Source organism: Aptenodytes patagonicus, chromosome 4, assembly GCF_965638725.1.
Source record: "Aptenodytes patagonicus chromosome 4, bAptPat1.pri.cur, whole genome shotgun sequence".
NCBI lineage: Eukaryota > Metazoa > Chordata > Aves > Sphenisciformes > Spheniscidae > Aptenodytes > Aptenodytes patagonicus.
Window position 1 is genome coordinate 40,372,542 of NC_134952.1, and position 288,358 is coordinate 40,660,899.

At 37.5% G+C, this 288,358-nt stretch overlaps 2 protein-coding genes across 2 annotated transcripts; one reads left to right on the forward strand and one right to left on the reverse strand.

Moving 5' to 3' along the window:
- The first annotated feature begins 26,236 nt into the window (after positions 1-26,236).
- On the forward strand, positions 26,237-174,767 carry AGA (aspartylglucosaminidase). Its single transcript, XM_076337531.1, has 10 exons — positions 26,237-26,512; positions 152,083-152,413; positions 154,438-154,591; positions 155,235-155,347; positions 161,930-162,042; positions 163,029-163,143; positions 165,156-165,231; positions 166,045-166,152; positions 168,296-168,429; positions 169,270-174,767. Exons 1-10 carry the CDS (start codon positions 26,237-26,239, stop codon positions 169,368-169,370), a joined length of 1,521 nt encoding a protein of 506 aa, XP_076193646.1. The 3' UTR covers positions 169,371-174,767.
- A 13,604-nt stretch (positions 174,768-188,371) lies between these two features.
- NEIL3 (nei like DNA glycosylase 3) lies at positions 188,372-215,011 on the reverse strand. Its single transcript, XM_076336478.1, has 11 exons — positions 214,895-215,011; positions 211,427-211,524; positions 206,310-206,444; positions 205,025-205,238; positions 203,748-203,822; positions 201,015-201,181; positions 197,254-197,423; positions 193,685-194,087; positions 191,606-191,780; positions 190,634-190,790; positions 188,372-188,700 (listed from the first exon to the last, which is right to left on the reverse strand). The coding sequence occupies exons 1-11, from the start codon at positions 215,009-215,011 to the stop codon at positions 188,549-188,551; spliced, it is 1,863 nt and encodes a 620-aa protein (XP_076192593.1). The 3' UTR covers positions 188,372-188,548.
- Between the last annotated feature and the right edge of the window lie 73,347 nt (positions 215,012-288,358).

Consider the following 288,358-nt stretch of genomic DNA (forward strand, 5'->3'; position numbering starts at 1 on the left):
ATATCAGTACAAACTCATGTTATGAATGGCTTGGAAGGTAGATGCTGGATGAAGCAAACACCTGCCATATGACTCAGTCCTAAGGAAGTTCTCAACAAAACATGAAATGGAAGAGCTCGGTTATCATTGCCCCTCCTTCTCATTATGCCACCCCTACCTGTGGAATGTCATTAATGCAGCCCTTCAATGCAATGTTCTCTTTGAGTAGAACAATCGTTTTCTACCAGATAGGCCATTGCCTGGTAATGACTTTCTATTCAGAGATGAGTCAAAATATGTAAGGAAATAATCTGGAAAGACCCTACTGAAATCACAGGGATAAGAGAGAAGTCAGATTTTTCCTGCAAAATATAGATGTGTCCTACCAAATCTGTTGACAGAATGAAGCAGAGAGGTATTATGAACAGAGGATAGACTGTACGGAAAGAGCATAAGCATCACCTTAAGCTGAAATAAAAATGGGGCAAAAGGTACAGAATACTAGAATAGAATAGTACAGAAATAGTACAGAATGCATGGCTTCACACTGGGAGAATAAAATAATGCTGATTTCTGCAACGAGCCTGGAGATAGCGGACTGGGGTGACCGAAAAAATAAATTGGTGCTTGTTTTGATCTCATTATGTATATAACTCATCAATGCGGTGCCTGTGAAAAGGCAGTGAAAGCTTAAAATGCAGCCATCAAGCTGTTTTCAGGTAAACCTAGGAAATCTTAAGTCTATTGTGCAGAAAGCTGGTAAGAGTTCAGTGGAACACTGTGCAGAGCCATTACCACAAAAGATGTATTCAGATTGGAATCGGTGCAGACACATAAGAATGACTGAGGGACTGTATGGCCTGTCTTACTAAGGCACGCTAGAAGACTGGGCTTGTCCAGCAGTCTAAAATTTAGAACAAAAAGGAGATGACTGATTTGTCTTTGTGCATCAAGAAGAGAACATCAAACACTAACATTAAAGACAAGGGTGGTGCTGAAACAAGGGCAAATGGAGATAAAATTCCTGTGCATACATATATCATAAATCAGAACAGGTTTTTAACCTGCAAAGCAATTGGGGGGTCGAAAACTAACACATCTAAAGACAGTGCTTGGCACGTTTTCAGAAGGATTCTCCTGTGCCTAATGCAGAATCACATCATTGCTGACTCTGGTATTTTACAGCATCACAACCTTCATGCTAAACCCCATGGGACAGTCTCTGGTATCTTTGCTTTTGTTTGTCAATATATCAGCCTTGCTTCTGTTATAGATTTTGCTGCACTCCTATTCGACCAACCTGAGGAAGCCCCCATATGCTCCTATCCGGTTGGGGTTACAGTATAATCTATACAACTACCTCAGGGAAACCATAGGTGAAAAGCAAGGTGCTACCAAAAGTGAGCAAAGGTAACAGGGTTTGATCCTGTAAGACTACTTAATACAGACAGATCAGGCAAGTTCAAGCCATCACTGAAGACAGACTTTAAAAGGAAGAAAGCAGAAGGTAGTCAGTGCACTTATGAAGAGAGGAAATAAGACTTTTTTTTCAGATTGAGAGTCACGGACACAGTAAAATGATAGAGTATATCAAATGACTGGGCTCTGATGTTAAAGGGGAAACTTTTAGCCATTTCTTGATTTTCTGAAGTTACCAGAAACTTTTTGTCTCTACAAGAAAAAGTTCAAACCACCCAACATGCAATTTATGAGCTGAAAAATATATATATATATATATGTATTTACTTATATTCAAAAAAAGAGAAAAATGTAAATATGGAAGTATAAAATGAAAACAAGCAAATAGAAATACATATGTCAGATGCCACTAGTATTTATGCACATTCAGTGCATTTGCAGTTTTACAAGATTTTTCCTTCTGTTCTCCTACACAGAAACATTAGTAACACCTAATAAAATGTGTCCATTATTTATTATTGACAAACAAATTATGCACATGCTCCCCTAGAGTGAGAAAACTGAAGATAAACAATCTGCAAAGAAAGAGGAAACATAGGAAAAACTAGTCAAACAAGAGAGGAATCCTTTAGCGATAAGAGAAACATACTGATACAAGATAAACAGCCACCTGGGAGTTAGACAGATGATTTGGAGATAAATTAAATAGCTTCCCAAGAGAGATCAAGTGTTGGTTCATATTTGCCAGTAGCCATTCAGAAGTGATGGGGAACTCTCAACGGCCATCTGTAAATGGTTCTAGCTAGCCTGGCCTGCTTGATTTTATTAGCTGCACAATCTCATTTTTGTTTGATTGCTTTGTATCCACATATGCATTAGGGGAGAGAGCATTTGCTATTTTCTCAAGTCTGCTGTTTACTGCACTGGACTACACTCTTCTCCGTTTTCAAAGTCAATACAAACTTTCTTCCCCCTAAGATAAGGCTTTCTTGTCCCTTTTTTTTGCTCCACTGTTCATACAGAGATTTCAAAGAAGCATCCCCCTGAAAAAGGGTGGAGGGGGAAAAGGAGCGGGATTTCACATCTCTCCTGACGAAATAAAGCAGAAGGCAAGTTTGGCATGCGGTGATGAAAAGGCCTTCCCCAGTGCAATCCTGGATGATCCTGCCTCTTAACTCTTGCACTGCAGAGTTTACACTTATTTCTCACCCCAAAGAGTCTCATATATGAAGATTCTGTGCTTGGCCATGGAGAGTGGGATTTGGCATTTCATGGAAAATGCAACGTAAAAGTCACTCTGTCAAACATCAGGGAAGACCATCTTATGCTTTGATGCATCTAAGGAGAAGTTTCACAGTACCCCTCTATTTAATTAGGCCTCTAACATTTTGTAAATCCATTCTCTTTGTACACTCCCTCAGCGATTGTAATCTTAATTCCAAGACACATGTTAAACACCTTGGAGTGTTGTCAATAGCATCCCTGTTCTCACAGCAATAAGCCATAAAATGTACATTTGAATTTACTGGTTAGAGTTAACAATCCTGCTGAAGAGGGAAGGAGGAAAGAAAAGGAGACCAGATGAATAGTTTGGATAATATTTTTTATTATTATTTTAGTTCACTAAAGCAGATGTAGTAGGAGTGATCAGTGGGGATATATACAAATTGGAACAGGCTGTAAAATTACAAGACTAAACAGCATGGATGACACATTCAGATTTTTCAGAAATAAATATTTGGCAAAAATATGCTCAGGAGGGTTCTTTAAAATATGGTGGTGTTTTTTTGCTAGACAAATAACTATTACTCTATGTATAGGACAAAAGTGGTGACAGTTATAGTGCTTTTTCCCTATATTCATTAAAACAGCTGTAAAAATTACTTTAAAAAAATCTGATTATGAAGCATCATATGGAGGCAAAGTAGAAGGACTGAGAATACAGTAGTTATAGTTGGAAGTACAATTGATAACTTGTTTTGTAAGTATGCTTACAGTACACTCACTGCCATGGTAGCAAAGGGCATCTGAGTGCCAGACATCTGATGGTAAAAGCAATCTTAGGGAAACTGAGAGGACAGTCACTAATGCTGATACTTAGATAGTGTAAGTGCCCATTTACAGGCAGTTTGGATATTCAGCCAAAAACCTGAATGTTGAATGTTTCAGTGTTTTGAGGAACTAGGCTATCTATTTAGCTCTCTTGGCCAATGTGTTTTGGAAAATTTTGGTCTGAATGATTTTTTTTAGGGCCAGATTCATGCCTGAATCTGTGCCTTACTCCAGCTTTCTGGGTTTTGGCTGAAGGGGCATGAGAAAGTCCCGAAACGGGCCAGGAGGAGGATGCAGAGAGAAGTCAGGACGGCAGCTCCCACACCTTGGCTGCCTTGCTGTGCAGTCCGTCCCAGCCCAGCAATCCCCAGCTGTGCACAGAGGGGTTTCTCACAGCCCCGTGCAGGTTAGCAGGGCTGAAGAGCTCAGCCTCTTTTAAAAAACAGGCAATTTTTAATTAGGAGCCAGCCCTTAAGCACCCTGGTGTGACAGGGCCATTAATGTTTTCCAAGAGTCTGATCCAATTTCCACTGGCATAAAAGCTAGTTATGAGTATGCTTAACTACAAGCCTTAAGTCAGATATAAATAAGCTTAATTATGGGCCCTAAATCAGTAATGAGTGTGCTTAATTATTTTATTTGTGCTAAGCCCTGTTTTCTTTCGGGTAATTTTAAACTTTCTTGGCCTGTGTTCAAAAACATTAAATAGTTGGTGTAAATGTCTATTTTTGCTTCTGTTTCTATTAATAAAAAGAGCAGCAATTAACATATTTAGCTTCCAAGACAGCACAAGAAATTCCAGTGTGTTATGTTGGTCTGTTATGATTAATTATCACTTACATGTCATTTTAATAACCTTATCTTAAACATCAGCTGTTAAAACTGATGTAAAGATATTCCCATTCCAAAAAACTTTATATAGTACTTCAAATTTCAGATTTTATGAAAGTACTGAAAAAATTGATAGTTTGAACTGCTTTTGACTGTATAACTACCTTAATCAACCATACCCATCCATAATCAAGCATATCCATCTTCTCAGGGTGAAAAGGAAATTTCTGCTGACTGCAGACAGATCTTTCTACTTGAATATAGGATGCCTGACATTTATTTAAATAACAGAAAATATTCAGTAGGCTAGCTCAATTCCTTCCAGGGACAGGGAGGATTTGTACATTTTAAAGTGTTAACTGTGTCTTCTTTCACATGAAACATCCACTGTCTACAAATTTCACTTTTCAATCTAGGTCACAGTGACTTCTATCCTCTCCACAACTGTTTTTCAAGCGTTATGTTTCCTTCATTGCGTAAGCTTGCAATCATTGTCCCTAAAAGCTCTCAGTGCTGATCATTTTCAAAGAAGTTTATGATAAGGCTATTTGGAACAGATAGTAATTTTAGAAGCACAATCCATAAATTTAATACATAAATATGTTTCTTCCACTTTCACATTGTCTTTAAGAACTAAGGAAGTGCAATAGACTCAGAAAACATGCTGGCAGAAAGACTGGAGAGGAGCTTGGCTAGCATCATAAATCCACCACTTTATTGCAAATAATATGAGGAGTTCAGTTTTGAATTTGTTAGCAAGACAAACGTGAATTCTGCACAATAGAAATAATTTCTTGATAATTCTTTTTCAGTTTACCTATCCACCTCTTGTTTAGTGCCTATGGTCCTAAACAAAAGTCCCTGTGTGATGTAAATAGACTTTTTTTTGTGGATTAATTCAGCATTTCTCTCACTTTTGCTGAGTTTTCTTAGTAATTTTATGCAACACATCAGTTGAGATTATGTTATCTTGAGTAACTCTCATTACAGAAAAGCTATGTTTAACATGCTCTTTGCTGGCTACTGGGGGCTTGGCAGATGGGGTGACAGACATTCCAGGACTATGAGAGACATAAAGGTAACTGACTGGGAAAGACTTTTCGTTCCACAGAATCTTCAGAAGGTAATTTCTTTTGGTTGTTGCTGAAATAGATTAAACGTGAAGTTTTGCACTGGAGCAGAGACGTGGGCTTTCAGCTACACATTTTCAGATAAATAGTAAAGACAGTTCTCTGACAATAGTGAAGAAAGCCACCGCTATGACATAGGTATTCAATGATAAATGTGAAGAGAGGAGGTTGGTTTTGTTGATTTGTGCATACTCATTACAAAGCAAACTGCCCTGGCAGAAGGCCACCACCAACCTTTGGAGCTTTCTTACATTCTCAGCAAATGCTGTGGCCTGGTACTTGAGCTACAGAGGCAGCATAGACCTTAATCATCCTGAGAACCATCTGCATGTCATTAGGAAGTACTGTAGATTCCAAGCAGCCACACCAGTATTAGTCTGAAGAAATATTTTTAGAAGTGCCTCGCTGAAGACCATAGGTTAGAGAAAGATCTTAAAACATAAAGACAGGGTATTTAAGGGATACACAGCAATTTATAGCACCCAGAAATCAGTGAAAAGCTAGAAAGAGTTCAGTACAACCAACATAAGAAATACCCTCTGTCAAAGCAGTTAAAATGATACCTCATGAACCACCTGTCTGTTTTCAGAAGGGGTGAAAAAAATACAACTCTTTTCACCAAGGCCTCACAATCTCAAAATATACTGAAGCCTTCTTTAGAAAACCTGTTCTGCGTGTGTCTATGCTGCAGTCACTCAGCATACGCAAGTGAAACATACCATCTGTACACTAGCAGTGAAGGGCACCGTGAACCTGACAGGCTGACAAACTCCTATCCAGCCTGATCCTGAGTTCCTGTGTCATATCTTTATTTATATTACTGCTCGTGCAAGGTAGATTAATGGTTGGTCCTAATTATACTGTAGTTTCACCTTTGGTTGAAGTACAGACGCTCCTTTTCTTCTCGCAGGCTGGTAAAAGAATCTGGGTGAGCCGAATGTTTCTTCTAATAGTTTCCCAGACTCTCTCAGTCATCCCTAAACATGTTATGTTTACTTTAGTCTCTGATGGCATGTAAAGGCTACATTTTTCAAATCATCTTTAAAAAAATCTGAAAAAAATTAGTTTGCCCTTTTTTTTACACATGCAGCCATGAGTTTGCATTTGAAAGCCTGCCCATGACGCCTACTGGTTGAACAGGCAAATTACCTATTCTTGCAAGCTAACCTACTATAGCAAGGCTAACCTACTACAGCTAGTGTTGAGAACTGAATCCTATGAGAATGTTTATTCTGCCAATTCTTGACCACACCATCTTATAACTTACACCTATACTGTATATTGTAGAGCAGTAGTTTTCAGAGGTTATACAAGCTTCACTGGATCATAGGTCTCATGATGTTTAGGATCACCAAAAATCCTTCAAAAGGAATATGGCTATTTTTACATCCTGTTGGTTTTCTTTGGAGAAATTGCTCATCAGTGTAAAGTTCCTCAGTTAGGGTACCCCTTTTTTACCTAAGCAATTATCTAAAGTTCGGAGCCTTGCAAGTTGTGTCTTTGAGAAGTGAAAAATAATATTTTCATAGAATCATAGAATAGTTTGGGTTGGAAGGGACCTCTAAAGGTCATCTAGTCCAACCCCCCTGCCATGGGCAGGGACATCTTCAACTAGATCAGGTTGCTCAGAGCCCCGTCCAACCTCACCTTGAATGTTTCCAGGGATGGGGCATCCACCACCTCTCTGGGCAACCTGTGCCAGTGCTTCACCACCCTCAGCGTAAAAAATTTCTTCCTTATACTAGTCTAAATCTACCCCCCTTTAGTTTAAAGCCATTCCCCCTTGTCCTGTCGCAACAGGCCCTGCTAAAAAGCTTGCTGCCATCTTTTTTATAAGCCCCCTTTAAGTACTGACAGGCTGCAATAAGGTCTCCTCGAAGCCTTCTCTTCTCTAGGCTGAACAACCCCAACTCTCTCAGCCTTTCTTCATAGGAGAGGTGTTCCATCCCCCTGACCATTTTCGTGGCCCTCTTCTGGACCCGCTCCAACACGTCCATGTCTTTCTTATGCTGAGGGCTCCAGAGCTGGACACAGTACTCCAGGTGGGGTTTCACCAGAGCAGAGTAGAGGAGCAGAATCACCTCCCTCGACCTGCTGGCCACGCTTCTTTTGATGCAGCCCGGGATACGATTGGCCTCCTGGGCTGCAAGCACACGTTGCTGGCTCATGTCCAGCTTTTCATCCACCAGTACCCCCAAGTCCTTCTCGGCAGGGCTGCTCTCAATCCCTTCATCCCCCAGCCTGGATTGATACCAGGGGTTGCCCCAACCCAGGTGCAGGACCTTGCACTTGGCCTTGTTAAACTTCATGAGGTTCACACAGGCCCGCTTCTCGAGCTTGTCCAGGTCCCCCTGGATGGCATCCCGTCCCTCTGGCATGTCGACCACACCGCTCAGCTTGGTGACATCTGCAAACTTGCTGAGGGTGCACTCGATCCCACTGTCTATGTCACTGATGAAGATATTAAACAGTACCGGTCCCAACACGGACCCCTGCGGTATGCCACTCGTCACCAATCTCCCATCTGGACATTGAGCTGTTGACCACTACCCTCTGGATGTGACCATCTAACCAATTCCTCACCTACCGGACAGTCCACCCATCAAATCCATACCTCTCTAGTTTAGAGAGAAGGATGTTGTGGGGGACCATGTGAAAGGCCTTACAGAGGTCCAAACAGACGACATCTGTAGCCATCTTCATCACATATTGAATGTGTCTGTTACACATTCCTGTTTACTTGTAAAGAACCTGAAACAGTTTCCTAATTGTAATAGGAATCCAATAGGAAGACAGATTTTTCTTCTGAAGCTTCAACTCCTTTTTAGCCAGCGTTAAAGTCCAAAGTTCTCTCTCTTCTCAGAGCCACACTACAGATCTTCGCTAACCCACTCACTGGTATCTCTTACCGCTCTTGTCTTCTTGTCACGGCCCTCAGAGATGCACACGTTCACATATGAAAAGCATTCAGAAGTGTGCCGCAAGTGTTTTTATTTTGACCAATGGCAGGTGCTGGCATTCAGGATGCAACAATTTCCATTTCATCTGCTTCTCTGCGTAACAGCAAGCCTTGCAATTTCTTATCACTATCCTTAAAGCAGTCTCTCTTCCATCCTCTTTCAAGTAATCATGCCATAATCCAGAATTTCAATTGAGCAGGAAAGAGTTCTTAATGGTTAAAGGCACTAATGTAATTCCCTTCAGTGCTTATTATCACTACTAGGTGTTTTAGTAACTAGGTTTATTTGACTACAGAAATGAGTGCAGTCAGTGTTAAGATCTTATACTGTAACTGAAAAGGCAGTGAATTATTATGCTTGTATATGGGAAATACTATAATGGGTCATGTTTGAGATTGGTCTTCCATCTGCATGACGCACTGAGAATGATCAATGAGAAAATATGCAGGTCCTAATGAAAAGTATGATTGCTATGCTTTCTACACAACCTAACTTTCACCCCTGCTGACTCTGGCAGTCGCAAATATAAAATCTTTTCAAATTTCTTTCACTGCAGTTGCAGAAAAAACTAATTTATATTTTGAATCTCTGCAAAACTGTTCATTATGCAAATCCTATTTTGTGAAATAGGTATGAGAGTGACAGAAGTGATTGAGGCTGAAATGCAAAAAAGTCTATAAGTTATGGGAGAAAAAAAAATCACAAGGGTGAAAAGAAGAATATTTCTATTCAGGTGCTGCTGGAAAAGTGTTTAAGAGTCCAACTTCATGTTTTTGTTTCTCAGCTTTGTGCCTAACTTGTCTGAAAATAAAGGAGCATACAAAATCTTTTTATACTAAATGCAGCTATTTAAAACACTTTCAGCTGTAGGGAGGTACTAAAATCTGCTGTCTGCAGTACCTCTGTGCTCAGCTTAATAGTGTACAACTATACTGCAGCATTGCTACTTCATAACTCTTTTTTGGATGATCTCTTGTCAGTCAATTTGCTCCAAATGCTAGTGTAAATTTGGTGATACAAAGCCTGCCTTCCTTAATCAGATAAAAATCCTATTAACAAAAGATGGCAGCATGGCTCATTTTATTGCTAGGCTCCTACTACATATGTTCATATTTCCTCGAGTATGGCAACTCATTGACCTTGGCAGTCTGGATTGATTCATCCAGTTCAAGGATCACTTAGCTTCTGTGGTGAGTGATGGTTGCTTGGCTAACTGCAAACTTTTTCATTTCCTGTTGATTTAATAGTGTTTCTTATTTTATAGATTATCATAGCATTGAATTATAAGTTTGGATCTTAATTCAATTTTGGCCTCTCTCGAATCCCTTTCTAGAACACTGTTAATCAAGGAGAATCTCTAGCCCCTGGTCTATTTCCCAACATATCCATAAATACAAGTATTAAAAAAGACATGCATACACACATTAGAGGAAAAGAGAAGTTGTATATAATATAAAAATATTAACCTCCTCACTAACTTTCATTCATTCTTTTACAGACAAGGAACTTCCTGCTTTCTGAGCACTTTTAGAAATTTTGGCTAACTAGAAATTTTTAAAATATACCAGAATCCGAACCCAAAATTTAAATTTTGACATGAGGTAAATTTTATAAAATCTTTTCATGGATATGGTTATCAAAACAGAATCAGGAAATGAGAGCCAAATATAAATTTAAAGTATATGTTCCAAATTATTTTCACTGATTTATTTCATCTGGGTTTTCTTCACATGATTATTTTCCGATGTTACAGGACTTAAAAATTAGCATCAGGGAAACATTCACAAAACTGAGAAATACTTTACAAATACAAATAGCTATTTTCCTAAGATATAATAATCTAATTCCAGGCATAAACTCTAATAATGGGACAAGCACAGGAAAATTGGTAGGACAGTAGAAAAATCTCATTCAGCTACTCAGTTAAGAACTTGTCTTTACCAATATTCTGGAATGAATATTAACCTTTTACCAGTTTTATGAGTTCTGAATACAGCTTTTGGATGGTAAAAAAGATACAGGATATAGCTAAAATGCAGCTATTACTCTTTCATGAGTAAATCTACATCATAGCTTTCAGTGCAAGGCAGCCATACCTGAACTACATGTAAGTGAAGCTCTATGTAAATGAAATAGTTCAGGCACTCACTGGAGAATAGCTGCAGCAGCACGCAGCTCCTTACAAGCCAATTTATGCAGTTTCTTGGCATGGACACTGAGCTGAATGCAGAATGGTATTTGGCACAGTGTACTCTGCAGCACTGTGACCTCCAAAAGAGTAGGGCACCACACAACATACAAATCTACTCAGACATTGAGCTTCAATCTATGTCTACCAAGTGCTTTCCCAGTCCACCCAGTTCACCGTGACTTGTCTGTGACAGAGTGAGGTCTGCCACTTGAACGACCAGGATCACCGTGGCTCAGCACACTACAACCACTTATGAAAATAAGAGTGCAATTTTTTCTCCCTGGTCTGTCATTTCTGCCCTGACACAGAATGCATATTTTAACCTCTTGGCTAACTTGAGTGATATTTAGGTTTCAAAGTTTACTTTGGCTGACCCGTTTGGGCAAAGCAATGGCTGTGCTCTGCTAATCAAGTTTTTGGAAAGCTCACCTGTACCATATTTGACTGATTCCTAGCATTTGCCTTTTGCTCCAGTGGGCTTCCACATTTGGCTTTTTTTTTTCTGATAGACTCAGCCTACCAGTTCTCTCAAATCAGCCGTTATACAGATTTCTGTCCTTTATCGGTCGTCCCATCCATCTGTCTTCCTCTAGTAATTTTCAGACTACGGTACTTTAGTAACATTTTCTAGCATATCATCACTCCCTGGAGCCTCTTAGGCTACTCCATAAAACTGTTCCTCATGTCTCACACCAGTGTCTCCAGCTTCATGCCATGCATCAGTGGCCTCCAGCTCATTGCTCTGCATCACTAGCCTTCTAGCCTATGCTCATGAATATTGGCCCACAATTTAATTAGGATAAAACTGAAACTAAACAAGAAATGTAACAATTAAAAATGTAAATTAGGCTCAGCTAGTTGCAGGTGCTATCATTTTATCTTAATGAGCATTTGGTATAAAGAGGACTTTACAAAGCATAAAAAATTCTGCATCACAAATTCTTGGGTTTTTTATTAAGTTTTTGAAAAACAGCTTAATTTTGGACCTAAAGAGAACAGATATCCTGTCATCCAAGACTGCTTTCCCAAGCCAGTAATACATTCTTGTTCTGAATGACAACTCAGTGTCATGCCAGTGTTTTTCAACGCCTCCTATCCTGTTCGCAATAAAATATGATCAGCTAAAGTGAGAAACACAGAAGGATGCTTTCTCAGTCTCTGGTGCTGAATGAAATTAGTAAGGTATTATTAGACAGAAGCATACCTAATAGTTTTGTGGTACTGACTAGCCAGGGAAAGGAAAGAAAGCTGGAAGGTCATCATAAAATTAAAACATCTACAGAAAAAAAAAGTTAGATTCATAACCCTGGAAAGTCAAGATGCTCTACACATGTTAAGCCATGTCTCACTTCTTTTGGGTATTTAAGTTTTTGTCAATCCTTATGTATGCGGCTAACGGTTCTCAAACTTTAGGTCATTTTTACATCAGTGCTCTCTGCCTCAGCAAAATGCCAAATGTACATTCCTTTTATTTACTTTCTAGCAGGCCTATAAAGCAGTATATTAGTTATTAGGTTGTTATATGGTCTTTGTCTGTTTTATAGATAGGGGAGGAAAATGATATGGAGTGTGAGTCAAGCACTTATGTCAGTCATAGGTCTGGTAATTGTCTTATTCTCATTATTCTTACAGATATAAAACAGAAGTAATTTCTGTAGTGGCTTCATTAATAATTCTAGAATAAAATCCATAGAAGTGCGAAGAAACATCTTTAATGTTAAAAAAAAAAAAAAAAAAAATTTTGGGGATGTTTTCAATATTTAAAATATTTAGCTAACTGAAAGCAGGAACACTCAAAAGCTTATTATTTTAAGTCAGGTCCTGTGCACAAACATAACATGAGTTCCAAAATTAACATAACAATGCTGCGGCTACCTGGCCCATGAGTGTGAACAGGTTAAAAATCAAATCAACACAAGTCATGAGCTGCTGTCTTAATGGATCTGCAGTCTCCCAGTCCCATCCCACAATCTACATGTTGTACCCAAATGAACAGACGAGTTAATCAACAGCTCATGGGGAAAGAGTCCTTTGAGGTTCTCCCTGCTGCACTGCAAGGGACCATGAGCCCTGTCTCCAGAACCTGCAGCGCTCCACATAAGTGAGGGCAAGGTCAGCTCAGCTACAGCCACTCGAGTAGGATTTTGCAGCGTTGTCAATCTCTGTAGAGCTAAGCTAACTAACGAGACTGAAAAATAGCCACATAATTTTAAGCCAAAGAAGGAGCAAATACTCAAAGATTTCTTTGTTGTGACTGCATCAGATTTGAAATGAAAGACGTCTGTGGTGTTAACTCACTTTATACACAGGGTACTGAAAACAAATTGGTCCTACATGATGAGAGCCCACACAGTTTTCAATGCCCGTTTGGGGGAAGGAGGTCAGGAGGAATAGAGTGATATGTAACAGACACTACTTTTTAAAGCTTGGGTCATTTTTCTGACATCAATTAGGATGAAAAAGCTTTTTTATTTCACATCAGCTTCTAGATCACATCATTCTGGATGTGGCAATTCAAGTAGCTTTTTAAAGACATAAGACTCTTCAGAAAAACTGTAGACAGTCCAGGCTTTAAACTTCAAACAAACAAAAAAAAAATCAGAGAAAAAATAATGTTCTAAAGGAAGTTAAAATGTCAAACATGCACTTGATCTTTTCATCACCCTTTTAGATTCAGGAAAGCATTGAAATGAGTGACATAAAAATGTAAAAATTGAGAGGGTGGCGTATAGAAGTTAAGCACGCTAGAGTACTTCATTTTTGTCACCTCAGTCACACCACGTAGGACAGTTAAAAAAGGTTATACCTCATCAGAGCAAAGAATAGTCTTCTCCAACTGAAGGGTCTACTGTAGGTAAACAATAGACTTTGAAAACTAAGTATTTTTATTTTACATTTATTCAAAAAATTTCAGTGAGAACTATATGCAAGATTTTCCCACCATCCAGTGAATGATAAGAAGGAAAAATAAGGGTGCTTAGCATTGACTTTCAGATGTTGCCCTGCTATGTAGACTGCGATTCTAACCAGGATCATGTGGTCAACATACATCCTAAACATGTGCAAACTGAGAGGCAGAAAACAAAGCTAACATAATACTTTTTTTACAATGCCAATGATTTTTGTCAGCTTCTCAATTTTCACATTGTTTTGTTCTTCTTTATTTTCTACCTCTTTGACCGTCTTTGATTCTCTTGCTTTCTAACTTCTTTCTTGAATTTCCTTGTTTGCTCTCTGCAGTGAATAACGTATTCTTCTCACTCAGCACCTAGTCTCACAGCCACCTGCCAACTCTAACCCCCTCCCCAATCAGCCTATGTGGAGAAAACAGTGTCTCTCTTGCTCTAATGGTCTTCAGTATCATTAGCCAGGCATCATTCATTACTCAAATCCAACCTTATTTTCTGCTTCAGTGAGGGTAGTTCTCAATTAATTTAGCAGATTTTAGACAAAATAGATGATACTTTAATGCATCATATTTTTTTTTTCCTGCCAGAGTAAGCCAGCATCTGTCTGAATAGTAATCATAGAGAAAAATATAATTCTAGAGTAAACCCAAAGTCTTTGATGTAAGAAAGCAAAACACACAAGATAAAACAAATGGAAATTACCATTCTCTCTTAAAAAATGTTATGGAATTTCACACAGATTGCTTAATTTTTAAAGAAGGAAGAAATGATAAATAACCTTGAAGTCACACATAACAGAGTGTAACATTAATGTGAGCGTGAGACCATCAGATTGAACGTTGTGTTTAGATGAAAGATTCAGCAGATTCAACATCCTTTCTCCGATGCTGGCTGACAGAGAAACCTAAGGAAAATATACAAACAGGGCACACATTCAGGGATATTTCCCCAGTATGTCGTCCCAGCTTTCAGCAGTCTGCATTTCCTGAGCTGGATGTGGCTCTCTTGTGTTTTTAGAGTCTTAAATGATTTTCCTTCCATGACTTCGCCTCACTGGTTTTTTGAACATGTATTTTTTAGTATCTGCAGTGTCCTGAGTCAGAGCTGCAACACTGCAATTGGCTGTCACTGCAGCTTATCTGTGCACCGTGTGGAATACTTCCTTATGTTGGTTTTGATTCTGCTGTCTGATAGTTTCATTTTGTACTTTTCTTTCTCAAATTAAAAAAAAACCCAATTGTTTCTAATCTTTCTCTCTATATTGCTCATGATTTTATAGACTTCTAGCATACCTCCCTTCAGTCATTTATTCTCCAAACTGAAGATCCCTGAAAGTTTCTCTACAGAAACATCTCCGTATCTTTCATTCATCTCCATCACCTCCCTCTGTATCTTTTCAAGTTCTATTATTTCATTTTTGATGGTGCAAGAACAGCACACTTATTAGTCCAAGACGGGCAAAAATCATGGAGTAATGCATGGTATTATGACCATAATAATGTTTGCTATTCCACTCCTAGTAAATGCTACCTTTTGCTTTGTTAAATATTACCCAGTGCCAAATTGATCTTTTCATAGAACAGACAAATATAAACACCAAAGATCTTTTCTGAGTGCACAGCCCATCACTGGAACAGATTTTCCCACAGATTTCATTTCTATCTGTGGACACTGAATGCAACCTGCCATTTTATTGTCTAGTCTTTCAGTATCATGAATACATCCACAATTCCACACAGTCTTTTGTTGCAATTTATTAACATTGGCACAGTTGGTCACTTCTTCCCTTTTTTTCCAGATCATTTACAAATATGGCAAACATCATAATCCCTGTCACTGAACCCTGTCAGTCTCCAGTGGCAGTCCATCTCCCTTGAAAGAATTTGTTTCCTGCCTTTTGTTAACCTTTAACCAGTTATTCAATAATAGCACTTCTTCTCGGCCCAGCTTAGCATCTTTAAGATCTTTTTTAAGCTAAAGGCGGGTAGATATAGGCTAGATATAAGGAAGAAATTTTTTACGCTGAGGGTGGTGAAACACCAGAACAGGTTGCCCAGAGAGGTAGTGGATGCCCCATCCCTGGAAACATTCAAGGTGAGGTTGGACGGGGCTCTGAGCAACCTGATCTAGTTGAAGATGTCCCTGCCCACGGCAGGGGGGTTGGACTAGATGACCTTTAGAGGTCCCTTCCAACCCAAACTATTCTATGATTCTATGATTCTAAATGCCTTTTGGAAATTCAGGTAGACTATATCAAGTGGCTCTGTTCTATTCAAATGCTAGGCAAAACTTCCCTTAACAAAATTGCTTCTAACTTCATTAATACATGATAACATGTATTAAATTCATGCATGCAATATACAGGGTGAGAGCAGATACTCTGAACTACCTACCTGGTGGTTGGTGGTGAGCTTGGGCATGGAACAGGGCAAACATTGGGATGGCTATAACTGTATGTTCTTTGCAGTGTTTTCTTTCTCAGACTAACAGCTGAATTGTAAAGACATTCCAGATCTAGTGGATATATATGGACACACAATGAAGGAATTCCTAACCGGCTCTCTGGTGAAATAAAGGCAGCAAGGAAAGAAAGTTGAAATATTCCCACCTGGCCACCTTGAACCTCTCTGCTCAGAGGAATACAAAACACATATAATGAAATTTGGGATGAAGCATTAAATGCAGCTTCAGTAGAGAACTATATAATACATAATCAATTCTGATTTAAAAAATAATAATGTGCATGCACATAATTTAATTTTAATTTTAACTTTGGACAATAAAAGTAAGCATATGCTCAAATATTTTACTTAAGTGAGCCTTAAATGCAAAAAAAAACCCAAACCACTTTATGTGTCATTTAACAGAAAGGTAAAGATTACAGATTGTACAGAGGGTACAAGAATTAGGAGATGATAAAACAAATTTTTAATATATAAACTTAATTCTGTACTTTGTGTGTATATATTACAGTGGAGCCTTTATTTAATGCAAATATATTGTATACATACACACATACAGAAGAAAATATAAAATCATTCAAAACTTCCATTTTTTATTTGGGAAAATGCTTTCTGTTTTCAGTTATATTAGTTACTTTGGGATCAGCTTAATAACATGCATAGGTATTATAAATAAGAAAATGTCAACAGAAAAATATCAAATACCTTTGCTTTGTATGAAAAGAATCAAAAACACGGAAATAAAATATAAAGACACATCAAGGTATAACCTAAAACAGTCTAATTACTAAAAACATTAGTTACTCTGGGGCAAATAAATATATACAATGTACTAGCCATTGTCAGACAAATTGAACTTCATCTGTTCTATCATCAGCCTCATTAGATAAAATCCAAATATAGAGGACAGCTTTACAGTAAATCATGCTCCAAACATCATTACGGTAAATCCTCTTAGAAAAAAAAACCAAACAAAATTTACCTGATGTAAGGGCTGTCCGTCAAGACAGCTTTGTCACCAGTACCTTCAGAGACCTCATCCAGGCTCTTTTAGCAAAAAACTTCAGGTGATTTCACCTGTTTTTATAAAACATAAATGGAGAATGAGTCTGAGGTGGTTTCTAAGGAAACCAAGACAGTAACCATAGAGGCCTTTATAAATCAATATCTGCACCTGGAAGGAAAATTAGGGTTTGGAGCATACACTGGGTGAAATGGTGAGTGTATGTATTCCTTCATATCATGCTGATAGTTAAAGGTTTGTTTGTGTCTGTTAGCGGGGACTAAGGCTGGGAGAGAGACATGTGACATGAAATACTCCTCTGGGATGCAAAATACTTTCTGCAGGCACTTCATTCTCTTCTCAGGATCTGCTTACTCTCTCATACAGTAAACTAGCTTTAAAACATCTCATCAGAGACCTCCCAACCACTTTCTCTGTCACCAGACCTACAAAGTGTGAGCTGCTGCAGATACACCTGGGTTTACAGTCAAGCTCAGAAAAAAGCATCAAGGAACCAAGTTTCAGAAGGAAAATAGGTGAAGCCAAGTATCAATTTCATACTGGTGGAGTAGAAGTTCTCTAGGGACAGAAAGCTCATTTGTCCAAGCCTACTGTCTGACAGCTTACAAAGGAAGTTCAAAATTGCAGAAGACCATTCATTTCCACTTCATTAACATTATGCTTACAAGGAAATTACCTATATAAAGTTAGCAATGGTCAACAATATGAAAAGCTGTGCACAGCCCAAGAAAATTGAGCATTGACGGCATCTACGAAAAAAACAAATATCCTGACAGCATTGCCTTCACACATTGTGCTCAGTCAGACTGAAAATAAGCCAGGAAGTGGGAAAAAAAAGTGGGTATGAGTAAGCTCTAATTATGTGGGCTTTTTCCCCGTCATTATATGTTGTTCAGTTTATGGCTTTAGCTACGTTAGATCTTCTTGCTCTCTGACAAGACACAAGAATATTTCTTTAATGATAAGTAAGTAAACTGAATTGGTACTATTTACATATTTAACCGTTAAACTAAGACAAACTTTCTAATGAGGATACAGTGTTTATTACAAAATTTGAGAGCCCTAATCTGGAAAACATACCTCTTACCATGTCCTTTGTAAATTCTTTCAACCATTATAATTAAAATGTTCTAAAATTTAATCTAAATACCTGCTTTCAATTATTAAACCTATATTCACCCAATTTAATTAGCTGGAGAAATATGAATATTTAGTGCTCAGTTCTTACAGCTCAATCAACAGAAATTACAGGTTTGTGTTATCCTGTCGTATGCTAAGTATCTCACAACACAACAGCGCATTTATGAGTCCAGTGCTTCCTTCTTGTCTTAGGAATCACACAGCCATTTGCCTCTTCTTCCTGCACCTATTGTGCACTCAGTAAAAATTCATGTTAATTGGTCTTAAATTACAAATCCGTGGTGTACACGAGTTTGCTTATCCACTTTACAGATAGAGTTTATATTTCTTTCCACAGAACAATGAAACAAATGTCTCTGAACTTCTCATAAGAAAACTTTTGCATGTTCCAGTTTTTCACAACTTATTACTTCTGTCTTGTAGCAGGACCTTCCACTTTTTGAGAGCAAAAGTGAATATTTTATATTGCATTTACCTATAAAGTAGCATATATATGATTTTAAAAAGCAGTGACTGCATAAGGAGTCATCTGTCTCAGGAGAGGGTGATAGGGTCAGAACAAGCTGGTCATTTGTGTTAGTTTCCATATTACTTAAGGAACAAATGATCTTGGAAATAGTTAAACTTCTTGTGGAAGACCTGTGAAATGTAGGGATTTTTTACCTCTGACTCTTTAGGCAATCCTAAAGCAATTGTAGTTTATACTGTTGCAGAGATGTAGCTGAAATAAACTCTCTGCAACAGCAACGAAAGTAACGGCAATACTGTTCTTTCTTCTCACCAAGTATTGTTCACAGAGCCTGTCAGCAGCAGCAGATGCCTTTCTATTAAGAGTAACTGAAACTAAATGACAGCTTAGTTGTTCATTTAATGTTGCTATTAAACACAATAACCAAGCTGCCATAGCACCCTTTTTTTTCTCACCAAATTAGGTTCACAATTTTGCAAAGAGAAAACAGTAAAAGAAAAAAATGTGGCTTAAGTTTTGTCTCAATTTGAAGGTTGAATGTCTCAGTAAAAACCTTTCAACTGACTTGAATGTGCATGAGATCAAGTCCTACCTACTTATATTTGATTAGCATGAGGGAATTACTTCGCCCCACCAAAAACTGTATTAGACCCATCCAAAAATAATTCTGTGGATTTTTCATTACATATATATGAATTTTAAAAGATTATATTTCCATCCCTTTTTATTACTATATTAATTCATTTAGATTTAAAATAATAAAGAAGTCCTTTCAGAGGATCTAGATGATCTATTATAACATTCATAATATAAAAATTGAGAAGCACATTAAAGCAATAATTCCAAAAAGAATTCAACATGTATATTTCAACTCCCTTCTCTTTTACCTCTGAATGTCCTCTCGTCCTTCTTTCTCTGTACTCTCTGCTTCATGAGGCATTATCCTTTACCTAAATATTTTCAGCCTTTCCAGAATCCAAATATAAAATTATTTTAAAGTGACCTTGATAATTTTATGCTGATAAAGCTTATTGTTATAAACCATAAGATTTTTTTTTTTCTCTTTGGGAGGATGGAAGACAAGGAAAAGGAATAATATTTGGAGAATTTATTTTTTATCTGTCACCACCTGCTTTGAACTTTGGCTAAAGCAAAAGGATGAAGAGAGTTTCCAAGTGAAAAGTAAGTGGGATCTCAGAATATCCACGCTTTCAAAATTGCTCCCGTTCTGTCAGTTTAAAAGATGTTTTAAGACACATTGAAAGGAAGCAAGGTAGTCAAAGAAGGAGCACTTTGACAAACAAGTAATTTTGTATCAGTTATTATGCAAACATTCAGAACAGTGAGAACAGAAAGAGCAGGTTAATGTGCCAAACAAAAGCATTTAATACAGTAGTTAATGTAATATATATCCCTCTCTCTCTTTCGTTCATCTTTTTTAAAACAAGTACTTCCTTTGTGAAACAGAGGAAGAGAAGTAATTCCAAAATCCTATTTAAAAAAACATAGAATAATATGTATTTTGTGTGCTTTAAATGATAACATGATCTTGCAGACTACATTGTATGATCTCTTCATCCACTCATCCAGCAGTCATTTTGAATTTCATCTCTTCTGGGAAGGAGATAGGAAAATAGTTATCACTTTTTTTTGAGAAAAGCTAAAGAACCCTAGGTGAATTGCACATTTATACTATATGATTATCAATCCCATCATTTTCCAAAGATTGACTCTTCTGCAGCCCTCCTGTTCTTTTCTCATTCCAGAAATGCAGACCCATTGTGTCATGATTACTATCATATTCAAAGTATTTCAGTAAATCTTATTATTATAGTCCTTGTCTCCAAATATCAGGAAATGGAAACCAAGGGTAAAAACAAGTATCATTCTCTACTACCAACATTCAGAAACAGAGCAAACAAGAGCTCCTTCAAACATATTTTATTTCTAATAACCACATTTAAAAAAAAAATAAAACCAATACCCTCTCTTCCTACAGATAATAGTTAGAGATTCATCATAAAACATCCCTGTAAAAACTATTTAATTTTCCACTACAGGGAGGGAGGATTTGATCTCTTATTAAACATTTTATGGAAAAGTCTGAAAGTGCTTTCAATTATTTATCTGAATTGAAATCTAGGCCTTGGAAACTGCTGGCATTACACACACACACATAATATTATCAGCCCACTGAGTGCTATTAGGTCATAAAATGCTGCTGTAGCAACATCTCTGTTACAGCTGCTGGTGCTCATGCAACTTTTACTACAGTTATAAAGCCATTTATTACATTTTCTTTATGATGCTAATGCATTGTGGTCTGTTATTTTATTGTTCCCACTGTGATAAAGACTGAAATGTATGATATTGTGCAAAAAAATACAAACCTAATAACATACCCTGCTGCATTAAAAATCTCTTAGATAAGCTTAAGAGGCTCATAAAAATATTAACAGGGGATACCAAAAGGGAAATATTTGGTGGGACATTTTCTTTCATTTATTTTATTGTTCCCCACAGAAAGTTTTTTAATTGTGCTTTGTCAAAATATACAAAGGATAATATGAATGTGACTTCTTTTCTTAATTGTAATGTCATCATTGTGGAAGAATATAATTTGCAGTATGCTATGAGGAAAGATGACTAAATAATATCTAAATAATCATTGAAAAGGAGAAAAGTCATTAAAAATAATCATTCCCTTATACCCAGAGGTACATAGCAGTAGATAATTACAATTTATTGAAATTGTCTAAATTTACCTTTCCCTTTAACATAATTTTGTTTTAAGAAAATGCAGTTTCTTTTGAGGGACAATCAATTCATTTAATTAACTGCTACCTGGTGCTAAGGCTCATTTAGAGACTCACCCACCAACAGTACTATAATTCAAATAAAAATTCATTACTCTTTAACTAAGGTGGAATCTCCAGGTTATGACTTGGATATTCTTCCAGATGTGGATTACGGCTGGCTTGCTCTTCAACAACAAGTGTGGAAGAGGAAGAATGACTTGAATATTTTGGTAGTTATAATACTCATAAGGAAGACGATACCTTTTAAGAGGGCTTTGACAGTAAAGATTCCTGTATTTGCAAAGTCTAATTCCTTTTTCCTTAAAGCAACCACAGATGACACTGAAACAACACTGGTTCCCAGAAATAAGTTTCTTCTTAAAGTATACATGTAAAAAAAAACAAAAGAAGATTGTGACATGGATTTTAAAAACTTTTCACAGAATATAAACATCTAAATAATATTTGTAGTTTTAAAATAAACATTATTCTCACAATGTTAGGAAAATAAGGTGGGCTTTTTTTTTTTTTCCTGTTGCATTTTCTAATCTGTTTATAAACTTTTGATTTTAAACTACTTTGTATCCAACCAGTACATTGGTATTACTTAGTATTTTCAGAAGCTGTGCAGTGCATTCCTCTGTCAAATATTTGTGGGCGTTTACAAAGGAGAGGTCAGAAATTATCATAAAGCTGATGGAGACAGTCAAGAGAACGAGCCATCTCATAACACTTTTTGAGAGAACAAACTCCTGAAAAGCACCGAGTCCCATCCCCATGGAGTTTCACCAGCTGGTGCACTGGCTCCACCAGCTCAGCTCCACCAGGGCAAATAACAACTAGGTGACTTTTCCAGCTTCTCAGGACATTTTAGAAAATATCATGGTAGAACTGGCCAAAGACTGATGATTTCATTGTTGCAAAGACTTTTTGAAACTCAGTTTTTGTGGCCTCATAGAATAACATCCAAACCATCAGAAAGGTCTCATGATTTGCTGAAAAATACCTTTACTGAGTGAAAAATCTCTCATTTTAAATATTGCAGTTCTTCCTCTCTCTTACTGCCGTTTACTGTCAGCCTGCCTTTCCCCTTTTTCATTCCCCACTTCTCACACGTGAATACTTTCTCTGACTGGCCCTATGTGACCAAAGAACTCTGCATCTCAGAAATCTTCCCACACTATTGCCACAATCAGTATGCTCATAAAATCCCTTTGCTCTGAAAAAAAGACATTGGTCTGGGTCATTTTGAAGTAGGATAGAATGGGATATAAGGCAATATTCCAAATAAACCCGCAATATGGAATTCAAACTTACAATGCCTAAATCAAAATGTCTGAGTAACAACTCCCTAGATCCCTTCAGAATAGAGAGTGCACTATAAAAATACACTTAGTGTATAAATAGGTACATTTTATCAGAAATATTTAAAGTATAAATTGAAACAATCTTAAGAAACCTAAAGAATAGAAGCTCTTCCTTCCTACTCAGTCTTCTTCAGAGACTATAACTTATTCTGTAAAGTTATCTATGGGTTTGATTATGTTGCCAAGTTTACCAAAGATCTTGCCATTAGCTAGGTCCTTAACCAGCCTTGAGTCTTAAATAAAAATATCTCTCCCCAGTGAAATATACAAGGCACAAATAGAGATAAACTTTAAGCCCAGTTTTCACTTTCATTTAGAGCAGTAGCTTTGCTTCACGGAGAGCTGCAAGCTACATCCCTCCATAGTTGATAGTACTTGGTCTTCTCACATCTCTTCTGGTGTGTCTGTAACACACAGGGACTTTTATTTTTCACCAAGAAAAAAAATCAAAGAACCGCTCATCTTACAGCAGCACAGTGAAACGCAGATCATGCACCGAAAATTTTCACAGGGCAGTGTAACATCAGAGCATAGCTACTGGCTTAGACATGACTTTGGTGTCTGGCTCATCACAATGGACTAAGATATTCCATGTTCTGAGCTGGAAGTGCCAATTGCCTGGATTAATTTTATTCTCCTAAAATTTTGCATATGACACTGGAGTCAAGTTGTACTGCCTCAGCCCATGTGCAAATAAACATCTTCTCAGACAAAAAGATTTTCATTAGTGTACATGCCTAGCTAAAAGCCCTCAGTCCTTTGTTAATTGGTTACTTATTCTCCTCACTCTGTTTGCTTAAATTGGATGGCAGTAGCCAAAAAATAAAGGTTTTAATATCTAGCCCTGAAAACATCTGATTTTGTACCCCCATTCTTGGCTGCGTCAGCTGACACAGAAAAAGTAATGGTGTTCCACATAGCTTCGGGATAAAAACCACACTTATTGACCAATACACCCTTCTTTTGTTTCTATGAATGTCTAGCTGAAAGTCATCTTTTTCAACAGCTGCATCCAAAGATGTTCTACATTGTTACAACGTCATTATTTTACAGTGAATCCTATCATTAAAAATGCCAGACATAGACTATGATGCCTCACACAATAAAATAAGGCAAGAGGAAAGCTTTTAGAACCTGTGAAAAAAATTAAGTGGTGGTACAAGAGGAAACACATTAAAGATTAAATATTAATTGGCGTTGCTTAGAAGATGCACAACATGAAATAAAAGGCTCTATAGCAGGGAATCTGGTACACATATTTTAAATTATTATTTTTTAAGAAAAATTATAATAACAATTACAATTACATTAATAACATAGCTCTGTTTTACAACTGTACTCTTAGCTTTTAAAGTGAGAGATATTTAGTTCTTTGTGGTTACATTCCTTCGAAGAATGCAATTTGTGAACCACTATTAGACTCTGGTTTTAGGTTAACAGTACAACAAAACTGCCAAGGGATCTTGGACCTATAAGCAAGAATCCTGTACACCTAAGACATCATTCTCAACATAGTGAAGTAGAATAAAATAAAAATGCCAAGGTAATTCGTAAAGATGTTCCTTTGAATATGTAGCCTGGCATGTTTTATCATGCTACCGAAGTGGGACTAGCTCATCATCAACTATAGAAACATCAAAAGACTGTGTGTTGCTGCTGGCAACATGACTAAAGCAGTATTTCGCAACTGCAGGCAGTCATTCTTGGGAACGAAAACAATAAGAGGAAAGAGCAAAAGAAATGATCACAATCTGATAAAGAAAATATTTCTATGCTAAGCAAAATAGCAGAAGGACATTTTCTGTGTTGTTAAGTACTTAGGCTGTTAAACTGTTAATATATTACCTGAAAGGATGACTGCTAAAAAGTAATAAATTAGCAAGACTCAGCCTAGGGTGTAGTTCTGACTATAAAGGAGTATTAGAGAATGTTGTGGGAAATAAATAAATCAGTCATCAAAAAGACATCAGTGGGAAGATCCAGTGGCTGAAACAAAAGCTAGAGAATAAAGGAGAAAGTGACAGGTCAGTAATAATATATCTGAAAAATAGAAAAATTAAAACTTCCTACTGTAATATCACAGAAGTTGAGTAGAGCTGAAGCCATTGAGGTGATCAGCAAAACTAAAGACAGAGAATCAGCAATATTTGGAAATGATCTTTGGATACTTTTCCACTTATTTGATAGAGATGACTGAGAATATGGCAACTAATTTTTTTAAAAGTACTAAAGTGAAAGTAGAGCTTCTGTAGTGCTTCAGGAAGCAAATAGGAAAGAAGTAATGTTCATTAGAACAAACACAGGAAAGGACACAATGGAAGCTAAAAGCTTAAAACCTGAAATTATTTGTGTATGATCTGAAATAAATTTCTGAGACTCATCAGTGAGTTTTTTGAATATAATAGTGTTTATTCAGTACTAGAAATTATGAGAAAAATGGTTAAGGGTTGTCAGAGAGTGGGAAATGGTGAAGAATTATTTTATAGTGACAAAGATGTATTGAAGAAAGTGAAAAACCTTTCATGGGTGTGTTGTGGTTTAACCCGGCAGGCAGCTAAACACCACAGCCGTTTGCTCACTCGCCCCTGCAGTGGGATGGGGGAGAGAATCGGAAAAAAAAGTAAAATTTGTGGGTTGAGATAAAAACAGTTTCATAGGACAGAAGAGGAAGGGAAAATAATAATAATAATAACAATAATAATAATAAAAGAATATACAAAACAAGTGATAGTAATGCACAGTGCAATTGCTCACCACCCACCGACCGATGCCCAGCCAGTCCCCGAGCAGTGGCCCCCCTGGCCAGCTTTCCCCAGTTTATGTACTGAGCATGATGTCACATGGTACGGAATGTCCCTTTGGCCAGTTTGGGTCAGCTGTCCTGGCTGTGCCCCCTCCCAGCTTCTTGTGCACCTCCAGCCTGTTCAGTCGGTAGAGCATGGGAAGCTGAAAAGTCCTTGACTAGTGTAAGCACTATCTAGCAACAACTAAAACATCGGTGTGTTATCAACTTTGTTCTCACCCTAAATCCAAAACAGAGCACTGTACCAGCTACTAGGAAGGAAATTAACTCTATCCCAGCCAAAACAAGGACGGTATGTTGGGTAAATTATATGAAGCTACATATTAGTGTATCATGAGTGAATTTTAAGAGTGCCTGAAATGATGAAGATTTATGAAATGTTTGTGGTATTTATATGTAGTAGCTAAGATAAAACTTTGCTTTGAGTATAATGGTAAAATGCCGGATAAAGGAAGATAAAAGCATAGAATTTCACAAGTAGATTCCTTGTCATTCTGGTTCTTTGTCGCCTCTCTTTTTCAGGTGTATACAGTGTTGAGGCATTCAAAGGAAAGCTACCTAATGACTGTTAATGGGAAGCTTATATCACACTTTTTGTGTAGACAGCCAGAAATTGTGATGCCACAATGAAATTTATATTAATTCAGTGGTCAAATTTTTATCCATTTTTGAAAGAGAAAGGAGTAACCTTCAGGTCGAACCATGCACATATCTTATGATACTCAAAGGGACTGTACCAATGTTACAGCAGTAGAAGCACAAAAAGGAGTAATCGAACATCGATCTGGGAACCAAAAGCTTTTAAGAGTTCTTGAGAAGCAAAAGGTTCATAGTGAGCGAGATAAAGACTCCAGAAAGAATACTTTAGCAGTTATAGAGCCTGTTGAAAGCAAAGCTGAACTAGCAAAATACATTTCAGTCAATAGATGTATGTTTGAACCCAGGTTCCCACTATCCCATCCAATGCTGGTATTTACGGTAAGATATACAGACAGCAGGCTAGGAACAGGTGTCGTATAAAGAAGTGGCCTGATAACTATCAAGGATATTGTGGAATAAAAGTATGTAATTGTAGAAAAGTATATGAGAGAGAAGATCTTGGATCTGGTTCCAAAACTAAATGAAGCATATAGTCCTACTGAGAACAAGTCATTAGACAGATAGCAAGAAGATATACATGGACATAAATTGATGGAAAAAGAACTACATGGGGTTTTGGAAAAAATCACAAAGAGCTTGTGGCTAATTATAAGTGGGCTGTCAAAGGAGGGCTGAGAAGAGAAACTGAGAGTTTTATGGCAGTGCAGAAAAAGGATATACCCCCAGAATGTGTTATAACAAAGATAGATGGTAGCAAAGTTGTCAGTCCAGAGTGCAGGATATATGGCCAAGCCCCAGGGACAATTAGTCTTATTGTAATTGGATTTACTGAATTGGCTGGAAGTGAGTATAAATTAGTGCCTGAAAAAACCAGCTATAGTGTGTCCTGGTTGCTCTGCAAGAAGTGTAGAGTATAAGAGAACCCAGACAAAACTGTAATGAATGATAATGTAAAATACTGGAGGATCTTTCAGATGTCGTTGTCCCTGAAGAACACACTAAAATGCACAGTAATGTGATTATGAAAGAGAAAGGAAATTGCTGTCCCAGCCACTCGATGAGAATGTAGAAAATGTCGTCAAAATACAAGAAAAGTTTGACACTATGGCTAGCTTAGCTGGACCTATAGAGCTTCTGGGGAATTGAAAGTTAACCAAAATCTAGTTATTTTTAATGCATTGAGAGCTAATTAAGCAATATTACAAGATGATGGAATAAATTTGCACTGAGTTCTTCAGGAAGCAAAATCAATGGACACTAAGAAAATACTAAAAAAAAAAAGTATAACTCTCTCAGGCCACATCAGACGTGTAGTTGATGTTAGCATCACAATAAGCAGTGTATTCTCTTTCCCAAAACTCCTCATTTACACAGAAATCCTAGTTTGGGAACAACCTTAAAAGGTTAAACATAGTTTTCCTAGAAAGTTTTAACGGATATTGACCAGGGCCTGTCATGGGAGAGAGATCAGTGTCTATCGACTCCACTGGTTGTAGCTGGAATGAAGTCAAAGTAACAGTTCTTATTAGGAATATCTTTGATGCTATTTTTAATTTGAACAACACTTGATGTCCTCTTTTCCACTGGCACATTACTGATTTTTCATGTATAATGTACAAAAGATCTGTCCCAGTTTTCATATAGAAAAATCTTAACTGTTGCACTTTGTTTAGGATTAAAAAAATATTTCTTTCTACAAACTGGTGTCTAACATCTGACTGCCACTTTTTGTCATGTCTGGAAACTATCAAACATTACTTCATATCCTGCAGATCCTAAGCAACTTCATTATTATTTCCATCTGACAGAGGTTTCTGTTAGCTGCCTGCCACACACTTCCTAATTCCTGGTCTTGCTGCTGGGAGCTATTGCCTTTTGTGATTGCTAAAGGTAAACAGAAGCGGGTATTAGGGCAGTTTTTCCACTTCTCAGATTACTTGGGAAATAAATCCAACTTCATTTTAATATTTATAATAATTTTAATATTAAAATACATATATATATGTGTCCTATAGAAGAAGTGGGAATTTGTTCCCCAGAATTTTCTCTGTGGATGTGATACTATCTACAACCATATGATATACTTCATATTGGTTAAATTATATGAATTTCTAGGAGGACTATATAAGTTTTGAAACTTTAGCAATGAGTAACATGAAGAAGTAAAAATATGTTCCCACATTAAAAAAAAAATTAAATTGGCTATAATCTTTAGAGTGTAATACACAAAAATATCACCCTGGATTTTACAAAATCCCAGAATTTAACAGAATCCACCACATAACACAGCTACTGACAATGAAACATGCTACACATCCTAAACTGTCATTTTATTAAAATAAAAGTCAAGAATTGGGACTTTTGGAAACACTCCAACAGTGAGATTCACAAGCGGGTTCCTATGACCCTAAACATAGAGAAGCTGGAGAGACAAACAGATGCTTAAATCCAATTGGACAGAAACGCCCAGAATAATCCTAAACCTGAGTTGTCAAAGAGGATTGCGACAATCCTAACAAATGAAGGTTTCTTGCCCAACCTAAGCATTCTTGCATTTTTGCAAAAAGCTAAGAAATACTCCCATCTCTTTTAGAGCATCTGATCAGTGAGAGAGTCAGGACCCAGTCTCTTCTTTTCCCTTCCAAAAGCTTGATTGTCCCTAAACACATCATCCCACAGTAGCTGAGGTACAGTCCTGTTGAGTCTTTTTTGTTGAAGCTATTCCTGTTTGTGTACGGTAGTCACTGGAGAAAGGACTTGAATTTAGGAGAACCAGTACAATACCTTCACTAACAACTAATTAGTTTGTATTGAAGCATTAGCTCATTTCTCTAGCTAATGAATTGTAACAGTTTTTTAAAGCCCAGCAAAAATTTATGCACTTTATACAATATAAAGCAACATCAATAAAAAAGTTGAAAGAGTCATATGGCAGGATACCCATTTGTCTGTTTCTAGGGTGTTCTTGAAGGTGGCATGCTGAAGCTGAAGCCTTTGCTTCAAAGCAGGGGTTTGAGTCTGGCTCTCCCATGGTCCAGAGAAGTCATCTAATTGTGGCCTTTGGAGAGAAGTGTATCGGTCCTCACCCAATTCTTTCTTTTCCCTCCCAGCGTTTTCCAGCTCTTTTTCTGTTTCTTAGTCATTGCCTTCTAAGGCATGAAATCACAAGTACACACAGAGCACACTCTGATCACACCTCCTGGCTCATGCAGTCCAAGATAGAAAAAATGAGAAAATGCCTTATTTTTACATCCCTCACAGACTAGGGATACAGCAAAAGCCAGGTAATTAAAGATTTAGGCAGCTCTATACATGTCCTGGCAGAAAATTCAGTGTTGAGGGACTTTAGGCATCACAAAGGAAATGCAGCAGCTGAAAGGTGATTTTTTGAATGCCAGTGATGCTTAATTTGGACTTAGTAGCCTAATTGCCTCTTTAAGAATCTAAGTCTCTGTAGCGAACCTGCCCAAAATATCATGTTGTTCACAATAAACTCAACAGCCCTGTGGTAAGTCCCATTTTACTTTCATAGGACTATCTTGAATGCCTTAATATATGGGGCTTTAATGGGTTTTCCCGCTGGTCTAAAAAGTTGGAGCTGGTATCACAGCAGTAATATTTCGGTATAGCAGATACCATAGTTGGCTCCATTGGCTTTTCCTAACACCTGATCTCTCATCTACCAGCCTTTAACAACATTATGTTTTATGCTATTATTATCACGTTGCGTATCATATTCAGCAGTGAGCTTATTATTTAATCAGGAAGTCAGCACTTTTCTAAGCACTAGTGGTACAATTTATTTCTCATGCAAAATCTTCAACTTGTAACTATACCTGTGCCATATAGAAGAGCTGTGCTCGCAAATTGAGATGAGGAGAGACAGGAGTAAGCTATGTGTTGTTAACAATACACACGTAATACTCAACTGCATCCTTAAAAAAAAAAAGAAAGCACATTTTCAGTTTCCTGCACAGAACATCGCCAAGGCTTAAATCCCTTATAAGAAACTAATTTTAGAAGCAGATGGTTGTATACAACTTTGATGACCCTTCAGTTTCTTTATTGCAAATAAAATACTTGCTAGGTTTAGTAAAACAAAAGTAGAGCACAGCTGTCTTATTTGTGTATATTTTTACTAAGCACACATAATCAGTCTATAAATGATGCAACAGAGTTAAAATAAAAAAAATTATTTATGCCATGTTTGTCATTCAAAGTCATTACTGAACATATGCACCTAAATGAGTAGGCACCAGGTACCTGTCCTCTAGGGGCAATTCATCAAAGCAAAATAAAAGTAAACTACAGTATACTTCTTTCTAATAAGAGGAGCGATCCTTCTGACATATAAAGAAGCCTAAAGCATGGTAGTATAATCAAAATTATAATTAACTGTCATAAGCCTCGAGCAAATGTAAAGCACTATCTGTTTTATGAAACTTTGATCAGAGTGTGATTAAATTATTTTTAGAGATATGCAGTATGTGTCAGATCTCAATTATCCAGAGCTATCTTACCTGCAGCGAATTCCGCTTGTTCATTTCATACAACAATTTTTGTATGGAGTGGCTCTATAAAGAGCATTTTTGGTAGGTTTCTTTTACAAAGATTCATTTTTCCCAAGCGGCAAGTGGTCTGAGGATCTCATCTTATCTTGTTTGTTGCTCCTGGAGATATATGAAAGACAAAACCACTATAACAAATGCTGTCTACTGGTTTTCTGAATTGGGAGAGATAAAAGCGCCTTTTTGAGAGGAAAACAAATGAGTTTTCAACCTGCAAGTCTTGATTGCCTGCCCTATCCTTATTACTGAAAGCAGTGAGCAACAGCCATATCTTGCATGGATAGAAGGACTGAAAAGGAAGCTGTGGGGGAGAAAGGACAAGAGCTACCAAGTTGCATTAGCTAATATCCACCTTGCGCAATGATGTAACACTGACCTGGTACCGTGTCTGTCATCACTGTTTAGACCTGGAACAGTCAAAGTGTACACAATGAATAAATTCTTCACACACTACCTCAGACTCTTTTCACCACCTGCCTCCTTCTTCATCACTCAATGTTTTCCAGGGCCATACAGCCACCTTTCTGACAGCAGTAACTTCCCTCAGCCTCCTTTCCCTGCTTCTGCTATGTGAGCATGATAGTTTCGTTCTAGTGCTCCATGCAAATTCATGAGATTTTGCTGAGTGGGTCCCTGCTAAAATTACTTCAAATAAAAAAAAGAGAAGAAAACTCGTAGGAGAAGTTTCAGAGGACCTTCTTGTATTACCAAGGCTTATCCTGAAGGGACTTGTATTTTTTTTAATTTCAATTTTTTTTTAATGCTTTTAAGTGAAAATATTAATTTTTATTAAAATATCATTAACTTTTTAGCTTTAGAAAGTAACATCTTTTTCAAGTATGAATTAGGAATGGACTGAATGATGTCAGCTCAGAAGTTAGGCTTATACAGAACAGACATACAGAAAAGACTGCTATTCCTATAACCTCACACCCAGCAGAAAAGAAAGTTTGCTACTTCAGATGAAGAGTATTTATTACGTAACCTTCTACCATAGGTAAATATTTCTGCCCTGTTCTATCTGGTAATCAGATTGTAGTGAGGAAAAAAGTAATGAGAGAGATGATCTTTACTCATGGGGAGAAGCAGAGTCTGAGAGTTTCTGAGGGAAGATGACATCATATATGAGACCTTATTGGTAGTAGTCACAGTACATCAAAGTGAATTACATATCAACCTATCCCAAAAGGATAACTGACCCTTCCTCTTTGAAAAAAATCCTGTTGCCTGCTCAGATACACTAAACATTTAGTTTTTTGAAAGACAGCTCACAAGGGGAAGCCCAGCTGCCGGGGTGCCCACAATTTTTTGATGTTTTGTTGTATTCACAGCACAAAAGCAAAGTTTCCTGTTTTGCTCAAAAACTACTTCTCCAGGTCTTTTAGTAAAGTTTAAAGTAAAGTTTACTTTATCTTTTCAACATATGATGGACACTTTTTTACATGTTTTAGTTTTTACATGGTTAGTTTTTCTATCAATCAGTTCCACTGCTATATGCCATTCTAAATATAAGAAATAGCTGCTGAGGAAAGAAAAAAAAATGATAAAGACCATTTGCAACCATCTATATTACCTTCCTGTTTCTCTTGCATCTTCCCCAAATCCCAACTCCCTGTCTACTTATTTTTCCCGGTGGATTCTCTGCACCTAAACTTGTCGGCATTTAAGAGTTTAGTTGATTTAATTTTACTGCCATAGCTTTGCCACTAAAACTGTCCTCCTACTGATATAGTTATATTTGCAAAGAAGTGCTTTTGCTGGTATCTCTTATTTCAATGACCAATATATGCTAAAGTGTCAAGAGCTTGTATATCTACAACTCTACTAAGGCTTTGTTAGTCTGACTGCATCATAAAGTAGCTGGGAAATAACCAAAGTAGCTAAGACAGCAAAAACTACTAGGGTAGACCCAACATGTCTTCTTTTCTCTTTATCTAGTTATTGGTAACTAATCTTAATCTCCTTCTCCATTATCTTTTCTGGGTTTTCATCTTTTATGAGCAGGTGCATCCATTGCCAGCTGGGAAAACAACGTAGGAGACCTCGTTGCATATTTTTCATAACATCAATTAAGTTCTCCGTACTTCCAATGCTACTTATTTTTGGGAGGCTGGAGACCGCAAGACTGGATTCATGTTGGAAAAGGAGAAAGGGTAGCTGAGCAGCGTCACAAAGCCATCCACAGCATGAGGCCAAGGATGTTGCCAATATCAAATCTGGTCATTAAGCAGATGCCAGAAGCCAGAGCCTACCTACATCATCCCCCACTTAGCTGTGCATCCAGCCTTTGATAATTTTCTTTCTGTTCTTATTGGCTTATCAACAGTAGGTCTTAGAGGTTTTGATGCCACATTTCCTTTCAAAGGCAGTTTCTTTGCTTTCGAGGTACAGGAATCATTAATTAAGCATAGTGCCCTCTTAGACACCTTTGTCATTAATTATGAATGTGAACAGTCAAATATTCTGTCCTCATAATAATGACAAGATTAGATTAATATCAACTCTAAACTTTAGGATGCCCTCCAAAGTTCAGAAACAAAAAAGCAAGTAAGAAACAAGAAGTTTTAATAAAAAGGAGAATCCTCTCTGTGAGTTGGCCTAAGGTGGACGACGACAGGATTGTCACAGCTGCATCTGTCTCAAAATTTGCTCTCGCACCAAGTGAGCTGCACTAGTTCACATGGGAGGAGCAGTGAGCCAAAGCTCTGCCTCCCATCTTCCCCTTTCCAGCCATTGCCCATCTAAATGTAAGAATACCATCTGAATAATTATTAATATAGGATGACAATATTTATTAAATGAATATCTATTTTGTGACTTCCTGGCTTTATTTTTTCTACCTGTGTTTTCTTTTGCCTACAAACAAAGGATCTGGTCACAGATCTACAGAACTACGTCCAAGAATATGTAACCTTGTTCTTTTAATGTAATGTAAAATGTGGCTTATTCATATCGATAGACTTTCTATGGAAAACTCTGGACTTTGATGAAAAATTAAGCAGTTTTCCAAAATTATTTACAAATAAAATAAATTAATATTGAGTACTACAGAAACACATTATATTTCCCAATAGTAGGCTCTGTCTTGTCCTGGTAGGCCTCACTGTCCTGTCTTGCTCTTACTATCTGCACCAGGTCTGCACTGATAGAGAAGGAGAGACAGCAAGATGGAGAGGGAAAGAGAAAATCCCAGTGCACGCTTGATGTGCTAACTCTGATCTTTGTAAAATTGGCTACATTAATGGCAGTAGACGAGCAGTCCTATTAGCTTCAGTTAGAAAGCCTAAAACGGTGGTTTTCAGGGTCAACTGACTCACCTTGGACATATTAATAAACTATTTTAATAAATATGAATTATGTATATAACTCCCAGATAAAATATATATTAAGATGCTACATGCAATAACCTTATCTCAGCTTTATAGTGACATGAGGTAATAACCATATGGTTATGAAAAATACATTTTAAAGTTTGATACCCCAGATTAGATTTAGCTGGGTTTTAATGGCATATTTTTTATTATATAGATAAATTTTTTCTCACTAGGTATCACTGCTGGACCAAATTAAGACTGTGTGGTGGCTTTAATCTCACACTTCTGATTTTAAAATGATGAGAATTCTTGTAAGGGTAAATTAACTTTAATTTGGAAGCCTTGAATCCTTACTATGGAAGTAATTGCAAAATTCCTGTAAAGTTTTACTTCTTTAAATTATTGATACATATCCTGCCTTAGCACTCTTTTTTCCTTCCCTAAGGAATTAAAAAGAAATTGAGAATGAATGCTAGTATATGCTATCCCTAGCTAAGTGAAAATGCAAATTATTAAAAATAAGTATTTTTTTTATTACTGTTTATTTTAAGGACAGATTCACAGGTGCAACTAGCCAGCGGAAAGCAAGCAGGTTGCTCTGATGCATGAGCTGGGTTGCCTAGCCAGAGAGAAGTGAAGTCAACCTGATCCTTAGCTTGCCAGGCTCCGTTTCCCCAATTAAAGCTGAAAGCACAAACAGCCCAAGCCCTGGACTTGCTGGGCTTCCTTTCCATATCCCCCATCTCACTGCCTTAATCGATCAGTGATGCAGGGCAGCAGAGCCATGAGAAGCCAGTGTGGAGGAGATGTGGTTAATCTACCCCAGGGAACACCTCACCTATGGGGCTAGTCTGCTTTCTGCAAGGCCGCCAAGTGATTGTTTGCCTTAATTCTGCTGTCATGATAGCCCTGTTTAACAATTTGCTAAGCCGTTGTTCAGCATATCTGTTGCCTGTACAATTACTGCAAGCACGATAATAATTAATAAGCTAATTTGATTACCATGTAGGCAGAATTTGGATAAGATGTCAACCCATTTTAACTCTATAGATACATAGAAAGATTCTCTATTGCTTTGCTATTATCCACAGGGCAAAGAAAGGATGGACACAGATGCTAAATTTCCTAAAGGACCCAGTGTGTAATTAACATAAGTTAATTAATGACTTCAGCTCTTTGCCCGAAGAATAAATGTTGTAATTTTGTGAAGAATATGTAGTATTGCTCAAAGAAAGCAAAGATGTTCAATACCCGATTTAAATGCAAAATCGAACTCCTTAAATCAGGAGTCACGACAAGGCTCTCTATAATAGCAACGAAGAAATTAAATTTATATATCAGTAGTTAGCATATTGCCATGTAGAAATAAATCACTGTTTATACTATATTGCACTTTACAGTATTAGAAGAGTTGAGAGGAATTTGATTAATGGAATAAGGCAGCAGGCACATTGCTTGTGGCATTGGTGGAGCGTGTCTCAGAATTTTTGCTCCATACCTGTGATTTTTCATAAGCTGTGTTTGATGATTCTTGATTGGTATAAAAGGTTTACAAAACATCCCAGTCCCTCTCAACCATTGCTAACCTTCTCTCACTTCCTGCAAGATTCTGACACCAAATAATTTGGTGATTATTCTTGTGATCACACTAAGTAATGTCATCATTATCACCAGAGCACATAGTACACATAATACACATAGTAAAGCTTAAGGCACAAACAAAAAGACAAAACTATGTTTGTGGATGAAAGGAGAGAGAAATAGCTCACTCTGTTTCTGTACAAAAGAAAGCTGTAGTGCAGCAACTAAGAAAAAATGCATGCCATCCAGTTGGTATCAAGCTTTTACAATGGTTACAAGAACATCTAGATTGAAATCAAATCTGACAGAAACTTGAATCCAAATTCCAGACAAAGCACTGTCTGCATTATAAGAGCATATAGAAATCTCAACCAAGAACAGCAGTTCAGTTCCCCAAAGAGCTTAGAGCTGAGAGCCACAAGACTTACCAAAGAGAAGCGGGAGACAGGGAACCGAGGTGCAGAGTGATGGAGTGAGTTGGTCACATTTACATGGAAAAATACTGCCAAATGCATGACTGAACAGAGATCTACAACATTTTGTCCCAAATATCAACAGTCCTATCTTCTAGTATTCATTTTCTCTTCAGATAGAATGGTTTTAAAGACCAAAGAGAGAGGACAAAACCACTTTTCAGAAGTCTCTGTAAACTCAAGCTCAGTTGCTAGTCTAGTTCCCGTAATTTACTTGACCATTTTTCTGCATTAGAAACATTTTGTAATCTTGCACCTTTCCAGATTGGTCCTGACTCATAATCAATTTGTAGATATTTATAAATAATTACTAAGGCATACTTAGTAAAATTATAGCATAGAAATACTATAATTATGTGTGCCTCTAAGAAAACATTAAAAATTGGTGTGTTGCAAAGGTCAAGAAACATTTGAAATTTTAATTAGTCCAGGCTGAGATCTCCAAATTCCAGAATTATTCTTGTGAAATTTATGGCACCCATCAAATCAATACTTTCTCAATATTATCATAATAGCATTTATGACTAAGTTCCCAAAATATGACTCTCTTGCCTGTGTTTACTGTGGTATTTATATAGAATACATTCATAAGGACTCAGCATCTTTTATAGAGGAATTACCAAGGTTTGGGTGGTTAGAACTGATAAGAAAGCAACAGATTTGAGTTCCGCTCCTAGGATATTTCAACACAGCTTGTACTCTAGAGATAGCTGGTACCAGAACTGAGCTATCATTTTGAAGTAGAGCACAAATCTGAACATAAATCTAAGCATAAACATTTTCTAAATTCCATAAGTAGTTATTATATGTACTTTACTTAAAACTGATAAGGCTATAAGCTCTTTTATCAGTTGTAGCCTGTGATTTCATATAAGTATTTATGCACAACATCATGTGAACTGCCAATATTATAAACACTTTTAAAGACATTAATGTGAAACATTCTAATAATGCATGTATTTATACACATCATATTGAACTGCTAGCATAGTATGCAGTTTTAAAAATTGTTTCCTAGGGTGTCATTTTCAATAGTAGACATATTACTCTTCCTCCCTTCCTCAAATTTCACTAAAGACTTTTGCAATAGTGCCTAATTGAATAATTGGCAGGTCTTTAATTTCCTGTGTTTAATTCTTCAAGAGAAAGCATTAACATTAATAGATTTTATGCAGTGTATGATGTTGTTATGTTTAGCTGATTTGTTTCTTCCTCAAAATATAGCATCAGGTTTATAGGCCTACCAAAAATTCACAACTATGTCAACAGCTAAAGTTGTCTCTCCCCTTGCATTTTGAGATTCCATTCTTACAGATTCCTACCACTTAGTTTAAGTTATTCATGAGGAGTTTGTGACTTTATGTGTAAGTTATGAGTTTTCATTATGAATGGATCAGCTGATGCAGCTAAAATGGTTTGGTCTGTAAGAAAAGACCAAAGATATGAGAGATTAGCCAGCTTGAGAATATCACACTCACCCTATACAATGGAGTGTCTTATTACCGGCAACATTCACGTCTCTTTTTATCCCAGTTATACTTTTTAGTATTTCTTCACTACGTAAGTATGTTCCACACATTTTGCTGGGCTTTCCTCCAGAACACCCACAAGAGGTTACATCATTTGAGGATTTGACTTCACTCCATAATGTGGTCCTAATGCTGCCTTTTTGCATACTTATCTGTTCCTTATTTTTGGTCAGGAATTTTATTGTGCATTATTTTGTCTGCTCATGGTATTTTGGAACTGAACTAATTATGATTTGTTTATAGCCAATACAATAATAAAGAGCAAGCAGGATTTTTCCTTAGTGGTGAAAATTGGGGTCCCAGCGCTAAGATGATTAGCAAGTCTATCTGCTATTGGTCTCAAAGGAAATCTATCTGCTTCTTAAGCGTTGAAAGTTGAAACCTTCATGTATATTTCAAGCCCTCTAGCTGAGAATATCTTGATACAGGGTGCACAAACGTTTGTCTTGAGGAACCAGACAGCCAGGAATTAGTCACCCAGTTCATTCAGTTATTATTGTTACTTATTTGCTATGAGCTAATAAGGTTAAAAAAAAAAGGGGGGGGGGGGGAGAGAGAAATGACTAATTGAGCTGCACAAAGAACATAACTGAAGACTTCTTAAAAACTGGTGCAAATATCCAGGGACTTTACACCCAAAAGTGCAAAGAATCAGTTTTTGTGATTGCTTAAATAAAGTACCTTATAACCAGACTAGTGTGGCCAGGCATCCCATCTGAGTTTTAACTTCAGATTCTGAGGATAGTCCATAAACAGCTCCCCCTATTCCATGACATTCCTTCTGGCTTCTTCCAGTATATTGCAAGTGTCCTTTTCTTCAGCAGTCGTGGTCAAACTTCCAGAAATATGGAAATCTCATAATGACAGTCATTGCACATTCATATTGCTCCTCTACATCCTACATGTGGTGAGTCCTCAAGATACTGCATGTAAGGGTAGCAAGACAATTTTCAAGTGCCCAGTTGATCCAACATATCTCACACCAGACTTAGTGTCTTCAAATCTGCCGGTGCTGGTAGATGTACATCCTTTTAGGAAGAAGAAATGTGGACCTGATCTCTCTCACTTCTGACTTAATGCTGTAATCACTGAAGTTGTACAAGAGAAGGGAATCACCTGTATTTTAAAAGAAAGCATTGGCACTACTGAATTTTGGAGAAAGCATAAGTCTAAGTCAAACGTGTTTTCAGAAAACCTGCTAGTGTTTCAGGTCAAAGGGATGAACATATTCAGCTCTTTTCTACTACAACACACTTTTGCATCTTCTGAGAAGCAGTGCAGGGAACTTACTACCAAAAAATGAGGTACCTAATGAGTTCAGTTCACAACATGAGAAAACAAGAAAGGCTGAACTAATTTTGACCAAGGGTCTGGTTAGTATCCTGGTCTCCTTCTGCAGCCTTAAGCTGTTGCTAAGGGAAGAGTAAAAAAGGCAAGCATACATGAGTCTTCCATCCAACACCACTTCCCAGAGTCCAGACACGTTTAGCTTGAATTACTTTCTGAGCTTGTTGTGTTTTGCCTGTTCAGTAACCCTCAATGTACTTCTCTTCCAAGTTCTTTTTCACTCTTCCTCTGAAACTACCTGCATGCATAATATCTTGCAGCAAGAAGTTCTACAGGTATCCTGCCCACTGAGTGAAAAATACCTACTTTTGTATATATTTAATCTGGCTTTCAGAGGCCCCTTATTCTCGTGTTGGAAGGGAGAATGAATAAACCATGTTCACCTTATCACTCAAAATTTGATCTATTTCTAACATGTCCCCCATAAATGACCTTTTTTTCTAAATGAAGAGTCCTAGCCTACTTAGTTGTTCTTCAAAGGGAAGACATTCTGTATTTTTTGTCAATCCTGTCCTGTCCTTGTTTTCCTGACTTTCAAATTGCAAAATAATGTATCTGAGAAGAGGGGGCCTTTATGAACTGCAATATTCAGGGTGTGGCCAGCAGGATAACAAGGTTCTTTGATTGATTTTCTATTTCTTTTTCAGTAATTAATAGTATTTAGTATGCTTTTTTGACTGCTATTGAGCATAGAGCGGATATTGTCATGAGACAATCTAGTATTGCCACAAGATCTCAATCTTGAGTAGTAATAGTCACCTCAGAGTTCATTATTTTGTATGTAAAATTAATGTTTTTTCCCATGTGCATCACTTGATATTTACCTGCAATGAATTTTATATGCTATTTGTTAGCCAGTCACTCAGCTTCATAATGTTCTTCTGTAATTATTCAGCATTCTCTCACCATCACTGCTGTGAATAACTTTGTATCATCAGCAAATATTCCCATCTCACTGCTCATCTTCCTTTCCTAGGTCATTAAGACTGTTTTGAACAGCACAGATTCCAGTATAGACCCCTTGCAAAACTGCACTGTGATCTCTCTCCTTGCAAGAAAGGTGTATTCCTGTCATTTAGTAATTTTTTTTTTTAAAATTGACTAGTCAGTTTAAATAATGATTAACCTATGGGGGAAATCTTCTGAAATGACTGCCTAGGTTCCTTAAAAGTCTTTGGTGAGGGATGTTTCTAGAAGCATAGAAGAAATCCAGTATGCTTTTTCAACGAGACCACTTTTACACACATTTTTTGACACCTTCAAAATCTGCAAGAAGCAAATTTTCCCTTTACATAAGTCACATTGTCTCCCTTCAAGTAGGTTATATTTATTTATATACTTGTTATATATACATGTCCACTAAATTTGTTCTTTTTTTATTGATTCTACTAATTTTCTTGGAGTTATTCAGGGACCTTTCAGTGTTGAGTATAATGTGTGCATGTCAACTTAATCTTACTCTAGACATCAAAGACATTTTGCTTACCTGTATCTCTGACTGAAGTTGATTGAACCTGGATCAGTCTAATTTGATGTGTCAGATTTCTTTAATTTTATATACTAAAAATCCTCCTTTGAAAACTACTGACTAAAGTAGCATTAAGTAATTCACACTGTATTTATCTAACCATAATTATCAGTATTAGTCACATAACCATAACAGAGCCAATTTTGCAAAATTAAGTGTGAAAAATGTGTAGTTGTTACTGAGCAGTTTTGGTCCATAAGATAGAAGTGCTTTGAAACACAAGCACAGAAAGGTTATCAGCATGCTCAAGTCAAAAAAAACCCCACCTCTGAAATCGAAGAATAGCAGTGTCTGGTACTTACTCATTGCTCATCTCATATTCTGGCCAGCAACAACATATGTAGTCTATCCCTTTATCCTGGCAGACATCAAACACAGCATTTAAAGTAAGCATTTAGACTACGAGCAATTATTTTTAGTCAGCTCCTTAAAAGCTCCTAAATTTCAGAGAACGCCATTGATAATCTTCCCATATGTTTAGTGATGTTGTTGCCATGGCTTCTGAAATGATTGCGTAGGGATATTAAGACATCCAGAAATCACAGTTTGGGAAGTGATTTTCTGATAGGATATCTAATTAATTAATATTCCTGTTTATGAGAGGAAACTACTTGTACTGCAGACACATGCTGAGTGGGATTCCACACAGGCTTGCCAATTCACCTGACTCATGACCCATGTCTGTTCTGGTCTTGGGGTCAAAGACTAACATTTGTGACAAACTGTGCACTGATCTGTGCTACAAATATCTCTGATAGCTGAAATTAAGTCACAGCTACAATGTTCATTTTACATCATTCTGACCAAAAATAGACTAAGGATAAGAGCAGAGTGCACTCAGTGACCGCACTGTTTATAACAAGGATGAGCAATCTCAGACAAGTCTGACCTTATACCTCTGCGGTAATATTAATAATGGTCAACATGTATGATTTAAGTAAATCATGTACATATAAAAAATAATAACTGCTCAAGCTCTGGCTATGAAAGCTAGGATAAAAGAAAATACTGAAAATAAAGATTCCAGCTTTGAAATTTTATACAGGTAGGGTGCCAGTCAGGGGTGTGCAAAGTCATAAAACATCCTCATTATAGAGGAATCAAGATATCTTGTAAACCTAAGTAAGCCTAAGTCTTGTGAGAATTCTAATCATGATTTAGGGATGAAATTGGCCTGGATGCATTAGGATGAATGTACAACTTTTCATACTTTATCCTATGAAGCTCAATTTCAAAATATTTTTAAGTTAACCCATCTCTAAATAGGAAACAAAAAAGTGATTTCCTTTCTTGAGACAAATGGGAGGCGCTCCCAAACAAGACAGAAAAACTTTGAATCCATCTGCCAAAATTGTCTATATTGCATGTTCCATTAAAGTAAATACTCATGTTATAAAGGTTTGTACCTTCCATAGGTTGTTTTTACTGTATTTCAAAATATTATTGTCAGGACAACAGAATGTTTCTCTCTCACCTTCTCTTTACTTTTGATAAAAATTCCATGAAGCTTTGCAAAAAACATATGCAGAATCTGGCATCAGGGATCTGTCTGAGGAGTAACGGCAAGATATCATTGTAACCACATAGACTAGCTCTGCAAGTCCTATATCATTCACTTGGCATGAAAAAAATTTCTTCCTTGACTACTGGATAATTGCATAGCTGATGACTCCCACTTAGAAAAGGCACTTAAATGCATCAGCAATGCTGGTGTTGACATCTGCCAAGGTCATTTTGATGCAATCTTTTATAATTACTCATTTTCATGAAGCACACATAGACTCAAAGTGTGCCTTACTTTCCTTAGAGACAGCAATAATGGAAACCTAACAACATTTTGAAATGCTTACATTGTCATGATGGAAGTTGTTCTGGAATTAATATGGGCATCAAGGGAAAAGGACAGGATGCTACACCTGAATTTCAACCATGCTATGACTCCCCGGACTTTTGTCCATATAGGCTGAACTATGCATACTATTTAACTGTCTCCTAAATGCACAAATGATGCATTTCCCAGATAACCACATCCATCTTAAAAATGGAGGCTCAGAATGGATCTCTAGACAGCTTAGGAAGATCAAATGATTGAATACAATTAATCTTAAAGTTGGGTATGTACTACTTGAGCAGCAAGCTCCAAAATGCTTCTGAGACAAATGAGCAAGGATACAACTGACTACTGAATTTACTGAAGGAGATCTGGAACTTGACCAAACAGATGCTGAAGCCTTGCTTAAAATATTTGAGAACCACAGACTACTGATCAGATCAGTCTTTTCCACCTGTTAGTCATCTACTTCTATTAGGCCTTGACGATTTACTTGAGGATACCTGAAAAAAAAAGGTAAAAATATGACTATTTCTAAAGGAACCATCCTGAGAGTGAGGCTACCTTTCAAAAATTCTATGACCATTTATCCTATCAGAAACTTAAATTGTTTTTAGATATCAACTCAAAGAAGATGGAAAGAGAGGGAAGGAGAGGGAGGGAGGCAGAGAGGGAGGGCAGGCAAATCTTTCAGGAAAAGTAGCCATACTGTGCGAAACAGAATTTGGACGAGGTAGAGAATTGTGTCCGACCATTTCAATGAAGATTAACCGTTGAAGAATTAAACATTTTTAGAAAACTGTGCATTGTTTTTCTATGAGTCATACAAACCAGTTCAGCTTTACAGTTTCTTACCTGTATTAAAAATAATTTTGAGCAATGCTGAAATGCTAGAATGGAAAAAATATAGTTATCACAACATGGGAGGTTGTAGTCACCAAGAGCATGGCTATTGTTACGAAGCTACTGGTCAGCAGCCGTTATCCTATCTAATCAAAGGATACAGTTAGATATACTAATTTTAAAAAGTATCATTATAATCTGCTTCTTTGAGTGGTACAAACAGCTGAAATTTCAGAGACAAATATTCATAGTACATTTTCATCTGGTTTGTATTGTAAAAGGTGAACACATGATGGGGATAAAAGGATAAGAAAGTAAAATAATAGCACCATTCTCCTTTTGGTTTGTACTGTACCTGTGTCTGTTATACAGACTACTAAACACTCTGTGTGTTACAGGACAAAACAATGGCCAGAAGATGCCAGCTTTGGTCCTTTCAGTCAGCAACTGAGCCCAAGGGCAGACTCTACAAATGGCAGCATCCGTGGCACTGAATCTGAAGCCAAGGATCCGTTAAGATATGCCAGTTCTTTTGTTTACCTATGGCTTAAGAACATATCTTCATATACTAAAAAAAGCATAAGACAGAGCATAAACGAAATTATATTCCATTGCTCTGCACAGAGGCATGTTTTATAAGAGTAACAGTGGATGCCACTACAGGCTGTGATAGTGAATCTGAAGTATTTTTCTTGTGTCAGTAGAACCATGAAAGAAAAAGATCGTTATGCTTTTATAACTTGTGCAGTTTGTGTGTGTATAAATTGTAATGGTTTACAATATGCGGGCACCCACAAATACATACAACCTGAATGTCAACTTCACAATATTATCCAACGATTTAAAATACTTATTGCCTCTGAATTCCTCTTTATTTGATTTAGCTCCTGCACATTTCTTTTTATGATTAGCTGTAACAAAAATAAATCTGGAGTACTTAAGAAAACACTTTGCTGCAGCATAGTAATTGTTTCTGACATCTTCTGTCTGAAGCAGATGGTTGATCTCAAAGAAAGCAACTGAAGAAAGAGCTTATAGGATAGACCCTCCTCTAGTGTAAAATGAAGACACTCTACTGACTTCAGAAAATATAGATACAGTGATTCATTAACAGTATAGTGAAAAGAATGGTTACTTCACTTTATTTCTGGTACTAAACTCTTGTCCATGTTTACTGAAAATAAATTCTAGTCAAAATATTACCAAATATAACTAAAATGTGTACTATCATTACATGCTCATACTAATGATTATCCCATTGTTTTGAAAATATTAAAATGTAAATCAACAGCATTGGCTTAGTTAATTGATTACACACTGTACGAAAAAGGGGAGCAATGTGTTGTCCGCAGAGCCACAGGCTAAAATGTATTTACACAAATCATCTAGTAAATGTTTAACTAATAATTATTTACACTCAGAGATACTGCAATTTTTTCCTCAATTTGTGGAAAGATTTTTGGAGAATTACTCAGGTAATGCATTTGCAATTATTACATCGACCCATTCCACACAGCAGTGTTGCCAGCTACCCTCCAACTCCAGGAATTGTGTAAAAGCAAAGAAAAAAATGTTTGAACAACTATAGTTGAATCTGCATGACTGACAATTAGAAGGAAATTTTGAGCCTCAACCTTGGCTGGTGAGCCAAGTCCCACCAACTCAAAGAAGGCCTCCTGCAGGCAAAGGTCTGGCTTTTGGCTTGTCCAGTAGCTGCAAGAAGGGGCTGCAGTGGGACAGGGCCATGACAGCTATAATTGGCAGTTTTTCATGGAGGAAAATGTGTTTCCCATAACTGCCGTTTAAACTCTTAAAACACACACCCACTTGCACAAATCCGGATTACCCTCCCAATTATATGGAACACAGCCTGCACAGTAGTTCTTCAAGCATACAGCATTAATCCCACAGATTAGAAATGGATAGAAAATTAAGAACAGATGTTTCATAGCAGTGCTGTGTTAGAGATGACTGAATTAGTGCCAAGAGTACTAATATATCCACATGATATCCAATAGTGCCAAGCCTGGGTGCTCAATTACCTTACACATGACATAATGTTTCCAGCTCTAAAACCGTCTCATTCAGAGCTCTGGGATTTCTTCACAGCAGTGCATTGCACTTTATGGACATACTCTAGTGTCTCTTGAGATTACTATCTGTTTCCCTCATTCCACCATCTGCACGGTGCATGGTCTGCTACATCAGGAAACATTTCAGCAAGCAAGGTTAGTTCTACCATTACGAACTCAACTAGCACCAAAAAGCACACCTTGCAAATAGCAGTTAACATCTTAAAAGGTGTTTTTAGTTCACTGCAACTAAGGACACATAAAATCTACAAAGTAACAGAACCAACAATCCTAACGTTTAAAGACTAGCAAATATGCTCAAAAGAAAGTAAGAATAAAAAATACTTTAAACGACCTTTCTTTTTATTAAAAGTAAAATAGGATACACTGGGCAGTCAGAGACTGCATGGAAAAGGAAATAAAATCTTCAACTAGCTTTAAATCAGCCAGTGAGATGTCAAACCATAGTACAACATTGATATGCTTAAGAGAAATATTATTTTTCACAGGGTGTTAAAAACAGAATTGTCAGCATAGTAAGGTTATCCTTTTTTTTAGAAAGGGAGAGAAATAGAGAGAGGGAGGGAAGGAGGGAGGGAAATACTGCTGCTAGGAATATATTACAGACATAAATAAATTGTGTGTGAACAGTGATCCATACCAAGGAAAGCATCAAATAACTTAAGGACAGCAATGTATACAGTATGTATACTTTGAAAGGGGTGAAATGGAAACAGGACAGTTTCAGAGACAAAATACTGAATGTTTGTCTCTAAAGTGACAGAGCTTTATGCTCCATTTGGAAAACAGCAAGTGATGATTGCCATAACCGGTTAGTCTAAGAAGTAATGCTGGAGAGAGAAAATAAACAACTAACCATTGTCTAAGGTACATTCCTACACAGAGTAGGAAAAAGTGTCTGCATCTCCTGCATTTTGAGAAAAATGGGCCCAGTGAAAATATTTCTAACATCAACATTTTTCTCAATTTGTTTTTCAGAAAACAGAATGTTACATGTGCTCCTATTAAATATTATTATTGTACTTGTTTCACATTTTGTGACAACTTCATTTGCAAAAAAGAAAATGTTGTTGAAATTCAACTTTTTGAATTTTCAGCAGAAAGTGTTTTGAAATAATACCGCAGAAAGTCTTACAATCTAGAAATAAGTAAATCTTATAGCAGACCATTTTTTGCAGCAAAAGTAACACAAAAACTCGATGGAATACATCTCCCAGAGATAGCACTAAATAAATTCGGCAGAAATATGAAACAAAGTAGTTTTTCAGCAGCATTACTGAACATGTATTGGAATTAATAACAGTGCTCACATGAGAGACTCATATAGTGATGTCAAACTTCAGCTGTGTAATACCACAGAATGATACTGAATATCTACATACATCTTTAATGCTCCTTGAAATATCACAGTCTTTCTGACACAAGACTGCTGCTTCTTCAGATAGTTTTTCTTTTTCTCATTAGATGGGTCTCCATACCAAACTCAATATAAATCCTCTTTTACCCCTTTTAAAGTTATTAGAATAACATTTTCCAAAGAATAATGGGGAGTAGGTCAGTACCTATCTCCTTGGCATCGGGATGCATTGCAATATGGGAATTGTCAGGTTTCAGTGCATTGTGAAGCAAGTTTATCTAAGGTTACCATAGCATTTATATCGCTAAGTATCATCTGGCATAAATGTGTAATGCAAACAGTAGAAGACACATATTTTACTAACTGTATGTGTCTTAATTAGATCTACTTACCACTACTGGTTATTAGGATCAGGTGAAACCTACATCAGCTTAAGTCTTCACGGACTGAGACTGTAGATGTTTCAAAGTGCAAACTATTGTAGTTACAGAAACCTATTATAATTCCTCAACAAAGAAAGGGCAAGTAGACTATAAAATGACTGAGCGAATAAAAGAAAAGTATAAAAAGGCCAAAGTACTAATAAGAAAAGGGAGACTTTTATTACCTAGGTAAAGCCTGGAGTACATTAAGTGTGGTAATGAGATTGGAAGAACAGGTAGATGCACACATATAATACCAAATAGCATTCACATTCAACTCCGCAAATAAATGTGGTGTTCTTGGTGTGAAGTAACACAGAGGATATGTTTGAAGACAAAAAGGTAAAAGACAATCTGTGAAAGGAGGTAATATTGCTGTACTTGTAATCAAAGTAAAAATAGAATAAAAATAAAACTTCCTTAAGCCAACCTGATAGGTACACTATACACTTGGTAAAGACAAATGATGCATGCATAATAATGCTACTTAGTAAAAATACATCAGGTATAAAGCAGAGTGTGGGCATAAATAACACAAAGCAAAGAGCGTTTAGAGAAAAAGATATGCTTTATCAAACACCTAAAGGCCCGGGGAAATAAAATAATGATTAGTGTATAGAAAAACATTAAAGACTTTAGAAAATTAATAAGAATGGTTGCGGTGAAGCAGCTAATAAAATAAAGATAACAGGATAAATCAAGATATACAGTAAAATGTTCTTCTACTCACACAGTTATGGAAAGCAAACAGAGAAAGGGAAAGAATGGGATATTCTGGTGTTGGAGACTGAGAAAGTTAACGTGACTGAAAAAAAAAAAAGAAACAAAAAAGAGGAAAAAAGGGACAGAACCAACATCCAAACGGAGGAAAGAAAATGTTAAAATTCTTCCCCATTGTGCACTGAACAGGTAATTAGGCAACTAGAGCTATACAAAGCAGTGAGAGCTCCAGGCTCAGAGGACTTACATTTTAGGCTTCTGCAGAAGGCAGGCAGAGAAATGGGAAAACTATCGGCCAAATTTAATAGCACACTAAAGGCAACGAGTACCGGAGGGCTGGAGGGCACATAATGCCACGCCAGTGTTCAGGAATGGAATGAAAAGGACATGTAAAAATCTTAATACCCACAGGAAAGATACGGGAGACATGAAGACACCTGAAAGAGCTAGGCTTATAAAACCACTAATGTGCAGTCAGCTAGTCAGTGGCAGGCAAAATAGTTTCATATACCAAAGTTCATAGCTGGATTCATAAACAAAGGTAAAATAGTAAATACGAAGCCTCCATATTTAATTAAAAAAAGCATTTCTGTGCTTCAGAAGAGCTTGAAATACAGACATACTTTAGACTGTGATTTCAGTCTCCCTAGGATCCTTTTGTGTGATTGATTTTCTTGCAATATTACTTTTCAATACAAAATAAGAGAATTTTCTCACATGAATTTCACTCATTTATGTAGTTTTTGCATAGGTAAATTCATCGTTAGAGAGGTTTTTATGGTAAAGACTAGATTAGTAATCATAGAAATTAAATACAGTTCATGGCTCGAGTATGGATCATAAACAAACCATTTGGGCCCAAGCACAGCAGTGCAGTTGTAAGTATACGTTAAGCTCATGAATATTTCTTTTTGTATATAGAAGTGTTTACTACTGAAAAGAACAGAATTCTGAAAAACATTAAAGCTTGTGAATTACCTCATTCATTTAGATGTTGAGAACATACTTGTATAAGCTTACTGAATAGGAATTAGATCAAGTGTTTACTTAAAAGTAAATGTGTGCCTAACAGCACTTTATTGAAATAGAGTGAAATTTTCCGTGCTTAAGTTCTGTCACTATAAACAGAAATAATAATTCCATTTTTTCCTTACTGTTTTTGTAAGCAGCATAAGTGCAGCAGGTAAACCCATGGGCCAAGCACTTGGCTTTGGATTGCAAATTTCTAGAAACAGCAGTTGTGTGTATAAAGCACCTGCGTCATGGGCCCCTCCTCTAATTCAGGGCCTGTAGATTCCACTACAATGTAGGCAGGAGTTTCTAAACATTACAGATTGTGCATATAACTTTACACAACCAGAGACTGAATGGAAGACACCAGCTTGAACACCAGGGGAAACTGGATTCAGGGCACTTAAACCAAAAGATGTTTTCAGAAAATACAATTTGTTTGGAAGGAGAAAGTTCAGGACCCTGATACAAAACTGGTTCCTAGTTTGATTAAACTGTGTAACAGAAATTGAAGAAATGTGACAATCACTCATTGCTTTTGTATACATTGTAAATTTAAGCATGGGCTCTTGTGTGATTTAAAAGCTGTGTAAAATTAATGCCAATACTGTTGAGAAAATACTGAGAAGCAGAGCAAATTAATTAATTTTAGTAGTTTTATTTTATGGACTGATAAATTGTTCTTGCAGTTTATTGCACAGAGTACACAGTAACGATGAGACTGGAGACAGAACATTATCACAAAGACTCAACTAAAAGCAGTCACAAAGCAGAACACAGACCAACAAAAAGATTTCACTTTAAAAGATTAAAGTGCCTATGTAACATTACATACCACGTTTGCTTAGTTTATATAGATATATACTAGAGGATACTGCTAGGTTATGGCCAAGATGTGAAATCTTGAGAGAAAATCTTAGTAAAGATACAGAAGGTTTAAATCAGGCATCAATAAAAGGAGAAGTTTAGAAAAGAGTAGCCAAACTACAGTTCTGCAAGTCACTGGTGGACAGACTAATTTATGCAATAAATAAACTTTTACTTATATGCAGCTTTTAAAAATTAACCACAGCTGATAGCATTTCTTCAGGAGTTAACTGCTTATAGTCCAGTTAAAAAGAAGTTGTAGCAGAACTGTCAGTGATAAAGCCATCTGGCTTTATCATAGGAGTTTTTACAAGCCTGTGCAATAATCAGGACTGTAGATACATAATTTAAAAAAATCATACTTTCTTTCCACAGTTTCAACAGTGAAAAGATTCTCTTTAAGAATTTCCTTCCTCTTCTTACTAAATCTTCAGAAGAGCTTAGCCTTTACATTGCCTTGGGAGGAAGGTGAAATAGAGGTTTTTATCTGACTGAGTGAACAGAAGGCTTCATTGAGAGTTTCTCGTTTTTAACAAACCCAGGGGTGGCACATCACCCTCTTTCCCTATGTGGCATGCTTTGTGCAAGCAGCTGTGGCCGTCTGCTCCTCTTCCACTGGAGCTTAACAGCATTTGTTTGCATACCTTGTTACTCACAGGGTTCAATTCTTTAGGATAAGGAGAGGTTTTTTCACCTCTCATTTAGAACAGCCTGAATAGAGCAGGTAGATTTCAGCCTCCTTTTAGAAACTTGTAAATCTATGAGATGTAAGAGATTCAGGTCACCAGAATTTATGAGATTCCTGGTGCTCGCATTTTTCCCTTTTCCTCAACCCTCATAAAGTAAGGGTGCTGGAGATACACCTATACATACGTATATGTGTCTTTTGCAATCTCTTTTCAGGTTTAGGCATAGCCACCGTTCAGTTCAGCCCAATCATGAAGGTTATCCCCACAACCATGAGAGCTAAAGGTTTTTCTTATGAATTAAATTTTTAATTTTGAACCAGAAATTACTTTTGAAAGTTGCATATTGCTCCAATATGCACAGGAATGTTTAAGCTCTGGACATGTATCAGGGTATACTTGAACTGTAGGATGTTTCTGACTTTGAGCAAATTTGTGGAAAAAGGAAAATATTATGGTTACAGAGACAGCAATAAAAGACTCAAGTTCTTCCTCCCCTGAGGGAAGCAATACAAATAAAAGACTTGTCACCTGCAACTAAAGAATCTGTGCACAGATACTAGACAGAATGATATATACCAATAAAAATAAAGTAAGAAGGGTAATGGCCAAGATGTGAAACCTTGAGAGAAAATCTTAGTAAAGATACAGAATGTTTAAATCAGGCATCAATAAAAGGAGAATTTTAGAAAAGAGTGGCCAAACTACAGTTCACCACAGCAAATCACACAGCTTTCTCTATGCTACCTTTTTTATGTGGATACATGCATGCACTTATACACGGTTAGTACCTGCACGACCAGTCACATGAGAGTCCTACATCACTTACTGACTTACATGCCCTACTGCAAATGAGAGACCGGATATCACTGCTTGAAAATATAAATTGCTCTTAATAACACTTGATGCGTTTGGGATGTGACCGTTTGAGCTGCTTTCTTCCCTAAACGTATGCCATATTTGGTTGCACAAAAAAACTTTTCACTGACAAACCAAGTAGCAGAGACTCATTAAAACTTTTATACTAATGTCTCTCATGGCAAGTTCAAACTAGTTCTACCCCTTAGGAAGAATGAGTTTCTTAGGGAAACAAGGCTTGTGTGAAGATACTACCTGCACACATATATGTGTGTCTCTCTGTCTGTCTTTGTGTTACGCTGCAGTTAACTTTTTAGTCCACTGACTGATTTCAGGCAAGAACAAGAAGGGGAGAGGGCTATATGATCACTATGTTACATATAACAAAGCCTATACACATTTGTTAAGAATAAGCGGCTTGTGTGGAAAAAGTCTGTAGTATCCCTTACCGAGGATCTTGTTCATCACGAGGTTCCTTTCACAAGAAAATCTCCAGACAGGGGTAGGACTCAGCTACAAGACAAAACCACAAACCCACATGAAACCACGGTCCCTTCGTTTCAGCCCTCATAACACTGCCACTTGTCACTATTTAAACTCTCTTGTTTCTTGACACTGGATGTTAGAAACAGTGTATGAGTGAAAGCAGATTTTAAAAAAATAAATAAATCTCATTTTAAAAGTACTTTTATGTTTTCATTTGGAGTTAAATGCCCTACCACACTGAACTAGAGACTTAAAATTTTTCTTCTGAACTGTTTCACAAGATGCCATGTTAATTTAGAGCACTACATTTTTATATCTGTCTGCCTGTTGGTTTATCTAGCTGTCATTGAGATCTGTATGCCTACATGAAATGCTGTAATACTTGGGTTTCTATTACCAAGTCAACCACCATAATAGCCAGTCATTATTGGCAATCTCAACAAAGAGTCCAAAAAGTCAGAACTATGTCAAAAAGTGAGAAATACCCCTACAATGGGCTCCCACAGATAAAAGTACAGCGGTCTGTTCTGTAGAGAAAACTTCCACAGTTTTCACGGATGCAATACAATGTGTATATTGCTTTTTGTAGTCATAATCCCAGGAGTGGGTATTTTCAGCTTGTTTCCTGCAATTCTTTGCTTTTCTCCAAGCACGCTAGATTTGGGCTGAAACTCTAATACTGAAGATAATAGATTTAGCTATCGCACGCACTAGAGTACAGTGTAGATATGCCCATGCTAGAACTTAACGCTAGCACCAGTGTTGTACGTAAATATATTAGACTTCAATGTGGCGTTACACTTTAAAATTTTTATGCGGATATATCAAATTCTCTACATTGTGCCATGCACACGTACTGTTTCTCAAAATCTTGTAATGTGCATTACTTTAAATGTAATGCCAATAATTGATTGTTAAAATTATAGAAATTATAGAAATCTTAACTGTCTAATAAAAGAATAATTAGTTCAGATCAAATTGCAGAAAAAAAGATCACTGCTACAGAAAAAGTCTTAATAATCAATAATACAACTAAAATTATTATACACTGACTCTCTGATGATACACTTACCCTCCTGGGAGGAGTATGATTTTTATGGTTTCCTCCTTCTCGCTCTAGAATGCACCTGTGTTTTTTCCACGTCTGCTAACATAGTCTACATCTGTTCTTTCTTCTCTGACCCTATATCCAGAGTTACTGTGTATCATGCATTTCACACTTGTTAGATGCTTGTGGGTTTTTACCTTTGTTACCCTAAAACCAGTTCTCCTCAGATCCCAGAACCACATTTCTTTGTCTCCTGGTGAGTTGTTTATAGATCCCCAGCATTAGCCTGTGCCCATCTTACTCTCTTACCATCTCATTCCTATACACCGCACCCTACAGTGCACCCCATGTCCCCACTTTCGGGACCTCTGCTCTATCCCATTCCCCTGTTCCTCTACACTCTATCATTAGGTTGGAGCCATAAATAATTCATTCTCCACAATACAAGTAGCCATGACTGCTACCAATATAAAATTATAATTATACAAAAAAATAATCAAAAGTAAAACAAACCAGGCATAGCCACTGGGCCATTAGCAAAATTGCTGTTCCAGTTAAACCAAAAAAATCCCAAAATTCCAAGCAGGGCCAGGAAAGTTTAGACAAAGTCTGACAAACCTCATCTGTGAGGCTTTGCAAAGTCAGTACAAAGACTGAGACCTATTATTAGCAATAACAAAATTGTACTTACACAGTACAGTACCCTGTGCAGTAAAATCCCAAGAGAAAGCACAAACTTCTTGAAAACTTGACAGGACGTTTCAGAACGTGTTGAATATGATCCACAGTGATGGACAGCTAAAACATTTTATCTTGTTATCCATCATCGCTTGATGGAGATTGATCAGAGGAGGCTGCCCAGTTTCTCGGGTTCGGTATCCTCCACTTACCTAATTCCCTCCTTTTGTCCCGTATACCCTCTCATCAGGAGAATGATAGCACATGCTAATTTAAAAACAAACAGCTGAATGGAACATGCTTCAAACCCTTTTTATCCAGTACTTTTAATATGCCCTACTTGGAAGCCTATCAATAATAATTTTTTTTAGAAACCCATTTTAGTACAAAAAATAAGATCTTAAAAAGTCAGGTTAACTGAAAGGAGCAGATGTTTACATTGGTGCCCAAGGGTGCCATACCAGTTCAGTATTATGTTATTATTGCCTACAATCGACCTCAGACACTTATATACTACTGAGGAATTCCCTGATGGTTATAACAGTCAACATCATGCTTTGATAACATAACAAAGTGCAGTTACACTTCTGATCTACCACTCTGAAACATGTAGCACTGTTATTTCATTTTGTTACAATAGTCCTGAACCGTCAAGCCTAATATAAAAGGAGATCAAATTAACAGAGATTGTATCTGACATCATCATTACACATGGGTTCTGATTGTCGGTAAAGATGACAAAAGCTATGATATGTTTCTTTGAATTATAATCAGTTCTTTTTTGAGTTTTCCCTCATTACATGTTTTATTTAACCATACAAATATAAATGTCAGTTTTCAGTGAGGAAGCTTATGGCAAGGTCATTAGCTTATTAGACTATTGCAGTAAGTAAGTAATGTAAGCCTTTAGGAAATGAGTCAACATTCTATGTATCTGAGCAAGAAAATTTCACCTTGAGCAAATTGCTTCTTACATAAAGATTTCTCTAAGTAAAACCTCAGGTTGCCAAAGTGGATACAACCACAGAAGAAATATGCTTTCTTAAGTTCAAGTTCTTCAGATATATTTCTTTGCTATTAGTTTAAATGTGACTTGAAATATTTTATTTAAAATGCTATCTAGAAATAAATCCACTTTTAGATGCTGTAATAATTGCTTTGTTATAAAGTAAAGTCACGGTATCTAAGAGACTGATTGAAAGGAAACTGCAGCTTCCTTAAGGGAGTACATGGTCATTTAATTTAATTATCTTATTCCAACTGGTGATAATATCCAAAGGGAAATTATTTCTAAATTTACTTTTTATTAAAACTTAATTCAAGCACAGCTAGCCAAATTTATATATACTGCAAATGTATTTTAGCTTCAGTGCCACTGTCAGACTCATTACCCATCACTTCAGAAATCAAATGAGGAGAAAGTCCTGGTATTCTAAAATACCAGAAAATAGACAAACGCAAAATATGGAGACTTTAAAAAAGGAAATTTTTTAACACAGATCAAAGTGAATTGGCAATTATATGAGTGATACTTTTTTCTGCTTTCGTTAATACTTAGACATTTCTGTGAACTCTCAGAAGAGGAGGAAACTCCCAGGGAGAGTCTTCCGATGAGTCTTTTCCTTTCTAACCATTTCCAGTGCCATATTCAGTTAGCAATGGCAATTCCCTATCATTTATCCTCATCTGAGTCCTAGTTGTGCACAACTGGTACCCAGCAGTGATTTTCTAAGGGACACGAATACATACATTTGAAGGGAGAAAAACCCTTCTGAGGGCTGTTGGTACATATTGCAGGGCAAGAAGAGATTGTTATACATAGTATGGTATTGCTTTTCCACTGCCCCTCTTGAGCTTGACCTGGTACTATAATCATTGTTAGTTACAAATACTAACCGCTTGAGAATAGATACTCAGTTTGGCAAACCATTAAAAATAAAAGTGAACAAGGCCGTTAGGAATTGTTGGCAGCAAAACTATTCAAAGCCCTTATACCTTAACTATGACAGCCTTAATTGGGAAATGCCCACTTCGCACAGCTGCAGCAAAGACTTATTTCCTGCTCTTCTAGAAAGTAAATAGCTGTTTGCTTCCTACCTTCAAGGTGACATCTCCCATGCTACAGAGCAATTCAAAGATAAGAGGTATTTTTAGCTCTCCTTGTAGCTCTTAATACAGTTATGGCCATTACACAGCACATTAGGTTTTTGCAGGGACGTTCTTAGTGATAGAGTAGGCTTGGGGCCTATCACACTCTACGATTTTATTCTTCCAGCCCATCCTTTTTTTTTTTTTCTACTTCACATAACTGTGATCTTGTACTGAGTCTTTTTAGTGCATTTTCTCTGATTTTTATTCCATTATTTTTTTGAATCCTCTTCCAAATATTTTTTCCAATACTTTTTCTGTTGCTTAACTATTATACAAATGTTTTGAAGTTAAGGATCAATATTTTGAAGTTAAGAGCCATTTGTGCCACAAGAGTAATGTTGGAAAACTGATGCCTATGGCATTCAAAAATCCTTATAAAAACAAGTAACCTATTGGCACATTCAACAGTTGGAAACTGGAATAAACCTGTGCTCTGACTTCTTAGAGTTGGAGGCCATTTAATCCATCTAGGTAAATCAGCATCCAGTCTGAGTCTTGTTTGGGTGAGATATCTTCTCAGGAAAGACATACCATCTTGTTCTGCTGGCACACCAAAACATATAATCCATCAATCTTGTTCCAGGGGTGAACTGTCATCACTATTAAAAATATTTTTCTAATTTTTATTTGTATTCTTGTTCAACTTTCAGCCTTGATTTTCCTGTGTGTTTATTCGCTATACTCTTGCAGCTTTTGATACTCTTTTTTTCAACTATAAAGAAGTTCTTGCAGCTTCTCTTTTAATCTTCATTATGCTCTTTAAGGCATGTTTTGTAGCTCTTGATTTATTATTTAGCTTTTTTGGTATCTTTTCCAATTTTTCAACACTCTTTTAAAAGTGACACCATAACAGAATAGGGTATTGTTCAATCCCATATATAATCATACCATTTTCCCTGGTTTCTATTCCCTTCTATGCTTTCATGTCATGAGACCACACAGGGAGCTCTTATTAAAATGCTTGTATATGACCCTGCCAAAATCCTTTTCAGAGTTGCTATTTAGTGGTCCATCGTTCTACAGATAGGGGCTTCCTTCCTTTTTTTTTTTCTGGATACAGTTTTGCATTTGGATGCAACCAGCTCAATACTGATCCTGCTCTTGGCAATATTGCCAAGTATCTTTCTGTCTTCAAATTTTAACAAAATGACTTAATATTTTCCTCAAGATTATCCCTGAAGCTATTTTGTATCATTAAGCCCCACTACAAACTCATCAATGCAATGCTGACTCTTCACCGACATCACTGTGTCAAGTTACATCAGCACTGTCTCAATCTCCTTTAAGTTTTTCATTTAATTTATATCACCTAATTCTTAAACAGCTATTCAGCAGTGTCAAATGTGTGACAGAAATCTCAGAGTATCTACAGCTAATTTTATCAATGAAACACACAAATCTGTAAAATATAGAATCAGATCTGTTTGATAGGTCATGACTTCCATAAGATCATATCCCTTCTTACTGACTAGATAAGCGTTCTTCCATTTAAAAATCAAATCCTGTATCATTTTTGCCTGTTAGGACTATCAGACTAGGCAGCCCGGTTTTCCGCTTGCCTTCTTTGAACACTAGCACAGTATTCTCATTCATTCGGCATCCTACACTATAGCCAGTATTCAATTTATATTATTAATTATCACCAATAGGCCACAGATGTACCTGCCACACTATTTTAGGGCTCTTGACTGGGAGTTATTGGGAGCTGTAGATTTTAAAAGGTTGGCCTGTAGTTCATTTTATTCTTTCCAGTTACTAATGGACCAGAAAGTACTTTATATGAGTGTATTACCCCCATTCTTCCAAGTAAAGAAAGGAATGTTTATTCAGCACTTCTGCATTTTCTATATCACTGTTAACAATTTTACCATCTCCACCTATTATATTGCTCACATCAAACCTAAGATTCATTTTGTATCTAATATACTATAAAAACTGATTTATATTCTCCTTAGCAATACCAGCTATGGATTTTTACCTGACATCTTTAGGTTTCCTAATGAATCTTTCCAATTATATCAGTAGTTACCTTATTTCATCTTACCTTAAAACTCTCTATGGTTTTCCTTATATCTAATTGCTGTCATTATTGGTCCCTGAAACAAGCATAAGCATTTAACAAAAGCTGTCCTCCTTTTCACTGTAGTTGTATAGATGTCAGACATATAAACTTTTCTTAAAGAATTCCCCCTTTTTATCCCCTTTCCCTCTGTCTCCTTTTTTGCCAGTCATCATCACTCACACTCTTCTGATTTTGGATCAATTTATTATTTAGACATATGTAATATATATATTTATGTATATACATATGTACACTGATTGGCACTTTCCCTTACTTGTTTGCACTGTAAGTAATCAGGTCATAAAAATTAGTCTCTAGGCAATCACTAAAATCCAGGTGATTTATTTACTTCCAGATTTATCTCATGTTCAGTGCCATACCTTCTGCATATCAAAGTATTTAATTATATTCACAATAGTAAATCAATGCAGAACCATTGCATATGAACGGTACAGGTTGAAACGTGCACATAGACTTGCGAGTCTAACACTTTTGCTCCTTAGATGTTTCCATTTAAGATGTGTTTTTCCTGCTAAAGCTTTACAGAGGTTGTTTCATTAGTGATAGTCTTTCTCTTTCTTTTTTTTTTCTGTATTGCCAGTACTCACTTAGCGTTATAATTTACATTCTTGATCCTTAGCTATGATGTGATGCAGGTTTTTAAATGATTCCTACAGCTGTGTTGATAATGGAATTTAGATAACCTGGCATTTGGAGAGAATTTTATTTAATGTAAACTGTTTTAGTTAGTTATACATATTAATTCATTTGCTCTCAGTCCATGTTGTTGAAATATTATTACCACCATTTCAAGTTCATCTTCTGCTAACCAATTATTTCTGACAGAGATGGCTGTGAACCAAAATCATACAGTCCTAATCACAGATTATAGATATTCAGATCCAGATCCTATGCTGTAGTGCAAAACCTGGTTTACTACACACAAAAAAATTGAATAAAGCCTTTTTCATAAAAATGTTGTTGGAGGAAAGAGGGAGCCAGAGCCTTCCTCTCTTGTGCAAGCAAGGAATTAAGGAATAGGGCTCCCAAATTGTGACTTGAGCATAGAAGAGTAACTGTGTGCTACTCCAACACCAGTGGTGTATTTCCCAGGATCAGTCGCAATAGCCTGCTTCGTGGTGGTGTGCAAATGCTGCCACTGGGCATTATTTCACAGTCAAAGGGACTTGGATGCCCTCTGTAGGGATTTCCCCATAAAGGTTTCCTTCCCAGGCAAAAGAAACAATGGTTTCTTTTTTTTTTTTTTCAGGATTTGAGTGTCTTACTTGGAGCATGCAGGAAAGAAATCCTTCGCTTATGTTAACTATGGTACTGAACCAGGAGGGTTGCTTGGTGTCGTCTTTAATCTTATGTGCATTTCCAACCACAATGTAACAGCCAGAAGGACTCTCACAGGTCTGAAGTCTTTGCTACAGCAAAACCATGCTGATTTACAGGCACAATTTTTCTTTCCTGATGTGACTTTGATAGCTGAATCAACTAATAATTGTAGCTATTTCTACAGGAAAGGTCAATTTTGACAAATGGCTCCTTGAAAAACTGAACATACTTCTGCTGTGTCATCTTGCATCTTTTTTATAAATTATCGCATAGTAAAAAACATAATCTGACTGCAGTCAGTGTAAATCTGCCTTCAGAAAAAACTTATTCATCCAGTCTGCCAAGTTTTTATCTGTATTAAATCTGTGTTATTATTTTTCACTAGCTGAGAATCTGGCATGCCGTTTTTAATAGCAGAGATGTGGGCAACTAATTAGAGCTCTATTTGAAGAAAAATGGGAATTAGCAGCCTTTCAAACTTGTGTATGTTTGCCAAAGTACTTGCCTAAACATGCAACAAGTACTTCTGTAGCTATTCTCTCAATAGCTCAGACATAAATCCATTATGTTATCCTGGAAAATCCCATGGAAAACAGATTAACAGAGATGCTTAAAATCACTGCTAGTATTTTGAAGTCTTGCTGTATATGGGGAATCTATGTGTGAAAAAAGAGAAAGCTCAAAAGCCAGGGAGCACCCACGGTAACCAAGGTGGATTGCCAAAGGTGAACTTCTGCCTGGCCCAGGCTGTAGAAGGAGAAAGACAGGAATACATAAGCTCTCCTCTTGGATCTATCCAATCTCTTTCTCAAAGAGTTCAACCAGACATGATTTTATTCAGTTGCCTAGCAGTCAGGCTTACTGCTCTGTATAGCCTAGGGATAAAGGAAGAACACCACAATCGTTCTAGTCTGTTTCTCTTGCTATCTTATATCATATATTAATTGCAGCCAAAGCTAAAAATGCTAACCCATAACTTCATTTGCTTGTTTGCTTGCTATGCCTGTCTCATATTTTGGCCCAATGAATGTTCAATTGTTTTTACAAGGAATGTGTCCCCAGAAGAAAAATCAAGAGATAGCCCCATACTAAAATATGGTTTTCTGATAAGTTCACTGTGTTGAGTTTCTTTAGACACATGATGGAAGCAAAGTCAAGTCTCTTCCATCTTCAGCCAGAACCCTATTTGCTCTAATCGGTATAGTACAGGATGGGGAAGAAGGATGCCTCTTGATCAAAAGGCAGGGAGAGAAAAAATCACTTCCTTTACTTGCACTTTTTCATGGCCCACTGCAGTAACATGCTGCAAGTGTGCCTACACGACTGGAACTCAAACAAAATGGGCACAAGAAATGTCTACACTGATTCTCAACAGGATTTAGGCTTGAGCTCAAAGCTGACAAAATCTATGTGCTTGCAAGTGTGCCCAGGAGCAGACATTTACATGCCCTGGAGGACTTGAGAGAAATCAAAGCACCAGGAAACTTTTAGTGTCAAGGGTCTTAATATTGAAGGTAGATTCCTAGACTGATACACAGGGAAGCAAAGAAGGTGTTTTACAAAGGTTTTCTTCTGAAACTGAGCTTCAGATTAAACTAACAAAATTAAGATGACTTCTGAGAGTCCTGCTAACACCAATACACAGAGATGACATGTCTTTCAACCTCTAAATAAATGTTTTCCCCCAGAAACAATGAACTAACATCATATGCCTAGGTATTTCTTTCATTTGTTTTTGACAAACTCCCCTGTCCTGTCCTGGACTTGCCAGTCTTAACCAGACACTTTTAAAGCATTTCAGACCAAGGGAGTTATGAGGAGGGCACAATAGATGATGGAACAGTACTTTGGCCTCCTTATAACTATTTCTGGAAACATGAAGAACCTGAGACTGAAGAGAGTAAATTCAGGAAATAAATACTATGCTATAAATCCTTAAATGAATCTGAGTCATTACCTTACTGTCATAAACCACATGGAAGGTTCATTGGCATTGTATGAAATGCATAATAGGAAGGATTTTCTTTTCCAAGATCTATCTGGAATATGGTCTACCTCCTCATACTCTATTAAGTCCTTAAAGGTAGTATTCTCATTGCAGTTACAAAGCAAAATCAGAATAATTTATTTGAAATCCATAGAAAAGAACCCTACCTCCCCTTTACTTCAGATTTTTATTATAATCCTCAACTCATATCATTAATACTAAAGAACATAGATTCTCTAGCTAGATTTCCCATAGATTTCAGCTACAACCTGTTTTTTATTTTGAAATAAACCATCACCTTCAAATTACATCTTTTAAAAAAAGTCTTTGTCTATATAATCAATATCACCTACTGCTGTAAAAACTCAAGCATTTTATAAGTCCATTTGCTTTCCCCTTTGTTAACTCATTATTTTTATCTCAACTTCAAAATAAAAAAGAAAGAAATCACTTCTGTGTGCATAAAGATTCCATTTTACCCTCAAGTGCTCAATGTTGCAATATTCAGCCTACACAGGGAATGAGGAACTAAAGATAAACACACAAACAAAAGCAATTGCCAGTTTTGGGTATTTTTTAATTCTGGAAATATTTTCATTCATTGTCAGCTTCATAATTGCCCCTGGATTTTCTCTGGCTTTTAAGATTTTTCACCTCAATTGTCCTGGCTTCAGCTGGGATAGAGTTAATTTTCTTCCTAGTAGCTGGTACAGTGCTGTGTTTTGGATTTATCCTGAGAATAATGTTGATAACACACCGATGTTTTAGTTGTTGCTAAGCAGTGTTTATACTGAGTCAAGGACTTTTCAGCTTCCCATACTCTGCAAGCAAGGAGGTGCACAAAAAGCTGGGAGGGAACATAGCCAGGACAGCTGACCCGAACTGGCCCAAGGGATATTCCATACCGTATGACGTCGTGCTCAGTACATAAACTGGGGAAAGTTGGCCGAGGGGCAGCGATGGCTGCTCGGGGATTGGCTGGGCATCGGTCGGTGGGTGGTGAGCAGTTGCATCACTTGTTTTTCCTGGGTTTTGTTCCTCTCTCTCTCTTTTGTTCTTTTCCTTTTTGTTACAATTTTTATTATTATTACTTATTATTATTATTATTAATTTTATTATTATTATTATTGATGTTGTTATTATTAATTATTTTATTTTCTTTCAATTATTAAACTGTTCTTATGTCAACCCACGAGTTTTCTTACTTTTGCTCTTCCAATTCTCTCCCCCATCCCACCGTGGGGTGGGGGAGGGTGAGTGAGCGGCTGTGTGGTACTTGGTTGCCAACTGGGGTTAAACCACGACATCAATGAATTGACCAAGAGATTTTATTTCTGCCATACATCTGTGAATTAGCTGTATCATGATTGAGTGCTGTTTACCTAATATAACTGCTATTATTGTAATTTAAAAAATGTAATCAGCTCTTTGATTGACTGGGCACATATTGTATGTATATGTTTCTTCTATCATTCTGATTCCAAAATAAATGACTATTCTTTTATACTTTCTTATTTTATAATGCAATTAATTCTAATTATTCTTTCTCCATAAACAGTGATAGCATCAAACACATTTTACGGTCTTTCTGTGACTGTACTGCTCAGTCATACTTTGATCACATGTATCACCAATCCACATACTACCAATCCACGTGGTGTCTCAGGCTATGTACTCATCCTAACCTGCCACATGCAGGTGTCTTGAGGTCTAAAATATTCTCAGGTTATGACATTCCTTCTGCAAATATGAGTTATACAAAGACTGACCTACAATCTCATCTTATCAGATTGTGAGGACTCCAGCCTGCCTTTCCTACCTGCTCATGGCCAAGTGGCATCACTATCAAGACAGATGAAGTATGTGAAGGACGTTACGACAGCTGGAGCCCATCCTCAGGACAAGTGTACACCAGATTATCTGAGAACACAAATGCAGTCAGAGCAGGCCAGACCAGAAATCCCTCTTGCCCCATTTCCACCAGGTGGGTCCCGCCAACATCCTGGGGCCACAGAGCTCGTTGTCATCCTCTGTCCCACAGACCTCCTCCACCACACCCCACACACAGGGTGAGCAGGCTCCAGCTAGCTTACCTCTAAACCAAACCACAGGAATAGCCTCATGCTCCATCCCTTCCATTTTCTTGCCTGTGCCCCACCACATCTTTGCCCAAGGGGAGAGGGCAAGGAACCCCAGCAAGCCACCCTGTTCTCAGAGCTGATTCCACTGCATACTAGGGATGTAAGGTGCAAACTCTTTGTGGAGCAGTAAACATGGCCACGTTCATGGTATGGTTCACAAAGTCCTTTAGAAGGTGGCTCTGGCACATGTGTGTTGAACAGGCCAAGCTGCAGACCATCTGTAGGATCCACCGGAACCCTTTTTACTGAGGTCTGGCTGTGCTTTGTCATCAATTGTTTTAATGACATCCCCAGGTAATACTTGGTAGTAACTGAAGTTTTCTGTTATTGTACTTTGTGTCCCTAAATGCCTGTCTGATATTTGTAAACATCTCACAGCCGGCATCAGCTTTCTAAACAGAAGGTCAATAACTAGCTCATTTCAGAGCTTAAATTCCATTCTTTACAGATTTTATGTTATCTTTGAGACAGTCAATCAGTTAATTTGGTTAGACTGTAGGTTCTCTCTTTGCCAAATGCTTCATCAACATTGCAGTTTATTCCATTTTTCTTGTGTGTGCTTTATCCCGATATTGCAATGTCCCGCCAATTGTTTTCTTTCCACAAAGTTTCCACCATGCTTCAGCTAGCTTACTGACTTTTCTTTTTGGAACAGACATCCCAGTTCCCCCATCTTATTTCTTAGAATCACAACATTCACGTAAAAGCATATGCATCGCTATCTAGATTCTTTTTTGATAACCTATTGATGACAATCTGTTTGTCTTCCATCCTCTATTTTGTTATTTCCATGCTCTTCACTTGAGAATACAGGGCTTCATCCACAACAGAAACATCATCCCAAACAATGATCGCTTCTGTACCAGTTGTCTCCTTGACTTTTCAGTTTGAACATTCAAAGTAGTGGCAGCTTTGTTCCCTCATGTCTCTGCTGAAGTCTATCCTTCCTAAGCAGGTTCTGATTATCTGAAAAATATTTCCAGTTCCTGATGAATCTGAGCCCTCGTTCCTCACATTGAGTAAGCTTTCAGCAGCCAATAGGTGTAACAAAAATAATTGGTACCAGCACATGAAAATGAAATTTCACAGAAAACATTTTGCATGCCAATACAGTGCACTGTTAAGCTGAGAAGTGCTAGCTGAAGCCTGGGCCCAATCAGACATTGCAGTAAAACCAAGGGATGTGCCGAGAACTCCTTGAAAAGAGTAACAAAAGCTACAATCAGTTCTTTTTTTGAATACGTGAATAATTATTTATTCATTTAGTTACCTAATGCAAGTGGCCAAAAAAATTAAGGTTAGAGTAAGGCTGAAGTTTCCTGCTTAACCAAAGTTGATAAAGGGAGTTGTGGCAAGACTTTAAAAAGAACTTAGGAAACATCGTCTTCTGCACAGGGTGGCTGGAAGTTTAAAATAACAAAACAATGGCTGCTTTTTTTTTTTCCCTACACGTTCAGGGAAGTAGAACTTTGTAAGCAGTTTTAGCAAATAAACAAGATTATATCAAAAATATACCTGGTTCAGGCCCCTGAGCTCTTATTTAAAGAAAAGGTTTTGGTTCACCATTTGAATCAATGGAACAACAACACACAGTTGAACTTCACAAAACTTAATTGGGTCTAAAATCAAAATATATCTAAAACGCTGTCTCTCGACCATTAATATTTCTCACCCTTTTTTTTTTTAGTGCAATTAGTACAAATAATAGCCTGCCATGTTAATCTATGTGACCAGAGCCCTCTTGTCTCTTTTCTTGAGACAATAGCAATGTTAACTGAAATCTACACAATCTTATTGCAATCGTCGTTACAATAACTCTCTGACAGGCTGTCATATTCAGGTATCCCCCATGCACAGGAAACCATCTATTCTTGAATAAATATTTGACAATTTCTAGCAAATGTGACTCCTACACTATTTAATACAGAGGATTTACAAAGGTTTCGTATCTTTTCTGTCAAAACTGTAATGGGATGAAATTATCGCACATTTTCAGAGAGAGTACAAGAAATGTTTCCCTTGTCAAAATTCCTCTGCTAATCACTATCTACTGCATGCTATACTAGTGGATATGTGGGCCTTGAATAAAATTTCAGTGAAGATTACGGTATTTAGATATTGAAAAAGAACACAAACCAGCTCATATTCACTGAGCTCCTGAACTGTTTGCTGTTCAGTCTTATTGCAAATATTGTTACTAAATTTGTCATTTATGTGCATGCAGCTGCTAAATTTATATTGCGGATATTTACAGATATTTGATATTCAGGTTGCAAGAGCAAAACAGTTAAGAAAAAATTCTACTTTATGTATGAAAGCCTATATCGCCTGGATTTTATTTCTTACTTTTTTTATTTTACCAACCACATGAACATAAATAATGTATCCATTCAGAATTATAAACAAATTCCAAGTGTGCAGATTTTTTTAATTTAAACTATGTAACATGGTTAACATTGTAGATACTGTAAATTAATTCTGCTTTTCAGGCTCATACAGTTGATTAATGGTAATTCTTTATTAACTGCATTGATAATTGTTTTATTAATTTCTGATTAGTTTGGATTTCATTAGTGTAAATACATAGGGATATATATTATAACCCTAGAATAAGCTATCATGGCTTTATTTCATATTATATTAGAAATTTCTGTTATATTAGAAACTTGTATTATATCAGAAAGTTACCTGCCTTATTTTCAGGGGAAGGGGACTAATTACTTAAATATTCTTTTGAAATAAAGATGAATAAAAAAAAAATAAAACAACTAGTCAAAAACTAACATTCAACCTGTTTTGGTCTTATTGGTAACCAAAGTGTCAGAAGTCATTATAATCATGGACTTCTAAAAAAAGCATTTTGAGTGGAAGAGTTCACAGGAGTTATGACTTAGCTAGATAAAACTTTATAACATTTAAATTAAGAAATCCATGTGAGGACTGGCACCTCATCTGGATAATCAAGCAAATATTTCAATTTTACAGTTTTGAAATCCCTCTGAAGTTTTCAGTAGAACAAAGAAGTCCTCTTTGTCTTCTTCATCTTTAACCTTAATACAAATCCTTGTTTTTTAAAGTCTTTTTCCTGACTCCTTGGCTTACTGGAGTATCAATTTGATCAATAGGAGGATCAATTTGAATCTAGAGCATTTGTTTCTTCTCTGCATTTTCTTTGGATTTCAATACCTATTTTGTTAATTATGTCAAGGATAGGTACCATTTGTCTCCATTAGTGCTGCCTTTTTTTTTTTAAACTCCTACATAATATCCCTGCTTTTTCCCCTTCTCTCTTTTAAGCTTGGGAAAACACATCCCAGCAAACCATTCTGTTCACTTTCCCCACAATATACCTTTCCCATGAAACACCCAAGATACAGTTTCTCTCTCCATGTCAAAGGACAGTAAGTTGTGATCACTTAGTTCTCTGTCCTAAGTAATATTCTCTGTAGCTGGAAACCTTCTCATTTAGCAGTGCAGGAGGCACATAAGCTCTGTGACACCTATTCATTACCTATCTTGATCAAAATTTCATGGATTAATCGGTCCATTTGTATTTATTATTTAATATTGTGTTTCTTTAGCAGTTGAGGCTTGGCCAGAATTCAGAGTAAAAACTGTGTAGAGAGTAAGAAGTTCATACGCCAATGACAACACAGGTTAAAGGTTTTGGTTGTTTTCTTTTTTTTTTTTCCTCACATTAAGTGGACTATAACCATCACAGGTGATTTATTACACTGCACCAGACACACACCGGATTTCCATCTCAGCAGGACTTCTGCTCCCACATTCAGGAAAAGCCGAATAAATACTCAGTATCCTGGACTAACGCATGCCTGCTCAGGCACAGGGAAAACGAAGAGAGCTGCAGAGCCAGATTCAGGCTCCTTATGCAAAGAAACCATCGACACTACTTTCTGAACTTTCCCCAATGTCCCATTTCGTCTGGGGGAATGCAGGCTGGCACGCGGAGGTGGGAGAACCACAAAGAGAGCTGCACAGAAGAGCTGAGGGTCAGACAGTGCAGAGGGAGGGTCCTGAGGAAATGATATACGATTTAGTGGGGTTAAAAATACTAGGAAAGGCTGCAGTAAATTCAGGTGAATGATAAGCATTTTCCTTTGCATGAAGAAGGATTAAATTGATCTCCTGTAATGCACAAATTATATTCTGTAATTGTGGGGACAGAATCGTTTGCAGTGAGGCACGTTGTGCCTCTGCTTTCCAAAGGTTAAGCACGCATGCCACCATTAGGCACTCATACAACCAACCAGGCAGCTGCTGAGAAGGAGCTGCCTTTGTGCAAATGGATTTTGGGGTTCTATTCCTTTTTAATCATAGGAACAGCAATTGATAGCATACAGTATTAAGTGCTGCTTCCTCTCCTTCTTTCTCAGCTTCTGTATAATAACTTCAGCTTCCGGCAGGGTGGGGTATAGATCAACATTAAATTAAAAGGTTCAGCCAGAATCATTTCTAGAGTCAAATGTTATATCCATGAAAATAAAGAGTTGGCAGTGGAAGTGCTGACATAATTATAGCAAAGTAAGCAAACACTTCCATACTTAGAAGTATGTAAACTGATGCCTTTAAAACTGCTTTCCTCCCTCTGGGAGACCAAGGTGGCAGGGGCTTATATTAGACACAGAAATCGGGACTTTGGAGGCTCAGCTGTCATTACTTTTGTGCAGAATCCTGAGTTTCTCTTACTTTAGCTTCATATTTACAGCACTGCAGGGTATGTAGTGACACTCAAGCCCAAAATAAATATATATGTATTTTTTAATCCCAAGCTGAATGGGAAAACAGCATGTATAGAAAGTAATAAGGTGTAGCTCAAGTCTAGTGTGAAAATGAACAAATCACAGGCAAGCATTTTTTTCAAGCTTAGTTTCTGATGTGTTTGTGTTTTCTGATGAAAGCTGACAGGTAGAACAGGTTGCTTTTTAAGAGACTGATGGAGTCCCAGGAAGACAGGTGACAGGAACAAACGAAAACAATAGAAACATCAGCTCTACCTGCCCTACTTTAAAGAAACTTTGTCATAGGGCATGATTGTTTTCTATTTTTTTTTTTTTTTTTAGCTTATGAGACAGTGATGGAGGAAAGAGGTCCCATGTTCATTTTCTGATTCAAATTTTGGGTTTCTTTGGTTGCATTTCTTAATTAAGGAGGAAAATCTCATGGCATGTTTTGTGAGTGTGGTGGGACAGAGAGATGCATACTATAGACACATGTGAGTGTGACTGTGAGTCTAAATTCCTGGCACTAAGAAAGCAGAAAGGATTTTAATGTAGGCCTAACTAAAAATAGGAAATGAACAAGCTGCCCTTTGTTCTGACATCCTTATAAGATGCTTCAGTAATAACTCTTCTTTAGAAAGGCTTCACTTTCATCCCACAGAGTCTTTGACACAAGGGAGAAAGATGCTATTCCTGAAAGCTCTATGCGACTTACTTGAAAATAGATAGAGGAGAGAACAAAGCTTTCTCCTTTAAACTCACAGAGGAATGTTAAGTAGCTTATTACAGATACACAGAACAGAGGGAGAAGTGTGTCTGAAAAGGCCTCTTTACCTGGCCCCTAAGGTTCAGACCCATGGCTTAAGAACTCTTTCTTCCCTCCCTAAATCACAAAAGACTGGTTTAAGTTATCATGAGAATATTGTTTTAATTAAAAAAAGTGGTAGGAAGAGTGAAATAGTTTCTTGAGATGCCTCTGAGCCATCCTCAGGCTTTCCTTTGCAGCATAAAAGCCACACATACAGTTATAAAAGGTTGAAGTTCTCAACTTTTTATGCAGTAACAACAGTTCTAAAAGTGAGACTTAAAGCATATACAACCAGCTGACATTACAAGGCCTGATAGTTTTGAATGTAAGCAGGGAATTTTATTTATGAGTATTCATTTGCACCATACAAATAGGTCCTCAGAACAATAGATCATTTAGACAGGTACCTGGTAAAGCAAATAAGAAAATTACAAAAAGATTTACTAGTCAATCACCTGTATCAATAACGACCCCTGTGTTTGGAGGATTATGTGGTCTGTCACCTCAGAGCTCCTACAGGAATTAAAAAGTACTTCAAAGCCGGGAGGGAGAATTTGGAGAGAAAAGGGAAGATGGGGAAAGGAAAACAAATAACTCATTAAAGAGGGTATTCAAGAAGACATAGATCAGTCCACAAATACAAATGTGAGACAAAGAGATAGGGCAAAACTTGCTTTAGCCCAAATACCAGGGGATTTATAGCCAAGCTATTACTCTTGGCCTCGAATGATTTAGATATAAAGCACTAGACCTATACTGGGAAGGACATGAGTCCTCAGTGTCAGAGACTATCCAGATACAAATGCAGTAGCACTTTTTAACAAATTTTGTTCATGCCTTACTGCCATTTAATAGACTCTAATGTGTTATTCGCCACATTTATTTTAGTCATTCTTTACTTTTAAATCCTTTTACATCCCTATTCAGGTCATGTCATCTAAACCAAAGTACTGTAAGTCCCACAAAAATTATATTCTGAAATTAATTCATTGTGCACTAGATGCCCACAAAGTTTTAATATTGGTAACAGCTGCAGCATCTGTCTCCAACATTTGGAATGTATTTTCATACTCTTACCAGTGCTACTGAATTCTGAAGCAACAACTTATGATCCTAGCTGACCCCCTCCAGGGCCCCCACCCCCAATGAATCTTGTGTGATTTGCACTATCAGGCAGTTATTTCCGAGACAACGCTGCATAAAATGGGAGGGGGTCTATCGGATCAGTGAAATACTTGGTCTAAGAATAAACACATTAAGTTTTAAATTCCTTTTCAGGGAATGAAAGGGTTCAGCCCTGCTCCCTTGCATCTTGCATATGTGCAGTGCCAGGGCCTCCTGTGCAAAATGCAACCAGAATCTGCACTGCTGTGTCTAAACGTATTCCAAGACAGAACCAGTCATTGTAGCTGCTGAATTACAAGCAGCTTGTGTCTAGAGACCCTGCAGTTGGTATGCTAAATGGATTAATTATTCACATTGATTATATTGATCTACATGGCCTCCTTGATGTCTCTCTCCAAAACAAAAAACAAAATATATACTCCTACTGAATTTGATCTAATTTTAGAAGGATATAATTTACATCATTATCTTAATTTTCTTAGTTCTTTTCAAACAGCATTCTAAAAAGAAGGGGTTTAACTTTTCTTTAGTGTGAAAATGTCTTTCTTTAAAACGTGAATTAATCTGATGAAGGAACTTTGACTTTTTAGATCCAGAATACTTTGTATACTTGCTGTCTGTACCCTAACATAGGATTGTCATGGATAACTAGTCTCTTACCCAGCTTCTAGTCTAAAATCCCTCTACCACCCTCACACAGAACTTTTATGAACATGCTACATGTCTTTTGAACCCAGGACGTCTCAAAGGTTCATATGGATCATGCCAAGTTTTGCTTTAAGGCAGTTTTTAAACCATTTCTTTTACAGTGGAAGTATAGCTGGGACCAAAATATTAAATTTATTTTCCTCTCCAGTGCCATTTCACAATTGCCCAGGTTTCTATTTTCTGTTTGTAGCACTTATTCTCTGAGCTCCAATGCCCTGGAGGCCACCCGTGGATTCATAGACAGCTGGTTAATCATTCCATTCAGTCAGCTCAATTTTGATGGTCCTTGCCTCGCTGTATATAAAGATCTGCCTCAGTGCACCGTTACCTTGCCAAAGGATCACAGCCATGTTGTCATGTGAGTTCAGCAAACACAACTGTGGGAAATGCACCCTTCAGCAGCAGCAGCATGAAAGTATATTGAAAAGCCTGGCAGAGGCGAGGTTTAAATGGACAGCCACACAGTGAAAAGAGCGTTTTAAAAACCTCAGGATGCCTGTACAATGGCGAGCCCTGGCAGGCTTCGTCTCTGTCCCTCTTCAGTAAGGAGTTCAAACGCATGCTGGCCCCAGCCTTCCACTCGGAGCTAATTGTTGTGCATGGCAGGCCCTCTAGCAGGGTTAGTCAGATGTTTTGCACAACAGGCAGAAGGTACAGACAGCATCAAAGGGGAAGCCCATTTGAAAAAAAAATGGGTAGAGGAAGGGCACTTAACCCCTGAAACAGATCACCCTGCTGAAACAGACCCTGCACCTGGACAAGTAGCCTTAAGGCCATACTCTGACAGTCTGATTAGGGAACAACAGGCTCAGAGAGAAAACTGTAGTAAAATCAAATCAACAACTGAAACTGCAGCTTGGTAAGCAGCCAACGCCACTACATCATTTCCATAAGGTATACTGGGGAGAACATTACATGTTGGAAAATAAAGAAACTCAAGGCAACCAATGAGAACAAACTCTAAACAGCCCGCCCTATAACTTTACTTTTCTCCATTCCTCAGCAAGCAGTGTATTCAGCCATCAATCTCCATGGACAGATAACATTCTTCCCTATTAGAAAATTTGACCCTTTTTCTGCTGAGACTTAGTTGCAGAGGATTTGTCCCCGATGTTATCCCAGTCCCTAAAATAATGCTAGTAACAGGTCCCCGGTTTTAGCACGTTCCCTCCATCGCTCCAGTCAAACTGACTGTTTTTTACCTAATGAAATCTGAAATTCCTCCTGAAGTGCATGCAGGCCAGCAGCCTCACTAGGAGCAACTCAGAAAAAGCCAATGCTTAGAAATGAAATACAGATATAATAAAGAGAGCAAGCATTTATCCTGTCTAGCAAACCATACTATGAATTTAAAAAAAAAAGACAACAAATACTTCTGCCAGAAAGAGGCCGTTTGGCCTCCTGGAAAAAGTATACAGCAGGGAAAGAAAACCAAAGACCGATAACCACAATTAGTCTTTAAAGAAGCAATAGTAAACTAATGAATGTATACAATAAAACAGCTCACAGCATTGCATTCCCTCAGGCATACCTGGAAAGCAAGAAAACATCCATACAAGACACTTCTCATTTTCCTTGCACACTGAGGACTAGCCACAGGATGACAAGGACATCTCATAATGACTTGTACAAGGGCAGAAAATCCTCTGTGCTTTAATGCCATAATTGGAAAAAAAAATCTCATTCTCGCAGATTCTGTTGAAGTCATGTTCTTGATAGCATTGCTGTACTTATACCCATGTAGGAAATGCCATCTTTCAGGCTGTCAATAACACAGGCTACGACCACCCTGCAAAACTGCAGTTTCTTCTACCAGGAACTCTGAAGCCAATATACTGATGGCTATGTCAGCCTACGTTTGGACTTAGATGATCTTCCTCATTTGAATGCTGTGTAACTACAGGGCCTGAGCACACATCGCAGATCTGTTTCCACCAGAAGACATCCTGGTCATGCTAGAATTAAATATGTAACATCAAAATGTACACTGCATCTACCATGCCCGTAGTAACTGGCACCATGCAACAATTGTCTTTATTTTCACTCTCAATCTACTACACCTAGTTTCCTTCCTGATGTCCTATTCTGCCTTCAGAAATCATTGATGAAATACCCTACCATATCCCATGGCCTTTGTGAGCATCCTACTCACCACCTGTACGCTGGTCCAGATACTGACCAGTTGGTATTGGTGAGAATGATCAGAAGCACAGAGCGTTCAGAAAACATAAAATATCTTACAATGACTCTAGCAGGCCATGAGTATTTGCACACAGAAAGACAGGCAAGGTTTCTCTCAGACTTCTGAACAAATCCGTATCCGTAGAAATAATAGTGCAGAAGCTAACCATAACAGGGACAGAGCACCCCACGCAAGCTCTTTGCAAGCATGAAGGCACAGATACAGACCCAGGTAGACTCTGCAATATACACATACTCTCTTTTCTTTTAGAAGAGCTTGTACAGATGACAGAAGCAGTAGTTAGCATGACACAGAGTGGAGAAAAACACGGTGTTTTAACACTTTTGTATGCATTGTGATGATAATATACTCAATTACATGCCTTTCCATTACCTGACAGAACAGCTGTTTTTATTTTTCTAAAGCTCATAAAACCTCTCATTTCTCTCTGGACACAGTGTGATGATAAACAGCTATTTTAGCTGCTATTTCTACAAAACCACTGCTTAGAAAGTATCAGGAAAGGGATGTTTTCCAGTAAGTGTCCAATGCCTTCTGGATTTTTTCCTCTCCTTTCCTTCTGCTTTCACTTTGATTTTTCATGCATGATGTGGCTTTAAAGAAGTCAGTGGTGAAGCTGGGGATGGACTGTATCAGCAGAAATAGAGTCATCTAGCCATGGTTACCCAGCATGACTGGGTAAAAAATTATTTATGCTCAGAAAAAACATAAGCAACGCCATCATTGTTTTGTGCAGGCTTAAGACCACAGCAGGTTTATTTTTTAGTTCCCTCCATTTGCCTTTTCTGTCCTGAATCACTCCTTAGCCTTCTCTCTCATCAAACATGATTTTAACTGAAGGACTGAAGCTATAATAATGTCATTATACTGGCTTTAAGTTCTCAGATTTTCTTATTCCTTAGAGGTGTGCCAGTGCACTCAGCATAGAAGATTAACAGTGGAACACGAACTGAGTAACTCTTGAGTAACAGCCTTTAGGACTTGGACACACAACACATCATCAGTACTGGGGTATTTCTGACAATGGTGTGACTACCATGATGACCATTTCCGGTCACAGGCGGTGTTCCCCAGGGCTCAGTTTTGGGGCCGGTCTTGTTCAATACCTTTATCAATGATCTGGATGAGGGCATTGAGTGCACCCTCAGGAAGTTTGCAGACAACACCAAGTTGGGCGGGAATGTTGATCTGCTCGAGGGTAGGAAGGCTCTGCAGAGGGACCTGGACAGGCTGGATCGATGGGCCCAGGCCAACTGTATGAGGTTCAACAAGGCCAAGTGCCGGGTCCTGCACTTGGGCCACAACAACCCCATGCAGCGCTACAGGCTTGGGGAAGAGTGGCTGGAAAGCTGCCTGTCAGAAAAGGACCTGGGGGTGCTGGTTGACAGCCGGCTGAACATGAGCCGGCAGTGTGCCCAGGCGGCCAAGAAGGCCAATGGCATCCTGGCCTGTATCAGAAATAGTGTGGCCAGCAGGAGTAGGGAAGTGATCGTGCCCCTGTACTCGGCACTGGTGAGGCCGCACCTCGAATACTGGGTTCAGTTTTGGGCCCCTCACTACAAGAAGGACGTTGAGGTGCTGGAGCGTGTCCAGAGAAGGGCAACGAGGCTGGTGAGGGGTCTGGAGAACAAGTCTGATGAGGAGCGGCTGGGGGAAGTGGGGTTGTTTAGCCTGGAGAAAAGGAGGCTGAGGGGAGACCTCATCGCTCTCTACAACTCCCTGACAGGAGGTGGTAGCGAGGTGGGTGTCGGTCTCTTCTCCCAAGTAACTAGCGATAGGACGAGAGGAAATGGCCTCAAGTTGCGCCAGGGGAGGTTTAGATTGGACGTGAGGGAAAATTTCTTTACTGAAAGAGTGGTGAAACATTGGAACAGGCTGCCCAGGGAAGTGGTTGAGTCACCATCCCTGGAAGTATTTAAAAGATGTGTAGATGCAGCACTTAAGGACATGGTTTAGTGGGCATGGTGGTGTTGGGTCAACGGTTGGACTCAATGATCTTAGAGGTCTCTTCCAACCTTAATGTTTCTATGATTCTATGATTCTATGATTCTATGATTCTATGATTCTATGACCATGAGCCTGTAAAAGACAAATCACTTCCTGCCTTCACTCATACCCATTTTGACACATTTAGTTTTTATATTCATTAGATATTAATCCTGATTTTGATCTGGAACCCTGTTCTGTAATCAGATTCACCTAGGTATATACAGTGAAAGCTCCATTTATTGAAAACAGACCAAATTTCACATTCTTATGAATATAATTCCAGCAATTATTCTATGGGTGGAATTCCCTTAACAGCACTGAATCCATTAGGAGGTGCATATTAGTTGTTGCACTTAGAAGTCAGCAGCAAAGTCAGGCAAATCTCAGACTTAAAACTTCGGTAATTGTAACTGTATTTTCAATGCTTCTTTCTTCTCTGTCTGGCAGCAAGCAGAAGTCAAGGAAAATCTTCTGTGTGCAGTAAATACCAGCTTCCCACATGAGGAAAGAAATGGTCAATATCATCTCCCTTGTCAGATGATCCCCACTCAACCCAAACATTATCTTTGGAGCATCTTTCCGGTACTAGTTCATACTGCATTTTTTCTCTCTCAGTGAATAATAACTGAGAACACAAAATGAGGAAAAAATGCACTGAAAATTGCCAAAGTAGGATCCTTCTTTTACATCAGTCACTGTTTACCGGGGGAAAATATTGTTGTTGCTTGGATCTACTCTATTATGAATTGAAGTTGTTACTTTGAACACTTGATCTGCAAAATGAATGCAGTAGACAGAGCTAGCAGATGCTAGCTACGTGATCTGTGCTCTACTTTCAAGTACACAGGTGACTGTACATCACCATCACGGTAAATCAGAGCAAGACTGGTCTGCTCAAGAGAAAAATGTCTTAGAAGCTGATATTTTACTTGGAGTAAGGCTAATTCTGTGACTGAATTCTCTGGAACAGGACACTGGAACCTCTTCTGCCTGTCAGCTCTGCTATTTGCAATTTTTATGTTTTAACATTCTGGTACCTTGTTTTGGCATCTCTTTCCATGCAAAATAAACACTGCTTCAAGTTAGCAGGAATGAAGTCTAAGGTGAAAGTGCATTACATATTTTTGGATACAGCATCAAATACCTAGGCACACAATCTGCAAAATGTCAATGTGGCAACTGTGTTAAAGACCATAATGTTGTTGCAATATATAGAAGTCAGTAAGGTGGTTGACTCGCTGCTATAGGATGTCTCAATTAGGCAACTAAAATGCTACAAAATAAACACGGAATTCATGTCTCAGAATGTCACTAAGAGCAGGAAATTTTTGCTAAGCAGCTTTATCTTTAGTTGTGTTTCTAGAGATCCTTTCTTGGTATATATTCTTTGTTCTCTGCTATTTAACATCATTATCAGTCTCCTGGAAGGCAGGGACCTGGACCTGATGGTATTCTGGAGGCAAGAACATTTCATTTCAACTTTCAGTTCATTTCAACAAGGCCAAATGTAAAGTCAGACATGGTAACAGCAAAAATCCTCCATGCTACTATAGTCTGTTCTGCCAGATAGTGACTCTAAAAGATTAAAGAGTTACAGCGACTAATAGGCTGCATGTGAGCTTTTAATATGATGCTCTGTCCAATAGAATAGCACAACCCTTTAGATGTAAAAGTAGGTGAATACCAAATAAGAGCACACCTACCTAACACAAGTTTGATTGCTGTCATGTCTAGTCTTATATCCTCAGATCAAGAAAAATGTTGAAAAGGAGTTACCAAAGAAGCAGAGAATGACTGGAGGATGAAAAATATGTACAGACCAAAAGTCTCCAAGCGCTAAGTGTATTTATCTCAAAGAGAAGCAAAGAGGTAAGTTGATCACAACCTGTACGTGGATACACAGAGAACAGAGCACCTCAGCCTAGCAGATGTAGGTTAACACGCTTCAATGGCTAGAAGCTGAAACCAGACAATTTCAACCTAGAAAGCAGTTAACATCTGAAAGTAATTAATGATTAGGTTTCTAAGAATTGTGGAAGGGCTTTTATTTGATACGGGTTTTTTTTTCAAAAGGTGTGCTCTAGTTCAATGCAGCTATCTAGGTTTCAACAGGAATGAATACTGCCAAGTCCTACAGCTTTGTTATGAAAAAGGTTAGATTAGATAATCACAGTGGTTTTTGGAAGCCTTTAAACATATTAAACCTACCATGAGGACTTTGAGATTATTTATGACAGGATAGCATAGACAGCATGGAATAGGATGAACAATGCAGAAACTTTTCTTTAGAAAATAGAAACTACTTGAGTGAACTACAGAAATAGTTTGTGTCAGAATTAATACTTAGAACAGATACAGGGCAGATAACCCCCATCGTTAAGGGCGCATCTCTATGAAACATTCCTGGAAGGGGATTATTCGTATTAAAATAGTTATCTAATGGACTCCCACAATGAGGTTCAACATCTTAACGCGTAGCCGGTGTGTTATCATGCTCTGCTCGCTGAAAAATGCTGGTATGCACAGTAATGGCAATAGGTAACCAAGCATGATACAGGAGTTGGTCTCACCCATCGTAGTAAAGGAATCTGCACAGATGGCTCTAACCCACCAGTGTTCTCTGCTTCCTAATATATGTCAACCTTTCAGCATAATAAGAGACATTAATCGTTTGAAGACATCTATGCAATTTCTGACATTTAGATACAAAAACTGAATCTTGGAATATAGAGTCAGGACTGTAGCATTTGCAACCCACTCCTCTTGAAGTCAATCTTTACAGAACTCAAATAAGGCCAACTGTATTGCTCGCATGCCAGTACTCTGTGTCAGTCTCATCTGAATTCCAAGTCAGAGCAGCGCAAAGTAAGTGATATCAAACTAAACAGTATCAAAAGCATAAATCCATGCAAAGCCATCAATTAAGAAATAGGAGGAACATTAGAGGTGAATTTCTACAGAACCCTAAGAGTTGAGTCCCCACAGGATTAAATACAAGCTCCTTAACATCTTCCATTCTGACTGGTCAAGAAGAGCTTGATGATAGACAAATTTTTAATCAAAAAGCCTTGCTATGAAGAAATGAAACCTCTTTCCTTTCTCCTTCTCAGCTCCTCTTTCTCCCTCCCTCAAAATATTGAGTTTTCATATATGTTTTGAAATGAGTGGGAACAAGCTTTTTCCCTCTGGAAAGTGGAAATTAAGTATCTTATTTCTGTAATGACTTGAAATGTTCCCATTTTTTATTAAATAAATGTAAAAAAAAATGTACACTGCCTTATGGGAGCTGCAGTCTCTGTGTCCATTCCCTCCTATCATCCAGACTCTATCAAAGGCTGTAAGCAAGCAAAGAAAGAGGCAACTAGAGGAAAAAAAGAATTGACCAGCACCCCCTGTATCATTTAACAGCAGCTACCTTAGAATACATTTAAGACAGTCTCCTGGTTGAGAGTTTCTATAGACGTATCATTCTTACATTTTTTTGCCTTTCTTACAAAGTAGATAAAAAAGCTGACAATTTACCTTGACTTTTAGGTTTACAGTTACTTTTAGGTGGCCCCTCCAACAGTTAACGAGAAGAACCTTGTTCACAAAAGTTATAAATAAGGTTAACAAGAGCTCATTCCTATTTGTTATCTTATCCGTATCGGGATTAGAAGCATTTTCCATTACTATTAGCAGCTACTGTTTACAGAGAGATTTGCCTGCATTCAGCACAAGTTAAACAAGCTCTGATTTTTATGTCTACTTAGTCTGTGGTCAATCTACTTCAAAGGCACTTTGCTAAACTAGAGACAAAGCAATAAACCCTTTCTTGCATGCCCATGTCCTCTAGATAGATATCTAGCCTTAAGTTAAACACCACAGGCGTGTAATTTAAGCTTGTAATAGAAATCTGAACAACTGAGTAAGTTTCAATCTTTTTCTTTTCATTTTTGCATAGTCATCTTCCTGAATGAACGGGCCATGCTCAAGTATGGAGGAAAGAAAGAAAATACATGAAGAAAAATCTAAAACTGAAATTTAGGAGATTCAGGAGAGGCTTAGGCTTCACTTAGGCAAAACACAAAACACCTACCAAAATCTTTGCATCTGCAGTAACACACATATATGGACTCCATAATACCATGAATCTTTCTTAGTAGCTGTGGCCATTTACATGGATTTCACTCCCCAACTTCATTCTTGGAAACCCATTCCCACCAGCACAATAACTGTACAATCTGTAAATCCTTTTGTGAACTGACTTTAAGAAATCTGCTATTATTTTTCCTGCAAGACTATTTTTAACCTAGGTCACTTACTGCGTTCTGTTCACAGTGCAGTCCCATGAACATTTTTGGCACAGCTGAGGGAAAAGAGTGGGAAAAGGAAAAAAAGACCAGAGATAAAGGAGATCAGGATCTGTTTAAGCTACTAATGCCACTGGGGAAAAAAATATAAAATAAATTTAAAAAAAAAGGTACCTGGAACCACCATCTAGTCATGAAACCCTTTTCCGACTCGAATGTTCTTACAAATACTTTTTTTGTCCTTTCTCTTCTGAGACAAGCAGGAAAAGTAGGATTTTACTGCCTTTTACCAGCTCAAAAATCTCAGAGAATCAGAGGGGAGGGATTTCCAGACCAGCGTACTAATTGCATAAAATTTGCAGAGATAATATTTTGCACTAACAACATTTAGGAAGACTGCATACCATGATCAGTTTTATTTAAGGAGAGCCCAGATTTGGAGACAGTGATATCTGTGGAAATTAAGTTGTGCCTCCTGAAGAGAATTACCTTTCTTCTTCAGAGGAAGATAATTCCTGACACACTATGTTTGCACCTTCTCACACACATTTAGCCAGCTATCAGTGGTGGGGCAGATGCAAAATCAGTGGCTAGACCTCTCCATCTCTTTATGTGTGGGTACATGACCAGAGAGGGACTGGAACTTTGCCCATGGGAATGCTCTTTGCATTCATTCCTCTCTGAGTGTTCACAGGGCAGCCAGAAGGAGGCTGGACTTTATTCTCCATGCCTCAATTACAATCACTACTAAGACATGACACACGTATTCCCACAGACTATTATGCCGTTGAAAATAAATTAATTATTTGAGCTCTGGTACAAAACTCTATTGTATACTCTAGATTTGAATAGCATTCCTAAAAAATGTACAGACTAAAACCACTTTGTCAGTAAGTAGTGATGTGGAACATAATGTTAATTAAAATGCATTTGTGAGAACTTTAAAAGCAAATTAAACTACAAGATTTTTGCAGAATCACCATTTTTCCTTCCATCTAACAATAATCAGGATGATGCAAACACTATGCTTTGAATGTATAAGATTAAATTTAAAAATCTGCTGAGAGTTAAAACTGCAAAGTTTGGATATTTACCAAATGACTCAGTAGAGCTTGCTACAATATATTTGCTTTCTGGAATTCCTAAAGCAACCACACTTGGTTTTGTTATGTAATAAGCAGATAGCAATCATTTCTTTCAAAATGGTTATTTGCTCTAGAAGGAGGTGCTGCATACTTTTGCAAAAAAATTTGCATTTCTGATGACAGGAACATTACCTGCCGAAAAGAAGCTCTTTGAGCCTCTTTCATTTTTTTGTTAAAATTTAACCTCATGTAACAAAGGGCGATAATGACAAACAAATATGCCACCTGATCTTTTTCCTTAATTCTTCTTACAATCTATTTCCAAAAGAATTGAAAGACTCCATAGATACGTAGTGGAATACAAGTACTTTGAATTCAGTGTTTTCAGCTCAGACTTCATCCAGGTCAAACAGGACAGAGTGAGCAAATCATGTTGCTGTCTGAGGTGCTAACGTGTCTTCAGTAAGGAGCATGGAGCATTCAACTCAGTTCCCAAAGGCCAAGCATATGCAGGCTCAGAAACATCACCGCCACATCTGATACTAATTGGCTATAAGCTGGGCCTCTGTCACAACAGGGAACTAAGGAAATGATGTCAAGGAGACAGAACAAACCTGTCATTATTTGAGATAAAGGTATAAGCATGGCACCTTGGTAATACAAGCAATGTCATTGCCCCAGGTATATGGTTCTGTAGATAAAAAGGTCTTCACAGTTGTCAATATAGGACCATTCAGAGACACTGTATTCATTAAAAGTAAACAAAAAAGATCACTTCTCAAGCAAAACCACAGATTTTTCACAGGGACCAATTAAGGAGAAAATGATGCTTCTACATTATAGGAAAAAGTGATTTGTCATGACTTTTGCATTCTTACTCAAGCAGTTTTGCAAGGCAGAAGCTAGACACATTTCTTATTGAAAGTACTCACTGGTAGGTTGGTAGTTTGTGTTGATCTTTTTTATTCCCTACCTCCTCTCTTAACAGGCAAAAGAAAATGCTTGCATAGTAACTTTCTATGCCTTTTTTTAACTAGACTGCTAACTTGGCAGTTATGCATCTTCTTTTGGAATGCTTTCATTAAAAATCACTGCACGTATACATTTTCAGAAACAGAAAAATACAACTTGATTCATGTATTTCTGCAACACCTAGAATAATTTAGTGGAATCATTTCACTTTTTTTTCCTGTTTCACCTTTCTCATAACTCAACATGAGGATATCTCAGCATTGTCAAATTGTGGAACTGTGTAGCCTTTCATTAGATCTATTGAGTCCATACACACTGTAATGCCTGGTTATAAATTTGAAACATCAATATCTTCTGAAATAAAGAAGCTCGCTTCCTTCTATAATGAGAATGGTTTTGATTCAAACATAAATTAATTCTATTCATTTACAAGCTCCTGTAAGTTAGTATTTTGTAGAGCATTATATAACACTAAAGATATTTCAAAATAAGAAATTACCTCCAACATAATTGCTAACAAATGTGTATGAGCTAAATCCAACCTTCTTTGTCTACAGAGAAACACAAGGTAAACTGCAGCTGCATTAGCTCAGCTATGTCCAAAGTCCTGGAAATGACATGGAGCTACCAGTTTTACCCAGATAAGCTACTTCTCCATTTTGAACACCGCAGAGTTATGCAGATATCTGGATTTTCAGAGGAAGGAGTAAACCAAGAGTTTAGGAGATTGAGTAACCATTAGCTTGTAGTACCCAGTATCTATTTGCTCTCATAAATGAATATGCAGAAGTAAGATTTTTCTCCTCCATTGCAACTTTGTACACTGCTGTACAGAATGCAGATTTTTGCTCTGTTAACACTCCTGGGAGTACATTGGTGAGCGGTACGCTAAATCGTTTTGCACTGTTTCAGTGTAACTGGTCATATGGTCATTTTCTCTCTTGCAGAAAATTTATTTGTTCTTCATTGTTTTGTTCTGAATAAAAATTTACAAAGTCATCATCCAGACTGAAAAATAAATGCTTTGCATTGTACACCTAAGGAAATATAAACAAATTCAAGTGACATTTGTAATTAAGCAAAGGTGACTTTTTAGCTGACTGCACAAGGATGGAAAAGAAATCTATGGAGGTGAGAGAGAAAGACAGAAGGAAAAGGAGATGATATTTTAAGACGTTTCACTAACATATAAGTTTAACTTAGTTTCATATAAAAGTTGAATACCGGTAAAAGCAAATGTCCCATTATATTTTTGCACCAACTTTAATGTGTTGAATCTTCTAACAGTTTGCAGCTTAGAACTAGGTTAACTACTTTAAGTTCCTTAAATGTTACCGAATATTTCTGTTACGTTTTCACATAATTAACATAAACTTGATATAAGTTAGTAATTAAAAAAAATTAATTAAAAAAAAAACCACAACAGACAATCTTAGGCAGCATTAAAACTGCTGATTTGCAGTTTGCTCCTGAGGATACACAAGCTTATTCTTACATACCCCCGGAGGAGCAAGTTTAGGATGATTCAATAAATCCACCATTTAGAATCTGTAAAAGGAAACCATTAGCAATTAATGTTAATGTCTAAATGGAGTTAGATGTACTGTAGTGTTTCATAAGTGATATGCAAAAAAACTTTACTCCCTAGGGAAAAGAGAATAGTATTATTCAAATAACTAATTTCAATCCCTCACGTTCCTGCTAATACCGGTTTAAAAACTTTGCTGCTATTTTGACATCCAGTTGAAATACGACATTCTTCAGCCCTCTCTACATGATGACAGAAACATATTCTAAAATCATAATGTTCACATAAAAAAGAAGGATTTCCCACCTTGCATTTCTATATTTGTATTCATTCAAGGACCTTAGAAGATTTGGTTTCCAGCCTTCCTTCTGCTTGATCTAAAATATAACTTTCATCTTTTTATATGAGCTCAGCCTATCATTTCTGGGGATATATAATGTTATTTGGGCTTGGGACACTGTCTATGCCTTATATCCTTTTGTACAAACTTATATCCTTTTGTATATCAGTGTGGCCATTTTGATTCAGGTCTAAACATTCATAAGCTTCAATATGATCTTTCTGTCTGGGCAAGTCAAAAGATTGAAGTGCTTGATCATTTCCACAGAATACACACTAATCTCCTATTTCACATAATCCAGACTCCTAGAGAAAACTAGACAAATGAAACAAACCTTTCAACAGAGAAAACACCACATCACAACAGATAGTTTCCATTATAAAATTCGAAGCACTGCCCTAGAATGGAGGTAAATAGGCCCCATGATTTCAGTAAAAGCTGCACATACACTTAGTCAGATATGTTACTAATAAACACTTTTTTTTTTAAGTCCTAATATCATTCATATTCTTTTAAACCTCTCCTATACACTCACAGACACATACATACGTGTGTAACGTATTAGAAATAATACAAAAACATATATATGCATATTTACCTAGGTCACAGAGTAAAATATTAACAAATACTTTTCCCTCATAAACTAGTCGTCTTCAATTTTCTTCTCTCTGTGCCATTATAATATTAATCATTCAGAAATACTGATATTACCACTCATAGTCAAAAAACTATTTGCAAATCTCAAGAGCCTCATATTTGTACTGGAGTTCCATTCCTTGTTATTTATTCATCATTTTTTATGCTCAAATTAATAATTTTTAGGTGTCCATTCCATGAGAAGAAAGTGTGATATGCATCCAACAACACAGTATGACTGAACAATAGATAAAATGAACACTGAATATTTTGGAAACGACTGAGGAATGAGAATTATCTCCACGTACTACTAGGCAAGCATTAATAAATGTTTAATCAATTTTCAGAACACATGACTGGACAACAAATACTACACTAAACAAAAAAGCCCCTCAATTAATTGATTTTTTTTCTAATAAATGCTGTTCAACTGGTGCTTGTATTCATTATCTTATAAGGGTCTCATACAAAGGTGCTATCAATAGGAATGTCTTCAGTGACTTTAAACAGGCTTTAGATCAATTTCTGAGACTACATAAGGGCTGCCTAAAATCAGTCATTTACACTGATGCTGCTGGAAACACAGCACAGGCCTTAGTGATCCCACTGAAGGTGTGGTGTGTTGGTTTGGTTGGGTTTTTTCCCAGCAAATGGGTGCTCTAACTTGGTGACTGTAACACTTACAAGCCTGATTGCACTTGCCTGAGACAGTCAAATTAGAAACTAGTTACCTGGGTCATTTCCAGAAAGTCACCTTTAGAAAGCAATTCAACTCGACTGAGATCTGAAACACCTTCTGGAGGTGCCTATCTCTGCCCACTGACGTTGGAGACAGCCTAGAGCAATTAGAACCTTAAGCATCCCCATTGAATGATGAAGTTCAGTGGGATGTATTTGTACAATAGTATTTGTCTTTACCACAGCAGTTCATATGTTATGTACATAAAAGAGTACATAACACTTTAAAACTAATACATCTTTCCTTGACCAATATAATGTTCCCAAGGCTTGATAATTCATTAATTAAATAAATGTAATGATAGTTAGAGAAGTTGGAAAATATGCTGCAAAAGAGAAGTCAGAAAATATAGTTTCTCTTTAAGAATCAATAGAAAGAAAAGTGAAAGTTTAATTTTATTGTTTCATTCTTTTCCATGAAGTCTTCAATGACTCATATGAAGATTAGCTCGTAAATTAGCAACATCAACTCACGAGAACTGATAATAGGGCACACAAGGCCTCAGCTCTACGTGCCACAGTGCAGCAAAGCAAACAAACCATTAGGATGCATACAGAATGAAAAAGATTGTACTGCAGAAAACGTGCTGCTGCCATTGCATACATGGTAGTGCCATAGGTTTATCTGTGAAACTGTGCTCATTTCACTTCATTCACTTTGTGAATAGAGGGACTGCATGTGGTGGTGACAAGAATGATTATGGTCTCAGTAAAATTCTAATCTGAAGGGAGAACGAGAAGACCAGGACATGTTAATTGAATGAGAAGAAAAAAAAACCACAGAGAAATAAAGAAAATATATAGAAAATGCTGGACAAAAGGTGGATAGGGATATTTTTTTCTTGTAGAAAGAGAAACTCATGATGGTAAAAGGTGGTAAACAATAAGAGAAAACTTTTCTACAAAAAAACAACTATCCCATGAGATTTATTGCCACAAAATACACTTGAAGCCATGAATTTAGAAAGATTTAGGAACAGGCAAAGAAAAATCATAAGACAGAAACTGCTTTAAAATAAGTGAGAGATATAAACCCTTATGTTTCAGCAATACAATGACTTCTCCCTATTGGGAACTTTTAAAAAAATGTTGCCAGCAAGCAGATTATCTTACCTTTCTGTGAAACAGCTGTTGCTTGTTGCTCACAGAGATAGTGAGTGGAATACATCTGTTCCTTTATATCTTTTTTCAAACATGTTCAGGGAACCTGGATGAAGGATGTTTTTGCTTAAAAATACTGAGTGATAGCTTAAAGCTATAGGCAAAACTAGCTCTGCATCCAGACTTTCGTCTAGTTTTTTTCTCCAGATCATCAGCATCAAGTTGCCATGCATACTACCTTTAATCTAGAATATACATATGGAAGAAGAGGGTGAGTAGTTACCATGTCTCCCACTGAAGGGGAAGGTGTATTCATATGAAGGCTGCTGTTTCAGTAGCTCTCATCCTTAGCCTTCAAAAGCTTTATCTTTTGAGGTCCAGCCTTCTGGACCTTCTCAGCTGTATTACAAGAGATGTATTATTTACAGTCTTGATTTTTCTTTGTTCCCTCAGGTCCACAAGAGCTTGTGTTGGCTTCACACCAACTGAGCAGAAGCTCAGGGTTGTGGGTGTGTATAATTTCAGGCACCTTCCGACCTTAGCAAGTGAAATAGCAACTCTAAATAAACATTTCAGGTACAAAAACCACATGCTACAATGGCATACGTTTGGAGAATAGAGAAGTTCATTCGTTTCTGGTCTGAAGAAAAAAAAAAAGAGTACCAGAGTACACACACACACACAAAAAATGAGGCCAAGGGGAACAGGCAAAGCCCCCAAGCTTTGGGACACCATCAGCACTGGAACAGTTTCTTGATGAGCTAATGCAGCCTGCAGTAACTCAGACATTAGCAGCACTCTCAGTTCATCTTCTACATAATGATGAGTCAGATTGAATTTTTAGCAATAGCATTTGTATACTATAGGCTTTTGACAGCTGACAGCAATTTAGTTCATAGTAATGCTTCTGTTTCAATTTTAGCTAACTTGTTGCAAAAATAGCCATAACAGAGTTCAAAGACCACCATCCTAAGAGAAAACATTCTGCATGATGATAAGCAAGAAGTATACAAACTCTGCAATTACTAGTCAGATTTAAGCAGAATTGAAGTACAACTGAATATACCCAGAAGGATGAAATGCTACCTCAAATATCCTAGTAGAGAAAATAATTAGTCCTTAAAAGTTATCCAAATTAATCAAGAATAATACGAGAGGCCACATCAGATCCTCCTTCCTCCCTCCTTCTTTAATTGCCTTCATTTTATATGCAGATACAAATTAGCCTTAGATCACACTTGTAAAATATTGAAATTCCAGCGGGATTACCATTGGGCTAACTCATATTCTGAAATGGATTGTACATTGGATGCATCTTTTTAAATATAAAAAGCAAAAAGCAAAATTTGCTTATTTTATTTGAGGTTTTAAAAAGATGTTTATATTCATTTCCTACTGCTTGCAGCAAATTTGCACAATTTGAAGACCTCTCTGGGAATCTGAAGACAAAGGTGTTTTTTCACAAAAAATACAAAAGACCTGATTATGTCATCTGGATAACCTCCTTCCAGTACCCCATAAAAAATTGTTGTTATTTAGTATTTCTTTTGTTGTCCCATTGTACAAATAATGCTGTGATATTACCTGCCTGGCGGAATCACAGTCTCTGGGATTTAAAACACAGAAAAAACTGAGGACATGATAACAATAGAGACGGGTATAATTGGATATGTTAGAAATCGTAGTGGACGCAGTAATCATGAGTGATCGCCAGGATACCTATTTTTCTATTTGCTTGTGCTTAGCACTTCTAAATACATTCAGCCTTGAAAATCCCATCTATGGAGCATGCATGGCTATACTAAAGCCCCGTGAGGGTGAATTAATAGTGCTCTTGTAATTCACACTTCCAGGAGTGCTTTTTTCATCAGTGTAAGCCACAGTGTTAATGCTATGTCTTTGTACTTGTATTTCAATGCAGAAAACACCTTGGTTTGTACTACTTCATTTTGGCTATGATTCAACAAAGCACTTAAATATGAACTTAACTTTAAAGCATGAGTAGTCTCACTGATTATAATGAGACTACTCATGTGTTTAAGGTTAAGTATGTGCTTAAGTGTTTTGCTGGATTAGGACCTCAGATATTATTAACACTGATTTATTGGGGAATGTGGGGGTGGGGGTGAAAGAGAGAAAATGCATGTTTCGAGCTGTAATGTCTGACTCTTTATATATTAATATTGCCTGAAATGAAATATGTACCTGAAATACAGAGAAAAGGTGAGAATGTTTTTGTTCTGCATCTCAGAAGTCCCAATAACTGTGTGATTGGGAAGATTCATTTTACATACAGTATCTTCCTGTTTCATTAGAAAGCCATGAACACTGCATTTTTTCAAAAGAATTATTATTTCTGTTTGATTTATCAATAATGGTCCTGCTGTAATTGTGGCAGAAATAATGAATGGATCTTCTGTCTGCCATGAATTATGCTGCCTTGTGCACAGCTAGCCGGTGGGCTTTAACGGTGTCTCAGAAAAATTAAACGTATCAAAGTTTGTTAACGCACAGCCACTTTCAATGTAACAGAACTACAGGTCCGTTTCTGAGCCAAATTTTTATGCAAACTATCACTTTAAAAAGGTAAAAGAAAGGTGCTTCTAATTTCTCCCTTTATCAGAAGAGTGATTGACACAGGTTTGGAGAAGAATTGGTGCTTGCGATCTAGTCTCATTGCCCTACAGTCCACCAGTGGCTGCCAGCCACCCTTTCTCGCACTGCATAGCATCTTGTGGTTCAGGAGGCCTCACTGACATCAAGCGATGATTGATGGGGATATTATGCAGTGAGAATGAGAGGCAGCAGAATCCGGCCCGTGAGCTGGGGCGCTCAGCACACCATCAGGTACATCCTTCTTTGAATGGAAGGAATACGCCACAATTTTTATCAGACGAGAGGTAACCTTCAAAGGACCTTATTGTTAATTTCAGAGCCATTTTCTTTCTAAAACTTTCATGATGGAGAAATAACTTGGCTACATTGATGGCTTTAGAGTGAAGGATTTCCCAGTCTCACTTTGCATTTTGCCTGGCCATTTGGAGTGGTTACGCCTGTCACCTCATCACTAAATCCAGTAATGAAAATGGACCTTTTAATGAGTTACATACAATGCATAATTGCTGTAAAACTCTAACATCCTTTATGCAAATGATTCTTTGGAGATCATTAATTAGTTTTTGAGGAATATTAATTTCTCGAAACCAAAAAAAATATATATTACTACAGGGAAATGGGCTTGAATTAGTTTTAACTATGGTAAAATTACACTCTGTGACAATTAATCAAGTGGAGCACAAGAGAGCCTGGTTTAAAATGAAAAGTATACTGTTAATACTGCTTCCCATGGTTATAACTAATTAGTATGCATAAATAGTATTTTAAGAAGAATATAAGTTATCTGTGCTTCAGAATATTTCCTGCTTGCACCTTGATGTGAAAATAGCACAGATACCAATAGATTGGAGGTACTTTTGTGCCAACATGATTATAGGAACATATTTCTAAAACATACAACTGTTAATCAGTGCCCCAAGAGTGCATCTATTTGTATCATAGGGCAGCCACAAAACAGCTTGAGTTGAGACTATTAAAAAAAAAAAAAAGGAAATAAAGCCAAGTGATTCTACCCTAACAAAACTGTGATCAAGATACTTTAGTACAGAGTTGCCCTTGGGGCATCATATAAACTTATTATAAAGCATTGAAATAAAACTACAAAGTTAATTTTATTAAAATTAACAATGCCTTCCTCTCCATCATTCTCCCATTAAATGGAGCACTGAGGAAGAGAACAGTTGATCCAGTTTGCAAGATTATAAATAGCAAATCTTTTTTGCTATTTATAGCAAAAAAAAAAAGCTATTTATAGCAAAAAATATTGCTTATAGGATACTTAAAGGATACAGTTCAATGAAAAAAACCCAAAACAATTGTGTTACATTGCCACTAAGTGAAGCCTTTATTTCTGGAAAGCTGAGGCAAACAATCTGTTTGCATACAAATGTGGAGCCAAATACTGCCCCCAGATACACTCACATAAATCCAGACTATCTTTTGTGAATTCTGTGAAGTTGCTCCACCTTACAGCTAGTGTAACTGAGATCAGAATTTGAGAATTAATAACATACTGACTCCTCAATTCCCGTTGATCCCAAGCATTGAATTCTGCAACTGAAGAACCCCAGGCCTGCTTTTGTACCGTGCTGGAGGTAGGCCAGGGTTCTCATGTCTTTCTTTCTCCTGGTTCACATAACTGTGCAGCCAGCATGTCTCTGTGGACACGGCACTACAGCAGTAGAGATATAAAACACTCTCCAGGAAGCTGAAATATACTCAGAAAATTAAAACTCTCTTTTCTATGTGCAAAGTGAAGTGGCAGTGGTAGTAGCAGTGGCAATCATAGTGGCAGCAGCAGCGTCTATGAGAGGCGACATCCCCAGTTCCAGGACTGGTGCTGACCTTGACAGTGCCCAGAAGCCAGCATTCAACAATCGTGTTTTCTTCCTTCTCACCCACAGTGTGGGTAGGTCTTTCCATCTCTGAGGCTATATGCAATTTGTTCAGCAGATGTGCTCTGTAGTATGTCCCAAGATCAGCAGAGGCAGGACCGTGATGGGCAGCCACAGGAAGCAAGATGTGCTCCCAGCTCTTGCAGTCTAGACGCGGCACGGGTGCCTCACAGCTTCTTCTGAGCATTCTCCAGGCTGGAAGTTCAGCCCTCGGGGCGCAACACTCATCATCCCTGACTCTTCCTTTCTTATCCATAAACGTATACTTATCCATAAAAGTATACTCCCCTTGATTTTGTTGGAATAACAATTGTGAATAATAATGACAGATAGTTTATTGGTTTTTTCTCAGAGGGCAGCCTGAGACATCTGATTACTCAACATTACCCTTTATGCTATGGGATTTAAGATCTAAGCAACCTATCTGTGATACCGATAGAATGCTGTGGCCTTAGGCAGTCATGACTTTTTCTACTAAGAATATTTATCCTTATGTTAAACTTTTAATATTCATGAAGACTCCCAGAGACAGGATAGATCTTTCTGAATAGTTCACAATAAATAATTAAATAAATAATTGGGCTTTTTGCAGTTTGCTGCTAACACTAATCCCTTCCCTTCTAAACAAATGCTTTTAGTGCTCTAAGCAAGTACAATACACTATAAATGGGAGCAGGCACTGCTTTTCTGTAGACAGGTGTAATATGTTTATACCATGTTTCAGACTTCCCACGGGAATGAAAAAATGAATATATCTCTGGATCTGTTGCTGGTATGCTCAGGAATTTTTTTTAATTACAAGAAAAAAACATACTGAATTATTTGTAGTTGTTCGTGCTTCTGTGTAATTTAAAAGCCTCACAAATATATTTAATCACCACAATTGTATTAAATTTTATTTCCTTGTAACACAGATTACATGTTTGCCTATATTGGACATAAACTGCATTTAGCACCATGTATCTGGTATTAAAGGGAAAGTAAGATGTGCACAAAACTATACAGCAGAATTCAGGTTCAATAATTAGGCTTTTCCGTCAATGCAAAATCCTGGATAATTTATTCAGCAAAGGCAGAAACAGAAACAAGGAACGAGAAAATAAATGATTGATAAAAGGCAGCATTTTAAGCTCCGTAGCTAAGTTCTGTAGTTGATGTATTTTGACAGCTTATGTAAGTGTCATTGAGACAGAACTGCAATGATAAATCAGAAACTGAAATTTGAGCACCACCCCATTTCTTGCCAAATGTTACAGATATTTTAGAGTAAAACCAAATTTTAATCAATTCTGTTGTCTGAATTCTTGGAACCTACTTATCAAATATGTTTGGATGCAAACAGAGACGTTTCCCAAAACTAATGAATTTTTAGCCAATACTAAAAAATGTCAACACCTTGCAAATATTCAGTGTCACTGCAACAAAATCCTTAACTTGGATTAAGTGTGTTCAAAGTAAACAGTTTCCACTTACATGCTCAGTTGAATTTTGTCCAAATAGGATGATATTGAGTGGTTTTATTTTTAATATGTCTGGAAGAATACACTAATGTGTAATTAACATGCAACAAACAGAAAGAGGATGAGAAGCTAGAAGTTGTTATATGATCTGCGTTGGAAGGGAACATCATGGCTAGGCTTCAGCTGTGTATTAAGACAATGTAAGTGTGTACGTATAGGCAGCGATATGTGAGCTAAAGGACTAAAATCTCATTACACTCAGTGGAGTACACAGCATCTCTGGGGCCAAGAAAATATTCAGCTGTCATTAGGGGTTATCCTCAGTTGTCTAGACACAGGCAGCTGGTACTCTTGCAGGTTTCCACGGGCATCCTTTCCACATGCCAGATGCAGCTGCAGAAGGTCTCCCTCTATCAGATCTTGCATTTGCCCACCTGATACAGGTGTCTCAGCCTGTGGCACTGCAAATGGCTCCAGATGCCAATGTTTAGGCAACTCAGTCAAGCCCTATGACTATTTTAGGGTGTGCTTTGTGAGATTTGATCAAGAAATTATCAATTCTCTGTCCTTTTTGAGTGTCTGCATAGAGCTATTTTCTCCTATGGATCTTCAGCACTGCTTATCGTGAATTGGGACATTGACTCCAATACAGATATTTGCTGTTTTCCAGGACAAAAATTCGACTTTCTTCTCACAGGTAATAGCAGTTATGGGATACCCTCACTTAGTCACCTGGATTTATAAGATCAAAAAATCAGCATAACACAGCTAGCTTCAGAAACCTCAGATTGTAATTTTAAATTATTTTTCAAAGCTAACTTACACCCTTAGTAAACTAACTTCTGATCTCTTATCCATTAGATCAGCACTGTCAGCATCCAATAATGAAAAAAAACCTTATTATATGTATTTTTTACAAGTCTGTAAAAGTCTTTGTAAAAAAGTCATTGTAAAAGTTACTACAATTCTGAACAATAACAAATGGAATGTGGGATTCCTGTAGGAATAACATGAGTATAGGACCCTGACATCTGTGAGAAGTGTTCATTTTTCAAAACATGCTGTCAATATGTCATTAATATTAAGAGAAATAAGGTTAGTAAAGTTCAATATATATTGAAGAGTTTCCTTGACATTTAACACATCATATTAAAAGCTTCTTCAAGAGGAAAGAAATATCAACTTGTCACCTAGAGATTGAAATTGAACTGCTCTGAGACAAACTGCTGTTTCTTCCCCATGATGAAATTCACAGGATGGGCAAAATGTCAAGATAAAAATAAACTATCTGGGAAAAAACATCAAAAGAAATATAGCCATTGTTACAGTTACTGCCAACATAATCTAGAAAATCCAGTTGCTCCCCAGTAATAATATGTGACAGAAATCCCCACACATTCAGATCTGCTCTTGAAACACAGTGGAAAGTATTACTGAGGGTATAGTTTCTTGCTCCATGTAGTTTGTTAAATTCCCTGGGAAGAAAATAGCTCCATTTTTTAAGATAGATCATATTTTCAAATTACAAAGCATAAAAATGTATTTTCTGATTTTTGAAAAAACATTATGAGTAAGGAAGAAACCCTATAGCTCTATGAAATATTATGCAGTGAAGCTGATTGCCAAATGACGGGTAATCTTAGGACAATTTTACATTGAAAGACTGCTGAATAATTTTTCTGAGTATATTCATTGGTAAAAACTATTGTGAAGATATTTAAATATATTGCTGAATGAGCAATATCAAGTACAAAAGCCTTAGTCATGAAAACTAAGTAAAGAGATATTAATAGGAAGGCTAGGATAAGACCTATTATTTTTCATAACAGATTTTGATGTCTGGAATTACTGCAGATCTACTTGCTTTACTACAGCTCAGTCTTTTGCTTTTTGTGGCCATGACTCTTCAAGAAAAAAATGAATACTCTCAATTCTTCCTTGTAGTAGCCAACAAAATGTGTGTGCTTGCTTTCACCTTATAAGTGTAAACTCTGATTGCCAATTAAGGACAAGATGTTACACTAAAGCTCGCCACAAATCTAAAAAGTTTCCATGGTAAGTATCTCACATTATCTAACATATCAAGTATCTCCTATTATTTACTTAGCATTTTGGAAATATATAGAAAATTATTCTTAGCCTTTATCTTCAATTCTTTCCATATGTATTAGTGGCAACATATATTTTAGTGGCATCTTTTTCTTTCTTTTTTTCATCTAAAAACTGAGCATACATTTTTCTTCAATGAAGATGCATGCTCCAGAATTTGAGTTTCAATTTAAAATCCAAGCAAATACTTCACAGCTCTCCATCTTCCAAGTGCCTTTAAAATGTCCATTGTCAAATGAAAGCTCAAAACCTTATATTCACTCTTTCACCATGTTTTCAAAGATGTTATCTGATAACCTCTCCTCTAGACCCTGTGACAGAGAAGACAGTAACTATTTAAAAGGATCACCCCTTTTTTCAAGAAAAAGCAGTGTACAGAAATTTGTAAAGCTGGTATCACAAATGTAGGTGTGACTATGCATTATAAATCCTTTATCATCTAATAAAAAATTAATCCTAGCTGCTTGTTTGGAAATTAATTTTCTTTGAAGCACACCTTTTCTTTTTTTGCCACTGTACCTAACTGTTTACTTGAAAGGTAATCTTTGACAGGGAACAGTTCTTTCTAGATTGGCATTTTCAGAATAATCCATCAGCCACAAAGAGAAGACGTAGAAAAAACATTGTAACAATATTTTGAAGAAAACTCATTTTCTTTGCAACTGTGCCCTGAAAATTCCAAGTGCTGATCTTAAACAGGCTCAAGGAAAAAGGTGTGAACTATTCTGAAAGATATATAGAATGTGTTCTTCATCTTATTATTTATCTTTTAAATTCTCCTTGAAAAGGCCAGCCATAACAGATATAAGACTGAATTTTAATTCAGGATTCATCATGCCAGCTCTTAATAATTAATGCTTTTGAAAGCAATGGGAAATTTCTTTTGCGCGCACACACACACACACACATAAGGCAAATACACACATAAAAATCCAACAAAATCCAAATTATGTTGAAAGAACGCCATAAGACTATTGAGGAAAGCTTTCAAATGTTAAGAAATGCTCATCTTTAATTTTCCTGTGCATCCTTCATTCAGCCCGCTTTGTGCAGAGGCTTCATGACAAAATCTAATTATGTGATCACTTTTCTCTTCCACGGGACCTCTGCTTTGTTCAGTGCACAGAATGTTCACATAATGAGCAACTACTCAATATTTTGTTTTCTCCTCATTTTTCAATGTGTGACCCGAGGCCTTATTTACTGCACACTAGTCAAACCCTTCTCTCAAGACAGAATTGTTAATTTCCTCATGAGTTTCTCTGGTACTCATCACCACAGTACCTAAACAATTAAAAATATTAATTAACCAGTGTTCACAACACTCCTGCAAGATTATAGAGAACCGAAGAGCAAAGAAATTAAGGTCAAGAAGGTCTACTAATTTGGTGTCTGCAGACAATAGTCTCCTTCAGTGCATATTTCTTTCCTCTTGTACAATGACTTGGACTCTTTATTAAAAACATGTATATACTATACAATTAAAGCCTGTAGCATAGTACATATGCAGAAGGCAAAAGTATGATTAGAAAAGTAAAATGAATTCTGAAATGTCCTGACTATTAAATGATTTTCCTCCTTGATGCTAATAAAATTCCTATAAGGGAGCTTTTTCATGAAATTATCTAAAATTTTAATGAAAAAATCCAATTCCATCATGTGGTACAAAACTGAGAGCAACAAGGGTTTATATCAGGATGACAAAGCTTTATGCTACTTGCACTGAAAGAGTAACTGAGAGCGGTAATAATTCATCAGCTCTTGTGTGGACCAGGAGCAGGAAGGACCAGGACACTGGGTGAGATTCATAGATCTTTGCTGGTACCAGGGGAATGGCATGAAGCAGGAATCCTAAGTTCCACTACAGGTTTTGCAGGGTAACACATTCTTTGGGAAAGATGACCTTTTTTGTCTGCATCCTTTTTCCCCCACAAGAGTGATCCAAACCTCTCCCTAGCCAATCTCTTCTCCACATCTTTTCTTGTGATAATCCTATTCTGTCTTGCAGGAACTTCATGTTATAAGACATGAAGGATAACTTCATGTTATCATGTTATCATGTTATAGCCATGAAAGTGTTTAGGAAAGCCATTTAAATCAACCATAACTAACAAGACGTAATATTAGTTTTTCCAACAGATCCAAAGCCAGATAACCAAAAGTTCCTTCATTTCTTTTCATCTCTTGGCTGAGAACTTTGTACCATTTGTCCCTTTGGTAGGTTTTATTTTTTTTGTACTGATACATCTTGAGAAACATTTCCCATCAAAGACAAAAGGTCTCTGAAAACGATACATCTGTTAAGATTCAAGCCATCAGTATGCATTAATATCTGACCTTTCCTCTGCAATTCATCCTATTACTTGGACTTTGAATTAAAGCTTATTTTTCTAAAGGAATTTAAGTTTTCCAAGTCATCCTCCCTCACAAGGGTATAATCACCTACTTCTCTGAAAACCTAGCTAATTTCCTTATATCATGCCTGGATTACAAAGGCAAGTTGGAGCAAAAGTGAAATAAAGCCATATATCTTTTCCTCCCTCTACTTATCACTCATCAGTGAGGCACAGGCTCCTGCATCATGAGGCATGGTCTCAGCTGAGCAGTTGCACTGTCGCCACCTTCCCCATTTATACAGACGACTTCTCACCTACTGCTATCTTTTGAGGGTTTTAACTGCAGTAATGTAAATGAAGTGTTCAGTTTAAAAAGAGAAAAAAAAGTTAGAGGACAGCTTACAGACCCTTTGAAATTGTTGTGTTTAGTGACCTCTAGTGCTAAGGGTCTGAGTTTATCTTCACACCATGTTTTCTTCTAGGATAAAACACATATACAAATATATGCTGTAATCAGCCACAGTTGTGATCAAGGATGCATATGAACATTATTTTCCTCTCCTATCCTGCTCTTTAAATATCTATTCTTTTTTAAAAGAAAGTTATTGCCGTGTGCTTGTCCAAACCTGCCATAGTGTTAAGCACATTAGTGACGAGTATAAAGATTCCTCTCTCAGAGCGAGTGTTAAGGCTCAGCCTCTGCTATGTTCAAGAATACAGGGAATACGAGATGAATTAGAGAAGGGTCTGTAGTTCTAGAAATTAGTCTGCTCATTAGAGAACAAAATTAACTCTTTGTATCTGCCTTTACCAAAATACACACTACCTGATACTCCATGACTGTGATCATGAAAGAACCACTGAAAAAGCACTGTATGCCAAGTCAAATACTGACATGCTCTGAGTAACCAAGAAGAGATTTGCATTTGGTTTCATGCATTGTATTTAAGGAAAAGGTAGAGTTTGTAACCAAACAAATGGTATTTTGGAATAAGGGAAGATGCTTATAGAGAATGTCAAAATAAATTATCTCCCTTTTCTGTTCATTAATTGTCCTGAACAGGTCTGCATACATAGGTGTACCTAATTTTTTTCTGAAACAGAAATTAGGAACTCTTCCCCAGAGAATCTAAACACTGGTACTGGATATGCCATAAGTGTGGATTAATGGTAGAATAAAGATGGCGTTTGGCTGATGCAGTTTCCCCATCAAAGAATAATATCTGATGGTTTTGATGGGACTGTAGTTTATGTGAAATTAGGTATTAGGTATTTAATACCTTATGCAGAAACTTGAAGTAGAAGGCTAGACACTTTACAGTTGAGATAAAAAAGAATGTTCCAAACCAAGGAAATATTATGAAACACTAAAACAGTACAAAAGGAAATAGAAAAAATGCAAGCACCACTGGTAGAGTGGAAGAGAGGGGAAACAACAAGGCTGTGGAGTGCAAGGCCAAGTGAAACAGGGACCTAATTTCTTAAATTCTTAACAATGAGAACAAATCACAAAAAAAAAAAAAAAGACATTAGAATAGCAAAAATAGGAATTCAAAGAGCAATATGACAACAATGGGCTAAGTTTTAACAGCAGTGGTCTGAATAAAGTGCTAGGGAGGGCTAGGGGAAGGATGAGATAATGTGGAATGAGAATTGCCAAAGAGATCACAGCCAGCGAGAAAATTGAAGAAGCTTGGGAAAATTTTAGCTGCCTCAGCAAATAAAAAATGATTGAATCTTCAGCACTACTTTGGACAGAAAGAATTTGTAGATAGCCTAGGTGTGAAGGATGAATAGCAAAGACAAATGAGTTGGAAATGACACAAGGTATGGCCTCAGCTGTCAGGGAATATGGTGGTACTGTAAATATGCTAGAAAACAGAAAAAACAGAAACTTTTAAAGAAAAGCAAGAAGTAACAAGCTGAAAGATTTGCTGGGCTGGAAAAAAATAACTCAAGGTTTAGAAAAAGAGTTTGTTAGCCACTGACATATTTTTAGTACAAGAGTCACTAGGACTTATAGGAAAAAAGCAAATTAAAATGTAAAAGATCAACTAAAGTTGTAAGGTGAAGGGTACTGAGAAACCTGAAAAAATTAAGAACGCTCAAGGAGGATGCAGCCCCGGCAGTTGACAACCCTTCCAAGAAACTCAAGGTAGGAGGATATGACCAACTTTGTCAAAAGCAGAAAAGAGAAACTTCTTATCTGTTCACTGACACCAAAGCAGTTTTCATAAACTCACTTGAAAGTGTTGTAATTCTGTTTCATTCAAACACTAAAAAGGCAAACAATGAAAAGAGCTTGCTCTCAAGTGTGGGATGTTAATGACAAGGGAATGAACTGGGAAAAGCACTGGAAGAAGGTGGCTAATAGCTCATTGTTGTTATCCATCTATCAACCAGACAGTGCAGAAAAGCAAAGGGAAAAAGGAATTGGAAATGACATTTCTGTAACCCCATGCTTTGGACATAGTAAAGTAGGCCTAAGTCTTTATTTCTCACTTAATTGCAGAGAAATTTACTCCAATATATTGCCTTGAAAACATCATGCAGTTTAACTAATGTCACTATAAATACTATGTTTCTCTTGGTTTGAGTTCATTTTCATATTATTTGCTTTCCTCATAAGCCTGCTTGTGACATAATTAATGTGCCTTTATTTTTATGTACAGCACATACATAAGGGAAAAAATCCCCCACACCAGGGAAACTCAGAGGTCTTCTAAATAAGGAAATGGAGAAGAGCCAATCCAGCTAATCGATAGCCTAAATATTTTTTAAATAAAAACAATGGGCAAGAGCCTCAGACTTAATTAAATGTGTTTTAACTGCAGTAGCACAATGGGCACTTAACAACGCTTTAAACAAGCAGCTAAGAGTTTCTCAGAGCAGGGAGTCCTTGAACAGCATAAAGCTAGGACAACCAGTTCCTATTTTCTACTTTAAACCCTTGGATGTGGAAAATGAAGAGGGAAGAAAGAACCACTCCAGGACTGTGGGGGAGGAGGTTGGCTCTGGTGCTATTCTTGCTGCAGTAGCTTACCTGGCAAAGCCCCAGCCAACTGAACCGAGATCACTGTAAGCTACAGCCCCGCTACCTCACAACTAAGTAATGAGGTACTGAATAGAAAAAATTGTTGTCCTTTCTACCATCTACATCTTTTCCCATCACTCCAAGATGATTCAGATTGATAACTTTCACAAACTCACTGGATGCAAACATATACCCAGTGCAAAACCGGAACTTCAGCAGAAAAGCAGATGTCTCGCTCATTTTACAGTCTAAATATAGGAATGAAAGATAGTTTCCTTCACTATCTTTGTGGGGAAAAAATCACACTGTGAGATTTGAACTGAAATCACATGATTTCTTACAAAAATAATTATTAAATCATCTTTTTCAAACATACTATGCTCAAATTTCTGAATTTTTACTTGTATCTTCAGGAAATGCCATGACAGTTGTCTTAAGACAACTTGGTCAGTTGGACCAATGAGATTTAGTCACCTTTTTTCCAACAAAATGCTAATTCCCAGTGTTAGAAAATAAAAGAAACAAAACAGTAAACACGAGCAAAAATTTGTCCAGTAAGAACATGAACAATCTCTGCTATCCTATTAATGTATTTGTCCCACAGACATTCATAATTTTTTAGCATATTACATTATAAAAGAACTGTAGAACTTTTCCTGTCATGATTGAAATTTGCATGTAAAGCACAGATGGAAATTTATTTACAGCACTTTTTCCTCTGCTTATTGCAATGGACCCTTAACTTAAGAACAAAATGAATATTCAAGTAAATGTAAATCACTTAAAGTGATTTTTTAAAGATGTCTTTAATCCAGTCATTCACAGAACAACTGCAGAAAAGAATTCTGGATTTCTGATATTCTAAAACTTATTTGCTTCTACAGACGCATTAAAATGAGAGGTCCAAATTCTGCGAATAAGACAAACACTAAGTGACAAGTGCTATTAGATTCGATCATTTCTATCTACCTCAGGTGAATGGTAATTAATATTCTATCGAAGACTAAAGAGCCATTGTAGTAATTTGTTGCTTATGCATGTTCTACTATTCGAGGTTTTAAATAGTGTCCTAGTTCTGTATTGAAAAAGAGCAAAAGATAAGAATAGAATGTTTTCCTTATATCTGCAAACAGTCAGAGAGAGCACCTCTGGTGCCAAAAAAGGTTATTTGGCTTCTGATCTGCCTTGAGGACTGATACCAGGACTTTTAGAAGGAAGCTGTCATAGTACTTAATGGTGCCCTAATGTTGATGTGCTCACCTCTCCCAAATTATTTCCAAGAGTCAGTGAGCTGCCACAGACATGGAACATGAAGCTGAGCAGGATCTCTGTCCACTGAGACACACGGCAAATCTGCACAGACCCAGGAAACCTGCATGGCCTCAGAGCTGTCAATGCTCACTTGCATAAGCAGGGCCAGTCCCGACCTTAAGCAGAGCAGGTGCTCCCAACCCACGATGTGCACATCTTCAGTAGCACACAAGATGCTTTTCCGCTGAACATGAGTGTTGCCCAAAGTGTCGGCTGGCGTGCATATGTTGCACAATGCATATTGTGCTGGCACAAACCAGGAGCTCCTTCCATCTCCAGGGCTGGTATCCCAAAAAACTGGGTCAGGAACATCTCACTTCGTGTTACAATCTCTGACTAGCTGCAGAAAGCACGTGAGCAATTGCCATTTGCTTTCTGTATGTTTTCAGTGTTATTGGCACTGTGTGGACTAGTCATAATCCTGAAAAGTATCATCTTACATGAATTCAAGTATGGGGACTGGTTTATAGTGGAGTATTGAAATATCGGTCTGCTGTTGAGCTGGGTTTCAGAATGCCAATCTGTAACACAGAAAGAGCAGCAGCAGCGAGATCCTTTAACTAGCATAGAGTCAAATCAATAAATTTGAAAGAGCAGTGCAGTGCCATGCCGACTTGCCAGTTCAGGCCATCAGCCTACATACCCTGAGGAGGACCACATTTTCAAAAGAACATACCTCCTATTCTTGAAAATTTTCCATAGTTCTGGAGTACCCTAAATACTGTATTCATATTCTCTTCTGTACAGCCTAATCACACCTTTGCAAATGCATCTATAATTCTCAGTACCTCTGTTTCTCCATCTGTCAAATGTGGATAAAAATACTCTTAAATTACAGAGCTGCTGTGAGGCTTAATTTATTAATGCATGAACTCTGAGATTCAGAATTGAAAGGAATCATACACATGAATTATTATTATTACTACTGTTCCATTTCAAAAATATTTTGAAACAATAAAAGAACCAGCAAAAGATGGTATTTCAAAAACATTGGTTGTTAAATCCTTTTGAATATTACTGTGCTGAAGCTATCAAACAAATCCATTTTATCATACAGCAACAGAACATGTAAAATCATTACAATCGATGCTTAGTTCAAAAGAACCAGAGTTTTCTGCAGTCATGAGCAAGTCTTTTTCTTAACTGTATGAAAAACTTCAGACAGTGAAAGCAGGCAAGGTAACCATGATTTCTCTTGAGAATTATTAATAATAATACCACTGTCTATTATACAGTGCACGTGTATGACAGTTTGGGGTCTATCAGAATTTCCGAAACAACTTTTTTTTGCATGAACTCTTACAAGTTGGCTGAACATTGCGCCAGAAATGATAAACTATGGTTCTGTGAGCAGCTGAGTTAAAATAGTCACATTTAAGAGCCTGAAGCAAATCACAAAAGCTATACTTAGGACCCTAAATCAGGGCTGTTATTTCACAGATACTTAGCACTGCTAGTTGCCCTACATGCCATAAGCAATGTCATCATGGCAGAAGTGCCACCACCAAATGCTTTATACATATGCATGCTGCTTTTCTTATCTGCCGGAGCCCTGAATCTTGTGCAGTCACAGGTGTGCAGAACAACACTGCCTTCCACCAAATCAGTTTCCACAGCTGACTAGGACTTGCTATTTATATCTTAGCAGGATATTAGCTTCATAGGATCCTACATACAATTACTGTAAGAGACAGAGTGTTATATGCATTATGTTACAGTTATATTCTGTATATGAACTTTTTTCCAGAGGAAATATATCCAAAAAGGAACGTGCCACAGGATTAGCCTACAGACGCATAAAACTGAATATTCATAGTAAACCCATTAACGCGAAAGTTTTCATATTAACACACAGTAATTCTCAGGAAAACTTTCAGAAGAGCTCCACTTCTACCAGACTTGCACTGCACTCAGTTTATATTGTAAATCTTAACAGCACTATTAACAGACTTGATTGATTAGGAAATTTGAGTGGCAGAGTTTAAGTAGATTCAGGAAGCGTGCTATAGATCTGTATAAATTTTCATATTATTTTGTTTTCTCTTTTCTCAGCTGGTAATAGAAATTCTTTCAAGCAGGAGTAGCCACAGCTGTTGTCCTTAAATATTTGGCAGTTTTGCTTACAGTAAGATTAAGTTACCTCAGAATCTGCAGTATTGGCTTTTACTTTGTACATTTCAAATAAGAAATGCTCTAAATAGTGTGAATAATACAGTTAGTTTACTGAAAATCCTTAGGACATCAACATATGTTGTGAATGTAGCTGCAGCAGTTTGAGAAATTGCCACCCCCAGCTGTTTAGTGCTACCCCACAGCTGGAAATTACACCCCACACACAGCTGGAGCACCCTAATTGTCCGTATGGGCAGTCATAGTTGGTTCCCATGAAAAGCAGACAGCTTTGCTCCAGTCACCTTCAGAGGAACAGAAGAAATCCTGGCAATGGTATAGAATAATGTGGAGATGGTAAAATACTTAATAACAGAGCAGAAAAGGTAAAAACTATCAACATTTTGTTGGAAACAAACAGGAGCCTGGCCCTCTCTCCTTTGCTCAGGAGCTGTATTTTAGCCAAGACCCTCACCGTTCGTCCTTGCCTGAGCTATGCTGTTGGTATGTCCATGTTTATATCCAAAAACTGTGATAACAGTCCCAAAGCCCTAAAAATCCTAGCCAAGGAGAAATCTGGCCTGCAGACCTGTGCAAAGTGGGCAGTAGAAAGGGAACACGGAAGGGCACTATACCCACAGCCTGCAGGGAGAAGCACTCCTTCAGAGCCTGGCTCTGGGTAGCTCTCACAGCCTTACTGTCCACTGTGGATTTCTTCCACTTGGAGTGGCATTTCCCCTCCAGCTCCGGCCACCTCACGGAAACTTGTCAACTGTTCTTCAAATGCTTACTGCCTGGGAGAGTTCACAGCCCTCAGCCAGGCACTCTGGCTGAGAAAAATATAGAGCAGAAGGAGAATTAGCCCTGTGGAGAGAGGGACTCACCACTTTTACACTGGAAGGAGGGCTGCTCATACCAGCTCACAAGAAACACTGAGGAGTTGGGGAAGGAGGACAAGTTCTAAAAAAATTCTGGTGGAATAAAACCTTTTCTCCCATTTACCTTCACTGCCAGGAATCCTTCTTGGATCAAATGTCCTAAGACATTGCTCTTCCAAAAATTTAGAAATAGGTGCAATACAGGCACTGCCATCCAATGCCTGAAGGTTACAGCATTCATATAGGCTATAAAAGACATACATTGAAATAGAATCATAGAATCATAGAATGGTTTGGGTTGGAAGGGACCTTTAAAGGCCATCTAGTCCAACCCTCCTGCAATGAGCAGGGATATCACTGACATGGGTGAAAACAAGTATCCACATTTTCCTTTTTCTGAGACAAGAAGATGTTCTGTAAATCAGATTCCTCAAGCTCCCTTTCTGAAGCCGTTTCACTGCATTTAAAATACAGAAATAAATATATAAGCCTGCAGAGTGAGAAGGATTCGAGAGTCTTGGGGGTACTACCTTCTCCTGGGAAACCTGCATTTCAGTCAGTGCTCCCATGAATATTTACACAAAGAGAAAAAGCTCCTAGAGGAGATTAAAAGAGACTCCACTGAGAATGCCCTGTTTGGGAATAAGCACCAGAAAGGCACTTAAGCACTGCTCATTGCTGTCAAGAGTCTACAGTACATTGGCTTCAGAGAGGAAGCCAACCAAAGAAGTTCCCATGCTCTCTTCTTCCCCCTTTCATTCTCTCCCACATTCACACATCCTCAGGTATGGGGCAATGTTACTGTGAGGCCACATTGCTATAAAACAATTAAATGATTACCGAAGAAGAAGAAGAAGAAGAAGAAGAAGAAGAAGAAGAACAACAACAACAACAACAACAACAACAACAACAACAACAACAACAACAACAACAACCACCACCACCGCCACCACCACCACCAAAGGTGGTGTTTTGACCGGAATCATTTCACTAACCTGACAAACAACATAATCCCAATCAGCTGTGAGAACATGAAGAAAGGCTCAGAGATTTGCAGTACACAGATGGGAACAAGTAGACGGAGAGTACTTTTTAGCACAGAGAAAGGTAGACAGGAGGGAGGAAGAGAAAGAGAGAAGTGTTTATGGGTCTCCACTATAATGGGACTGAGCCGCCTCTGAGCAGCTCTGAGCCTAAGTATCTGAAGACTATCAGCGGGAACTTAGACACTTGAGTGAGATTAATTTCATTTGTAGCTGCATAAGTGTTAGACACTCAGTGTAGCAGTAAGTTACAGTACGTCTAGGTTCCCTATATAGCCTAGGGAGAGATGAAGAGCATTTCATTTCATCTGTTCTGGATGGAATGAATCACACTCTGGAAGAGCATGGCTGTCTACATTGGCTATAAAAGGAGACAAAATAAAAATATTTGAACTAGATGTTTGATATTTGTATTACTGAAGTTAGATGACTTCCACTCCTAGGAATTCACGCAACTGCCACAGTAAATGGCAGCTAAGAAAATGTTTCATACGTGCCAGGCTTGTCTTCAGGATGGTCCCTCTTCTTTCAGGTGCCTTTTTCCTTTGTGTATGTGGCCCCAATGGTGCTTGTTATCAAATTCTAATGAAGATGATGGTAAAAATCAGTGTTTTGCAATATTAGTACATTACTGGAGATACTGACTATACCTCCTTTCTGAGTGGTAACAGCTACTGTAAAACCTAACATTATTGTGCACATATAGTTACAGTTGGTTTTCCCCATGTAAATCACATTGCACCTAATTACCCATATTGGACTTCAACTATCCTTTTACTGTTCAGTCACTTAATACAGGGGGATCCCTCTCCAGATCTCTGGCACTGCCTTTCATTTTTATTGCCTTACATATCGTAGTCTTGCCAGTAAATTTTGTCAACTCACTTCCTTCTCCTTTTCTTCACTGTTTATAGACATGTGAAATAGCAAAGGTGTCGGTAAAGGCTCCTGTGGATTTCCACTGATAACCTTTTACCACAGTAGAACAGCTCATTTAGTCCTACCCTCTTGTTTCTCTATCTTTCAGGTAGCAGTCCACAAAAGGACTCTTCCCTCTTGCCATAGGGACAGCTTTGATTCCGTACGAGCTTTCAGCACAGGGCCTTTGTTAAACACATTTTGAAAATCCAAGCGTAGCATATATACTTGGATATAGCAAGTTGAATCACCCTTAGCTATAGTACATCTGTGAAATTACTCCCATGTTTTATAAACGCCATATTATCAGAGTGCCTAAGAGTGTTGTGGAGAGTGTATTTATGGTTAATTCATCTATAATGCAGATTTATTCATTCACTAATACAACTTGACACTCAGTATTTTCTTCTTTAATAAAAATGGCCCATAATATTTCTTATATTTTAATAAAATAGAGATTGTGCAAGTAATCTTGTCTCTCCCAAAGTCAAAATGGGCCTCATAAAAATTGGCATTTAGATGTAGATTATATGTTATGCTGAAGATAACAGATGAGGTTATCAGTTGTTTTACAATTACAAAGGAAATGTATCGATAAAAACTAAACAACACAAATTAACCTGATTCTTGCCAATAACAACTGACCGTGACGGGTCCCTGTCTGCCCACCTGTTTATATTAATCTTTTAGGCAGCATGAAATTAACAGCCTGTATTCCACTTGTAAAATAATTTTATTGATAGACTGTGCTTTAAAAGGTTTAAATTTCTCTTTTGCTTCTATTTTTTAAAAAGCTCCTCCAAAGGATTCATATTTTAGCAAAAATTCTCTCATCTTACAGTATGACCTTAAGCAAACCATATAGCAACACGGGCCTATTGTGCCATCTTCAGGATATTTTTGGAATAAAGTTATCCTGGATTTTGCAGTCTTTCTAAACTAAAGGAGAAGACACATCTATTTATTTATTTATTTATTTGCATTACTCAAGTCAAGACTAAGAAGTTCAATTAGGGAAGTTTAGAAAGAAGAAAATAAATGGTTTTACCACAACACAAAACAGCTTCTTTTTCTTCATGCTGAGAAAAATGGCCTCAGGCCGCTACTTTGTTAGCTGAACTTTCGTTCTGTTCCCTAACATGATGAGGAGATTTGACTGTTGTATTTCTCTGTTCAAGTAGAATTTATTTGTTGGAAATCCACAGTACTGTTTTCTGATCTGAAATAGATGAAATACTGCATGGGACTTATGCTGCAACTTTTGCTTTTGTTTTTTAGTCTTCTCTGATTTTGCAGCACTGAGCATGGTGGAAATGATGTTGCACCACACTCTTTTGGTGAATGGCTTCAATTTTTTATAACCCTCTGATTCTTCAGTGTATTATTGTTTGGGACTGAGCTGAAGCTTGCTATCTGCTGTTTTTAACTTGTGTTCACTCTTTAATGCCAGCATCACCAAGTCTTGGCTGAAGCAAATGTGATTACCGCAAAATGTATTTCTAAAGGCACCTTGGCTACAGCAGGGAGTTTTTCCTTCTCACGTAGGAGTAAGGAGTATGAACAGCCTGCACCTTAAGATTCAGCACAGGTCTCATGACCTGCAAGCCCTGACAACACAGGACTGCCTATTGTTCTCATGCAAACTGGTGTGAATTAACAGCCTCTGTATGAATGGGAGCTATGAATACAGTAGGATCTGTATACACTAGGATACAGTGGGCTGTAGCTGTAGATCAGGGTAAGCCTAATCTCCACAGAAAGGAAATGCACAGAATCCCAGTTATTTTTACACTAACAAATTGATATTGTTAATGAACTACCACAAATCATCTGCATTTAAATGCACTGACATTGTACTTGCCTGGCTCTCCCACGTGCCAACATGAATCAGATGTGTCCTTTCTTGCAAGAGGAAATCTATTCTTCATGAGGAGGCTGCAGTCTCCGTAACTTGCAGCCTCACATCTGCTTACAGAGAAAAAAACCTTAATTTCCTAATAAATACTGAGAAAGCAAGAAGCTCAGAAGGAACACCAGGTTGTTAATGGAGCTATGCCATGACAACAAAACTATGGCATGATACAAATTTCACCTTATGCAGCTCAAGGAGATAAATAGAAAAGAAATCCAGTCCGTGTTGGAAAGGTCTATAAAGAATTTCTCACCCAACAGATTAATGATAACACCTGGAACTTCTATGTAACCTCTCCTTACATACAGCAAAGTACGAGCTCTTCTTCTGAGATGATCCTAAACCAGTTCTATGATCAAACTAAACCACACCACCCTTTTCTACCTATGAGGTAAACCATGTCTTCACACTGTCTCTGAAGAAAGCCTATCATGCCTTCTGAGAAGAAAAGCTTTATATTGGACATGAAACCAGTTCAACTGAAAATGGAGGTGCTCAGAAGCATAAATAGTCAGGCACCACAGACCAATTTTGTTCATTTGATGAATTATGGCCATACTGCCGAACCACAGCTTCATTTCAAAACATGGAAGGTAAAGTAGTCAAGCTACATTGACCTTCCTAGCTGTTCCAGTCAAATGAACAAAAAAGAGTAGGGAAAGACAGACAGAAGAAATGGTATTGTTCATTCCTGAATAGAGGGCATCAGAGGTCTTTCAGCCTTCCTTTCTATTCTTCCCCCCACTACTAAATCTGTTTTCAGCAGATTATTCTCTTCACAGTGCAGAGAAGACAACTCTAGATCAGTTATACGAAAATAAGCCAGACTGTCCATCTTACGCCCCTACTCACTGTTTCCCTTCCTCTTAAATATTTCCATAATTTACAGTATCCATTGTGGATTTGCTTGACAAGTGGTTTGTCTGCGAAGACCCGAGTGATTGTTTGTCTGATCTCACATGTGACTCTATAGGCTGCTGATTACATTGCATGGGATGCACTGGGAACAGCGTATCATCCAGCTGAGTCAAGTTTTATCATCCTTTTCATACCAAACAAGTGATAGTGCTTTAAAGTTCATGAGAAGGAAAAACTTACCACATCCCAAACATGCAGGTCTTCTAAATTGGATTTTACTAATATATCTGGTGTTATATTTCAAGCAATCCAGAAACAGATACATAGAGGTAGGGTTTCAAATTCTTAAGAGATTCTGGGAAACTAGTTTGATGAAATGGAGAACCTTTCAAATCATCTTCCTATCTCATCCAGAAAATGTAGGGGATTATTTCCCTACCCTGCTTAACCTGATTTCCTGAAGCTCATAATGAAATGTAATGGACTTGATTCTCCAGTCACACCAACGTAAATCTGGAATAAGTCCACTACAAATACCTAAACTATAAAGGTATAAAACTAAAGTAAAAACATTATTAGAACCCAACTGTTGTAAGTGAATCTTAAATCTCAGTTTTTCTGTAAAGATAGAATACAGTAATACTTGAAAATATATTATTGTAAACAAGTAAATGGGGGATTTTCAATAGGGACATTTATCTTCTACTTTTTATGTGTGAAAAATATGAGTATTCTTATTATCACCCGCGAATTCTACATATCTCAAAAGTAGACCACCTTTTCTTGAAAGCAATCGACACTTCATTGTTCCTTACAGTCATCTTCCTTGCAGAAAATATAGTATTTGCTTTAACTGTTTAACTTAAACTAACTTCAATGAGTCTCACTATTCACTAAAAGTATAAAATTATCTGATCATACACTGACCGTCATATTTATTACAAATCCCAGCTGTTAAAAAAAAGCTTTGTAAAAACAGTTGTCTAGCTTCTACGTATTCAAACAGTTTAGATTTCCAACTGTAAGATTTGATTATCTGCATTTATAACGGACATCTTCATCTGCATGATGGATGCAATCAGGAACAGCTAAAACACCTCATCAACTCTTACCTTAAAACAAGGAGTCTTCACTTTATTACCCACATTCATAATGTTCATGAACTCCACAGATGAGAGCGTAAAAATAGATGACTGTATAACATATGCACAATGGTTCAGGCTGAGAGCAAAGATGGGAAAGCATTTCTCATGCCAGAAAAGTTCATGAGTGTGTGTAAGAGCATGTGTACATAGACTGAGATTCTATTAATCAAAATATCCACACATTAGTCACTGTCATCCTTCACCAACTACTGTTTTTTGATTTATTATGCTGATTTTTTTTTCTTAACTCTGAGAACATTGACAGCTTACACACATTGATGCTGGCAGAACTCCCACAGAACTTTGTTTCATACACATTACATCCAGGTCTGCTTGCCTCTCTAACAGACACTAAAAAACATAGGAAAAATCTTACTCTATTAAACAACTACTATTTCTTAAATGAATAAAATTTTGCAACCCCCACTTCCCTCTCTGTTGTCATACCTTCTCCTTGCATACAAACACACATACTGTTCATAAGTACATTACTTTCTGAACAGTAAGAGAAAGGAAAATCTTGGAGGAATTTACACCCTAGAAAGCAAGAAAATGAAGTAGGAAGCTGTATAGTAGATGACTGCTATAAGACTGCTCCTAGTCATCTCTTTCAAATTTAAAGGTTTCAAACTTAAAGGTTTGTCTATCAGAAAGTAGGTGAGGAAAACCTTCTTTTTAAATGGGTGATCCTGAAGCTAGAAACTTGAATACTAAATGGTGAATGTGAAAGAATGGTTCTTTGGGATCAGAGACTAAATTCTTATTTCTTTTTTTGGATATCAAAACTATCTTACTAAAATATATCATTAAGTTACAGTCTCACATTTGGAATTGTTAGTGAACGCCAGGAAACACTAATCTAATTTTGATATCTTCTTTTTTACATCAGGCTTTTATAGTTTTCAAATAAATAGCAACAAATGAATAGTTATAGTTCTTTCAAATAGAAATTTATTTTTATTTTTACCTAAATACAATGACAATCTGGTACAGAACTATTATTTCCAGATGCTTTGAAAATTCAAGTCAATATTAATGGTAATCATGATAGTATCGATAGTAGAAGTATATCTTACACATGAAATAATGATTAAACATTATGAAAGGCTTTGCAAGCATAAATATAGGGCAGAACTGAAAATGCATATTAATACCAAGCCTCAGATTATCTAAATATCTCTACAAAGCAGTGAGACCAAGTAGAGAATTTACTTATTGCTCAGAGATGAAAAATTGTTTTTCTTCTATTTGGCAGTGTATTTGAGGTAAAAAAATTGCCCACAGTTCTATTTTCCAAATATGTGTTTGTCCAAGTTTGGGATCTTCTGATGCCTTCCATTTCAGACATATAAAGACAACATCAAAGTCATATCCCCTCTGTTAAGAATCAGGATGCAGAGTGTTTATTGAGAAGGTGGAATGTTGGAAATGCAAAAATGTTGTGGCATGGTTCTTTGCCAAGGAAATCATAAATTGGAACCAATATTCTGTCAGATGAAAGCAATCCCAGAAAAAATGAAAGAAAGTCCTTATCTGGGCTTTGCATTCAGGGCTGAAAATAAAAACCTTCATGAAACAAAAACAAAGAATGAAAACTCTGAGAGAAAGAGAAAAGCAGATTTTTTTGATGCCCTTAACCAGTAAAATAACAAAATCCTGTGCAAAGAGATTGTGAATTGATACTAGCCTGAGCTGTAGCGTTTCATCTGCCTTTTGTACTCACTTGGCAACTGCAAGGCACTAGAGCCGTCACACTCTGAGTTTTCTTCTCATCTGCGACACCAACTCTTTTATCAGTGAACTTACTTTGGAAATTAGTTTTCTCAGTATTCAATAATAAGTTTTGCAGTAGCTCTTAGAAGAGTGTGATCAGGCGTAATTTCTTTTAAGAACTGTCTGAAAACCTTCCATTAAGCATGATTATACTCTTGCAATTATTTTAATTTTAAGGGTATGTAGCTACTTTTCCCTAGCTCACTTTTTTCTTTTTTTCCAGAAGAGGCTATCAATTTTCTGTAAGTTATCATTCTGAGTTCCTTGAATTCTTAAACACAAGGAGTCTAAGAGATGCTAACCTTGGAGACTAGCCCTCAAAACACACAGAATCCACAATCATATTTACAACCTCAGTGCATGACTGCTAGTTAAGAACACTTAAATCAGAACAAATGAACGCTCAGCTGAACTGAATAACTTAAAATGTGCCACCTCTCCTCACACAGTGCAGAGAACCCAAGTTAACCAGGTTAGATTTATGTCATTATATTTGCAATTGTAAGGTCCCTGCTATAGGAACTAATTTCTGACAACTGATGATTTGAATGAATCCAGTTCTCACACAGCATGCTACATATTCCATGTATTATTCATTTGCTTCAGTGTGCCTTTTTAGCAATGTAAAAAAAAAAAAAATCTGAAAAGCTCTCTTAAAAAAATCTCATCACATTCAGCAAATGATTTCTTTGAAAGGATTTCTCTGAACAAAAAATTTCTCTGCCAAAATAATTGCAGCTCATTTCAGTCCAGCATTACAAAAATAGAATTTCACAAGGACACGTTTCCCTATTGAATATAACATTCATGTTTATAGGTCTACTCTGACCTAGCTGACTGCTTACTCTCACGTATTGTCCTCTGTGCTGCACTTCTCACAGGTGAGGTCAAGGTTATGGTCAGATCCTGATCAGCTTTCCTGTATGTGAGGGATTAATGAGTTCTTACTATAATTGTTTTGCACAAAGAAGTCTCTCCGGTTTTACTGGAGGCTTGGTTCTTGCTCCTTTCTCATACTTCCATAGATGATACATATCTGAAAGAGTCAGAGACAGATGGACGTAGGTGTGGTCAGGACTTCTTGCCCTTCTCCCCTGTGAGAACAAGGAGTTCTCACATTATGGAATGACGCAGTGCAAAGAGGGAAGGGCAGCCATCTAATTCGCAGTGATGTTATTATTCTACAACCATACACCCACATTGCATTTTGGTTGCTACTAGATTTGCAGCTGTTCGTGGTCCGAGGCATCCATCACGCACGTGTAAAGGACTCGCTGCTGTAGGACCCCACATCCACATTGCAAATGGAGTGTGCCAGGTGGCACCTCAGTGTGCCACTTCAACCTTGGTCCTGGCGCTTGGGAAACTCCTTCTAGTGTACCAGAGTAGCCCTTTGGGGGACTCGTTTCAGCAAATTCTACTGAGATGTTTACCTTTCCTTAGGTTTTTCACCTATCACAGTTTGCAGCTTTAAACATGGAATTCATAACTCTCAGGTGAAATCAATCTATCAGTTGCCATAGCTGCATAGTTGGCAGTGTAATTAGTTAGACAATTTGTGCATAAAAGACCTTTTCTAGTGTTTTCTAGCCTCTTGACTAATAGCAAAGGGGAACCTGATAAATGGCAACAGAGGAAGCTGAAACTTTTATTTGTAGAAGGCTCAAAAAATAGGAGGTATCGATAAAAGCCAGAATCCACACCTATATCTTGTGCATCATTAAAGACACACTTAAGCTCTGGCTTTATGGCTGACCTAGACATAAGTGTGCACTCATTTTGGAAAGCTCAGTGTCACAGACATACAAATGGAAGGACATTGTCTGCACCTGCATGCCTGGACAGCCAGCAATGCAGAACAATTTGGTTTTCTTCATTTCCTCCTGCATATTAAGGGTCTTGTTGGTTCTGCATTTATCCAGAGACAACATAAAATACTAAAAGACCTGCACCACCCATTTTTATACTTGAAGAAAGACATTTTGTTAAACCCTTAGTGGCCATGTTATAAACTCTTCTATCTTGCCCAGGTAGAGGTTCTTTCCTTCAGAAGTTCAAGATTTTTTAAAATTAGTTTACTCAGGTGAAAGATTTATATGTGGGTTTCCCAGCTGAGCTGAAATAACGTTTTATCAGTTGTAGGGAGTAATTTCCATCCTCTTGATATTTAATGTATGTATAAACCTTTTTTTCATTATGTTCTATAATTTAATAAGGAATGGTATGTTTGCACTACACTTAAGCATATATTAAATGCTTTATAAATGCAGTCAAAAATGTTTTAAAAATGGCAGGGCAGCCAAATGACTGCAATAATCTCATCTGCTGACTGATTTGGATCCCAAGCTGCTTTTATTGCAAGAGAATGAAGTACCATTACATCTGGGAATATATTTTCTCTAGCAATGTTTTGTTATATCTAATGAAAGACAGTGAATTGGGATATTTTTCTTAACTTCAAAAATGTCACTTTTCCTAACAAAAACACCATAAGAACTCCCAATTAATTTTTCCAAATATAGTCAGTGTATTACAAGGTAGTTCTATCTGCGTATAAGCAATGATGATAGTAACCAGTGGGGAAGGTCGTTAGGAAGCCTTCCTGGGAATACTTACCAGCTAGATATCCAACGTTTTGGGGTTTGGAGCCAGGATAACAAGGCTGATAGGATACTAGATCATGGAGTATAGATTATTTACTCAGCATGGGACTGCTAGCTTCAGCAAATAGAAGGAAAGGGAAAAGAGTTTGAGTTCCAGTTAAAATATAGTTTGAAAAGTAGGCCAAAAAGATGAATCTAACAAAAAAGCAGAACACGCTGCTGAGTGTATGGCAAAAGCTTTTAAGAGAGTATAGTTACGAGATCTAAAATCTTTAGAAAAGCAAAAGGTACCAAACATTGTTCCATATATTTATTTCACCACTTGAACAGCTCAGAGGCATTTAACATTCATTCTTCCAGAAAGGCAACAATCTTCACAAACTTCGCATTCAAGAGTCAAGACATTTTCTCACTGCAAGTTGGAAATGCAAGGTTTTGAACAGAATAGCAGCAAACAATTAAGAACTCAGGATTCTAAATTAGGAAATATGGAGATAAAGGAGAAAGAAAACATTGGTTTTGATGAGACTAGGAAAGAACAGCCTTTGTTTCTAGGTGTCTTTGTCTTTATGAGCATAAAGAATGCCCAGTCAACTCATTTCTAATATGCATATGATAATTTTGGTAGTACTTTGTGACATTCTCTTCTTGAATACCTAATGCAATGCTAAACGAGTTTAATGGAATTCAGAAAATAACTTAAGAACGTCAGAAATCTGAGACAGATTCTAAATTATTAAGATACTAAATGATCAACTTCTTGTTCCAATTTTACAATCTCAAAGATATTTTCAACCTTTTCTTTATAATGTAGCTAATTAAACCCAGCTGATGGTGATCTTTTTTTAAATAGTACATCTGTCATTTCATAAAATGCTTTGGATTTTTTTCTTGATTCTGAGCTGATGTTTATAAAAGTCTTTCAGACAGGAAGAAATTGACTGACTGTGGAGGAAACAGAGAAACTGTCTCTACATAGAGGGAAATGGGCCATGTTTTTGTAAAGCTTCTGTGGTCTACTGATGAAAAGTGCTGTGTAAAAGGTAGGTATTATAATTATTACAGAGAGCTGTCAAATGCACAAAGTAAACCAATCAAAAAAGTAGAGATTTTTTTCATTAACTTTTTTCAATTATAGTAATCTTAGTTGTTACTTATAATTACACTCAGTAACAATTTTTCAGACAGCACTGTTATTTTCAAGTTGATTGTGTCCCTTTAAATAAATCCCATCATGTGTCTAAATCAACCACATGGCAGAGAGCTGAAGCAGGTATTTAAAACCCCATGTGCACTGCAGATTCTGTGTTTGTGAACTTTTCAGTCATGATCTCAGTTCGGTATTTTCTTGATAGAGATATGAAAGATATCACTAACTTATTGCAGTATTTTTTATTATATGTAGATGTTATATTTCCCTAGATTCGTCTAATTTTGCATTTCTAAAGGTCAAAAATGTTCCTCTGATACAAGGGAATGCTCACTTTATTCATTAAATGGATCAGGGAAAAAAGAACATATACATATATACACAAATATTAAGCAGAGGGAATGAGAATGAAGCAAAATCAAAGTGGGGCTTGGATTCCTGAGACTTCTTATAGAAATGAATATGCCTGCCCAGACTAAATAAATGGAGATTTTATGCCAGAATATCTTTCAGCAATAATTTAAATACCAGACAGTATGTGTCACAATGTGGGAAGAAAGGTCAGACAACATGCTAGAGGGTGACTGAAACAAAAAGGGAAAGCAAACTAAAATGGTAATACAAAAGAGATCAAAGTTATCACACTGCAGTCGGAAATAGGACAGGCAGACCCAAGCTACACATTTTAAAGCACAGAACTGTCTACAAACTCCACTGGGGGTGCAAAGTCATGCTATCTTTATGGTCTTATATCATATAACATTGCTTTCATCTGTCATCAGAAAGTAAATTCGAATTATTTTCCCATTCCACCATACTTTCCCATCTTTTTGCATGAAACTGTGACATCCCTTAGAATTGGGGCACATGTCCTCCTAGTTTAAATTCTTTCTCCTGCTTGGCTACTGCTCCCATATTGAAATATTCTTCCCTCTTTGGCCTCTGATTTCCTAACACAGCATTCAAGCTGGAAATTATGTGGATGACTGGGTAACTCCACCTCTTAGGAGCCACACTGATTGTATCTTCTCATTATATGATTACAGTTCTTGATAAACTAATCTAACAAAAAGGATGACAGAAGTTGCCAAGAAAACTTCCCTATGCAATCACAGCCTTAACTACAAGCTCAGAAGCAACTGTTTAAAAGTAGTGATATTATTTTACTTCTTCACTTCTGAATATGACTACCTGTTGCCTAATAATCTCCCCTGTACACCAGGAAACAAAGAGGCAGAAACAATCTGATCAAGCCACAGATTGGAATTTGGATCTTGCCTCTGTTTGGAAATTGTCAAGACCTGCTCTAGAACAAGTATGTTCCTCCATGGACACTTGTATTCAGATAAGAGTGACCCCAAAATTCATGTAAGGCTAAAGAATTGCACTATTGCTAGCTATTGTCCGTCAATAATAAGGTAGACAAGTGTTTACTAGTGAGGAAGACAGTTCTAAACCTTGCAAGGAAGAAATAAAGAAGATGCTCCTCACATACTTCTTGCTACGATTTTTATTTGGGGCTGCATTCTGCATCTCATCTCACCCTTTTCCTGCCCTCCTCTATTTTTAAGAGGTTGTAAAATGGTCTTCTGGATTTTGATCCACATCACCACATCATTTAAATTCTCTGAGCCATGTTCTGCTAATCCTCTCTTTTAATCAGCTTCAGGAAATGCCCGCATTCTGCCCGAAGATGGTATAATGTATTTCTCCAAGTCCATTGCTTTTCCATTCTCATTACCAGATTCCCATATCCAGAGAATCCTTCAGAAATCAAGAGCTCAAGAGAGTTAGGAGTGCAAGTGCGCGGTGTCATCATCCTACTTTCCTGTGGCCAGTGACAGCTGTTTGCATAAAGAGTTCCTTTCCAAACCTTTGTATGATGGGCAATGATCTGGCTCTCCTTTATGCATTGCTTTTTAATTTTTCTTCTCACTTACATGCTGAAGTGTAGGGGTTGGGGAAGTCAGCTGAAGACTGGTAGTATTATTAAACTTTGATTCAAGTTATATTGGGGAAAATGGCTTATATGTCAAATGTTCCTAAAAATTTTATTCACAGATTAGAAAACATGAGAAGCTAGTTCTGGACCAAACAATGGAGTCCTACGATGCTGCAATTTCCTCTTAGCAAATGAAATACAACATTCTTAATCAATGGATCAGTTTTTTTAGCTCTTAGAGTTCAATTAAATGTACCTGTAATATCTGTGACACTAGAGCACATGCCACTGAAAAAAAAGAAGAAAACAACTAAGGGAGATGAAGACCTATAACCACAATGAACTTCTGTAAAAGGTAATGACAAGGCTAGGAGAAAAAGTGTCATTAAACTGACAACTCAATGCAGTCCAGTGGATAGGTAAAGAGACTAGATCCTGTTCCAATCCATGCCAATGGCATTATATGGTTAGATCTTCATGGCAGAATTAGTGCAGGTAACCAGGTCACAGCAGTCACGGCGGAATGCTCAGCTCAGCTTAGCACACGCTCTGCTGCAGCAGGGAAGGTGCCCAGCCACGTCTCTGCTCAGCCCAGCCACGTTCAGAACAAGAAGTGAAAGCATTGCATGAGCATGGCACTGAAGCCAGCTAGACATCTGCTACCCAGGCTAGGATCTTGAGAAGGTGCTGCCAGCCATTGAGAAGATATACCAGCAGCTCTGGAGCTAGTCTGGGAAGCATACGACAGACATGCCTTTCATTAGAGCAACAGTTGCTGTAATACCAAGGAGATAACCTTTTCCTATCAGTACAACACTCCTCCATATGCCTCACTAAATGTTCTAGGCTGTCCCCCATGGCTCTTTGCTTTGTAATGAGGTGACTAGTCTAGAAACCTCCACAGTGAATGGCAGAGGAAGTTGCACCACTTTCAGGAGACATTAATTACTATGGAAAAGCAATGGAAAATCTGTCATCAGGAGAATGATTTATGCATCCTCATTCCAAGTGGGCACATTGAGATCTAGTGAAAATGTGCTCAAAGCTCTAGAGTAGACCTCCACCTACTGTAAGCTTCCTTAAAAGTGGAAGAAGTGACTCCAGGAGAAAAGCTAAGGCAAGCAAGCACTCAAATTAACTCTGCAGTGCAGACAGACACACACCTAATGAGTCCTAAATTATTAGGAAATTAATTATGTCATTTACCTATCTCACCAATCTCCACTTACTTCAATAACAGTTAATCCAACACCGATGTGCTGACCCCTTCATTCAAAGAAATAATTGTGCTTAACTTCCCTTTGTTGCCTTTTGATGTGAAGGTTTAGTTACCATTCATTTAATTGTTCCCCATTAAGAAATGTCAGGGATCTCTTACACAAATTATTGTGTAACAGGTAGGCTGAAGCATGAATTTACTGTGTATCAGCTACTCTTCATTAATGCTATAGATGTGGATGCTTTTAATCCACTGAAACAGTGCACTGCTGCAAGGTACAAGAAAGCAGCTCCTCACTAATCTCCCTGCATAGACCAAATGTTTCTAATTTCACCACACTACTGCAGTGCAGAGAGAAGCTGTGTGTTTGTCCTCGTGTGAATGCCCAAGTCCCACCTGGCAAAATATAAAAACTATAAGCGAAACAGTGTGCAAAACATTGCTTTTACAATTGGATTTAATCAAATGGATGCAGCAGAAGGGGTGTTCAGAGCATGGCATGAATATTAGGACAACATTTGACTGGAATGGAAAAGCCATCATCAGGCATTTGGAAAAGGAATAAGGCAACAAGGGGCAAGCACAAGGGAGTATTAAAATTTCAGCTCAAACTTCTGGATAATGTTGACAAAGATCCGCCACTTCTGAACAGAAATTCTGCTGCTGGGGGGAAAAAAAAAAAAAAAGATACATTTCAATATAAGCTAAAGAAGCAATGATGGGAGCTTCTTTTTCATATTGAATACCACTTGGATGCAATTAGGATAGTTCACACTTACATAGTAAAAGCAAGCACAGATCCATTTGCAAAAAATGAAAGACAAAAAATGAAAATTGCTGAGGGTAAGACAGAGTGCCTAGAAGCTGGGTGTCCAGACAGCATGACTCACAACACAAACTTTAGCTCTGACACATCTCAAGCCAGGAAATCACTCTAATTTGTGACATTGATTGCAATCAGTGAAGTGGCTACTGTACATAATAGCTGCTCTTCTGTGCAGTACGTTTTGTGCTGTACTTGGCTGATGCAAGCCAATTTATAGACTGCTAGGCGCTAATCCCCAAAAGAGAGACAGTCTTACTGCCTTTCTCCTCTGAAGCAAGCTTTTACTTTTCTTCCTTTGTTTCAACCCCATTTGTAAGACCTTTTTAAAGCGTGTACATGAGTTACAGGCAAGCAAACAAGGTACAATAGGGAAAGGTAATGCAGGGCAGGCATTAAAATCCAATTAAATTAAATCAGTGTATTTCACTGTTGATGGGCATTGGTTCTCTTTCCTCTCCTGTAAACAGGGTATTGGGGTGTCAGACTCTGAAGCATAACTCATAGGATTTGAGCTGCTTTTTCAGAGAAATAAGCAACCAGCTGATTTCACGGTGTCTGTGCCACTGCAGAGTTGTCAGGGGAACATTCATATTTCCAAGGGGAAGAGAGCCAGTTCCTTCCACAGATGTTCTGCACGTACCAGACCTATGAACTAAGCATCTCTGAGTATTGTTAAGTGGTTTTTTCCTCATCTTTCACTGAGCTCCTGTCTATTTGCTCTTGAGTACAAGGCACCAGCATCTCATCCAGCAGGAGCCTGATGAGCAGGATTATGCAGGTCAGGGAGCTCTGCAGTTTGAGGAGACCCGCAGATTCCTGGTGGAGAGCAGCGCTCTGTGCCCTTCGGAGCACCGCAATGACGAGAGCGGAACACCATCTTGTCAAGTGTCTTGTCCACAAGGAACTGTTGTGTCTACCAAAACACACCTGTTGGGAAATGGTGCAGATGGTGTTCGACAAATCACGGACTTTGAACCACAGAGAGGAGCTCAACTCTCAGCTCCCTTAGCACCAAATTCTTTTCCTGTCCTAGGCCATACAGTGAAAAATAAAAAATATTTGTGCTGGAAGCCAACCCTGCAGATCAAGGAAAAAAGTAGATTTGTTATCAGCAGACCCCTGACAACACATGGTCTAAGAAGGCTCAGTTGTGCTATCATCCATCTTAGCTTACCTGGGATAATCCCTCCTTACAGCATTTCATATGCCTATTGTGCTATATAAAGTAATGCTAAAATTAATCAAAGCAGTAAAGAAGACAATAGAGCCCTGTACACATGAATATTGTACTAGTTAAGAAAAAAAAATGGAGGGGGGGGAGGCCAAAGAGAAAAGGGAAAAGGGTAAATTTTCTCTAACTAGCCTATTTCTTTTACACTGAATTCAGGGAAATTAATTCCTCTACATACTGATAAAATATTTCTACAAACCCTATGAAAGCTGACAGCAGAAACTTTGGAAACATCTCCTACTTCTACAGATAAAACAAACCCCTAGGTTGGAATAAGAAGTCCAGAGGAGGGATATTTTAAGATCTGTGGACAAGAAAGTCTCAAAAGTTAGAACTATGGATGTGTGTATGAAAAGGGAATATTTAGATAGTGGGTTAGTTCAAAATTTGACAAAAAAGACCAAAGTATTGTGAGGTTAATGAGCAGTTTAGATGAAAGGAAATAAAGCAGAGAGCAATTGTACATAATGACAGAGAACCAAATCCTGCTTACTTTACTCGAGTTCAATATCAAGATGAAGGAAACTCTGTATGAACAAAACCAGAAGAATTTGATCTAAGATAGTAGTCCTACTCTCCTCCCACTGATGGAAGCAAGTTGACATCTGACACGAGTAATTCAAGTGAGTGATGTTACAAAGCACTTAAGAGAGAAAAAGAGTATATCTGTGTGCAAAATCATGGCCTGAAATTCAGTTTTACAAAAGGAAGCTAAATATTAATAGACAAGTAACAAGATATGACAATATAAAATACATATAAAAGGGTTGTTAAAAAGTAAAACCCCTACAGGCAATGCAGATTTCAAGTAGCTACCCAAACCATGAAGTGGAGAACATTAAGCAGAAGGGAAAATCAGGGAAAACAAACTGGGATAAAATACTGAAAGAGTAATACAACGCATACAAAACGTGAAAGAGGAAATTGGGAAGGGAGTAATGCATGGTTATATTTTGAAAAGCAGAGACATGCTTAGGGATGTACAGCGAAGGTGGAGGAGTAGCTAGACAACAGTAACCAAACAATTTATGTTTGTAAGTACAATGGTGGACATACATAGGTGGACATAAAGAGACTACAACTAGTCAGAATAAATCTTGGAGGGACATGGAAAACATGGGGGGAAGTGGATGGGATAGAGCAATAGAGTGGAAGGGTACAGGGGGAAACGGAGAATGCAAAATAATTAATACATGCCCAACTGCTCTGTGGCTCTTCCCACAATGAATGAACTTTTAGAGAAAACTAGGCTTATTAGCAAGCAAGCACAAAAATTAACTGTGAATAAAAGAAGATTAAAGAAGAATTATAGAATTAAGTTAAGTTTGCAAACAAGCCTCAAGGAAAAAATCAGAAGACAAGAATGAAAGTTAAATTGCACAAGAGGTTAAAACATACAATAAACGATTTTTAGAAATTGAAGAAGAAACCACTAAAGGTAATTGTAACATACTAGAAGCGTTTATCCAGTCCAGCTTCTCTTTGTCATTAACAGATGTTGAAATCAATGAGATCAATGGGTTCAGCTAAAGCATTTGCGTCATCCTTATTCTCTAATAATAGATGAAAGCTGTTTTAGGCTGTGGGTTGGATGACTGGTGTAATGCCTGAAAGCAACAGCACATGAAGAAATAAAATGTTTTCTTTACAATGTGTTTATTTTGTGTATTTGTCAGCACTTGAGAATTATCCACATCACTGGTTTGCTGAAAGTTTGCCCCCTTTCTTCATCTCTGCAAAACAAAAGTGTATGCCAATAAAAGCAGTAGCAAAGCTGGAAGTGAAACGGTAGCAGGAAAGGTATATAATACAGGAAAGAGTAAATAATTTATGTTAAGAAAAGTTAGGCATGCTGCAAACACAGGTAACCCTCAAAGCTGAGCTCTGCAGAAGAACCAAATGACATGGCGTGACTTCGTGTGTTGTAGGAATGTCATATCCCAGTAAGTCAACAGTCGCAACCCTGAAATATTAGCTCTCCTGAACAGTCAAAAGTAAGATAGTAAATACCACCAAAATGCCGCTAAATCAGAAAAGACTGAATTATCTCAGAAGGAACTACACTTGTACTCCATTTCTAATAGACTGTTTGTGCCTACTTATGTTAATTTTTATAAGATTTGCACACATCACTGAGACTTGTAAGAAAGAAGAAAGACCCCTATCTTGCTTGAAGGATTTTGAGTCTTCCTTCTCTCAGCCACCTAATAATGACTCATTTTTTTCTTAATGATGGCAGGAAATGTTCAGCTCTTGAGTTTTCAAGAATAAAAACCATCACAGCTTTTTGGTCCTGTGGCTGTTTACTCTAAAAACTATCAATGTAATAGGTTCTGAGTTTTGTTCATATATACGAATGGGACATAGTGGGATATTTCAAACAGTGATTTAGAAATGAAACCTTTATGTAGAAAGGTTGAGAGGTATAAAGCTTGAGAAAAGACAACATCCATAAAATTTTGACCAGATCTAGGGTGCAGAGGGGGAAAACTTATAAAGTCATAGCATACAGCTTAATAGAATTTAAAATAGTCTATAACCCACAACGCAGGGAATCAAATATAAAATGGAGGAAATAGATCCAGCACTAGGCAAGTAATAGAGAATAAGATCATATTTGGAATAATGGGCATCGTTCTGGTCACCTTATTGTAGAAGTGTTGAAACCTCATTGGTTGACATCTGATACGAGGTGGTTTTGGATGTCGTCCTGTTTCTTCCATTATCAATTTTGTGCTCGAGGGCAAATGCCAGCAGTGCTCATTTTAGTTTTTACCTCCTGCTGCAACTTCAACTGTCAGAGAGACAGCAGGAGTCAAAAATGAAAGGAGCCACCTTATAGAAATGCTGTGCCACTATGTCATTTTTAAACTGACAGCTTTTTACAGTCCAATTTCTCAGGGAAAGAAAAAAAGGACTTTCATTTTCACCTCCCACTGCTGCTTTGACAGAGAAAGACATTCACCTAGGTCTGAATGCTGGTGGGAGGCAAAAATGTAAAACTGTGGCAGAGTGTTTGTAAGTGGGCTTTGACTACCCCATAGAAGGATAAGCTGATTTGGGACAAGTTGAACTCTAACCTTTGCTTACCAGGTGGCAAAAGAGAAAAATGTGTCCACCTGCCCTTAATGCAATAGACGGAGACTATCCTGAAGGATATACGTGAATATAGAAGAGCCAGATACACCTAAGGATTTCAGTTCATCTGAAAACATAAAAATGACTGTTTTAATAGTCTTTGGCCTTCAAGAAATTGGCAATTGAGAAGATTCTTTTATGAGAACAACCACTGAGGAAGGTAGAAATGACTAAAAGGAGGAATTTAGGAAAAAGATATCATGCTCCTTATATTAGTAGTATATAGTAAGGAAAATCCCCCCCAATCAAAGGACTCAGAAAAAGAAGCTAAGAAAAAACTGAATGCTGAAGAACCACACATAGTAATGTTTCTACAGTTATTAACATAATAGGTACAAAAGCAAAATATTTATGATGGTGAAAACAAAGTAGTAAGAAACAATGATATTAAAGTACATCTATGAGAGATCCCTCTAACATCTTAATCTATCTAGCTTCCATGACATGTATAGGATTTAGAAAACTCAGAATCTAATAGAATAATATAATGTAGTAATACAATATAAAAGTGGAAATAGCCCCTACTTGCTGCTTGATTCAGTTTTTCATTTTCAAAGTATCTGTTACATACTCTTCTGAGCTCAGAGTTAAAATTAATTGCAAGTGATGATGTTGTTCAAGCTAAAGAAATTAATCTCCTGTCATTTAAAACTGTCTATTGTTAATCTTGTATTCCTTGTTTTGGGTCTCTGCTTCTGACAATGTCCATGACCATGTCAGGCTTAGATGGATGCACTTGACTAGAACATGCAAAACATTTGGCTCTCAAGGACAAGAACGCTGAATATCTCCAAATGCATTGTTTAGTGAGACTGTCTAGAATAGCAACAAAGCTGTGATATCTGGAAAACGTGCACACTTTCCAAGAAAAATAGCATATACATATATGGGGTATACACTTACATATACATATATTAATATATAAATATATATATGTATTTAAAAACATAAAATAGTGTGCATTGAACACACAAGCTGTACCTGGGGTTTTCTAATGCAAGTTTGGAAAGCTAAGCCTTGTAATGGAAACACATCATCGATTGTGATGATATCTCAAGTTATAATTAATGCCATGGGCCCGGCTCCAACTGTTTTTTCAAGTATATGGGATAGCAAAACAGCGTTCTGAATTCTGTATCTTTTATACATTTTATTTTCTATTTTTTCATTTAGAATGATTTTTAAATCTGATTTCATTCATCTAAGCTGACTGACAAAATCTTTTTTCATTATATATTTCTTACCTTCTGATAATTTTACATGAAGAAAGTTGTTTTCAAGTCCCCACCACTGTTTTCCAAGATACTCCCTGGCTGCTACCAAGAAACCACAGTCCTCTTTTCCCTATCTGTTTCATTTTCACACAACACATCCTGATCCACAAACCTCCTTTAAAACAAGTGGGCTTGCACACACGGATACTCTCCTGTACGGTTGATTCTCTAGTGAAAGGTATTGAAACAATTCTCAGTAAAATTGCCTTGAGTGTTTCTAGGCCTTATTGCTATAAAAGAAAGCTTGAACACATGAATTGGGCAAAAAGTGATACAAATTATGTCTGCATAAGTGCCCTTGTAATATGAAACATTATCAGTTGTACTTATGAAGGGTCTGTTGACGGAAACATCAAGATAATAAGTGATACACAAAAAGAATGGGAAAAGTAGGACAACGTTAAATACATAAGCAGTATTGTAATGGCTGAACTGGAGCTTCTGAACTGATTGCATAATCACTTCCCAATTCAATAATTATTTTTTATTATTATTTATTCTGAGTTGCAATGTAAGTTTCAAGCTTTCTATCAGAGCAGTTTACAGCAATTTTAGAGCAGAATTTGAATCCAGCTTCACTGGATGAAACCAGTGAGAGGTAAACCAAGGAGCACAGAGAATTTATATGCCATCATATTTGAAATAGCCATACGGCCTGCTGAGAACATCATTTTATGTAGGTGGAGCTTATTTTGTAGTTGTGACTAAAGAGGGTATAATTGTCTCCTTTTCCCCCTTTCCTGGCTAGCCAACGCTCCAGAGAAACAGAGAGCAGGTAGCTGGAGAGGAGGCAGAGGTAGCATGGGAACAGGCTTTGAGGAAATGGGGAACAAAGAAGTACTCAGGATAAACGGAGCAATTGTCTCAGAGATGTGAATCTTGGAAACAGAGTAAAAGCCCAGGTGTGTTCAGAGGTAATTGCATGGAATAATAAAGAGCAGTTTCTCCTAAGTAATCACCTTACGGAAGAGAACGTTTTTACCATTGATAGCAAAAGCAAGGCAGGCTGCAGAAAAATTACATAAAGAAGGGGGTTGGGTTTGGGTTTTTCTTTTCCTCTCATGCTGAATCCAAAGTTTTCTCAGTTTCTATCTGAATTCAGGATAGCTCACTATGCCTCACTGTCTTCCCCACTTACAGTACAATTGGGTTGTTTTTCCACTGCCTTTCAGTGGTACATTTGTTCCCGAGTCAGTTTTGAACATCAGCTTCAGAAAGGGGCATATCTGTGAAAGTATCTGCGTACCTAATGATTTGGAGGAGGGCCCAGCGGAACTTCACCTGTTTCCCAAGAAAATCCCATCAAGCACTAAAAGAATCAGGTGATTCTGAAAAATTTCTGCTACATGCCCCTTTCGGTTTAGAGCTTTAAAACCTCTGGTTCTTAACCAGGCTGATAAAGCCAGAGGCCAAGTCAAACGGAGTATATGGTGGCTGTATACTGAGAGTTAGGGGAGGTGGGGGGAGGGGGAAGGGGAAGAAAGGGGGGGAAAAAAAAAACACAGAAGAAAAAACCTGAAACAATATTGGGTTTGACTTTGCATAGATACCTCCTGAAAGAATTTTAATGCAACATATATGAAGTCCAAATTCCTCTCTTATTTGCACTGATAGCTAGAGGAAATGTTTTGACTGACAGGAAGTCAGTTCATGTTCTGATATACAGCTTTTCATTATTACAGTGCTATATAGGTTCAGCACGAATCCCCAAGAGCAAATCCCTAGTATACCCTAGCACATTGTTCTTTTCACTCCGGATGGCTGAAATCCTAATGGAAATCTTATGTTTATTTATTTATTTTCTAAATCTTTCTTTCTCTCACTCAAACCTCAAGTGATTTCATTATGATTTCTATCTTTTAATGACTACTTGGCCCGCTCTGGGTCTCACCTTGTCCACACTAATGCAAATACTCTGATGAGTTTTATGGGGCCAACTATACAAGCAGAAAAGACTTACTACGGTGTGTTTGCAGGATTGGACTTTTGGTTGGTAAATTATTCAGGTTCAAACATTAAAGGTACTGGTTTTTAACTGGCAGATTGGTTGAATTATGTAACTGCAAGGAGCTACATTTATTTCTAGTATTAATCCCATGATGAAATGGCTGAGCAATGAAAGTCACCAGGATATGGCTGGGATATTGTTAGAGGTGAATCAACAGCTACAGAGTTCACTTGAGGAAGGACTTGCAGTGAGCCAGCAAGAGAAAAGTTTGGTTGTACAGCAAGAAAGCAGATGCCAGGGTGTCCAGCAAAGCATAATAATGAGAGCTTTTTCTATCAACCCCCTCCCCCAAAAAAACCCAAACAAACCAACAATAACAACAAAAACCAACAAAACAGTAATTACACTCCCTATTTTTACCAAATGGGGAAATCAGCTTTTTCCAGCCAATCCACCAAGGCATCCCTGGAGTGCTAACCATTTAGAAATGTGTTAGGAAGAACCACACCTGAATAGAAACCTGCATTGTCATTTCTACAAGTGGAAGAAAGCTCCAGATGTAAACGATCCCCTCTGCATCACTGGAGAGAGAATGTTTGGGAATTTTTGCTATGGGTTATGGAGTCGCACAGAAAATCCTCTGTCTCCTCAAGGCAAAATAGAAGAGGGTCTGAACCCAAGTTGAACCTCATGATTGATTGTTAAGCAAAAAGAAAAAAAGTCCTTTAATTATATCATTATACTTCTGACTTACCCAGAAGGAGTTACAAAATAATAATTAAAAAAAAGCAGTATTTTAAAGGTTTGTGTTGTGGGTTTTTTTGTGATGGAGAAAGAAAATAAGAGCTCATGAGAAAGCCTCTTCTCATACTGCAGTCTTCTATAACCAAGGAGTTCAAAGGTTTGGATAAAGACTGACATTTTTACTCTTTCATAATCAGAAATTTAAAAAAAGCTATCTTATTTTCATTTCATGACTACCCTGCTGCTATTATAATTAATACATATTATTATACTGATATTCTAAGGCACAGACCTACTAGTTGTTAAGCAAATCTAAGTATCTCACAGAAACAGATTATACTGTTGTATGAGTTATTGAGTTATTGGGATCTGTTTGAAACGGCAGTACCGGAGAATGTTGAAACAGTAATAATGAAGGCCTTAAATTAACACAGAACCTTTTTATTCCAGACGATCACAGCTACAAGTTTCTTCGGTCATATGTACACATGCATATAAACAGATACAGACACACATATAAATGTATTTGGATACAGAAGCTTTTAAACAGAGCACAAAATTCTTAACACAGGAAGAAACAACCGCATCACTATTGTGAGGATGAGGAACTGCATCAGAGTTAAATCATAATATTTTTAATTTTTCAAAGTAAGAAAAAAAACTTCTTTAAATGTATGTCTCGATTCACCAACCTCTGTTTTGAAAATCTTGCCCACGAGACAGAGAAGGGAGCCCAGACACAGAGTAGTTAATTTCACTTCTCTGGTAATACAATTAATTTCTGATTCTGCCAGGATAACACACAATGAAGCAGTAAAACTGGGCAGCAATCCTGTAGCATTTAAAGGAAAATTTCTACTACAGTTTACAGAAAAATCGCACTATTGTCACATTGATGAGGAGCTTGTTCATCTTTTTACGAAAGCCTAGAATGTCCCAAAAATGCTGAATGTCTTCTAAAACAATGTTGATCTTAGAATAGGTATCTTTATTACATTGGAAAAACCTTGGGAGCATCTATCTGTATTTAAAAGAATTTTAATTACACAGAGCATTTATATAGTCTGATTTGAGCAATTCACTTGCTATTAATTAGTATTTTAAAACCTCAATAATAGCGTGAAATGTAATATTTTTTGTACCAAACAGAGTATTTAACTTGTGCACTTACTTTCAGTCAGATCTGTAAAGATAAGATACAAAGTAAATTGAGGCAAAGTTCAGTTGCTATCTCTCACTGCCTAAAAACCACTGAAAAAGAAAGGTAACATTGTCAGTGTTTTCTGACTTTAACTCAGTTGGGAGGCATCAGTGGTAAGTTTCAACTGCTGAGATGCATTTGATGAAAATCTTAAAAGCAATTGAGTAGTCTAAACTGTTGACTTTTATGAATTTGTATTGCGAATTACTCTTTGAAGGCTCTTTACCTGGGAGGCTTTGAACTGCCATTGTTGTGCCAAGCTTCCTGTATTTGGAGATAACAAAAATTAACTTTTCAAAGATTCAGTGGTCTGGAAACTAGGAAGTTTTTTAAAAGGTTTAGTTCCAAGAGTACAGCAACACCCCGAACCCTTAATTATTGGAGACAATCTTTAATGCTTATCATCCAAATAAGAACAGGTCTGTTCATTATTGTTTCAAACAGATAATCTGAGCTCTTTCATTCGTGGATTAGTTGGACGTTTATTTTCACAGAATTTTATGGATGATTTGATGTTGCCTTTGAAAGGTGGTGGGGCACTGCTGTATTTACTTCATTTTCTTTTTATCCCTGTAGATTTTTTCACACAGTCATTAGGAGCACAAAAGTAGCTCCACGGTGAGTTTATCCCTTTCACTTTGTAAGGCATTCCTTAATGGTAAGATATATTTTTTTTTTTTTTATTTCTAAACATAAAGGGCCTGATCCTGCATGGTAGTGAGTGCTTTTAGCTCCCTTCGAAGCTAACAGGCACCAAGTTTGTTCAGCGTACCACAGAAGATACCCAGCAGGATGCAAATCTGGGCTCAGAGTGATTTAAAGACAGTATGTGTTTTGAGTCCCATTCAAACCATACTTCTGCACAAGAAATTTATTTTGACATGACTGAAAGACAAATCAGGCATTCACCTTCTTTCCTGTGGCATATGAAACCATAGATTTAATAAACTCAGAAGACACCTTGTTTACTGCAGCAAGATGGTCACTGCAGTGCTAGCCCATTCAATCTACCTTGTAAGGAACCATGTTAATTACAGCAAGGAGATGTGGGGGATAAACCTTACTACTACCACAAGCTTGCCTGAACTTGAAGAAACACAATTGTTTCTAACATCTGAAATACAGACGTTTGAGATTTCTCCTTTGTTTCAGCATCCAGTACTAAGTTTGGAAAGAATATGTAACTTTTCTGGATATTTGTTGTTATGATTAGGGCTTTTCATACAGTATTTCATAGGAATCTTTAATTGTCAGTTTTGCATAATAGAGGGCACATAGATTGCAAACAGCTATCTACAAACTCAGACAGCTAGCAGAGAAGCCAAAGTATATAATTCAAATCCAGGATGCAACTTTTTGCCATGAAACATCAATATGATACAAAGATAGGGTTGTCTCAGGGGAAAAAAAAAAAAAAAATTTGCAAGATACTTGTTTTAAAAAGACAAACTACCAAAAATGGACTCTAACTTCTCTGAGAAAAACTGACAGTTTGAAGCTGCACAAAGGATTCTAGGAACAAAAAAAGATTACTGAGAATTATTTTCTTTACAGACACTCTGAAGTCCACAAACGTGAAGGAAATATTTTGGTTAGTTGAAGCCCACCTGCATTACTGAGGAGCCTTAATACTCTCAGCAGCTATAATACAAATCTGTTCTCAGGTCACTAACAGAGTCAGCAGAGCAGAGCTGAAAATTGCTAAGTCAAACATCAGGAGAACAGCTCCAGTTAACATCCAATTTGAGTAGGACAACATTTGTAATCTCTAATACTTTTCTAACTCACCTAATCTACAGAGGCAATGCGGTATAACATGCACCAAGAAAGACAGGAGTCCGCAAAGCAGAGGGAAATGAGTGGAAATTCTTTCCTTTCTAATTGACAGAACCTAATGCCAGATGGCCTTGCCCTTTAAACAACTCTTCAAACACACATGCATAGTCTGGGAGGTGAGGAACAGACAGAATGTAGCATTACTACTGATTTCCAGAGTTGTTGATGAGAGGAAATAAGATCATCCGAGTTTCCCCTTCCTTTCCCCATCCCCTATCTCCCCCTCAGCCTATAAACCTACTGCCTCATACTTTGCCTCCCAGAAGGGATACGTGCTTGGACTGGCTGACAAAAAAACATAGGAAATGCAGCCCAATACATGGCTATTCTAACTACTGTATCACATTGTAATTATGTCTTCACCGAAAGCAAAAGAAGTATGAAAGATGTTTAGCACACAAAGACTTAGGAATGTAGCTAGGTTTTATCATATCTTTAAAATAAAAATTAAAAATCCAGGTCATGATTCTGACAAGCTGGCTCAGCACCATGATCACTGGATGTCCGCGCACCTTAACTCCTGGACTCCCAGAGTCTCCCTGACCAGGGGTATTTCTGTATTCACCATAGCATTACACTAAGCAAAGCAGACTAGCAGGCGAAAAAGCTGGAACGGACTAAACTAGAGACAGTCTAAAACCCATTCAAAATCCACACACCAACCAGACAGAAATATATTCAGGCAATGCCACAAGAGTAAAAGAAATAAGAACAGGTTTTTTCTTCTCCTCCACACAGCTGCAAAATACTGACTGGCAGGGATCAACATCTATTCACTGGATAAAACGTTGGATTCACCAAACCCAGGAAGATGAAAATGACAACGATAAGAGTGAAAATATGCTTCAGAAAACTACTGGAGCACTATTGTTCTTTTCCGTTGAAGACAATTGCCCTTTGTTCATCAAATGTCAATCTAACTCGCTACAGCTTTCATAATAAGGACTCATGAGTAGGTGTAAATGAAAGAAGACTCTGTTATTTAAATTGAAATCCTCTTGCAGTTCCTTGGTATGTAAATTACAGATTAAGTTATACACTGATAGAGATGGTATAAATAGATCTGGCAGAATCTAAGGGGACCTTTTGAATTGTTCTAAGTAACATGCACCACGTCTGAATTTGGCCTTGAATACAGACACAGAGGCAAACACAGAAAGGAAAATTCAACTGCTGGAGAAACTTTGAATGTGTCTATAGGCAGTGCAGAAACGAACAGGCCCAGCAAGGAAGATGATACATCCTCCCTTATATTCAGGGTCAAACAAGAATATCAGTAAAGAAAGACATTACACTTTATCTGGAAAGGAAACTTTCACCAAACTGCTTAAGATCCAACAGGACTGTTAGCAGTAAAATGTCTCCTAATGACAGCAAGACCTAACACCTTGTGAAATCCAGCCCTGCTTAGTACCACTGGAGATGTAAAGCACAAGAATCCATGAAGGTGACATGCCACAGGAAACCTTTAAATCTGTAATGTTGATAAGGATTTTTTTATCAAAAAAACTTCCACAGAAGTATAAGCTTGTTAGTCTTTGGGGACATAACGTATGGCCTAGCCTTTTAAGACATCCTTGTTTCTTAACTGACAAACCAAGCGCTTTAGACTTGGAAGCTGCAAAATTCAGTAGGTCTGCTAATAACAGTATATTGAACTTGTGAGAAAGTTTAATACTCTGGCCTTTCTTCACCTACTGTAGATGATATACGCTATGCTGGAGGATAACATTATTTATATCATCACAATCATCAAAACTGCAACTGACAAAACGAAACTAGAGGGTGGGCTAAATAAAAAGGGTATGTATCATCCTGGCTTTGAAAGGAATATTACATATGCATGTCATAGCATACCTATATTGAAAGTTAAATGCTAGAAAAGAACAGAAAAGTAATATACAGTATCCTGGTTGTGAGCAAGGATGACAGAATGATAAAGCACTTAGGGACCAATCCATAAGGTTATTTAGGTGTCAAGCTGCCTATATTCATTCATTTCAATGGAAAGTAAGACACTAAATAGGATTCAAGTAACTAGAAGCCAGTGTGCATACAGGACTTTTTTTCTTTTTTTTCTTTTTCTTTTGATCATGCCTTTTTTAATGGATCCTAAATGTGCAGATGATGTTTTCCACTAATCATGCTTAGCGGTAGAAACATTATGTTTCAAAATACAGGCTCAGTACTAAAGACGCAAATATATACATAGCATGAGCAGCATATAATGGTCAAAAGAAGGAAGGGTAGGGACAGAAAAAAGACGGAACTATATCAGCCAATAAACCTGTGTAATAATCTTCAAAGCAAAACTATTTTGATAAGCTGTTTTAGATAAAAAGGTCTTGTTTGCACAGCAAATTCTGTAGGCACTCGTGTGAAGTACACAATCAATACCAACAAATTGGTTTGTATCCTATTCCAAAATACAGAAGGAAGAAAGAGCACAACTGCATAACTAAAGATGTCTTTCCTATCCTATCTGTGATATACAAAAAGTGTAAGGTAAGGTAGGTGTATCCTTTCGACAGAGAGCAACATCTGTATTAGAAACACTTCTGTTATCTTGTTAATTTCTTTGTATAAAAATCTTCTCATGACACTCAAAAAATCAGAAATGCCAATGGTATTGCTGGCATTTGAGAAGCCCTCTTGTAAAGTACAGGGATGCTGCAACTCTGAAACAGTTAAGAAAAAGGGAAGCCTTAGAATGTTCTATTAAATATATCCTGACACAAACAGAGATGCTGGTGACAGAAAGAAAAGTTAAGCAACCCACCACAGTCTTGACCTCAAGTCAATGACAAGACTGACACTCCAAATCTGTTCTGGCAAAGTGCATTCCATAGCTGCATGAAAAAGCTATGGGACACAGTGATTTATAATTCTCGCTCTGAACAAATGAAAGCCCAACATTTTACACTTGAGTAAAATCGGGCCTGGACAATAGGGAACCAAAAACTCATTTGGATACATGTGGTGTTTTAAAACACATCACCAGGATCTTCAAATCGATCCAGTACCTAATGGCAGGCAGCACTGAGATCTCAGCACAGAGACATATGATGACCGGCTATTGTGCATGTTTAAAATCTCAGTGGTTGCATTATTGTACAAGTTCTTGTTTTGTGAAAGGAGGGCTGAGCAAGACCTGCAAGCAGGGAATTACAGTAATCCAGACAAGATGTCACAGAAGCATGAATTAACGTTTCAGTATCTCTATGTGACAACGGTCTCAAAGTTGTTATATTTCTAGGTTGATAATAGGAGTTTTGTTCCCCCTGAATGCACATGATCCCCAAAGAAAAGCCCTCAATTAAAGTTTACCTCTACATTTTGTACAGATGAAGACCAAGCAGTATTTATGTGCGGTACAGTGAAGGAACAAATCTTCAGACACAGTGTTAACAGCATTATTAAGCACAGTGGTCTCATCTTTTTCATGTTTAAAGCAATTTCGGGGCAGTCAGAACTACACTTCATAAGAAATGGGGATCAGATGCTCCTATTGAGTCTGTAGCAAAACAATGTAAGTCTTCTTTCCAATAGCTGTGCAAGCTTTTTACTTCTACTCTTCTCATCTTCCCCTGGATCTTATTATCCCCTTTTGTCTACGATGCTTAATCAGAGACACAGCAGTTTAAACGGCTATATGGCCTGAAAGATGACTTCTTTATCACCTCTGCACCTTTATAACATAAGTAAGTGACAGATAAATTGTATAAGAAAGCCTAGACTGTGACCTGAGCTAATAATTTTTGTGGGCTAAGTCCTGGCATTGTAAGTCTTGCACAGTGATTGTTCAGGCAAAACCCACACAGGAGTGAGTAAGAGCTTTACCAGAGTCAAGCCCAAATAAAAGCAGAGTAGGGACCTCAAGATTTGGCCTTTTTTGACTTTCTACTTAGAATTTCTTGCAAGCATATTGGACCACGTTTTCAAAAGCATTCAGAAGAGTGAAAGTCCTCTCTATGTTATTTTATAAAACACTACAGTTCTGTACCTACATTATTGGGGTATTTTCCAACAATTTTCTGAATAAATCCAATATGCTACATAATAGCACTTCAAGTTTGCCAATAAAATAATCAAAAACTTCAGCTTCACATATTACTTTGGTTAGAAGAGACAGGGTTAATACCGAAATACTTCTAATACATCTTGTCATTTTATAAGGGCTATGCTTTGAAAATAAGCTTGGTGGTGCTTACAGTATCAAAAACCCCCATATATTCAGAACTACAGTCACCAGTCAACAGGCTTCGCTGACAAAGCTAAAAACGAGCACACACTTTTTATTTCTCTTCATCAGAATATCCCAGGAAAAAGGGCTGAGTGTGCTCTCTCCCAGGAGAGCCTCAGCCCCAGTGTCCAGGTGTGAAACCCATCAAAGCGAGTCATTGGGAGCAGCTCTCTGGATCACCTTTCAGTCTAAGGGGGGTCACTGTGTAGAGGTGTGGGACACACTATGGGATGCAGAGAACACTTTGGAAAGCAGCTTTGCAGGAAAAGACTTGGTTCCAGAGGGCAGCAAGCTGAACATGAGCCAGCAATGTGCCCTTGCAGCAAAGGTGGCTAACAGTACATGCTGGGCTCCAGCATTAGGAGGAGTGCTGCCAGCAGGCCAAGGGAGGTGATCCTTCCCCTCTACTCAGCACTGGGGAGGCCACACCTGGAGTACTGTGTCCAGTTCCGGGCTCCCCTGTATGAGAGACATGGACATACTGGAGAGAGTCCAGCAAAGGGCCACAAAGATGATGAAGGGACTTGAGCATCTCTCCTATGAGGAAAGGCTGAGAGAGCTGGGACCGTTCAGCCTGGAGCAGAAAAGGCTCAGCGGGTATCTCATCAATGTATATAAATACCTGAAGGGAGGGTGTAAAGAAGACAGAGCCAGGCCCTTTTCAGTGGTGCTCAGTGACAGGACAAGAGGCAATGGGCACAAACTGAAACACACGAGGTTCCCTCTGAACAGCAGGAAACACTTTTTCACTCTGAGGGTGATCAAGCACTGGCACAGGTTGTGCACAGAGAGGCTGTGGTGTCTCCATCCCTGGAGATATTAAAAAGCCGTCTGGACATGGTCCTGTGCCACCAGCTCTAGATGGCCCTGCTTGAGCAAGGGGGTTGGACCAGACGACCTCCAGAGTTCCCTCCCAACCTCAACCATTCTGTGATTCTGTGAACTGGAGCGGGGCTGCAGCCTTGGGAGTTTCTATGCCCAGGTCCTCACAACTGGAGAGACTGGGATCTAGGAGCAGCTACTGGGCAGACTGAGCATCTGAGCCTCGCTACTGGAGGTATCCATATATATATATATATTTTCCCACTAACGGACCTCTACTGTGCTCAGCCAGAGAGGGAAGCAGGACGAAGCCGTTGGTGCTGTGTTCACGTGAGTGCTCTGTGTGTCTGTCTGTTGTCTGAGTGGCCAGCTGTGTATATACGCAGGTATGTGGTGTATCCAGGTGCTCTGTGTGCTTGTGCATACTGGGAAGACATTTTCAGACTCACTACTTGTTGGACCTGGGGGCACTGCAGTAGCCTCACCTCCCTCGGGTTGTCAGATCCAGCATGCTATGTTTTCCTCTAACAGAACCAGTTAAGATAAATACAGAACTGTTAATTTTGTAGCTTCCCTTTTCCTTCTGTATCTGTGACTCAAGTCAGCTTTTTTTTCCATGCTACTTCATCTCTTCTGCACAGTCATAAAGCTGGCAAAATGTAACAACAGCTCTGCTCACCTCAATAAACATGGATCCAAATGTGTCAAAAACAAGCAGTAGTTATTGTTTGTTATTAGCAGTTACACACTTCATCAAGAACTTCTGTTATCAGTGTTCAAAAGCCCCGAGAATCCTGGCAGTAGCCTCTGACCAGTTTCATTCCGCAGTATGCATAATGTAAATACCATTGCTGCTATATTCCAGGAGTGCTAGTCATTCTTAGGGGCATATGTTATTTTCGTACCGATTGTACAGGGCGCTAATTCTATCATTACCAGAAAGAAGCTGTTTTCTTATCAGCAACTTGGAAAGTCAGCTTCATTGAAATCAACATTGCACAGGGTAATTTTGCCTGCTAGTATTTTTGAATGCTTTTGCTCTGCTTAAAAGCTCTTTTCTCTGTCTCCCGAATGTCCAGGATTCAGCAATCACTCCCAACCCAAAACAGAAGGCTTTTCTTAAACATCATACTAATTTTTAAATAAATTTATCTTTCTCTTTTACCTACTGTCTTGTTGTGGTTTAACCTCAGCCGGCAACTAAGCACCACACAGCCGCTCGCTCATTCCCCCCGCAGCAGGATGGGGGAGAGAATCGGAAGGGTAAAAGTGAGAAAACTCGTGGGTTGAGATAAAGACAGTTTAATAGGTAAAGCAAAAGCCGCGCATGCAAGCAAAGCAAAACAAGGAATTCATTCACTCCTTCCCATGGGCAGGCAGGTGTTCAGCCATCTCCAGGAAAGCAGGGCTCCATCACGCGTAACGGTTACTTGGGAAGACAAACACCATCAGTCCAAACGTCCCCCCCCTTCCTTCTTCTTCCCCCAGCTTTATATACTGAGCATGACGTCCCATGGTATGGAATGTCCCTTTGGCCAGTTGGGGTCAGCTGTCCTGGCTGTGCCCCCTCCTAGCCCCCCGTGCACCTGCAGCCCTCCCAGTCGGGAGAGCATGGGAAGCTGAAAAGTCCTTGACTAGTGTAAGCACTACCTAGCAACAACTAAAACATTGGTGTGTTATCAACATTATTCTCATCCTAAATCCAACACACAACACTGTACCAGCTACTAAGAAGGAAATTAACTCTATCCCTGCCGAAACCAGGACATGTCTTTAAAAGCCTTTTGGTATATTCAAGTCATATTTTCAAACTTCCCTCTCCTATTAGGAAGATAAAAATTTATATTTTTGTTTAGCTGAAAGCTGAGATTCTTTCTTCATGACATGATTCACAAAGTGAGCTTTTAAGAGAAACAACAAATATTGCAAGGCTCACAATGCAATAATGATGGACGGTGTCATGGCGTAGGCGTTAAATTAAGTAAATATGTATACATATTGTTGCAGAACCAAGGCCACAGTCACTGCAGTTTGGTGTCTCCGCTTCATCCACGTACAGAAGGAATGCAAAGGAAGCTGAAAACAGACAGTACACTTATTAGCAGGTGCATTAACCTTCTAATTGAAAACAAGGGACTACAGGGGCAAAAGAAAAGTCAAATTAGGAGCAGATTTGAGAAATATATGTTCTTTCTGTAAAAAAGGTTTTGCATTTGTGTTCCTCCCGTAACAAAAGTTTTGCACTTCTGTTACCCAATATAAAGCTAATAAAACCCTACTCTCCAAATATCCAGTTAAAAACTTTGTAAATTCAATCTAGAAAAGACTAATCCATGTATGTATGTAAAAGCTATGGGAAGAAATGCCTTGCTGAAAAAAAAGTAACTTGGATAAAGCCATATTGGGAAATCCTTTCCTGTTCTTCAGTGCCATGTACCAATATTTATATCCAGGTCAATTGCTCAGAGATAAAGGGTTAATAATCAGTTCCTGTGTGATTAAATTACTTCTCACTACTCATTTTGTGATATAAGTAGGGATGACTTCAGAACAAATACATTTTAAGGATTCAGACTTAACTCAGGTAAATAATCCAGGTTTCTACTTGGCTTTCCAAAGGAAGTTACTGGTTATGTGACTGAATTTTTACATGAAAGTGAGCAAAAATGCTACAAGCAACAGTTCCATGATATCCTGGGTTTGTTTTCGGCCATCTGTATGAGTTATTTTGCTGGGTGATACATAGAAACTATTAGCTAATCTACATAGATGCTAAAATCAGAAAAATTTCACTCTATATAACATTCTGGATGGAAATGCTGTTGTAGTAACTGCCATGCTGTAAGCTGGCATTTTGTAACAACAGGTTCTTCCTTGTGTCACTGGTCTTGAATGAAGCTGGAGAAGACAGCGTGGGATATGAACAAGACCTCGTAAGTCAAAAACATATTTCACAGATGTTGCAAGTAGTGGCAGCTTTAAAGCTTGTTGGCTGGTGGGAATCTCAACAGAAAAACTTCTAGTAGGCTTGTGTGCAACTGCATGTGTATCTGTGTTTGCATGCATATAACTCAACCGAGACCTCACTCAGGGCTACTGGGCAGGCTCAGGAGTGTCCTATAACTGTGCATTCACACTTTATATGTATAGCTAAAGATGGAAATTTATCACATATTTTAACAAGCTGTTACATGTTAGGAACTTCACTGGTCATCTGCATACTTGCAGAGCCTGTGGCAACTCAGACAACACCAAAAGGCTGTTCAGGGTTGTAACAAAAAGAGTTGTAGAAGTTTTGCAGAGTTTTTACAGGTGACTGGCCACTTTTTTCTGTTTTCCTGTACTTAATAGGTAAATATTCTTGTTTTATTAGTTTTACCCTGATAATAAACAACCTATATTGTTCTTAAATTTCTGTTCCATTATGTTGCCACTGCACATCCCTATAAAAACAGAAAGGCAAAGAAAGGTTTTAGCAGGGTTTATAATGTTCTGGTGGGGTTGGACCCCACTATCCCCAAGGTGAGAGCCACCTCTGGTTGCAAAAGACTTCTGAAGTTTTGGGGATTTGTTTACTTTTAATATGGACAGCAAAAAGAAACGTAAAATATAGTACAAATTCTCCTGAATTGCAGTATACGTTTTAATAATAGCTCATAGCCCATAGCTACTTTTACTCCCCTAACAAAGCAAATCATGAGCATCAGAAACTCAGAGATATATAACAGGCCCAGTCCAAAATAATTAAATGTCCCAAATAATTATTGTCCACTTGACAATTACAGCAGGGCTACAATCTATCAAAGGAGTGGAGGGATAATTGAGACAATTTGACAGAAAGTGCTCAGAACAAAATAGTGCTGGGTCAGACAGACTAAGCCATCAGTGTTATAAAGCACCATGGCAGCAAAAACTTCTAAATATAAACATTGCCCATTGCCCTAGAGTAAAAAGTACGGACAGCTTAAAAGAAAACAGATTAAGCAGTCAAATCACATAATGAAATTTGAGAAAGCATAAGGCTGCCTACAGAGAACTGGGCAGACGGTTAGCCTCGCATGAGGTCATTCTGAAAGACAGCAAGGATTGAATCTGCCTGATAGAAACTATTTCATTAATTCACAGGGCAAATGAGAAAAAGAACATCTTGGCTCTATATAATATAGTATCTGTATTTTAACACCTCACATTTTATGTCTACAAAAGGAAGATTTAATATTGAAGTGATCAAATCATACAGGCAGCCTATCCATTGCATGCACAGTGAATCTTAAAAGGGGAATTGCAACTGATCCTGCTGGTGGTCTCCATCTCTGCAGTGTCTTCTTCTGGCCCTGCAGTGCAGACCTCGTTCTGCCACAGGTCTCCAGGAGAGAGCTGCCAGCTCTCACTGGGCTGGTGCTCCTACCACCTCTAGCCCACATCTCTGAGACTCCTCTGGGCACTTTCTAAAGTATCAGTGCTGTGAGAAAAGAGAGAAAACCCAAGGAACTCGTAGATGAAGCTATCCATATTTTTCTTCTGTTCTGAACCAGTCTTCATATCAGTGCTTAGAGCTCTGATACAACCAGATCAGATATACTTCAGAAACTCATTCTAATAAAGTATTTCTAATTCCTGGCTGTAACCGGGCTTTTCTCACAGACCGAAATTAACTCTTCCTACCGAGGTGACTGAGCTGCATGCGCTCCTTTTGGCACCACGCTCCATTCCTGACACTTCAGGCATAAGTACTAGAGGTGATGGGGTCTGCTGGTTCTCCTGAGCTACCTCTAAATACCTCACGTGACTCTTGTGGGCTTTGCAATTTACCACAACCTCATGTATTTTCTACTTAAGGTGTAGACAGAGTATGACTTCTTAAGAGCATAAAATAAAAAAGTAGGACTATGAATTAATCAGCATTTCTTTATTGCAGTCCAGCGTAAAACATTTATCTAGTGCGGTTATTTCTGATCAGTACAGCTCTACTGTAAATTTGCTACAAACTACATACTACATTGCCACCTAGTGAATAAATTTGGAAATTCAACTAAAATAAAATGGAGTGTACAGCAGTATTTTTATGATACAGGTATCCTGAAAATTCACATCTCTGGCTCTGTTGTGACAGTCATGTGGTGTGCAAGCAGGTGTTCACTGACCATCTTAATCCTTGTGCTCGTGTGCGTGTTTGTGCATATGTACATTGCCCTGCCTAATCACAATGCACATATGCATAATTATGAGTCTATTTGCAATCTATCCACTTTGATGGACGTAAGTTTTACCCTGTAAAATATATATGCTGCCACTAATGTCAAGGAAGAACAGAAACCTTATGTGGTGCTGTCTGTCATGCTTGTCATCAAACCACCTATGCCTAGGTGACATTAACTCTGATTTGTTCAGAGTGTTGAGGCAGTCCAAATTCTGCTTAGATAAAAATGTAGCACTCATCAGATTGTGCTGGTTTACTTGGACTTTGCTACCAACAAGCTGGCCTACCAGAAGATTTGCCATGGTTTCTAAGACAGAGTGTGGGGATAAAAGATCTGTGGTGGAGCTCCTGGACTGACAAATTGCAAGTGATATCTTGACAACCACCATATGAGCTTTTATGTCACGCTCAAGGCAGTTTAAGGACTGACATGGGACATGGCAATGCCAGACAAGAGTAGACAAGATAAAAATGTGCTGATCAGAGATGATGAAGGCATAAGACAGTGCTGTACTGAAAACTTTTGCATGTACTCAATCACTCTGACTGTTAACAGAGTTGTTTCAGATGACATCTTCCTCACCACCACTTTCCACCAAGCAGGCAAGGTCAAGACCCGAGAAGTTTAAGGACCAGTTTGTCATTATTTTTTCCTGCAGGAAACATCCAGTTCCTAAGCAAAAGATGACAAAATGAATTACATGACAGGGATTGCCTGTTTGGAAAACTCTGGATCACTATATCGAGAGACTAATTTAACGCTATAGCTGTTGGCGTATTTTGTGAGTGTGTCTAAATAGAAGGATACATCCATACAAAAATACAATTCCTAATAAACATGAAACAAGTGTAAATTATTCATGGCATATATGTCAGCCCTGATTTTTTTCCTAGTATTGTTGAGTTTTTAATTAGGATTTCACATTTCTGGCGTAGTAAAAAGCAAAGTACGCTTCACTATCAGCTGGAAATGGAAGAAGTTCCTTGCAATGATGTCCTTCATTTTAAGTGGATACATACAGGCATTAGGGTGCAATTGAGTGATAACCTATAATTTATAATTTTTTGGCTTCAAAGTCTGTTTGCTTGCATGCATATATATATTTACAATCTTTATTGCTCTCTAGACAACAGAGCCAAATGCAGCTGATCCAGCTGTGTACCTAATTACTAAGTCATTTGCTGATCAAGGGTCATTCTCAGTGGTATACTTCCTCAGCTGGGTTCATTCTTGTTCGTATAAAATAATCAGAATGCAGTCAAATGCATACAGTGTATGGAACCAGATGCTACTTACATTTCACAAGTTAAACAATGAAAAATGCTGCTTGAAAGTCCACACACATATCTTACAATGTCGAATGGAGAGGAAGTTCCATGTCCCATCTGGTTTTCAAGGGAATTTTATTATATCTTTTAGATACATTTTTCAGCTTCTGGGTATTATGTTTATTACATGGATTGATTTGTAATCTGTTTTTCTCCTTGTCTGAAACCTGTTTTTATGAGTGAGACACTAAATAACATGCTCTTTCATCTGCTAGTTCTTACAGACTGTAGATAGAATCATAATTTCATACTGTCTGTAGACTAGCAGGAGTCTGTATTTGCTACTTCAAAGCCAAATATGTGCAAAGTTAATGAATGTAAGTTCTTTAAACACAAGCAGAAGCATTGCTTATAACTAACGCTTGTATAATTCTAGGAGTAAATACTAGTCAAAGAAGATATTTGCAACTTTTGTTGGAATATCTTTTAATGAACAAAAAATAAATTGCAGAACAAAAACATGCCAAACTTTTAAAACTAGACTTACTCATTTCACATTATCTGATCTATTTAATACCTGAATAATAGTCTAGCTTTTATTTCAAAGTGCTGAACAGACTTAGTCTCTATGTATTTTTATATACTTATGTAGAAATAGAAGTGTCACAGACCATATGAGAGTATCGCAGTACACACATCACTATGGGAAAATTATAGAAAAAAATGGAATGATAAAAATAGTAACAGCTTAACTTTGAATACATACATTACAAGAAAGAAAAAAACTGCCGAGGTGATAAACATCGTAAACTGAATTGACACCAGAATTTGTTCAAAGGAGGTTAATCCTTTGGCAGAGTAAGCACCTGAAAGAACGGCCCACCACTATCGTTCATTGATGGAGCCAGTTTTAACAAAGCACTGGATGGTATTTTTTGTATTAGAAAATAACGCAATCCTTGATTCTGTACACTTTTTTTTTTGCAAAGTAAACACAATTCATACATCTGATAGGAAATTATACACTATTAGAATGCATGTTTGATTGGAGCAAACTCTGATAAGAACAATGAATAAAACATAATACACAATTTTAGAAATTGCTTTAGAGAAAAGCGATGGCACTGTTTCAGTCATAGCTCAGATGACAGCAACCATCTTTGTTCCCAGAATGGTTTTACTGATTAAAATAGCTCCCAGGTGGTATATTACTTAGCCATGATCGTATTTCCAATTCAAGGATTACTGAAATTAACAAATGTTAGGAAAGATTTCTAAACAAATAATAAGATATATTTTCTCTCAAAGTCTGTAAGTAGTTTCATCTGGGATAGGCTTTTTGGACAAAATTTCATTAAATAATGTGTCACATGGATTAAGTCAAAACTTCAAATTCACTGTTTATGGGAAATTCTTACAATTTGAGAAAGAAATTAACAAAATAAATTATATGGAAAAATCAGCCACATTTTGTTCAATTTGTTATAACACAGGTGTTGTGGTTTAACCTCAGCTGGCAACTAAGCACCACACAGCCACTCGCTCACTCCTCCCCAGTGGGATGGGGGAGAGAATCGGAAGGGTAAAAGTGAGAAAACTCATGGGTTGAGATAAAGACAGTTTAATAGGTAAAGCAAAAGCCGTGCACGCAAGCAAAGCAAAACAAGGAATTCATTCACTACTTCCCATCGGCAGGCAGGTGTTCAGCCATCTCCAGGAAAGCAGGGCTCCATCACGCGTAACGGTTACTTGGGAAGACAAACGCCATCACTCCAAACATCCCCCCCTTCCTTCTTCTTCCCCCAGCTTTATATACTGAGCATGACATCACATGGTATGGAATGTCCCTTTGGCCAGTTGGGGTCAGCTGTCCTGGCTGTGCCCCCTCCCAGCTTCTTGTGCACCCCCAGCCTTCTCAGTCGGTAGAGCATGGGAAGCTGAAAAGTCCTTGACTAGTGTAAGCACTACCTAGCAACAACTAAAACATCGGTGTGTTATCAACATTGTTCTCACCCTAAATCCAAAACACAGCACTGTACCAGCTACTAAGAAGGAAATTAACTCTATCCCTGCCGAAACCAGGACAACAGGGCAAGAGCAACTCCTCCAAATTCCCTGCTCCTCCTCCCTGCTGCCATATTCCCAGTAACTTGTGGTTTGATGAAAATACATTAAATGTGTACATTTTCAAAAACATTTTAGTTGTCATGTGGGGGTTTTTCTGAAGAAACTATGCTTTATCAGTCAATTATGCCCTTTTATCATCATTATTATTATTTCAGTAGCAATGCATGCAATTCTTTAATGGTGTAAAAAGATTGTTAGACACATTTTTTGCACTGAGATCATATTGTTTAAAAAAGACAAAAGAAAGATATGCACAATAGAAAAGAAAAAATATTTCAAAGAAGTTAATTTAAGATGACTTTGGCAGGTAGAAATGAAGAATAATAGGCTTTTAAGAAGCAGGGTGTAGGTACTCCAGTCATCCACACCCCATTCTATATAGCCCTGTTCATTCTCTATGTCTTCTCTAATGTGTGCTGCTCTTCCTTAGTGACTCTCACAGCCAAACTAAATCTCAAGCCTTCATTTGTCTTCCCTAGAGATGCTCTGTAGCTGTGCAGGCACTGGTGGATGCCAGGAGATAAGAGTCCTCTGAACATACTTACATGTGGGTCTTACTGACGTGAAAAAGGCACGGGCTGCAGGTCGTTTTGCACATCTCTCAAAAATAGAGGATGCAGATCTAGAGCCAGTGTGTCCAGATAGCTCTAGATTTAAGTCCAGACTGTTCAGTTTAGAATCGTAGAATCATAGAATTATTTAGGTTGGAAAAGACCCTTAAGATCATCGAGTCCAGCCGTTAACCTAACACTGCCAAGCCCACCACTAAACCATGTTCCTAAGCGCCACATCTGTTAGTTCACTGCTGTCTGTTCAGGGGATCATATTTCCAAGAAACATCTTGAGATTTAAGTCAGATTTAAGTCAGTTGTTCAGAAACTAGCGATAGGCCAGGCCGCACTTGCAAAGGGTTTTGCATTCCTATTGTGTCTGTAGTTTCACATAGTTGGTAGTTTGGGAACCTAAGCATGAGTCAGGAGTTTAAAACAGTTTTGTGGATCTAGGCTAAGTCCATGACACTACTGCAAACTATCATGTATTTGAAATGTCATATGGTAGCCCCTCTAAATACAAATTTGTAAATATAAACTATGTTTTTTCACGCTACATCTCTGGTAATTCTGCTTACAGGGAAGTCAGACATGATAAATTAGTCCTATTATGTGAAGCAACATAAGCATGCAAATCCTGGGTCTATTTGTGGTGAGTGAATTGTCAGTATGTATTGGGTTTGTGTGGCAAGGTTTTGGTAGTGGGGGAGGCTACAGGGGTGGCTTCTGTGAGAAGCTGCTAGAAGCTTCCCCTACGTCTGATAGAGCCAATATCACCGGCTCCAAGACGGACCCACCGCTGGCCAAGGCCGAGCCCATCAGTGATGGCGGTAGCGCCTCTGTGACAACATATTTAAGAAGGGGGAAAAAAACCTGTACAACTGCAGCTGAAGAGAGGAGTGAGAATATGTGAGAGAAACAGCTCTGCAGACACCAAGGTCAGTGAAGGAGGGGGAGGAGGTGCTCCAGGCACCGGAGCAGAGATTCCCCTGCAGCTTGTGGTAAGACCATGGTGAGGGAGGCTGTCCCCCTGCAGCCCATGGAGGTTAATGGTGGGGCAGATATCCACCTGCAGCCCGTGGAGGACGCCACGCCAGAGCAGGTGGATGCCTGAAGGAGGCTGTGGCCCTGTGGGAAGCCCACGCTGGAGCAGGCTCCTGGCAGGACCTGTGGACCCGTAGAGAGAGGGGCCCATGCTGGAACAGGTTTGCTGGCAGGACTTGTGACCCCGTGGAAGGTGTCTGTTCTTTCAGTCTGTTCCTTAAGGACTGCCCCCATGGAAGGGACCCATGCTGGAGTTATTCGTGAAGAACTGCAGTGCATGGGAAGGACTCATGTTGGAGAAGTTTGTGGAGAACTGTCTCCCGTGGGAGGGACCCCACGCTGGAGCAGGGGATGAGTGTGAGGAGTCCTCCCCCTGAGGAGGAAGGAGTGGCAGAAACAACGTGTGATGAACTGACCGCAACCCCCATTCCCCATCCCCTTGTGCCACTGGAGGGGAGGAGGTAGAGAATATCAGGAGTGAAGTTGAGCCTGGGAAGAAGGGAGGGGTGGGGGGAAGGTGTTTTTAAGATTTGGTTTTATTTCTCATTATCCTACTCTGATTTGATTGGCAATAAATTAAACTAATTTCCCCAAGTTGAGTCTGTTTTGCCCGTGACAGTAATGGGTGAGTGATCTCTCCCTGTCCTTATGTCGACCCACGAGCCTTTTTTTGTATTTTCTCTCCCCTGTCCAGCTGAGGAGGGGGAGTGATAGAGCGGCTTGGTGGGCGCCTGGCATCCAGCCAGGATCAACCCACCACACAGTACAAGACTTAATCCAAGCAGCAATACACTGTCTATTATTCTTAAAACAGATTTCACTAAAACAAGCTAATGGAGTAATTCCAGTAGAATGAAAGACACCCCTATATTTGTATTGCTTGTCATTATGAATTTGAATCTCCAGCTGAAATATAGTCAGCTAGAGCCAGGTACCACATGGTTATACATACTATAGCTCAACAGATATCCCCCAAGCTACACAGCTGTCCTTAATATATATGAACGCAAATAACACATTGTAGAATATATAATACAACAAATATGTTTGGATAAATAGGGGGAAAGCTGTCAACATAGTTCCTCTCAATAAGAAATGTGTAGTGTTTACGCATATGTATATTTTAAGTGAAAATTCTAGCAGATTCTCTTTACACCTAAATCCAAAAATCATTATTTCTATTTAGAAGCTTGATCATTTTTATCGAGTCACAATAAAGGCATCTGGTACCAGAGCAGTTCAAAATTAAGACCTGTTTGGATGGAGGTCTGTACAGTAACACCATAGTTTCAGTATGACATTATCCAGCTTTTCATCAAGTCTTACAGCACCTTTAAGTAAAGTCTAAGTGATGTTATTGCTATAGCGATTTACAAGGTTGACAAATTTCAAATTTTGGAGCAAAGCTAGATTTGCTTCTAAATAAAGAGTAGCTAGAAGGCTATTGGGAAAATGAACAGACAATAAAGACAACGGACTTGACCAATTTTAGCAATCTTAGCTCACTGACGCTTTTGTTTAATATTTTAGAAAATGTTTTTCTGAAAAGGTGTATATGAATGTTTTTATGAAAGTCAAGACAATGTAAAGATGACCACAGACTATCGTAAACGAACTCAGTAATTGCTGTCTTGCACACCGCTACATGTGTTGTTACAGACTAAGGGAGCCCCAGGTCAGAAAGTTAGATACGTATCCGTTTTTTCTCAAATGACCACCTAAGTTAGCTAAGTTAGCTAGCCATGACCGTGCATGGCACAGAGCTCCAGGCAATTGCCCTGTAGGTGAACTAGTTCTGCTGATGAGGGAGTAGTCATTTACCAGATACTTCTCCAATGAAGCAAATGGGGCCATCCACAGCAGTAAGGGCCTAGAAAGGTCAGTTTAACTATTACTTATTCACAACCTGAATTCGTATTTATGCTACAAAAGCAATGTAGCCTCCCCTTTCAACGTGACTCTAAAGTCTAAGTCTAAAAAGTAATTGTAAAATCACAACCCTGGAGAGAAGAAAACATAGGAAGAGATATATTTTATTGAGATCTATATAGGGTATGTGATGAGTCTAACTTATAACATTACTCCAAAAGTGAATATCAAAGATGACAGCAAATGCATGAAACAACTCCTTTCTCTCAAGTAAAAGTTTCTAGAATTGGAGAAACATTTATATAGAATGAAAACACACAAAATCTGAAGAAAAATTCTGCCTTTGTTTCAATCTACACAGTTTCCTTTGCATTCTGTGGTGTTGCACTGACCAGGAAAGTTTATTATACTCAAATAATCAGACTAAATCCTCGCAAAGTAAGTAAATTCAGACTCACACCTGCTGCTTAACCGTTGGCTTGCCCCCTTGTCTCTAGGCATCATATCCTATGATTTAATCAGTACAGAAGGTCAATTTCTGGCACAAAAATGAACTTTAAAATGTAGTGATAGCTCATAACTTTGTATTTCTGTGCTTTGTATCTCAGCCATTTCATCTTAAAATATAGTTGGTAAAATGCTATCAAGAGAGTTTTTGTTCGAGATTCTAGTTTGTCAGTCTGAAGCCAAAAAAGATGTATTTCCCACTTAACAACCCCTGTGGTTAGCATCAGAGTCCAGTGGAACTTGCAAAGGACAGTAATTGAATGGTTGGTACATTGCTGAAACAGATTCTCAAAATGACTTTGACCTGATTTGTACACTTCTTCAGCGGTTTAGAAATGCTGCAGAGCTGTGGATACATCCAGTTCAGACATCATGGAGTAGGAACTAGCTCTTTACCACTTCTCAGCCCTATTCTTAAAATCTGTCTTCAAAGTTTTTCAACCATCTCTACACTGAACACTATGGGGCTGTGATACCTCAGCAAGCTTTACGTGGATGAACTTAAGTACGAGACACAGAAGCCAGTATACAACAAGGGGCTTGGTTTGCACAGACTAACTATACGTGGAGAAACACAGAACAGCATTTGTGTGCCCTAACAAAGACTACAGAGAAAACAACTTGGGCAGAGCACTATGCACAGACATCACAAAATTTTACTTTCAAAGTCGGGGCTTACACACTGTAAATTACCTCCCAAAGCAATTATTTATTGCTTTGGGGTGTTCTAGCCATGAAAAATATCACAGTACTGTATGTGTCGATATGCCCTCTAGTCTTAGATAATCATATCTCAGTGAGGATCCTGTTTAAAAGTCTTGGTAGGCATACTCAAACCACATGAAATAGATGTAGACACTGTGAGTTGCCATATTTCTAAAATAATATTTGTATAATACAAGTTTCTGGTTACCTTCCTTTCAACACTGGAAACTTTAAGTATGCTCATTTAACAATGTCAAGATAACTTTCAGACTTGGGGGAAGCAAACAGCAACTTGCTGTATTTGTCCAACAACTTTATTATTGCCATGGATCATATTTATGAAGACATCATAAAGTTACAATGAGTTGTAATAAAAAAAGCAGTTCCAACAACGTAAAGTGGTCCATTACATGTTCCATATGACAACTTTATTACTGCAGTGGACCAGTATAGCAATTACGAATAGGAAATATATTACACATAACTTATATTGAGACAGAATGCTACAATAGACCAAAATAATACTGTAAGAACATATTATTCTGTGACATGTAATAATTATTTTGAGGTTACAATGTAAGAAAGTAAGCTACTGTAACTTAGCAATCTGATTAAAAAAAGTGGCAACAAAAGCAAATTTAGCAATGGAAACATGACTATTATTGTTTAGTTATTATTGATGGCTGCTTGGTTATTATAACTAGCATCTGTATTTTTTCTCATTGTATATATTAATGCTCATCAACATATTGTCAAGGATCAAGGAGTGCTAAGCTAGGACACACTGGTGCTATATGCTGTACAAACTTAAAACGAAATGACAACCCGTACCCAAAAGACCTTACCGTACAAGTAAAAGAGAACACATAACACGTGGAAAAAGATTGTTGGGGAAGACATGAAAACACGAGAGCAGTATGGGAAGCAGAGGTCTGGATAATCTGTGATTTAAATGTTACACATTTTGACAGAACTCACACTGACGCCGAGTTTTATGGAGGATGCAGGTGAGGATAACTAAGGAGCTTTGAAAATGTTTATAGCTAGCTGTTCTCAAGCATGAGAGCAAGCGTAAGGGTCTTTCCTAGAAGATTTAAGAGGTAGATGATGGAGTCATTCACCATGAATAAATCTTTTCATCCTTTCCAGTGCCGTTCAGTGAATGAGAGAACATACGTACCGTAAGAAGCCACGAAAGGGATCGAAAGAGAAAAAAAAGAATTTTAAAAACTGAGAGTACAGTGCTTCCACAAATCCACTCAAAATCGAACACCACAACACAGGGTCATTTAAAAATGCATGTTAATTAGAAGCATGGTGGATTCAAAATCCTAGGTGTCAAAAAAAAATCCACACTTAAGTAAGTTTCCATAGCAAATGCTAATCAAACAGTTGATTATTTTTATTAAGAAAATTATTCTCAGATTTGCTTTTCATGTGTTTGCATATGTTAATATTAGAAAGTATAAGTAAAATCAAGGCAAAAATATAAACAAATTACAGATATAACTACAATACTTAATTAGATTTCAAAGCACACTTATGGAAAATTTGAGACATCAAAAAGAAGCTAGGCATGCATTTTTGAACAGATGGTGCTAGATAAGGTCACAGAAATATAATTGAGGTCAGAATTTGGCCACTGTATGAACAGACAATCTCAGGGAAAGAGGTGAATTTCCTCCTGTGTTTGTCATTAATTACTCAGTGCCATTCAGTCACAGTGTTGTCTGTTGTAGATCCTCTCAGTAATCCCTTGTCCATATAAGCCTTTCTCTAGAATACTCTTTCAATATTTTGCATTTGAAGAAAAATTCTGTTTGTGGAAACTTTGATTTGCTTTTCAGCTGCAGAGACAAAAGCCTACCAGTATCACCATTTATCTTAGCTACGGCCTCTAAGATAACAGTAAGTATTGGGGGACAAACAGATTAAGGTGCATTTTCACTGCCGATGTAGGAAGAACTGATATAAAACAACAGCTCATTTTTATAAGAATACAAACAAGTTTTAAATTCAAAGACCAATTTTAAAATACTTTCTATCAGAGACAGAAGGCAAATCAAGAGCCCGGATGGATGTAGCAGAACTGACTTGCAGAGTTGTCTTGGACAGATGCCACTTAAATTCTCCTCAGCTTTCAGCATGTAAACCCAGAGTTTTATCGACCTTGCTGTTGATTTTACACACTGTATCTGAGAGCAGTGCCTTCTTTGTTTCTTCACACTTAGCATAAAAATATATGCTATTAAATAACATTGTATACAGCAAAGCATGGATTCATTATTGCATTTAATTCTAGCAGGAAGTCATTCGCATTTGAATGCCAGTTAGAAAGCATACCACGGGAATCAAACCAACTGAGTTTCTACATGGGCCTCAAAGCCTAATGTTATGCTGTTTCAAGTCGTACAGAATATTCTTTCCACAGCTGTGCAGGCTCAGCCTGCAGATGCAACCATCACAGTCAATACTTTTATTTGAATGACACCCTTATCAAAGTGTTTTTCTTTCATAATGGTCCATTTTATCTGGCTAAAAGAAAACAATATTTGAAAAATATTATTAATGTATCAATTTTAGGAACGTTTGATTATATTTTCCTTTTCACTTATTACTAAATTACTTTCCTGAAAATATTTTTCTCTGTTTTCCTTCAGCTAACATTAATTCAGATCTGTGTTTTGGCCCTTTTCCCTTCCCTAACAGCTTTACACAGAAATACGTGACAGAAATAAAAACAGTAGTATCAGAAATAAATCAGCTAACAGTATCTACCTGAGTAAAGGTTTCTCTAGACTACTTGTAGTTTTGCTTTTGGGAACTGGCTGAAACCAAGGCCATGCTATTACTGAAGTCAAACCAATACTATATTTTATTATTTTGTGACTTCTTTAATAAAGAAGAATACATTTCTTTTGTGACAACCATTTAATTCCAAAGTCTGTGGATCGTTTTGTTATAATAAAAATAATATTGCTTCAGGCTTTTTAAATCACTTACAGTTTATGCATGCCTACAAGTTTGAGCTTGTCACACGAGGTCCAAGTATCTCCTCTTACTACAAACACAAGACCAGCAACATTGCTGGTAAAGCGTAATTGAGTTTGGCCCATCATATATTGAAAAGGAGTAATAAGAATGAGCTGAAAAAGTTAAAAAAAAAAAGTATATTTTATATCCACGTCCTCTGGCAGAAGCAGAAGCCACCTTTTTTCATGTTGTTCAGAAATAATAGCTAGTTGATGATCATCGATGGCTGGAATGTAATCAGCCCTGAACACAAATCAGTGCATTATGCTGACAGCAGGCGAGCCTACGGGACCTGAAAACAGTCAGACTACTATGGCAACATGTCAGATGGCTTTAAACTATCGCTAATGGTTTATAATGAAAAGCTTGAACGGCGGGGGCAGAATTAAGACATTACTTGTTATATGTTTTATGATTTCTATAAAGCAAGGCTTCTTCTGCAAGCTATTTGCTGTAGTAGATACCAGAACGTACCCTTCGCAGAAACGCCTCTGTGCCATTAAGACACTTTGGACAACAACATGCACGTTAACAAGGCAGCACGTAAAGGTGCTGCACGTGAACCTCATGAGCGTTCACGGAGATTGCTTTTGAACACGCTTCATCTGGTGTGCCCCCACCCCACAGCCCCGCCGCCGCAGGGCCGGCCTGGCTCAGCCTCCGCTGGCACCCACCGCACAGCCCCATCTCCACCACCGCAGCTCATCCCTGACACTCCAGCATCGGTAATTTCATCGACCGATTGTGACCTCCACGCAGGGAGGCTGGCTTTAACACACATCCAGACATACAATCAGTATCAATCGTATTTTAATCCGCATCGGGGCTTGGCCTTTGCTGGGAGGCATTTAGGCTTTTCCTTGCCACAACAAACGTTCCTCAGGAGGCCTACGGCAATCCCCGAGCTCTGGAGACGGGGCAGCCACAGGGCCGAACAACGCCCTCCGCCGCCGCCCTACAACCGCCGGCGGCCCTATCGCTCCGCCGCGGCCGGGCCGCGTGCGCATGCGCCGCCGCAGCCGCCTGGTTGGTGGCGGCGCTGTGGGGGCAGGGCGGCGGGCCGATGGCGACGCCGGCGGGACGCGGCGGGGCTTGGCGGCGGCTGCTGGCCGCGTCTCTTTTGCTCGTCGTGCTGCCGCTGGCGGGCGCCGCCTCAGCCGCTGCCCTGCCTGTAGTCATCAACACCTGGGCGTTTAGGAAGGCCGCAGAGACAGGTGCCCCGGCGGGGGACCGGGCTGGGTGGGGCAGGACAGTGCCGATCGCTCCCTCGCTCGGTGCTCCTCCTTCTGCTGCGCCCTCTTGCTGAGGGGCCGGCGGGGGGCTCCGGGTGTCGGTGTTGGCTTAAAAACAAAATAAGTCTCTTAGGGCTGACCGCGCTTACGTGTGGCAAGAAGCGGGCTGTGATCCTGCTTCCGTTAAACGGCTCTGGCTGCAGCGGGCCCGGGCTCCCGTCCTGCCCGCTCTGCGCCCCTCACGGGCCAGAGCGAGCCCCGGTACCGGCAGGGGGACGGCGTGAAGTGCCTCTGCGTTCTTGGAAAGGGCCCGCGCCGGGTCTCAGGGGAGCTCGGCCCCGGGCCGGGCGTCGGGGTGCCGGGTTACCATCGTGTGGGAAGGGGCCGAGCCCCTGCGCTTGCGTTTGCACTGATGGTGCTCTGTCGCTGAGCTCTGGTGTTGCCTGAGAAGCCGCAAGCAAATGGTTTAACTTTCAAGGTTGGGAAAAATGCGTTTTAAAAAAAAGGGGGGGGGGGTTTGTGAGCTGTGGAAAAGCTAGATTAAAAACATTCTTTTGCTAATAACGTGCTTCACACTCTTGTGGCTGTTTGCAATGGTGACTTGTTTTTAATGGTGCTCTTCTGAGATTCATTCTTGTCCCCAAAGATTTAGATAGTTCTGAATATTATATTTTTGGAGCTCTGTGTTGTTTTGTGATGTGCTATTGACAGTCAAAGCAGGTTTTCCTACGGCAACATAAGTTAGTTGTGGATACTGATTTTTAAAAGACTCATAGGCTATTTTAGCGTAGTTGGGTTGTAAATAACTCCTTAGTAGGGAAGCCTTGCTAGTGAAATGGGTTACCTATAAAGCCTTATATAGGTCAGAAGTGAAATACAGTCGTGAAAACTGCAAGGCCCTTGCTTTGCAGCTTTTTGAAAGCTTGTGTTGCGGCTACTCACAGTAGTAAAGGTAATAGGAATTGGAACAGTACTCCTCACACTGAAGTTTATAATAAAGACGAATACATGTGGAGTTGGATGCTAGGTATTAAGTCTTACTTTTTCCTTGGTGCAAGCAGTTTCATGCTGTTGCGTGTAGCATTTGTGAAGATGAGGCTTCTTGAGATGGTTGAGACAGTGTAATAGTTTACTTCTGCCAAAAAGATCTGGGCTGTATGCTTCTGCTGCCTCCCCTGCGCTGGGTCTGGCAGATGATGGAGCACCAGAGCCAGCACAAGGAGGAAGAAGCAGGATTGCAACTGTCAATGGCAGCAAGTTCAGGCATCTTGGAAAATCTTGCCTGAGGTCCAACCTTGTGAAATGTCATATGTGCAAAGCCTTCAGGCCCAGTTTATTCAGGTCATGTCATTTGGCACGTCTGTAGTGTCTTACAAAACTGCACCAGGAGGTAGATCCTATAGAATAAAAGACTAAGGGTTGAACAGGAGAATGTGGAGACTGTAATATCTTGTATATCGTTTCCACTTTCTTTTTGTTCTTATGTAGTTACTGATGTAGGTTTAGATCTTTTAGATCACTGTATGGTTTAGATCTTTTTATTCTGCAGCTGGACACCTAATATTCTTATATGAAGCTTTTGAGGGCTGCTTGTTATAACTTTTTTTTTTTTTAGATAAAAGTTTTACTTGCCCCCTCTCCCTTCCCCCAAAAGGCTTTAAATAAACAGTGATAAAGTAATGGTTGGTTCTGGGCAGAGGAGGTTATTTAATATATAGAAGTTGTAATGATTGTTAATAGATAACACCTTCCCAGTCAGAAAAAAAGCTTCATTTCTCAGTCAGAAACATGAATCAGATATGCAAGAAAAACAGTATTTAGAAAAGTAATGCTTTACATTCTTTTGAATATATATTTTGACTTTATTTCACCTGTAAGTTACTGTTTACTCTTTTTTTATCCACTTACATAGTGCATCTTCATCATGTCCATCTTTAAAACATTCTTTAAAGCAGTAGTGGAGACTGTTTTCACTGGTGACACTTAATTATTTGTGTTGATTACAGCTTGGAGAGTATTACAGTTGGGAGGTTCTGAGCTGGATGCGGTTGAGAGAGGCTGTGGTCAGTGTGAGATTGACCAATGTGATGGGAGTGTGGGATATGGAGGAAGCCCAGATGAAAGTGGAGAAACAACACTGGACGCAATGATTATGGATGGGTAAGAAAACTACATGAAGAAAAGAACGATCCCTGTAATTTTTAGCACACTTTAATGTAAGTTGTTGGTTTAGGGCTGGCTGTTATATGTTAACTTGTGGAACTAGGGAAAATACTTACCTAATTGGTGGAAGAAGAAGCAGCTAAGCATGTTTGTTATTGAGTCTTTACATGTAGTGCAGTAATCCAGCTCTAGATATAGCAGTTGCAAAGCAGATGGTGTGTAGCATTGTAAGCTTTCCCTTTATGTTCATTCCATGAATATTTCACTTCTGGAGCAATTGTCTTCTATACTTTATTTACCATTTAAAACTGTCCTGATTAAAAAGTAATGGCAAGTGTATGGTTCATGTTATGAGTTTATGTAACAAAATGGTTACTCTACTGAAAATATTACCGTGGATGGAGTTGCTGTTACTTGAGCAACATCCCCATGCCTGTGAAAGGAAACGATGTATGTATGAACTTTTCCCTACTAGTGTGATGCCATCTGTCTATGCCATAGAACAATTAAAGCAATATGTTAAAGGAGCAAGTTTTCTAATTTAGATGAGAACAGACTTTGTTCTCTTTTTATTTGTCTAATAAAAAATGTACAATTATTCTTGTATTTTTAATAAGTTTTAAATATTTCTTGTTTCCAGCAACACTATGGAAGTTGGCGCAGTTGCGGATCTCAGACATGTAAAAAATGCAATTGGTGTAGCGCGAAAGGTCATTGAATACACTAAGCATACATTATTAGTGGGAGAGTCAGGTAATTATTTCTTTAACTGTTTCCAAGTCATACCCTCTTCTTAAAACACTTCTGTTAAAATTGCCATATATTAATCTTGGTAATATAGGTGGAAGGATTCCCTGACAATCAAATGAATCTAGTCAAATAATTCAGAAGTGTTTACTCTCTTACTACATGTGTATGAATTAGGTTTTAGTCCATGAAAAGGACTAAAAGAAAATGGAACATGAAAAGACATGAAAAGAAAAATACAATTTTATGGTCTTTCCACCAATTTAACTGCAAATATTAACTTGTAATCCCAAGGCTTTGCTAATATCACTGATATCAAAGGTATCAAAGATAATTTGATACAAGACACTATAGAAGCTGTTAGATGTAAACATTTCACTTAAAACCATGGAGTAACTTCTTCTAAGGAATGATAATTAATAGACACTACAGTTACATTTTACTATTTTAGTATACATTGAGCACGATTACTGTATTTCATAGTTTAAAAAATATTAGTGAGAACTTGAATGTAAAAAAAAATACATTGGGGCTGTACTCCTAGGCACAACAAAAGAGTGATAGCAAACTGGAGGAATAGTTAAGCTTTTAAAATATGAGCTGCTGCTGTTAGAATAATACTGTTTTCAAAAAAGATGTACGTTCCAGGGAGGTATATGAGTAGTGAGTGGAAGGTTACTTGGCTCACAGTTAAGGACTTTTAAAATGTATGTGCCTGCTCAGAAAGAAATGTGGAAATAGACATCTGAGCATTAAGGGTGAGTCAAGTGCTTTGAAATTGATAAGAAAAAGTAAAAGATTCTTGAAGGAATTAATGTGTATAGAATGATAGAGAAATAAGTGCAACAGCAGGATTTTTTTGATGGAGTAAAATAGGGCAATAGAGGAAGGTGAGGACAGTGTTTGATAGAAGGTCTGAAAAGAGAGAGAGATTTGCAGATTGTATTTAATTTGAGCAGTTGGCCATGATTAGGTTACAAGTGGCTTTGGTAAGAGATATTTCACAGGTGATGCTGAAAAAGAAATTGGTCAGGTGTTAAATAGAGGAGGAAGAAATGCTTATAATACTCCTTTCCCCATCATTGGTAATTATCAAAATATTTTTAACTTTTGATTGGTAGAATGAGTAGAAAAGATAAGGAAGATGAAGAAACGGAAAAATTAAAGTGCTGATTTAAAATACATTTTCTAGCCCAAGAAGGTAGCTCTTTGCATAATGGAGTCATGCGGACAAGCTGTTATGCTGAGTCCTTGCTGTCAGTGAGAACTTCCTCAGAAGAAACTGTCTAGCAGTAGTAGCAAAAGAAAGACAGGAAAGCTGAAGATATATCTGAGTAAAAATTGGAGATGGTGATAAATGTTAGTGAATGAATCAAAGCAGTGGAGAAATTGAGAAAGAATAATATTTCTTGTGAAGGAATGTATTTTCTGTGGAAATACGAACTTGGATAAAGGAAACTATAGTTGTCTTTACTAGGTGAAGATTGATAAAGAGAAAATAGAGCTACAGCTTCAGAAGAATACATTTGAACATTCAAATCAGCGTGTGAGAGAAACAACAGTTTATTTTCTAAATAAAAATATTTACATTTTCACCAGAAAAGCTAGCTAGAATAGTAAAACCTTTTCATATAAATTTATATAATCTCTGCAGGCTTTTTTATTCGAGATGCAAAATTGCTGAGGTTATTCCTTATTTTCTTCCCCAATAACTAAACTGCACTTTTATTTGAATATATTTAGTGATACAATCCAGAAAAGTCTGCCTGTCTCCTAAAATTTCATTTCTGTGAGTGGTTGACACTAGAGAGGAGGAGGCAAGCTGTGGCATGCATTAATTTTGTTTAGTTGATCATTTTTAAATGTGTGAGCAGTATGTTGTTCCTGGCAGTAAAGTTTTAATGAAAGTAACATGAAATTTTTGTTTTCAGTGTTAAAAACACTGATGGAATCTGTTAGAGTGCCATAACACCTGAATAGTCTTCACAGTTCTTTTTACTTTGACTCAAAAAATTGAAGTTTAGGTATTTTAAAAACCTTTGATACATAGAGAGCTTAAGGAAGAGGATGTATTACAGAATTACAGAATGGTTGAAGTTGGGAGGGACTTGAGGTCTTCTGGTTCAACCTACCTGCTCAAGTAGGGCCACCTAGAGCTGGTTGCCCAGGACCATGTTCAGATGGCTTTTGAATATCTCCAAGGAAGGAGACTCCACAACCTCTGGGCAACTTGATCACTCTCATAGTGTAGAATTGTTTCCCGCTGTTCGGAGGAAACCTCCTGTGTTTCAGTTTGTGCCCATTGCCTCTTGTCCTGTCACTAGGCACCACCAAAAAGGGCCTCGCTTGATCTTCTTTACACCCTCCCTTCAGATATTTTTATACATTGATGAGATCCCCCCCTGAGCCTTTTCTTCTCCAGGCTGAACAGTCCCAGCTCTCTCAGCCTTTCCTCATAGGAGAGATGCTTAAGTCCCTTCATCATCTTTGTGGCCCTTTGCTGGACTCTCTCCAGTATGTCCATGTCTCTCGTACAGGGGAGCCCGGAACTGGACACAGTACTCCAGGTATGGCTTCCCCAGTGCTGAGTAGAGAGGAAGGATCACCTCCCTCAACCTGCTGGTAACACTTCTAATGCTGGATCCCAGCCTGCACTATTATCTGCCTTTGCTGCAAGGGCACATTGCTGGCTGACGTTCAGCTTGCTGCCCCTCAGAACCAGGTCTTCTCCTGCCATGCTGCTTTACCACCTGGCATGTACTGGTGCATGGGGTTGTTTCTCCCCAGGTGCATGACTTTGCACTTCTCTTTGTTGAACTGCATGAGGTTCCTATCAGTCCATTTCTCCAACCTGTTGAGATCACTCTGGATGCCAGCATAATCCCCTGGTGCTTCAGCCACTCCTTCCAGTTTTGTATCATCTGCAAAATTTGCTGAGGGTACATACACTCTGCCCCATCATCCAGATCATTAATGAAGATACTGAACAGAATTGGACCCCATTTTGACCCCAGTGGTACACTGGTAGTTACTGGCTCCAACAAGACTTCATACCACTGATCACAACCCTCTGAGCTAAGCCCTTCAGCCAGTTTTCAGTCCATGTCACTGCTCATCCAGCCAATAATTCATCAACTTCTCTATGAGGATCTTATGGGAGACAATGTCAAAAGCCTTATGGAAGTCAAGGTAGACAATATCCACTGCTCTCCCCTCATCTACCAAGCCTGTTGTTTTGTCATAGATGGTTAGCAGGCTGATCAAGCATGACTTCCTTTTGTGAAGCCATGCTGACTACTCCCAATCACCTTGTCATTCATGTGCTCAGAAATGGTTTCCAGGATTAGTTGTTCCATCACCTTCTCAGTGATCAAGGTGAGGCTAGCTGGCCTGTAGTTCCCTGGGTCCTACTTCTTGCCCTTTTTGAAGACAGGAGTGGCAGCTGCTTTTCTCCAGTCTTCGAGCACCTGTCCCAGTCACTGTGATAGTTTGAAGATAAATGAGAGTGGTCTTGCAATGACATCAGCTAGGTCTCTCAGCACTCATGGTTACATCCCATCACAGCCCATGGATTTGAGTATGTGCAGGTTGCTAAAGTATTCCCTAACCTGATCCTTTTCAACCAAGGGTAAGTCTTCCTTGCTCCAGACTTTCCCCCTGATCTCCAGGGCCTTGGATTTCTGAAGGCCGGTCTTACTAGCAAAGGCTGAGGTGAATAGCGCACTCAGTACATCAGCCTTTTCCATGCCCTGTGTCACCAGGGCCCCTGCCCCAGTCCACAGCGTGCCCGTGTTTTCCCTCGTCTTCCTTTTGCTATTTAGGTACTTACAGAAGCCCTTCTCATTGCCTTTGACATCCCTTGCCAGATTCAACTTCAGGTGGGCTTTGGCTTTCCTAACCTCTTATCTGCATGCTCAGTGTCTCTATGTTCCTCCCAGATTACCTGTCCCTGCTGCCACCTTCTGTATACTCCTATTTTATCTTTGAGTTTACCAGGAACTCCTTGTTCATCCATGCAAGCCTCCTGACATTTCTGCCTGGCTTCCTGCATGTTGGGATAGACTGCTGTTGATCTTGGAGGAGGTAATCCTTGAGTATCAACCAGCTTTCTTGACCCTCTCTTCCCTCCAGGGCCATGTCCAATGGGACTCTTTCAAGCAGATCCCTGCAGAGGCCAAATTCTGTTCTCCTGAAGTCCAGGCTTGTGATCTTGCTTTTTGCCCTGCTTCTTCCTCTCAGGATCCTGAATCCCACCATATCATGGTCGGTGCTGCAAAAGCTGCCTTCGACCTTCACATCCCCAGCAAGCCCTTCCTTGTGTGAGAGTATGAGGTCCAGCAGAGCAGCTCTGCTCATTGGCACTTCTGTCACTTGTGTCGGGAAGTTGTCATCGATGCTTTCCAGAAACCTCCTGGATTGCTTATGCCCTGCTGTGCTGTCCCTGCAGCACGTGTTGTTTAAAATAGCCATGCGTCTGATTATTGATAAAACTAAAAGGATTGCTAGTCTTTTAACTTTCAAGAATGTCTGTACCTGTGCTTTTATCTCTTTTTGAAATTACTTCCTTTTCAGTATTTTCAGTGTGTGTGTGTGTGTGTGTGTAAAAACCCAAACAAAACTAGTAAATAAAAATGTCTGATAGTGTGAGTCAGCAGGTTCTAGTTCTGGAAATGAAAAGTTGAGTCAGAGGCTGTGAACACCGAAATAATTATCCAGTGAACAAAATCATTCAAATTTGATAACCATTAAAGTCTGGAAGTCATATTGTTGCATCATTTTCACCCAGTAAATGAAAATTTTAATAAATTGCATTATTTTGCCCCCCAAAAAAATGCAAAAAGAGGCTTTGAGAATAATTCATATTAGTGAATTAGGAAAGTGAAGAAATCACTGTATCATATTGCATGAGGAAACTGATCCTGTGAGTTACATGTGAACAGTTTTTAGCTAATTGCAAGCTATGATGAAAGCTTGAGCCATACTCGGTGAAGAGGATGACAGTGTGGTGGTGATAAAATCTATCTTGAATAAACACACTCATGCAAGTCAAACCTGATGTCGTCTTTTACTCTTGCTGTTGTAGATGTAAGCCAGAATGTAACGAAACCTGTTACGTTTTTACAGATGAGGTTTATAATGACAGTGGTGTACATAAAAATGAGTTGGTGTAGCTTTGTTGAACAGATACAGATAACTACACTGATCAGTTCTTGCAGTGTTAAAAGAGCTGCTTTCTCCATTCATGGCCGAATTTCTTTAGGAAAGGTCACAGAAAACTGGCAGTAAAGGCCATGTATACCAATGTAGAACTGAGTCTGGTGAGGGACATCTAGTGCAGAATGATTACAAGTGAGGAAAAAAAGAATAATTTTGATTGTCATCTGCCAAGAAATTGTCATCTTTGTCTCCAATAGATAGGAAAGTTTCATAATCACAGTGTGCCTGACCTTTTCCCTTTTTGTCCTAGCAATACTTAGACCAATAATCCAAGTAAAAAGTTCAGAGAGTAAAAATGACCAACTCTGCTTCCTGGAATAGAAACAAGGCTTCAAAAGTCATGAAAGAATGACTGAAAAACATGCACAAGCACAATTTTACCTTTAAAAAAAAAAACAAAAAACAAAAAACCTAAACCAAAAAAACAGACAAAAAAACCTGCCTGTTTGTTCTAGAAATGGGAGAATAAATATCTGTTTAATTGAAGCTGTCAGTTTTCTTTTGCTCTGAGTGCAAAGAGACTTTAATTGTGTCAGTTTTTAAGAAAAACACTGAAAAGCTGTCCAGAAATAATTGAAGGCTTTTCTTAATTCTTGGACTAGAGAAGCTGTGTATTACAGTGACATTATCATCAAGGATTGGTAATATAAATTGTTCAAACATCTGAATCTAGCAACAGTATCTGTTACTAGGTAATATCAAAGGTATCTACAACTAAAAGATGAAAGAACAGTTGATCTTTTTTCTTTTCCCTTTCTCTAACTATAAAAGCCATTCTTAGAAGTGCAGCATTCTTTCTTTGCTTGTGTTGGTATTTCATTTGCTCCCTTGGCACATACTATATTAATTTTCAAAACGAGGAAGCAGTTGTTTTTAAAGCTGCAAGGAAGAAGTATAATATGATGTAAGCTGGTGGATTGATTTCTGCAAATAGTGTTTTAGTGGCAAATGTGCTGCTATGTTACTTACGTTTCATAAAAGACCAGCTTTTTAGGGAAATTAGACTATTATTTGTATAATTTATTTAAATATTTTTGTGACACACGCAGCCCAGACCACTCTTGCTCCAGGTTATTTGTGTCCAGTTGATGAACAGAGTTGAATTTGTTTCTCTTTTAATGGTAAAACTTATATGTGTTAACATAGTTATAGTGAATTGAGGAAATTTGATATTGCCAGTAAAGGGAGAGTTTGTTACTGCAGTTGTACATCACTATAATGGCTGATAATGCTCCCTGTAGACATATTCCTCATCTCCATAGAGAATGTAGAATTTCTTGATTTCTAGATAACATTACATGACTGCATTATCATAAAATACATAAAAATGTGAATAAATTAATGGTTTTTGTTTTGTTGTTGCTTTTCAAGCCTCCCTGTTTGCTGTAAGAATGGGGTTTCCATACGAAGATTTAACTACCCAAAAATCTCTTTCGGTGTATTCAAAGTGGCTTAATCAAAGCTGTCAGCCAAACTACTGGAAGGTACAGTGCAGTGGTGGTGGTGAAGGGGGGGTTTTAGAAAGTCAGTAATGTAGCATTGCCTCTTCCTTTCAGCTTATATTGAAGTTGTGCTTTACATGTGAAGAAAAAAAGTTTTGCTTAAACAGAACAAACTTGGAATTACCAAGTATTTGGTAGACTTGGGAAGAGTATGTGTCTAGCTCTTATTTCTTAGATCCTGCTGGTTTTGACCTTGCTGCAGTAGCATTTTGATGTGGGAATTATTCTTTTTTAGCTCTAAATTTGGACAGGACTTCTCAAACTAAACAAAGCAGTGTGTGTATTTTCTGATGCATGTATAAATTTCTGAAAGAAAATCTTACAGTAGCAGTTAAGGTCCTTAAATAGTTAGAGAGGCTTTATGCAGACCTGTGAACACATCAGATTAGTGCAGCTGTCTGTTAAACTTGCCTATTGTGGTGAGGTTAGTTTGTTTGGGTTGGTTTATTCTGTTTTGGGATTGGTGTTGCAGATTTCTACATGTTTGTACACGGTTTTCATTGTTTCTTGGATATGAAATGCTGCATTGCTAAACCATTTTAATTCAATACATATTCTGTTTTTCAGTTGGGAAAGTATCTTGACTGTGATACTGACTTGACAATAATATCTTGACTTGACATTAGTAAAACAAGCTCAGTTCATCTGGTTGGTTTTTCAGCTTGAAAATTTTCTTCATTTTGCTGAAGAATGAGCTTTTCTTTTTTTTAACCAATCAGTTGAGCAAAGGAGAATCTTTAATTTGAACAACATAACTTTCTAGTAGGGAAAACTTTTTACCATATAATACCAGAAGTCAGTCTTTATTCTTTAAGCGAAACAACTTGCGGGATTTCAGAACAGCTGTATAATTAAGTATTGGGCATCTGATACCTGTGTAGTAGATTATAGGTATTGATTGTAGTATTTTTAAATTTATCTGTAATGAAGCATAATATATTATTCATGCAAATCACGCATAATTACAGAATGTGGTACCAGACTCTTCAAAATCCTGTGGACCATACAAACGGCCTGAAAAAGTAACTTACAAAGAAGAACAGACCATCTCACAAAGAAGTGTTCATAATCATGATACTATTGGTAACAACTTTTGGTAACTCTGATGCTAATTTTTTTTTTTCTCATTCCCCTACAGATTAAATTTATACTGAGTTTAAAGAAAAGTATTTCATATAGGCATTATTTCCTGTTTATAGTGGTTTCAAGATTCTGTTACTTATGTGTTAGGATGGAGTGCCTGAAAGTAGGATTTGGTTTCGGGTTTTGTTTTTTTTTTCCAGTTCACTGGCTGCACAGCCACTTGCTTCATTTTGTGCCCTTAGCTATTTGTTCATTGCCCTACTGCTTTTCCCTCAGATACCTTGGCGTAATTGCTTGGGCAGCTATGGATGTTTAGAAAACTGATCAAGATTAAAAATAATTATTTTTATCTTGATTATGGTTAACTTAGGTCAAGTCTCCCCCGTAGCTGTCAGACCAACTTAAAAGGCCTTGTGGTGGTGGAGGAAATGAGTAAACAGTTAGTCCTGTTGCCAACCAAAAGCATTGCTTTTGTCGAACAGTCCTTAAACTTATAAAATAAAACTTGCTTTCATTTTTGTTCTATTCTGGCTTTTGACTAAATCAAAAAATTTCTACAGAAACTACTATGCTTAAAACAGGTTAGCAGTAGTAGTCCCAAAAACTTCTAAGAGTTTACTGATTGAGGACTGTTAATTGCTAAGCCTATAAGCTGATTAATGAGCAGATCAGACGAAGGACTGGAACAGTTACAGATTCATGTCTTTCAAAGCTTTATACTTTGTAGTCTTGAAACTTGCACTTTTTGGTTTAGTCTGGATTTTTCTCCGTTTAGCGATTCACAACTTTTTGCCTGACAGTATTTGCAATACCAAGAATTAACAGGTTGCTTCAGGTGTGAATCTTCTTTGCTTCCAGTCCACCCTACTAATAACCAATTAATGTTCTACAGAAGTCAGGCAACCTACCAAATTCTTAAGTTGATAGGTAGCTTTCTTTACTGGGATATACAGTCTTCAGTATGTGCTAGAAAACTCAGAAATTGTGGAGTGTCAGGATGAGAGGGGAATCTGCTAAATACAATTCAGGAATTGATGTATCGTTAAGTAGTCCTAAGCTGTTTTGTAGTAAATGATGGTGCTTATATTTGTACTTCAAGTTCTTCCACCCCGTTGTTTTATATATGAAATGTCTCCTTGACTAACACATTTTGCGAAGAGTCTTCATTCAGAAAGCATTTAGGAAGTTGGTAGGAACTGATGCCCTATCAGTCTTTTTGCAGAGGCTAATGGTGGCCACAGAGTCCGTGCCTCTATGCTTTTCGCTTCTACTGGTCAGGAAACTTTTTTATGAGAAGGAGGTATTGCTCAGTGAGGTCAGAGAACCAGAATTCAGCTCTTTGAATTCTGCTTCTTGGCTCTCACTTGTACTGGAGTTTGATGCCAGCAGCAATTTCTGCCCTCTCTTAAAGAGGTGCAGTCTTGCTCTATGGAGAAGCAGCTGATCCCAAATCCTGTTCCAAGTGGCAATCTAAGCTTGTCTAATATGAGGCAGTGGCTTCCTTATCAGCACAAAATTAGCAAGGGGTAGGCTCATCCACACATTTGATTTCCTGTCATGTAATTCTCGTTACTTTGGTAGGCAGTATTTCACCTGCCAAATTTAAGCTCATCCTTCTGACTCTTTTAATCAAGCACCATTTATAATTTCCAAACTTTGTTCTGATGGTACTGGTGCAGGATGTGGTGCTATCAGGTACTTGTTCTCTACTGGTTAACATAGGTGTGTATCAGGAGACAGTGGCTGCTTGTGCAGCAGTAACATACAGCTCTGAACAGTGTGGCACTCACTGTTTTAGATTCCTTTTTGAGCTCTTGTAATACATCCAAAAAGTTTCCAAATGTGTTTTAAAAAGAACTTGTTTTCTTTAAGAGTACGACTTTTCTGTATTTCAGGATATCAGTAATTTGAATAGTCTGGGTATTGTGGTTCTGTCTGATAACTATGGTGCCTATTTAACAAATTTGTTAGGAGTGTTTCTGAATATGTTTCATCCCTGTTGAAAATTTTAGGTATGGTTGTAATCGGTGGGAGCGGAACCGTTGCTTCTGGAACATCCACTAATGGTGCAGTCCACAAAATTCCAGGGTTAGTATCTCTGGTTTTACAAAAAAGCTTTTTTCCCACCTCATTTCCTATGTTAAGCTTATCTAAAGGTTATATGTTTTAGGCTGTGATGATCACAAAATGGCCTTGCTTATTTCTGGGCACTGCCATAAATCCTAATCCTGAGAAACTGATTCAGTTACAAGATGATTTGTGTTTGTTTGAGGGAATGCTTGTTTTTCAGCTTGCTTAATTCACCATACAGAGACACAAACAACTGGTACAGTTGTGAGGCAATTTGTAAGGCAAGGCACCAGAGACAAATAAGTATTTCAGAGAGGTGCACAGTCTCCGAAGAAACGTACATAGAATCAGAGCCCCAGGCCTGTATTTTGTCTTTGAGATTTTTTTCTACCCAGTTAGAAATCTTGTCTGTCAACCAAGTCAGACAACTTCTGGATTTAGCAACAAGTTATTGAACATATTAATGTCCCCAGCTATTTACTGTTGCCCACTGGCTAAACCTTACTGCCCTAACTATAGTCAGTATAATAACAAACAGTTGTGCATTGGAGGTGGATTAAGCCTCAGGTCAGTCAGGTTATGACAGATCACTTTTATCAGTAGTTTTAAGACAAGACTTCTGACTGCAGTGGAGTGACCTCTTTACCTGTTCTGCTGTGGGTTTAACGCTGACCCAGCTGGAGGCAGTAAGGTTGACAAAGTGTGCCCAAGTCATAAGAACTTGCCAATATCACGCCAAGAGCTATTACATTAATGCAATCCCACTGGAATTAGTAAATTACGGTTTTCTATAGTTTCCAGTTTTTGGGTTTTTTCCATCGTTCACTGCAGCCGTGTAGGAGATTCTCCGATAGCTGGAGCGGGATCCTATGCAGATAGTACAGCCGGAGGAGCTGCAGCTACTGGGGATGGTGATGTCATGATGCGCTTCTTACCCAGGTTAGTCCTTAGGGCAGACTTTGCTAGCTTTCTCTAGCAAAATGTGAACTCGGCAAATGAAGTAATTGATTAAAAAGACAGTCTGACTTACTGGCTGCTGAAGTGGGAGTAACGGAAGGAATGGAAGGGGAAAGAACAGTAGCAGAATCAAGTCATCCTTATGATCTGTCTTAAAAGAAGTGACTTCTTAAGTATCTTGATGAGGGATCCCTTAATACTGCCAAGCTGTGAGCAAACAGGTGGCAGGTAATGAGTATATTCCCAACCTGCATGCTTTTTAACAGAACTGATTAGTTTTCTCCTTCAAAGTGTTTTGTTGTGTGGGAAATAAGTGTTATAAATTGTAGAAAGGATGAGGGGTGAGTCTCAGATTATTCAGGAGGGTGGGGAGGTCTCACTGTAACAATCCTATGTAATTGCATCTAATTTGAAACTGGAAGAGGTGTTTTAGTGCTGTTGTCGTGGTTACATAACCTGCATAAAATATGCCTGTTTTCATCACTGAGTCTTGACAGTCATTCTTGTGGGTCGGTCTCTGCAGGAATGAGTTATGGAAGTCTGTGCTGAGCATAATGGGCACTGATGCTTGAAGGAATATATAGCAGTGGCCTTCGTATTGCTCAGGTGCTTTTTCTGAAGCTCTGGCAGTTATGAATGCCTACTAGCTGTTGCATATTTACAAATGTCCTCAATGAGTTTCAAGCTGTTCCAAGCCAGTCTTGAAATAAAAGGCAACTGACAACTTCATGAGTTATCCTGAAGTATCAGATACCAACAGTAGTAGTGAGTTGAGCTCCACTATGAGGTTAATCAATAAAACCTTACATTACAGTTTAGCAGCCTGAAGGATTTGGCTGTAATGCTTAAAACATTTTATGTTGCACCAACAAGTTTTAGAAAACAACTCAGACTAGATGGTTAATCACAGGTTCCTTGCAGATACAGATCTTTCCTAATTCCATGTTATTTAGATATTCCCACATGAAAACAAAGAATAGAATTGACCTGCCAGAAGTGAAGGAGAAGTGTCAAATAAAGGGCAAAATCGCTAATATTTTCTGTCCGCTTCCTCTGAGATAGTAACATCTTAGTGAGTTTTTGATTACTGAAGAGACCCCAGTGAAATACAGCTTTATATTCAGAGAGTTATCTTTAGATTTGATTGTTAGAATAAATCAAAGATAATAGGGAGTCTCAAAATGCAAAGAAAGTTCTCCTCTGCAGTACTTTGATAACATCTATAGTTAATGCTATTGTAGATGAGTCGTAGTGTAGCAAGAGTTGGTCCTGGTATATGCATCTTTCATCAAAACAAAATCAAGTGTTGTTCACTTGTAAGTTATATTAGGCATTATCTTTTAATCTTCAGGTTCTGAAAGAAAATGACAACAAAAGTAATTTTTTTTGCCTCTGAGGACATTTTGGAAATGCAACTGATTCATCTCAAGCAATGCCCGTATAGTCATTTGTCTAATGATACTGTAGATACAAAGGAAGTTCATTTTGATTACTCCTTCATTTAGAGTAAGAATTTTTTTAAATTGGCTTGCAAAAAATTTGAAAGTGGCTCAAAGTCTTGATCAAAACATTGTACCTTCATATTCATGAAATAAAGAAAATGTGTCAATTTTGAGGTTTTCAGAAACTTAAGTTTTTTCTGAAAGATTTTTTTAATGCTTACTGAAATCAATAATTTATCAGTAATGTAATATTGGAGGTCAATTTTCTTCAAAAAATTATCTTGACATTGGCCTTTTTGAAAACTACTAATAACTTTTAACGTCAAACTTAATCACGCAATGAAAAATAAAACACACTAACTTTTTAACTGCTTCTTTGCAGTTCTTTAACTGATCTGTTGCTTAGCCTCTTCTACTGCAAATGATCAGAGAGTTATCCCAGGCTTGGTCCTGCCTTAGAATGATAGATGGCACAGGTGACATCTTGCAGTCCATTTTAGTCCTGTTTCTAATTACTTTTCATGTAGGACTTGAGAAATAATTGTCAATATAAAGTTTGGCTGAAGATTATTTATCATGTGTTTCCATTGTTCAAAGAAATCAAGGTCTCTCTCTCAATGGTATTTTAGAATATATAACCTGAGTATGGCTAACTGTCTGGGTGTGGGGTTGGTTTTTTTTAGTTATCAAGCTGTGGAGTATATGAGGATGGGAACAGACCCAACAGTAGCCTGTCAGAAAGTTATTTCCAGAATCCAGAAGTATGCTCCAAAGTTCTTTGGCGCTGTTATATGTGCCAATACAACTGGAAGTTATGGTATGTATTTTGCTTAACAGACAAAGCTTGTTGACCCTAACTAGGTCACAGAAGTACAAAACCGAAGGTGGATTTTAAAGCAGAAGTCTTTAATTATTCTTTGAACACTGCAGGAGTACTGGCCATTCATAATATCAAATGCTGGTTAGCAGGGCAACTCTGTCCTAGTGTGGACTTGAGATATTTTAATTTTTCCTTTGCGTTTTGATGTCTTAGACTTTCACAAAATTTATGCAAGTCTTGGTAAAAATCAAAAATATTTACAACCTTCATGTGTTTTCCTGAACTGTGTATGATTAATTTGAAGGTTTTGAAAAAGAATGCTTATGCCTCCCCTAGATATGGCATAAGGCAGGGAGAATGTGAATGTTAAGCATAGCTTCAAAGCAATCCAAGATCAGTCATTGTGCCAGGCATCTCATTAGTGAACTCTTAGATCAGTAGGAAATATAATTTGCTAATCAAGATATCTTATTTAGTTAGATTGCTTATTGCTGTTCTTTGATCTCTTATTTCCCATAGTTCTGTGTTTAAGAGGTTAGTGTTGGAGGAACTCACTAAGTTAATCAGGATTGAAAGAGAGAGAGAGAGAGATTTTCCTAACTTATGTTACTGTTTTGAGTTGTATTATAAGGGCATTAATTGCACTACAGCAGTCAACAGCACTGTAGTTTTACTTAAAAATTAAATACTTTCAAGAAGTCTTGGGTTAAACAGATTGTAAAAGAATAATTAAACCATTGTAGTAGAATTAATAACTGAGGTTTTAGATTATAAAGTACAATGACAAAGACACTAATCCTAAATGTGGCAAATTATACTTTTTTTTTTCTTTCCTAGGTGCTGCATGTAATAAAATTCCAGGATTCACTCAGTTTCACTTCATGGTTTCTAGCCCATTGCTAAGTCAGCCAACTGAGCAAGTAGTAGATTGCATTTAATTTCTTTCGTCCTAGTAACATATAAAATTAGAGGAGGAAAGTGCTAAGGTTCCCCAGGTGTAACTTTTTTAAATGGTTGTTTATTTTCACTGTTGCATAATCGTGAACAAGTACAAAGGTATGTTGATGGTGCAGCTACTACTTCACTGTTTTTAATATCTTCTACTTTATTATGGCTTTGTGTAGTGCAACTAAGCTTAATCTGTAGTTTCCTAACGTGATTTTCTTGGTAACTTATTTCTAAATGAGCGTAGACTGGTACTATAATCTAGAGCGAGGTTTAAAAAGCTGACTCTATGTAGTTTGAGGGAAGTGAACATAGTTGCAAAATTATAGTTAGTGTTGACACTTAAACAGTTAGCATAGGCAATTCATCTAAAATGTTTAAAAATCTACATCTAAGTGAAATGGCTGAAATTGATGTGCTTCACCACTGAAGTCTCTTAAGTCATGAATTTAGTAGGCATTACCTTACATCCCAACTTAATTTTTAAATTTTTAGCAAACCTGACAATCAAACTGTGGTTCTAAATACCACAAAAAGTTACCTGTTGTATATTTACTTCCAAGTAATACCAAGTTTCACCTGCTTTTTGGGGAAAGTAGAGCTTTGGTCACTGGAAAAAAAAACTTTCAAGGGGAGCTCATAAAGTGGGCAGGTGGTCATACATGTGCAAAGAAACCAAGTGTCTAATGGCTCTTATAGTCTGTCTGTTTTCATAAGAACTAAGTAGCCAAAAGTGATGAATAGTAAACATTGAACTGGACCTTCGCTTTGCCATTTAAAAACATATTTGGCAGAAATCTGGAATAAAGGGCAGGGAGCAGGAAGGGCTCTGCCTCTATACATGAGGCTTATTTTGAGAATATTTAGTTGTCTTTCTAAGATTTAGTCCAGGTTTTCTTTTCTCTTGAAAAGAAAATTGCATGCAAATGCTGAAAAGCAAGGAAAGGGGGTTGAAAAGTAGTGGAGCAGATTTCAAAGCTTTAATTAAGATATAAGGAGCATCTCCTTGTTTACCTTACTAACTTGTTTCACAACAGCTGAGAGAATACATTTGAATAGAGAGGACATCCAAACATCCTCGGTAGTACAAGGCCTTCAGGGAGTATTGTGTTGACCAACTGGCTGTGAAGACAGGTGGAAATCTTCCTGCCACCTTTTTTTGTAGTGGAAGTTACGAATCTTAATCACAGTGATTTCCTTGTCACTAATATGCTGTGCGCTTGCCCTTTCCTGTAGCTCATCTGCCCCTGCAAAGGAGCAGCTGCATACGTAGAGCATGACAGTTACCTACAGCTGACGAAGCTGGGTTTGTCACTTTCTCTTTCTGTGTCTAGCGATACCAGGATTCATTCGTAATAGAACTTCAGCATCTTGAGGATTGTTCCATAGGTATTTGAAGATCCGTTTGATTGTTTTCTTAACTTGGTGGCTTGCTGATCATTTGATTGAATCTTTGCTAAACTTGAGCTAGGAGAAGTTAAAAGGAGGGAGCAAGTAAAATGAGCATGTCTTGTCATAAACACTTTAATTATTCTTTGTCTATTTGAATAAAATCATTGGGTAATAAAAGCACACCTTAATGTATCATTTATAAGTAAGGTTGTTTAGATGCTTGTGTACTGTGCTTTAGAATGATTGTTGCCTTATGTTCTGAGTTGGTATCTTTGAAAGTTGGAAAAAACCCTCAAACTAGAATAGCCATCTTTAACGGCCTGCTGTTGAACTCCATCAACAAAGTAGTTTATTTGGTGATTCACTTCTGTCACTGGATCTTTAGAGCATCTTGTAGCACAAGCTTTAGTCAAAGAAGCTCTTACTGAATATATCTGCAGTGGTTTAAGGTAACTTTTCTACGTGTCCTACCTAAAACCCTTCTGCCATGGCTGCTGTATCTTCAGATAACTCAGGCAGTGAAGTGCAAATAGATTAATAGAATCCCAATGATTATTACTTTGGAGATAGCACTGTGGATTGTGAACATATAAGGTTTGGTACTGGCAGCTGGGTGGTAATGTGTCAAACTGCTGCAGATGAATCCACCAGGATTCATTTTTGAGAGAGGTTGGGAACATCTATGACTTGCTTTCTAGTATGCTTATGCCACTCTGTGCTGGCTAGCGTACGCCTCTAGAGGCTATGAGTGCCCATGCTGAAAGATCACGAGTACTCTTTAACAGTGTACCTGAAGTCACTAACTTACTGCATAGTCAACTCATCTATACATGAACTTGTCTCCATGAGACATATGTACGTGTGGTTTAATAATGTAGGTTGCTTTGTCATGCTGAATTAGTTATCATAAATGAAAGGGTTAGTTTGTGTAATCTATTTTAATATATTGTTAATTTGACGGTATATTAAAGTATAATATTTATACATGTGCCGTTCTGATGTTATGGACAGAATTCTGAATTTAAAAAATAATTTGCTCAATATTTTGTATTAAAAATATTTCTTTAAAGGTTGTTAGTAGTAATGCTTAGCAGACACATGAGGTTTTTTTAAGAAAGCTTTTTACAAGTACAAAGCCTTGCCAAAAGTAAGCAAAAACTCTATGACGGTTTCTGCTGTGGTTGCAAAAAAAAAAATGTTACTGTTTCTGTTTTCAAGTAATTTTGTATTTTTAAGTTTTTACTCTTGAACTTTTACTACAAAAGACAAAAAACCTACACAGAATATGAGTATTTGCAAGTTAGTGGTACAGTTGAATGCATCCTGTCTGTAAAGTTGTGGGGGTTTTTTAAGTCCAACTGTGTTTTAAGTTCATTAGCTTCTAGCTAGCCTGCTTTTTTCTATTTCTAAAACTTCTTACCAAATTATCGCTTCACCCAATGTAGACAGAAAAAGAATCTTAGCTTAATGGTCTGACTAATAAAGCCAACTATGCCATGTTTTTGCATGCCACTGAATTGTTCTTTAATAACGCAATCTATATGAACCCTGACAGTGTTTTGTATGCACTTATTGAAGAAAACTTCCCTGTCATTTCACTGTTTGTAGGTTACCACTGAAATGCATTGTTTCAACTGTAGCTGCCTCAATCAGGAATAATTCAGATTTTCAGAGAATTCAAGGTTGGTCTTTCAGATGGAATCTACAAATAATAATAGATTCACTCCAGTTTATATAGTATCTCTTCACAGGGTAAAAACAACAGTGGCGCTGATTGCTTTTTAACTTAGAAATTCTTCTTTTAGCATTTGTTGTTTGGGTTTAGTTATTGCATGACTGTTGTAACTCATTAACAGCTCTGTTCATCCTTGTTTTGAAACAGAGAATACGTGTAGGATTTCGGTTCTATTATCTGTAGTCTGTGTGTGTAAGGAGACATCAGTGATACAGTTCAATTTACTTTAGCTCTGATATACAAGTAGTATGTTATACGTTAAGCGCTGAACTACAGATGGTCTCACTGGGGGGTCTGTTCATTCCTCCACATAAGTTCCATTAAATTTACAGCAAAAGAACATTACTGAAATGTCCGTGGAGCAGATGTGGCAGAATCTCAGGATTTTATGGCTAGCTTTGTTATTATTGTTTGAGCTGCTGCATGGGGCAGCAAACATTTTTAGATGTTTGTGCATTTAACAATATTTGCTGTGTTTTCATTCTCTTCTTTTTTTCCCCTGACAGTTGGAATCAGCCTAGGTAAATACACCTGCTGGTACAATGCTCTCTTGGTGCAATTAGCCGATATGTTTACAGTGACAGGTGGTGGTCTGTGAAATAAAAGCAATAGCAACTTCAAAGTGTGCCAGTTGTTCAGGGAATTCCTGTTACTGGTGATTTTTTTTTCCCTAGCAGGATAGGGAAAAATCTTTGAAAGAAAAGTTTTTTATTATACTTCTCCCAGGTAGAGTTTTACAGAAACAATTGTGTTGTAAAAGTCAGGGGGGTTTATTGGTTAGAAATGGTGATTTCAGAGCTCTGAAAAAACTTTCATGTGTTAGATGAACGGGAATTTTCTTATTTTCACCCTTTGCATACTTTCCAGGCCGACTCCAAAATACATTTCAGCTCTAACTCTGTTTGTTGCTAAGTTATTATTTTGATTGCTGGTGTTGTGTAAAATATAAAAAGCGGTGAGCTCTGCCATTTGAATGTAGTTGTGGTGTTGGGTTGCATTTTATATTTCTACTTTCTTAGCATTTGTCATTTAAAGATCCTAAGGAATAAGAAATTCAGTTTAGCAAGAAATCCAGTGGCCTTGGTTTATTTGAATATTCTTATGTACAGATGGGAAGAACCTGAAGTTGTTACTTTTCCAAGACAAGCATACAGAGATTGTTACAGAACCTAACCCTCCCAACAGGAGAAAGGCTTTTTGTGAAAGTGTACACTTAAGTCTGATCTTCTGTCTGCATTTGCAGACTGTATTTAGTCTTTGTAGAATGTCAGTGTAACTGAAATTACATATTTACATACAGACATTTACATGTTATAGTAGTATTTCATAATGTTATATTAAGCAACCATAATATTAGATCAGCTTGTAATTGCAAAACTGAAACGGAAATATAAACTAAGTAATTTCTCTCACATAGAATTTTAGGATCTGGATGTTTTATTGTTTGAAAGTCTGAAGAATGTTTGCCTTCATGTTAATTTCCACAGGCTATGTTAGCACATTCATTTTACTCATAGCCTTCACTTAAATTGCTGTATAGGTTCTCTGTTGTTGCACAGGACCTTGACAAATTAGATTCTCTTCAGCTCTGTGGGATAAACAAGGTTTTTAGGCAGGTTGTTTTCACTCGTCACCCAAATTCTCCTGCACCCCTTCCTGCCCCTCACTTCTGCCCCATGCAAAAGTAATTTCATCTGAGGCTTAAAGTAGGTTTTAGGATGAGTTTTGCTAAGGGCTAGTATCAGATAGTGCTGAAGCCATTTCACAAAAAATTCACAAAATCACCTCCAAACCAAATAGATATCTTGCTTATACTCGCTACATACTACAGCAATTTTTGAAGTACTCTCTGGTCTATCTAAAGCCTTCTTCCATGTATAGGCATGCTCCTTTTCCTACCTCCTACCTCTGAAATCAGAATAATACTGGTGTTTTTTTCCTCTTCTCCTGCCATTAAGGGTGCTTTATACTTTCTTCAAATATGTAGTTTGTTGTTTTATAAATGTTTTCTCCATATTAATTTGCTTTCTTGCTGCTATCACCAGACCTGTGTCATTACAAGAGCTTTCTTGACGCATTCTGACTATACCCATCGCGGTTCAACTGTTGGTTAATTTTCTTTCTGAAGTTTACCTTGTGCGTGATGTAGACTGTCTTGTATTCTTATTATGCCAAGTAATATTTGGTGGGGAGGATCCAAGTTCTGGATGTTAAGACTTCTTAAAGGTGGCATAATTCCTCAAGCAGTGAGTCATTTTTCTTGATGTTTGAGAAGCCTACTGTCTACTTTTATGGGGGGGAGGGAGAGAGGGGGGACATAAGGGGGTTTTTTTGTGTTTGTAAATACAAAAAATCATAGATAATACTGTATTGTCCTGAATTAACTAATAGCGAGTTAGTGATTTAAATGCTGGCTACAGAAGTTGCATTTTTGAGGGTTGTGGGAGGAGATACTCAAACTGAGAAGCAGTACCACAGTAGATTCCAGTATCACAGTACTATAGATTTAGGATTATACTTAGCTAGGTCATGAATGCTTATTGTTCATAAGTAGATGCTTGATGGTATATGTAGTTCTTTATTAAATACAATGTGACAGGCTGTTTGAAAGTAAAAATGGTTGTGCTGCTAGCTTAATACTACTCCTGGATATTCATTGTTTTGAGAAAAATTCCAAGGCAAATTATCATAGATCATCTGTGAGGATGAAGGGTGGGTTGGCAGGCTAGTACATAGAGAGGTATAAAGGAACTGAAACTTACCAGAAATTAATATTTTTATCTGCAGCACTTTTCCTGAGCATTGAGGAGCAACATAGAACTGACAGTTTCCTACTTTTGTTGCGTAATCAGTTCAAAAAAATCTATGTAAGATTTTTTTTTTCTGACGGATTTATAGTAATAGATGAACTAAAGCATTATAGATTAAAAGGGTGAATGTAAAAAGTATTATAAACAGGTCTAATCTGTGCAGTCAACTGTGTTTTGCTAATTTGGTTGTTACTGAAGACTAATTTGTATGCTATAAAGTAGAAAATAAATCACATTGGAGTAGCTGCAGTGTTAACAAACTGTAACTATTTAAATTCAATCTTTACCCATTCTTATGAATCCATCAACATGAAAGTCCTGTGATCTCACTTCTCAGCAAGAGTTAACGACAGTTTTTGTTATTGCTTAGTGAAAGTGCTAGCCCCACAAAATGGGTCTTTAGGGGGTAACATCATTTGCTGCGTGGGCTTAAGGATGTTAACAGCCTTTAACTGGTTTCTGCAGTGCTACTTCTCCTCCCTGCCCACTGTATCTCTTTGGAGGTTACTTGTGCCTGTACTGGGACTGGCAGACTAGAGTGTATGCATTCACCCAAACAGCTTCATGACAGATCCAGCAGTTAAACCTCTCTGACCTCCATCTGTACTTTGCTCTGAGAATAGCAGATGCCTGCACCCATTCCACTGGCTCTGCTGTGGGGTTCATAACCTCTGATCAAAGAGCAGTAACAAACAGCTCCACAGCAATTTGACTGCAGCTGTTTGCTGGGGGAGTATGCATCAAAGCCCTCAGGTATGTATGTAATGCCATCCTCATTCCTGTGAATTGAGCTCCTAGGCTCATAGTTACAGCAGTGGTTATAAAATGCACAAAAACAACTATACTGAATGTCCTGGTTTCGGCTGGGATAGAGTTAATTTTCTTCCTAGCAGCTGGTACAGTGCTGTGTTTGGATTTAGCATGAGAATAATGTTGGTAACACACCCATGTTTTAGTTGTTGCTAGGTAGTGCTTACACTAGTCAAGGACTTTTCAGCTTCCCATGCTCTACTGACTGAGAAGACTGGAGGTGCACAAGAAGCTGGGGGGGGGCACAGCCAGAACAGCTGCCCCAAACTGGCTATTCCATACCACGTGACGTCATGCTCAGTACATAAACTGGGGAAAGCTGGCCAGGGGGGCCGCTGCTCGGGGACTGGCTGAGCATCAGTCGGCAGGTGGTGAGCAATTGCATTGTGCATCACTTGCTTTGTATATTCTTCTTATTTCTATTATTATTAGTAGTATTTTATTTTATTTCAATTATTAAACTGTTTTTATCTCAACCCACAAGTTTTCTCACTTCCACGCTTCAGATTCTTTCCCCCATCCCACTGGGGGTGGGGAGGGAGTGAGCGAGCGGCTGTGTGGTGCTCAGTTGCCGACTGAGGTTAAACCACGACACTGAACAAAGAACAATTAGCTGATAGTGAAGTGCTGAAGACAGGGTTATGTTTTAGGCTTTGTCCCTCTCTGGAGTATGGTTTCAGCAGGATAAGATTTTGCTGCCCTGAAAGGGGTGATACTACCCGCATCCTCCAGTATGCATTCTCTCTTCAGTTATGCAATTGGTTCTGGTGATTATGCAGCTCCACTAAATGGATCAGCTTGCTAGTCTGGCTGAAAACTAATCTTTTTTTCTTTTTTCAGAGCATGAGTAAACAAGCTGTTCTGTTTTACTATACAGCCACCCAGCTGCTAATACCAACACAAGGTAGACTGCAGGAATATGCAACAGAGCACTGAGGAGCACGGGAAATTATCCAGCTGGTGACAGCACATGCTTAGATCAGCAAAAGCAGACTCTTCAAAATTTTCCTGCAGACTGAAGTAAGGTGCCTGTCTCTCTGCAGGTTTCATGATTCAACCCTCAAGCTAGATGCCCATCCTACTATTTCTCCCCATTAAAATTCAGCAAGAGACATGAGAATCAGGATTTGAATCCAGGACTCCCACTATTTCAGAGAGCATTCTCATCCACGGGCTATTGTCGCGTTCCCCGTATTCTTTCTTCTGTCATGTAAATACTCATTTACCATAGGTTTCCCATCTTCAGGATGGGAAAGCACAGGGTCTCCATACAACCTTTTTCTGTTGGCCTTCTCTTTGTTAAAATGTGAATTTAAATTTCTTCTGACTGAGGCGGCTTTACGACTTAGATCTCATACTTCAGAGCAACTGCTGTTACTACAATGCTTTATGAAAATGTGAGCACCATGAATTCAGGCTCCTTGACTGGCTGTTTAATTGAACGTCGCTGTGAGATGTGCTTTGTGTTAACACCACTGTGTTTTGGACAGACTGCTATATTGGGCTCTCAGGGGTTTCTGTAACAGGGATGTCTGGATACCAAATCACTGTCCTGGTTTCGGCTGGGATAGAGTTAATTTCCTTCCTAGTAGCTGGTACAGTGCTGTGTTTTGGATTTAGTATGAGAACAATGTTGATAACACACCGATGTTCTAGTTGTTGCTAAGCAGTGCTTACACTAGTCAAGGACTTTTCAGCTCCTCACGCCTTGCCAGCGAGAAGCTGGGAGGGGGCACAGCCAGGACAGCTGACCCAAACTGGCCAAAGGGATATTCCATACCATGTGACGTTATGCTCAGTATATAAACTGGGGGGAGCTGACTGGGAGGCGGGGACCACTGCTCGGGAACTGGCTGGGCATCGGTCGGCGGGTGGTGAGCAATTGCATTGTGCATCACTTGATTATTCTTTTATCATTATTATTATTTTCCCTTCCTTTTCTGTCCTATTAAACTGTCTTTATCTCAACCCACAAATTTTCTTTTTTTTTCTCCCCCGATTCTCTCCCCATCCCACTGAGGGGGGGAGTGAGCAAATGGCTGTGTGGTGTTCAGCTGCCTGCTGGGCTAAACCACAACAATCACAAAGAGGTTTAGGCAAGAGACAAGTGCCAATATGCTCAGCGGAGCTAAGACAACATTTCCAATCACATTAAAGACTAGAGCTATAACCCTGTAACTTAATTTGAAAAATCAAGTCTCTTTCAGAGTTGAGAATAGAAGTTTGATCTTGCATAAAGTTGTATAACAATAATGTAGTGCCTCACTATGACAAATGTAACTGTTAATGCCAGATAAATATTCTAACTGTCGTTTATAATTGTCATTTATGTACCTTTGGTCAGTCTTAGCTATTCATAGTATGCCAATCAGCGTCCTGCTTAACCATTATGTTCTACTTTGTAGCTGTGATTTTTCCAGACTTAGCACTTGGGAAGAACTTCAAATGCATACTAGAAGTTGGGGCAATCTGGCCTTATAATAGACCATCTCATGTAAGTGCCTCTAAAGCATTTCTCACAGTGAATACTAAAATCACTGAACAATACAGAACTGCTGAAGCCTTTACTCTTAGCCTGCAAAGGTGAGAGCACTCCATCCTTAGAAAGAGAAAAGTTGCCTTTTCTTGGGAAGATCCAAAAGGGACTTAGGCACTGGAGCCCGATGTTAAAGCTTTATGGGGACCTCAGTACTTCGTCTCAGGTGCTGCTTTCTAACTTTGTAGGTATCCCACATCTCCTGTACATGTTTCTGCTAGTGGGGATGCATAAAACAAGTAACTCCTAATGCTAGGAAGCTAACAGGCCCTCAAGCTCTGGTCATTCTCTTGTTCTTCTAACCCCAGGGCCTGATCCAACAAGGATGCTGACACACTGAATGCTGCTCAGTGAATGGCTAGAGTGAGTTTGTGCATGTGTGGCTTGTTGCACTTGCTTGTTCTAATGACTGTGCTATTATATGTGAAACATGAAAATCTGTGTTAAAATAGTAAGCTGCCTGATTATCCTGGAACACTGAGGCTGAAGAATCTTTTCCTCCTTATTCTCCTATAATAAGTTGCAATTAATTTATACAAGGTGAAACTGTTTCAGTAAGAAACGTAAGATGGTGAGGAAGGATACCACATGAAGATCTGCTTCTCTAGAAAGGCGGAAGTAAGATTCCATGAGGATACACATCCTGACATACGTCTGTTCCTCTGCCAGTATTGGTTAGGTAGTACACAGTACCAAGTATCTGGTAGGCATTTCTTGAATACCAGCAGAGCTCAGAAAATGGGCTAAGTTCCTGAGCAGTTCACTAAAAACAAGACATTAAGGGCAGCTTTCTGGTGAGTAAAGAATAAATGTAGATTTCTGACATCAAGAATCTTCTGTCAGTGAGGTTCCTTAAGTTCCCATCTATTAAATTTCCATAGTAGTAAGTGTCCATTCCCAAGGATGTTATAAAGGCATGTGACTTAACAGTAAACGACTAACAGCATACCTATCTCATGCTGAAGCACCACAGAGTTACAAGCTAGGCATTCTTTGCTTGTACCTGTGAAATGCAATTGAGTAGGTGTTATTCTCAAACCAAATATATGAGATTGCCACACTAGGCACAACCTTTCCCTTTAAGCAATCACAGTTTCAGGCCTGCTGTCCCCTATGGGTGGAGAACAATACAAATCTCTTCTTTTTACATTGTTGAGAAATTTCAGTGTTTTAATGAAGTTCTGGCAATGTTAGCAGCCTGTCCCTGGGAGAACAATTTAACAGGTATCATTGTAATCTGAGTAATTAATGAACAGTAAATCTTTCTTACATCCAAGAATGTTTACTTTAGCCTTACCTAGAGGGATTACCAGGACCTGTGTTCAGATGTGATGCTTCAGAGTAAGCCACCTGGTAAAGCAGTGTTAACAGCCTGAAGAGAAAAGTGGATGTACTGTGTGTGCACTGGTTTAGGTGAGAGATTGTAATTGCCTTGTATGTTAATCATATGGCCAAGCAAAGGAGATGCCTATGTTTCATGATATTTTATAACTGTAAGAGCTACATTCATTCTTATTGCAGGGAATAAGTGAGAATTCTGTTTTCTTCTGCAATTTGAATAAATATTTTCCTGAATCTTGACTGCCTTAAACCCAAGCCTTATTTGGGGAGTCTTCCAGGCTAGAAAAAGTGTAATTTTATCAGTTAAAAAAAAAAAATAATACTAAAAAAAAAAAAAGGCTTTAATTGTTCATGTGCCAGAGTAGAGAATTAGGGGCAGCTGGCAGGCCCATGAAGAAATTATCACAGAAGAAATTATCATTATTACAATATATTTATCATTATGGCAAAAATTAGGTGTGAATGGACATAAAGGGCATTTGCAGGTCATTCCTGTTGACCTTACTGTCTACTTCCAATGCAAAAGCTTTCTACTATTTGCAACATCTCGGAAACAGTATTTTCAGTGGCTATGAACAGTATCCCCTAACTTAGCTGCTTTCAATAAAGCGAGATAAAAATTCTAAATAACTTGACTTTAAATACAGTGGGAGTTAGTTGGGTGTGCCTTTCATTTTCAAAGTTGATGCAGTGGTGCTGTTTTAGCACCTAACAGCTAGTGTGAATGGTTCTTGGCTCGCTCATCATGAGCAGACTTGCAGCCTGCTGCCAGTTGATGGCTGAGCCTGCGGTACTGCTGTAGAAGGAGTAGAAGCTGGGAGCTGCAGCTGTTTTCTGCCCAGTGTCATTCTTGTTCCAAGGAAATGATCCCAACCTCAGTTACAAGTTTTTCATCAGTAATTTCTTCAATCAAGCAGCCTAAGCAATCTGTAAATATAGACTGAATATAATCACCTAAGCTGTCATTAAAAGATTCATCTCAATCAGCAGAGCCTGCTAGCTGATTGTGTTAATTGCAAGGTTTCAGGTGACAATGACTAGTATTTTTGACAAAATAGCCGAGTGTGGCTTGATTAATAGTGCTATCTCAGGAATGGTCTTTTCCAGTATTTATTGCCATCAAAGCTGTCAGTCTTGCATACGGTGTTATTTTGAAGAGACTTTACAACAGATACAGCTAAATGGGTACATGTGAGATAGGCTTTATCTGGCTTCTGGAGATTTAAGTAACAAAGTTTAAGTGCTTGAATTTTTTCATGTGCTTCATCTATTGATAAATTAAAAATAAAGTTAATCTATCTTGTGCAAGGAATCAGAGACTTTAAACTGAATTTGAAATTAATATATACTAAGTAACACCCAAACCTAGATTGTGTAGAGCAGTGAGGGGAAAAAAAAGTTGTTTGAATTGCAGTTGGTTATTGTTATCAGAGGCTGTGTTCAGTACTGCAGTACCTAATGTATTACGTTCAAACTAGCATCACAGTGAGCTGGGATTTGCTAAATAAAGTTTTAGATTAGTAACTAAACCACTTTTTTTTGCCTCCTTTTGTGCGCGCTACAGTTTCAGGGTTTTGTTTCCCCCTGCCTGAATTCCACCTTCCGTTTTGTCCCATAACTGCCTTCCTCCTTCTATTTTAACCCGTAACTATATAATTCCCGTTCTAGTTTATCAAAGCAAGTTATAATTAGCAAAATATAAATAGCTGAAACTTCTGTAGTTACTGTAGTATCTGCGTACCTGAATAGTTTTATGGCAAGAGTATAGAATTTCTTTTATGCTTACGGTTCGTTCTGCATTGCTGTGTACAAAGAAGCAAAGTCAGGCTATAGAGTGATACTTTGAGCGGTTACACCTTGCTCTGATCGCCTGATCTTTGTCAGTATTGGTCTCTGTGGGAATCCGAGAACTTTTAGTAGCCAATGCGAGGACTACATCTTTAATACATTTCCACTGAAAAAGGAAAACCTTTTTCCAGTGTGATTACGTACTTTTTTTGACTTCTAATTCCTTTTCAGTGGTTGCATATCTCTGACAAAGAGATAAAAGTTTCTAAAGTAACTTTCTGAAACCTGTCCTTATTACGAACTTCCTGTATTTTGTTGCTGCTACTCTTAGCATCTGATACTGGATTAACCTACTTATAGTCATCCTGAGTAATTTCGGGGGGGGAAATCATTCACTTTTTCTTAATTAGAGAATTCAGTTTTATTAAAACACAACTTTGAGAAGTTGTGCTACTATAATAGTAAATATTTCTGTTCTGGTCTACTTGGAGTCAGTTCACGTTTTTAAGAAAAGCATTTGTGGAAAGGCAGCTTTTATATAAAAGCAGTTATTTTGTATTTGTAAAGCCTTGTCCTATTAGACTATTCTAGACTGATTAAACATAAGCTCATCCTGTTTTTCTAGTGAAGATGAACTGAAGTGTAACATGAGACATTGCACATGTTTCTAGGTGAAGATGTATCCTATTACAATACTAGGTAATGACTGAACTTTGGAAAGGAGCTGAGATGTGGCAAATGCAGTGCAAATAACGAGCTATCAGATAAAGCAAAGGATAAACTATACTATGTATTCGGTAAGGTAAAGAAAAACAATAATGGTAAGTGCATTATTTTTCTAATTTCTTCTTTGTACAAATGGATTTTAAGCTTGCTTGTGCATTCTGGTATTGAGTGCATTTTTTACTTTCATGCTGTTCATCTACAAAGCCCGGTATTTGCTTAAATGTTATTTCTCAGTTACAGTCAAAGCAAATTACACTGTTACCTTCAAGACCATTTCGTGTGGAAATACCATCCGTAAGAAGTACAACCCACCATCTTTGCCTTCAGAGTGGAACTTTCGCTAAATGTTTTTTTCACTTCCATAGACTCTGCAGTACTGCTATAGTAATGAGTTTAAATTTTATATTGTAAACTTGCTCTTCAATTGTAGTCTAGATTTAAAATTGAAATTTAAACTTAAGCTTCCATTTATATTTTGTAACTTGAGTGTTTTTCTAAAGACACTTTAAAACTTTCATTTGTACATTTAATATCATCCTGAAGTTCTAGAACATATTAATTTATTAAGTGAGTGCTTGAATTCTAATCTAACTTGTTTCTTTTTGATTAAAACCTTAGTTTTTTGCTAGTATAGAATTATTTATACCCTGAGAAATGTAGTCTGAAATATTTTTATGAGAGATTATACATTGTTTTTTTTTCCTCTAGTTGTTCTTAATGGACATTGCCTTAGGTTTGAAATAATACTAGCTTAGGCCAATATTCTGCTCTTCAACAGAGTCAACTAGCTGGAGCGAAAGCGCCTTGCAAATGCTACCTAACTGGGTTGGGGGTACCAAAGCTGGTTATCCCTGTGTGGTGCTGCATTGTGTTCTCTGGATAAAGCTTAAAATACATTTCCCAGTTTTCCCTAATTCAAGGTTTTTTTTTTCTTTTTCCATGCTACAGTGTCCTGGCCTCTTAACAAATTATGAAGGGTTTTTTGCATGTCAAATAATTACTGTCACTGTCATTATGATCAAGTATTTCCTGGGCCAGAATGAGAGAGAGAAGTTATGTTTGAAGGAAACAGCCACAAAGAATTTCTAGATTAAGTGCATCTGGAAGAAGATGAGTGGGTATTAATACACTTAAACTGATTAAAGGAGCATAATAAATCCACCTGGTTTCTGCAAAAGGGTAGGCTAGATGATTACTGTAATCCTTTCTAGAGTTAAAGATACGTGAATAGATCCCCCTAAGGAATATGATTCTGTCAAATGTGCAATATATAGAAATAAATTTTTTGTTTATAGGAAACAATAAACTTCTACCCCATCTGTCTTCCTGGATCCTATCATCAAAATGTGAGGGCAGCTCCTATTCAAGTTGCTGCCTAGTGCAGGACGTATATGCAGATTTCTTCAGAAATCTGCATTTGCACTGCATAAACTACAAACTAGTGGAATACAGGCCAGTTCTCATCCAAAGATGTGGTGCTCAAGCTGCTGTGGTAAGGCCCACTTCGAGTACTGTATTTTTGGAGGTGGCTGGAATCAGCCTGGAGCACAGACCTGTCAGCAAAATTTATGCATAGGCCAGTTTTTAATCTAGTGAAATGTGCAGTTGGATTTACTCATAATCTGAGATTAAAGCCTGTTTAATTGGAGCACAGAGGATTTGGATTGCAGTTAATTTGTTTAGTTGATCTAAAATACAGATGGAGATAATACAGGTTGGTGTGAAAGACCACATAGGCACACGATATCTGAAGGAAGGACTTAGGTTTCAGCTCTACCTGTAGCCAAACTAGTCGAATGGGCCTTCTCCTGCCAAAACAGAGGAACTCTTGCATCGCTTTTCCCTTCAGTGTTCCGAACTACACAATTCATCCCACTTTAAGATGGGCTCTGCTGCTCGTCAGTGCCTTCTGAGAGGTCTTTCTTTGCTCTGCCAACTCTCTGTTAAGGTATCACCTGAAACCTTAGTATTAAGCCTAGTGTTAGGATCTTCTCACAGTATGATCATACCACGTGACTAATAGCTAGAAGACAGTCATGTTGTTTGAAGTTGATTTTATAATAAAAACCATAAAGCATACAAACTCTGCAGGGACCTGCACTTTGTATAGGAATGGCACTTCAATAAGTTAAATAACTAAAGCACTGACTATGTTTAGACAATACTGTGTACACTCTTAATTCTACTGACCTGTAAGTGTGCTTGTTGCACTTTTAATAAGCTTTTATCTGGAAAACATTTTTATCATTGCGTTCTCTCCTTAGATTGGATTTTATTTTGTTGTTTCACTGAAATATAGTACATTCCTACACTTTTCTAAATGGATTTTGAATGTATGTTTTGAATATTCAAGTAAAAATTGGACATAACCTTTCAGGCATTCTATAATATATATATAATATATACATATATAATATGCGGACACGCAGCATATTAAGTTACACTAGATGGTGAACTCGGGCTGTCATCAGCAAATGTCAATACAGTGTAGCTGACAGCAAGTTAAATTGCACAGTGCAGGGAGGTACAAGAAAGATGTTGAAAAGAGTTTTAAATCTTCTAGAGATTTTGTTCAGAGAGAAAGGGGGCCTACAGTTGCTGTGAAGTCCATGAAAGACTTTGCAATACCTTTTGATTCCATGCGAAAGATACTTAGCCGCTAATGATGAACGTTCATACAGATACTAAGGAAAGGATGGCATCTTCCACTTCTTTGAAAGTCCCCTTCCACCATCAAGCAGAAACACTCTTATTTATGTTTTCCATTCCGGAAAAACAAGTGAGAACTAGCACCATTTTACACAGGAAGGTGGATGCAGAAATAGTTGTTGTCGTGGTTTAATCTCAGTCGGCAACTAAGCACCACGCAGCCGCTCGCTCACTCCCCCCCCGGTGGGATGGGGGAGAAAATCAGAAGGGTAAAAGTGAGAAAAACTCGTGGGTTGAGATGAAGACAGTTTAATAGGTAAAGCAAAAGCCGCGCACGCAAGCAAAGCAAAACAAGGAATTCATTCACTCCTTCCCATCGGCAGGCAGGTGTTCAGCCATCCCCAGGAAAGCAGGGCTCCATCACGCGTAACAGTTACTTGGGAAGACAAACGTCATCACTCCAAACGTCCCCCCCTTCCTTCTTCTTCCCCCAGCTTTATATGCTGAGCATGACGTCCCATGGTATGGAATGTCCCTTTGGCCAGTTGGGGTCAGCTGTCCTGGCTGTGCCCCCTCCCAGCTTCTTGTGCACCTCCAGCCTTCTCAGTCGGTAGAGCATGGGAAGCTGAAAAGTCCTTGACTAGTGTAAGCACTGCTTAGCAACAACTAAAACATCAGTGTGTTATCAACATTGTTCCCATCCTAAATCCAAAACACTGTACCAGCTACTAGGAAGGAAATTAACTCTATCCCTGCCGAAACCAGGACAGTAGTGTATGTATAATTGCAAAGGTCTGTAGTCACAGCTGTGACACAGCCATGTCTCAATCTGAGTGCATATTTTTGGTGTAAATTTATTTCTCCCTCAGTGAATTACTAATACAAGACCATTGCTTCAGCCCTCAATCTATTTGCTGCATTCGCATTGCCATCAAATGGTAGTTGTGTATGTATAGATTAAGAAAAACGCATGTCTGTCTTTAACAAATAGCTGATTATGAAAGTACTTTAAATAAGGGTATAAAAGCATAAAACCGGGCATAAAATCTGTTGATTCTAACCTGAATGTCACAAATTGGAAAATAAATGTTACTTTCAAAGTGAAAGATATACTCTGCCCAAACTGACTTAAACTGTAATGGTAACTAAAGTGCTATCATAAAGCAGAAACTGGGTATGGCATTAGCATTTTTTAGGTTTAAGATTTTTACTTCACAATCTGTGTGACCTTGATTTGATCCTCTAAAAACTGTTTTACGTAGCATCTCAGCTGAGTTCAGAGAGCTTCATGAGGTTAGCTTTGTGGTATATAAAACCAGAAAAAGTGTTTTCTGCATAAGGTTAAAGACAGGTTTGTTATGAGTCATGCTATCATTTTGTAACGTTAACGTCTAAAAGAGCTCCCTAAAAATTGTAAGTAAGAGTACTTAGAAGTCAGCTTTACGGGAAGACTCCTTTTTACTGCAGAACTGCCATCACCACCTTGTTCAGAATGCATCCAGTCGAAGGAGCTTATGCGAGCCCCTCAGTCCTAACAGCCTCCTGCAGGCACTGGCAATACATCCCGTTTCTCTTCGCTGTATATGGGTACAGGTTAAAGTAACAGCTCCTGCGTCAGAACCCTAAGGCCTTTACAAAAGGGCTGTGTCTTTAAAAGCTATTTACATTGGCTTTCATGAGGAATAAAAACGACAGAAAATGTGCGGGATAGACAGTTCCCTCTTTTAACTTAGGCTTTGTTGTTCTTTTTAGCCTTCGCAGTTGACTGTATGCAACACAAGCCATTAAAATGTGTAAGCCAGATACGAAGCTGAAATAACTGTGTTCCATCACTTGCACTGTAATAGATGAATCAATGTGAAAAAATAAACACATTTGTAAACTATTAGGATGAAAGCTGAAACTCGGGACTTTTATCTTGAGCAAACACAAGAGATCCTTTCAAGAATGGTCTACTGTTTTGCACCCTTGGTTGCAGATTCTTTTTGAAAGGTTGAGAGGGGGATCTATTCCAAGATAAGTTTTCTTGCCAGCTTTTTTTATCAAAACCTTTTATAACCAGCTGTCAGCCACAGCTTGTTAAACAAGTTACATAGTGCTGTCCTCTCCAAGAGGGGGAGGGAAAAAAAAAGGCAGTCAGTTACGCAGAGGCAGCTGGTGAATTAGAATTTGCTGTCTCTTGCTTAGTCTCTTACGTCACTGGAGGGCAAACATGTCAGATTCCTCTGCATGCTACTTCACCGCGATGAGCTCAGGGTATCCTTGCCCTTTGTTATTTCCATTTCTGCCTTTTCTCACCTCGTGACATTATACAACCAGGATACATGATAAGCAAATTTAGGCTGATATAAATATACCACCCCTTCAAAATAGATGCCCAAGGGAACAAACTCCACAAACTTTTGAAGTTTATAGCTTAAATGGGTGGTATTTATAGGGGAGGCATGAAATTACAACTAAATAATTTATAATTTTGCTATTTAATGTATAGCGTAATAGCCTTAGCAACATAAAACAGCAGTTAACTTCCCCTTGATATTAGTGTACCCTACTTTCATGAGGTTTAGGGAAGAGGTACTAATACCAAAATTGTTTCATTTGAGTGTTAGGTGGTAATCTAATTTCTAAATTTAGAGTTTTGTTTATGAAATAAACATTTCTCCATAAACACTTATTCCATAAACAAAACCTTCATGTTGCACTTCTTTAATAGCCATACCTTGCCCTGTGGCTCTTGCCTTATTTCCTATTTAAACTTCTTAAATTTATTTTTACACATTTCAGAATTCCTCTCAAACATTTTACATGCAATCTGCTAGATGACATCTCTTGCCTAAATTTATTTGAGGTAAATACCCATTTCCTGAAACAACTGTTTGTCCAAAACAGTGATACCATCAATCAGTGATACAACCATTCTGAAACATCTTTAGAGAAACTTAGACGGTTAGAATTCGTAACGTGTTTTATGGCAGCTTCATACACAGTCAGAGACTTTACAGAACCTCTCATTTGCAATCTCACCGGTAACTTGTGAAGCACGGCTCCTCAAGCTACTTATCTGCAGCCAGCTCTGGTTACTTCAACCGGCTAGCCTGTTACATTATGTTTGAGATGATAAATATAAGTTATTGCACGCTAACATTTGTAATAATTAGGCTGAAAGCAGCAGAAATGAGGCAATACAGAAAGTCACTTTTTGAAAATAAAACACAACTTTTATTCAAGATGAAACTTCTACTATTGTAACAGTAAGATTTTTAATGTAGGTTTTCTCTCATGCTTTTAAATTATGCAAACTGTGGGAGAAATGACTCGTTAAATAGATGAGCCAGTGATCAGGACAAAATATTTTATTTTAAACGCTTTTCCTTAGTTTAGTCCTTAGTTTAAACAGGACATACTCCTCATTTCGATGAAGACTTCAGATTTTGCATCCTCAGAGGGTAAATGCACTTTATACATCACTGCTCCACCATCCAGGTTAACCTTCCATATTGCTTGTGCCCTTTTTTTTAAAAAACATACAACACATTCTAGAAATACAAGAACAGAAAAAGGAAAGTGATTGCAGTAGCTAATAAAAGCAGTTTATCTTTTAAAACTTGTATGGGTTATATGTAAACAGATACTCACTTCTTGTCTGGCTGCTAAGATAAAAAAAAAAAAAGACATTAACAGCCCAACTGTTCTCTCTGAAGTGTCAAAGTTTGAAAAAGTCATTTAACTTCCAGCTTCAGTAAGATCTTAACATTAGCTGAAGGCAAGCGATCAAAAATGGTTGTTTTCTTTTTGATTTTTCACGTTTAGCTGAACTACAGAAGATCTATCCCTGTGCAAGACATCCAAAAGCACGTACCATTCAAAAATAATCAGACACTTTATCACAGTAATGAATTGTACAAATACAAGTGAGGAACTGCTTAGATAGCAGTTTTAAAGATTTAGATGCATAAGCACAAGCTATCGGTGACATACCATTGTAAGAAGCATCATGTAAAAAGATGGCAAGGGAAAGTCAGACTTCACCACGTGAAGTAGCTTGTTTTGTTCTCAGGTGGAGTTCTGTACCCCACTTTAAACAGTAGGCTTCATGATGAAAGACAAGTATTATTTGAAAAGAGTCCATTGAGCAACGTAAGGATTATAGTTTCTACAGTCTGATCAGAAAAGATTTCCTTCACATAAGGGAAGTTTTAAAAGATTTGAAAGGTATCAAAGGCTACTGAAAAGAAGAAGAAAAAAGCCTCTGAATTTGTGGTGGTTAGGACAAGAATTAATCCATTTCACTTGCACCATGGCATGGAAGATTTAAATTGGACTGAAGTTCCACAACTGTCTCCAGAAAATTAAGTAGTCCTTCCCCATTAAAAAAAAAAGGGGGGGGGGGGGCGCACAAAAAAGCAGTTAGCTCTCAGAAATGACGCAATTAATTCCTAAGTATTTACATAGACTGAAGGACCATTTACAAGAAGCCTTTAAACCCATTTCATCTCACATATTTTTGGTGGGAAGCAACACTACTTCCCATTACTTTCTTTAAAAACTGATTGTCATTCAATAATTTGTGAAGCTATGGCCATATCTTCATTAGTTTCATTTTCCTGGCTATCTATAGTACATGCTCCAAAGATTTGAAGAATTCCGTTTCTGCTTTACTTCACATTTGCTAGCTTAGCATATTCTGTTTACTTTTCCCCTTGCTTCATCAAATAGTGGTAAGACAAGCAAATGTAAACTGAGTTTTAACCACCTAAGAGGTATGGTTTTGTTATGCATTACACATGGATTGGGAAAAAAACATTCAGTAGCAACTAGAATAAAACGTTAAGACCTGGATTTAAAATATGTAATTAAGAAAACTGCAGAGTCGTGTTAATTTTAGGGCAGTTTTTGTCTTTGTTTTCCAAATCTAAGCAAGGTCACACATTATTACAACTATGGTAACATTTAAAGTGTACAGTCCATTGCTGTTTCATTTTAAGCTCTGAGGAAATAAAGCATGAAGCGGTATTAAAAGAGTATATTGACTTTTTATTCGCTTTTATTAAATACATGTTTACACTTACGAAAAAGTCTACCAATTTAAAATGTAATTTAGTTATCCATTCTAAAAAATCACACGTGCTTGAAAGTATGCAGTGCTGTCAAACTTCATTTACATGAAAAAACAGTTCGATTTTTTTATTAGAAATATAACAGTATGTCACAGAATATTGCAAGCTAGATGTTTATTTCAAAACAGCATGCAGCATACAAGCAGTGTTTAGTTTTTATAGGACTATGTAAAATTACTCTTTCCAGATCTGCAGTTCTTTACGTTGTTAGAGCTATTTTACTAATTAACCAGTGAACAGGAAAAAAGACCAAACAAAAACAAACCGGAAATGACCAGGAAAGTTGTAGGCACTTAAGACATCCTGAGGAGCAGGTAACTATAACCTTGACATCAAGGAATAACCTGCATACCTGGCCCATTTTCTGCCCATTGGAAAAAGCCACACTGTTTTTCCTTCCCGAGAGGGCACACAAAAAAGTTCTTTCCATTATTGGGACCGATCTTCAACACAGTCTTCATAACACATCGCTTGCCATGGTTACAAACCGGAAAATTCAAGTCAGCCCACTGCCAAAGGAAACAGGTTTTAGGCACAGTTGTAGCATACCTGATGGCTATGAATTCCTTATTTTAAAATTGGCAATAGAAACAGATCTACAGGGGAGGCCCTAGAAGAAACTCTTCTTAGTAGTTAAGATAGTTTGATCTCTTTTGTGAACACTGATTTTAGATTTTTTTTTTTTTAACATTAATTGTAACTGCACGCACTTAACTAGTGTAACTTTAATTGCTGTTAACACATAGTTTTCTTCAAATTAAGGCATTATAGTCAATGCTGTCTTGAGTTCATCTACTAACTACTTGGCGGTAGGTGACCGAGTCAAACTCTTCTCAGTCACACACACTCATAGCGAGGAGCAATGGCCACCAGTTGCAGCTAGGGAGGTCGGGTTAGCTATTAGTGCAGCAGTGGGAGCAGTTGCCCAGGCAGATTACAGAATCTTCATCCTTGGAGGTTTTCAGGATTTTGACTTGACAGCAACATGGCTGATATTTAGGATCTAGAGGTTGCCTTCTTCAAGCAAGAGGCTGAACTAAACGACTTGTACAAGTCCCTTCAAACCTGTTTGAAATTTCTGTTTTACATCACACAGAAGCAGATTAAGAGCATTTGCACAAGCAGGTGCCGTCTCAGCAGTGAGAGAAGTAACTAAGTTTATAACTACTATTATGCTCTTATTTTCAATTCAGCGTGCAAAAGTATTTCAAATTACCTCAAACTTTAAATGGATCATATTTGTCCACAATTACAGATTACTGGGGCAAGGAGGCTGCAGGAACAAGTGCTTATTACAAAACAGGCCCTGAAGTCTCATACATACTTGAAAGTAGTCACATCGAGTTTCTCTGGGTAGAGGACAGGTATAAAACTGCCTGCCCTTGTTTTCTCCGTCCTTTCTCACAACTCTGAGGCTGCAGAGATGGCTGTGTTTACTGCAGCGAGGATGGCCCGCGCTTAACGTACGAGTGTCATCTGTCCTATTAGCTTGAGGTGTGCTGTAACGACAGGTTACAAAATTACTCCTGCTTAATGTTAAGGGGATTACCAACACCACAGCCAAAGAACTCTCTCCTACCATTACAATAGCTCACTCAGTGTACTTTCACACACGATGATGGCCAGAGAACTTACTTCCCTAATGCACCCTATTGCACCTTGAAAGCTGAATGACGGCTAGTAGTGAATAGACAAGACTGCATGCTTTTCTTGCAGGTATTATACCAGTTTTCCCCAGCATTAGCCCGTGTTTTAAATTATTTCAAAGTACTCAAATTAATCTACAAAACAAAATAAATATTACTACTGCTATTATACCGCACACCCCAAATTCCAACATACTCTAAAAGAGTATTCTGCTCTCGGTGGGAAAAAGACCAATACCAAGTAATTACTCCAGGTTGAAGATATTTGTATGCTTCACAGAACAGACTCCCACCCTCTTCAATAAAAAGTTACAGTAATGCTCCAAATCATATTCGGACAAGAAGTAATCCAGCTGAGGGGATGGAACAGTGTTCTCTGAATGGGATAAAGTTTCTTTCTTCCTCGTGATTGAGATAGTCAGAGATTATCTGAATGCAATACACAAGGCTTTATTTAAAAACAGTAACATGAAAAAGATTAACACTCTGAAATGTATCTGTCCAATATATTTATAGAGCAGAAAAGCAGTGATGAAACCTCAGTGAAAAAAGAAAAGATTAATTCATTCTTGTTAAAGTTATCAGCTTAGGAATTCTATGTTCTCTTTTATGCCTGGAAGATTGCAGTCCTGAAGACATCAGCAGTTTTCTTCCAACACCTCATTAAAACAAAAGAAAAAAAACCCAAAGGAAGTTTTTGTTGGGTTTTGTTACAAAGTGTTTGGTTTTGGGTTTTGTTGGTTTTTGGGGTTTTTTTTTAAAACATTTAGTTTGACGACTTGCTGTAACTACCTGTTACCGTGATTGATACTGTCTCATTTCTTCTTTGCACTCCTCTGTATTCTTAATTATCCTGCCTACATCCTCAGTTCTCTGTAGTTCGCTACTGAGACAGCAAGGAGAAAGTATATTCCTACAGCCTAACCTGGCTAGCCAGTGAGATCCTGTTTCAAAACTGGTACTTCAACAATGCAGGAAGTAATTTCTGTATTTCAGAACAGACACAACCAAGAATTTTGTAGCATATCATTAATATTTCACATTCACCCTGCATAATATACCAGTGTAAGTGACATCTACCTTGCACTCCCGTTACTGTGGTGTATGTCTGCCCAACTTTTCCTTGACAACCCTAATGGGGTCTCACATTTCCCTTAACTAGGCAATAGATGTGTCTGAATAGGGCTGTGTAAATAAAAATTCGGGATAGGTAAAGCGTTGAAGTAGTTGCATATAGGATGGGGAGGAAAGTTAAGAGAAAATAGTGATGGGAGGTTCATCAAGGTACCCGTACAGAGCTTCGTATCGTGGGAGAATGTTGAAAACTGCTAGCTGACAAATAACTTTAATTAGAATATATTCATTCAGCTACTTTCCTTTTGTCATCTTTCACAATGACTTCAAGATCTCTCTAAGCAGATAGCTACTACAGCACTAAGATCAGACAACTCCTTAGGTAGAACTGTGCTTGTTGACCTGTTAGTGCTATACTGTCCTATTCCATGGGAATAGGCCAACTATCCACAGCTGTTTAGTTAAAAGCAGTACTGGCCAGATGCCAAAATCAGGACTTTTCCAGTGACAGCCTAGGTCATTCAGTGCTTTTGAAATCTGAGTGTAATTTTAGTTACCCAAGAATAAGTTACCTCTGGCAGAAGTCCAAAGACAACAGCGTCTGAACCCAACAGCACAGTATTCCATTAATCTTCAGGGATAAAGTTGGTTTATGGGATTATAAAAAGACTTAGAATACATACCTGATTGCTATATTATATTGGTGAACAGAGCGGAGATGATCAGTTTTCTGTTTCTTCTGTATGTGTTTGAAAGCAAGAGGTTGCTGACAGGAGGACAAAGTCAGAGCAGTTACGTGTGTTGAGCAATCCTTGCCCGTGCTTCCCCGTGACTGGTAGACATTGTTTTGGATTTGATTACAATTGCTTTTTGGAGCAACGCACTGAGAGTGTCCATCGGATATTTGGGTATCATTTCTCAAAACAGCTCTGTTACCAAGATCTGTTAAGACAAGAGTTGTAGTTCCAAATGCAGCTTTCCTATTGATCTTTATTTCTGTGCTTGGTTTTCTGAAATCATTACAAGGGTACTTCATTAAGTTTATGTTAAAGGCTGCAGAATCTTCAACAGTCTCTGTCTTTGGAACTAAGGAAAAATAAGTTATTGGTTATAATCCACCTGTGTAGAGTGATACATCATACTTCTGATCTGTATGCATAAGTCATCATACAGGGAGTGAAAGAGTAAGTTTACCATACCATCTTGAAAGATCTCAAAACCTGTCACAGGTTAGATACAGTACCAAATTTCTTACACTAAAAAAGCTCGTGCACTTTTGGGGTCACGTACAACATGTATTTCAAGATAACATTACTATTGCTTGAATAGGACCAGATGTGAATAGTACTCTGTAAATGAGAGCTGTTGGAGAATTAACCATACAAAACTGAATTTGGCCCAAATACAGGGATTAAAATATTTAAATTTTTCAAAATAACCTTTTATAACCCCAGCACTGGGAGATCACAGGGTATGGTACCTCCAGCAGCAACTCATTATCCATTTTGAAAGTATTGTTTTACTATTGACACTAAAAGGAATATTCGTTTGTTGGGTTTTCTAGTGCTTTCAGGGTTCCTGTCCATTCCAAACATTGTGGGCATCCAAACTGATCGATCCCTTACTGTAAGAGGCTTCAGAAGCAAGCAGTTCAGACATTTACTTTGCATTTATTTCCTGATATGAACAACAATATGTTTCTTCACATAATCAGAAGCCTGACTAGCAGGCAATAATCATTCCAAAAGAGTGGGCATAATTTATTAATGCTAGTTTAATAAATAAGGAGTCTGTAGGTAATCTTTCCTGAGAAAAGGGTGAAAAGAAAAACTTCATGGGGTCCCTATGTGCCATCTTTGTTAAGTAGCTGTGAAGCCAGCATGTTCAAGAACAGAGTCCTTTCTTTTCTACCATCTCCAGCGAGTGTCTCCCTCCTACATCTTCCCTCCATACAAGGGAAAGGGAATTAAGCAGAAGAAAAATGGCAGATAAGGCATACACAAGGGCACACTCTCTCCAAAGGCATTCTCACTCAGAAACAAAGACAGACTCCCTACAGTTTACTCTGAACAATACTTGTTTCTAGGCTCTGTCCATTTTGCCACTGCTGCACAGTGAAACATACTGGTTCCAGTGCATTCAGATTTGTTTAAGGAAGAATAGGAGCTTGGCCGTGTACTTAGCAAAGGAGCAAGGAAATTGGAGATGTAATGGTGAATAGTTATCTCTGTCTACAGAATGAATTATTTCGGCTGTATGGCCAGCAGCTAAACACTACGTACCAAGTATTCTGTCCTCAAAAATTCAAATGTTTTTGCTGACAGTAGTTAGTTTTAGAAACGACATAAAAGACAAAAAATGAACAAAGTGAGAAGGCAAGGAATCTTAAAGTCTGAAAAGAGAAAGGTAAGCAAACCCACGTTTAAAAAAATCTCGAATACCGCTCCTACGATGCAAAAATAAGTCTTATTTTTTTTTAAAAAAGAATTTTTGTAACAGTATTCTACCAAACACATCTTCCAATTCCAGGCCTGTTTTCAGTAATGGCATACAGCTCAACAAGTGAAACTTTAGAAGTACAGGAGAAGAAACAGGATTTTGTTACAAAGCTTAAAATAAAGCATTTGTGCACATGCCGTTACATATTTTAAGGTCCAGCTGACAGTATTAATTCCAGGATAAATGTTAGTTGGTAAATCTGAGTCTGTGGACAGATTAAAACTTTCAGCTTTCTGGCACTGATTTTGCAGGAGAATTATGCAAGATTAGCCTCTGCTGGCAACAAGTGTCACGTAAGGCACAAAGCCACACTTTTATTGATTTCTAGCCTGAAGAAATGGACTTTAGGTAGTGTAAGATAAGAGTTTCACACACATCACTCCATTCATAAAAAGAATAACTAGAATGAAGCGATACTTTAAAAAAGCATTGGAACTTATTTTATAAGAACCGAGATCAGTACCATAAAGTCACTTCTTCACTGGCTGGGAATCTGGGGGCACTTTGGAAAGTATGGCTCAAAGTACCATCAAAAGCTATGGGAACGTGACCCTTAATTCCAATTTCAGCATATATACTTTGAGTCATATAGTTAAATTCAGTGAACTTTTAACAAAAGCTCCTGGAGCCTACGTAAAAACATTAATTCTTCTCAGATACAAAAAGCCTGTATATTGTTTACAAATAGCTTTTCTTTCAGTTTTGCAGCACTGGAGCTAGAAAAATAAAGAAATAAGTTGTGGTATGCAGATTTCAGCCACTTCATTGAATAATTCACTACACAATGTGAAATAAGTGGAGTATTAGTTTTTGAGGTAGAAAAGTTTCAGTATGGAATTGTTATAGAATTAGCTTTATCCCTAAAAAGGTACACACATGCACACCTCTAGACTTTGTTTCTTGGAATATGTGTAGCAATTCAAAATGTTTTGGAGCAACAGTCTGGATCCAAATAACTTCCTGTAAATCCCTCCACAGAGTAATTTACTCACATTTTCTACAGAAAGTGAAAAAGAATACAAAGCTCCTCTTCACATAGAAAACAGGTCTCAGTGGAAAGTCTGTCCATTACCTCGCTCGTCCCCTCTTAATATCTAAAGTTCTATAAAGAAATCTGGAGAGAAGCTAGCATGTTACTCATTCCACCTTCCTGTCCCTTTCTAGGTCTCATTCACAAGTGCTTCTGCCCAACAGATCTAGAGAGCAGCATTAAAAGCTCCAGTAAGAGACAAACAACAAGTTTAGGTAAGAAGTCCAGAATCATCCTTACTCTGAACTCAGAGGAAAAAACCTAGCCCCTGAGAAACCTGACATCCTTTTGGAAAGGGTACCAAAATATACGGCTTTTGTTCACATGAAAGAACGATAATTACTTTTCTGCCCCCTGGTGATTTCTCTATCAGACATATGCTGCAAGCTTCTAATGATTTTAAGGAGAGCTGAAAGAATGGCATTTTGCCTCACTCCTTGCCACAATAAAAACAAAGGGTCACTGCAGAGGCTCGTCTATAGAATCCCACCTGCACACAAAGCTGGAAGACAAGACATGACACAACACTTTTAGGGTTTAAGACAAGACAGTTTCCATGATTGTCCATGCAAGATTTCCCCAAAATCTGAGTTTAAGTTAACTAAAGTTATATAAATACAATTCACAATGAGACACTTCTACAGTTCTGTAGTTGTAAAAATGGCATCAAAACCACAATCCTCCCCCCTTTCCCAGTACAGGTTCCAGACAACCTTTCAATACCTTCAGGCCTTGAAGTCAAACAGGCATCACAAATTTCAGCAGAAGGCTTGTTTATTAGGGTACAGCGCATACACGTCCACTCCTCTTCAGATTTCTGAGCTACGTGTTCATTAGAACATGACCCCCTGCCATATGCCCAGCCAATTAGGCTATTTCTAGTTGGCAGTTTCCTGTGAAACAAAAGAATGATGTTAGTCTTCTGTGAAGTTTCTTCTACAAATTGCCTTACACCACCATGTGCAGGGAAGCACAGGACTAGAGAACAAGTAGTACACAGTGTTATGCCTGCCTATCACAGCTTGGACAGCACGTCATGGTCAGAGTTTGATTCTTTTTTTTTTTTTTTTTCTTCTTTACCTCAAGGGCAAACCTTTCCCAATACTGCAGAAGTAATACAAGTAAAAATATGTAAACAAAAATGGACAGAAAGTTAATTATTAACTGATGTACTCTCCAGCACAATGCCCCAGCCTCTCTCAAATTCCCTACCGTTTTCAGGTATTGCAGCAAGAAACTTGGCGAGAAAGGGAGGCTGTTTCAGTACTTTGCCCCCATCCCTTCTACAGAAGGCTTACTAACAAACGCATTACTGGATGAAGAACTGTTCAGAAGCTGAACTACAGAAAGTCACACAATCTAGCAAACAATTTTTTTTGCTCTCATTTAAATGATACCAATTAGACCACTTTGTTATCATAACAGCCAACAGAACTGACAACCTTAGAAGTTAGAAAGTCGTTCTTGTGTGTCACCATTTGCTGGAAAGCCTTTTAACACTTAGGAGTCTGTTCAGAATTAAGGATTTTCATTTTCTTTTTGTACTTTTTTTCTCCTCATCAGAAAGAGTTCAGGAGTGTCCTAGCTGTGACTGGTGAGCCAAAGCTGTACTCCAGACACCTCTATAGATTTAATTTTATTTATTTTCCTATAAATTGTAATATCTCCTATTTGATACCCTGATTTAGAATCATAGTTACTGTTTTACAGACACTACATGTTACCAAGGACTAATTTTGTTACGGTATCCAAACATTGTTAGCATGTGTGTCCTGGCTTCAGCTGGAATAGAGTTGATTTTCTTCCTAGTATCTGGTACAGTGCTGTGTTTTGGATTCAGGATGAGAACAATGTTGATAACACACCGATGTTCTAGTTGTTGCTAAGCAGTGCTTACACTAGTCAAGGACTTTTCAGCTCCTCAAGCCCTGCCAGCAAGAAGCTGGGAGGGGGCACAGCCAGGACAGCTGACCCAAACTGGCCAAAGGGACATTCCATACCATGTGCCGTCATGCTCAGTACATAAACTGCTGCTCGGGAACTGGCTGGGCATCGGTCAGCGGGTGGTGAGCAATTGCATTGTGCATCACTTATTTCGTATATTTTTATCATTACTATTATTTTCCTTTCCTTTTCTGTCCTATTAAACTGTGTGTATCTCAACCCACAAGTTTTACTTTTTTTTTTCCTGATTCTCCCCCCCCATCCCACTGCGGGGGGGTGGGGGGGAGTGAGTGAACAGCTGTGTGGTGTTTAGCTGCCTGCTGGGTTAAACCACAACAATGTTAAATGTAACTTGAACTTACCTGTTCACTAAGATATGCATGTAAATTTTTAAGCACTGTGGTTGACAAGTTGTCAAGCATTTTTGTGGAATTATGCACTTTTTGGAGACTATTTTTAATCTGAAGAATTTAAGCACTTCAATTAATAATGCAAATGCTGTACTTGGGAACTGTTGTAACACTCCTTAGACCTATCACTTATTACGTAATTATCACTCTCTTTAACAGGCTAGATTTCTAAGATAATTGTAGGGATACCCACTACCTAGCATATCTCTTTCACAACAGGAAAAACTAAGGAGGATAATGAGAACTGCTGACATACCAGAGGTCTTGTGCTGTCAAGAGGCAGAACAGACGTTACAGTAGCATTCACCAAAATACTGTGGCTAGATAACAAAACAGCCCAACTAGAAGTGTTAAAACTAGGTATTTTCACATTATTAGATCAATTGTTCTGCTCCGCTATCAAAGATGCATTACTAGACTGAATATATTCAGCATGTCATGTTTTGGAGTTTAATTCCCTGTTGTCCCCCCAGTCCATCGGTCCCCCCTTCCCCCCTTTTTCAAACATGAAATGTGGGGGGAAAGTATATTTTAAAGATTCAAGGTACATTTGAATTTGGTGATGTAACTTATAATGGGTAATTTTTTTCATTTTTTCAGTTGAGCAAAATCATAAGCTACTTGACTTGACCCAAGAACCAGTGGCTTAAATTCTACAGTTTATGATCTGTAGCAAGTCAGTCTGATCACAGGGGCTCCTTTCAGTCTTCAAATGTGAAAAGCTTGGAATGGCAGATAAACCACTTGAGCTAAACATACTTTTATTTGATAACAGTTTCTGCATAATAGAAAACAAAGCAGTAGAACACAAAGACCTGACCATTAGGATGAGGACAGCACAAGAAGTGACCTTTTTATTTTATAGCTACCATTACCACGTTTTTCACTGAAATACACTGCTGTTTAATTATTTGTTTAAAAAAACCATAACAACAACAAAAAAACAAACCAATACTTGTTCTAGAACAGAGAGAAAGATTTTTTTTTCCTTGCATCATTTTCTAGTTATCTGACTCAATGGGACACTGCTGTCTTCCTACCCTTCTGCAAAACATTTCTCATTATTCCTTTCTGAAAATACAGCAGATTGGGGTTATCAGCATGTGAAATATTTATCTTCCACACTGGAATTTTCTATATTTGATGTGTACTCAAAGGTGATTTTTAAGCTTTAACCAAAATCCCTTCAGCCATCTGAATCTTGAAAGAAGGTTGGAGGTGGCAGAGGGATTTGTGTGTTCTGTAAATCTTATCTAAAAAAAAATAGATATATATACACACACACTAATGAAGGCAAAGTTTGCTTTGCAAAGCAGTATCTTTTATTAGGTTGACAGAGCTCAGTATAAAAAGGCAAGATTCTGAAACTTCAGATGAAAATTTTCAGGAATAAACTTAGGTATGTAAGAGAATGAATAAGGTGCTTTTGGAACTTTTACCTTTTGACCCTTTGTGATATCAAATGCATTTTGTGCTTTTCTAAAATAAAAGGAGAAAAGCTGCTGCTAGCACAATTTATGTGGAAATGAAAGTGTCTCTATGTAATACCTGTAGTAAAAGCTTTCCAAATCCGATAAGGAGGAAGAAAAAGAGTCCTAAGCCCTACAATTTGTTGCACTCCGAATTCACTGAAGTTTTAGTCTTCCTCAGTGTAACTCTACAGCCAGAACAAAATTGCATAAATGCACAGCTATTTAGATATTCCAGGACTGAAGGGACTATCCTATGAAAAGAAATAGAGACACAAATTCCTACCTTCCTTATGCCATTCAACTCAGTTGTGTGTAAACATCCAAGCCTATTATGTTGATAACACCAAGAACAAGGGGCAATTTTTCCAGAAGCATTGAATAATTCTGAGTGCTCTGAATTGTTTTGTAATTCCTACATTTGATTAGAGTAATAGCTGTTTCATAACAGATGGGGCCTTTGAAAGTAATTGTATCAAAGAATCAAAGCTTTTAACCATTTTTAAATACCAATGGCCAAAACATTTTTCTTTTGCAAAGTCAAGTGAATTTAGATATAAAATGCACAAGGATCCATTCTACTTGAGAAGTGATGTCCTCTTACTGTAACAGCACTTTGAGGAAAGCAATGCTTAAAAGTGTTGTAAAGTTACCATCATACCTAACATTGACAAGCTGGGGATCCGCCTTTTGACACTGAAAGCAGAAGTAAGTCATCCTGTTACTCTCTCCTAAACGACACACAGTGATCTTCCCGTTGCACTGACCGCAGGTTGGGCGCTTGTATACTTTGTAGTGTTTGTGGAGTGGAGACCCAGTTTTACGGCACTAAAACAGAACGTGTTTAAAACCCAAGTTAGAGACCCAGTATAAATTTTATGTCAGTCCCTTTACAGTTCAACTGAAGCTAAAATAAAAAACCCTACGTAAACTGACAGCTCAATGACTACATAAAGATATTTTAAGGCACACTCATAAGGGCTATCATCTGTATTTCATATTCTTTTATGACAAGAATTGACTTTAAATTGGGTATAATAGTGTCTGGAATTCTCCACATAATGAAATAAAAGACACAAGACAAAAACCATACTAGCATGGTGCAAGCAAATATATGCTAAGGACTTCCTGAGTTCAGGTGGACCAGCTAGATCTGATTCAGCACCAGTCATCTTTGACCTGGCACCTCCAGGAGTGTTCTTAAAGAACTGATGAGTTCCAATCAATGCAGCATAGAAAACAAAAATAAAACAAACATAACACACAAAACCAACACCACCTTCCCTCACACCAAAAAGAACCAAAACCACATCGCAGAGCCAGCTCAGACCTGATGCTACAATTTGTGTTAATCAACCTTCCCAAAACCTAAAGAACTGTGCAATGCATAAATATTCCAGAGATTCTGTAGGAGTTGAGTAGCGCCCAGTAAAGTTGCTCAGCTTCATCTTAGCACTGGCCATGCCAGACAAGATGGCTCATGAAAAGCCAGCTGGCACTACAGCAAGCTCCTCAGATTCTGGCAGAGTCATATTAAATTAAGTACAGTACAAGCCCAAAGGGCACAGTGACCTAAAGAGCCTCCAGAGGGCTGACAACCAGGCACATTTCATGAGACAATTCACATGGAGTCAGCATAAACACCCCAGCTAAAACTGCAGGAAAAAAAAAAAAAAAAACACCAAAAACACAAACAAGAAAAGCCCAGTAGAGATGCAGCCAAGTCTGCAGAGCCACATGAGTTTCTGCACTACAATTGCAGTTCCCTGGGCACAGTTCAAACGGTACCACAGCTGGCCCAGCAATACCAGCCCAGCTCTGGCAGGGTTCAATAGCTCTAGCTCCGTAATGCACGAAGACCCTTGGTGTTTTCCCAAAATACAGGTGTCTGAGCACAGCATATTTGCTTCTGCTGTGCTCTTACTCATCAGCCTCGCTGAATGAGAATGCTTTTGTGGGTACAGTGCAGTAATTCAATCAGAAGGAATTACTAACATATATTTGCATGAATATTCACAGTTTGCTTTCTCCTCAAGGTTTACAGATAGTTTCTTATTAGCAGTTTCCTCCTATCCAGTTACTTAAAAAAACAAACAAAAGCAACAGCTTTTTACACAAAGAAGATTCCCCATCTTTGCATTTGTACGGCGTTAGTACAAATGATACAGTATGATTACTACAAACATTCTATAACAGTCTATAAAAAAAAGATCAAGCACTACCCCTCTTATTAACCTATTTTCATTCAGTTTTTATCTTAAAGAGACTTGGGGGGGGCTAGCTCTCCTTTAAAAGCACTTGACTGGTGAATACTTGCTAAGTATAGATTATAAAACTTTTGAAAATGAATAAACTGAGCTACAGAAAGTTCAACTTGTTTGTTTATTGTCAGTCTAAAAGCCCATGACCTTTAAATCTCCTAGTATTATACTTGTTGCAGAACTGGATGCTATCTCTTCACTGGTAGACTTCACTATGAAGTTTGGAGAATAAAACAATTTCCCTAGCCAACAGACTAAACTACTCTTCAGTGGGTTGGGGGAAGCAGACATTTAAGCAGACTATTAAACAAGTTACATTTTTAGCCTTTATGATTGAAAGATGGTATTAGGAAAGGTAGGTGCCCTCCTCCTAGGCTACCAAAAACATTTTTAGCAGCATTACCTACTTGACTTTCATGATTAGCAAGAGAAACACACAAGAATTTCACTGCTGTTGTTCGTTTCTCGGCATGCAGCTTAAAGAAGAAAAACATACAAGAATTAGTTCAAATTCTCTCTTTTTCTATTTTGGAAAGTTAAAGAGCATCCAGGAATTATGGAGTTTACAGGGGAAGAAATGAAATCCTAGTGAAGTTCTGGCGGTAGGGAGAAGCTTGAATTTATTTCGCTTTAGCAACCAAAAAGTTGTTTCAGTTAGAAAAAAAAAAGTTGTTAGAAGTTACAATCTATTTAGTCAAATAAATATACTTGCAATTTCAGGTTTTATAAAGGAAGCCACATGAATTACCTTCATACTTCCCTGGGCAACCTCTAGTTCCCAGCTGGAAGAGTGACTTTTATGTTATCTTATATATAAGTGTGTGCTTAACCTACATCAATTCTGACATGTTCAGAGTGACGTTACAGCACATGCACAGCAAAACTGTACTGGCCCTCAGGCAGCATCTGTCAAACTCTTCTGCTGCAACTGGGCCAAGGCTGTGCACATCCTTACAGCCTAAACTCCCCCACCTTTCCATCATTTGACAATTCACAATTAATAAAGAGCACACAAACCAACATTCCTATTCATGGAAACACTTGTCCTGTTGCATCTTTTTACTGTTTTCACCAGATGATCACATACAGCTAACACGCCAGAGTCAAGTTTTGGAGGTTTCTCTGAAACATACCTTATAAAAAAGCAGGGTAAAATCACGTGTCATTTTCACCAAGTGACATATATGCTCATTTGTCAGTTGGCAAATCTGTAAATAAGACAAGAGTGATTTTTAGACTATTACAATGCTAAGGGACAACAGCAGAAGGACCTATAACGCAGGGGCACTTTGAACGCCTTCAGCTGATGTGGAATTGCATTGCTTCCCGTTATAATTCTCTGATTTCACATGATATATATCATCTCAGTAAAACAGTACATTTTCACATTCTATATTACACAAACTCATTGTGTGAATGCCAATGTACTTTGCCTCATCCACGTAAAACATTAGGTAAAAATTTCAGTTGTTTTCCTCTATATTGACCTAAGAGTTCCTGATCACAGGAATCATGGGGAGTTAACAACTCTTAGTTCCCTCTTAATTTCCTTGTGGATTATGATATGACCTACCTATCATCAGAGGCTCTTTCCTGCGAGAGATCTTCAGGAAGAATACTTGAGCCAAAGGCATCACAATTAGAGAGATGTATCAACCAAACACATTTCTGTTAAGAACTCAAAATTAAGTCACATTTTTCTTTCCTCTCCCAGCTCACACTGCAGATACAATTAAAATCCAGACTGATCCTATGAAGAACTTTCAGAAATACTATGTTTAAAAAAAGTTTCAGTTACTATCTTCACTAGCTTTCCTTTACATTCTATGTAATCTCAATCTGTTTTGCAAACATCAAACATCTTTTCAACCAAAGCTTGCAGATGCATGTTTGAGGATCTTAACCAAAAAAAAGTATGGTAAATAATGGTAGAAAAGCAAACAATGCCAGCTAGCAGGACAAGAAGCAGAAGCAGCAGATGCAAAAATAATCAACTCTACCACAAACTATTTTGGGTAGTAACTGAACAAAGAAAACCTGAGCACTCTTCACTTTCCTTTATTTATACGCTGACAATTTAATGGTAGCACAACAGGATGCCAGACAAAGTCAGGATTTGAAAGTTAAATGAATTCCCTACTAAGGAGAGGTTTCAAGTTGTAAGAGAGAAGGCTTAGCTCCACAAAATATGTCCACTCTGAGGCAGGAGTAGCAGCAACAGGTTCCAAGGAATGCCATGACAGACATCTCCAGTTATAATGACAAAACATTAATTTAGTGTCTTAGAATAACTTAAGAAATGACAGATGATAAAACAAAGGTAAGAAGATAACAAAATGTTATATAAATACATATTTACATTCTTAATACTTTGGTGTCGTTAAAAACAATCTTGAGACATTTCACCCACCTTAACAGCTGGATGAAGACCACTGTCAAACAGTGCTTCATTTTTTATGATATTTCCCACTCCAGGTAATACTGCTTGATCCAGTAACACATCACACAACATGCGGGTTTTCTGCTGCTTAATCTCACTTTCTGCTCTTAAGAAGCTAAACTTTGGAGAACAGACATCCAAGCTTTCCATCATTCTCACTTTCCGCTCACTCTCAGCTGCATTTCTGGAAGAAAAAAAATACATTAAGAGTTATTTTTATTTTAATTATATGCTAATATAGCATCATGGTTTTAAAAACACATGAAAGTATAATAGAACATTATATGCAGATAACAGAAACCATGAAAATACCAGTGACAGGAAGAGGCACAGAAATTACATTAACCAGCCCTCCCCAAAACAGGTCAAAGATACATGCATGGAACATGTATCTGGTCCAACATACAAGAAATCATTCTCATTTTGTTCATATTAGTTTGAAAAATAATTGCCAGGTCCTTGCTTTAAAACTACGTCCAACATGGAAAGACCATGTGTTTGGACCATGAAACATAACTAACTGTATAGTTACGTGGTCCAGTAGTTACAACATGACAACAAAGATATTTTCAAATGATTATGCTTAACCTAATAAAATCAAGGTTTAAGAAAATAATACAGTACAAGAAGTCTCAGGCTTACATAAGCTTTTATGTTTTGTAATATTAAATATGCATATATATTACTTGAATTTACATGCTCCTTTTCACCCAAGAGCCTCAAATGCTTTAAAATCAAGCTTGCTATGTTATTTTTATTAGCAGTGAGAAGTACAATGCTGATGGACAAAACCATCCACTTAACATCAATTAGAACAATTATACCAATTTGCTTCCAAAAAGAAAACAAAAATAAAAACAAAACCTTGGGAGCATAAAAATTTGAAACCAGTAATCATCAGAGGTCCTTATTCTTGTTAAGGAAGAGAGACTCGCATGGAAATTAAAGGAGCAATGGGGTTCAGCATTCAGATCTAAGGATGGAATTAAATCCAACTTTCATTCCCAGTCTTGACACTAATAAGACTAAGGCATAGAACTACTTTAACTGTATGTAAACTGATACAAAAGTAACAAAATTAAATTACCATACCAATAAATACATTATGTTTAGAAAGTTTTGTTTTATTTCTTTGTGTCTATGATGGCCTCCAAGCACTTAACAATTTGTGTGTGATTTTTCACTATGTTCATAAAAGAATGTTATAAAAAGAAATAAGCAAGCTGTGTTTAATTCGGTTAAGTTTCTGCTTTACCTATACTCTACTGTCGCCTCAAAAAAACAAACAGTATCCTCTGTAAGCTGTATCTCCAAAACCGGTAGTGCTCCATTTCTGTCTTTGCTTCCATCAGGATTAATGCGCATGGAACCGTTCATACCAAAGTGAATCCTCAGAGAGAAAGAGAGTTCTTATGGGTATTTTATCTTAACAATGTTTCCAAGCATTACACTAGTCTATTTTTTGAAGTTATAAACTATTCTTACCTAACCAAGTCAGTATGTACGTACATTAATTCTAGTCATTAAGAGTAACACGGCAACAAACTACTTGCTTACATAGTGCTCAATTCCCAGAGGAGAACCCTCCCCAAGTCAAAACTACTCCAAAACATAGCAGTTTTCCAGTGGTCTTCATAATTCATCATACAGAAGTCAAACCTGATCATTAAGTAACACACTTTTCTAGTGTACCACGCTTAGAATTTTTTCACTTGACACACTGGTCTTCCAACATTAAGTCCTCAGGGTGGCTGAAAGAAATGAGGCTACTTTACCAGACAATTTTCTGTTAAATCAGGCAGAAGTCACCTGATATGAAAGGAAAGATTTCAGTCCCCATATTGCCAACACTGTTATCATATCAAAGCTACTTCCAATAATGCCATAAACAAAGTAATTAGCACCTGCCATATGTTGTTTTCTGCTTTTCTTTGCCTACAACCAAGGCGAAACCTGCAGGTCAATTAAAAATTAATAAAAGAAAGAAACTGAAAAATGCACAGATGGCAAAGGAGTGGAACAGACTCTTTCAAGCATTCCTTTTACAGATCACTAATGCTTTAAGAGGTCTTACATTTTATAATATATTCTACTGGGAGCTAGTATACTTGAGCAAAGGACAAGTTTGACTATGGTCTCATACATTTTATTTATTACAAATTCACCTGCTACATTCAAGTCCTAAAAATCCTTCAGACAGAGGGAGCATCATACTTCTATACATTGTATATCAGAAGAGGTAGATTATTTTGTAGCTACAAAAAGATTTAACAGATTAAACTACACAAATGACCAAAGAAACACAACATCAGGTGTATATTTCCTTTTAACCCCTCTTTGTTACATTTCAGGAAGGATAGGGATTTTAAATATTTACAGATAGGTTAAGACCACATTTCATTAAGCATAGTCTTAAAGTAAACCCTTTATGTAACTTCCTCATAGCATTTATTCATTAATTTTTTTCAATTTTTAAAAACCTGTGTCTTTCCAAAACTCTCTTCTTACAAGTCAGTTCAGGTGATATAGTTATTTCAGCCACTTTTATTTTCAGTAGCCATTTCCAATTCTCAAGTGCCATGAATAGTACTGCACAGGCTTAACAAGTCAAATTTCTTTTTAAACCAAACTCTTGCATCTTGCTACCAAATGTTAACGCACTAAATGCTTCCAGAAAGTTCTTTTTAAAGAAATAGCATTCACATTATTAGCTGATGGTTTCATTTACCAAGCACCAGTATACTGTTTAAAAGGAGCATTAAGAATCACAACTATTAACTACCTTAATGACTTGTCAATTCATGACTAGAGAAAAAAAAATTGTCATCGCTACACACTTACTGAAAAGCCTTAAGAAATTTAGAAAATTTCATTCCAATGTGTTTCATTACCTTTGATGTCCTGAAATAAGGCAAAACAGAAATCTTCCCATTTTAATTACAAATAGAAAAGCCATGCTAATTAAACTTAGGATCTGTTATTCGATGATAGCTAGTAGTAAGGAGTTGATGATTTTTTGTCATTTTAAAGTAAAAAGGTGAGGTTTTAGAATTATTTAGTGCTACACAATATTGTAAGGATCTGCTTTTATTTAAAACATTTTTCCCCATAAAAATAAAAGATTAGTAGTAGCACAGTCAAACTATTACCTGGAGATGTAAAACAGTGACAATTCACATTATCGAGTTCTAAGGGCCAAGATGTAATTTCCAGTCAAGACAGTGGACATCTTTCCTTTAAGGGATTTGGAGTCAACAATTCTCTTTCCTAAGGATATTTGTCTGTTTTCAGTCACACACAAACATATGTGCATTATCAATTTTCAGAAACTTTTCTAAACCATTTATCACTCCAAATTTACATTAATAGCACACTACAGAGACTAAACCCAGGAAAACCTCTCTCACATAACTATCACTTCCGTGGCAAAACATGCCGTCCATGCAAGTCTCTCCTGCACAACTTACAAGTATCAGAGATTTTTTTCAACTTTCATTGATTATTTAAGTGACTTTCAAGGCAAAATTGAAAAAAAAAAAAACCCTTGACTTTCTTCAATGACTTTAATGTCCTTGTTTAAATGGACATCAGAAAGTAGAAGTACTAATTTCTTCAGAAGATGTCATTGCTCATTTGTACTCCTAAAAAAAAAAAAAAAAAGGCTTCTACTGCCCACCATGGAGTGCAAATATATTGAACTGAACTTCGTTTGCTAATTGCTATCCACAACATGGCAACACTTCAAAAGTATCATCCTTACCTGCAAGTCAGACAAGCAGTAGCCAAATTGTATAAAACAATTTCATGGCCAGGTTATCTTCTCCCACCAAGGCAGTCATTCCCCTCTTGAGAAAATCCAGGAGCATTTAATGAGTTAATTACCATTCATGGCCCAGTCTTTCACAAGACATGTCTAACTAACATTATTCCAGTGTGACTACCAGCTTTTTACAGGTAAGCTTAGCAGATGAGAAAAGCTGGTTTTGTTATGTTGAGAAACTATGTACAGGTGCAGAATCTGTATATCAGTAACCCTCCTCATGACAAGAAAGTCCTGTATTTGAGAGTTAGCTCTAATAAAGAAATAATACATCCTCTGAAGGCATATTCCTTATTTCCTCTCCCAATAACAACCCTGGCAGCCAGTCTTAGACGGCTGTAAGATGCATTTTCTGAAGCCTTCCTCTACCTCCCCTCAACATCTTTAAGATACACAACATACATTTTTAAAACAAGAGAATGAAAATCTTCGTTACCAGATAATAAGTAACTTCTGCCTCCTGTGTAGAGGACACCTTTCCTGTGCATAACTTCTACAATGTTTCCAATCAAATAAATGACATGACTAAAGGGACTTCTTAAATACAGTTTCTAGAGCTGATGAATTGATGAAACTTAAGCTTATTATCAAACGATAACTGAAGGTTGTTTTCATTAAGTACAATAAGTTATTGCATTGGCTAGAAAGCTTAAGAATTATATAAGACCTTTCAGGGTCAAAGGATTATATTTTTCATACTAGAACTTGGCCACATTTTCTTTCTCTTTGAAGAGAACTTTTGCAAAATGCTTACTTACATTCCTTAGTAATAGTTTTTTCTTCTGATAATGTCATTCAGTCTGTTGAAACAATATTTTCTTATTGTAATAGCTTTTTTCTTCTGATAATGTCATTCAGTCTGTTGAAACAATATTTTCTTATTGTATAATTTACTCCTTTGCTTATCCAATCAACTCGTAATACATGCAAGTCATTTAAAAAAGGCTAACATCTGTATCAGTTACCTCCCCTGACTTTTTTTTTTTTAAATCTTCCTTTATAACTGACTTATCTTTTTCTTTAAAACTGCTTTTTCCTCTCTGTTTCTATTTAATAAAGCACAATACAAAGCAAGAGAAACTGATTAGGACCATAATCCTATCCTTCACAAATACAGGTAGCTTTAAACATATAGGCAGTCCTGACCTACTAGTTACTCGTATGATTGTCATGTAAAGACTGGTATGTGCTTGTAAGACTAGTTGTGTTTCTCTAGCAGTAGGAGAAATAAGCATGTAGCACTATATCTGATAACCAGCAGGCCCCTGCTACCAAAGATCAGTCTACACACCATTCCAGGTAACTACTAATACATCACTGCCTTTATTTATCCAGTATGCAATCACTGTAAACTGTTGTACTCGCAGCCAAGCATTTTCAGTTCCATCTCCCTCCTGTAACAGCAGTGCTGCTGGCAAAATATTATGTCACAGAATTGTAAGGTATTTGTTGATTATCAGTTTTAAATGAACAAAAATCACAACCTTACACCTTTGTTCAAGATCAGTCACTAGGTGACAAAGACTATGCTTAATGTAGAAGGAATGTTGTTTACCCTTTTAAAGATTTAGAAAGATTAGAATTATGTTGCAAGTAGAAGGGTAAAAGAAAAGCAATACATGCAAGCCTTACCTATTAAATATAAAGGCCTTACTTGTGTATTCTATACTAATTATCATAAAGAATGAGAAGGGATATTTTAATAATCCATTACACTGTGCATTTGGTTAGATTTATTTTTAGCTTTGTAGTACAGAAGCATATTGAACTAGAAAAAGTAAACTAGATTCCAAATACAACCTTGGTGGCTAGTACAAGAAGATGTCCAAGGGGTTAAAGCATATGACAAAATCCTCAACATGCTAACAAACCCCTAATAAGCTCTGCAAAGCATGAACAAAAAATGATTTGGCAGTTTTACCATTTGTCTAGGAGACATGGTTTCACTAGAAAGTTACGAGTTACCTTTACGATACCCAAACCATTCATCTGCCAAATTTCAAACCATACTTCCAAACCAAGGAGTTGTTAATATTGTTTAAAGAAAGAAAGAAAGGCAGCATAAGTATACACACAGAATATTTTAAGTTTGGCTAAGAATATTTCAAGTTAATTTTTTCACACGAGTTTATTATCAGACCAATTGAATCATTAAAAATTAAGTACAGAATTTCAGTCTAAGTTTCTTAAGGAAAGTTAAAAGAAATTGCAAGTACACTTTGTAGTGGAAGATATTAAGTAACTGTAATTGCATGCACTCCTCTGAGGTTTGTCCCTAGAAAATGCAATCTCCTGTTTGGAACAAAGCATTTCAAAGAATAACTCTCCTTTTCAGATAGCTTTACATGGAATTTTAGACTAAGAATAAAGCAATAAATTATCTGAAAATGTAAGTGACTATATCCAGTATTTCCAGCACTGCAGAGAGGCTGCTGAGAAGCTTCTCTGTAACACTAACTTTCAAATCTCTGAAACTGACATTAGCAAGAACAAGATGACCCCCCAAAAACGTACGGTCTGAACGCATAGGAAGCCTTTTTCTCGCCTCTTACCTCAAAGCTTTCTGATCAAAATACATAAAAAGTTCCTTTCCCAGTGTCTCCACACCCCTGTAAACATGTCCAACAAGGAACTCATGACCAGAGGTTCTCTCTTCACTTGCAGCAGTCTGAAAATGAGTACACACACACACAAAGATTAAAACAGAATTTATACTACTTTGATTCTAGCATCAGTACACATTCAGCAAGTAGCTGTATGAACTAATTTTCCAACTTGGACAATATTAAACCATTTCTCCTTAAGCAGCTCTATCAAAACCAATCAGACTATTAACCCAGGAAGCAGACAGTCACTATTGCTAATGCTATCGTAACTTAGCTCGTTCTTTTCTGAATTGAAACAATAAAGCTTTTTTATCAGGGTATTTTATGCCTTTTCCTTCAAGTCATGAAATCACAATAAGAGTTTCAGGCTGATGTAAACTAAACAGGTATAGTTTGAGTATTAAATACTTATCAGAGTGACAATTCTGCCATTTGCAGACCTACATCATTCTCCAAATGCCTTTTGCTGGAGTTTCTATCCAAGCTAATAATATGCTTTCAGTGTTTCACATAGGACATTGTGTATTACAGAAAAGCCTCCACTGAGCCCACAGAGATATTTCTCTCTTCCTACTAGTTAAAAGTCTAATCTCAGAAGATTTGACCAGCAGGTGGGACACTACTAGAGGACAAGAAAAAGATAATTGTGAGATTGAAGCAATAATCTTTTCTTGCTCAGCACATGAAACTCCACTGAAATTATGAAGGGACCTCTACAGGTTATCTGGTCCAAACATCTGCTCAAAGCAGGACTGACTTAGATCAGGCAGCCCAGGACCTTGTGCAGTCAACTTCAGAGTAGCTCCAGGGATGGAGACTCTCTGGGCCCTTGTTCCAGAGCTTCACTATTGTTGTGATGGAAAAATTTTCCTAATACCTAATCAGAATTTCTCCTATTGTTGCCTGCATCTGCTGCCTCTCATCCTACCGTGCACTTCTGACAAGAGTCTAGCTCTGTCTCCTCCATACCTTCCTTTTAGCTGAGGAGAGCAATAAAACCCCAGTTCTATCAGATTCTCCTTGTGCATTACGTACTTCAGCCTGCTAATCCTACCAGGGGACTCACTCTAGTATATTAGCTTTTTCCTACTGGGGAATCAACAACCAGACACAGTAATCCAGATGCAACCTTGCAAGTGCTGAACAGAGGTAGCCTGCTGGCTACACTGTCGTTAGCACAGCCCAGTATGGGGCTGGCCCTCTTCCTTGGAAGGGCACGATAGTGACTTGGACTCAGCTAGTATAGGACCCTAGGTCCTTTTTTTCTTTTTTTCTCTGTGGAGCCATTTTCCATCTGACCAGCAGCCAGGCCTGTGCCATTGCATGACATTATTCTGTTCCAAGTGCAGGACTCCGCAAGTCCTGCAAATGCTGAACTTAAGTTTCTGCCAGCCCATCTTTCTCAGCCTGTCAAGATCCCCCTGACTAGCACCTCAAGTTCCCCAGAACCTGCTGAAACCTGCAAGCAGTATATTCACTGTCATCAGAGCCCTAACTGCAAGGCACAGATATGTGTACCAGTGCTTCGATCACAACACTCAATTGCAAAGCAAATATGCATTAAAGTGATTCTGGCAAACGAGCAAGGCTTCAGCTAGTTAGTGAAATTTCAGAGCTACTCTCTATACAATCTCCCACTGTATTATTACCTTGAAGTGATATACATTTAGAGGGTTTTATGGTTATTATTCTGTCAAGTAGAAAAATCAAAATATTTTTTGCATAACATCAATATCATTTACTTTGCCTATTATCAAAAGCAAAGAAGAAAGCAAAATTTTGCTCTCATGTAAACAGTTCATCCCTTCCAATAAAAGTATTAAAGTAAGTTAGTGTGCAACAAGGTTTATTTTAGTTTTAAGCCACTCAGGTTTGTTTAAACTAAACCAGAGTAAGAAGTGACTGAGATAGAAAACTAACTTGTTTTTTCAAAATATTTTAAGTTAAATTCATGCCACTTTGGTATCAGGTGAGCCTTTACAGTCATCATAGCACAAACTCTCTTAAACAGTGTAGTCTTCAGCAGCAGCAAAGGCTTTGACCATGGTTAGCAGCCACTGAGATCTAAAAAGCCCAAGACTGTTATGATGGTCATTTGCCAATAAATAGTCTGCCCTGAGGTGACTTCTACTGTACAAAGTTATGAACATCAATATATTTGAGGGAATGAAATTTCTTTTTGAAACTATAGGAGCATAAATCCTTACTTCAAAAAGCTTAGCCCTGAAAGATACAAACCTATAAAGACTGATCTGTTGACTGCCTATCTTAGACAGACATATCTTCAACCACATTCTTCCTTAAATTGTTCTTTCATTGAAGTACTATCTTATTGAGCCTTAATCACAAACTCTCCTACACTGCCTTTTATACACTGAAGGTGGGGAAAAAATTCCCACCTTTCTGTCTGGAGGCATCCAACATACTTGGGACACAAGCAATGCACAATTTCTCACAGTTGAGCAAAACCATGAAACCAGGCATGAAAAAAAAATACCCTAGCCACCTCTGTAATCAAAACCAGCGGACTGTATCTTCACAGCTCATCAACTAGGCCTGCTTACTGACATCCTAACTTCTTCTACCAGAAGGTCTCACAAGCCCCAGCAGAGTTTTATACTGGTGAATCATTTTATGCTACCAACAAAAAGGACAAAAACTAGTAGAAAAATTACATACTGTGTACCCTGAGAGCAGATGCCACATTCTTTATTTATTTAAATAGTTGGTCTAATTGAAATGCTTTAAAAAAAAGTTATAGAATTAAAAGTTCCTTTTCTGCAGGCAGCCGTGCACCTTTCTCTCATCATGTTTCATTCAGACTTGTGAAGACTTACGAGATTATGAGAAAATTAAAATTAGGAACTGCCACTATAATTTTCCTTGTATTGTACGTTTCCTGAAGCTAAATGATATTTTAAAATTTACCCTAAGTGAACAAGAGCGATTCTAAAAGCTTTCCCTCGTTATTTCTAAACCCCCCTATGTTTCTACAGCTTCAGCACCTCTTTACACATCCGACCTGCTAAGGCTTATTTATTATGTTGATGACAAGAATATTTTATAATTTAAAGGAAGAATAAAGACAGTATCCACAGACGACCCCCCAGACGACGGCAGCCGGGGCGCAGGAGCTCTGCCGCAGCGGGGGGCGGGAGGGGAGGCCACGTCGACCGCGCCAGCCGTCCTACCCCGTGCTCAGGCCCGCCAGCCCCGCGTCCCCGCACCCCAGCGACTCCTGACGTCCCCGAGATTCGTTTCCTCTCCCGCAAACCTGGCGGCGCCTACCACCGCGCACACCCAGGGGCTCAAGCTCTGCGCCCCCCAGCCCGGCCCTGCGCTGCGCTGCCCCTGAGGAGAGGCGGCCGCGCTGCCCCGCCCCGCCAACGGCCGCCGAGGCGCCCGGCCCCTCACCGCGCCGCCGGCTGCGGCTGGCGGAGCGCTGCGCCGCGCGCTCCGCACCGCCTGGCCCCGCCGCACCCGCGCCCGCAGCCTCTCTCCGTAGAGCGCGCAGCCCGGGCCCTCCACCATGGCCGCAGGGTACCGCCGCGCTCCGCCCGCCTCTTCCGTTCAAATCTGCCGCTCGCTTGGGGGCGGTGCTGTCGCGCCGGGGGTCGCCCCGCCTCCGCCCGGCAGCCCTGGCGAGCGCCGGGCCGTTACCGCGGGGCTGTCATGGCTGCCGGGGGATGCCTGCGGCCCCGGGGAGAGTTCGGGCCGAGACTGACGGAAAGAAACCCCACGGGCGCTCTTGATCTGCCCTTAACGGCTCCGCGGGCAGGAGAGGTCCAGCCGCGGGGCTGGGTGAGGGGTGTCCGGGAGCGGGTGCCTTTCATGGGGGCGGGGAGGGGCGGCCGCCGTCGGCCTGGAGGAGGCCAGAGAGGCGGGCCCGGCCTAACCCCCCTCTTCTTTCTTTTCCAGTCCCGGCCAGCTGGTGTGTAAGCTTAGAGCACCTATTGCATGGACGGGAACGTTAATCAAAAAGCTTTGTTTTGTGTAGACCCTTCAGGGAAAACACGGTATATCCTATTTATTTTGTTCTTGAGTGTGAACTTCTGATGTCCTCAAATACCTAATTAGCTGTTGCAGGCTTCCTGGTATTGTGTAAAACACCCTTGGAAGTATGTCTTCTTTTAAGACTTGCTTAATGCACAATTGGAAGTTAATTTCAGCCTTAAAAAAGTTAATATTTAATAGGTTTTTGCAGTCAGTCCGAGTTTACACGAGGAAAATGCTCCTTTCCCTGCTGCATTTGAAGTAAGAATGGGTGTAATAAACTCCAGGAGCTTTAAGAAAATTGAGGGAACTTGCATTTGAAGGTAGAACATTAGACACCATTTCCTAATGTCCACCTTGTGAGGCATACTCACACTGGTCAAAATCACTTAATATTATTTCTTATATAAACAGTCCATATCCAGCCTTTTATCTGGGTTCAATCAAAATGTGTCTTATTCCTAAAAGAGGTTTGTTTTTTTTTTTCCTGAAAGGAAGTGACTAAATCAGGTTAAAGTAATTTATGTTTGCTGAAATAAAAATGTGAATTCAGGTGTGCTACTAAAGTTAGGATATACTACCCTTTGTTGCAAATGTATTCTTTTTTCTTTTTTGCAGTGACGTTTTTGCTATGATCATTCTAAATTAAAATAATACGGCAATCGTTAGCCAGAGAATTAAGCTCACTAGTCAGAGAGCAGAAATCACCAGTGTTCCAAAATGGTATGTGAAACTCAAACTGATTTTTCTGCTGCCTTGAGTCCTGCCTTACTGTTCTTCCAAGGCAGTTAGAAATTGATACATAACTCGGGTTTCTATAGTCATATGTAAGCACCTTAAAAGTACAGACAATAACAGTCCCTGTTACTTGGCTATCAAATATAATGTTTTTCATGATAAGGGATTTTATAACTGGTTATTTTTCAGTAGATGGTTTGTGCAGTGTGTTACAGCAGATTGGGTTTTCAATTCCACATCTAATTCTGTAGGTGCATCAGAAGCTGCAATGCTAACCATTTGTTACGATTCTCTACCTCCTTCTCCACTCATGTAAACAATGAATTTTAACTTGAGATTCTGCAGTAACTCACCTTTTGCACGTGCTTTTATTCCACTAAAAGTTGAATTCCAGGTATGTACAAACTGTCGTTGGTGAGCTTTATATTAAAGTGTTTGGTGGTGCTTGATAAACATTTGGGAGTTTCTTTGCTTTAAGAAAAGTGTTTAAGAATACATTTGCAACAAAGGGAAGAGAGGTAATAGCACTGTAAGAGATACCAGTCTGACAGTTTTATAGTTTGAAACAAATGCCTAATGCTGAACTCTAAATCAGGATGTCTTTTCAGGTAAAAGTACCTAAATGACAGCAGCTGAATGAAGAACAGTTGTTGGGCAAAATTATTGCTGATACAGTTTTTTAATGACGTAGTAGTGCAGCCAAGACAGAAGTATATAACTGTGTGTGTTTTACAGTGTTCCAAGTAGAATAATCTTAGTTGCTTTTGTAACAGTAATTCCTTGAGTCAGGAAATCTCAGTTGCTGCCATTCAGTTTCAACACTGCAGTTCCCAGTGGGGAAGGGAACATATTTTGTAAGATGCAAGTTTTAAAAGGAGGCTGATGGATTGCTTACAAAATAAAAGCTTTCATTAAATTTATTTCTGGATTCTTTATTAGAATATAACATTTCTTGGCAGGTATTTCCATCAATAGTTGTTCACACCTTATTTTGACTTCGAAAAATCCAATGTCCACAAGAAATAATCTCTCCCACAGGTAATTAAATGTGCAAATTTCAAGAACAAACAAGCAAATAAATCTCACTCAAGTATAAGTTTAACATTTGACAATTTTTCACTTCCTGTCTGCTGTTACATCAACAAAATCATAGCATTCTGCTGTACTATGACAATTGATATAGCAAATAATGGCAAGTCACCTGCAGTGAAAGGTAAAATCTATTTTTAAAACAGAAATTGAGTAAATCTACATATGCTCATAAATTTGTCCCCTGTTATTGTAGCTGTGTGCACAGCTGCCTCTGTTATTTTTCCCAGTGGTGTCCTCAGGCACCGTATCTTGATTTGTTTGTGCATTTGCAATATTTACATTCAGATAATAGCATACAGTAGAACAGTGTGCTCAGAACTGGACACTCATATTTTTGCTGACATAGCTGGTATATTATTGCAGCTGTGATCTCATTAGAAAAAAAAAAAGAAAAGTACATTTCCTTCAAAAATTTCAGGTTTCCCAGAATTATGAAAAGTATACAATCCTTTTTTTTTAATTCCATTTTCCAGAATTTATACAGAAGCCCCAATTCCCTGCCTTGTTGTGCCACTTCACGTTGCAGGACGTTTGGCATAAAATTGATGTGGTTAATTTGCAGGAGTACCAGAGCTACCAACATCCAATTGCTCAAACTCTTTGTTCTATGCGCATTTTCTCTCTTGGATTAGTGTGTTAGTCTTAGAACATTGGTGCGCAGTTTAAATACATAAGCAAAGCTTTGGAAAAAGATGTTGGCAAGGAGTATCATCATGTGGCAAATATAGACTAATTTAAATGGAATGTCATTTTAGATCAAATAGTAAAGTTACATTTCTCTGAAGGCAACACGAGAGAACAGAAATATGCAGAATACAAGCATACCCTGTTCTTCTAATCCACCAGTCCGGAGAACAACGTCAGCATTGAGATTCTCGCTAAGGCATAGTTTTTTTTCTTCTGGCTGGTTGAAGTATACAGTGAACTACAAAGACATTCCCCTTAACGGTGACAAAATCTTGGATAAGAATTAATAAGCAGTGGATGACTGATCTGTTTCATGGGTGCCTAGAGAGTTAATGTGAACAGTTAAGCACACTCAAAATTGCTCATCATGTAATCCTAATGAAATCCTTCTTAAACATTGTAAAAACATTCCCAAATCCTTCTAAATTAAGTCTGTTAATGCAATTAATCCAAATAGTTGCACTGTTCAGGGAACGTGTTCTGGTTATGAATTCCTGGTCTGCCAGTGAATTTCGAAGGTCACGCATAGTTGGTATGGATGCATAGTTAAATTATTTTTTGTCAGTTACCCCAAAATAAATAATGCCTTGAGTGCTGGGATCCTTTTATTGGTGGAAAGCTCTTACTTTCCATTACAGAAAACATATTATTGTAACTTTGTTTTTTACAGCTGCAGTTATTGTAAATATATAGACCAAGGAGGTTCTCTGGCAATTGCAGTAAAGTATCAATATAAAACTATGAACTAAGTTGTGAATAACATTTTTACTATGGGAGTTTCTTGCATTTATTTCATTGTTGCAGCCACAATAAAATGCTACAACTTATGTACTATTCTCACTGAACGTGGAGTATGTGTTGAAAATACTTCTAATTAATGGATTAATGGATTGGAAGTAAAAGGGATAGTTGAAGCTTAATAGCACCATCCTAATTTATACCAATTGAAAACTGGTCGCACATAAACATATTCCTAGGGTTCCAATTCATATACTAAACAAAAAAGTCAATTTCTTATTTATAAGTTTAATACATTGTACTTCAAGTTGCCAAAGCAGGACATGAGTTAGAGTAAGACAGATAGAGGATGCAAAAAACCCCAAACCACTTAATTATGTGTGCAATTATATTAAAAAAAAAAATTACTAATATTTTGATATTGTCATAATATTACCAGGATTTCCCTGAGTAGTGATTAATAGATAATAATTAATTTCAGCAGAGTAATTTTGCCATTTTCAGTCAGGAATTAGATGTGGATTGCTTTCAAACACTGAAAACCATACTTTTCCTAAGAGACCTTTGTACTGTATTAATCTCCTGGCCTTTGCTGGGGGAAAAAAAAAGAAAAGGCAGAACTAATCTATCTTAAATCTGAATTTTTCTTCTGTTCAGACCAAAGGGTTAAATCCACAAGAGGGAATTAGACTTAAAAGGAGAGAGGCAAGCTATTCACACTCCCTAAAATTCAGTAATAATTGAGGTTCATCGACTATACTATATTTGTAAGGTAATGGAAACTCTGAACTCCCTATCTAATCAATGGCAAAAGGTAGGCACCTCACCAGACAGTGATTTAGAGCAGAGGCCTCATTAGGTCTTTCTCTCCATTAGCCACACAGGGAACAATGCCAGTTCCTGCTGTTGGATGCCCTGCTGTGTAGCTTCAAGCAGTCACCTATTTTCCTTATGCAGTGTGAGGGGAGAGTTATGTCTTAAGAACACGATTCACTTGTACGCTGAGCCAGGTACTGTCTGGAAGTGCCATGGAGTTACCTAGATGCCTCTCTGCAGTCTGGATTCATAGCAGTGAACCACCTCCTTTGGTCAGATATCCAAGCAAAGCAATTTTTTCAAAAAAGAGAATGTGGCAGCTTCTTTAAGCTGCTATAGCAATCTGTTGATACCTGGATAATCAGTGGTGCATCCTTCCCCTGGGAAGTGGAGAGCAATTGATCCTAGAGTTTCTAACTCCTGAGGAAGTATGCAGGAGAGTAGAATAGACTGTGTTCTGAACTGAGGCTAACGCCGTCTCTCTTATCAGAGTGCTTTTACTTTGCATAACGTACTTTGTTTTTAACTAGAGCAATGACTGGAACCAAGGTCATTTAGATTAGCCTGGAATTGCCAAATCTAATTTTCAGCATCTGGCTGCTGAACATAGCCACCTCAAACTGCATAATTTGTAATATAACTATCTCTGGAAGGATATTCTGATCTTAGGCTGTGATCTTGCCGTTAGTTGTAACAGGAGCTTTTGAGAGTATGAATTTAATTTTGGCGTGTTGGGAGTGAATCTGCGTCTTAATGGTGTTGTTATTAAGTTATGGTATTAAGTATTCAGTATCCATCTAGACCCATTAATATTTTTTTTTAGTTGAAGGGAAATGCTTTACTACTGAAGAGATTCCTCTTCCTTTCTCCATCAGAGTACCTAATAACCCAGTGATAATGGCAGTTCCTTTGGTGGCAGGAGGTCAACAGTGCATATGCTGCTCCAAATCAGATCGAGTGCTTTGACCGTAGCTGCATTATTCCTCGTGTGACTATTTTAAGCCAGCAGGAGAGAGAGTTGCAGAGACCGCTACAATATTCTCCTCACCATGTTTCTGTTTAAGAGTTGACCTGGTAAACATTACAAGAAACTACATCTCTTGGAGCAGACTCCAAAAGCAAGATATGTGGAGATAGTTAGTCAATTCCATCTACATAGGAGAGAGAAAGAAACTGGTATCTTCAAGTCTTGATGCTTGTGCACATCCTAGGGGCAGAAAATTGGCTACAGCAGAAACTTAGCTTCCTGGTAACATAGGTATGCTCAAGGCTAGGTAGCACTGATATACAATGTGGGAAGCCCTAGTTTTTGACTAGGGCTTGGTAATGTGTCTTGCTATCAGACCTCTGAGATCAAACTATTACAGACTAAGTATTTTTTTGTGTGTGTTAGAAAGCAAAACTGGAGAAAAAGAAAGATCTAAAAATATATGTGTTCCTTCAGAAATGTTCAGTGTAGTACACAAATTATGACATTTCAAAGTTCTATAACCATATTAAGCAATATCAAGTTTCTTTCCTGAATGTTTCTTTGCAAAATATTATGCACAAAGGAGAAAACGTCTTTTGCAGTTCTTAAATTATGGAGTAATATTGGAGAAGAATTGACTAATACCCAGGCTAAATTCAGAAATAAAATGTTTGGAAAATAATAAAAAAAAAAGTTATTTTATAAATTTGTACTGAAAATTATAGGCTCCTTAAGGGCTCTTATTCCCTTCCCAGTTAAATCCTCTTGCTTTTAGATACTTGGATCCATTAGCATAGGTGCTTCTACCCATTCACAATAGCATAATCTAATTTACAGTCGCAGTTTAACTTCATTTGGAGAAATAAGTTTGACAGCAATGTGCAACTGCCTCAGGGTGGGAAGAGCAGATCTTACTGAAGCTGGATATTCATGGGATAAGTACAGATAACCTACCGAGCAGCTTATGAACAGCACTCATAACTTTACTGCATCTTGAGACGCAGTTCAGTACCGGTAGTTTTCCTTGTTTTGTTGATGGATATTGGCTCCTCCCAAATTAAGTAAAAGTTACTACATTTGTCTGGAGGAGAAAAGAAAATATTTAAAACTTGCAGTAGTTTATTCAAAGGGTAAAGCCTTGAAGATATTTAAGAAAAAGTGTCCAGCAGCGCCTCTAGGCTATCTACACGCTAAAACAGATGAAAGGAAAAAGGAGAAAACTGGTACCTGGAGAGAGGCAGAAACATTCTTTGTAGCCTTCTTGCCAATATTGCATTTATACATACAGTGCTCTGAGGTGTATTCTCTTACCCTGGATGTTTTACATTTAAGATTAACACCTCAAGATAAAATACGAGGGTTTAGGAGAAGATGATCTTGGGATGAAGAACTTGCCATCTTTCCTTCGGGTTTAGATGTTGTACTTTAATGCTCTCCTGAAAAACATTAGGCTAATATTTGTTTAAAAGCATAGATAGTATTACAAGATCCATGAAGCTCTAATAACAGAACGAAATGAGGTTTGCTGGGCAAAATACAATGAGGGCCATAACAAAAACTGTCCTAGCAGATGCAACCAGTTTTTACTTCTGTGTTACACAAATAGTACAATTCCTAGTACCTTGCTGCAAGCCTTTGTCAGCTGCATGTGTATATGCAGCACTCCATTTTAATTAGCCTGAAGATTCAAGGCTTAGAAGGAATAGCAGGGGTCTCTAATTATCTTCACAAACTAGTGATCTGCCCAGAAAATGAGGAATGAATAAGCATTAAGCAGTCAGAGGCCAGTATTCAATCACAGAGAGAAGCAGGAAGAGTGGAAGATAAAGAAATGCAATTTTCACTGACTTTTCTGGGCCTTGAAAATTACTAAAAATAATCCTTCTTTAGTAAAACACACCAATTCTAGATACAGAGATTTTTGTTTTATTCTTATCAGTAGTGTTGGACTAGATATTTTAGGATAATTTTTTTCTCATGTCTGTGCAGTATTTCTGATATTTTTATTTTAAATGTATTTGTTTAGGCATCAGTAGCAATTCTTGAAGGACTCTTATAAGAATAATGTTTTCTAAGCATTGTTTATAATTTTTCAGTCCTAGTTCCAGGGAAGTAATGACTATTCTTTCCTTCCCTTGAAAAAAATTATGACATTGGGATTTAAATCATTGCTATTCACAAACTGGCCTTGACAAAAAAAGGCTGAGGATTATCTCTTTAGCACCTTTTGAATCAAAGCTGCATTATTGATATGAAGCTAAAAAGGCTTTGCAGTTCTTTATATAATTAAAAGCAACTGTTATTATGGAAATTTTTCGGAACAGCTGTTGTATTGGAAGAAAGGTTACACTCTTCTCTATCAGTAATCCCTTTAAATCTTTGACATGATTCATAGCTCCTCAAACAATGCCGGTAAATTAAACAAAACTGGATGCCTTCCATACATATATTTATTGCTTGCACTCTTATCAGCAAGTCATGTAAGAATGCAATAACAGAACTCAAATTGGCTAGTAAAAGTAATGTGAATGTCCCTTTTTATGGACTTTATTTCTATTTTTGTTTTCTAAAATACTCATTTTGCCCAAAAATGGCATCTGGCTTCCTGATGAAGTCGTACAAGCACTGGCCCAAAGAGCTTACAGTCTCTACTTTATTCTTGAACCTCAGTCAAGGGTAATAGGTTCGAAGTAAAGGATAGACCTTGCTGAGTTTGGGCTAGAGACAGTTTTGAAGCTCTTTATGAATTTCTGCCTTTCCTTGTGGAGAGTGGAAAAAGATTTTTCCTCCTGGCTGGAGGGAAGCAGCGTATCAGCACTGCAGCTGAGGTTTTCATTTCATTCCTGGCTTTCAGGACAGGGAGAGCTTTGGAAAGGGGAGAAGGACTAGTGAAGATTTTTTTTTCCTCAAGGGATAAGAAGTACTAGGGAGCAGAAGGAAGCAAAAAAGAAAACAAATGTGGGCCTCAAAGACCAGAATTGGTTAATGACTGGCTGGGTTTCAGAGTGTATAGGTGCAGTGTATTTTGTAGACATGAGGGAACTCAGAAACAAAGAAGCCTGGGCTTGTTTAGAAGCAAGAAGATGTTTCTTTTCCAAAGTCCAGCTACTGGGGAGGAATAACCCCATGCAAGAAATGCTGGCGTAGGCACTGGCTGGCAGAGAAGCAGCGCCGCAGGACGGATCTGCGGGCAGCCTGTTGTCAAATGGAAAATGAGTCAGCAGTGCACCCTTGTGGCAGTGAAGGCTAACCGCATGCAGTCCTACTTCGGATGGTCTATAGCCATCAGGTCAAGGGAAGCGATTGTTTCTGTTCAGTTAGCACACGTGGCGCCACATTCAGACTCCTGTGTGTAGTTTTGGATTCCTCAGCACAGGAGGACGTTGACAAACTAGAGAGAGTCCAGCCGAGCTCCACCATTATGTTTAGGGGGCTGGAGCACATGATGGGCGGCGAGAAGCTGAGAGGGCAGCGTTTGCTTAGCAGGAGAGAAGGGCAAGGCTTTCTACACTTCTCTGATTGCTGTCTTCACCTGCTTAATGAAAGGGGAAGTTGTTAAGGATGCAGAGGCTCTTCTCAGAGGCGCACAGCAAAAGGAAAAGAGCCAATGCAACACATTCGGAAAAGGAAATTTTTACTATATAAGAAAAACAAAAATTCATGAAGAGGATTTAAGCACAGTAGTAGGTTGTCCAGGGTGCATGTGAAATCTCCACCCTTGGAGAATACTGGGGAAAACCCTGGGGAACCTGATCTCACTGAATATTGCCTTGCTTTGAGTGAGACGTTGGACTAGGTGAACAGCAGAGGTCTCTTCCAATCTGCACGTTTCTGCGAGTGTAAGAGCCATGCTGTTCATCAGCCAGATTTCTCTTGCTGTGTTTTTGAATTCTGTGTGAAATTCTTCATGTTACTTAAATTTCAAATTGTATTTTGCACATGCTGCAGCCCTTATTTATTTTTTCCCCTTCTGATAATGAAATACTATATCTAAGAGGTGTTGGCAGAGGACTGTCGATAAAAGGTTGCTGATTAAATTGCTATAGCAGTAAGAGGTGGGCTTCTGTGCAATAAAGTTTCTCATGATTTGTGAAGTGGGGAGAATGTTGATTTGGCAGCAAGGTTATTTGGCAGGGTATATCCTGGTAGAAGCTGATGAGGAAGACGTTTGACAGGAGTACTGGAAAGTTCAAAAAGGACAAAACCTTGCTTTTGGATGTACTTTTTCAATTTAAGGGTTGGCAACACTGCAGTACTAGGAATGATTTATTCCTTTTGCCTTAAGATATTTTGAACTTTCTTTACTGTATTTCAACCTTTGCCTTCAGTTCCCTCATGCAGACTTCGTAAATGGTGAGAATTTTCTATTACTAGAGTGTGGCCCATCACAGGCTAAGGAGGGTTGTTGAGGAAGTAGTTGTGAACTGTGCCTGTTCTACTACCCATCTTAAGTCAGATCTAAGGAAAAGAGAAGCTGTGTAAAACAGTGAATAAAAGTGTCAGCACTGTAAGAGGTTTTAGACACTGGAGTAATTAGGAAAAGATTAACGTTGGTTACTACTAAGTAGAATCTGGTGAGGAAAAAAACACCTGAAAGAACTGCATAAAATAAACCAAAGATGGCCTCTAACTGGACTTCAGAAGCACACTGGATGAGGATTTATAGGATTTATATCTACAAACAGTATGAATAATGTCTGAACCATGAAAGTACACAGTAAGAAGCTGCCCAAAGACATAACCAGCTACAGTAGTCTTGGGTTTGAGCAGACTGCTGAAAAGTAGGGCCCCTGGACTCTTTTTGTAATAGTGAGAAGCTTCCACTGTGGCTCACAAGAGAGTATATAAATATTTACACAAATAGAATAAAAACTGTTGAAACTCACAGTGGCCACTAAAATGTTTTGTTTTTTTTTTTTTTTCTAAGGGGGAAAGACCTTGCTTTGACCATCTGTAGGCTGGTTTACCAGAAGGGAAAAATACATCGACAAGCTATGACAGAAGAAGGGATGCAAACCACTAAAAAAGAGTCGGTAATACCATGTAGGTAAGAACAACATTACGTAGATTATTATCTGGGGGAAAAAATTACCTTGAGAATCCTCCATCTGTAGAATTGTCCATCCAAAGTAACTTAAATACAGTTCAGCTACTGCTAAACAGATTTTGCCCTCAAAGATGCAGAGGAAGCTGACTTCTCATAAGTCACTTTCATCCTAATATACTCTGGTTTGGGAGCACTTTAAGAAAAATAGGTTGCTTTCTTCTAGGAGTTGAAGTTTTTGAGCCTTTCTTTTTTTTGAACTGAGAGTTTGTATCTATCTCAGTTAATTCAGTAGGGCTTCTTTTCAAAAAGTAGGGATTTGCTTCTATGAATTGTCTGTCGTCTAGAGCATTTACAGTGGTCTGGTTGCTGAACTGTCTCTCAGGTGTCAGGAACCAAAAGGTTTAGAGCTCTTCTCTAGAACCTTGTCAACACTCTTCATTTTCTGGCTTGCAGCAAGAAGCAAATAAAGTCAGTGAAGTTTTTCAGTAATTGGTGCAATATGTTCCCTGTGGTTAACATAGCCAAGCAGGTGGGCAGCCTCCTTTTACATCAGCTGTGTCATCCAAACAATCTCCAAACAAAGGGTATGATGAATTATGTTGTGAAGAGAGGTGTCTGCCAAGGCACCCTGGGATTAGTGTTAGAGCTGGTCTTATTTAATATCTTCATTAATGATCTGGAAGAGGGAGTAAGCAGACCATTAATTAAATTGGCAGATATTACACAGAAGTAATTCTAATATCCTAGCTAGACTAGAAGCAAAGGCAGACTAAAAAAAAAGATGGGTATTAAGAAAATAAAAGTAATTTGGGAAAACAGTTTCTCTTTGCCCGCGGCCACATCTGGGTCATTTTACAAATTGTGATTGTATGTACATTTGTATCATCTGCACATTTAAACATTGTTTATTTTGCAATTAAACACTCGGCAGCTTGAGAGAAGTAACAGCTACATAAGATACAGGGTTTCCTTGTTTTTAGCAGGGATAAGGGGGTAAGGTAGTAGAAACAGTATGTTTTGGTTTCTTACTTGATCAAAAGAGTGCGCTACAGCATATTTTTAGACAAAGTTTAAGTGATCCTGTCTACCCTGCATGTTTACCTGTCAATATCTGTATGCCTCTCATCAATACAGTAATTTTTGACCATTCCTAAAACATTGGCGTGAACAGGGCTAAGGGTAGCACTTGATAGACCCCTCTACAGACACCCCAACTTGATACTTGTAACTTTACTTTTTTAGATCTTTCAGGTGGTTTAATTTACTTTATATTTTTACAAGTAGCTTTTAATCAGAATTGCATGTGGTCTAATAATGTCACCAAACTTGTTTGATTATAAGATTTTCTAGATTTTTTTTTTAATTAATTCTCCTTTAATTCCTTTCTGAATTAATGTTGTATCAGCAGTTCATGATTTTGATAGGGTTCCATATCAGTCTATCCATGCTGCAATCACCACTATGGTCTAGTTTCCCTTTAAAAATTTATTTTTAAAAGAAAAATGAAACTCATTATTTGTTATATGCAAATTTTAGACAAGGTCCTGTAAAGTACACAAAAGAATAGCTACAATCAGCAGCTCTAAAAATCAGGCACATACAATCAAAGGACACAGAATACAAATCTGCTTGATTTTACAGAAGCTGTGAATGTATTCAATGTGTAATGTTCTGTATAGACTGTGTACAAATAGAGTGTGTTCCCTACCTGTGTCAGTGAGACAGAGCTGTCTAGGCCCCAGTAATGTGGGCTGCATGCATTTCCCTTGGAAAAGTCAGTTGTTTCTGTAAATCGTGGATAAATCCGCACAGCATGGGTTAAGTTGGAAATAAGCAGCATATCTGTAGGACACAATATTGCAGTTCTTGTGGTGCTTGGAAGTCTACTTTAGTTCTACTTGCGAGCACAGGAAGCAGGCTCCTGGTACAGCAGCGCTCTCAGGAGGAAGCTGGCAACATAGCAGAATCTGAATAAGTCAAAAACTAGAAAAGTATTACTGTGAGTACATCTGTCAGACCAGGGGATGCAGGAGAAAATGAGGTGGTGACAGGTTGGGCAGAAAGAGAAATAGCATAATATGAAGTGAGTTAATGATGCCAGCAATTTTTAGCAGTTGAGAAGGTAAGGGCTGCAAAGGCAAGGTGGCACTCTATGATTTATGTGCAAGAAGTAGGCAAGGTGATATTTTTTGAAATGTATGTTTTAAGCTGCTAGGCTGAGTTCAGCTGTTCAATTTCACTGTTGTTCAGGATAGAATTATAAAAACTGTTGCTGGAATTACCCAGTTATTCAGTGATTTGCTCTCTCTTGTGTTCCAGTCCAAATGAGATGACTTGCTATTAAGAAATATTTATTGAGAATCAAAGGTTTTGTTTTTCTTATGCCAGTTATATGCTAAAAAAGGTCCATTAGGTTCAATTGAATCATTATTCCTGACTTACCCTATTAAAAGTAAAAAGGTTTAACTGAATTAAAAATACTTATTATAAAGATATATTTTTTAAAAGATGTCATTTGTACTGGCCAAAGATGCCTGTTATTTTCATCCCACTCATAAGAAACTTTAACATGTGCTGGATAGCAAAAATAAATCATGCCATTCCAGGTACCTGAGTTATTATTCATACCAACAGGATAAATACTAAAGGAAATGAAAAGCAGCAGAAAACTTAAATTGAGCTCTGGTATTTTCATTATGAAAATCAGTGAAACTTGAAGAGTTATAAACTTTGACAAAAAGCCACAATAGAACTCTCAAAATCTTCTAATAATGTGACGACTCAAGGGGTTTCTCACATTTCTTTGGCAAGAATTTCTTTTCAGTGTCTGTTTGCTACAGTTTGTTTCAAGGTATTTTTCTGCAAAAGTGAGTGTACTTCATTTGTGTTATATGTGCAATGTATATTTTGTGAGCTAAGCAAGTGTTGTTGGGATGAAGCGTATGTTACAGATATAAAATATTATTAACGTGACCTAGGTTTGAAGACTTCTAAAAATAAATTAAAGAAGATGAAACAAATAGATCTGGGTATTGTGTTAAAACAAAATGTTCATTTGACCATCCATATTTCCAGGCTTATCTAGTATCTCAAACTATTATTTTCTTGCTAATTGCGGTCCTAGGTATAAGCTGCTGAAGATCTCACTTTAGGTGGTGACTTCTTACTCTAGAATGAGTTTGATATCTCTTCTTGAAAGGTCCCTAAACAATGTTTAATGATGAAACTTGAAGCTAAGGAAAGAAGTTATCCAGAGGGAGTAGTATTCGGTGCATTGTATATTAGGGGGCATTAAAAAATAATAAATAACAGCTGTCAAAGGAAGCTTCTTGAAGTAAGTTTGCAGTAAATAATAAATAATCTTCTAGCACAGCAGTTGAAATTTTCAATAAGTAAGCAAGTGGTCAGGTCAGCTAGTAATACAGTAGTCACTGGTCACTGTGAGGATAGTAGCTTTTAAAGTGGCAAAGAAGATGGGATGTGCATTCATCAGTGTATGACTGATGTGCTGACAGAACCCTAATTATGTCATGAACACAAGAATGCTGTAATACAACTTCACCATGAGGGACTCAAGGCTATAAATATATTTTACCAGCTGCTGTGTGGAAGGAAAACTGATGGCAAGAATTTGTTTTTTATGGGACTACGGAAGAGGTGTTGATCATTGAATCAAGTCATGAATTCTCAAGATCATGGTAATCAGAGAGGGCTAAGTATCTATTTGATGTAGGAAACATCTGTTAAAGAATTTCTCCTGAGTCTTATCAGTAGTTGGCAAATCTCACTGCTTTAGCAATGTTTTCATTATTGCTATGTCTATAAAATGGCATAATACGTTTTGTACTACTGGTCTTTTCTGTATTCTCAGTGCAAACTAATAACAGGTATTTTAATTCCAACTTCTTGTTAGAAGATGAAACAATATATAAAATAAAATAAAATAATTTAGTGCTTTTCAACTGCATAGTCCTATATTGGAAATTTCAATTTCTGTGCTAAGATAAATCTGAGTATGAAAACAACCTATAGCTAATCTGTGAGCTACCCATCTAGCTCTGTTTTAAAATTAAGATCTAGTTACTTTGGAAATGAAGAAGTAGCTATGTACTTTACTGTGTTAGTCTAAAAGTAGATGTACCATTACATGTACTCGCTTTTCTTTATTCTGTACACAGAAAAGGCAGATTGCCTAATGAGCATCTATTAAGAACCTGATAATCACACCTACACTAATCTTAGAAGAGAAAGCTACAGAGGTAAGATAGGCTAGCCTGTCATAGAAATTAGTATGCCAAGCCAAATAAATAATCTATTTATCTATTATTTTAAAGGAACTGACAATGGCCAGCATCAAGTACTCCAGCAGAATTGAAACAGATTGCGCAGTGGGGGCATCCATTTAAAAAAAAAAAATCAAAAGAAAGATTTTTCAGTTAGGCTGAGGCTGAAATTATCTTTTCACATTGCCTGATACCTCTTTAAAAATATCAGTGCTAGAAAACTCAGGCTTAAGAACTTTAATACATGGATAATTTATTATTTTTTTGTGATGAATTTGAGGTCACTTTACCTTTAGGTCATTTTAAAGTAATCTACAGTTTTCTACACAAACCTCATGGACAAAGGAGATGCTTTACAGTAAAGCCTGTAAAGCATGCCCTCTTGGCTGGTGGTGCTTGGGCTGTGCCAATCTGCTGAATGAGGGCTGGGCACACGTACATGCACACTTAATCTTCTTTATAAGGAACTATGCATTTTCATCAAACAAAAGGAAAAGATTCATGTGCAGGTGCTGGTGGACAAAAGATTTAGCCACTGTGCTTCTGTTTCATCCAATTTAAGCAATGTTTGAAGAAAACACATTTTTGGGGTTTAGAACAGTTGTGCATTACAGACCGTGCACCACAACATTAATTTTGCCTGTCAAAGATACCACTTTCTCTTATCCATTCTCTATTTACAAATCTTCACCAGACTAATATACACAGCAGAACTGAATGAAAAAACCCCAAATGTACACATTTTTCTTAGAAAAGGAATAGGGATGAAGGGAAGGGGAGATGCGTGATAAAAGTTGAAGTCATCAAAATTTGAGTTGTGGTGCATGAACTGTTTTGTATAACAGTTGTGATAACAGTGAAGTTTGAATAAAGGGATATATAGTATTATTTTGCTTTCATTTCCTTGCTTTCATTGGTTTGTCATAACATCTGATATATCTAGCAATACTCTAATTGCTTTACATCTATGAAAATGTATTTTAATATTCTGTCTAGTGTAACAATATTTTCATTAAATGTATGCTTTTTCTGTCTGCTGCTATCACATCATTGTTATCTTGTGGTGGAGAGTTCAACACATTAATTATGTGCTTTATAATAATATTCTAACTTCAAGCCTGTTGTCTTTCAGTTTTCTTGAATGGCTCCTTGCTCTTATATTGTGAAAAAGGATAAATAGATGTTCACATTTACCTCTTCAGATTCAACTTAGATTCATTACTTTTCAGAAATTATGAGCAGTAGCAAAGAATTTCATCTAGAACTGAAAGATTTTGGAGAAATGATTTTAAAATATATGCATGTGTATGCATTCTTGTCTTCTACAGCTTATCATACTTTAGGAGCATGACTAGACCTCCATTTGACCTGGCTGTATGTAACTCCCTGATACTTCCTCTCCTTTTTGTCCCTGCTCCCTACCAGTCACCATCCTACATTCCTCAGTAATTATTTTTGATGTGTTAGACTTTAGCAAACAAATACGTACTTTTGACTACGTATGGAGTATCATCATCTTTATTTGTATGCTGTGTTGTCTCTAATAGTCTGTTTCTTTAGAATGACTTTATCTGACTTTTGCTTCTCTCAAAACCAACCCCATATTGAACACACCCAGCGTCTTAATACAAGAAAATTCAGTACAGTTACACAGTACTTGTCTTACTTTGTTAATAACTGTACTAAAATCAGTATTCCTAAAGTAGTGAATAGTATCTTCATATCTAACATGTAAGGTTTTGTTGCTCCTGCAACTAAATTGCAACTGCAAGGTCACTGATGCATGCAACAGACCTGGCAAATACAAGTAGCTGTCTGTGCGTAGTTGTGCCTGAATTCTTATAGATAGGAAAATTACTTAGCTAAGCACTCACACTTTTTCTGTGGTGCCAGATGTACAAGTGGAAAAGGATTAGTGTTAACATGGGAACCCTAAATGTACCATTAAAGACATATCAACTGCTGTGAAATATCTGAAGGTTTTGTTCCAAATCTGAGTTAAAATAACTCTGGTAGAGGAAGGGAGTGATGAGGCTGTAGAAATTATCAATATTATAAAAATGACAAAAACTTCAAAAAAAAGAAAAAAGAGGCAGACAGACAGTGGCAGGTGTCATCTTTGGATCCAGAGTACTTTCATAGTCATCTGACTCGTGAATTTCTCTCATTTATGACTATCAAAGAGAGGATGAAACAGCTTAGCTTCAAGGCAATACCTAAACCCTTTACATCTAACTCCAAGCACCTGGCTCTCCTCAGAAAGAAAAGCTATTCATCTGTCAGTCTCCAGCTTGAAACTGGTGGTTCCCAGGCACTGTTTGCCAGGTATGATTATGTCAGTTGGCACAAGATGTTAGGCTCACTGTTAATCCATCACAGAGTTCTAGGGAAGAACTAAGTTCCCTAGTTTTAAGAGTTAGTACTTTGGATTTCTTTAAATGCTGAGGTTAATATTGCAGAAAGATTGATAGCAAAGGATATAATAATGAGGTGGTTGTAATGGTTGCAATCTTCTAGAATCCATTAAAGTCCATAACAGAAGATCTTCCTTAAGACAATTATGATTTGTTCAGCCTGAATTCAAATGATACCGTATGTTCATCAGTGGATTCCCAGGTCATGTAGAGATGCATTGAGATAGACAATGCTAGAAAAACAGGAAAGCTTTTCTAGCTAGACAAGCTCGAAAAACAACAGAGTGAGGGTTTTACTGAATGCTATTTTACTCTGCATTAGAGCAGACCAGAAGTACGTACATGGGCAGTTACCACATCTCCGTATCTCAGGTGAGGTGTAGTAATTAACAGCTGAGAAGTGGCTATCTCCAGCTGAGCTCTAACAGAATATTCACAGATTATTAGCTTTTCTGAAACCGTTTTGAGAAAGGAGTGTTGTTTATAGTGTTTAACAGTACCTAACCTGTTAAAAAAAAAGCTTCAATTTGTTGTCCACAGAGTACTTAATGCAGTATAACTAGACTCACAAAATTAGCTCAGAAAAGGAAAAAAGGGGTCAAATATATTGTTTGCAATAAATAGATCCCAAGCGTACCTCCTTTGACTTTATTAGGCGTACCCTAGGGATGAACTTGGCTCACTCTTTCTCTAGTGGATACTAACCTCCAGTTGCTGATGCCATTATCAAGTTAATTGTTTGGATCATCAATCTGTGTCAACGAAGCTTTCAGAGTGCTTGATGAGATTTAAGCATCAAGCTGTGAGGCATTAAAAAATGATGAATTTACATCCAGGTAAAACGATGCCCTTCAGCTATAATAATGAATCACTACTTTGTTTACAAATGGGTATTCATCATGAGACATGGCATGCACAGACATTTTTGAAGGAGAAGGGCATTAGCACAGTAAATGATCTTTGCAACTAAAGCTGAATACACAGCGAAGTGAAAAAGGAGAGCATGTCAAATTATCTTTTCAGAAAGGAATTATGAATGCAAACTCACACTGGTGTTGCCTGACACATATTTAAATATTAACAAAAGACACAATTCAGTATTAAGATGTCCTTTTTCAGCAGAGACAAATCGACACAATATACTACTTCTAACAGTTTCGTTATTGAATAGAATTTCTCAGTATACACTTTTAGATCCTGGAGTAAATACTTTATCTTTTACTCAAAATGAAAGGCTACTTCCTCTAACAGACAGCAGGTGCCAGTGGTCTACCTCCCACCATTCTGGCAGCCAAGGAAAATTCAACTATGTTGGCTGTCCCTCCTCACGCTGCTTCTGCCATTGGTTGGGAAGATTGATACCATTTTGTTAGGCCTGTCAGCCCAAATAACTGTGTGATCACATCACAGGTAAATTTAGTGTAATTAGTTAGTCTCACAAAGGCGGTGAAGATCCTACTGCACAGGCTCAAGCAGCCAGAAAACGTGCACAGAGTTGCCAGAGGTCTGATACTGTGATTGCCAGCAAATTACTAATACTGGGCAGATTATAGTTATCAGAAGTATGCCCACCTGTCTTGTAATCATACCTGGATCATGCCTTACAACTCTATATTTGGTATCTAATTTATTAGCATTACAACTCCAGAGTCATCAGTACTGTCTAGAGAAGTATCTTCCATGCCATAATGTCTGAGTTCTTATGACACATTTCTAGTTGTCCAGAAAACCCACTACATTGGTATTTTGCAGTGGGTTATTCAAATGAGCAGTTATTGAACCAACACTCATCACTGGGGACGTGTCAACACAAAGAGTTCCACAAAGCTAGAGTATAAACCAGGGTACCCCAGCAATAAACTGCTGCTGTGAAGATCTGGATAAGACGTTTGTTAATTCTAAAAGCACCAAGCCTCTCACAATCTGTTCTTTGGGAGAGGAATATGCTGACAAAATGCAAGCATGGCAAAAGTCTGTAATCAAATGATCCAGGCTGGTTACCATCATTCTTATGGTTAAATCCTAAGGCTCCTGAAGCAGCCTTCTTAGGATGCCCTGTGTCTGAAAGTCCTTAGAGTAGTCGTGGAGGATCTATTCAGCAATTAGGTTGCAGTTGTCTCAGCAGCACAGGTTGACAAGAAAACAGTGCCCTGGTCAAAGTGATGCATTTTGATGGAAGTTTTGGTGTAGAGGCAGTAAGTATTTCTGCTAGATAAACAGTGATTCTGAAGTTAAGGAAAATTTGTTCTTTCCTCAGGGTATGAGGAAGGAATCTGCGAAGTCAGTGTGCTACCAGCATTCATTGTTCTCCTTTCTCTGTGCAAAATGCTTGTCAGCCTAGCCACTGAGGAGAAGGGAAGGAAACCTCAAAATAAACAGTAAGTCTTTCATACTGTTAACATGTTAGTTACCTTTAACATTAATCACATCAATCCCAGGGCTTGTTAAATTTAAAATAGAACTGACACAAACTTTAAGATAGAAAGTAATTTTCCACCTTAAATTTGAAATATGCCGGCAAAAGTCTTGTTATGAAAGGATGGGTAAGGGATGGCTATGTCTCATTTAGAAAGTGCAGTGAAATTCGGAATCATTTTATACAGCTTCAAGGCAGTAAGTAATATCTACAGTGACGATATGTTAACAGTGCTCACTACCATCATGCATTATTGATTCTTTTTCATGAAGAAAGGCATTTTTTCCCTAGTTGCGGAGTTTTCTGCCAACATTCTGTGAAAAATTACAAATAGCTCTAGCAATTGTTTACATAAGGCAGGAGTATCCTTGCAAAGAAAGGCTGGAAATGTTGTAACAGTTCCCATTTCTACAATGTATCACTAAAGAATCACCTTTGCGTTCAGAATTTTAATTTACAAACACAAATGATTGCAGTTCATTTGGCTGAAGCAATTACTGTTTGTCTGCCTGGCATTCTCTTGGAGATTATTGCTTCTGCAGCAGGAGCAACCACACATGAAACAAGTTCTGAGCAACTGCCGTTTACTACTACTAGGATATTAAAGTAACCCTAAGCAGCATCGATATAATTTTGTATGGTGATCTGGGTGAGATAGTGAACCATCTGTGATGGTTCAGGAGTTGTTCCTGCTGTGGCAGCAGAAGCTTTCAACAGAGAGGCAGGGAAGACAGCCGAGAATGGTAAATTCTACTGTCATCTGACTGTAGCGATAATAATGAGCCTCCTCAGATGTTTCTTATTAGTCTGGTTTAACTTACTTTCAAGCAGAAGTGTTTGTGTGTCAGAAACTAGGCATGCTTCATGTGAAATTCTAGCCCTGTACCTTCAATGGGCCTTTACTACCAACAACTCATTTAGTATAACAATCTTACATTTTTTAGCCTGTAATTATTATCTATAATTTTACTGAAAAAACTATTTCAGTCTAGTGTTAGAACTCTGATTTTTTTAAATAATTTTGTCGATTTGTTATATGCATCATTCACAGTAAAACTTGTAAATATAAAACAAATGTATCTATAACACAGTACAACAAAGTAATGCATCCGGAGTTACATAGAGGGAGCTCTTGTTTCGTTTTTCCAATGCAGTAATGCAATAAATATTTCTGGGCAATGATACATTTTGAGTCAGGATGAAGATTATTTGTTACAGGCTAAAGCAATAGCACCCAACAATATTGTGGCATTTGCTGACTTTCTCATTTACCTGATACAGAATAATTAATTTTCCTTAAAATGCAGATGTTTTCAGCTGCTATTTGTTTCATATACAGAAGTTAAAAGAATAAACTCTGTGTGACATTGAAGCTTCATGATCCCCCATTGCTCAAAGAAGAAATTTCTCATTCTAGGGTGTACAAAATAAGAACAGTAACCCTACAAATTATCTGTAGAAGAATTAATACTTGTCATGAACCTTGTGTGGTTTGGTTCCTCCCTTTATCTTGGATTTGTAACTATGTATTTGGTTCCCATCATTGTTAACCTGTTATTTAATCTGCAGATGCAGTTCAAAACCTTTCATCTGTTCAGTGTGCTTGTTGTTTTTCAATTTTCCTTTTCCTGGAGTTGTTTGCTTTTCAGAGAATGTTTGAAGTCTAGCTGCTAAACAAACACTAGAAAGAATGAGGTTTCCTTCCCTGTTACTTATATGGGAACTTTAAAATTCATTTTTATCACAGATATGTGAAAGCATTTTCTTTTGTAGGGAATCAGAGAGGAGAACATGCTTCATAGGCCCTAAGGGTGGCAGACAGAGTTCTGTGCAAGGAAAAGAGAAACTTGAACCAGAATCTTAGGCTGCCTGTACTAACAAAACAAATACTCTTATGGGTGTGATTTTCTAAAAGTGGCTGACCTCTCTTACGTACCAATTTTCTACCCGGCACTGTATTCATCTTATAGTTGTTTACAGTCTACAAGCTAGACAAAGAAGTATTTTTAAAAGTTGTTAGTTACACAGCAGTTTTTTAAGGAAACAACACCTGCCAAATACAGCATAGCTGATGAAATAATATTGTATAATATCTACAAGCTTTGACATTCTTTACAATTCAGTGTGCTCTTTTTTTCGTTCGATAAGCTAGAATAGTTATATGAACTGGCTGACTGTCAGTCATGAAGGGCTAAATAAGCTGGCTGCTCAGACAGGATGCTGTAGTAAGTTCTGCTAGCTGTGTTTCGAGGTGCAGGTGTGTGGCGTTCTCTCACATCGCCATTCTCCCTGTCTGAGATATTCCAATAAATCTGTAGAGCATGAAGGATTTAACACACATCTAGAATAAATTAAGATAGTTTCAGAAAGGTCAATGAAGCTCTTGTTTATAGAGGTGAAAGTCCGTTGCAAAATCTTTTGAAATATTTAGAGAGCAGAATTTTTTGTCATGTTAATGATTTTAAAACTCCTAGGAAGTAGATTCACTACTTTACATGTTTACATAAGTCTACAGTAAAGATGTCCGCACTTGCATATCTCTTTAAAATAAAAAATGGGTCTGCAAGTAGGTGTTTACTGTGATAGACACAATCTGAAGCTTTAACTGATCCAGCAGCATCATTAAAGCAGAATCAGTGGCAGGAATCAATGTTGTTGAAGGTCAAATGCTGTTCACTGATTGCCGATTGCTGAAGAGGCTCCTTTTGACGTTGCTTGTCTGAGAAAGTGTCTTCATCTTTTGGGAACAAGAGCCTGATACTCCTGGGCCACCTAATTTCGGAGTATCCCAGCATAGGGAGACAGGGTCATTTCATCCAGTTCCTTGTTTGTTTTCGGGGTTTTTTTTTGGAGGACTGCAGTATATTGTGGCCCTTGGAAAGCAATTCTTTGGAGGCTGGGTATAAGGTCCTGTTCTTCGTAAGCTCTGAGGCCTGGGAAACAGTAATGCATATTCCTGGCTCTTAGCAGGAATAAAATGTATGTCTCCTGACTTGGTCTCCAAATTCCACTGCTCTTCCCCTCTTACATAAACTAAAGGATTTCTTCCTACTTGTTCCTTGCAGGTGGTCTGCTCTGTACCCCTGTTAAGCTCTGTAGAGTCCAGGTTAGGGTTGTAGATTCTCTTTAAGGCACAGGCTCATACAACCTGTCAGGTGATGAAGAGAGCCTGCACGTGAGGCATTCTGGCATACCTTACCTCTGCAGGACATGGGTCAGCTTGGGATGGGGACAGGAAACACTGTCCTGTTTGAGGTAGATATTCCAGCAGGCCAGCCGTATGAAGACAGATACAGGGCACTCCACCTCATGAAGACTGTTACCTTCCAGGATGTAGAAGGGCCCTGGGAGGACAGTGTAGACGGCTGCTAATGCAGAAGTACTGCCCTGGCCCAAGATTTCCACCACTTTTGCTATGAGACACTGGTGGGGTAAGGTAGAGCTCCTTATGTAGTACTGTATAGTAAGGTTGTAGAATAGCTGTGCTATAGAAAGGTTGGAACTGGAACAAATCCTAGAAGGTCTGCGGTGTGAATGCAGGAAGGACACTTTATGGAGAGGTGCTTATAGGGATGCCTATACTAGAATGACCCTCAGGGATCGTGTGGACATAATCTATATCACCAACTAAAAGGAAAAATACCAGGGATAAATTTATAGTACTTTTTCTATATCCTATTATCCCTGAAAAATATTGTAAGAAAAGTAACCTGTTAAATGGTATTCTTGGAAAATGTGGGATTTCTTTTTTGGTAAATTGCAAAAGTGGAAGGCAAAAAGAGTAATAAAAAATGAAAGCTTTCTTGCAATTTTTCTTTTTTGTCACAATGAGATTTCCAGTTGGTAAAAAGCTTAGCAACATTTTGACGAATGCTACAAAATTTCTGGGTTTAGTTGAGTCCAAACATGCTGTTCTCCAAACGGTCTTTACAATTTGCAGTGAGTTTGCAGTAAGCTTTTGTATTATTGTGGACTGCGTGATCTGTCAACCCCCCCCCCAACTTTATCAAAATACCACTAAAAGAAAAATTGAAGAACTGTAGCCAGTATATTTTACAGTCCTATGCTGATTTGCATAGATATTTGTTGTTAACATGGATAAATTTCTAGAGTGTCAGTACTAAAATTCTTTTACTTCTGAAAAAAATACAAGGTTGTATTTTGATTTGTTTATATCATATTTATTATCTAGTAAGCTTATAGTCTGTCCTTCATTTTTGCTACTGTGTGCTGTAAATCGAGTTTCCCTGAGTGCAGCCTTTATGTATTACTGTAAGAAAATAATAATAGTTTGTAGAGAATAGTAGTACTAACAACATTATTCCTGGAGGAAAAAAGGGATGTTTTCTTGAACTTGAAGATCTAAGAGATTATATTCCTTGACTAATTGTCACTGATTTGCCTGGCTAAGCAATCCAAAAAACTGCAACTCTGTCTTATAGTAATGACATTCTATAATCATGCAATCCAGTGTTTGATCCCAGATGAGAGAAAACTCATATTTTTCTACATACCCTTACTGATAATTGTGTCTTGAATATACACATATACATATATATGTACGTGTTACAATGTTTCTGCATTAACAGTGTAACCTTTTAAATGCTTGTATTTACAGTGCCTGTTTTGGAGATAATTACAGTAGTCATTGAGTTACTTGTGTGTACCATGAGTCTTAACGCTGACTTGACTTAGTTTTTGTTCCAGCTTTTGAATGTTCTCTCTTGAATTTACTAGTTTGCGTAAAGAATAAAACACAAAATGCTGGATTGACATATTTTTTATTATCTCAAGTTATTGCTTTCCTTTTGTTTAAAATTCCAGTTATGTATACAGAATATTTTGGTTAATGCTGTCTTATTTGGTGCATATGTACTCCTCAGAGTAGCAAAGCCCAAAAGACTTGAGACAGAAATTCATGCTGGGAGTGGCAAGTGAAATAAGAATGTTCCTGGGTCTAGAAAAGGGATAGAAAGGATCATGCTAGAGAAATGCCACTTTTGAAGCATAATTTTTAATCACTATTGATCAAGTTGCACTGCAACTCTGGGTCTTGAAAAGATCAGAAATAGCTGATGTCAAACCACACTTTCATGAGAGTTCTTGGCATTTCTTATGACATTCGTTCAGAATAGCCAATGAATGTCATGCAAACTTGTTGCAGATGAAAGAGAGTGATAATTTGAGCTACTTTTGTATAACTAATAATAACAAGTTAACAAAGTCACATGAAAATATTGTCACTATGCTTGGATTTAGTTAATCTAATTGTAATACTTTGTATAGGTTTTTTTTACATGCTGAATTTAATTTTCATTGAAGTACATTTTGTAAATTGATGCAACTTTTACAGTCAGTAAAAAATTAAAATATATAAAGACCCCCCAAAAAAGGCTCATATTCATAAAAGATATTACAAAAATAATCTGTTAAATACTCAATGCCCTAACACTTAGTTATTCAAAACTGAACAATGACTGGAATCTATCCAAATGCAGACAAATGCTAAATACTGCCAGTATACTGCCAGTATAAAACCAGTCTCTCTTGCACTGAATATCAGTGTCCCTAAGGGAATAGTGACCCATACACTGCCATCCATAATAGCTGCTTTCCCAGGAACAGAGGGAAAGAGAATGTTTGTACAACCAACTTTGGTAAGTTGAATTGCTTTTTCTTCATATTTTATTGTGGTTTAGTGGCAGTCAGTGGTCCCGGAGAGAGGACTGTCTTGCTAATTGAGGTTTCAGAGGCAGAGGCAAAAGAATCAGTCAGAGCAAGTGTTAACTCTCTGCTCATCTGTTACGCTACCTTATTTTCTAGTTTGCTTTTGTATTGTCCTTTCTGTCCAGCAGTGAGCTTCTCATTGTTCATTTGATTTTGCTGTAACTTACAACTCTTTATCAACTTATTTGGAATATCATTACACAGCTCAGTTTGAATTTGGTCCTTTTGAGCACTAAAATATGAGCCCTTACCACAACTGTCCAAGAGCCAAGATTGTATATGGGAGTCAAAGAAGAAAAGGAGTCCAGGAAGTCTTAAATTAGGATTTTCCCCATCTCAAACAAGGCCTACAAGACAAAAATACCCCCACGGTTCTTAGCAGAGGAGGATGTTTCTGATAGCAATCGTCTGATTCAGACGAATTCTCAAATAAGGATAAGCAACATAACTCATTAAATAAGTAGTCTTCCCCTTTGACACAAGTTCCACATTCTCTCCAGAGTTTATGACCATGGGAAAGGAAGTAAAATGCTCCTAGACTTTTATGGGCCAGACAGGCAGAATCTGAGCTATTCCAGAGGAGCCTTATCTTCCTGTTCCATGTCACAGTTCTGTCCTCTAGTTCATGAAGAAAAAGAGCTATTCACAGCATGTCTAGAAAGATTCAAGAGTTGAAGAAAATCCCATGCACTATGAGAACACTGTGGATGGGCAAGGCCTCCTTCATTACGAGCTAATAGCAGGAAAGGATTTTTTGTCCTTAATCAATATGTACAACTGCATTCATTGATAGAGATGATTTGTAAGATTTTGCTTTAGCAGAGCAAGAAGATTTCAATGATGCCTCCTCGTCTTTTTTTTTTCCTCTTGTTATTTTTTTTTTTTTAAACCAGAGCACTCATCTGTATCTTAGTAGGTGGAAAGAAAGCAGCAGAAAGCAATGGGAAAGGTAGGGCTGTCAGGAAGAGAGGACACTGTTGCAAAGAGGGTGTTAAGTCAGACTTACAGAGACAAGCACAAAGGTTCCTTAGTGGGGTCTGTAGCTGAAGGCAAACATCACCTTTAATGGGGAACCTAATTTGGGAGAAATTGCAGGTGATGATGATGAAGGATGAAGATGGTGACGATGACAATTTTACACCATGCTGTTCCTCTAGTACTATATAGTTTTCATGAGGATTTGCTCGAAATCCCTACTAGTTGTTCTTGTCTGATGCTATTAGCAATGATTGGAGTATGCTAAATAGATACAAATGTTGCATTCTGATTGGTTGATATGTTATTGAATAATGTTTACTGAATATTTAGATCACTATTATCAACTTCTTCGTGCCCTTTGTTGTGTGTTTTGATTTTCTCTAGGACTAACTAAAATTTACAAAACAAGAGGTAAGGAACAGGGAGGGAAGGAGTGGTGATTCTCTTGCCAGTGGTAGTTGCTTCCCATAAGAACCTACCACAAAGCACATTTGATGACAGTTGGACTGAATCTTCCAGCTGGGCATCCTCTGAAAGGAAAGAAATTCTGTGATCTGATCCAAGGTACAGTTAGTAGGGCTGATGGGGAGGTTCACTTGAACAGTGTACTACAGGTCTGAATTAAACCTGAATGCAGATATGCCCTATGAAGAATAGCTTGGTGGTGTTACAGAGACAGGCGAAAGTCCAAAGTGGGGGTCAGGGACAAGGCAGACATCTCAGAGAATCATGAGTTGGACAATTGAAGTTGCCGGCTCTGATTTCCTTACTCCTGATATGAGGGCTGTGACTGCATTCCTTGTTTCTCTCCACAGACATAAAGCAGTCACAGCTGAAGCTTGGAAGTAGGTTACTCCTGTCAGTGGGTGCTAGGTGTGATCTGAAAACGCCTGCTAGATCTGGACTCTGGATTTGCATGGTGCTTGTTTTCTGAATGATACCAGGCTTACATGGAAATTAGGAGCTAATCTCTGCCAAGCATATCAGTTCTGGGTTGGAACAAGAGCCTACCACAGAAATGCTACGTGCAAAGCTCAAGCAGGGCAGTACTCAGTGAGTCAGGCACTTCTGGTGTTTGGCAGCAAGAGATTTTTATTGTGATTTTTAATTTAGACATTTTAGTTATTTCTGTGTGCTTATATCTCTTTCTCAAGAAGAACAGAATTCGTAACTAACACATGTATTCGGTGGTTTTGTAGTAGCACTATTCCTGGTGATTATAATCATGATTAAGGAGCTGTCCTGTTAAGCACTGTACAAAATATAATGAGGGACAGAGCTCTGGAGAATATAATATCAGAAAGGCAGAATAAAAAGAGAAGAGGTGAAATACTTTATCTTATTTCAGTAGTGGAACAAGGAAAAGAATGTTTGTCTTGTTAGTCTAATGGCACTTGACTCCATGTTGCTGTGCTTCCTAATAGAATTGTTTATTCCCTTCGCTGCTGCTGTGTGATGGTGATAGTATCATGATGCCTCATTTAATTGTATAACTTCTGGGTATATTGTTTGCTACTTGTTTTTGCAAGGTAACTTACTTGTTTTCAAATATACTTCATTCTTCTACCAACTTCCGGCCCTTCTTGTACTTACCTCTTTGACAACTACAAAGCTTGCTGTCTCTGGCCTGATTCTGTAAAGTACTGAGTTCCGTTAACTCTCCTAACTCAAGCCTTAGCTCCTTCCAGGATCAAACGTTGTCTCACTGCAACATAAATTATCCGAATTAAAGACTGTAATACAATGGTTGAATTACATTTCACTGACAAGTCAATCAAGTTGCAATTGTAGAAGTATTCAGCAGTGTAGAATTCCTAATCTTTCTTGAAGAATTATTATAAATGTTGATGTCCAGTCCACACTAATGTAAGTACATAATCTGCTTTCTGAGGTCACCTTATCCCACTCTTGTAATATCATTATTTGTTCTGTTTATTAATAAAGAAATTGCATTCTCATATATTTAACTTAAAAGCTGATAAGGATGGACTGTAGATAGTGGAAGGAGCTGCCAATTCATTATTGTAAGAAGTGGAGAGTAGAGAATTATCAAGAGAAAATGTTTACACAGATAACCAAAAGGAACATTTGGACACATCAGCTATATTAGCAGAGTTAATTGTTAAGCATGACCCAACTCCCTTCAGTCTAATTACACCAATCCCTGAATTCTGTGAAAAAACAACAACTGAGCAATACACAGCTGGAAGAAGGGCTTTAAATGCAGCTGTCTTGCTCTTTTTAACAGAGGATTAAAAAGATTCAAGAGATAGTTATGATAAACAGAAACCTTTTCCTCATGTAAACTGTGGGGACAATCTGCTTGTTCTCTGCTTTCTGATGACTGTTCAGAGATAATGAGAACATGTAAATCTTTTCTCCAAAACCCGTATGTAAGGCAAAAACTGGCTTGTTACTGAACTTTGTTCCTGAATGACATATCATTCGTAGCTCAGCAAATTCAATATTGCTTTAGTGACTCTAACTGAAAGCAGAACCTATTATTTTGTCATATCAGAATAATTTTTTCTTTAGACTCAAACTTTTGTTTGAAATTACTTTTTTTGTTTCTCTTTCAAATGTTTCCTACAAATTTTGTAAATCTCTTTAAAAATGAAAAATACTGGGGTTTTTTGTTAAATTCTTACTTCAAAAATACATTTCGACTGACTTACTACATGAGGTTTAGGACTAATATCTTTGAAAACACTTTTTGTAGACTGATCTGAATCACATATATATATATCAGTTTGATTTCTGACTTCTTTTTTTATGATATATTCATTCAGTATGACTAATTCCTGTTCATTGACACTTCTGTTTTCTATTCTCTATAGAAAATTATATGAATATGGCCAAAAATACATTAATCATTTAAAATATTTTTAGCAAAACAAAGAATTTTGTTGCCAGGAAAAAAATACTTCATTAATCTTCTATCTGTCAGCATTCCTTTGTTTTGAGACTTCTCTTTTTAGAGTATAAATACTATGTGTATTGTACAGATATCCAGTATTGAAATGGAACTGCTAGTGCAGTTTACAAAGGCCTGGACTTTACTCAACAAGAGCATTAATTAAGTCAGGGTACTAGTCAAAAAGTAACCTGGCCTTTAAAGCATCCTCAAACCTAAACATCTATAGACATGAGTTGAATATAGGAAAATCTGTCACAAGGTTGCAAGCATGACACTGTTGTATGACGAGTAGAATTTTCAATCCAAGCTGTCTTAATTTGTCATCTACTTCATGTGACAGTATTTGGCAAGGAATTACAGCATCAACTGACATGCAGAACTGGTGCAACAAACAGGAGAACTCCGAAGACGGAGCTGAAGTGCCCCTTCTCCTTTACGTGCCTGACGATAATCCTGTGTAAGAATATGCTGCAAAAGTCTCCTCTTTTTTGCCTGATCCTGCATTAGAATTTGATAGTTTGCATTTAACACTGCAAGTTTTTTTGAATCTCACTCAGTACAGAAATAAGATAACCTGTGTCCTTTGGGAAGATTGGCAGTCTGGCCTCTACGATCTGGAATCCCATCACAGTTTCCTGGAACTTGTAGAGTTAAAAATGCACCATGTCCAACATGACTTTACACCTTTGTTTTCCTGATGAGTTTTCTTGTCTGGCCTGATCTTTCTTTCATATGTACTATTTTACTATGATAGTGTACAACTGTCTTCTGGGATCCTTTCTACACTAGGATACAACGATGACATAAAAAACCCAGATAAGTTAATTTTTATTATATCCTAATAGTGCTGAATTTTGAATAGAATTCTGCTTTGATTATGATATCTTATGTACTGCTTTCTTGCCAACCAAACTATTTTAACTTGACTTTCACTTAATAATTGCAAAAAACCACATGCTGGTTCTCTTTAATTAACATCTGTATTTCCTCCTTGCTCAAAACTTTGTAGTAAAGTCTCATTCACAACTTAATAGGTCGTTATACCTTCCAGATACAATCATCTGTGACAGAATACTAGGTAAAATGAAAGACACTTGATAGCAAAATTTATCATTATAACATTCAGTTTTATTGTAAGTGGCTATTTTGCAATAATTTTGTCTTTATTCTCTGGTTGTTCAACCACAGTCAAATCTGATCCAGCTAAAAGATGCTTTTAACATGTTTTCTTTCTTAGGAAATGCTGAAGTTGAAACCTTCAAGACTACTTACTAAACCTTTTCCTTTTTAAAAAGTTAAATAATAATTTGGAACAATTTTAATACCAGCTAGTATGTCTCATCCATGTAAACCACTTTCAATCTAGCAATTATCTACTTTGAACTGAAGGACATAATCCCTTATTAGAAACATATCAGCAGTGTGTGCAATTTCATAACTACTCACTGCCAACTAATAAGAAAAGTCTTTCTAGAACAGGAATTTTGTTTTGTTTAGAGAAAGGTAATTCCATTTGCTTGAGATTTCAAAATTTGATATCCTTCTAGTCCTAAATGAAACTATCTAAATTATTAGTAAAAAACCCCAGACCCCTCCTCTGGGACAAAAAGCCAGTCATTTTAGAGTTCCTAGAGTCATACTTAAGAAATACAGGATCCAAAAGCCCAAATGCTCTCACCTTTAATTCAAATTGTGTGCTCCTGCAAATTCTTCAGAATCCTGGAAGACTTCACTTTTGTCCTCCCACGTAGTCCATAAAGGGCTTCTCTGAATCCATGGATTTAGGAAACCTAGGGATTTTTATGCTGAGGGCTAATGGAGAACAATTTTTATAACTTTGATTAGAAACCAGAGGTTTCTGAACAAGCATGGTTCTGTCATAGGTTTGTCAAGTGCTTCCACCAGGTGATTTTAATTTGATGATTTAGAAAAAATGTAAACCAAATGTTTGTAGGATTTTCTTCTGTCGAGTTCGAAGAGTGGACTTTAAACTTGTATGCAGAAGGCTGCATTTGTTTCGGTTAGAGCTGACTCCCACTGTACTCATTCGATCACACTTTAAGATCTAATATTTGTTCTCTAACTTGTATTTCTCTGATCCACCCTGTGCAAGGGGGTAATGAGAAACTGTGCAGTCCATGAGCACACCAGGAAATTAATTGTGACTCAGAATCACAATTTCTCTTGTGCTTTTCCCTCCCTGTTGTGTGGGACTGTGGCTCTACCCCACTGGTTTGTACGGAGCAGATTACTTACTGTTGTGTAAATGGGCAAGTACTTTGGCTAGCAAGTATCAAAACCTCACCCTCAAGCATGTATATGGGGAGAGAGAGGAAGAAGAAGAATGAATATTCAACTTGATGAAAGATCATATTGCTAATAAACTTATTCATGCAAAGTAATATTCTGCTTTTGGAGGCAATAAGATTATCTGTAAAGTATGATTCCTTACTAATAGTAACAGAATCTGCCTTTGATCTGATATTCCATGCTGTCATTCCAGTGATCCAATATTCCAATCAAGGTATTCTTAATTTTGCAAAGGCTGCAGCTCAAACATGAAAAACATTTCTCCTGAAATTATTTCTTCATGCCTAGGAGCTAAATGTATTGGATATGGAATCTTACAATCTAACATGTCATGTCAATTTTGGTTCTGAACAATACATTACTTTCTTTGTAATTAAATTAAATATGAGAACTAACACTTTCATACATCTCTTTAAGATTCTCCTTATCTCCATAAGCACAGTCAATAAAAAGTCATAGCAGTGTATGCATTTCTCCAACAGTACAAGGAAAAAACATTCCAGAACTAAAGTAGCAAAAGAGCACATTCTGTAGAAGACAACCTTCATTTTTTGACAGTTACTTGCTGCCAATCCAAGCTGGGCAACAGGTTTAAAAAAATCCCAGATTACTCTCTGTATTCAAAGGCCATATTTCAAAATGGAGTGAAATTAGTTAGTCCTTTTGTTTGGTTTGTTACATGTTGGAAAGCATTAAGCCAATGTGAATACCTTCAGAAACATACCTGCCTTGGTGCATGTCACATTGTAATGGACATGAAAATTATCCAGAAAAATAAACATCTTAAAAGTGAACAGCTGATTTTCAGCTGCTGGACTTTATTAAAAGCTTACCTAAAGGTGACCTCTAAAGATTTAGCAACATATACATTGGAACAGGTAGAAAACTTTCCATTCTACTAATAAATGTGCTGCAACTACAGCTAAGGTTTACGTGAGTTACATGGTTTTATAGGCACAGTTGGGCCTTTCTAAACACAATACAATATAAAATAGAAGGTCAATAGTACGATTTGCTTCTCTAGATAAATATAATTATTCTTATAGGAAATAATGTGCATGCTATGGAAGTCTAGGCATAGATTTACACAGGTTTGTTTATCTTTATTCAGATCCTGGCCTACATATACTGCTTTGCAACAGAAAGCAAGCTGATTGATTTCCATGGGAGGAAAATGCCATTTTTTTCCTTTTACAGAACAAATGTGTAAGCAAACCTTGCTTCATACGACTAGTATTACCCCAAATGAGTTAGTGAGGTCAAGATCACTTTTTACGCAGTATGTGTGCATTCAAATATGCAGTCTGCATATCCACTTCCAGATAATTTTTTGAGAATGCCAAGGAAGTACTAATTCAGAGCTGATTACCCATTGCATGTGTAAGAGCTGATAAACTGAGCAGCCAGTGTCATAATACCACATTGCAGGGCTTTTAATCACCCAATAACAAAGAAACATATTGACTCAAAGTGTTATATCAGCCTCTTTATTCTTTCAGTGATGAAGCACAATTGGCCTTGTATCTTCTGACTTCTTTGTAATAAAATGCAAAACCAGTCTGAACTAGAAGAAAAACTCAGGGTCTAATCAACTGCCGATTCTTAGTAAAGCTTGATTAGTTCTAGTCAGTGGAATCTTTTATTGACTTTGCGAGGGCTGAGAAAGGAACTTTGTCACATCCATCAGAGTTAACACGAAGAAAGAGAGATTATTATCTCTTTGGACTCAGTTTGGTTTTGGCTTTCGCTCTTGTTTCCCAAACCTTTGTTTGAAGCTCAGATGGAAGAAGAGAACTGAATTAACTGAACAAAGGGAGGCCAATATTAAATAGAGAGAAGTGTGTGATTGCCAATGTTCCCGTGAGCTTGATTGTTGTAGGTGATGAGAGCATAACTGGACATCTGAGCAGCTACTCCCACAGAGGGGATACTAGGTTTGATTTTTCTTTGTATTCTTCTGGGTGGGAGAGGCTCTCAGAAGAGACAACAGATTCTGTTCCAGCTCTTCAGAGAGCCCATAGGCACACAAGGCTCCCTGCACTGAGGCTTGCATCTCACCATTTCTCTTTGACAGTATGCATATTCCTGATGGAAACATTTTGTTATAAAAACTCCCTTGCTCCTTAAAGCTTTCTTCTAAGAAGCATTTTTATAGTGTGAAAAATAGATTTTACAATATAAAAAACACTTAAACTAACAGTCCTCTTTAACTTGCCTAATAACATTTTGTTGGACTCATGAGGGCATGTTACTGTGCACAGTAGTTTGCACACTCTCAGCATCCACGGAGTTTTCTTCAAAGCATCATCTTTCTGGTTGAGAAATGAAATGAATAATGTAACAGCCCTCTCCCTAGCTTTCATGTCTGAGACTCATTTGTGTACGCATATACTGACTGGATATGTAGTCTGAGGCAGAATTTTCAATCAGAGGATACCTCTGGATTATTTCTAAGAGTGATTCAAATAGGTGATAGAAAGAAAAACATACATTAGACTGAAAGGGGAGAGAAGGGTGAAAGAATGACTGGAGAGGAGATGGTAGTAATACAAAAATATTTATCTTTCCATTTTAAAAAGTATGATAAAAAATATTTTGCTATTGCATACATTTTCCCAGCGATGAAGTATGGTATTCTGAAACATCAGAAGAAAAATATTTTTTGTAGGATTGTTACTTTCTTATCATGATAGACTAGTTTTAGCCAGAAATAGCTTTGTATGTTCACTTATTAAACATAGCAAATTTTGTACTAAGTTCTCGTACTTTTGGCATTCCAGGCATGAAAGCATATGTCCTCAAACTGTTTGGAGACTGAATGGCACAGAGATTGTTAATAGTGCACAGGCACCTTCATTTAGACAACAGAGCAATAAATCTTCAGGTTCCCTTGCCCATTTCCTAGCAAACAGAGGCTTTGAGTAATGTCCCAAATAAAGTTACTTCTGTTGCTTGTGTTCACGTGTATCTGTATTTCAATTTGAAATGTACCTTTCTTTAAAAAATAGGAAAGCTGTTTTTTAAAACCAAGATAGTAACTTTATATGTAGATCTAACTGTAATGAAATGTGTGGAAATGTAAACTGTTATTTATCATATTTTATTTAAAAGCAACTTATGGTATTTTCCTCTTGATTTATTCCATTTAGTTCAACATCATGAACCTCTACAAATATTGAATATTATTTACACACTATTAGAACTAGCTTGGTTTCCTTGCTTGATAAATGCTTGCCTATTCTCACCATTGATACTGTGCCTATTCGTTTAATATCTTCTGATAGAAGTAGTGGTGGTAACTCCATGAAGTTGCTTTCTACCTAAGAGATTGTTTATGCAAATCTTCTCTGAAGGTGAACACAGAAAAGTAAATTATTGTAACTGACCAAAATTCATCCAAAACACAAAACACTGATGGGAAAACAACTACAGTAGAAACATTTTCCAAATAAAATAGCTTCACCCATCTCACTGAGTGGGAAACTTGATAGGACTTCGAATTCCTAGATGTTCCCTTTGTTTACATGGCACATTCATACCTAGGTTTCTAATATACTGCCTGGTAATTTTATTTTGTGAGATATAAAGTAAATAGGCTGAGTATAGAGTGTAAAATTTTTCAGACTAACAGAGGAGTAATGGGAGAAGTGTTAACTAGCAGAAGAACATCCTGCCTTTTTCAGATTTAGATATACCTAGGAAAATACGGTTAAAAAGTATTACCTCATATTTGACTGGTAAGAACTTACCAGTTTTTAACTTAATTTTTCTACTATATAAAATAAGATGAATGATACTGCTAAACAGGATGTTTTTCTGTGCATGAAATCTAGGAGAGAGCATCCTGCAGAATTCAAAACTGGTACAAAAGAAGTGTCTTTTATTAGGTGAGATAAACAACTTAATAAAATGAACATTGATACAGTCAGAAGTCATATATACTTTTATTTACTCTGACATGGAGATAAAATGATTTAGTATTATGAGCTGCATGCTAACATTTTCAATACAAAATATGTCAGAGTACAACAGTGATTCCATGCTGGCTTTACGAGTCATGAACCCTTTATGTTTCAGTCTGTGAACACAAAGAAGTTGTGAAACTGCATCCGGTTACATTTGCAAATGGATTTTAATGGAGGAAGGTGAATACTGAAATATTTTTTCAGACTATTTCAAAGGAATTTATTTGTCAGTTTTCCATTGTCTTATAGTACAACATTAAACAGCATAAACTAGAACCTGTAATATCTGATAACAGTTGACATTAGATATGACTGATACGATGTACTGCAAACATGGTTACCTATTTTCCTATATTAAACAGTAGTAAAAGGGAATAGGGAAAAAGCTCTTTCCTTGTAAACTTCTTCACATCCTTGCATGTGTCCCTTTGCAGGAGGCCACTTGTTTGCAAAGTCTACCAAAACCAAGCTTTTGTGATTTAGTTAAATCCAAACATGAACTTTTCAAGTCTTCTCTACCTTTTATGGTGACATAATATTTTTGCACACTTAAAAGATTTAGATAAAAGAGCTTAATAGCATATTTTCCCATTGAAGAAAGAAGTTAGTAAATCTAAAATAAAGACAGGAGAGATCAAACGAATCATTAATACTAAACGCCACCTTTGAGAATTAGGTTTGTATTTGCTTTATTTGTCTCTTACCTTAGCCCCCCCCCCAAAAAAAAAACAACCAACAAACCAAAACTAGTACCTATTTGTAGGCACATAACAAATAGCTCACTTCAAACCTATTTCTCCTTGCTTGAATTCTTTGACCTTCCTTACCAAACTTCAGTTTCTGCACTGACTGGAACCTCTAAAATCCAGTTAAAAATTCACAGAACAGATACAGGCACTAGAGGGAGACTTGAGCACGTGAACTTAACCAGTGTATTAACATCATAATGTTTAAGTCTTGTGAGAAATTACTATATAGACCAGATGAAACATTAGTTCTGAAGGAAGTCTTTAGATACAAACACTCTAAGGGTTTAATGTATGATTGGTAATGATTTTGAGAGCTCTAAAGAGTATTTTAAAATCCCCTCCAAATTTAAATCAGGTTGCTTACTACTGAGTTAAGTTTTCACTAACATACCAGCAGTTAGAAATAGTCTTTCAAATACACTACAATACACTATTTGTAAACTCAAACACTTACAAAAGTGCAAGGTAAAGAGAGCATATTATTGCAAGGTCCTTTACAAACTCTCCTGTTTAAATCTGCCTGTATACCTCTTTCTGTATACAAAGTTATTTCTGGTCGAGGTACTATCAGAGAAGAGATGTAGACTGATGCTAGACAAATATGTGACATTCAGTTTGAGATTTTATCATGGAAGAAAACTTTTTATTTTCTTTTGCAGAGTATATTTAGAAGTGAAAGATACAGGTTTTCATGTAGGTTTATGATTTAATATAAAATGTCATCTGTTTTTTATTTTTATAAGCTTGTTTGGTAAAGAAAAGTATAATAAATGCATTGTATTATTATTGTAATTATAACTATTTTTAGTTATTTAAGAGATCACTTTACATCCAACCGTCTAACCTACTAAAGTTTTAGACACATGGAACATGCACAGTTTGTAAGAACCTAATCTTTATCTGGTAAAACAATCAATTAAGATGCAGACATTTTGTGACCTGTAATGGGATATTGAAAGATACATACAGTTTGTTTGTGCAAGCCATCTGTATAAAATCAGGATGCTCGCCCAAAGATATGCTCAAATCAGATACTCTTCTCAGCGATATTCAACTGTTTGGGAGTAATATACTGCTTTCTCTGCTTTTTCACAGTGATTTGTGTGTATAGAATATGGTTCATACACAGCCTTTTAAAAACATAATGTGTTTGACATCTTTAATACTTTTTACTGTAGTTATTTTATTTTTTTTCAGGGTAACAAAAATATATTTTGCTGATATACTACCCGTGTTAAATTTTTATATAAAACAGTGTTGGTAGGCAGCATTGCCTAATGACAATGCCCTTTAAAGAGAATTATAACTCTTACTGCTAGCTCTGTGTCCGGGTTTGGATAATTTCTTAATGCTCTCTCAGAGAAGACTATCATAATACTTCTGGCTTCATTTCCAAGAAAACAATTTCTGTGTTCTCTCTGGATAATGCTAGTTTACCAATTCTTGAGATAACATCCCTCAAGCTCAAAAATTGTTACTGGAAAGTAAATTGTTTATTCATGTACCACATATCAGCTGTCACTCAGAAAAACAAAGAAAATAAAGCAAAGAAAACAAAACAAGGCGGGAGGGACGTAGTAGGAAGGTGTGCTTTTCCCATCTATAATGTGTGCTTTTGCCTGTATGTGTGTGACATGTTGATTACCAAGATGTGTTCTATTAATCTAGTTATAGGTGAGACATTGCATATAAGTTTATTTGTCTATCATTATACTATAAGAAAGTCTTTTTCAACACGTTGGAAAAGTAAATGAATAGATTCCCACTCCTACTCTATCTTAACTCAGTATGCAGTGCTTGCCATAGGTCAGAAAACAAATAGTCCAAGACTCTCACTGAAATATTGACAGCACATCTTGTATCTATTTCTGTAGTGGCAAAATGGGGCTAATAATACATACGTCTTTTAACTATGAGTAGTCAGCAATGAATGTCTTTAAAGCATTTTGCAGTTGTCAAAGCCCTGACCATTAGAAAAGTTTTAATCAAATTAAGAAATAGACTACAAAGACACATACTATAAAGTACTTTCTAGATCATTGAGTTGTCATTTTAATAAAGTAATCTTTTTATATTCAAAATATATAAATAGACAAATACATATATTGATGTTCTTATTTATATATAAAGTAGTTGCTGGCAAGATCATAATGTAAAGTTGATGATGCTTTTTGCAGTCCCTTTCTCAGTAGTGTAATATTTTTGGTTGATACTTCCCTACAAAAGGTATTTCTAATTATTCAATTAGAAAGCAAGAATAAGAACCATGAAGAAAGGCTCAGAATGAGGTAAAACCATTCAAAAGGCATTAAAAAACCCCAGTAGAATAAAAGACTACAAGCCTGTTGTGTTTTATTAAAGCCAGAGTCTATATGCCTGAGGAAAAGAGTGATATCTACTTCATGTTCTTAGTACAAAGGAGCTTTTCCAAAAGATCCACTCTTTGCACCCAGAAAATAGATACTTTTGTCAGAAGAAACAGAGATATAAGTAAAAAGAATTAAGATATATAAAATATTAACTAGAGGATGCGTTTGGTTTCCAGCATGCTAGGTGAGCTGGGATCATTCATACATTCATCCTGTATCCTGATAACCATTTAATTACTTATAAATTGTGACACTGTCAGTAGGAGGCACTAAGAACCTTTTCCCTTCAGTAAATGGGTAGCCAGGCTTCTCACCTAGGGTAGCAGTTCAAGTTACTGCTTGGCACTATACAGAATGCAGGATTGAACCTGTTGTTCCCATCCAGGCAAGTTCTCTAGTTGTGTGGTTTGGGGAGTCCTTCATTCTTCCTACTTTGTAACAACAGACCTTCATAAACAGATGACCACCATTAGGAAACAAAATTCAGGGTGTTTTTGATGAAAACCACATCTGAAAGGAAGTAGTTTTTTCTAGTCAGGCTAGGTAACTAAGCCTTACTCTGCTACCTTTCATTCCCAGCTACTCATCAGCTTCTTACGAGCTTTTCATATGTCCTTAATTCATATTGTGCATTACATGAGAAGCTCAAATGTCTAGTTTGGGGTTCAGAATTTAACCTCCATGCATTTCCATTAATCTCTTCACCTTGTGTCTTCCATACCATAAATTTGATTACCTATGTTTTCTTTTTCAAATTATTCAACTATCATAGAAAGCATCTCGGGTAACGCTACAATACATCTCAATAATAATAGACACCTATTTAACAGATACATAATAATCATTATGGTAAAAATGTACTGTGCTCAGTGGAAATAACTTCTATATCTTTGAAAGAACATATCCTCCATCTTTGAAAGTGTGCATTTGCTGTTAATCTAATGCTGTACAGATGAAGGCTTCACAAGAGCAGGGTTGGGTTGCTAGGGTTTTTCATTCATTCTTTTCTGAAGAGACATGAAAAATTGAAAGCTTCTTTAACAAATACATTCATTACACTTCTGATTAAAATAAATGAAAACAGTTTAACTGCTCTCTGAATTAGAAGCAACTTCTATAGCATCAACAATTGTCCCAGTGACAGTTTTTGCACTAAGATAAGTATAGTACACTAGGATCCTAGTATTTTCACTAGGAAGTGCATTCACACAGATACGTTATAAAGACCCTATGACAAATATCTGCATTGATTTCTGCAATTATGATTACAGTATGCACTAAGACAGTGTGCATCTCACTAATCTGTCCTATCAGCTCCGGGAAATTATAATAGCATTGCAAATATTTCGCCCAGAGGCCTCTGAGCACTGACTGGATGTTCAGGTGACTTGAGTTTACTCTATAGTTAACTAACTGGACTTAATATATTGCTTTATTATAACTTAATAATTGGAAAGACACTTCATAGTAATTGTCTACTACAAGCTTTCTTTATTCCTGAATTATAAGATATTTATCATTTAAAATATCATTTAACTGGTGCTGGGAACCTTATGCAAAGATGGACTGTTGATTTTGATGTAATTCACCCTACTTAGTTAACATGGTTGCCTTATAAACTCAGCTAATGTCAGGAAAACTTGATGCTTAACTTGCCTTACAGTATAGCTCTATGTAGGGTCAACTTAAAGTCACAAAGACTGACCCAATTAGGTAAACTCTTGGAGGGATTACGTGCATATTCTGGTCACTTATTAGCCAGAAGAAAATCACTTTGAAGTTTGAGATCCGTAAAGCTGAAGACAAGCTAAATACAGGCTGTTGTATATCTCTGACATGTTGGATAGATAGTCTTACTAAAACACTTGATAGTTTTATAGGACTATTTTGGAACAGCTGTTTTAAATGCAACTACTAATCAGCTTGGAGTTGCCTAAGCTGTTATTTGGGCCCTTTAGTTTTTTTGAAAACTGATAAAAAATCAGGCTGTGTATCACATGCAGGGAATTGCATTAATTAGGTATAACAAAAAGGTGTTTCAAACACATAGAAGGAATATAGTGGTTGTGAACTTATTCAAATCAGAACCTTCACTAAAGTTTATGCTTTTTGATACAGTGCTTTCATAATTATGTGGCAAGGTAATAAATACAGAATAGGTTTTTAGAAGACAAGATAAATGAAGGCTATAGTAAAGGAGATTTTTCTTCATAGCATTCCAATTCCCATGAACAAAATTTTCAGGTCTTTAAAGTTAACATTTAAATATTTTCTAGCTAAGAATTACCTTAAATTGAAATGTGATTTTTGTAAGAATAAACAGTCAAAAGCCGAACATTCAGCTTTTGGATTTGTAATTGGTGAGTTAACATTGCACACTCTTGACTCATAATTGCTATCTTTGAGAATGTTAAAGTTGAGACTTCCAAAATTATGAATTCATCTTAAAAATGTCTTTTGATATGCTATTTATTGATGATGATTTTTAACTTTTGAAAATAATAGTTTAGCAATATAATAATAACTATGAAGGTTAAAAAAACGTAGTTTTTAAAAGAGGGATTTTTCTCATTTTGCTTATTACTGGTTATAGAGAGATTTGTAATAAAACAATCAAACTTCTTTAAAGCTCTGTAGTGACAAAGAAAAAGAAAATGTCCTGTCTCAAAATACTTACAGTTAAAATTAAACTGAACAAAAATCGGCATGGGGAAAAATACTTAAGAATGAAAGTTGTTGTTTTCAGGGAATACATTAAACATATCAACAAGTTACACAATTCAGTGCTTCCCATTTTATTCTTAGCCAAAAGGACCAGGGATAGAGTACAAAACTCTGTTATGGCTTCATTTCAATAATAGAAAACTGAATTATCCCAGGAAAACAAGAAGGAAATTGCTTCAAAATAGATAAAACCTTTTGTCCCTACTGCTTTTTCTGGAGTCCTTTTGAAAATCTGTAACATATTGTGTTTAAATATAATGAAAAAAGGAGCTTGTGTTTACCTCTTGCAGTCCAGTGCCAAATCTAACAGGTCACGCATTTGTTTGAGAGTACAAGGTAAATTGAATGTTGAACAGAAAACTGGTAAACAAGCCAAATTCAATTGCTGAGTCACAGTGCACTTCTGTGACTGTACCGGAGCTACATAGCAGACAAAAATTGTGTTTAGAAATGTGAAGGATGAAGTATTAGATCAGATCACATATATGTTTTTAGTGGTGTCCTAAAGGAACACTATTGAAAAGAGTAACTGATAAGGACAATTTCATTGTCCTTAGAAGTTAGTTGCTTCATTTTCTCTGAAAATTTGGTTTTCTTTGATTTTGGTGGTGGGTGATTTGTGGCACTGTTTCTGTACTCAAAACAGAAGTTAGACAAAAGGAAATTATTATAACATTCAAAAATAATATTTGCTATCATCTGATGTCGTTGGCCTTCTGCAATGCCAGTTTAGCTTATCTGGCCAGAAGAGACTCATCTATTTAAAACATATAAAAGTGTCATTATTTCAGACAGACAGACAAGAGAGCATTATTTTATCTAGAAATTCTACTGGGAGCTCATACTGACAGGGACAAGCCATTAGCAATAGTCTAGCTATGAATATGCTTGGCCTTCTCATTGAAGCAGAAAGTAGGGCTGGAAGAGGAGAATATTTACACAGCCGCGTGGCAATACGCCTTTTGTTTCTCAACAGGCAGGGGACTTTTGCCCACAAAAGAGTGTGAAACTAGAATGTGAGGCAGAATGTTCAGAGTAATTGGGAATAGAATCTGGTGCTGTAAAAAGCAATTTTTCTCCACTGACAGTAGTTAGTGTTTCTTTTACACTTCAATATATTATGTTTGTAGATGTCCTAGAAACGTTATGTATGACATATACTTTGTATGCTACATAGTTTATCACCTGTCATATGTTAAATTGAAATATTAGTTGATCATACTGCCAGCTCTTTCCTCGTTTAAGATTTTGCATTGCTTCAAAATGTGAGAAGTATCAGCCAGACAGTATAATTCCCGTCATTCATGTTTTGGTTTTGACCCCTCAGGAACTACAATTTCTGGAATTCATAGAATAGTGTATTCCCTTATATTTCAAGTCTACCTCTAAAGTTTCTGTCACCTGGAGCTCCTCCACTGGATCTTTACCTCTAACTCTGCCACTAAAGCCATGTAAAAATAAGGATAACCAACACATATAAACATTTTTATCTACCAGCTCAGTTGAAAAGTGTTGTCATAAGAATTTTACTGGATTCTGTGTAGCAGTTGAGGAAATGGAGGGATTGTTTTTTCATTTGCTTTTTTGGAGGGGATTATTCTTTTAATAATGCAAGAATTATGTTCTATTTTCAGTCATATTTTTGTGAGTCAAGAGCTACTCCATTGTTTTAGTCAACTGGATTTAATCCAGTGAGAAGACAACATTAAGTGTATTTTAATTCCTTCTGAACCATACAGTGTTATTTTGTGTGGTTTCATGGCTGTCAGACATTTTGTAAAACAAGTATGGAAGGAATAAACTAGAATACAAATGTATCCCTTTAGAGTTCTGCTTTGTTGCGTATTGTCTTGAAAGCTAGATTATGCTGTGTACTATAGAAAATGTTTGTTTCCGTAACTTTGCAAGAAGAGGTAACTCTTAACATTTTTGAGGAATGGAAATCACACAGATCACCAAAATGTAAATTATTAAATTAAAGGAATCAGCAACTGCCACAAAGTTGATACCATGATTGCAGATTCTGTACCCCCAAACATTTTAAATGACGCTAGAATAGGAAGATTTTGTTTGTTTTTCATTTGCACTGAAGTGAAAAGATTTTTGCCAGTGAATTAAGTCTGTGCTTTAGTAACTTTGGCACCAGGCATGGATTGTTCTGTTTTTATTATTTTTCAGTACAGATTTGTTGCGTGTTACATTTTTTTAACATCCTTAAAATTCACAATACTTACATTTTCTTCTACATAATTCTATGCAAAGATGCTGAGAATCTTTGGCAGTCTTTCTTGAGTGATATCATCTTTTCACTGTTGATCTTATATACAGCATCTGCCATTCATTATGAGCCTGACCAACTGTCTAATAGAGTCTTATTGACTTTGATGGATCATGAGCTTTGGATTGTCACATAGGAACAAACACTCCAATTCCTAAATTCCCTTAAGCATTTATATTTTAAAATTTGCTGGATCACAACATTAACAGCAAGAAAACTTCAGTAATTTCTGTTAACTTTTTATGAGACTGATCTAAAAATTATAGATGTAGAAACTTAAGCTGCTAGCAGAAACAAAATATGACTTCAGGAATAAGAATTTGAGACATTTCAAAGAAAACTCATCCCTAATGCAGCACTAAATAAAGAACCTGTAATATAATCAGATTTGTGTTGTCTTTCTGTATTTTTTTTTTTTTTAATTAATCAAAAAGTCAGATTGGTAGACTGGTATCTGAAAAATGTTGCAAAACTTGTTTTGTAGTTCTACTCCCCAAATCCCTATTATTTGGTGTTAGACGACTGTTCAGATTTTCTGAAATTAAATGAAGGCAAATACTTGCTTTGAATTCTTATGACCTTAGCCAATAAACACATTTCATCACTATGGTTGCAAAAAACAAATACCCACTATCGCAGTGTATCTCATAGGCACATAAGAATTAGTTGACATGGAAGGATTTGCTCTCTGATACTAGGTTAAAACCTGAATTCTTGAGGCAGAAAGAGTGCAAGTAGGGTGAATTGATTAGGTGAAATCTCAGATATAATATTTTATTCTTAATGTAGGTTTGTATTTGATCAGCTTTGACATATTCTTTTAAGAAATAATTCTGCTCCAAGACCCTACTTTGAGTATATGAAGAGTGCTTTTACAATGGCAGATGAACTCTTTCATGACATCTTTTCCAACTGGCAATTCTTCCCGTACCTGCTCCCTAGAGGGAAAAAAAGCATGTATGGTAGGGTAAAAAGTCCTGATGTGGAGTCCATGTGGGGGACAATATCATGAGATAATTGCTGGGGAGGGAGGAGGGCAGGACTTAATCTGCTGGTTTGAAAAACATTGCAGTAGAAATATTAATGTTGCAAAGCCAAGAATTTGAAGATTAACATGTAGGGTTCTTGTGCAACTTCAGTGGAGCTGCACATACATTGTGATAACAGATTTTAATTACGGAGACATGTGCTAGTTTTCCTTAAAAAATTCCAAATATCATTCAGTACACAAATACTCAGTATTTGTTTAAACTCCATTGTTAGAAGTAGTCCAGAGCTTTATTTGCTAAATTCGTTCAAACCCCATTTGAGGAAAGCGTCCTATGTTTCTCTATGGACTTTCAGATGACTTATTTCCATATAATAGTTGAGTGTTTCACAAGCACTCAGGCATTTATTTTAAATGTAGGCTACGTGACATGAGATGATATTGCTGTTCCCATTTTATGGGAATCAAGTTGCAGAATCAGGTTACAGAATCAAAATAGAAAGTACCCACTAACATTTGTTGCCAAATTAGAAACATCAGAGACCTGAATAAGCAGCGTATTTAGCAGTATATTTTAGTATTCTCTCTCTTTCCAAAAGCCTAAATTACTTCTTAAACTTAGTTTTAATCAAACGTACTTTGTCTGAAGCTACTTTGCCCTTCCAAAGTACCAGGCACAAGAGAGTAGTTAAGAGTGATAGATCATGCCAGATCCATCCTTCACCTTTCCTCTAGTCTTGTATGATTATTTCTATGCAAAAGTTTTTGTAAGTAAGCAAGCTAGTGACCTCCTTTCTATTTTCTTATCTGAAATGGCAGATAGCATTTATCTTATTTCTCATTTCTTTAATGTACAGTATTATTTTCTACCTACTTCATTTTTCTTCCTCTGTGAAAAAGAGATTATCAGTATGATAACTGGCTTTCTAGAAGTGAAAGAAGGATGGAGTGAAGGCTAAAACACTGCAAAGATTGTCTTGGTCTTGGAATGGAAAAAAAAAGATATTTCTATACTGCTAAGTACATAACAAGGAAGACTACTTGCCCATAAAAATTGTCCTTTTTCTTTCTCCTGGGTTGGTGCAGGAGTCATTAATGACTTCTAAATAACTTTTTTTGTCATTACATCACTTCCCAAATCAATATGGTTATTAGATTATGTTAAAATGCCTTTAACTCTGTTAGAGGAAAATGTATCGTGCCGGATCCATCAGCCCAAGAGAGGCGAGGCTGCTGCAGCTCCATGTCCCCAGGTCCAACCAGCAGTGAGGGTGTGTTCCCGGACGGCATATGCACACAGAGCACCTATATACACCACATACGGGCATGGCCGGCTGCACACATCACAGACACACAGAGCAGTCACACGAACACAGACAGCACCAACAGCGTCATCTTGCTCCCCTCTCTGGCTGAGGAGGATGGAGGTCCACTATTGAGAATATACACACACACACATATATTTATACATACACATATGTGGATCCCTCCAGCAGCTGGGCTCAGACACCCAGTCTGCCCGGTAGCTGCCCCTGGATCCCAGCCTCCCCAGCTGCGGGCACCTGGACGTGCAAGCCCCTGAGGCTGCAGCCCCACTCTAGTTGTGGGTACAGGCTGTTGCACTCACACAACTGGCCGAGATTTCCCAGTTCCCAATGCAGACAGAACAGAGACACGCACACACCCCCCAGGAAAGACTTAGAAAGGAATTTAATAAGAAGACAGGAGAAGTCTCTGCACTGCACTGCACTGCACTGATCAGACTGCACTGATCTGTTCACACACGACTAGCCCTTTTTATCATCTTACCTTTCTTTTCCCACACTTGTTCCTCCCTAAATCACCTAAACCCCTCCCTTTTCCCCATCTTCTATTCCTTCCCTAAACGTCCTGCAAAAATCCTGTGCAATCCCAAGATGCTCTTCCCCTGCATCCCATAGTGTGTCCCACGTCCCTAGGTAGCAAATCCCTTTAGACCAAAAGGTGATCTGGACAGCTGCTCCCGATGACTTATCTTGATGCGTTTCATGCCTGGACAATGGGGCTGTGGCTCTGCTGGGACAGCCCTGGGAAAGGGCCCAGAGAAGTTGTTTGTTCCTTGGGGGTCCTTAATCTGGATTCCCAACTGCCATTGTGCCCCTGTGCTCCCCTGGGCTTGTGGAGATGGGCCGTTAATGGGTTGATGGCTCCTGTGATGGGCCATTGTCTCCCTGGGCTCCTTTGTGGGTGTGCAGATGAGGATTTATCACATAACCCAACAAAGTCCAACATAGATGTTACCAGTCTTGTTCATGACCGCACTCTTCCTTTACCTTTCATCCTTTCTGAATTGTTTCTGCAGACAGACAGAAAACATTTGTCTGGTGACAGACAGCTGTGGCAAAATTAAATCGTGTTTCAGATATTTTCTAGCAGGATTAGGCAAATCTCAAGTATATCAGTGTAGATGTGTGCCGTGGGCAATCTAGAGGTGTCTAGAGACTCTGCTGGCTTGAACACCAATGAAGCATTCCAGTCTTGGGCACCTTCATTGGTACAGTCCTCATCTATGTCTGAACAAAGCGGTGTAGAAACACCTACAGTGACTGATACTTTTACTGTCTCTATTTTGAGATATCATACCTCAGGAGAACTGATACTTCAGGATGTGGGTGCCAGCATTTTCCAGAGGCTGTGCTGTTTTTAATATTTTTAGTGCCATTGAGTTATGCTTGAGACAAGAAGTTTAAATCCATATATTTTTAAAAGTAATACCTGTTTTTTCAGAAAGGCTAAGCAGACATCTAGATGAGACATTAAATTTATTTTTTGGCTGCTGGAGTCATCTTCTGTGAACATCTGATTCTTCTTCCACCCACTGAAAATTACTATTTCTGTGGATGTTTGTTAACCCTTGCCTTTACATAGTAAGATTTTATGTGTAGGTAAGATGAAATTTAGACTTTTTAGTGAAAGAAAAATGAGCATCCTTTATCACATTTGAAAATTGGTTATTTTCTATACAAATATAGTTTGAATAAGGCTGCACTGGTTGAAAATTGAAGTAAGAGAGAGAACAAGCTGCTTAATGAGCATTCAAATAACGTAAGGTTAATGAAGGCATGCTATGAGAAACAGAGGGCATAATGCATGCAGCATGCATAATGAGCTCCAAGATAAGTAAACTTTCTGATAAATTTATGCTTCTACATTCAACAAAGGGCCAGAGCTGCTGTGTTCAGAAGGTGTAATTCTCATTTTGAATGCCAAGATAAAAACTGCGTAACTGCCTAATTCTAGAAACAGAGCACGAAGATATTCCTACCAATTTATGGCACAGATGAATGTGCCAAATATAGTTAGTCTTCCCTATTAGGTTATATCTTTGCACATGAAAGACAAAATCACTGCTCAGCCTGGACCTCAGCTGCTGCATGTTCATTTATTTTCACATCTACTCTGCTGAAAACTGTATGTGCTGGTTTTGGCTGGGGTAGAGTTAATTTTCTTCATAGTAGCTGGTATGGGGCTATGTTTCAGATTTGTGCTGAAAACAGTGTTGATAACACAGGGATGTTTTAGTTACTGCTGAGCACTGTTTACACAGAGTCAAGGCCTTTTCTGCTTCTCACACCACCCCACCAGCGAGCAGGCTGGAGGTGCACAAGAAGCTGGGAGGGGACACAGCCGGGACAGCTGACCCCAACTGACCAAAGGGACATTCCATACAGTATGACGTCATGCTCAGCATATAAAGCTGGGGGAAGAAGAAGGAAGGGGGGGGACGTTCAGAGTGATGGCATTTGTCTTCCCAAGTAACCGTTACACGTGATGGAGCCCTGCTTTTCTGGGGATGGCTGAGCACCTGCCTGCCGATGGGAAGTAGTGAATGAATTCCTTGTTTTGCTTTGCTTGCGTGCGTGGCTTTTACTTTACCAATTAAACTGTCTTTATCTCAACCCATGAGTTTTCTCACTTTTACTCTTCTGGTTGTCTGGTTGTCTCCCCCATCCCACCAGGGGGGAGTAAGCAAGAGGCTGTGTGGTGCTTAGTTGCCGGCTGGGGTTAAACCATGACACTGTATCAGAAGATATGCAGAATAATCTACAGAGCTTAGTCAATTTACTAATGTTTCTTTTTTCACTTTAATAATGTACAAAGAGGAAAGATGTAGGTCATGATATCCAACTGAGCACTGTATAGCACTTTGCAGGAATATGGAGGAGATATGGGGAGGCTTAGCATTAGAATAGTATAGTTTGTGATAGCAGGGCAGAATATAGATAGTGGACAGATGAAAGAAGATGACTGAATAGCAGCTAATCTTTCCCTTGTTTTGAACAGATGCTTCATAGTCAAGTATATGAACGGTCTACACAAGCCTTCAGTCTTCCTAATTCCTTTTCTGCTATAGTGTCATTGTGATTACCTACCTACAAAACTCTACAGTCTCTGAGAGAGAATTGTCTTAAGAATAGAGTAGGAGCATACTGTTTGCCCTACTGAGCAAACTGTTAGAAACAAACTGGTTTGTTTCTAACCAGTCCATAATGCCAGGGACAGAAAAAAAGTTGATCCAGTATGCTCTGTTGTCCTGGATGTCTTCACCTTCCTCACCTGAATCTACAAATATTCTTGTAGTACTGTCTTATGCAATTTAAACTGCCATTACCTGTAACCTGTTGGCTGAATAGTACAATCCAAAAAGATACCAGTGAGAGCTATGACATAGAAAATAAGCTAGTGGGAATAAAATCCATTTACAAAACAATTTCTGATAAAGTTACAAAAAAAAATTGCCTGAAAAAAAAATTTAGAAATCTCTCTGCCTACAAGAAAATAATGTTAAAAAAATGTAAGTTTACATGCAATGTTTGTTAGCTGAAGAAATGTCATTGTTGAAGAAAATATCTTCAGTGTTCTGGTCAGAAAGAAAGCATCTATTACACATTTAGGTGGCAGAACTCCCATAGTGAATTAGGATTCTAAAATTAGGAACAAATGGTCCACTTGACTGTTTCTAATTGAAGATTATTAACTTCTGGGACTGCTTTTCCTTTTGAAATTATGACCTCTGCTGCTGAGAACTTTATTTATGAAGGGAACAACTAGATCCCCTGTTAAGGACATAGGAAAGTGAATAACCAGGCAAACATTCATAACGTACAGTCCATTGTGGAGCATTCCTTAGAAAATCAGGCCTCAAGTGTCTAATTAAAGCAATCTGTGAAAGCCCTTAGTTTAATGCTCATGGAATTCTATGGAAGAAATCCAGACTGGTTCAATCACTATTAAGCAGTGACTGTAAATCACAGATTATTAAATGACTGCTCTAGATACTGCTTTTAGTGTTCGTGACACCCAAGCAGACATCAAATATGGAAGAAATCAAGTGTTTTATCCATGTTCTCTCACTTTACTGTTTTAGGAATGTAAACTTTTCCCTACTGCTATATTGAAAGACGTTGGCATAGGAGTTTGATTTTTCTTTTAAATATAGGAAAGTACTTGGTTGGTAACTGTGAGGAATATCAGAAATATAACTGAAATATATAAACATGAAATTAATTTATCAATTGGAGAAGCACGGTACATGTAAACAGGCATAAACTTTTCTTGAATCCCTTAACCTAAAGGGATTGCCTCTAAGTATGAAAGTGGTGTTAATCTCAATGCCTCTTCTGTTTTAGTTTCTCTTTAGCAAACCAAAAGAATTCCAGTTAGTTCCAAATCTTATCAATTAGTTTCAGTTAAGACTGACCTTTTTTCATGTGGGAAATTACAATGTGCATGTAAATTTATCACTGAACATCAAAGGTTTAACAAGCTGCTGTCATCTCTGTAATCCTGTTTTGCTACTGATGTCATGTGTGAAAGTCAAGACCAACCCAGAGAGAAGACAGCCCACATAGTTTTTGCAGAGAGAGCAGACTTGTTCTACTGGCTCTTAAAAAAAGACATAGGTAAGCCCAGGTCTGAATCAGAGGTTACTGCAGAGCAGAGATGCTCCTTTTTTTCTTTTTGAGCAATTGTGTACTCTTTTGAACTTCAGATATTGCATATGCATTTTAGATGAGTTCTGCTTCAGATTTGAAAAGTTTGAAACCGCCTTCAGTAAAATGAGTGGTAATGCCTGCAAAAAATGCAGAAGTGTGGTGAAGGCGGCAGGTAAAGGCAGGCACTTTCTCTAAATTTTTACTTAGAAATGACAAACTCAAGCCTATGACTATGCCATTATGTTACTGAGCATTCATTGTGTTACTGAGTATTGCGTGCAGTTCTGGTTCCCTCACCCCCTTGCTCTCCCACCATGGTTCCTGCTAAGGTAGTAATAATACAAAAGATAGAAGAAAAGTGGTAAGGAAGATCAAAAGACTAGAACACATCCACAAAGTTACGGAAAAACTGAGAAGATAAGGCTTTTCCACCTGGAAAGCAGACAACTGCAGGGTGATCTAACAGAGGTTAGAAGTTGTTGGAGGCTAGAAGGGCAACTGAGAGGACAATGTTTACTCTGTTCTTACACTCTCCTCTGGGGGTCTGGTTTTGATTACTACCTGTGAAAAGATAATGAGCTAACTGGACCTCCAGGGCATTCTTATGTTCTTGTGACATCTCAGGCTGAGACAGTGGCAGTTTATGATCATAAACTGCATGGACAAAGCAAGGAAGCGGCCTAATACAAATGCCTGTACCTAAAATGCAAATTACTCTCATAATTTTTTTCTAGAAGGAGCTAGATACAATACAGAAGTAAGGCAAATTCTAACAAGAAACACACTAAATCATTGCTGAGAGAACTAGAAATCTGTTTGCTATGTGAGCAGATCTTTAGTAGGATCAATCTGTCAAGCATTTTATAAGAAGTGAAAGATTATAGGGTCTGCAGACAGGTTTCCCCTAATTTGTAATTTATCAAAATTATAGCCCCAGTTTTGTGAATTCCCCTGTGGTACTAGCTAGCCCATCTTTCAAGGCATGAAAGCAGTAAGAGGGAAGCAAAGTCATACTGCTGCCCCACCTGGATTTGCTGTTTGGCTTTTAAAGGTGAATAACATAGTAACCTTTCTAAAAGTGCATTCTTCTTGAGTGTCAAGGGACCCTAGGAATTCTCTGTCTCTCTGAAGCACAGGAACCCATGGATTGTCTAAGCTGCTTCAACTAAACACAGTTTAAAATGCATATTTAGCTTTATTTTGTCATAAACCCGTATGGGTAAAAGGCAACATTTATATGAAAGATACTGTTAAAAGAGCTGGAACCAGATGCTGACCATTTACTCAGTTTTTGCCCAGGTGGAGTTCTCATTCCTCTCACTTGTCAGCTGAGCAATTCTTGCATACTTGTCTTTGCATACGCAGACATATAATTTGAGGTTTGAGAGACATGGAAAGAAAACGTTGCTATTTCCAGTCTATAAATGCCTGAAAATAAGCCCATTTGCAAACAACTTAATTTTGCTTTATTTATACAATTGTAAAGGTTAACAGCCATAGTAGTTTATTGCTTTGATGCTTATTGTTCTTTACCACCTTAAAAAATCACTCTAAATGTTCTCTTCCCAAAATAATCAAGTTTTGTGATTAAAATTTTGTGGTGTGAAGAGATAAGGGGAAGCAAACAGAAATTATTTACTATTCATGAGGAGTCTCTGCTGATAAAGCAATATGCTCCTTATCTATTGATTTAAAAGATCAAATGAGGTACTCGGGTTACATTTCTGTTTTGGTTAAGTAAGGTCAAATAACCTTCACCTCTGTACTCTCACCTTCCAATTTTTGAATGATTGTGATAAATTAGTCGTTGATAGAGATCAGTCTTACTGAAACTATAACTTGAAATCTTTCAGAATAAATGTAGATAATTTTGTCAGCACTGCTTACTATGAGTGCAAGTGAAAAAGAGAAATGGTTATTGTGTAAATACTGTGTAAATATAATCCCAAAATTTAATTGTTTGTAGTCAGATTAAAGCCCAGTACTCCCCCACTCAATAGAATACCAAACTTTACAATTTGAAGTTAATTTCTTGGCATTATTGAAAATAAGCTGGAGAATAATAATAATAATAAAAAATATTATTATTAAACACCTATTCAGAGCTCTGTCCAGCAAATACTGTTGTACCTGAGCAATGCTTGAATTCGTTTGATTCATCAGAATAAGAGTAAGACTCTGGAATGTATCCGAAACAGGATTTCTGTGCTGCAGTGCTGTGGGCTGTACCACTTCTGTTCTAGGCACCTGCTCTGCAACCCAGTCCAAAATGAGTTAGACATTGGGCCTTCTTATTTGATGCATGGGCAAAATTAGATGTGTCAAAGAGGAATCAGTCCATCTCGGACAGCCAAGTTACTGAACATTTAGCATCAATATGCCCAGGCCAGACTGCTCTACTTGAGCAGATATCCTATCTGAAAGATAGGGGTTAAGCTGTAAGATGATTGCACAGGATGAAATTTTCCCCCTGTTAAAAAGTGTTCATGCCCTTCCTTTCTCCCAAAACAAGTAATTTTGATATGAACAGGCAGTGGTGGTACAGGCTCATTTTTGCATGGGTGATATTTTCTCCTTTTTTTCTGGTGACTAGAGATCTCATCTAATTGACCTAGATTCAATTATTTCCCCTCCATGAGTGGAGTAACCTGTAGAGGATAGTTTAGATTACTTAGATTTCTACCTTTCTCAAGACTGCCCTTATTACATGGATCTATATACTTGTGTGTAACTCTCCTGTGAAAGCTGTGCTGTTGCAAAGAATTAAAAATTCACCAAACCAAAATAGAATGAAAATGAGTAGGATTCTGTAGTCTAGTTTCAAATTACTTATATCCTGGTTCCTGATCCAAGAATCTGTGTCCAAGAGAATAGCATCTTCCTACAGAGCTTTACAACCCATGCCTCCTACCGATTGGTGACTAACCAATGTGAGATAGGCAAATCCACTTTCTGGAAAAGAGGTGATCATGGTTTCCAAGACCACCTTCTAAATTCTCCTTTAAATAGTTTGAGTGGATGAAACTGGCAAGGTCATATGGGCTTTTTCTTTCCAAGGGTTCCCAAATGGCATAGATGATGTTCTGAATGCCTTAACTGAGCCTGGCCTAACATAGCCGTCACTACCTAAGCCACAAAGGCTACTTACTGTTCCATTATCATGCTGGTCTTGGTGGACATCAAGGTAGACTAATGGACTTTTCAGGAGGCTTCTCCTGAAAGGTTCATAAGTCCTGTTTCTTCTATAACTCCAGCCCCATAATTAAAGGATGCAGTTGCATGTTCTTTCCATGCAGGAACAGGATCATTTGCTAACTGTTGAGGCAAAGTCTCTTGCAAAACTTAATTTCTGGCACCATTAATCCTGCTGTGCAGAAGGGAACACTGCAACATTAGCCTGATGAGGAGAGCATTCTTTTCTGGGAGGTCGGATTTTCAAGTATACATATTTATCTCTGTAAGCTGGTGATGATGACACTGTGCAATCTGTGCAGTATACTGTGATAGGAGTAGAAGTGAAAGGGTATCACTTTTTAAAAAAAAGATGTCTGGAATTGCATATTCTGAGAGATCCAGTCATGTTGGCTTTTATTAAGGAAATTCAGAACACACGTACAGTGCTACGTACTAGAGGAGATGCAGCATAGCGGTTCTTGGAGCCTACCCTGTCCTGGAACTACGTATAAACCAAGTTCCTCAGACTGTGACAGTTTAAGGCAGGGATGAAAGTCTAAACAACAGGCAATAGAGGCAACTGCTGGGGAAGTGACAAGTGGTACAAAATGTGCTCTTATTTTCCTCTAGCCCATAAAGTGTTTGAAATAAGTATTACATAATGATGTCTTCTATTTAAAAAAAAAAAAAAAATAAAAAGAGGAGCTTAATCCTGCATTTAAACCAGATCTGAACAGTAGGCAATAAACAAGCCTTGGGCACATGCATTGAGCATTGACAATAAAAGAGCATAATTAGGAACGATTCTTTAAGAATTAGCCATTGTTAGAAGTCCCTTTGGAAAAAATAGCAGGTAAATTAAATACTACCATACATAATACACAAAAGGGAAAAATTCAGTACTCAAATTTCCTGACATCTGAGTGTTTAAGTTTCTTGTTATTTTGACATGCTTTTAATGTAATTGGGCATGTAAGATGTACTAAATTAATTAGTCTTCCTAATTATTATCTGGCAATAAAGTACAGAGTATGAGGTGCGTTTTTCTGAGCATCTTGACTGAAAAATTCACACCACTGCTTATCTGGCAGAGATACCTTATGTTAATGTATTCCAGATTTAAAAAAAAAAAAAAGGTTGCATTTGCAGGGATGGAAAAAAATGGTCTATACCCAAATTAATGGAATTGGATCATAATATTATGTTCTACAATCTACTATTTTTGGAAGCTTTTATAAAACCAACAATATTAAATTCAGGCACTTACATAAACTTCAAAATTGCTATGCTTAGCAATATAAATTCTTTTGAAAATACTTTCCTGGACAAAGAATTAAATTTGGTTTACTGCCCTTCATGGAACATAATGCCATTTACCAATACTTGATGAGTAAAATGACAGGAGCAGAGAAACTCATCAGATAAGGAGTATAAACATATTCTCGTAGATTGTCTCTGAATCCTTCTCCACTTCTTTTTTTTTCCCCTTTTAGTTCTAATGGATGATTCAGCTGTACGTCATGATGTAAACTTCTGTTAATGTCTTCTAAGAATTTATCTTATTTAATCAAAGGAAACAGTTCTTAAGCTGCTTCCAGATGAACAACTTTTCCTTAACAGTCCTGTGACAAATACTTTTAAAGAATCAAAGCCATCAGAGAAGATGGAGGTTAGTTTTTCAGACTACCATAGAAAAGGAGGAAGGAAAAAGGCAGTAGAATTACTTGAAAACTTAATTAAATCTTATGTGTTTGTAAATACAGTGTTTCTATAGTATCAAAGCGTCATATTTATTGATATTTCATGTTTTTTGTTCTTTCTTCCTTAAAAGCACTTCAAAGTGTCCATATATTTATAAATGTTTCAAATGCTAGTTTTGGTGAAGTACATACAGCTTCTTTTTATTGTCTGCTTAATGTTAATACTTCCTCTATTTGCAATATTTCAAATGATGAACTTGTTGGATAGTTGTAACCAAAATATATTTGTTGTTTGTTCTAAATGATCTATTGTTTGTTGCTTTATAAAACCCTTTTTGCAAACTCAATGAATTAACAAGTAATTTGAAAAAAAACCCACCCTGAACTTAATAGAAATTGTAACTATCTATCAAAGCAAAACTAGCATTTTGAAACACAGTTCCTAAATGCATTGTTTCCTCAAGATACTAACCAGAGAACGTGAGCCGAGGTCAGTATAATAGAAGCTTGTACCAGGAACTACAATTTTAGGTTCCTGCCTTCTGTATAAAAATTTTCAGTAGTTCAAAGGCATTATCTTAAACTTGAGTTGCTCATGAATTATTTTATAATAGAAACAATGTTGTGTAGCAATTTTTCCTTAATAAATATGAAGTCTTAAAGTGCTCAATAAGAAGAATGTACTTAGACCTATGGTGTCAGTAAAATTAGCGTTTAATCACTTATGTGAGGGACACAGCTAAAGGTGCCATGCAAAAATGATGTTAAACTCGTGCCTACATTCAGCAAAGTACAGATCTTACTTTCATTAGCATATTGGAAGAAAGGTTTTTAAGGATCAAATGTACAAAAGACACACCAGACATGGTATATAAAATGAAATCTGCTCACAATTTCATGCATCCACCAGAATTAATTCTCTTGTAAAATCCTATAAGGTCTTTCTAGCAAGGAATATTTACTTGAATGATATAAAGCACAGTCATGCCATCTAGTTTTGAATGTGTCTGGAACTGAATGAGAACTGGAATAAAATCAGTTGTTCTAGTGAGAAAGATTGCCATGTGAATTTAGGGATATTTTTCTTTCCTTTCATTATCCCAAGTCAATAGCTTTCAAACTGTATAGTACTTTATGTTTGACTTTCTTTTACTTTCTATTTTAAGGTATCTTAATTCCATACCTAGTACAACATGAATTCCACTGCATACCTAAGGGACGAACTTGATTTATGGAACACAAATTAAAAGATGCTATGTCAAACATAAAAGAGGAATCAGGCATATGTCACTTGTCACTTTCTGTAATGTGGTTTATAAATCAGGTACAGGTCATAATGTAAGGAAGAACAATACCCTATTTGACATTTTTGCAGTGCCAGTTTTGATCATATACGCGTTTGTTTGAAATCTCAGTCATGAAGTGAACCATACCGAATTGATCAAGAGCACTTCAGCATCTATCTCACACTTTCTATACTATTTCCAAGTAATAAATCACATAAGGTCTTTCAAGAGTTGCTTTAGTGTACAGTCATTTCCTACAGCTTTCTTTTTAATATTATAATTTAATATTATAATTGATCGGATATTAAATAAAAATGTCAGAAAAGAAACATAAAATTAAACCTTTATTCACAACTGCAACTTGGTGTTTTCAAATGCATTTCCAAAGTCTGAAATTTTTCCCCAGTCAAAAAGTTACATTCCAATCAGTTGTTAAATCTCAATTACATTCAATTGTAGCATCATTTATTTATATATTTCTTGGCTAATTCTTGAGCTTTACTCGACACTTCTGCTTCATATTTTGTTTCAAATACAGTTGCTGTCACCAATTCTGAAATATGGGCCAAACCTACTCTGTTTTGGACTTGACCTATATCCATCTCTTCTATCCAGCTCCTTAGGCGTGCTGTACCATCACCGTTAATGTACTATGACAAAACGTGAACCGCTCCATTTTCTCTTGAGATCTCATCCACCCTCCTTCCTTCATTAGGAACAATAACTCTTATACTCTCCTCTTCTGAAGCTGTCATCTCAGTGTTATGCTTGAATATCTTCCCTTTTTTGCATTCACATAGGAATGTTACTTCCTTTATAAAGCCATGTTACCTTCTTTATAAAGCAAATTTGTTACTCTGATTAGTCTATTACTGCTGTCAAAAGTGCTGGTTAGTAATCAGTTGAATTCCCACTGCAGTGTATTCTCTATTTCACCCATTGCCGTGCTACTTGATCTCCAAACTACACAAAATATTTGCAACCATGCTCTTATTTTTTGAAGCTTATTGATTTTTGGCAACCTCTTTATGACAGCTCTTATTGAATACACACAGCTTGCCGGCTGTTGAACAGAAATCTCTATTTCTCATCTTAATGTTAAAATATTATCTCCCTCATCATTTTTATGTAAGGCAAAAGAACATTCCCTGTAATTTGATTCAACTTTGTGTCCATCCTTTGACAATGGATGCATTATCAAACTAATGAAAATTCAGCCATTCTTGTTTTCAACATTATTCAACTTGACCATATAAAATTAACACTATACTTTGTAACTGCTGAGACCTTTCTGAGTGTGTGTTACTTACTACAGTATCCGGGCAACTGACAATTTGAAGAAACTGAGCCACAGAGTATTTCATTAAGCTATTGTAATCTGTTTTGGCAAAGATGACTGATTTTTATTTTTACAGTCAGTGTAGGGCAATATTAAAGTGTTATTATTTTAAAAAACCTGTTTAATTAACCTGAAGAACAAATAAAATAGCTCTTAGCTCAACATCTCATCAAAATTGACTTGTCCAGAAATTGCAGGAGTAGGTATTTGGTCTCCAGGACATAGGTTTGGCAGTCAAGGTCTAACTTCTCTTCTGGCTCTTGTTTAAACCGTATTGTGATCCTGGGAATTCCTTTGTAATTTTTTTCTCCATCTATAAAGCGAAGATAAACATAATCCTTTTTGTAAAATATCACATGGTCTACAGATGGGAAGTGGTGTGTAAAAGCTATTATTCAGATTATATATAACCTACCATTTGTTATTTTATACTCTACCTCACACTTTTGTGCATTGAAGCTAACAGCGACATCTCCCCTGCTTAACAGTCACATTTGCAGGACAGTAAAAATCTCACAACCTTTCTGCTTGTTTTTATCTAAGATGGGGGTAAAAGTTCACTGCTAAAACAAGAGTAAGGCTGGAGGGCAGAGTGTGCTGGAAGCAAAGGAAATGTGTTCCATGATCAGCAGCCTCCCAGAGATCCCGGGAGACCCTGGCAGAGTGTAGGTCATGGAGCCCCAGTAAGATTTCACAATACAGAGTGGAAGTTGCACAAATCCCTGCTGTCTGCTGACAGTAAATTACACTTTCCTTTGCTATAGGTTTGCCTGTGAGGGAAAGCTGGATGAAGAGTGACTAATTCCAACTCATTTTTTCACTAGTGTATTAGAGATTCTGTAGCATGCAGTTGAGCTCCCTGCCTTTGTTTTTGGCCTCACAAGCAACTGTGGGTGCAGGCTCTCTTCTTCCTTATGATAGTTGGTAGGTAGAGCATAGGGACCTAAATAGCCACGGTATTTTGGTGACTTACATGCTACAAATCATTTCACTTTTGATTTTTGAACCTTTCTGCATTTTTTCTAGAATGAAGTGATGCAAGCATCACTAAGTTACCAAAACATAACCATTGAGCTGTGAAATATTTACTTATTTATTTATTTATTTATTGACATTGTTGCTTGATTGCTGAAAATCAGGCAAGCAGTTGGGCAGAATTTGTATATTACAAATTTTAAGAGTACATAGCTCAATAGAGCTATGTTTTCTTAAGTTACTTATGTAGAAATATCTTTGCATTCAAGAACTGTGAGTTTTCTGCTACAATTCCTTAAAACATTTTCTTCAAGCAACCCTAGAAGCAGGATTAAAAGCATTGCTCTACTGTGTCTCAGGACACCACTGATAGGAAGAGTCTGGAACTGGGGGATTGGGTTACAGCCAGCTTTACCAACCCACCAGACATAATCCAAGAGCAAAAATGCCAGCCTCTGTTAATAAAAAAAAAAAAGAGTAAACCAGCTTCCAAGCCCCACTACTCATCTGAAAAATTATGGCGTGATTGCTTTTAAAGGTATGATTCAATTGCCCTCGCATAAGGATTCAGTGCCCCTAGATGTCCTAGGGTATCTCCTGCTTGGCCTTCAGCTGCCACTCCAGGTGGCATGGGTATCCCATAAACCCACAAGCATAATCTAACAGTGCAGCAGCGATGTCTCAGACATCCTAGGACATTTCAGGTGGTACAAGATACATCTATATGGGCAACAGAATCAAGTCCCATGTATTTTTCTTTACCAAAAGCATTTGTCATTTTAAAAGGAGGAAGGAAGTGCTGTACTAGTTTCTAACACAGTGATATATTTGGCTTTATGTCAGTCACATTCAGAAGATACAGCTGAAATGAAAGCCCACAGAGGCACCTTTTGACCTACAGTACGGTTTACATCAGGTTTGCCTCACTGCGTGCCAGTTTCTCCTAAGTAGTTCTATCTTCAAATTTTGCTTAAAATGAAGATGTAGTTTTCATTCAAAATTGTAATGAATAATAAAAATCTATAAGCATGAATTTAATAATTTAAAGAGAAAAGCAATGATATATTTATGCTAATAGAGTATCATACAATATTTAATACAGAGAGGTGTACACTGAATCAGCAGTAAGTTCTCTGATGTTTCACAGAGGTATTCAACTGAATGTCAGCAAGTTGCTCTCATGTCTAGAAGCTGCAGAATAGTTTCATCCCTGTTGTGTCTTTGTCCTATGCTAGAGGAATATGTATGCATGCGTGTGTACACATTACATTTGGGAGCAATGAGTATGTGATTTTTTTTTTGGTGTATGCTTTAAAAAAGAACCAGATACAATTAAATATTTTGCGTGTTAATTTTGAATATTTTTTTTCCAGTCACTAAGTGTGCCAGTCTGATTTAAAGTAGTTTAGCGTTTTAGATATTGATTAGACCTTTGAAGTCAGAACAGCTAATGCTTAAAAGATAGTGTAGTTTTAAATGCTTTGGTGGGTTCAGTCCCAACTTCTGTCATTCATGTGCAGAATTCATGGCCACTGAAACAAATAAAATTATATGAAAATATTAAGGCATAATCTGACACTGAAGGAGTGGTATGCTTAACTTTGGGATTTGGAGCTTTAAAAACATTTGTAGCTTTAAAAATGTTTGAAAAACCATGAAGTAAGTTTTGAAATAAACTTCCTATTGTAAATACCAAAACAGCAAAGAAAAGTCCATTTCTCTTAGCATTACATATATCTTGGACTCTTCTGCTTGTAACCAACCTATTCTTAATGGAAGCATAAGATTCTATTAAGGCAAAAAAAGGTTAATGTTAATTTCTATTGCAAATTGTCTAATTTCTAGATCTGAAGAGGTAGATATATGGCTCTTCTTTTTTCTTAAACATACCTTAAGCTATATCACCAATAGTGTTTTTGTTCCTAATTGGGATTTCATGGGGAACGTAGGAATTGACTGCTAATATTGCTACAACATTTGGGAATGTCTTGTCATTACAGCAGATCTGAATTGACTTACAGCAATTCTTTTGGTCTGTTTAAGAAAATCAGAGCTCTAGAACTAAAGCTCAGCTGAATGCCCCAGATAGGGTTTATAAAATGGTATAAAATAATGTTTCTTATTCAGAACTTACTTTCCTTGTGCTTACCGAGGTATTGAAGGCTCACTTTGACAAAAATGCCAGCTTCTGCTCATGATGACAGTGCTGCGATTGTGTCCTCCTGTTGTGCTTCATCAGTAGAATATTTCAGGAGGACGCCTAAGTAAAAAGGGATAGGTTGGCAGTGCTTTTCCCATTTTTTGATAATCTAAGATTTATTTTCAGTCAAGCTCTCTATATAATGTATATAATGGCAGTTACGTATATAAAAAAATAGATCTTTCTTTGTGATTTAATTAGAACTTTACTCTCTAGAACGTAATGTTGTATCCGTTCAGGATGAACCACCAGATGAGTTTCAGTATTAGCATTTAAAACATCCACAATGTGCAAACCAGAGCATATGGTTCATAGGAATTAATGATGATATGGTATTAAGGTAGGTATAGAAGTCTAGAAACCTGCTTCTCTCCAAAAAGGGTAAGATTCATGTGAAAAGTGAGCTTATTTATTCAGGAAAATGTAAACAAAGTAGAAAATATTTTTAAATTAGAAATAGATCCATATTTCAGATTCAGATTTGAATATGGATGTCCTTAAAAATTAGGAGAGTTTGTGTCTAGATGTATGGGCATGATTTTTCTGAGAATCTTAGATCGCCAATACGGAATACCATATATCTTTATTTGGAGATTAAAACTATCCACAGACAATTCATTCAGTGCAGCATATGATAATACCCTAAATTTACCGATCAAATTTCTCTCAATGAAATTTTTAGTGTTGTTTCTGGATACAAAGAAAAACTGCAGTTAGTGAGAGTTCTGTACTCTGTAATTCTTGGTAGTTTAGTGAGGATGAAACACTGAGAAAGGTTGCAAAAATATCAGCTGTCTGGCAGAATGTAGAATTAACCTTGTTCTCACCTTAAAATGACCTGTTGAAGAAAATGTCATTGATGGCTTACTGGATAGGGACGTTTTTCCATTCTCTTGCTGAAGAAGGAAGCTTTTTCATTCTTTCACATGTATGGCAGTGATTTGGCAGAACATAAAACACGTGATCATCAGAAGTAGCTTTATAAAATCTACTTGTCCCCTTTTAAAACTGATGTTTTAATCTGTTTAGAAACAGACAGAAGTACAGTTTAAAAAATTCCCTGTAGCATATCTTGAAGAAACTTTACTTCACGTGTTTGCTATTCCAGTCTAAGCCATGAAGTACTGGACCTCCACTAAGTTTTTCAAAGCAGTTGGAAATACAAAACTTTGTGTTAGAAGATTTTATTTATTTTTAATAATCAGTTATTTGGTTTCCAAGTCACAGTGGTGATGGTATGAGGATTGCTTCTTGAGCACAGTCCTCATGCATATTGACTTTCATTAAAGATGATCAATTAACATAGGGATGTGATGACTGGCAATATCATCACTGCAGGGTATGGCAGTGGGCAGACAGGAGTAGTGAGTGTTGCAGAATAGCAAGTGTTCCACTGTACAGAAATTACAAGCAAATCTCTTCCTCTTACATGAACTCTGTGCCTTAATACTTCAAATTTTTGTGACATATGCCATAAGTTTCAATTTTTGCAAACACTCTCCAGTTGTTTATATTTGTTCAGTAAAAATATTCCAACATTTTGATTACAATTTTCTTTGTAGAAAAATAGCCTAATTAAATCTGTCATTTGTTTCAGAGTTAGAGCAAGTGTGGGTGGTAGATTTGGCTGCCCACTTTCATTTGTTTTGAAATGACAGCAAGTTGGATTGGCTGGCTGATGTATCAAAACCCAATGGCAAAAAAAAATGCACTTATCCTGTTCACTTGCTGGCATTTTATTTCAAGCAGCTTAATTCAGTCAGGAAAACCCCTATGAGTTAGCTCTCCCTAAACTGTTTTCTTTGTTCACATTTATTATTATATGTATCTATTCCTTGTATTTTAGGCAGTTCTGTTTCTTGGCTGTATTGGCAATGCAACATATGATTATTTAATTCCTTGCAAAGGCACTCCAATAAGAGTTTTCTGTCTCTTTCTTTTACAGTTTATCATGCATCAGGCACAACAATATCTAGTTGCTCTTTAGAATACAAAACATTGTGTTCTGTGTGGGTCAATAGACCAGATTTTTTCTGTAGGTTGGAGCAGTGTAAGAAGTTAGCCGGGATCTAGTTCGGGCTCTGATTTCTTGTTCCAGGTTAGAACAGCGTAGGGTTTGCTCTAACAAGCATCCACTGAAGGTAGCTCTCAGAGCTATCTTTTGCCATGAGTCCTGGCACAGCTTTTCTATGTTCATCTGTCCAAAATCTGCAAAAGTGGAAGTGTAAGCAGGCAAAAACAGACAAGTCAAATATTTCCAGAATGTGATTAAAGAAATCTAACATGCTAAAAAAACCCTTTACAATGTCACAGCTGGTATTTTGTACTGAGGTAATGAGTCCGAATGACTAAAACATATCAGATATGCAAAAATGCCTGAATATTAGCACAGGATTGTTTATGCAGTATTAACTACTTTGTTATTTATTCATGGTTTCCAACAGTTAATCGCATCTTTGTGCTTTTTCATTTTTTTAGAAGCTGTGTTGTGCAACAAAATATATTATTGTGCAACCAAATTAATACTGAATAAACAAGTAAAAAGTGTAATGCAGTGTCTTAGAAATGACGGCACAAGTTAATGTGCACATTTCTGAGCTTAGTTTGCTTTTCAGCATACTCTATTTTCTGTAGGATGAACATATATATATATATATATATATATATGATTTTATGTGATGACGGGTTATCAAAACAACCTCTCTTCTCTTGCCTTTATATTTTTCAACATTTTTAGTAAATGCCAAATTTTGGGATCTATTATTCCAGCAGACTTTTAAAAAATCACCAATAAAATAGCTATTTGTTGATAGGAAGAAGAAGTGATTTATAATCAAGAAAAGAAGTCAGAAGTCTGAATATTCAAAGCCAGGCAGAGCCCGATAGAAGTGGCTGAAGTACACTATTATTAATGGAAAAAATGAATTGATAAGAAAAAATAAATTTTCAAAGTATTATTTTCCTCTAATGTTATGTAAATATTCCAAATCCAAAACAGATGTAACTGATGCCAAATCAATTTCTGTACATCCTTTCCTTTCAGCAACTTGGAAAGTGACGTGATTTCTGCTTAATAAAAATGAAAATTGTTCCAAGAGCAGAAAGCCCATTTCCTATGGCTCTAACTCCTGTAGTATAATTTCTGAGCTGTTTACTGTTTCTGACTGATACAAGCATTATCTGAAAGAGCTTTAACATGAAATGGTGTTAGTGAAAAAAATCTGTTAGAAATTGTAGATTATTGATAAAGAAAACTAAGAGGAAGGTCAAAGCTCTAGTGGACCGGCTATAGAACACAAGCAGAATCTAGTCTTAATACACTTTTTAGTAAATAAATTGGGATGCTTTCAAAATTATACAATCTTCACAAATTGACATGTCCATACTGATCTACTATGGGCATTATTCTTTTGATTGTTTTATTTAATTCAGTGTGGGGTTTTTCACTGTTGAATTCTCAACAGAGTAACATAGGGGAAGTGCAGAGTTTAATACTAGAAATATTTATTAAAATCTATCCTGGATAATCAAACCAACAATGGAGGCTGATTAAGAAAAAAATGAACTTCTTATACGTCTCACATGCTCCACTTCCATAACCAGCCAACATTTTTCTGTTAAACTCTTCTTATAGCCAAAAGCTGCATATTTAAAGCTTTTGTGTGTGAAACTATGTGATTTCATATATATAAATAAATATATATATATAAAATAACCTGATAATTACGAATGTTCCATTGCAAAAATTATCAGTTCAGGCAAGCACAATGAAAGTAGATAATTAATTAGCATTCCAGACAAACTTCTAAATCACTGTAACTTTGCTCAGGTTTACATTTCTTTTTTTTTTATTTATTTTGATCAATTTGGTTGATATACTGGAATTGAAATGCTGCCTTTTGAGTTGTAAAAACCTTATTTGTATACAGAAGAAATAGGTAAGTCTAAAAAATGTAGAATTAACTAAACAAAATACCTACATGCATGGAGATCATCTGTGGATTCTGAGTGTACGGTTTCCCACAAAGAAACCATTTAGAGTGATTTTGGAGTAAAAATATCAGAATGGAATGTAAATGTGGAGATTGAACTGGAAAAAGCTGCATGTATATCGTGGTATCTTTTAAGTTGAGCGTGTGAACATTTATCATCACATGCAATCAGGTAAATAAGCTACATTATGTGAAATAGCATGCAATTATCTCTAGATACATAAGTATAAATTAACAAATACTGACAATTCCAAAATTATTCTACATTTTCAAGTTTACTTAATCTTGGCAAAGTAAACACCCGTATACTTCACATTTGCAACTTATATGTTATATACTAAACATCAGATAACTTTAATTTGCAAGTTTTACTTAACTGCATTATCTTTATTGCATTAGACCATGTTCTGTGTCACACAAATAAAGGAGATGAAGTTAATCTCCGCTAACATTTATATGTCCACTACTTAGCCTGTCATGCGAAGCTCTTTTCATAGTCAATGACTGTTAGTCAACATAGTCAACAGAATCTGGAGTCCACTTCATTTCACATTAAGTTGGCAACTATATATGGTTAGGTGAATCACACCCCAAAAGTACCTGCTTCTCTCCATGGAACACAGACCAAGCTGTGATTGACTAGTACAGATGTCTGTGCTGTACGTGCCTATGCTTCAGGGCGACAAATCCTGTGCAGTGAATCTGAGTTATGTGAGTGAATCAGAAGTTATGTGCAAACCATTGTCTCAGCAGAGATTCTACAAAACGTTTATGGTTTGGATGTCCGGTACATGTCCTGTCCAAATGATCTGGGCATTTTCAGTACCTCATACCAAGCCCACAGGACTTACTGCACGTACACAGGCTATTGCCACTGCATATGTCAGGTTGAAGAAATCCAAGATGCAAAAGGCTCGTGATATGGACCAGTCGGCTTGTCTGCAGATGCATAGAAAACTACGCTGGCATTTCTTGATATGCTGCAAGTGCTGTACCACCTAAACTGTTGGACATCCTGGGTAAATGTCCATGCTGTCATGTTTTCCTCAGGCAAGATTACCAAAAAGACAACTATTCCAGGGAAATCCAGAATTGTGTTAGCTCTCATACATTTCCTGAAAAGCATACCAAATGTATAGATTTCAATTGCCCTCCAATTTCTATCAGTGATTTCTCATAACGCAATATAAATATAATCGCATGCATATAACAAGAAATAGGAAAGAAGGAATGATCTTATGGAAAGTAGTCATAAGTCCTCAAAACTAATTTTTCACATTGGTTTTATGAACCGCTGGAGCTGAAAAACCTTGGAGAGCTTTTTGGAATTTCTCGGCAGAAATAATGCAGTTGGCTAGGCCTAATGAAACACAAGGCATCTCAACTAGGTATGAAATTGTTGTTATCGTTAGAAAATCACTGGCCATCTGGTTGGGCATAATGTGCAATAAGCTATAGACTGTGGATGTAAAATTTAGCATTAGAAATATTTTCTTGAAAATAGAAGAGCCAAATATATGCTACGTCATCAGTATTCACAACCAGAAGAGAGAGATGGAAACTTTTACGGTCTGAACGCTACAGTGTGAAAGCTAATTGAGGACAAACAAAATAATCAGTTCAGCTGAAGAGTGAATGAGCATACAAATGGGGTGAAACCCTCATTTAAACTCAGATACTAAGGGATAGTACAATAGTGCTTTAGATATCATTTACAGCCCTTATTAGAAATGATTGTGTGCATCATCTTAGAAGCTATGCAAAGACTATGTGAGACAGAAAGAGCCTACTTTTCTGAAAAAGGAGAAAAAGGGTACAAGAAAGAAATTTCCTGTTTTCTTTTTTTGCAAACTTTACTTTTACAACTTTAAGTGCTCTTTGCAGTAAGGCAAATCCATATAAAGCACCCAGGTAGTGCAGACAAAGCAGTTCTGATTAAAATCCAGATTATCCATATACCCTAGCCATATCTTTACAGTGATCACTTACAAATAATGTTTGATAAATAAATGCTTGCAATTAATCCTTTGAGTTAAAAATGTAAAGTATTTGTATCATAATCTAAATTACTCTAAAACTACACATATTCCCTTTTCTTCTAGCTGCCTTCAGTGGATTTACATGGCTATATAATGCAAATTAACAAGAAATTGCTGTTTATTTTCAGAGACCATATGAACCTCAGCAGAAAAGGTATTGGAAATGAATAAATTTTCATTTTTGTGTTCTGATTTAAATAGGTGAATGAAGAAATAATAGTTGTCAGTAAATGGAAAGTTACAAATAATCTTACTGAAAAGAATTGCAGCCCTGGAAAAGCTATAAAACACGTGGTTTTGCTTCAGATCATTTATAAGTTTGGACACACTGGGCAGGTCGTTGACAATCTGAACACATGGATCCAGGTATTCCGCGTTGTTCTGGGGGGGAGCCTCTCTGACTGTGCCTTGTGTGCCAGGCAGGAACACTTTGCACTGCATGCAGGAGTCCTTTTCCCCCTGACTGCTATATCAGGTACCTGGCTGGATCATGCTACATCTTTAGAATCCACGTGCTCTAATTTTTGAGGGAAGCCAGAATACGTGTATGTCTTGGGGGAGTGCAGAGAAAAAAGCATACACAGGTCTTCTTCCAGAGGTTGAGAAGTGCTTTTGTGTTCCAGAGTTCTCTTTTCTCTTGTGAAAAGAAAACTATCCAAAATCTTCATAAAGATAAAACGTGTTAGCTGCTATTGTCATTACCTCATAGTCCTCAGAGTCAGCTCTTGGGGATAAAAACCATCTGGGTCTCATATACAAAATCTTAAACGGATATATCTATTTGAGCAATTTGTTAAATGAAACTGGGGCAGTGACAACAAAAATAAAGGGAATATGCTACCTCCCTGCTGTATAATAATCAGCATGTCTAACAGTTATTTGTCTTTTTTTTTTTCCCTGGGAAATCAATACTACAAGAAAGAGAAATTCATAACAACTGAAGAGCAATTTGTATGCCAGCATTCACCATTGAGATATGGGTATGTCCTGCCAGGCGTCAGCATTAAACAGCTTGTAGCAGAAAATATTTTTCAGTATAGCAAAAAGCAGAAGGGGACTATTATAGAGAGGTCTTTTATAATTTAAAAAGGAGTAAGATGTCTAAAATTTTCCTTCTGAACATTGGTTGCAGTTGTTTTGGGCAAATGATACATTCAGTACAATATTTAGTTTGTTGCATTTGAATTTACATGAAAATGAAGCCAAATGCTACACAAAGCATAAATGGTGAGGAAATGTGGATTTCAGTGAGGAACCCAAATTTATCTGTCAATTTCCTACCTACCTGTACTGCTATATACTCATCCTATGTTAAATCCAAGATCTTTGAAAACTGTAATGTGGACCAGTATCCAAATCTTGCAGATCTAGTCCCCATTGATAGTAATTTGTTCCTTTCACTCTGACTCTCATCAGCACAGTTGTTTAGTGTCATCAGGATGATGTTAAGAAACCCAAACACTGAATGCTACAGACTCATGAATTAACTTTACTATGTCCAGAAGTCTCCTTTACATAAATAACATAAGCTTGGGGGGTAATGCTTCTGTCAGATGTTCCACTCATAATTGATGTAACTTAATCCTAAATTTCTTTATTAGTTCTGTTAAGCAAGATAATATTGTACCTTATGTATATATATTGTACCTTATATATGTAGGCAATCGTACACATGCATACACACATACATCAATGCTAAATGTGCCAGAAAAAATGCTGAAAATTAAATGAAAATCAAGGAATAAGGAATGTAGAATGTTTTAAAAAATCAAGAAATATAAGGAAGGCACAGCATTTGTCTTTTTTCTGCATTTTTATTTCATGGAGCACATACATGATGTTGTTAGGAAACACTGTTCTAGGATAAATTTCTGGGTGCAACATACTGTCGTAAAAACATTGGGAGAAGCCTTTAGTTATCAAAGTAAGGCCTGGAGAAAGATCTTGGTCATCTGTACAGACAAAAATAGCTAGATTTGAACATTGTTGTAAAAGATGAAACATTTAAACCTTACATAGACCTTTGGGTTAAGCTAGAGACCTGGGATGAAGGGCATATCCAGGCTTGAATGATAGTGAAAGTAATTCTCTATGCTGATTAAATAGAAAGGCATAATTTGATTTGTCATATACATAGTGAAGCGTTCATTTTGTCATGATTTCAGGAACAGTTAGAATTTTTTTTTTATACAAGTTTGGCATAACAGAGATTGGTCTCAAGTAAGAACTCTAAAACTGATCCAAAATCAAATCCCTCCCTAATACTGATAGGAATTTTTTTAGTTTGGACAAGAGGTTTAAGAGAAGATGAATGCATGCCTGCTGCATCACAATAGACCATTGTCTTGTTCACTTATAATTTGCTGTTGATTTTTAAGAAGAATTTTGCATTACTTCACAGGAGAAGTAATGTGTTTTATAAACTTCCATAGCTAATATTCTGTGGAGCTTACTTTGCTTTACAAATTGTAGGTAGATATTTTAATAGATAACGAATTCTATTTTTTAAGTAGCATAAACGTAAAAGAAAACTACTTCAAGGTCTGAGCAACACAAATAAATGTTTTTTAAACACTGTACAAAAAACCCCTAGTAGTATTTCTCTGTAAGCAACTAACAAAACATTAAAAAAGCAGGGAAATAAAAGAGAGCTAGAAACTGGAACTGTGTGGAAGATTCTTAATTTGGAAAATGGCAACTTGTAAAAAAACCAACAATTTTTTAGTTAGTTTCAACAGTGGTTTGTGTGTTACCGAAAAGAGCAGATTATGGGATTTCTGGTCAAAAAGAAAGAGAGATCCCCTAGCAAGAAAGATACAAGAATTCCGATGAGCTCTAGTAAACTGATTCAAAACAAAAACTTAAGTTTCAGGTTTTCCAAATTCCAGTTGACTGACCATCAAGCTAAAACACTGTTAAAGAATTTTGTATTATGTTTTGGACTGCACCGTATTGTAATCCTTTGCAGTCAGTAATGAACGTGTATCTTCAGTAGCCCCTAAATAAAACATTTTTGAAAGCAATGGGTGAAATGCACTTCAGTTACCATCTGACTACGGTGATTAAAATGTCAATTTGGTAAGCTTTCAGAGTTTCTATTTCATGAAAGTAGTATGTGAATGCTCTGTAACACCTGTTTCCTCTGTCATCCAGAATGTAATATTCAGTAGTACACACAACTGGGAAGGGAACCCAAGAAAAAGGAATGCTGTAAACTGAATGTTTACAGTGCTTAATATCAGTGTCTCTGAGTAGGCCTCAGAGAGCAGTTGAAATCAATTGTTAACATTCTTTCTTACTATGAAAGCCAAAGGAATACTGGAAATTAATTTACTGTTTTTTTTTTTTTTAATTCATCTTAATAAACACCAATTTGAAATTTGACATTAAGAGTAATATCTTCTACTATCACACCATTATCTAGATGAAGCCTAAAAATTGCCTTTTTTGCCAACACCCCTGATGTAACACATGGCTAACTTTTAAACAAAGGTCCCATTACAAGTGTTTGTTGTGAAACACATATTATTGAAATTATTCAGTTGAGAAAATACTTTGTATTATGTTTCCCTAATACCTTTTTAGGAAAAGTAAAAGAGTGAAGTAAAAAAAGTGCTGGATTCTGTAATTTATAAAAGTTACCTTGTGCATCTCTGCTCCTCATTTCTCTATTCTGAGTGCCTAGCAATGCAGTGAGTTTATCTTCACAGCACCAAGTGAAGGGGTAGCATGTTGTTTGTATATGATTTTCAGGTGGAAATCAAAAGCCTGGTATTATTTGCCTTCTCCAAACATGAAACCTAGGCTGGTGCATGTTCCAAACACATCTCTAAATAAGAGAAGCATGTAATCTCTCTACCACTTCTCCCCCCTTCCTCTTTCTTTTCCCCCACTTTCTTCAGGTCCATTCTTACTCTGTAGAACAGACCCAGGGAATGTTCACCCTCACCAAAAATCCTGCATCAGAGTGTCAGCGTGATATTGAGTTACAGAATCCCCTCTGTATGTCTGTAAGTCTTTTTAACACATGGTAGCAAACAGAATTCAGAGAGAATGGTCTTGTGGCAAAAGTGGTTCAGGAAATCTAGGCTCAGATTATTTGTTTTCTCCTGTAGCAAGTAAATTGCACTACACCAGTTCTTCCCTTGGAAGACACAGAAAATGTATCTTTTCTTTTATGCTTTGTTTTTGTCTATTCTCTCATTGTAAATTCTGGAAACATTTTGTTTGTCTTTTTGTGTGTGCTTTCACAGTGCCTAGAATCAAAGCTTGTATTGGCTGTAGTTTCTAGCAGAGATGACTTATAGCTTCTCAGGAGTGTCTCCTGAAGGTGAGCAGGCTCAGTCAATGAGGGGCTGCTACTTCTCTCATGAGGAAGAAAAAAAGATGGAGCAAAGGCAGACGACTGAGGAGTGGAGTACACTGAATTAGGCTTCCTGTTGCCCCTGAAAATGGTACCAAGGTTTACTATTATTGGGAATTAGCCTTCTTCTCAACAATAGCCGCAGCACCCAGAGCATTTGGTCCCTTAATATCAACTACAAGGCAAGAGTTTGGCACTGACAACAGGCTGCTCATGAAAAGCAGGAAGTTTTTCTATTTATTAGACATGAAAATAATGACTAACAATGATAATATTAGAAGAAAAACAATCTATGTATGAAAGTTCTTTGGCCTTTCAGTAAATTTTGAATTTCTTATACCTATATGCCACCTTTTTTTCCAAGGGTTCTTGATCATAGTGGTTTTCTTTTGGGAACTAAAATAAAATGTGGTAGGAATGTAGAATAGTCCATACAGAAGACTGAATGAATGTATGCGAGTGTGCTTGTGCATGAACAAAAATGTAAGATATAATGCTGTACATACAGTCACAAGTTTCACTTGGCATAAAAGACACTTCAAAGGCTTGTTGAAGTAGTCAGAATGACTTTATTCGGTTGTTTTTTAGCAAGCTGAGTATAATTTAGAAGACCAAACATTATTCTGCTTTACTAGAAGTAACACCATTTAAATGCAGGAAGCAATTTCAGCAGAGTAAAAAATTTCGCTGCCACGCTAGGGGGAAAGAAGGAGCAGAGATTAGAGGAGCAATGTCCCAGCACTATGCTGCCCAAATAACAGCACAGAATGTTTTTAGTATGTACATATACAGAAATATTTGCAGGTGTATATACAGATACATATACACTTCCTTTCCTCAAGCAGCAGGAGAAGAGTTGTAAGTTCTTCCTGCCACCTTTTTTTCCTCACTTGCTGTGTTGACACCGATACGGAGAGAATTAACAAAATGTTCTACGGACTTTTTTGATGAGAAATGTTTTAGGGCTGCCAAGTCCATAGTCATTTGTGCCTTGAAGGCTAGATGAGAAAGATTGTCAAGGAAACAAATAATAATGAGTTACAACAGAAAATGTTGCCTTTAGAAAATGAGGGAGATAGGAGCCAAAGATCTACCAGACTAATCTGAAATTGCTATGGCTTTCACAATAGAACAAAACACTGCAGGTTTTGATGTAGAAAGTTTATTTGTAAATGCTTTAATGAGTTTTCAAGGAACATTAAGAAGACAGGTGGCAAAGACAGTTTTGACATCACGCGGAGTACATTTTCTGAAATGTGTCCAGCTGACTGCTTGGGTCATTTCTACACACATTAAAGATTTTTTAAAACAATAATGTCATGTGAAGAACCTTTTTTTTTCAGTCCAAACTGGAATGTGATGTGATCTTATGGAAATTCAGTGAAGGCCATGTGAATTAATCCAATGTGAAAGCAACATATCTTTTATATACTTATTGATGGATATTCTCCAGAGGTCCATTAGTTTCCCAGAGGTCACTGTTTAATTACATCAAACTTTATGATGTGATTATGTCAAGATTCAGGTGTTTAACAAAGCAAGTAATTTAACATTGATATAAAGGGAACTTGGAAATATTTCCCTCTTTCCTTTACCTGAAAAGTTCCTGCCTAGTAGCATGAGCTTATTTGGTAAA

Coding starts and splice junctions, on each gene's coding strand:
- NEIL3 (XM_076336478.1), bottom strand. CDS start 215,011: ATGGTGGAGGGCCCGGGCTGCGCGCTCTACGGAGAGAGGCTGCGGGCG. Junction 205,239..206,309: donor GAGGCGACAGTAGAGTATAG/GTAAAGCAGAAA, acceptor TTTTTCTTCCAG/AAATGCAGCTGAGAGTGAGC. Junction 188,701..190,633: donor ATGGGCAGAAAATGGGCCAG/GTATGCAGGTTA, acceptor TTGTATTTCTAG/AATGTGTTGTATGTTTTTTA.
- AGA (XM_076337531.1), top strand. CDS start 26,237: ATGCACATATCTTATGATACTCAAAGGGACTGTACCAATGTTACAGCA. Junction 26,513..152,082: donor ATCCAATGCTGGTATTTACG/GTAAGATATACA, acceptor AACGTTCCTCAG/GAGGCCTACGGCAATCCCCG. Junction 165,232..166,044: donor GCAGTCCACAAAATTCCAGG/GTTAGTATCTCT, acceptor CGTTCACTGCAG/CCGTGTAGGAGATTCTCCGA.